This window comes from Leuciscus leuciscus, assembly GCF_965113295.1.
Source record: "Leuciscus leuciscus genome assembly, chromosome: 12".
Classification (NCBI taxonomy): domain Eukaryota; kingdom Metazoa; phylum Chordata; class Actinopteri; order Cypriniformes; family Leuciscidae; genus Leuciscus; species Leuciscus leuciscus.
Genome location: NC_138736.1, coordinates 34,656,051 through 34,944,408, shown reverse-complemented (window position 1 = coordinate 34,944,408; position 288,358 = coordinate 34,656,051). Strand labels below are relative to the sequence as shown.

Sequence of the window (288,358 nt, the reverse complement as noted above, 5' to 3'; positions counted from 1 at the left end):
CTGCTATTTTTAGCTCCAGCTCTACAAGCCCACAGTCAGTCACACTCGCTTGCTTATCCAATAAAGCTAAATCGATTTTACACTAATTTCCGAAATTCTCTGTGTATCAATAACTCATATAGACTCTGTGATCTGATGGATCTATCTATCTATCTATCTATCTATCTATCTATCTATCTATCTATCTATCTATCTATCTATCTATCTATCTATCTATCTATCTATCTATCTATCTATCTATCTATCTATCTATCTATCTATCTATCTATCTATCTATCTATCTATCTATCTATCTATCTATCTATCTATCTATCTATCTGTCTGTCTGTCTGTCTGTCTGTCTGTCTGTGGATATTCTAACTAACTTGTTTTCTTCAACAAGTACCATGGTAATGCTATTTATTTATTTAGGCATGCTGGCATTTTGAAGTAATGTGGCATCATCAAGGTAATGGTACTGAGAGATATGCCATTGTACTACAATTCATTTATATGGTGCTTGCAGTTATACCCATAGTACCTTCATGGTACAAAACATACAATGCCATGGTATATTTTGTTGTTGTAAATACCGTGTTTTGGGGGTGTGGTATCATAGCAATTCTATGATTTTTGTACATGGTATTCCTGGAAGTGGCATGTAAAATAATAAGTCATGTGATTATATGAAATCATCATATCATATAATGACATCAGCAATTAATGAAATGCATAAAAAGTTAAAAAGTAAATAAAAAATAATCAATATAAAAATAAATATATATATATTTTTTTTATTAAATATTATGAAATATCAAATGTTAAAAATAAAATAAAAATCGAACATTGATATAATATAATCATTATATCACTATCATATGATATCAATATATGATTCTATGATATCGTATGACTTTCTTTTTTCTCTCAATTCAATTCAAATCAGTTCATCGTTCTCTCTCTCTCTCTCTCTCTCTGTCTCTCTCTCTCTCTCTGTCTCTCTCTCTGTCTCTCTCTCTCTCTCTCTCTCTCTCTGTGTGTCTCTCTCTCTCTCTGTCTCTCTCTCTGTCTCTCTCTCTCTCTCTCTCTCTCTCTGTGTCTCTCTCTCTCTCTCTCTCTCTCTCTCTCTCTCTCTCTCTCTCTCTCTCTCTCTCTGTCTCTGTCTCTCTGTCTCTCTGTATCACTTGTAGCTCGCTCTGAACACAGGGGATGATTTGACCTTGTCTCTTTTTTTCATCAGAGACTCGGATCATCTTCCCGTTCACGGAGGACTGCAGACACGGGAGTCCATCTATAGCTTTCTAGATGAATTTCAAACAGTGTTACGCTGCTTTTTTCACAATACCTTCTCTATTGCGTAACAGGATCTGCATGGCACTCGGCCATTTTTATGAGTGATCTGTTTTTCAATTAAGTTCAGCCGGCTTGCCGTTGAGGTCTCTCTCTGCTGACTAAACATGCAGTTACAACGCTTTGGTCGAGGGGAAATGGATGGTGCTCTTAAAGGGCTGTTTTGTATTGTAGTACATTGTTATTGATGGGGGTTTTAACAGGTCAGAGTTAAATGCTGAGCGCTGCTGTTTTCACACATCACACCGGACAGGTACTGCGCTTCACTGACGGGTCAAGCTAAACGCTAGCGCTCGCGAATGAACAAGATATAATAGCAAAATATAAGTTATTGATGTGGAATCTCTTAAATTAAAATAAGCCACAAATATACTTCCTATTGACCTTTACAGTGCAACAAATGAGATCTTTGTGAGAACTGATTCAGCAGAATTTGGCTGTTCAAAGCTTGGCTGCTATCTAAAAATATTTTAATGACATATTTAAAATATTAATTTAATTAAAATACTTGGTAACTTTATTTTAAGGTGATGTAATTACACGTCACTACATGTCCTTACTATAGTAACAACAGTAAACGATGCATAATTACAAGTAACTAACCCTAAACCAAACCCTAACTGTATGTAGTTAATTAATATTACTCAGTACTTATATAAGTGCAATGTAACTACGTCACCTTTAAGTGTAACCAAATGCTTTAATTCAAAATGTATTCAATCATTTGAAATACAAAATTGCAGTAATTGAGCATATCTCGTATTTAACCCAGAATATTCCTTTAAGACACAACATCACATTCTGTTTCATGTGTGAATGTTGTAGCCGTTTCTCCAAAAGCATTAACAAACCTCTTTATCCTTAAAGGAATGTTGCAGTGCATGCTGGGACACACATGTTGGCATGAATAAAACATATTGTGCTGATCTGAGATGGATCATAACGCAGGTCAGCATGTAACTCTGGTGTACGTCTGTGTGTGTAGATCCTCTCCCTGACACACACACGCTCACGAATGCTTGTTCATGAGGGAAAAACTGTAGCCTGACTACGTCAGACTTCGTACTTCCGCTCAATTTCATTTCGCTTCTGTACTCAGTCTGAGACAGCGTCATAGCTTTCCGTTTTCCTCCGGCCTGAAAACAGCCGGGCCAATCAACGAACAGAGGGCGGGCTGAGAGCCGTGACGTAGACGCTGATTGTACCGTGGATGCATAGATTTACTTCACATAATCTGCAGAAGTCGTTCACAGCCATGTTCACTCCGGTGTTTCGCTCGATGGTTTTTGTTTTCGCATCATATGTGTGTTTACAGTGGAAGTTAGATGCGGCTGAGCATGCGCATAACACACGCCATAACCAAACATTATGTGATTGGCTTACGGGTAACCAATGATTTTAAACTTCAGACAAGCGCCCCCCCGCGAGAGAGAAAACACTTCTCTATTATGCCATTCCAGACTCTGTCTACGAAGCAAAGCGAAGTAGCAGAGTTTGGTATTACCAGGCTAGAAAAACTGCACAATGGCGTGGAATGTAGATTATATGTGTGCGTGAGCAATATTGGATCATGTCTGTGACAACTAGCATTATCGTATTCATAGAGTTGCAAATGAGGTGTGCATGGAGATGTTGAAGTCTGCAGAGATTCAGAGGACGAGCTGATGTGTGTGTCTTTGTGAACGCATGTCATCTCTCACTGGAAATCTCATCAGAAACACAAGCCACTGTTTGATTGACAACTTTCAATGGCCCTTGGCTTTTCTTTCACTGAATGAGGTCAAAAGAGATCTATCTATCTATCTATCTATCTATCTATCTATCTATCTATCTATCTATCTATCTATCTATCTATCTATCTATCTATCTATCTATCTATCTATCTATCTATCTATCTATTGTAATGCATATACTTAGTATATAGTCATCCATCCATCCATCCATCCATCCATCCATCCATCCATCCATCCATCCATCCATCCATCCATCCATCCATCCATCCATCCATCCATCCATCCATCCATCCATCCATCCATCCATCCATCCATCCAATGTCTGCAAAAGTAAGTTGTTTTTTTCTTATTTGTTTTTACTTCTGGGGACAAATTTAATTTATGTAAACACACACGACACATTCAGTTACTGCATGTACGCACATTTCTACTACTCTTCACTTCTGGCATGCTCATTGTCTCACAGGTGGGAAAATAAGGTTTTTAAAGCTCATTAGCAGTGTGTGTATGTGTGTGGGTTTTTGTCTGTAATGTGTGTGTGTGTGTGTGTGTGGCAGTTGAACTCAATCTGCTAAGTGGGTGGAAGATTCTAGAGGCGGTGTTGAGATTCATTTAGATAATGACACATTATCCATTATTCTCATCATGGTGTTCTATCTTTACCTTACGCTCTGCATGGGCGACGCAAACAAGAATGCAGAATGCCTTCCATCCGTTTAAAGCAAAAATGCATAATATCATAACTGATTGTTCGCTGCATTTTTGATCGATACAAATGACTTCAAATGCATTCAGAAGAAACGTGCCCCGTCAGATCACTTGGCAGGATTAAGAAGATCTTTATAATGAGCTGTTTTTGTGATAAATCACCACGTTTGATAAAAATGAGATCCTGGATTTCATTTACTGTACATTGTTGAGAATAATCAATTTTGGAGTTGAACCAGTACAAGCTGAGAATGAATTAAACTGTGGATTTAATTACAGGGCATTTTCACAAAGGCTGCAATTTATTTAAAGTGATGAATGGCGGAAAATATGATATAAAGCATATACATAATTTCTACATTCACTCACAAGAAATGAGGGGCTGAGTGCCCAGTTTGGTCACCGACTTAATTCTGAAAGACATCTGGGAAAAAAGGGCAGCTTCATGTGAGATGAATTAATTCTGTATGAAACAAATCCGCTTCTTCACAGCGCTGGGCTTCTGAGGCGCAAAGTGTGATGTCTTTCATTTACTGTGGCACCACAAAGTATTTGGACACTTAAGCTACACTTAAAAATATATGAACATCATTGCATTACGTAACAAAATATTAAACCGACTCGAGTTGCATTTATTTGAAAGATTATCGTATGCATACTGTGTACAGATACTTGATGTGATATTTTATCATCTAATGGCATTCAGACATTTTTAAGTGTGACTTACATCTTGAAATAATTTTTAGGGTCATTTTAGTTACAAAATTACAAAAATTCGTACCATCTTGTAAGCAAGTGTTAAACATTTGTAAGCTGCAAAACTATGTTTGTGTGACACAGTTGGTTCACATCTACCGTTGTGATAATAATTGATGTGTATAATTTACTCAAAGAGGTCTTTGAACTTAAAGATTAGATCTAATACTAAAGACTCAATCAAAATGGATAAGGATACACTGTTTTTAGTGTGATGTTTGTTTGGCAGTCCTCACCTGACTGTTAAAGGTGTATATATTGTGTAATATTGTTGAAATTTTAATCATTTAAGTACTTCAGTACTTTAAAAATGTGTGATCAGCACTTCTGACTCAACCAATGAGTGAATCTGGGGGCGGGGCTTGTACCTAACTGTGAAAACAGTGACAGATAGGCTGGTTTGGGAACAACCAAAAAAATCTAATGGCAATTTGTAACTATTTAACATTTTGGCAATTCATACAATCTCATTAGTACATTTTTGTATACTAATGCCCCAGTGATGTTTGCTAATGCCCCAGTGATGGGTGTGTTTAGGCATGGGGTTAGAGGTGAACCTTCATGCTTACTTCATTTTTTTTTTATACAAAATTGCTACTTCATAAAATAGTTAGGTTTTCCCATGAGATCAGGTTGGCACAACTGTTTGTAAACAATTATTATTATGTGCAATCCCTTATTGCAGCTAGTGGAGATAAAACTACATCAATTACTACCTGATTACTACCTTCTCATTCCTCAGAGCCAGGAGGGTTTGACCCGCTGGTTAATGATGGTGCTTTAAACCCAAACCAGTAAGACCGACACTATCTGACCGACCGACACGTTGAGCTAGTAATTAAATAATGAAGTGATTGAGAGCTAATTAAGGTGACTAGACAAGGGCCAGGGTGGTATAAATAATGCTAATGGGGGGTTGGGAGGTACAGAAGCTTGTGTGTTGTGTTTATTTAATTTTACAGGACGTAGACATGTTAGATACTGTTAGATCTATTTATGTATTCCTGAATAGATGTGGATTTAATAATTGTCAATATTATAAGTGTAATATAATATTCAACATTTCTGAAAGTGCTGAAATTTAAGCTCCAAAAATATTGCTTAATGATGCTGATGTTTTTTCTTGCAATAATGCAGTTTTTTTTTTTTTTTTTTTTTTTTTGCTGTGTAGCATTTTGGGGGTTGCACTTTATTTTACAGTACGTGTACTTACAGTGTACTTACCTAAGAAAATACTGGGTAATATAAGGTAACTACATGGGTTAAGGTTAGGTTTAGGGGTATAGGTTCCCAGTTATAGGAATTACTGTAATAAGTACATTGTATGTACATGGAGAATAAAGTGCTACCCATTTTTGTTTACTGTTAATATTTTGTATAAACATTCTTAAAGAAGTTCCTGAAATATTGGATATTATTCAAGTTAAAGTCACGTGCACATATTACAGAGGTGCAAAGAATATGACAAATCAGCCGGTTTGCTGATATGGTATAGTTCATATTATATGGTATGCAAGGTTACCATGTGTGCATTTTGAAATGTCATTAAGTTGTTTAATTTAGCAATCTGTTGAAAAAATAATTTTACAACAATTTTTTTCCTATGACCACCAGGTGGAGCACCTTCAATTTTTTCCACAAGCTAGGGCACTTACAACTTGCATTTATGCTAATAAATGTTATTGAGTTATTGATGTCATCTGTGCAGTTGCAGTTAGCCCTGTTTATTGGTTTGCTGAAGCTGTGTGTGATCTCAGTGTTGTAGATTTGTGGCTAGCATTAGCATATCAGGAGACCGTTTCCCATCGCACCCTTTCCTATGAACTCATAAAACATTCAGCACGCCAGTGGACTAGCATTAAAAAAGTTCTTTTTTATTAATAAAACATTGACACGAAGCAGTTATTTCCCTTAAATATTGATCTGTGCTTTCTGAATATGGTATAAAGATAAATTCAACACATGGTAAATCTCGTGGTGGTATGCGACTTGAGGTTGTTTTTGCGAGTTGATGGTGTGTGTTCTTTAGCATGTTAGTAATGTGAAATTAGTATGTGGACTTCATTATTATTCATAGCAGTATGAGAATTTAAAATTGTGTTTTAAAAATGTTATACGCTAGATGATTAAAATATGATGTATTAATGGTTTTATTAGAGGGCACAGCTTTCATTTTAAATTGAAAAAGAGAAGCTGGTTACCTCTTCGCTCCGTTTCTCTGTCCTGCTCTCCTTATATCTCCTAATCTTGTCTTGCTTATCTTTTCTCCTTGTTTAATTATTGTCTCGTTTCTTCTTGTCCCTTCTCCCCTCATCTCGTATCTTCTCATCTCTTCTCAACCCCTCAACTCATTGAAAAAGTCCTCCAAGAAGCCAAAAGTGGACATATTGATCTACAAAGTTAATATCCCACCTCCTGTCCTTTCCGCTCCATTCATCTCCTCTCCTCCTTCTTAATTCTTTTCTTCCTGTGAGTCAGCATAACTAAAATTTGGCTCTGTTCCTCATCTTTTGTGCTTTCGCTCGTTGTTTTCTCTTCCAGCATGAGGTCTGGTTGTTGACTGACATGTCGATGCTTCCCCGTTGAGTTACAATAAAGTGTAGCAGGTGTTGTTGATGTCATTTCCTGTTGGGGTTTGTGTGTTTAATGGATAGTCTTATAGCAGGAACGTTCCAAGAAATCGTGACTGTTGCACTTGCACTTCTAGCATAGACCGTCTGGGATGTAATTCATATTTTATGACAGTTTATCCCTTTTAAGGCATATTGTGAATAATTATTTCTTGTACTGTTTCATTAAGTCAAGTCACCTTAATTTATATAGCGCTTTATTCAATCCAGATTGTTTCAAAGCAGCTTCACAGTATAATAAACAGGGAAATAACAGTGCTAATGTTGTAAAATGTATCAATCAAGACACAAATTCAATTTCTGCAGCTCTACAGAAAATAATATTATCAGATCTATTTCGTTCAATGTTGTTTCAATTCAGTTCAATAACTTTGTCAATGTTGCAAATTTCATCAATTATGACACAAGTTCAATTCAGCAATGAGCAGCTTAACAGAAGATAATTGTTCAGCTCAAGTCAGTTAAATGTTGATTCAATTCAAGTGTTGATGTTGCCAAGTTAGTATCATTATCCAGCTCAATTCAGTTCAGTTTTGTTCCAGTTCATCCCACAGGTGTTCGATGGGGTTGAGGTCAGGCTCTGTGCGTTCTTTCACACCAAACTCCTCTAACCATGTTTTTATGGGCCTTGCTTTGTCATGCTGGAATAGAAAAGGGCCTTCCCGCAAAGTTGGCAGCAAGGCATTGTCCAACATGTCTTGGTATGCTGAAGCTTTAAGATTTCTCTTCACTGGAAGGGGCCAAGCTCAACCCCTGAAAAACAACCCCACACCATACTTTACTGTTTGGTAGAGGAGAGATAATGGCATTGAGTTACAATAAAGTGTAGCAGGTGCTGATGATGTCATTTCCTGTTGGGGGTTGTGTGTTTAATGGCACAATGCAGTCAGACAGCCAGGTAACGTTCTCCTGGAATCCGGCAAACCTAGACTTGCCCATCAGACTACCGAAAAGTGTGATTCGTCACTCTACAGAACACTTTCTCTACAGACTGACAAATTTATACCGGTTAATCGAGTCTACCGGTATATCGATCGCACATCTCTAACACAGGTACTGTATAGCGTAACTTTCAGGAGATTGTTGATATTACATTGTTTCTTCTCTAATAAGACCCGTTGGACTGGCTGGCATTTGAGCAGCATCAGCATCAGGAAAGCAAGCTCTGAAGTTTCGTCTCTCCTGAGGATTTTTCTGCTCTTACTTTCTCTGGCTCTCTTGACATCTCACGAACAGGTCTCAGTAACTTCATTCTCTCTTCCGGGAGCGATTCACCCGGAAAACACAACAGTTTAGAGGACTTGTGATTTCCTCAGAGAGGGCGAACAAGGATGTGAAAAATCTCTGCGTCTTAAGTGCAGAAAGTCTCTCAAAAGAGAGACGACTGAGATGTTAAGAGTGAGTTTTTAGCTGATCTGATGATGAGCATCAGGATGAGTTCATACAGTCATGTGACTGAAGGAAGTGTGTGCGTTTGTGCATGTACAGCAGAATAGAGAGCGAGTATATGCGAGATGTGTGTTGTATGGTAAATATACAGTAATTAAGTTGTTTCTAACCTAATTGCCACAATCATTCATGCACAATTTTAGTTTAACGCTGACTAAACAGCTCCGTCTGCAGTTTAGAGGGTGCAAGTGTGTGTTTGTGTGTGTGGGAGTGTGTGTGACATCTGTGGTTAAATGCTTTTTGGCTGTGTGGCCCTGTTTAAAATAGACTGCTTTTTCTGCTAGATGCAATAATGTGATAGCAGGAGCACAGCCCACCTGAAAGAGCACTCGCTCACTCGCTCACTCGCTCACTCACTCTCTCATGCGTGCTTCGCAAAATCCTCTTTAGCAGTTGTGGAGTGTTTTTATTTATTCATAAAGACACTGTTTTTATTTTATTCCAAAAATGCGAAACTTTTTCTTTTAGTGTTCGAGTTAGTCTGTAGTAATTATAATTAGCTTTATTTAAATAAAAATGCTTTATTTACCTTATAAGTGAATAGAGTTAGTCTATAAAGTTATTCTAGCATTGCTTTTTGGGATGTACTTATTTGGAAAGAAAAATCATAAATAAATTGACTATTTATTTATTTATTTGGTAACATTTTACAATAAGGTTTCATTAGTTAAGTACTTTAGTTAACGTGAACTAACAGTGAACAATACTTCAACATCATTTATTAATCTTAATGTTAATTTCAACATTTACTAATACATTATTAAAATCAAAAGTTGGGGTAAACCATGTTATGTGGGGAAAAAAGATGGCAATATTGGAATTCCTTGTCTTTGTTGAGACATTTTTGATGCCCATGAGGGAAACAGCTTATAAATCATACAGAATGATGTTTTATGAAAAATGCAGAAAGTTTTCTGTAATGGTTTAGGGGTTGGGGTAGTGTTAGGGGAGAGAATATACAGTTTTTCCCTTATAAAGGAAATCTTAGAGTTTGGGATGATCTGTAATGATTAGAATAAATTGTATATTTTATGGTATTTATTTAGATATACTGTACGGGTATATGTTTATTAGCTATACTTGCAGGACAAATTTGTCGGCTCAAGTTAAATTAATGAAACCTTCTTTTGGGGACATACAGGGACGGTCTCATTTAGACAAATGATTCATAAATGATTGAAGGGTTTCTTAGGTTTTAGGAAAGTTTGTAAATATAGTTAGCTTTATATGAAAGCAACAGAAGTCTGTAGTATGATCTCATTCACAAGTAAACATTTGTGTTTCCAGTAGAGCATGAATCATTACTTTAATCCACTTCCTTGTGTGCACATTTTATCTGACAGTAGCTCTCGAAGGAGTGTGTGTGTGTGTGTGTGTGTGTGTGTGTGTGTGTGTGTGTGTTAAAGGGTAGAGGGTAAAGGGGTCATAAGTAGCTCCTGCCACGTCACAGTGTTTTTCTGTCACTCGAGCAACATTGTGTGCCTCACACACAGCCTTACACACACAGAGTAAGCCGCAGGTAGACATCCACTGACTATAAATATACAACGCTTGATGTTTAAAACTGCAATATCTGCTTGAGCTCTGTGCCATTTAACAATTTTCTGTCTTACATTTGACAAGATATCAGTGTGTGATCATTAGGGCTGTGAGCCCTCGTCCGCTCTGTTCATCTTCCTCCCAGCAGTCATTTTTTACACCCGATTTTTATTCATTTGTCTATTCCTCTAAGTTATGAATTAATCCCAGTTCCAATATTACAACATAAGCTGTTTGGAATTCTATATTCATGTTTCAGTTAGGACATTTAGTGCTTGGTTTCTAACAAAAGTTTTTGAAAGAAGGCTATATTTATGTGATCAAAATACAGTATAATATTGTACAATTTTATTACAGTTTAAAATAGCTGTTTTCTATTTTAATATAATTGAAAATGTAATTTATTCCTGTAATGCAAAACTGAATTTTCAGCATCATTACTCCAGTCTTCAGTGTCACATGATCCTTCAGAAATCATTCTAATATGATGATTTGCTGCTCAAGAAATATTTCTTCTTATTGTTAATGTTGAAAACAGTTGTGCTGCTTAATATTGTTTTTGTGAAAAGCATGACAGGATTTTTTTATTAATAGAAAGTTCAAAAGAACAGCATTGTAGTTTTTTGACTAAAGAACCAATGAAGGAACACCCATTTCTTTTTCATTTAAATTATAATATGGTACTTGCATGGGAATTTTTTTTTTTATGTTTTAAGTGTGCGGATGTCTCGGCAGACGTGACCTTACAGTCCCCATTAGGTCTTATTCCCCTGCTGTACGTCCCCATAGGAGAAAGGGGGCCGAGCAGAGCCGGAGCATGTAATTGCTCCTTTAGCGGAAACTCCTTCATGGTGTGATGGATCTCTTTTTCCGTCAGCGTAGCTCAGCTCCATTTCTGAGAGTCCTGACGGCCTGTGCCTCCTTTCATGGCCCGTAACCATGGATATAAGCTGCCCGGAGGAAGAGCGCCACTTGTAGCAGTCAGCAGGGATACAGGAATCGGGGCTGATACAGATGGCTTTTGTGTGTCTGTATGCTGTGGTGATGTAATGGCAGATGACAGCTGAGCAATTTCATTGTGTGTAAATAACCTTTGTACGTTCCGAGTGGAAAAGATTATGTATCTGTGAGTGAAAGAGCCGAATTCTCCATGCTTCTTCACATTTTTAGTATGCATTCTTGAAAATAAGCAATTTATTCTCAGACAGACCATTTCCTCCCTTGCTTACTGCGATTTCGTCAAGTAGGACATGTTCCTAGGTCAAATTTCTTGTTGGTCCTGAAATGTCATTCCAATTGGGTCCTTATCAACTGTATCTTTCTCCTCTGATTTTTTGGTTGGTAATGGTTGGGGTCATGACAATGGCGGTGTCCTGACTTGAAAAATTCCGCATGTTGCTTGGAAATTGGTGGAAAGAAGTAAAACTGCATCTTTATTATTCCATTTCTACAGAGAAATGAGTTTTTTTAAATTAAAAAAAATTCTGTCATCATATACCCTTGTTTCTAACCTGTGTGACTTTTTGTTTCTTCTGCTGAGATATTGTAAAGAATGTTTCAACTGTTTTTGTCCCCACAATGAAAGTTAATGGGATCCAAAACATCACTCGACCTCAATGACTTTCACAAGACATAAAACTTAATGGTACACAGAAGTCACAGTTTTTGGGGTCACGGATCGATACGAGTTTGGTACAACAGGAAAAAGCTACAAATCCCCAATGCTAGGTTTCTTGGTTTTTTTAACAGACAGTAGTGAAAATTAGAGTTTGTTCCACCTACAGTATAGCAGACTTTAGTCCCCCCTGAGGTAGTTGGTACTGTACAGTCTTCTTTAGTGTATTAGATCAGATAAGATACAGGTAAGAGCAAGACATCATTCAAAACTGTAAAGTGTCTATTTTTATTTGTGTAAACAAAATCATTGTGCTTTTGTAAAATAAAGAAAACTAACAGGGTCCCGCTTTCTGCCATCCCGGTTTTCTTTCCATGAAGTTTGTGGAGCGTGTCACAAAAATGAATCGAAACTCACCGTATAGGCTAGTAGCAAGCTCTTGCGTGCCATAATGAACTCTTTGTTTTGGGTTGGTGCATAGTTCGTCTCTTCTTCTTCTGCTCTTTTTCCTGTTGTGGTGGTTAGCAGGAGTGTGGATCTCTTGTGACTGACTGTATTCCCCGTCTGACTGTTTGCCCCGTGACGTCCATACCATAGAACATTAAATAACATGTTTCTTTGACTCACTGTGTGAATGGAACTATCTGAACCTTGTGTTTTAGCCTATCAGATGTCACAGGAGATGGAGAGTAATGGAGAAGGCATTAGGCATGTTAAAGGTTATTCCATTCAGATAAACACCACTGAAGTGATTCAGACATTCATACAGACAGACATCAAAATATATTTCAGACAGTGTAGATTGACAAATCTCATGCATGTTAATTAGAGTTTTTGACTTAATCCGCTGTGACAATGACTATGTTTACATGTGCACCAATAATGTGATCATTTCCAATAATCTAGAGTAAGGGCTTAATCGCAGTAAGATGTATACATGTTACGATCAAACCTTTCCACTCCCATTTACATGCAAATTTTATTCTCTAAGAATTGTGGTTATTTTTACCGCCATGTGCAATGTGGTGGAATAAGTCCCTCCTTCTAACTAAAAGAACCAATCGCCAATTGGTAAAGTCATTGCGTTACTGCAGCTGCCTGAAGAAGCTCCACTTGCACAAAAAAAAAATTGCACAGAGTTTTTGTCATGACTTGAGCATTTAGAAACAAAATGTATGAGACAGTTGTTATCAGATTTTATTGGTGATTTCAAATGTGAAATGAACAGCTTTGGAGAATTTGATGTTTCCCTATTCAAAAAGATAGGAGCTGTACTTGACTCGTCTATGACTGAGACGCTTCAAAGATGGCCGCCGAGTGAAATGACTCGCCTTAAAGGGACTTTGTTTATATTCATGTCGCACAACGTTGTCAACATGAACTCAGTTTCGAAAGTGCACATGTACAGTTTGGTCAGAGTGGAATAGATGCAATTAAAGTTTTTACATTCCTGTTTGTTTTTGGCATACGCCACATTCTACTGTGATTATTGTTGCTCTGAGTATGAGCTTAATTGCATCAATTAGATCTAAGTATTGTTTTTACATAAGGTTAGGTTTAATCGCAGTATTACCTAAATCTCACTATAAATCGCATTATGAGGGTGCATGTAAACATAGTTATTGACAAGCAACACATCATGGCACGGCATTTGGTTTGCTGCATAGTCCTGAAAACATTGAAATCTCAAGTCCCACTCCACATTAAATATATATGCTCAGAGCTGTTTGCTTTGGTTCATGTCTTAGAACTGAACTGAATATTTTACTCAGCAGTTTTACTTTTGGTGAGGACAGAAAAATGACACCATTCAGACCAAGTAACAATATTCATACCTACATACAAATGTGCATTGCAAGTAGTTAGGAAATGTTTTAAGGAGCCGTTCACACAGAACACATTCTTGCAATCTGTCTATGCTACTTTTTAATTGTTGGTATATGCACTAGGTGAAAGTCTGGATGTGGTGTCATGTCTAGCTGTATTTTTAGCTTCCTACATCATGAGTCCCATGTTTTTAAGATGCTGTATCAATTTAAAACCGTTGAACTTTGAATAGCATTTCCAGTTCCATTGCATTTTGTCTAGATGTTTGTTTTTTTGTCTCTAACTGTATCTGAGTTGTCTGTATGAATACAAATCATCCAATGGCCTCTAGTTCTGCTCTAAAACACTCAGTTAAGGTGATCCTTGAGTTCTCTATCCTGTCTGAACATATACTTTTGCAGGTTAAAATGAAATCTTAAAGGCATCTTCACCTTTAACATTCGCTTTAGATAAGTGCAAGTCACCAGCAAATCCCGGTTCACCAATGTTACCTCATGGGAAAATGTGGATGTTGAATTTGATGTCATTTCCAGTTGACCATTTTCATTGTTGAATAATTCAATCAGAGCATGTAGACAGCTTTGTCCCTTGCTTCAGATTTCACATTCCTTTTCCTCCATTCACTTGAGAATAATTTAATTTCTGAATCATTAATTTACATTCAATTCAGTTACACTGCACTCACTTCCAATCACACTGGAGTGTTTTGGAGGGTCTTGCAGCGCACAGAGTAACACAGCGAGGCCTGGCGTTCTCATCTCCTCCTGCGCTTGATGATTTACCCTCTGGCCTCATTCAGATTAGCACACACTGAATGCAGTCTGACAGCACACAATGCTGTCATTTCTAGACTGGATGTATCATCCTATTACATTAGTCTCTCTGTGTGTGTGTGTGTGTGTGTGTGTGTGTGTGTGTGTGTGTGTGTGTGTGTGTGTGTGTGTGTGTGTGTGTGTGTGTTTCTGTGTGTGTTTCTGTGTGTGTGTAAATAAGAATTGTGTGTCATTTTGTCAACGCCAATTACGTGGCCACCAAACCTTCGATCATTGACATGCTTAAGCTCTATAGATGTGTGTGTTTGTGTGTGAGGGAGTAAAATATCTTACTGAATGCTTTTTTAAACCACACGCACACGCACACACACACACACACACACGCACACACACACACACACACACACACGCACACACACACACACACACACACACACACACAGGGCCCTATTTTAACGATCTGAAACGCAAGTGTCAAGCGCAAAGCGCAAGTAACTTTGTGGGCGGGTCTCGGCGCTGTTGCTATTTTCCCGGCGGGATAAATGACTCTTGCGCCAGGCGCAAATCTAAAATGGGTTGGTCTGAAGTAGCTTCATTATTCATAGGTGTGGTTTGGGCGTAACGTGAAATAAACCAATCAGAGCGTCATCTCACATTCCCTTTAAGAGAAGACGCGCTTTTTCCATAGCGGATTGCTATTGTAACGGCGGATTTGCCAGGCGCGCGCCAGGAGCGGTTCACAGCCAAGGAGAGCAACGCTCTCGTCACGGCCGTAAAAGAGAGAAGTTACATTGAAATGAAGAAACCCACCCAAATTAACTTCGGTTAAACAGGCGTATGATAATTTGGGTAAATGTGTAAGCTAGATGTATGCTTTTATAATAAACTATCTATCTATCTATCTATCTATCTATCTATCTATCTATCTATCTATCTATCTATCTATCGTAATAATGTATGATTTGCAAAAATGAAAACTGCTGCTTCTGTGTAGATGAGAGAATCAAAGTGTATGCGCGTTGTGCACACGCTACATTGATTATGGCCAAGCATGCGCCCTTAAAATAGCATATGAATAACATGCGCAACGCGCCACTGACTTTAAACTATTTTTTCCTGGTTAGTGGCGCAATTGTTTTCTAAACCTGCAAAATAGCATGAAGGAACGTTTGCGCCGGAACACGCCTCCTCTTTGCGCTGAACCGCCCCCGGGAGCGCAAGTGTATTTCCTAACTTACCGACGTGCTTCTGTGGAGGGAAAAGTCCGCTTTGCGCGGGTGCAAAATAGGAATGATACATGCGTCGGTGTCCAAAGTCACTTGCGCTGGGTGCAAGATAGGGCCCACACACACACACACACACACACACACACACACACACACACACACACACACACACACGTACGTGTGTGTATATACATTACTGTAATCTACTGACAAGCCTAATTAGAATACATTAAGGATACTCTTATAGTGATTTGTATGGTCAGGCTTCATAGAGCGTGTTACAGATTTTCTTTTTTGTTGTGAATGAGCATTTGTTCTGTTTTCTTTAGTTCTCAAAACTGGAATCTCAGAGGACCTTCTGTATTGTCTCTTGGGAGATTAAATGTCTGTTTCTCTTCATTCCAAATACTAATAGTCTTGAGGGAAGCAAACTAATAATAAATAAGGTTCCTTTAGCAGTCCTAATGACTGACCTTTGAGCTATCGACAACTGGTGTCAATACCATCTCAACTGCAGACCACTTCTGGAATAACAGCGGCTGGAAAAGGTCAGCTGTGTTTGTGCGCATGTGTTTCCTCACACTAAATTGTCTTCCTTTTCTTTTTGTTCTGTCTAATTATTGCTATTATTTTAGGTTTTAGAACTGTACATTATAGTGTTACATTTAGCATTAACAGACACAATGTGTACCGCTAGAAAAGGCAAATTACAGCTGAGATCTCATTCATTTCTCCATCTTTTCTCCTTGATAGCAATGAAATTACAATGTAGGTTATTTTCTTCGTTTTGCTAAGAAATTAAAGTATTCTGCTTCTCAAAATGTTCTCTTGAGAGAAAGACTCCATTAATGTCCTCAGAGTAGATCTCAACATCACCACATGTCTTGTCCGGAGTGACGTGGGTCATTCAGGGTGAAATCAGATTTGTGATTTGAGAACAATGGTGACGGCGCGCGTACACGGTTGGTGGGGCTCCGTGTTTTCGGCGCTTGTTGAACTTTTTATTGAATTAACTTATTTCTCCATGCATCTCAAATATCGGCTGATCAAGCTCTCAACACCGAGGCAATCATTTGGCAAAAAACAAAGCATATGTGCGCGTCTTGAACAGAAACAACTCAGACGCCAAAGACGGCACACAAACAAATAATGCCATCTGAGTCTCTACTTGCTGTTCATCTGCACTACAGCGGTATTTTTTGGTCCAAGGTGCACTTTGCGAGCGACAACAATTTTATGTGGTTTCATACCTCTTTCTCCTGGTCTTGCTCGCGGGAGATATACAACTCAATCCAGGCCTAGTCCTTGTGGATACACCTGTCGACAATGCGACGGGCCCCCTTCCTTACCAACGAGTGGAGTTTCCTGCCCTGGATACCATCGGGCCAATCAACTCCGCGCCACCCGAGGACGGGGCCTGGCACGGGGATGTGAACATACAGTTCCACGACGTCGTGAGAACGACAGAGCAGGCAGAGAAACCAGCCTGCGCGGTTGAGGGGTTGACGGAGGCCGGGACGGCGATGGACAACAAACTGGGTCTGGCCGGTGCCCTGGGCCTTTCAGCTGACGGTGCTGGCTGGCGAAGAACTGCTGTCCTCGCCAAAGTAAGACCACTCCAAATACAAGCACTGACAAAACAGAGACAGACTCTATTCTTTCAAACTGTTAATCATGCCAAAGTGGTTTGGGATCCTACGGTAAAATCTAAAGGTATTTTGGGAGGTCATTTAAACATCCGAAGCTTATTTCCCAAGAGAGATGAGATCAGGATATTGTTGTCAAGAGTCCAATATTGATTTTCTCTGTATTAGTGAAACATGGTTACATGATAAAATTCCAAACAGCATAATTGATGTTCCGGGATATACATGTTTTAGAAGGGACAGAACTGTGGGCAGGGGTGGGGGTGACCCGAAGGGACATTGATTTGAAACTATTTAAAGGTCTGCGTAACCAAATCGTTAGAGAACTCAGAATGTCCAAATCAAATTATTACATTCAAGCTCTATCAGAGGCCAAAGGGAATGGCAAAATAATTTGGAAGCATCTAAACAGCCTACTAAATACAAAGGGTACCGCCACCTGAAATAAATATGAACTTAGAATGGGTGAAAACATCATTACTGATAGTGCACAAGTTGCAGAAGAATTCAATAACTTTTTCGTGCAATCTGTTAATAACCTTGCATCAAGTTTTCCAAGCAGGAACGATATAGGCCTAACAACAATAGACCTGCTTGAAGATCAAGATAACTCATTTCAGCTCAGGGAGGTTGATCAGACAGCTGTTCTGAAAGCTATACAGGACCTAAACACCACCTTCTCAAAAGATATTTATAATCTAGACACAGCTCTTCTTAAAAAATAAAGTAGCATTACTGGGGAGCTTGTTGAACAAGTACCTGAAGTGAAGTATCTGGGAATAATTATAGACTATCAGTTGAATTTTAAAAGTCATATCAAGAAAATCAGTAAAACCATTAAGGCCAACTTTGGCTGTTTTATGATGATAAGAAACTCTCATTACAGCATTGGTAGACTGTTAGGTCTGGGTTCGGGCTAGTAGAATAAGTTGACATGTAGTTGTAAAGTTACTTATAATCAGTAGAATGTCTGTTGGAGGACCATAAATTAAAGTGTTAGCAGATCTTAAGCAGACATAATTTCTTTCTTTAGGTTTTCAATGTATTGCTACAAAACGTTTATAAGTACATGGGTGATAACTGATGCTCTGGATTTATATATCTATTCAAATGTGTAGGCTTTCTCTGATTCCTCTCCAAGAAACAAGGCGTATCCATATTTAAAATAAGTCAAGTCAAGTCAAGTCAAGTTTATTTGTATAGCGCTTTTCACAATACAGATTGTATCAAAGCAGCTTCACAGTATTAAATTAAAATAATACAACAAAGTTTGTTTCAAGAGGAATTTATTGATTGATAAAATTCAATTAAATATCCCCAAAATATCCCCAACTGAGCAAGCCAAAGGCAACAGTGGCAAGGAACCGAAAAACTTCATCAAGTGACCTAATGGTGTCCTAAAACTCCATCAGGTGACCTAATGGAGAAAAAAAAAACCTTGGGAGAACCCAGGCTCAGTCGGGGGCCAGTTCTCCTCTGGCATTTATGAGCTAGAGGCCGGATTGTAGTTTGAACTGTAGGATTATATGAATGCCTGGCTGAAGAGATGCGACTTTAATCTAGTTTTAAACTGGGAGAGCGAGTCTGAGCAACGAACAGTATCAGGAAGACTATTCCAGAGTTTTGGAGCCAAATGTGAGAATGCTCTCCCTCCTTTGGTGGTTCTGGATATCCTAGGTATGACCAAAAGCCTTGAATTTAGTGATCTTAAAGAGCGCGATGGATTATAGGGTGATAAAAGATCCGTTAAATAGACTGGAGCTAAGCCGTTTAGGGCTTTATAAGTCAGTAGCAATACCTTATAATTAATACGGAACTTTATAGGTAACCAATGCAGTGATGATAAAATCGGTGTTATATGATCATATTTTCTTGATCTAGTAAGAACTCTAGCGGCGGCATTTTGGACTAACTGTAGCTTGTTTATTGAGGATGCAGGACAACCAGCTAGTAAAGCATTACAGTAATCCAGTCTCGAGGTCATGAATGCATTAACTAACTTTTCTGCATCAGAAACTGATAGCATATTACGTAGCTTAGCAATGTTTCTAAGGTGGAAAAATGCTGTTTTTGTAACATATGAAATATGATTTTCAAAAGACAGGTTGCAATCGAGTATAACACCCAGGTCTTTTACTGTAGAGGATAAAGTAACAGGACATCCCATGATGTTAAAGTTGTATTGTGCGAGGTTTTGTGGGCGGTTTTTTGAACCGATAAGTATTACCTCTGTCTTGTCTGGATTTAATAAAAGAAAATTACGGGTCATCCAATCTTTTATATCTTTAACACACTCTGTCAATTTGGAAAATTTTGCGTTTTCATCCGGCCGTGATGAAATATATATTTGAGTGTCATCAGCATAACAATGGAAACTAATTCCATGTTTCCTTATAATATTTCCAAGTGGCATCATATATATTGAAAATAACAGAGGGCCTAATACAGATCCCTGCGGCACTCCATAGTTTACTGGAGTTATGATCGATTTTTCTCCATTTAAATAGACAAAATGGTAGCGGTCAGATAGGTATGATTTGAACCAGCTTAGTGCTTGTCCTTGAACACCAGTATAATTTTGTAGTCGATCTAAGAGTAATGTATGATCTATAGTATCGAACGCAGCACTAAGATCAAGTAAAACTAGTATTGAGATACAGCCTTGGTCAGAAGCTAAAAGTAAATCATTTGTGATTTTAACGAGCGCAGTTTCAGTGCTATGATGCGGTCTGAATCCAGACTGAAACTTTTCATAGATATCATTTTGTTGCAAGAAAGAGCCCAGTTGAGCGGACACCACTTTTTCTAATATTTTAGACATAAATGGAAGATTTGAAATGGGTCTATAATTTGCTAGATTATTATGATCTAATTGTGGTTTCTTAATGAGAGGTTTTATAACTGCCAGTTTAAATGTTCTTGGAACATGACCTAAAGATAAAGACGAGTTAATAATATTGAGGAGAGGATCTTCCACTACAGGTAACACTTCTTTCAGTAGTTTAGTTGGTATAGGATCTAATAAACATGTTGTTGTTTTAGATGAAGTGATAAGTTTATTTAACTCTTTTTGTTCTATAGTTGTAAAGCACTGTAATTGTTCTTTCGGGGTGATAATTGAAGCTGAATTATAAGGCGCGATTGAAGATTGAACGTTTACAATTGTGGTTCTGATGCTTTCTATTTTCTCAATGAAGAAGTTCATGAAATCATTACTACTGAACTGTAACGGGATATTTTGTTCGGGTGACGTCTGTTTATTTGTTAGTCTAGCCACGGTGTTAAATAAAAACCTTGGATTGTTTTGGTTGTTTTCTATTAGTTTGCGGAGGTGCTCAGCCCTGGCCGCTTTTAGGGCCTTTTTATAACGTGACATACTGTCTTTCCAAGCGATTCTAAAGACCTCTAAATTAGTTTGTTTCCATTTACGCTCTAAAATACGCGTTTCTCTCTTTAAAACATGCGTAGTATTGTTATACCATGGTGCTTTATTTTTCTCTCTGACCTTTTTTAATTTAATAGGTGCAACCTCATCCAATGTTCTAGAGAGAATGGTGCTCATAGTGCTAGTTAGTTCTTCTAGTTCATCTGTTTGTTTGGGTTCAGGCAGCAGCTGAGACAGATTAGATAAGCAATTTGAGAAATTATCTATGGTGGATGGGAGGATTGTTCTGCCTGGTTGATAACGCGACGCCGCATGACATATTACAGCAGTACGTAATATGCAAGTTACCATGTAGTGATCAGTGACTTCATCACTTTGTGGAATGATATCTATATCGGTTGGATCGGTTCCATGTGATATAATTAAATCGAGTGTATGATTAAGACGATGTGTTGGTCCGGTGACGTTTTGCTTGACCCCAAATGAATTTAATAAATCTGTAAACGCAGCTCCTAACGCATCATTTGGATTATCTACGTGTATGTTAAAATCTCCAACAATTAGTGCTTTATCGATATTGACTAATAGGTCTGAGAGAAAATCTGCAAACTCTTTTAGGAAATCAGCGTAAGGCCCTGGCGGTCTATATACGGTAGCCAAGGCTAGAGATAATAGGGATGTTTTTCTAACATCTAAGAGCGTAACATTTAGTACAAGTACTTCAAATGAAATAAACTTATAACCCGTTTTCTGGGTAACATTTAGAATATCTTTATAAATGGTTGCAACACCTCCGCCACGACCAATCAGACGGGGCTCATGCTTATAAGAGTATCCAGGCGGAGTAGACTCATCAATACCGAAATAATCATTTGGTTTAAGCCAGGTTTCAGTAAGGCAAAGTATATCGAAACTATTATCTGTGACTATTTCATTTACAATAACTGCCTTAGGTGTGAGTGATCTAATGTTTAGAAGACCTAGCTTTAGAAATAGTTTTTGTTTACTAATAGCAACATTTTCTGTTTTAATAACAATTAGATTTTTCCTAGATCCTGCATTAGATTTATTATTTGATCTCACTAAACGAGGAATAGACACGGTTTCTATGCAATGTTATACACTAGTATTTATATCAGTTGAATTGGTGCAGCAGAGACTATGATTTGGACTTTTGGTTACTAGTCAAAGGGTATTTAACATTTTGGAGATGTTATCTGACAGAAGATCCGCTCCGAATCTGCTTGGGTGTAAGCCATCAGCACGGAAAAGCCTAGGACGCTCCCAAAACAGATTCCAATTATTTACAAAGAGCAGTTTCTGCTCATTGCACCATGACATTAACCATTCATTTAGCGCAAATAATCTGCTGAACTTTTCATGCCCTAGTCGGTACGTGGGAAGCGGTCCTGACACAATGATCGTTGTTTCAGGCGATGTGCTGCGTACCGTATCGATTAGATTCCTGAAGTCTTTCTTCAGAATCTCCGTCTGGCGCAGCCTGATGTCGTTCACTCCCGCGTGCAGGACCACAGTTCCGACGCGCTCGTCACCGTTCAGGATCTCGGGAACGCGAGCAGCGATTTCAGAAACACGAGCACCAGGAAAGCAGTGACTTTGCACCTTACTTTTACCTAACGTAGCGTGTACATGCCGAACGATGGAATCGCCGATGATCACAGCATCGCGTTCTGTTTCGCGTAGAGGGGAGAAGCGGTTTTGTGTCGATAACTCGAAAACCGGGAGGGTCGGAGAAAGTCTTGGTCTAAACCTGACTCGCGTCTTCCGCTGCGGAACCACCCAGGCTTCGTGGTGGCGTGTTGGAGCCGGAGTGAACGAGACCATGGCTGATTTCGACCGATGCTGAGGAACGCACGGAGTAGACGCGGTCGGAGTCAGCGGGTTAGTAACGTTAAACACTGATTTGTGTGCATCGGCGCGTGATGTTTCAAGAGCCAAACACCGGTCTCTCAGCTCGGCCTGTCTCAATAAAAGGTTGTGGATCTGTTTCTCAACAGCTTCCAGCTCAGACTGCAGTGCGTGAAGCTCAAATGTGTCCTCACCTGCACCAAGCGGTAGACTACTTACATCTGATATATTCGCCATTTTAACAGATGGACAGTGAGTTAGCAACGAAGCTACCAGTGATGCTATCAATATTAATACTAATTTATATTATAAGTTTGTTTGTAAGTGAGTGTGGAGAAGACGCGTTCAGCCGTGATCCATGGACGTAACCTTTAAGAGTATGCAGCGTTGGATCACTAATAGGCTTGAGACGCATCTGCTCAACAGTCCGCGTTGTAACTATGAGGTTTTTTAGGTTTTTTAGTGGTAGGGGTGTAGAGTAGACGCACGATAGGCAAAAAAAAAAAAAAATGTTTGTTTATAAGTGAGTGTGGAGAAGACGCGTTCAGCCGTGATCCACGGACGTAACCTTTAAGAGTATGCAGCGTTGGATCACTAATAGGCTTGAGACGCGTCTGCTCAACAGTCCGCGTTGTAACAATGAGGTTTGAGCAGTAGTGCTTCTCAGTGAGGAAAAGTAGAAAATGTTCGTTGTAAGCGAGTTTAAAGAGAAAAATCAAGAATTATAAATCAAATCGATAGAGCTCCAAAAACAACAACGCATTCAGACGCAACGCATGATAATAACAGGACAAGACATTACTCACCGTGTTTGTTGAGTGTTTCTTACTCACCTGAGCTTTTCTGAACTCAAAGGCGCGAGCGCGCGAGAGAAAATAAATAAATAAAAATAGCTGAGCGCACACGGGTGGCGTGTTTACAGGCTAGCGAATTACTAGCGTGTTGTGCTAGTAGTAACGTAAGCTAGCGATGTCAGGGTTGGGTAAGCTGTATTTCGTAGTAATATAAACAACTAGAAATTGTAGTAAATGATGGTTCAAAACAAGGAAATACGAGGCTAAGACGGAGCTTACAGCACCGAAGCAGACACACTCACAGCAGGCAGCGAGAAAAATCAAGAATTATAAATCAAATCGATAGAGCTCCAAAAACAACAACGTATTCAGACGCGACGCATGATAATAACAGGACAAGACATTACTCACCGTGTTTGTTGGTAAAATAAGTAAAATAACAATAATTAGAATTAAATTTCAGCATTCCAGGCATTTTAAGAGCTGAATGTTCTTTTCAACCAATTATTTTAAATGAAGTTCTATCCTGACACAGGGCTCTCAAGTTTTACCAAAAGCTCGGAGTGAGATCACATGCGGTTAGGGGAGGAGCCCTAATGGAGCCCCGCCCCCATATGTCCCCGAATTGGTAAATCTGATAAATGACAGAGCAATTCATCACATCAAATATACTCTTTAATGTTATATTTCAAAATTACAAATAAGTTATACAAAAATATAACAAATTGCTCCAAACAGTTTGGAAAAACAAATCTTTTTGCATTTTGAATGTGTCTAGTCAAAATGGTATAATTATTTATTGTGTGGTGCATGGGGCATTGTGAACAAATGTCATATTAGAGTATTATTAAGGTGTGTGTGTGTGTGTGTGTGTACACACGAGTACACACTCCAGCTTATGAAATGTGTTTTGTGTTTGAAAAATACAAATGCATTGGCAATGATTAATGTACTGTATGTTTTGATAGGATATAAAATATTACTCAGAGCACTCTGCTTTAATACATGTAGCCTTAATGTAACTAGAAAGACTATTAATACAGTATAATATATAATTTAAAATAAAATAAAATAAACAAATTTAAATGTATTTAAAATAAAATGAAGAAATACATCTTCATTCCTTCCCATACCCACTAACATTCCCTTAGTTTAAGAAAACGTAAGCTAGCCAAACTGAGCCAAAGCTTCTGGCCTGGTTGCAGAGTAGTTGTAGAGTTTTTGACTGCATCAATAATAATGTAAACGATGGGCTATATATTAAATGTTCTAGCCTAAAAATTTTAGACGAGCTTTCTTCCAACTTACCTTCTCCATCACGACGTGTGTTCGTGCGATGTTGTTGGTTACCTAGTAACGAACGTACGGTGGCCGAGAATGTTCCGTCAACTTCCGTGTGTTCGCGCATCTGTGTTGCCTTGTAATGAACGCAATCTGGCCGAGATACGTGCTGGCGGCAGGAAACTTCACTTTGTGTGCCTGCGCCTCGTATACAACGTTATATATAAAGCTCGCAGGGCAACTTGGTTGGTATTGCCTTTTCAGCGTGAGAAATACACGGTGTGGCGTGTGAGCGTGTGAACTGGTTGAATTGCGTGTGTCTCACGCCCAATGCGTGAGACTTGAGAGCCCTGCTGACAACTCTCAGCAGAGTTTAGCATGGTAATGGGTATGACAATGTTAATGTATTTGGTCTTGATGGATTAGATCTGCTCTGCTGCTGCTGTTCCAGAGCGAGTACAGAGACTTGCTACTGCAAACACACACACGGCACGCTGCTGTAAGCATGTAAGACACACTGCTGCTGCTGCACAAATAGCATAAGTTAAATTACCATAGCAGATCTACACAGGTGGAGCTGGGGAAGGTGGAGGGTTTCAGAGGAACTTTGAAAGTGCGCTGCAAACTGCAGACCAATCAGCTTGTGTTAACAATATAACTGTCAGAAGGTTACGTTAAGGACCCATCAGCCTGGAACATCTAGAGTTTTATGACCGAACTTGGTACATATCTTTATTTTTAGCTACTTTAGCTTCCTTCAAAGCTTTTTTTGGCTAATTTTAAAACAGTTCATCTAAGTCATCTTGAGGCCACTTTGTACGTTTGAGAACCACTACACTAGAGCATAAGACCAGCACCCTAACGGTGTTGTGTGTTGTGGTCCGGTGTGTATCGTGTGTGGTTGTAGTGATCCGTAATGGCCACCCTCCTCTTGCTGACGCTCTGTCAGAGTAAAGCGCTCTTGTGTGCCACACGCTGACCTTTAGGTAATGAGTCATTGTGCTGTGTGTACTCTGTAATCTAGTGCTTCCAGCATCTCCACTACTGTCTGTGTGCTGTGCGATCTGCACTTAGCTTCTGCTGGACGCCGCTCCATCTGTTTATCTGGAAAGAGGGAGTCAAACATTAAACCACTCAGGGACAGATTTTTATCTGAACAATGGATATTCACAAATATCAATGACTAGGCCTATGTGTTTTAAAGAGCACTTTTGAAAGTTGAGCGATGGTTAAAGTAGAGCAGAATAGAGTACAATCGAATGGAAAAATTTATACAAAAGAGTGTGTGTGTATTATTGGAAGGATATTAATGGAGTTAAACTGATTTTAAAATATAAATTTATTGAGCTGAACTGAATGGGATTTGTTTGGGTGGCAAATTTGGCTGTTTTTGTGATTATAAGAGTTTTGGAATAGAACTGATTTAAACCATGATTTAAAATTAATTAATTAAATATACATTATCAAGTTGAATTGGCTATGTTGATTTAATGGAATGGAATAGAATTCAATTGAAACAGCTTATTTTAATTGAAAGTTCAATTGATCTGAATAGACTTGCATTGCATCTGTTTGGGTTGCACTTTTGGTTGTTTTTCTAGATTATAAGAAGGTTTTCTTGCTTGCTTCAAGCGCTCACTTGCAAACACTCAGACATCTACGCTGCACATTTATTTTCAAGAGGGAATCACTCTACATGGACGCATACAGACGCAAAAACACCCACAGACACATCCACAAACAAGAGTCGGCTAACTTTTAATTGCTTTTGGTGGCTTTGACTATGCACAAACACTATAGGACTGAGAGCAGTTTGTGGGACATCAGATATGATTCTCTGAAAGGCACAGCAGGTGCATTCAAACAGCGGGAATCTGATGAGAAATTTGACGCTTCAGTCCTCTGAGGGACTACATCTAAAAGGGTGATTGAGTTCATTAAATCACATGGCAGGATGACATTTGTGTGTGTGTGTATGTGTGAGAAAGTGAGTGTGTGTTTATGCGAAAAATCATTCATGCGTGTGCGAGAAAGAGTGTGTGTTTGTGTCCAGATGCAGTCAAGCATTTGTGTGTGAGCAAATGCATCCATGCATGTGTGTCAGAAAGACTTGTGTGTTGTGTGTGTGTGCGCGCGCAAGAGTGTGTCTATATGCATAGTTTTGTGTGTCTGTTTGTTGATGCAGCAACGTTCTACTTAAGAACAAAATGGTGGACCTGGTGTAGATTTAAAGATAGGTATTAGTACGCAACAAAAACAAAAACAAACTTTTTTGGATGTTTGGATAGATGCTGAAATAAACAATATGGACAGATAAAATGGATTATTTTTATGATCATTTTACATTTTTTGGCTTATTTTATAGTCATTGTTATATGAAGCAAATTTTTGTCACCTTTTGAAGTGAATTTAATTGGAATGATATTAACGGAGTTAAAATTATTTTAAAATATACATTAATTTGAATTGAACTGAACTGAATGGAATTTGTTTGGGTGGCACATTTGGTTGTTTTTGTGATGGAATAAAACTGATTTAAAACTTGATTTAGAATTAATTAATTAATGAATTATACATAATAAAATAAAATTGAACTAAAACTTCACAATCACAGCATATTGATAAAATGCCTTTTTTTTGTCACACACCAAAATATATTACATAAAGTAATGGTTAAACAATTACAAAAATATAATTCATTTTTAAAGTTCTCATCGTGTATTCTTCTTCAACATTATGTAATTCTTTGAAACGAGTTTGCACCAGAAGTCATACTGAACAGAATTGAATGTCCTCATTTCTAATTAAGTCAGCTGCTTTCAATAAATGTGATTTAAAAACACCGTTTATCATACAGTAAATGCAACAGAATCAACTGATTAATGCATTAATTCAGTATTAGATTAAATATGGGTTTGTGAACATTTGTATGTCTGTAAAGATGCTGATACGTGAATAATTTAATAATTAGAGCTGTCAATACATCAATATGGTATATGTTTCAGTGTCTTCACAAAAGTAGAATCAATCTTCATACAAAGGAGATCATGTTTAATAATCAAACTGTTTTGTCTACAGTATCCACTTTGTCTTCGATATTTCTCATAAAACTGACCAAAATAATTGATTTATTTTGGTTTTAGAGGAATCTGAAACTCTAGAGGAGACGCATTTGATATTTCTATGGACTTTAGATGTAGACTCCATTTGCTCTTCATCTCATTGCTGTCTAGGAGAATCAATTGAGATATTAAAGAGATCTAATCTGTGATTTTCATTGCTGTTTGTTCAGTATGATGGAGTGAGATGCTGATTCAGTCCCTGTGCTTCTCTAATATGTTCTTCTCTTCGGGGATAAACTGTGACTGTCATTGATTCTGCTTGGCTCTGATTGGCCAGTGTAACGCCTCATCATCGGGGACAGGACATGCCCTTCACTTATTGGTTAATATGAAGCCCATGGCAGGAATGGGAATGGTTTCATATATGTTAGAAGTGTCAGTCTTCCTTGTTTGACTAGGCCATGATTGGGACAGTTTTGTAGTGTGGTGCCAATGTTACCGAAGGCCTTAAACTCCCCTCTTTACCATAGTATGCCCATTTATAGGACAATCTAAGTAGTAAACCTGCACATTCACTCGTTTTCCTGTTTTCATCTGAGGCATATAAGAAAGGCAGAATTTAAGAATTTAATAAATCCTCACTTGACACTCTCATTACTCTTTTCTATATATTGATATTTGATATGACTGATTTTTAAATACAAATTCAAATTTCATATTTTTTTATGACAGCAATGGATAATATTAGTATACCTGTAGTGCTATTTTATCAACCTAGCCCTCAGAAAACTTTGTCCCCATAACGCAAGGTTTACCTGGACCGCACACACACACACACACACACACACACACACACACACACACACACACACACACACACACACACACACACACACACACACACACACACACACACACACACACCTGTGACTGTATAACCGGGTTTGTGTTCTGCTGAACGAATGGCTCTGTTGCTGCAGTGATGAAATAATGAGATTATCATATCAGAAAAAGCATGATGTCGTCTATCCAGAGCTGACGAATAAACGTTTATCGGGATCATCAAAATGATGCCTGCTTCAGGGAATAAAAAAACAGAGGCTGTGAGAAATCTATGTTGTACTGTGGCACAGAGTACTGAATTAACATACGTTTTAATGCAGAACCAATATACCCGGACCAGTGATACCTCTAAAAATACATGCACATTGTTGGTTGCTTTCCACCTATTATATTTAGCTAGTTTTGTAGTAAAAATGTCAGGGTTAGGCCTTAAAAATCCATCTTCACAGCGACATGAGTTAAATGATAATCTGATAGGTTAACCCGTGCATCCACTCAGAGTGTGAATAACAGCAATGACTCAGCTGTTGTTGTTGTGATGTGATCGTGAATATTATTGCATCAATTATTCAAATCTGCCAATAATGATTTAGTGTAATTACTGCACGGGTTATAAAAGTGTCAAAGCTCAATATTAATTAGCACTTGCGTAATGCAGGCGACTGAGACGGATCACAGATGCTCAGGCTGAAATGTGTGACACACACTTATGAAGGTGATTTTATTGCTCTACGTACCTCGCAGGAGTTTGTTAAAAACTTAAAAACTTGCATTCTTATACCACTGCAGATAGTGCCTGGTTGAAATGCATTTAGTAAATGTTCGGTTTTGAAAATCCCGATGACTCCTGAATGCTTCAATGTGGTTTATTTTTGAATCTGAATTCACAGTTTCCCATGCGTTCCTCCCATTAGCGCAGTCTATGTCGTAGCGAGAAAGACCACACGCAGAATGACTAAGCTCATCAAGAACTGGAACGAAAACCCAACCGTGTAAAAGATCAACCCACTGCCACAGATAGCGATAAAAACGCTTTTAAATTCTCATGGTATCAAAGCTCTGCAAGGCTCTGCATTGACAGTAAATAAACCACCTACGTGCATCAGCTCTAATCTCCTCACATCCCACTCAAGAGCTCTCGCTAAAGCAAGCGTTCATCTTCAGAAAGAGGAGGTGGAACGCCGCTGAGGTGAACAGGGAATCACGCAGATTGAATACTATGTGTTTGTCGCTTGCTGAATCAATATTACCACGTACAGTTCAAAATCTCTACGCTGTAATCATCACAGAGTTTATGTTTCTGACATCAGGGCTTGCGTAGTCTTGCGTAACCAGACCTTTGACCTGGCAAAAGGTCTGGTCCACATTGCAGCTTATTTTGCACCAAAAATACCGACTTGGCCTGACATATAAAGAGATCAATTCGTTTGGTTTTGTTTTTACGTGCTAGTCATTCAGAAGATTAGTCAGCTAGCTGGCGGGTCAGCGTTTATCTTATGTAAATGACTCACGGCATGTCTTTGCTGTTTTTGGCTGCATTGACAGTGAGCGTGTGGGAGGAGAGAGAGAGAGATGCAGGTGAGAAACCAAAGCTTCTGGCGTGTGTTGTCACGAATGCTGTAAAACAGTGTCTCGCTCGCTTAAACTTTTTGAAAGATGTCTCTTACACGGTTTCCACAAAAATATGAAGCAGCACAACGGTTTTCAACTTTGATAATAATCAGAAATGTCTCTTGAGCACATCAGCATATTAGAATGATTTCTGAAGGATCATGTGACACTGATGACTGGAGTAATGATGCTGAAAATTCAGTTTATCACAGGATATCACTTATTAAAATATATAGAAAACTCTTATTTTATATTAATTATAATAACATTTCACAATATAATTGTTTTTATTGTAATTTTGATTAAATTAATGCAGCATTGGTCAGAACGAGAGACTTCTTTCAAATGCTTATGAATTATTCCACACTTTTGAACGGGTGTTAGTGAATTGCACATTTCTTTGTCTTTAACACTCTAAAGTAACTCAAATGTGTGCAGCTCTAGCTTTCGCAGAGTACATTGAATGCAAAGTGCTCTAGGTTTGATTCATTTTACTTTTATGTAATTCCAAATCGATTTCCCGATATTATACAAAATTTATGTCATTCTAATGGAGTATGTACTAATGAATAAACATACTCCAGCAGAGTATGTTTCCTGCTGGAACAGTTTGTGGAAAGGTGAATTTTTCCTGTTTTCACCATTAATACAAAAAGTAATGTGACCCACTAGTCAACACAGACCCAACTAGTGGCAGAACTAGTTGACATGTTGTTAATGTATTAATATTTCTTTAATATATAACATATAATAATTTTATAGAGTGTCTGTATGTTTTTGGGGTCTGTCAGATTTGTTTTGTGTTTTTGAAAGAATTCTCTTCTGCTCACTAAGGCTGGATTTATTTGATCAAACAGTCATTTTGTGATAAAACAGTCATATTGTGAAATGTTATTACAATTTAAAATCTTTTCTATTGTATTATATTTAAAAATGTAATTCATTCCTGTGATGCAAAGCTGAATTTTCAGCATCATTAGTCCAGTCTTCAGTGTCACATGATCCTTCACAAGAATCATTCTAATATGAGGATTTGATGCTCAATAAACTTTTCTTATTATTATCAATGTTGAAAACAGTTGTGTAGCTTAATATTTTTGTGGAAACCATCATTTTTTCATTTATTTTTAGGATTCATTAATTTGAAATAGAACCCTTATAAAAACCATTTTGATCAATTCAATGCATCCGTGCAGATTTTTTTTTTTTTTTTTTTGCTTGTTTGTTTTATGGAAAAGGGATGTGTAAAGCAAACATTTGACTGAGCTTTCGAAAAGAATGCTCTTTAAAATTAAATTATCGACAGCTCCACAATATATTCCATCATTAAAATGCAGCTGTATTGAATCTATTTTTGTCTTCAGATATCAGTCATATATGCTGCCAATTCTATCCAAGTGCACTTTCACCTTTCAACCTATATTGAGCCCCGCAACAAATTTTTTTTTTCAATATTCCACCACAGCTGAGTGATAACATGTAATTTACACACCATATTTCCATTAAGTGCCTGTGTGTGCGCACATGAGGTCAAAAGAGCAGCTCCAACACAATAAGTACCCAGTGAAAAAGAAAAGAAAGCTCTCCCTGGTGCCGCTTGCAAATCGAATCGATCAGACTCGACTTCTATAAATAGAATCCATAACCGTACGCTCGAGTGGGCAGGCGGCCTTCAGGGAAACTGGGAGATCAATCCTTACAAGTCCAAAAGATCAGTAAAAGCCAGTTAAGTTCGTACAAGTGCTCTGCAGGAGTTGAGCCGCGTGGCCGTTTTGTGTTGCGGTAATGAATGCATGTGTTTGTGGGTGTTGAGCACTGTGGCGTGGGCCGTCCAGTGGGTGTTCAGAAGGTTTTCAAGAGGCTATATGTCAATGCCATGCATTCTCATTAAATCTGCTGCTATTTCTGTAGTGATAGAAATTAAGAACAATTCTCTCTTTTTTTGTTGAATAGTTGCATGAGGTATTTTATATATTGTGTATCTTCTATATTTAAAAAAAATCCATCCATCCATCCTTCTACCCTCATGATTGCGAGTGTGATATTACTTAGTTAATATTGAGTAACTTCACTTTTAGACATAACATTTTAGTACTTACAAAATAAACAGAATCACAGCAGTTTATTTTCTCTGAGCAACACACACAGTAGTGGCATTCCTGACTGAATCTGTGGTTTTCACTGAATCTGTTAAGTGAATGATTCAATGACTCACTCGTAAAGACTTCTTTAGTTCCTGAATGAATCTAGCCTGGCTAACGTCAGACCTCTTTCTCTTTGAGACGTGGTCTGGGAACCACATGTTCATTTTCTCGTATTTGAGGCGTGGTTTACAAATGCCCCGAGCCGTTTATTGGGCGCTACAAATGTCTATCAAATGCGCCTGTACGTAGCTCATAGCCAATCGTTTCAATTATACCAGATGACGTATGTAGAGCGACAGATATTCAACGAAGAAGACGACGATGGGTCAGAGATTTATGTGTACACCAGAGTCCTGCACGGGTCCGATTTTGTAAATCCGCACCCGACCCGTTTTCCGACAGCAGCACTATTTAAAATCTGCACCCGACCCGCTTAAAATAGAACCGACACCCGACCCGCACCCGAAATAAAATCAGTTTAGACTTTCACATTATAGACACACTTACAAAAATGTTTATTGCCAGGTCATACAGAAGTTATTACACAACCATTAACACAAGGACAACTTCAGCCGAAGCTGTCAAAAGGCCGATACATGAAGAACATGGCTAACGTTACCACAAAACTGAGTAGCCTTATCACACGCGGCTACAACACTTGCCACGCAATTTCGTCTAGCCTACATCTGACCATTTTGGGTTCAAACACGCCCTGCACACCACACAAACTTAGCAGTGTTAAATATGAAAAATGCCGTTCGATAAAACTGCTTTGTTACCACAGTTTCTGCGTGCTTCCTCAGGGATGAAGTTCCACATTTGCGGATATCCAACACGAAAATGTTTGCAGCAAAGCCTTTCACAATATTTTCTTCAGATAACTCCAAATTTCTCCCACACACTGGACTTGATTTTTGATGACGTATTGTCGACAACTTTACAATCTTCACTAGCTATTCTTTTCTTCAACTCCTCAGCATCCATCTCGACGACTGCAAGCAGATCGCGCGCGCGCGGTTAAGATGAATTTTTAAAAGTGAAAGTAGCCTAGGTAACGTTATAGATCCTGGGAGGGCGTGGCGCGTCGGCACAAATAAACTGATGTGGATTTTAAATTATTTAATCAACTTGAAATACAGGCATATTTTTGTAGATGTGTTCCTAAAAATATGCATATATTTTTACGTCTGTCATGTTGGATCCATAGATATAAACAAACTGCTTCGGTGTGTCGCATAGATGTCGTCATCGTCTTGCTGCTCCCTCCCCGTTCTGTGATTGGTTCCCTAGTTGAGGCGAAAATCTGGTCCATGGAATCCATGCTGACTAGCAGCGTGAATAAAATCGCGCTGCGCTCAAGGCAGCATGGGGAAACCCAGGCTAGAATGAATCAATGTTTTTGAATAATTCAGTTAAGGGTATGAATCATTGACTCACTAATAAAGACAGTGGCTGCATCCGAAGTTGCATACTCTCTTGACTAGGTACTTATTTTGAATAAGTAATTACTTCATGACCGCTAAAAAAAGTAAGTTCTATATATTATGAGTGTGTGTATTCGCCATGTTGTCATTATCATGTGACCTATCAGCGTCAGTTATGCCACTTCACTGTCATTCATAAATCCTCTCCCGTGGCCTCATGGGATAGTAAAGTGTCCATCGAATGCACACTTCAGAATCTCGGCAGAAGTAGTTAGGTCATCCAGGTACTTTTCGCCTACTCTTTTATGAGTAGTACTGTAAATTTCGGACATACTTCTGTCACATACAGTTTTTCACCTACTATATAGTAGGGAAGTATGCGATTTTGGATGCAGCCAGCAACTTGTTTTGTTTTGTTTTCAATGGTTCAGTGCATAATTAATTAACTCATATTTTTTTTCTTCTCATAAATACAGTACATAAATACAATATGAACCTCTTAAATGAATTGTTCATTCGTGAGACTGCAGCATTATATATATATATATATATATATATATATATATTAGAAGTCCCTGCAGCAGACAGAGAAGAACACGAGTCTGTTGTTACATGGTGCACTCCAAAAACGTGTGAATCTTGAGTCTACTGTAATATAACTGTTTTTTTTTTGTGATTTTTTTTTGATTTCCGCAATGTTTTAATGGGAATTAATGGAAAAATATGTTCGTTTTTTTGCCTGCAGATCAGCTAACTGCTGAAGCTTACCAGCCAAACAGTAAACACCTGTAAACAGACTCAAAAGAGACAGAAGCGGCTCAAGGTTTTTTTGGGGGGGGTTTTTTGCCAATCAAAAAGTGCTCTTTGCTTGTCAATATTTTTGCAATGTTCTGGTGGGTGTGGTCTTTATAAAAGGGCTTTTGATTAAAGGAACCGGGTTAAGTCTAGTGTAAATCAGCAAAATGTGTGAAATTGCTTACAGCAACTTTATAAGCAAGCCTGTTAAAAACCACTTTAAACCATTATGTTTGAGCTAGTATCACTTCAACACGTATGCAACTGTAACTAAAGCTCTTTGAATGATATCTTCTCAGTGCTAATGAAAGAAGGAAGATGCTTGTCTTGGCAGAGTAAGGTGGGATGTAATACATTTTTACTGTAGTCTTGTCACTTATTTTCTTGCTCATCAGCAAAGACTGTATTAGAAAGGCTCGATGTGAGTCAGCGAATTTAGTCTTTTTACTCCCTGATAAAGTCTAATTAAGCTAAAAGCTTTACTGGCTCCACTATCCTTTCTTCTTCTTTTTCTTTTCTAAACCTGTAACGCCTACCTTCCTGTCTCGCCCTAAGAAGCGGGCCAAGGGGGCAAGAGAGGAAACCTGGCACTAATTGGACACCCCCTGTAATCTCTGAGCCCAGAATAAGATGAAAGAGACACCTGGTTTGCGTGACCTATACTCAGTGTTTTGGCTAAGATGGTGCGTGAGTCAGCTCACATTTTCTGCCCGAGTGCGTTTGCAGGCGAAAGCAACATTTGAGAAACTTTCAGTTCTTGGAAATTGACTGATTGGCTTCTTGGAATTTGGTGAAGATGATAGAAGTTGGCCAGTTAGCAGAGTAGAATTAGATTAAAGTATGAAATCATGTTGCTACTTTCTGCTTGCCAATATGCGATAATAAATTTTTTTTGTTGCTTTTGAAAGCAGTTTCTTAAGTCAACTTTACTACTTTGTAATTTAGCTAATAATTTTTACCCAAATTGGCATACAGCACAGTTATCCCAGGGGAAATCCGTCTAGAACAACTTGGGAAAAGTGCCTTGCCCAAAATTGAAGTTTTTTTGTAGCACCTTAGGTACAACAAACCATTGTTTGCTGCTAGTTGCTACTATTGTTAAACCACTGTTGCTATAGTTTATGATTCTTTGGAGATGATAATGTTACACTGTAAAAAAGTCATTTTAATGTAATTTAAGGTGAAATTAGGCATTTTTTACAGTGTATGATCAATTTGGACTCTGGAATCATTAAAGCACCAGTATGTAAATGGTTTTCTAGTTAACTATAATATTCAAAAAGCTCTTCAGTAGTAGCACCTGTTGTGAAATGAAATTAATATGTGTCCATTAATAAGCAAATTAGCCCCGTCTTCTCTCACTCACATCAGCTCAGAGATCCACTCGTTGATGTGATTGGTTACAAGGTAGTTTGTGAGGTCACTGCAGTTTTAAGGAGAAAATACTCAGAAGGTGTTGACTTATGAATTTTCTCATGGTTTGTCTTAGAGCATAGACATATAAACAACATTAAAAGCTTGATTTTTACCACAGGGGGATTTTAATATTTTAAGTGATGTTGCTTTGCAATTTTTTAGGGAAATTTGAACTTGTTTTAGGGATTTCATTTTAGATATGTTTTTACCTGGAAAAAAAAAAAGTCAAAAATCAACTAACTTAAAACCCATGCAGTGCAATGGTAGCAGCTCATGCACCGTAAAAACAAATTTGTTCAGTTTACTTAATTCAATTGTGAAAATTGCAGCATGAATAAATTAATTGCTTTGTTTTACTATTTTTGGCTTTATTTTACCATTACAATTTTATTTGCTATTGTTATTTGGGTTATACCGATAAGAGACAGCAAATAAAATTGTAATGGTCTAATAAAATAAATAAATAAATAAATAAACAAACAATTACCATTGTTGTGGTTTGTGTGTGTGTGACTCAAGCAAAATTGCAAGATATTGTCACAAATATAGAGGGATTATATCAACCCAATTAAAAGTGTATGCCATAAGTGTTAGCAATAAAATGTTAAAAGATCAATTTTATACATGATATATAGCCATGTTATATATCATTAATACATTCATTCAAAACATGGAAATAATTTAAGTATAAATATATATAATATTTATTACTTCACTTCCTTTGAAATCAATTAACTTTGATTTCAAGCTGCATCACTGCATCAATTGGAAGATAATTACAATAATATAAATGAAGTTCCAGGTGCCCAACCAAAGGGAACACTAATCACAATAATGGTGAGAAATATTAGGAAATCAACACTTATGTGATGTTCTCCCAAAATTTTTGGTTGTATTGACAATAACATTCAAGATGACTGGAAAATGAGAGAATGCAACTAAGAAAAATTATGACTGCAGAAGTGGAAGACATGAGTGAAGAGTCTATTAAGAATTGCCCCGCCTCAAAAACCATTTGCCCCGAGAATGTTTTTTTTTTTTTTTTTTGCAAAATAGTACTCAAACCAGTCAAGTAATGTTCACTTGGGTTTTCGGAGTAACGAAGGCATAGAATGCAAACAGTACTGATTACTAAATTGTTTTAAGCAAGTTCAACAAATTATTTGACATGAAGTAAAGTTAACTAAAAAGTCTTAGTAAGAACAACTGTTAGATTGTGCGGGGTTCACAGTCACACCTGCAACATTTGGTTACCAGCCCAGATTTTTAAGCATCAGTATTCTCAGCACACTCAGTTTTGTTGTTTGTTGTCATCTTTGATCTGATCACTTCTCTCTCCGGTCTCCAGGTTATGGTCACGCGGCTCCGGGCACGGATGCAGGAAAGGCGTTCTGCATGTTTTATGCTGTGCTGGGGATTCCGCTCACACTGGTGATGTTTCAAAGCCTCGGCGAGAGGATGAACACCTTCGTCAAGTACCTGCTGAAGCGCATCAAAAAGTGCTGCGGGATGCGCATCACGGACGTCTCCATGGAGAACATGGTGACCATGGGGTTTTTCTCCTGCATGGGAACGCTCTGCATCGGCGCGGCAGCTTTCTCCCACTACGAGGACTGGAGTTTCTTTCAGTCCTATTATTATTGTTTCATAACACTCACCACCATCGGGTTTGGGGATTTTGTGGCCCTGCAGAAGAACAAAGCCTTGCAGAGAAAACCCGTCTACGTGGCGTTCAGCTTCATGTACATCCTAGTGGGGTTGACGGTCATCGGGGCCTTTCTCAACCTGGTGGTACTACGTTTCCTGACCATGAACAGCGAGGACGAGCGACGGGACGCCGAGGAGAGAGCTTCCCTGGCGGGCAACCGCAGTAGCATGATCATCCACATCCAGGAGGACACGCTCCAGAGGAATCGACGGAGACGAGAGCAGCAGCAGCACCGCTTCAGGCCAGAGGTCACCGATCTCCAGTCCGTTTGCTCCTGCATGCACTACCATTCGCATGAGTTCGGGAGCTCTGTCGGTCTCGGGTTGGGAATGGGAGGAGGAGGAGGGGGAGGAGGCGGTGGCGCGTTTCCGCACCAGAACTCGTTCGGCTCTCAGTTGAGCCCCCATCAGTACCATCACTACCACTCGACGGTGTCCTACCGCATAGAGGAGATCTCGCCGAGCACGTTGAAAAACAGCTTCCTTCCCTCCCCCATCAGCTCCGTCTCACCCGGGCTCCACAGCTTCACAGAAAACCTCCGGCTCATGAGACGACGCAAGTCCATCTGAGGAGCGACGGCGCCCGGTAACTCATCGCCGAACACACATATCCAATGCTGCTGCTCTACCAAACCTCATTCCTGCACTTTTTTCGACATTTCCTGGCCCTTGCGTGATGACGTTGGATCACGCGAGCAGGACGCTTGAAAGTTTGATGGATATATAAGAACTTTGTAAAAAAGCATGAAGCATGGATATCTATTTTTGCAGAAAACTTCACCTGGGCTTTCTTTGCCCTTTTGAGCAGCACCTGAGTGGGTTTGGATAAAATAATACCATCCTGATATCTTATCAGACGATTTGTGTTTTGAATAATACAAAGGGAGAGATATATATAATTTTTTAAGGAACATGTGAAAATGTGTTTTATCAAACGGTGAGCAGCCTCTGGTTCTTTCTTAAGATACAAGTGCCACACCAACGAAGAGGAAATAACGATAAAACTGATTTGAAAAGGACTACACAGTATCAGGTATTGTTTTCTATAAGCAATTCTATTTAAGAAGAATAAGACATTGATTCACATCATGCCAAAATATTGTTGCCAACCATAGCATGTTGTATTAGTTGTTTGATGTGCGTCATCATTTCCGTTAACTTTTTGTTTATTTTTTTATTTTTTTCGTTTTTTGTTAGTTTAATTTCAATCAAAAGTTTTCTGTAAATTATACATGTGTGTAGAGACTTTCCAAGTGCGTTATATTTAGAGGTGACAGACGAGAGACAGCAAAAGTCGGTCCTGAGAGGAGAATAATTGCATGTGCTTTGTTCAAACTGGTATGCGTATACTGTTACGAGGCGAAGCGATGCGATAGCTACTTTAGCTCTGGATTCAATATAAAAAGCAAATAACCCTTTTAATAGTATTGTTTGAAATGAAAGTTGAACAACTGACTCCAAAACATCCACTAAAACTGGGCCTCACAATGGGAACGTTACGGCATCGCAAATGATTGTTTTTCATCGGGATTTATATAAAAAACAGCACGTTGACTCGACTATTATTCCATTGTGAACAATCAATGTATAATGTATGCTTACCCTAGCAATGATTGCTTTTCTCTCAACCATTTATTTGAATGAGACTTATTTAAATGCATCAATAAAGACAGTTATTTATGTATTTTACACTTTGATGATGTCTTGAGAAGGATGCCCTGCAAATCAGATGGTACCTCATAGGCCTAAAATTGCTCTGACGTTGATTGAAAAACATAGTGCACATCTTTTAGGCGAACGGTCAGAATGTAATCAACAGTTCTCGTTCTCTGCTTGTGCTAGGGATTGTTTTTGTTCACTAGCCGAATTGCATCTCTGATATAACAGCAATCATGTCACTTTCCAATTTGAAACTAAATCTTTTACTGGGTCTAACTGTTTCCTGAATATAATATATAAGTATAAGTATATAAGTATATAAGTAAGTTGGAGTCAAGACCAAACCCTACGAGACCCAGACCATGACTTCACCCCTCGAGGCCCAGATCCAGACCAATATCTCTTCAAGTATGAGTTTGTCCAGTTTAATGAACTGAAATGGAGAAGATGCTGAATTTATCACATAATTCACTTTGTATAGTGGCTAAATAGCCATTCAAAGCCATTGAAATGTTGCTTATTTTCTATAATCATAGATGCCTTGTTGAATTTGGCTGAGTATCACCTTTTAGTAGGAGGCCCTAAACTAAGACCAAAACCGGACTTAGAGTAATGCAACTCAGGCCACGTTTATGTGGTTTTGATGGGTCTCAAGATCAAGACTCCAACTCTGACAATAACTAACATCACAAATGTTGGCTAGTAAGAATGAAAGTGACATGTGAAGGCCAAGTATGGTAACCCATACTCGGAATTTGTCCTCTGCATTTAACCCATCCAAGATAGTGAACACATATTAGGAGTAGTGAGTAGTCAACACACACACACACACACACACACGGAGCAGTGGGCAGCCACTCACTCCGGCGCCTGGGGAGTGATTGGGGGTTAGGTGCCCTGTTCAAGGGCATCTCAGTCATTTCCTGCCGGTATTGAGAATTGAGCCCGCAACCTTCGGGTTACCAGTCTAACTCTCTAGCATTAGGCCACAACTGGGTATAGAATGGGTATAGGAGTTTATTTGGATAAACGGTTCCATTACTTGTCCATTTTTTTTTTTGCATTTCCTTGATTTCAGTTTCATTTCACCACCTCATTTTCAATTGAGAGTTGGTCTCTAATTTTACCTCTGTGAAGCAAATAAATCAGAAGCAGTCAGGATGGTTAGTTTTTATCAAAAATCCAGGATTCTTGGGCAGGCGACTGGTAATAGATTAGGTGAAATGTGGCACAAAAAGCATGAATTGGGTATTAAAACATTTTTGGTGGTAAGTGACTTTCGGCTTGGAACCCTGTTGTTGGTTTTTTTTGGAAAAATAAATCTTGTATAATTGTCTTGATGTGGATCACTGAGGTATGGAAAGCCCAAAGTGCCCGCCAAAGTAATTCGGTTTCAGACAAGACTAATTAATGAGAGAAATTCCAGAGGGACTCCGTTGCTCCCATGCACTCTTTTAGTCAATTTCCGAGTCTGCCAGCGGGAAGTGTTTCCAGGCTCAAACAGTGCACCCTTCTAATACCAATCAACTTGACGTCTGACATTCTGGATTTCACAGCATTTGTTGCAGCACTCATGTAAATTTATGTAAATCGCTACCATTTTATAATATTGTACAGTGCATATATTGTAAGTAGTTATATCCTTGACAAATTAAAAAGGCATATTTTAAACTCAGATGCATTCCCATTTTTACAGCATTCAGCATACTGTATATGTGCCTTGAAGGGGTATCTTTCAAATGTGGAGTTTGTATTTCATTAAGGCACATACTCAAATTCATATTCAGATATAGAAGCAAACAAATTAAAACACTTTGTCAAAAAAAAAAAGCTTCCCCATGTATCCATATGGGAAAAATACAAGTTACATCAAATAAAACCAAAGCAACTAATCCTCATAAATGCCGCCGCCGCCACACAAACATATATTTTAACGTAAACACTGTCTGAAATACGTTCTCCGTATCACTAGCACAACAACAACAAAAAGCATTGTTTTCCACTTTTTATGGTTTTCACATTATCCTATGTATGTACATGATGGTCTGGGGTAAGGACAGAATAATATGTATTTTACATTAATAAATTGTTCTTGCATACTATATATAATAGCCTGATGACAATTACTCAGACAGATAAGCTTGTATGTATGAAATGGATGAAATGTAATAACTTTATGACTGGCAACATATCTACTGCTATGGGTGGGCATTGACATAAATAAAATGTGTATCAAAACAGTTCTGTTTACTTAAATAAATAAATAATAAAACAAATGTATTCTTGATATTATTATAGGGGTGACAGGAGTTAATATGATGATATAGCAACTAGCCTTGGTCTCCCCTATATATAATTTAATTGACAATATATGTTTTTTTGTTTGTTTGTTTGTCTGTCAGCAGAGAAACAAACAATTGTTGTGACCATCAATTTTTCATTTGTTTACTCTCAGCTACTATATTTTTATCTTAATGCTAGAGGAATATTGCATTGTTAAATCAGTCTGTCCACCCACAGCAGTGTGATTCACGCTGCCGTATAAATATGATTATTCACAATAATCATCATGTTGCTCTATATTCATTTCTACAGTAATCTCTTTCGGCAATAGAATCCATTATTGAGGGATCTTTAAAGATCCCGCTACATCAAATAATCTGTGTGACCCTCTCTGACTAAAGAAGGGAATCCGTCATGATTCAAAGTCCGGACTGCCAGAACAACATATTGTTTTGCCTTTATTGGGAAAACTTGCTATGGGCATTTCAATTTGTTTGTTTGTCTTATTTGTTGTGTGTGCATGACATAGTGTGGCCGGCTGACCTCTTGACCACATGACTGGGGTGAATTAAAAATTTGAATTAAAAAAATTTAAACTTCCTTCTTCTCTTACCGAGTGCTCTCTGATTTGCAGTTTCTGTATCACATGACAATAGGGTGACCAGATGAGATTGGCTGAAATTCGGGACAGTGTTCGGATGACGATGGAGGGATGTCATATCATATGATATTAGACTACATAGCCTATAATAAAAGGTAATGAATTTCAAACCTGTCCTGTCCTCGCGGCTGCTGCAACTTGCGCTCACTTATCAATGTCTAAATTTTCGACTACGGTATCTTTGTAGAACTTCAAATAAAGAAACAAAAAAGCCAATGAGTACCCGGCAGGGGCTGGCTGCAGGACGACTCAACCTCCACGGATAGTTTTTAATGTTTTATCAGACAATAACTACTCAAGATTTTGCTTTAGTATAATTTTCGGGACAATTAGGGCCAGATTCGGGACAATAGCTTAGATTTCGGGACTGTCCCGAATTTTTCGGGACGTCTGGTCACCCGATGACAATCTGCATAAACACACATTCATCACAGAAACTAAAAATCTTTACTGTAAATACACACATTTGTTTAAACCAGCTAGATTAAAGAATAGATTAAACACTTGCATCAGTGTTACTTTAGTTTAATTGAAATACTATTATAGTTTTTATTCAGATTCACATTTTATACTGTTCGTATTCATTTTAATTGTAATGTTTTATAACTTTTATTGAGTTTGTGTCACTTTTTTAGTTTTTAAAACGATTGATTCAATGCTGTAAAAAAAAATAAAAGCCTTACATTTTTAAAGGTCCCATGACATGCTACTTTTTGTAGGCTTTAATATAGTCCTTAGCGGTCCTTAGTACTGTATCTGAAATCTCTTTCCAAACATTTAGCCTCGGTGCAGAATTATAGCCACTACAAGCCAGTCCCAGAATGAGCTTCCTTCAGACGGGCCGTTTCGGTGTCTGTAGCTTTAAATACTAATGAGGAGTAGAAAGGCGGCGCAAGGTGGAGGGTGGGTGTGGCCTTGACCATCTTGCGCAACGGTTACGGTACCATGCATGTTTGTTTACGTTGGATATATTGCAATGGCACGAAGACACGCAGTCGTTCAAGCATTTCAGTTTGACCCAGAATCTGATCCAGATGGAGAAGCAACGGACGAAGAAGTTGCAACTCAGCGGCTCCAGCAGGACGTTTCCGAATGGTTAGTTTAAAATATTATGTCTGGATACGGTACTTTATTCGGATGGTTTACAGTTATCATCATATGTAGCCAACGCTAACCTACTGTTGCCTTTTCATGAGAGATATGTAACGTCTGTAATGTATCTTATTACAATTACATCAAGCTCTGCGATCTTGAAATGCGGATATCGCGCGAGCCATATAACCAACAGGAAAACGGTTATCCAAATAACAAAGAAATACACAACACTCGCGTTACAGTATGTGTAACTTGATGCTGTCTACCTTTACATTAGCGCAAGTAACTGCATAGCTAATGTGACAGCCACATTCTACGTGTAAGAAGCTAGGCAACCATAAACAGTAAAGCAACAGACTAAATATAATTTGTTGACTTACTTGTCCTACGTTCAGCAAGCCCAGCTCTGTATTGACCATTCGATGTTCATTTGTACATCCAATTATTGAGCAATTATTATGCTTCGCTCGCTCAAAAGCCATGATATCTCTCGTGGACAAACTAAAATCGCGCGCGCGTTCTACTTCCTAGCTCATTTTCTCATGGGCGAGAAATATTCTCTGGGCGGGCAAAGCAGAGAAAGGGGAGGTAACATTTCTACTTATGACGTCTTAAAGGGATACTCCACCGATTTTTCATATTAAACTATGTTATTCCCTTAACTAAGATGAGTTGATACATACCTCTCTCCTCTCAGTGCGTGCACTCAATCGCTCTGGGGCGCGGCGACACTTTGATAGCACTTAGCTTAGCCCAGTTCATTCAATATGGGCCAAGCAGAGAAGCTACCAAACACCTCCACGTTTTCCCTATTTAAATACAGTTACTCGCGTAGTGTAACTCGACCTAGGACGGTGACACAAAACAAAACGTTGCGCTTTTCTAAGCGTGTAAAATGGATAACTATATTGTATGGCGGAATACCATAGCAAGTGCTTGTAAGCACTTCGACTTGGCGTAGTAATATCTTCACTCGTGAAAAATCCTCTCACCGGCCCCGCTCCCTCTAGTGAAGATATTACTGCGCCAAGTCGAAGTGCTTACAAGCACTTGCTATGGTATTCCGCCATACAATATAGTTATCCATTTTACACGCTTAGAAAAGCGCAACGTTTTGTTTTGTGTCACTGTCCTATAGTAACTGTATTTAAATAGGGAAAACGTGGAGGTGTTTGGTAGCTTCTCTGCTTGGCCCATATTGAATGAACTGGGCTAAGCTAAGTGCTAACAAAGTTTCGCTGCAAGACAGAGCGATTGAGTGCACGCACTGAGACGAGAGAGGTATGTATCAACTCGTCTTAGTTAAGGGAATAACATAGTTTAATATGAAAAAACGGTGGAGTATCCCTTTAAGGAGGAGATTCAAGATCAGCCCGGTTGAGCTTCCATTTTCTCAAAGGCAGAGAAAAATAGCAAAAGCTCGATTTACACCGATTAAATTTTTTAGAAACTTGGGGACCATATACAGGCTAGGGGAACTCATATTAATGTTAAAAAACCTCAGAAAGTGGAAATTTCATGTCATGGGACCTTTAAGTACAATCAACTTGGATGTTTAAGTCATTTCAACTTAAATTACATTTAACTGACTTCAATTCTTTAATTTAGTTGAATCTCGTATAACTTATAAAAAAAGTTAAAACTTATTTTGATGAGTTAAAGCAATGTTAAAATATATGTTGTCATAACTTATTAATCATTTATTTTTTTAACAGTGATATTTTTATTTTTGTTATTTTTGTACAAGTTACAAACAAAAATGAGAAATATCAGTCGGCTGAAACAACATTTTTTTTATTTTTTTTATTTTTTTTATTTAAAGTAACGATTCTTTATGTTTTTTTAGTTAACTATAATAACCCTGACTCATATAGAAGCACTTATCACTTCATACTTGCACTGACTAACACAATCAGCATTCACATCTGTGCACATGACTTTTTGACAGCTACTGTTTGCAAATAACCATGTTGCCAAAGTCTTTTTCTGTTTCCAGTTTCCTGTGTTTCCATAAGTGCTGTCAATAAGCGTGCAGAGCATGCTTTCTCTCTGGGCCCAAAATTAGTCCGTTTTCTCAGTACATGATGGGAGGTGAAAGGTGCTGGATCACACCACACAATCCTTCCCACCTTATCTCTCACATCAGGATCTCTTCAGCAGCTGTCGAAAGGCTTGTAGGCGTCATTTGCGTGCCATTTAAACTTTAACTGAAGGCAATAGATCAAATGCAGTGACGTTTATTGCTGCTTACTGTATAGTCATTCTGCTGTAGTTATGTGCCATGCATGCTTTGCAATGTAAACTACTACTAAATACTACTCTTTTGGCGTTTTTCACATGGGAGTATTCGATTTCGGACGCAGCGTTAGTTTATTTATACAAATAGTTTATGCATCTTTCTTTAAAGTCATTAGGAACAAGTTTAAAATGTATAATGTTTAATGTAAACAAAATCATATAAACCTTTCCTACTGAATAAACCATCTTTAACTAGCCTATAAGGTTTTAAGATGGGAGACTAGCTAAACCAGGCTGAAACACGAGCTAACCCGTCTTAAACCAACTAAACTGAGCAAAGCCTAGGCTAATTTAAGTCATTAAGTCAAGTTATTAAGCATATGGATGTTTCACACTTGAAATTGTTAACACATCGTGATTTAGTTGTGTAGCATTTTACAACTTTTTACAAAATTGGACAGGACCATTAGCATCTCTCTCAAAAAAAATGACCAAAGAGTTTCGATATTTTTCCTATTTAAAACTTGACTCTTCTGTAGTTACATCGTGTACTAAGACCGACGGAAAATGTAAAGTTGCGATTTTCTTGGCTGATATGGCTAGGAACTATACTCTCATTCCTGCGTAATAATCAAGAAACTTTGCTGCCGTACCATGAGTCCAGCAGGCGTAATGATATGACGCAGCGCCTGAAAATAGGTCTAATAGGTTAGACAAACTTAGTCCCGGTCACGTTGGAGGTTACCGAGCTGGGGACTATTTTCAGGCGCTGCGTCATATCATTACGCCTGCTGGACTCAAGTTTCTTGATTATTACGCAGGAATGAGAGTATAGTTCCTAGCCATATCAGCCTAGAAAATCGCAACTTTTTATTTTCCGTCGGTCTTAGTACACGATGTAACTACAGAAGAGTCAAGTTTTAAATAGGAAAAATTTCGAAACTCTTTGGTCATTTTTTTTGAGAGAGATGCTAATGGTCCTGTCCGATTCAATGATCTATGCTAAGCTATGCTAAAAGTGGTACCGCCAGACCCGGAGTTCGGCTGAATGGATTAAAAAACGGTAAGACTCAACTGTTTAACTCTGGGGGAGTTGTAAAATGAGCGTATTTCCAAAAAAAAGTGGAGAATCCCTTTAATAATTCACACTGTACTGGCAACAAACTTTGAGGTTAACATCACAAAAGCTCCAAGGAACGCCTAATAATCTCTGGTTAAAAATGCTAACGCTGTGCTAACAGTATATGCTAAAACACTTTCAGTTTATAAGTGCGAAACATTTGAACCCATGGTCTAACGCTGCATAAGATTCAAAATGGGATGTGGGATAGTCCTACCTGTATCTCTGACTTCCGACCATAAAGACGCTCAGAAGATGACATACAAAGAAACAAATTGCAATGCTAACATTTGCTTGCAGGTGTTCGTTTGTCAACACAGAAGTCTCCTTGAAACCAAATTGCAGAGGATAAATGATGCTATGCAATGCTAGTTGTTGTTCTGCAGGTGTACGATTATCAGCAGAGAAGGTAATTTACACACCTGTTTCTTATTACCACGTAGAAACTTTGACATATTGATGCATTTTACTTGCTAAAATGTGAATGTTTATCATTAACAGTGTACATCACTCTGCTTCAACCTGCCTAAGGGGCTTTAATAATCTTTGGGGGGAAAAAACGTTTCCTTTGCACAGAATCTACTGTACTTGTTCAGACACTTGAAGTCGCTTTGCATTTAAGATTATTTTACTCGTTGCAAGATGGATAAAGTTGCAATGGGATAAAGTTCTAGTAGTAATGCATTAAAGATAGTTAGTGGATCTACTGTAGTGTGATGTAAGTGAGAGCAAATCTGACTTATACACAGTGGAGCTAACAGAGGCAACATCACCTTCTCAATGTGTGAAATCTAAATGAATCCTAGTGAAGGAGCTAGACTTTAAGAGAGAGAAAGAGAGAAAGAAGGGGCTGAATGTGCCTGTGAATTTCACTGCGAACCTATTTGTGGAAACCACACTCACGTCTTGAGTGGAAGAATATGAAGCTGTCATTTTCTGCCAATAAAAAGTGTGTGCCTGTGTTTTAGTGAGTGAGAACAGCACTGTGTTAGTTCGAGACTAGGCGGTGAGTAGGAGCTAATACAGTTGTGTTGGGCAGTACAAGCTCCAAGTTTTTGTTAGCACATCTATATTTCATTATTCATTTGTCAGTGCAGTAAAATGTTTAGAAAATGAACAGATCTGATTAAAAAATCTGATTCAATGATCCACATGCTCAGTTGCAAATGCACACCAACTGAAATCCCCCACGTTACATTTAGCCAGTGTTTATGCTAACAATTTGCATTACTTTGTGGAAGAATTGTTAAATGGCATTAGGTCTGTTTTTATACAAATTAAGGTAACACTTTAGTTTAGGGACCAATCCTCACTATTAGTACTTATAAAGCACCCAGACAGCAACATTGTGTCGGCCCAGGCCCGGCCCACGTCTGGTACACATGGATACGGTCCAGATGTGGGCCGGATCTGAGCCGACACAATGTTGCTGTCTGGGACCATATTCTACATCCCTTAATCCCCAATACCTAAACTTAAAGCTACACTGTGTGATATTTTCCCCCATCTAGCGGTGAAATTGTATATGACTACCCAGTGAATATTAGTTTCTGTTCCTTTCAATTCCGAGGGCGTTTTAACTCCTACGGTGGCTGTATTATTCCAAGATTTTCATGGCTTCCAGTTCGACTTCGTCCATGAGTGTTCCTTCAAGTGATGAGGTTACTTTAGAAAACTATTACAAAGTGCATTTAGTTATTTAGTCAGTTAACATGTAGGTTATGACCTCTATGTAAAATGAATAATAGTTTTATGTTTTCGTTATTTTGGTACCATTTCATCGCTAATAGCTATTCCAAACAAATGCAAGCTAATGTTAGTAAAGTATCAGTGCTATTTTTATTCTGTATATTGAACAAGATTAATAGTGTAAGGCAATGTTTACAGCGTCGGCTACATAATTTTCTCCGTGAGCAGAGTCAGAGATCAGTTGATGTGACGGATGTGCGAGGGAAAGCTAAAGGTAGAGGCAAAGGCAAAGGAAAACAAAAAAACAAAGCAAGTGTCCTCGAAAATAGGCGTGATCCTCCATCAGCAATCTTTCAAATCTGCCGGCAGTTGTGAGTAATCTCCCCCTCGCATTCGTCACGGTGTCACTGAGTGTGAAACGCGAAAGGCGAAGCTTGAATTTCCAGGTATGTCCCTCTTTGGCGAATGTATTTTCAAGATGGAGGTGCAACATGGCTGCCGCCATTCGAGCGACTCGCTCGTATGTATTATAAATGGCAGATTTTACGCTTACGAGAATACTTTATTAGTTGGTGGAAGTAATTACACATGAATGAGCACATATACTTTTGATATAACAAAGTGTTTTTTTTGCTAAGAATCAACTTAAAAAGTTACACAGTGTAGCTTTAACAACTATCTAACTATTAATAAGCAGTAATTATGAGTTTACTTAAGCAAAAAATTGTTAGTTAATAGTGAGAATTGGATCTAATCTAAAGTGTGACCCAAATTATGTTAATGAAAAAACTTTTTTTAATTTTTTTTTTTACTGAATTTGCTTTTGTTACTATTTTTTAAAAGAAAATAAATGCATGAGGCTGTTTACTCCATTAGTCACTGTAAAACCACTCAATGCTTATTGCTTTACTCCACTGAGCACAAGTTTTATATTCTGGAACAGTTTTGTAAACTGACATTGCCCTGTGTCATTAAAATAAACAGTGTACATTTATAAGATGAGCAAGTAATTTATTGCATGTAAACATTTCACTGCACTGCATTTAATTGGATATTTGACTTCACTGCACTGAAACATCCTAAGATTGCTTAAACTATGAACAGCATTTGTAACCCATTTTACTATAGTGTCCAACAAGATCAAAATTGTAGGGCAAGACTTGATTGTATTATCAGGAATTGATTGTATGATGTAAATTGTTTTATACCAGAAAATACTGTAGCTGTAACACACTTTTGAGGAGGCTTTCTGACCATGTCCTGAATGCTGAAGGTCAAGTTCACACAATTTATCCAAATGGTAACGCTTGTTTTTCAGATCTTTTGTGATTTGCCATTTTTCCCATAGCCTTTATTATATTAACGTCAACTAGCATTAAGTAATGGTGTTCACTCTATGTAAGATATTGTTCACTCTTTGTAAGGTGCATTACCTACAACTGTAGCCTAAAACAATGACTAATCTATTTGTTTAATTGGTTAAGATTATTTTTCGCCAGTCACATGGGTTTGGTATGGAAGCTTGTTTCCACCATGGAATAAAAAAAAAAAAAGTTATTTGCAACTTTTTATCTCAAAATTAGGACTTTATCGCAATTGTGAGTTTACATCTTGCCCTTCTGACTTTATAACATGAAATTGTGACTTTATACCATGCAAATCTGAGAAAAATAGTCTGAATTGCGAGATATAAAGTTGCAATTGGGAGTTCTAAAGGCAAAACTGTGAGATATAAACTCGCAATTCTAACTTTCTTTTTCCATCGCAATTCTGACTTTATAACTCACAATTGTGACTTTATATCACACAATTCTGAGAAAAAAAGTTAGAATAGCAAGATGTAAACTTGCAATTGTGAGGAAAAAAAGTCTGAATTATGACATAAAAAGTCACAATTACCTTTTCATTTTTTTCTTTATTCTGTGGCAGAAACAAGGTTCCATAGTTTGGTGATGTTTGCTGAAAAGTCAAGATAGCATTTTTTTTCTTTGGAATAACATAAAATCGTTCACAATAAGACCAGGAAAATACAGAGCCCCTAAAAAGACATGGTGATGGAAACATATGAGATGGGAGGGAAAAAAAATATTTCAGTGCTTTTGCCTTCTCTTGAAAACGTTTTGCGTTCCCCGAGAAACTTTGCGTTTGCTTGCAAAGAACTTAAAAAGTTTTGCGAGCGAAGGCAAAGTTTCTCGGAGGAACGCTACACATTTGTGAGAGAACACAAAAGCAAGGACTATTATTATTTTTAATAATATCCATATCCCTTTAGGGGCTCCTGAACTAAATAGAGTAAATTTGACTTTGTTGACTTATCTTCTTGGTCCAGACTGAGAGCATAACAGAATCTATTGCACATTATGTTTTCCCACAGAGCTGATTTCTTATGCTAATCACAGCGCTGTCATCAGTAACAGAGTACATTAGCTACTGCTCCAGCAAATTAATATTCTTTTCACTCTTTTTCCCGGTTCTCCGTAAGGTTGCGGTTCAGCAGCCTCCATGACATCAGCGTTCTCAGTGTTTGGTGGGTCTACAGCTGGATGCCGGCCTTTATTGAGTAGGTGGAAGCGAATGTTCCTCGGCCCTATTCATCTCCCGTGGCTCCTGGCTAATTAAGCTGTCAGGCGGCTGTTTGAGGCCGGGGGAGAGCGACAGCATAAGAGCAGTGGTGGAGGAAAGCTGGATCTCTGGCGCTGGATCCAGCCTGTAATTTAAAACGCAGCTCAAAAGAGCTTCAGCACCCAGTCAAGCCACCCGAGGAGGAGAGCTAACCTCTCTCTTTATAAATCACTGATATGAACGGCCTGTCTAATATGCAGGTGCAGAGAGAGAGAGAGAGAGATATTACATAAGCTTATGTACACATGTACTGTATGTGTTCCATTATGCATACGCACATACAGTGAGATCTGAAAGGCCAAATCCACAGTGAAATGCTGGGAATGAAAAAAAATCCTGAAAAGTTTTATTATTTAAAAAAAGAAATTATGATTTAAACAAAATCATAATTATTTTGTTTAAATCTTTTTTTTATTTATTTTTTATCATAAAACTTTCCAGGATTTTTTTTTTCATTCCCAGTAAGTAAATAAGTAAATTATTTTAATCAGTAATATATATATATATATATATATATATATATTTAAATAATAAAATGTTATAAAATCAAGAATGTGAATTGTTACTTCTCTTTAACCTTTATTTAACTGACAAAAGCACAAAGAAAAAATGTCTAATAAACTAATTTTGATTTTGATGGCTGCAACACTCCAAAAAAGTTGGGACTGAGGCAAAATAAAAGTGAAAAATATATAGAATATCCAATTGACCTGTTTTGAAACAGTTCACAATTAGCAGTTGAACTGGTAATAGGTGAGGGTATCATGATTATGGTTAAAATGGAGCTTCCACCAAAGACTCGGTCCTTGCAAGCAAAGTTGGGTCATCGCTCACTACTTTGTGCCAAATCACATTTCTCATTGCAAGACTACAGAGTATTTAGGTCTTTCACCATCTAGCATACATATTGAAAAGATTCAGGGAATCCAGAGAAATCTCTGTTCGTGTAGGGCAAGGTAGGAGACGTCTGGTGAATGTGTGTGACCTTTGACCCCTGAGATGGCATTGCATAAGAAACCATCATCCTACTGTGTTAAATGTATCCACATGTGCTCAGGAGTACTTTGGAAAACCGTTGTCAATTAACACAGTCTGCCGCTGCATCAAGAAATGCCACTTGAATCTTACGCAAGGAGAAATATAATCTATAAGAAAATTATAGTATCATTATATCTGATATAATCAATCAGAAATCTATAATCTCTGTTCAATGCAGATATTGTGCCGAGTTCTCTGGGGAAATGTGTGCTGTGGTCAGATAAGTCCACGTTTCAGCTTGTTTTGGGGAAAAAACTAACTTTGAGTTCTCAGTCCCAAAGACGAAAAGGACCATTCAGATTTTCATTAGCGATAAGTGCAAAAGCAAACATCGGTCATGGTACGGGTGTGCATCAATGCAAATGGCATGGGTGACTTGCAAATGTGTGAAGGTACCATAGATGTTGAGGCGTTCGGATTGCATCAGGCGAGATAGGGCAAAAAATCCACTTGCAAAACTTCAACAATTAGTATCCTAAATTCCCAAACATTTAAAAAGTGTAATTAAAAGGAAAGGTGATGTAACACAGTGGTAAACATGCCTCTGTCCCATTTTTTTTTTTTGGAGTGTGTTGCAGCCATTAAAAATTTTCCGCGAGATATTGAAGCCAAAAAATTATCCTTAATTTTGTATTATTGTAAAACGCGTTGCGGCAGCATACAGACATAGGCAAGACGGCTCGCGTGGCTATTGGCTGTTCTGCGGCAACTGCAGCAGCCTATCGAGCGAGGCCTAGCGTGACGTCAGACCCAATGAGGGTGCTTGACCAGAAGCCATGCTTCTCGTGGAGTGCGCTCTGACACCCAACGGGCACTGCATACCTTTGGAAGTGTACGCCAGCGCAATGGCGTCAACTATCCATCTGGATAGGCTCTGTTTCGACGCGGCTAGTCCCTTGGAATGTCCGCTGAACGAAACAAAGAGCTGCTCCGTCTGTCTGAAGACAGATGAGCGAGACACATAAGCTCTTAATGCCCTGACTGGACAAAGGAAGCTCGCGTCTCCTTCCTCGTCAGAGACCGGTAGGGCTGACAGGGAAATGACCTGCGCCCTAAACGGTGTGTTGAGGGATTTTGGAACATAACCGTGCTTAGGTTTGAGTATAACTCTTGAGTCATTAGGCCCAAACTCCATGCACGTCGCGCTTACTGAGAGCGCGTGTAAGTCCCCTATGCGCTTCACTGAAGCGAGAGCCAGAAGAAACACTGTCTTGAAAGACAGGTGTTTAAGATCAATCGTCTGTAAAGGCTCGAATGGGTCACCTTTCATGGCTTCCAGCACCGTAGAAAGGTCCCATACAGGGACTGAGGGAGGTCTGGGAGGATTCAGTCTCTTAGCTCCTCTAAGGAAGCGGATGACTAAATCGCTCCTTCCTATTGACTGACCAAGCGTTGTTTTTGAGAACGCTGCTATGGCCGCCAAATAAACTTTGAGCATGGAAGGGGTCCTGCCCTTGTCCAACAGCTCTTGTAGGAAGGAGAGAACCTCCATCACCCCACAGTCTGGGGGCGACACGCCACGAGCTGTGCACCAGCTGGAGAACACTGACCATTTCGAGGAATAGAGACGTCGCGTAGACAGAGCTCTAGCCTGCGTGATCGTGTTTAACACTGGGAGGTCAGCGGGTACCCGTTGATGGCCCAAACATGAAGGGACCACAGCTCTGGGCGCGGATGCCAAATCGAGCCCTTGGCCTGAGAGAGGAGGTCCCTCCTCACTGGCACTGGCCATGGGGCAGTGCTCGCTAGCTGCATCAGAACTGGGAACCAGGGTTGGTTTTTCCAGAACGGCTCTACGAGTAGCACTGTGCATCCTTCTTCCCTGATCCGTTCTATCACCTGAGGCAGGAGAGAGACGGGAGGAAAGGCATAGAGCGGGCGGCGGGGCCATACATGAGCCAGCGCGTCCCTGCTCTTGGAGAAAAATTACAGACAGTGAGCGTTTTCTTGAGACGTGAACAGGTCTACTTCCGCTTCCGAGAGCAGGTTGCGCTGAGTGGCGGGCACATCCACGCATAGACGTGACAAGTCCTACGGGACTCGCCCAGCCCTCCCCTTCTCGGTTAACCACCGCAGAGGAGTCGAGCGCGGGCAATCTGCCCGCTGTTATCAGCACGCCCTCTGCCTCGAATATCATAAGCGCGGATGTGGCGGGTGTCTATAGCGGGCACATTTACCACACCAAGAGCATTGTCCGCCTGAGCAGAGCGAATGCACGTTGGTTTCGTTTTTACAGAAACCTCGAGACATGCAGAACGTAGTGATTGTGGGCACTGGGCAGTGGGCACATCTGCTACGTTTAATGCGCAACCGAACTGGGTCGATTTTATGTGCGCGAGCCCTGTGTGACGGGCTGTGCTTGTGTGTAGGAATGGGCAGTGGGCATTTTGTCTACACTCATAACACCATCGGCCGTGGCCGGGACACCAGAAAATACGCTCTTTGTGGGATTTATCTGGGTAGCCGTGAAAACGGCATTTGTGTACAGGCAAGCGGGCAGTGGAACCGGCTTGTTGACTGCAAAATAGTCAAGTCAAGTCAAGTCAAGTTTATTTATATAGCGCTTTTCACAATACAGATTGTATCAAAGCAGCTTCACAGTATTAAATAAAAAAATACATCAATGTTTGTATCTAGTGGAAAACGTCCACGTTTGGTAATGCTGATCAATAGTATTGTTGATTGATTAATTAAATTAAATATCCCCAAATATCCCCAACTGAGCAAGCCAAAGGCAACAGTGGCAAGGAACCGAAAAACTCCATCAGGTGACCTAATGGAGAAAAAAAAAAACCTTGGGAGAACCCAGGCTCAGTCGGGGGCCAGTTCTCCTCTGGCGTTTATGAACTAGAGGTCGGATTTAACTGTAAGATTAAAAGTATTCTATGAATGCCTGGCTGAAGAGATGCATCTTTAATCTAGTTTTAAACTGGGAGAGCGAGTCTGAGCAACGAACAGTATCAGGAAGACTATTCCAGAGTTTTGGAGCTAAATGTGAAAATGCTCTCCCTCCTTTGGTGGACCTAGAAATCCTAGGTATGACCAAAAGCCTTGAATTTAGTGATCTTAAAGAGCGCGATGGATTATAGGGCGATAGAAGATCCGTTAAATAGACTGGAGCTAAGCCGTTTAGGGCTTTATAAGTCAGTAGCAATAACTTGTAATTAATACGGAACTTTATAGGTAACCAATGTAGTGATGATAAAATTGGTGTTATATGATCATATTTTCTTGATCTAGTAAGAACTCTAGCGGCGGCATTTTGGACTAACTGTAGTTTGTTTATTGAGGATGCAGGACAACCGGCTAATAAAGCATTACAGTAATCTAGTCTCGAGGTCATGAATGCATGAACTAATTTTTGAACCGATGATTAGTACCTCTATCTTGTCTGGATTTAATAAAAGAAAATTGCGCGTCATCCAATCTTTTATATCTTTACACTGGAACAGTAAAATATCTTTTAAAATACACTGGAACAGTCACATTTCTTGGAACTGAACGAGCGATGAGTTTTGGTGGAAGTCCGGCCGCAGCGGGACTTGAACACCGTTGTTTCCCTAGGCGTGCTAGGACGACTTCTGGGCCTCGGGCTTTACCGCAATCCTGGGCCGCGGTTTCGCACGGCCTGCTGCAGAACTGGAGCGCTTCGGCAGGAAGTGCTTCATAGCCTGTGACGCTTTCTGTACCTCTGCGAATCTTTTCGCGAAATCTTTGACGGAAGTTCCGAAGAGGCCAGCAGGAGAAAGCGGAGCGTCGAGGAATGCGGCGCGCTCAGACTCAGACATCTCAGAGAGCGTTAGCCACAGGTGTCTCTCAGTCACAGTGAGAGAGGCCATGCTCCGTCCTATGGCCTGTGCAGCAGACTTATGGCGCTTTTCCACTGCATGGTACGGTACGGCTCGGTTCGGTACGGCACGCTTTGGCGCTTTTCCACTGCATGGTACGGTACGGCTCGGTTCGGTACGGCTCATTTATGGCGCATTTCCACAGCATGGTACGGTACAGTACGGCTCGCTTCGGCTCGCTTTAAATGGTACCACCTCTGTTGAGCGTACCGTACCGATACTAAAATGTGACGTGAAAACACTGCAGATCACTGATTGGTCAGACAGAATCATCACTACTAGCGTCATTGTATTTACGACACGAGACACTAAACCCGCTAGATTTAAATAGCCAGTAGACAACAGCCAACGCTTTAGCACCTGTTTTAAAAGTATAAACTTCAAAAAAGAAATGGCTGAATCGTGGTCAGTGGACGAGGTGCAGACGTTTCTCTCGTTGGTTGCCGAGGAGCGGATGGGGAAACACGTAATGAAAAATTCGCATTTAATATGATGATGTCATGGCAGTAGAGACGGCAACTATAACGATCAGTCCCACCCACTTTGAAGCGGTACTAACTGCAGTGGAAAAGCAACCGAGCAAAAGCGAACCAAACCGTGCCGTACCGAGCCGAGTCGTACCACGCAGTGGAAAAGCGAAGCGAGCCGAACCGTTCCGCGCCGAGTCGAACCGTACCGAGCCGAACCGAGCCGTACCATGCAGTGGAAAAGCGCCATTAGTAGCACGGAGAGCGAGCTCCGTAGCACTTCTCAAGTCTGGCACGCAAATTGCATCTGATCCTTTCTCGTCCAGCTTTCGGAGGAGATCGGCCTGGAAAAATTGCAGTGTGGCCATAGTATGCCCAGCGGCGGAGAAAGCGCGACCGAGCAGGGTTGACGTCATGCGGCAAGCTTTTGAAGGTAGCGCCAGCTTAGCGCGCCGTCCAGCGGAGGGCGGGCATAGGAGGGCTGCTATCGCTTCTTCGACCGGCGGCAGCGAATGGTACCCTCTGTTTTTAGCATCGTCAACAGCGGAGAATGCTAGCGGAACAGAAGAGCGCATTCTAGCTGAGAAGGGGGCGTTCCAAGACTTAGCGACTTCTTCATGTAACTAGTCTGGTCTGGACGCAGGCAAAGCGCGCTCCCCAGGAAGAAAGTATCCATCCAGCCGGTTGTGAGCAGGCTGTTCAGGCGTAGACCACTCGAGGCCGAGGATCATGCAGCTCTCGCGCTCGCTGACGGCGGCTGCCCTCATTGCGAGCTACTGCCTATGGCGACTCTGAGGACTTGCCTGGCATATTTTGCTGAGACTGCACCTCCGCCCGCTGTAGTGCCGCGCCATAAAAAGCGCCGTGCTCAGCGGGTCCCGGAACCTTCCCCTGACTCGATGCTAGCTCTTTTGCTTGACGATGCGCGGGCAGAGGGCGCGAGATCCACAGAGCTCGCCCAATCCTCACTGCCCGATGCCAGGAGAGAGCAGGAATCATCCTCCCTCTACGCGGCTTTCTCATCAGCGTCGTCGACGGAAGCGGCGGCAGACGGCGGCCGCTGTCCGTAAGGAAGAGACACTGACGAAGCCGGTGAAGCTGGCGGGCGAACCGGCGAGCTTTGACGGGTGGGGGAAGGTTCCGGGACCCGCTGAGCACGGCGCTTTTTATGGCGCGGCACTACAGCGGGCGGAGGTGCAGTCTCAGCAAAATATGCCAGGCAAGTCCTCAGAGTCGCCATAGGCAGTAGCTCGCAATGAGGGCAGCCGCCGTCAGCGAGCGCGAGAGCTGCATGATCCTCACCCAGGCAGGAAACGCAGATCACATGGTGGTCCCCGTCGCTGAGTGTGGCTCTGCATGAGCCGCAGGAAAGCATCTTTAAAAAGACGCAAGCTCTTTTAGACAGTGTGTGTCGCGGCGGCGAACACACACACAGCCAAGAGTGTAAAGGATATAGGTGCCGGATAGCGCAGCAGGAAGGCGATTGAAGGCAGCGCGGCCAGTGACTTCAGTGACGACTCGTCCCGCTGCAAAGGCTTCCTCAGACGGCGCGGCTTCTCTCCGGATCCAGCAATGCGTGTGCTTCGCTGCCTGCGAGCTGGATTTATAGGCCTAAGCCACGCCCGTTTCGGCGGGACGTGACGCAGTGGGCGCAAAGCACCGTCATTGGGTCTGACGTCACGCTAGGCCTCGCTCGATAGGCTGCTGCTGTTGCCGCAGAACAGCCAATAGGCACGCAAGCCGTCTTGCCTATGTCTGTATGCTGCCGCAACGCGTTTTACAATAATACAAAATTAAGGATAATTTTTTGGCTTCAATATCTCACGGAAAAGGGATTTTCCCCTAGCGTAAGATACTTACGCAATACGAGAGACCTCTCGTAAGAGAACCACCTTCATCAAAAATGACTTGGGTTTTTTATTTCTAGCCAGGAGTACTGCTCTTTTCATTTCAGATTATATCCTTTAGCACCCTATTGCCATTATGTCAAATTATAATTGCATAAGAAAGCATGCAATTGTGCTGCGAAACTCCAGAAGATTAAATCTAAAAAAACAGACTACATACATTTTTTGGTCATTCAAATCTGAGTTTACGACTTTCTCTCCTAACACAATCTCTGTGCTAAACTATTTATGTGGGGTGGATTAGAGTAATAATTTATCCAAAAATAAAACTGTTGTAATTATTTTCTCTCTCTCGTGTTTGTGGTGCTTTTATGGGAAAGCACTGTTGAACAGTGGGTGTCTAAATTCCCTCATATAACAGACGGTCAGTGACCTCTCCACAGGGGACTGCAACTAAATCGGAGCATTTTTGTTCATAGTGGGCCTGTCTGGAGAACTGCAGAGCCAACCGTCACAAACCCTGTGAGATTCTCGTCTTTGCTGTAATAACCTCTTTTTCTCTTTGCACTACAGGTGATTGACATTTCAGCAGAAACAACTTTAGGCTGAGACATATACAATGAACTCCACCAGGCATCAAGAAAACCATATTTTTCTCTAGTAGGATGGCTGGAAACATCTTGAGAAAGCTGTGAGAACAACTTTTTTAAGCTTGAAGAAATTATGTGTTGCACCTGGTGATGAAAGAGAATTGGACATTTGTCAATTTTTTAGGCATGAAATGACAGCTTAGAATTATACTTTTTCTCTTCTCTTTTCAGATCAAGCTTATTTTTCACTTGGTGAATGATAAAACAAGTGAAAATCACTCAGAACAAACCACACAGCAATATCCTGACAGACACCCAGTACACCCTAGCAACCATTAACAGCACCCTGACAACCACCTAGAACACCTTAGTAATATCCAACCACCCAGAACACTTTACCCCGTGTCTACCACAGATGCGAATGCAACAGCTAAAGGCTGTCTACACTACACTGTCTACAAAGCGCCCTTTGCAAAGCATTTGTCCTTCGTGTCAGTACGTTATAAATAAAACAAGTATCAGTTTACTGTCTGTGATTTGCCGCTCACATCGCGCCGCATCCAGTGTAGGTCTGAATCGCTGTTTATAATAAGCTTTATTGTTTTAAATCGCATTGCATTGCTCCGCTCGCGTCCGGTGTAGACAAGGTGTTAGTAATACCCTGGCATTAACCCAGAACACCCTATCAACCACTTAACAAAACCCAGGCAGCCACCCTGAACACCTTAGCAATACCCTGGCATCAACCCAGAACATCTTAGCAACCACTTAGCAACACCCAGGCAGCCAGACACCCTAGCCACCACTTAGCAACACCCTGGCAGCCACCCAGAACACCCTAGCAACCACTTAGCAACACCAAGGCAGCCACCCAGAACACATTAGCAATGCCCTGGGATCAACTCAGAACACCCTAGCCACCACTTAGCAACAGCCATGCACCCTAGTCACCACTTAGCAACACCCTGGCAACCACTTAGCAACACCCTGGCAGCTACCCAGAACACATTAGTAACGTCCTGGCAACCACATACTGTAGCAACACCCTGGCAGCCAGGCCCCCTAGCCACGACTTAGCAACACCCTGGCAGCCACCCAGAATACCTTAGCAATACCCTTGTATCAACCCATAACACCCTAGCAACCACTTAACAACACCCTGGCAGCCAGGTACCCTAGCCACCAATTAGCAACACCCAGGCAGCCACCCAGAATACCTTAGCAATACCCTGGCATTAACCCAGAACAACCTAGCAACCACTTAACAACACCCTAGCCACCACTTATCAGCACCATGGCATCCACCCAGATCACTCTAGTGACCACTTAGCAACACCCGCCTTACAGCCACCCAGAACACCTTAGTAACACCCGAACAGCCATCTAAAAAACCCTTGGCAAATGCTTAGCAACACCCAGAACATCTTAGCCAGCACCACCCTGTCAAACAGCCAGAACACCTTAGTAACAACCTGGCAACCATTCAGCAGAACCTAGCAACCACTGAGCAATACTCATTTTAAACATTTTTAAATAAGCTAAATATATAGTTTGTCATGTTCATCTCACCTGTGATGGCTTGGAAGTGTGTTATCAGTAGCTCCTCACAGCCCAACAATATTGTGACCCAGAGCAAAAATGAAAATGGAGAAAGGAAATGCACACAAAAGCACCATTATCAGCTGGTTCCATCTGAACAATCACATCTGTGCGCGGATAAGGACAGATGGATATGGCTGCCTTGAAGGCGTGGGGTTTCAGGCAGATTGTTACAATTCTTCCCCAGATTTGAGAGCCTGTGCAGCACTGATGCTCGTTAAGCCCGTTGCCCTTTTGAAACCAATTTCAGTGTCTCTGCACTCATGCCCATACGAATATGTGGTCAGCTTGCTTTTTCAGGCTGTCGCGCCCCATGCGGCGCTTAGCTCGGTCTGGATAACGACAGCACTTTCCCTGCTCTGGGTCACCAGGATCAGCTCTCACTCAACACCACAGCCATACATATAATCCCATCAGCCCCAGCATGGAAGAAGAGGATTTCAGGGTGACTATGAGGACTTTAGAGAAGATTAGGCCACTGGATATCTCATTCCACCTCACAAATGGAGAGTAAGATCGTCAAACCGGGGATCATCTGCTTGCTTTACATTTCCATATGTGTCGATTTGGATTTGATCTGTTGTTTTTACCCAGAGAACAAAGACAAGTCCAAATAATGCAGAATAATTTGCCAAAATATGCTGAATGCAAACAAAACACACAGCAGGGAATTATGTATTTCACAATGCAATACGCTCAACTTGACCTTTGTTTCCAATTCCAAAAGCATTTATGATCTATATTTTGACTCAATATTTTTTTTTTTTATTAAACAATGCTAATTAATCCAGGTGATTTAATAGTGTTAGTGATTTAGTTAGTGATTAATAGTGATTTAATAGGTCCACTTTGTCGAGTCCAAGTCGAGTCTAAGCCCTTAAAGGGTTACTCTCGCCAAATTGCAACCTAGGGTCTTTTTGTTAATCTACCCGAGGCAAACTTTCGTTTAAAAGCATAATTAGAATGGAAACGCCACTTTTAAGATTGACCGTATTTTCGTTTTCGGTCAAAATGCCTTTTGAATGGGAGAGCTAGGGGCACGACCACGATAGCATCAAAATCGCTATTTTTAAAACACTAAGAAGGCTCGACACAACATGAAACTGTGCTTGAAGTATCACCAGGGGCTCAACACATGAACTTGAGCATTGACAACACTGTTTGTGTACACAGAGTTTACTAAAAAGAAAGGTTTTGAACAACTGTTGTTGTTTCCGGCCGCCGGCATTTTGACAGTCAAAAATAGTCGATCTCCGAATGCGAATGAACTGACTCTGTAATTTTAGTATTGTTTCTTATCTGAGGATCCTTTTTCAAATACAAGGTAAATATTGATTTTCACTAACGACAAAACAAGTTATCCCTTAGTTTATATGGAACTAAGCTTTAGGAGCTTTCCATCTTTACTCTCCTCCCTGTTACGTTGCATTCGGAGATCGACTATTTTTGACTGACAAAATGCCGGCGGACGGAAACACATAGACAGTATAAGAAGTGGACAGAGCCATCTCATTGGAACTCAATTGAGACAAGTGAAGCCCATTTTCAGCGATTTCTAAGGACTTCCGTTCCTGACGCGCAGACTCAAACAGAGCTTGACGACGTAGATGTGACGTGAGCAACCCGTCTGTCTTCTAGTGGCTGTGGCATGAGAAATCTGAATCATTCCCTTCCGAATCTTGCGGAGAGCGTGAGTAGGAGCTGTCCATAGCTAGGAGCAGGAGAAACTTTTGCTAGGTATTCTGATTAATTATTTTTTCATTTTGCCTCCACGTCTCCCCGATTGCCCGCGAGCTTCTCCTCCCGTCCATACGGTAATCTCTCTACTGTGTGACAGAGAGTCGCGTGGTTATGACGCAATCGTTAGCCTACTTTCTCAAAAACTGCTTCTACAGGGCCATAACGTAAGCTACAAGGTAATGGAGCATTTTATACATTGTCGTGTTTCTTTAGAAATAAATAATGGACAAATGGAGTCTTCAAACGCCTCAGATGTAAAGTTATTCGCTGTCAAAGTGAGGCCAAAATGAATGGGAGTCAATGGGATGCTAACAGCAGGTGAAGTTCTGCTACAAGATGGTGGCACGCGGCCGGCTTCAACTTCCGGTCGACTTCCTTCCCGCTTGCGGAAACACTAACTGATAAAGTGAGTTGTACAAAACCTTTCTTTTTAGTAAACTTTGTGTACACAAACAATGTTGTCAATGCTCGAGTTCATGTGTAGAGCCCCTGGTGATACTTCAAGCACAGTTTCATGTTGTGCTGAGCCTCCTTAGTGTTTTAAAAATAGAGATTTTGATGCTATCACTGCAGTGCCCCTAGCACTCCCATTCAAAAGGCATTTTGACCGAAAACGAAAATACAGCCAATCTTAAAAGTGGCGTTTCCATTCTAATTATGCTTTTACACAAATGTTTGACTCGGGCAGATTAACAAAAATAGCCTAGGTTGCAATTTGGCGAGAGTTACCCTTTAACCAGTTGAGTTTGAGTTGAGTTGATGGTTAATGTCTTGTTATCTATTATATCATTTTATGTTGTTACTTATTTTATTTCATGTTACAAGACTATACTAAAAATCGGTCACACTTTATATTAAGGTGTCATTGTTATAGTGCAAGTACTAATATTAATTAACAACAGCTACTTACTATAGGGTTAGGATTAGGTTTGGTTTAGGGTTACTTGTATGTAATTATCCATAATTTACTGTTATTACTATGGTAAGTACATGTAACATGTGTAACAAGAAAAACAAAGTGTTACCAACATTTTGGAGTCTAAAATGTCAGAGTTCACATCAAGTCCACCTGAGTGAGTCTGAGTCCAAGTTCATTCATAATTGCAGTCCGAGTCCAAGTAGCCAACTCTATGATTTAATATAAAATAATAACTGTCATGTTAAACATATAGTAGCCTACTTTTTAACAAATTGTAGGCAGTGTACAGTCCAGTGTGCAGCATTCAGTCAGTAGTAAGCTGGTGTTTCATTCCACAGTCATGCACGTTTGAGGCTGCAGTCTGTAGCGCCATCTAGTGCCTGCTGACAATATAATCACATTCTCTACTGAACATTTGAAAATAAAATGTAAATTAAAGGAAAGAAGACCATGCGTCCATGAGAGCACATGGGGGTTTGTGTGTGTGTGTGTGAGAGAGAGAAGTGGCTTTGACATCAGCAGAGATCAGAACACACCTGCACACTGACCCCAATCCTCATAAGGTTCTTACTGTCAATCACTGAGACAGTTGACAGTCTAATGCAACCTCTCTCTCTCTCTCTCTCTCTCTCTCTCTCTCTCTCTCTCTCTCTCTCTCTCTCTCTCTCTCTCTCTCTCTCCCTCTCTGCGAAGTCACAGTCTCGTGCAGGACAGAAAAAAAACACACACGGCCTGATGATTCGGCAAAAACACACACAGGAAATTATGGCATCAGTTGTGAGTATATAAGCATTCTATTCTATTCTATTCTATTCTATATCTGTTTAGTTGTGACTGAATTGTTAGAGGAAATTATTGTTTTCGTTTAAAAAATAACTGCATAAATACTCCACATTTGGAGTGAAGCCAGTGTCTTTTTAAATCAGTAATCAAACATTCTATGGAGTGTATCAATGCTACTGTAATGTAAAGAAATGTAAAGATTATTAAAAATGGTCGTAATAAAGAAAATATTAATATTCATGTTTAACTTGAGGGTAAATGTTTCTTATTTAATTTGATTAAATACTACTATGATTTTGTAAGAAGCAGTTGCAAAATTGTTATTTATTTTTTTGTAAATTGAAGAAAATGTTATATATATATATATATATATATATATATATATATATGTGTGTGTGTGTGTGTGTGTGTGTGTGTATATATATATATATATATATATATATATATATATATATATATATATATATATATATATATAGTAAAGTATCAAATATATAATATATAATATATTTTAGCTTCTTTAAAGCATGAGGTGCATCCTGGAATGTTTTTTTTAGAGGAGTTTGCTGCACACTTTATTTCCTTCATTATGTGTTCCAACTCATTCCTCCCAAAAAAAAAAAAAAAAAAAAAATCCTGTTTATGCACAATTTATGTGTCAAATTTTAAGCATTTAGATTTATAACATCATAAGAAAAAAAAAAAATCAGTCTGTCCAAACTTTTTACTGGCAGTGTGTATAAGATTTTTTCCATAAAAAACGTGTCATAGAAAACTGCATGTAAATGTGTGAAATGTGTCAAATTTGTTTTGCACGTGTGTTTGCTAAAGATTCAGGAAAGTTTGACCTGCCAGGGGGAAAATGCGATGATCCATCTAAGTGGCTGTGGTATTCAGCTGGTGTCTAAAAAGGGCCGTCTCTCACGCACACCTGCCCTCCATCTGTTACCGACACATGCTGAGGAGCCTGGTCACTTGATGCTCTCCTCTTCCTCCTCCTCCTCCTCCTCCTCCTCCTCTTCCTCCTCCATTCAGGATCAGGGTAGAGCTCCTGTTCAGCCCTCAGAGCAAGAGAAAGAGGCTGAGAATCTCCCCCCGAGACGCCCTCTGAAACTTGCCCCGCTAGAGCTCCCCCTAGAGGTGAGAGAGGCACAGTGGCAGAAGATCAGAAGTGCTCAGGAGGCCAAAGCGGCGGGCTGTAATTCGTGGGGGGCGTATCCAAGAAAAGCAAAGGTTTGTTGGCAGGACGGCCCGGCCAAGTCACCAGAACGCTCCCCACTGAGGATCATCACAGAGCCCCACAAACCACTGCTACCTGTCAATCAAGTCAAGCTTGGTTCTGATAGGCCAGCGGGGAAGGAGGCGGGGCGAGGGGAAGGTAATCTGTCAGTTCGCTCTGCACATGCTCCCGAGAATATCTGCCAATCAGAGCACGGCAACAGCCAATCAGCTGCTCCAGCTAAAACCCAGGATGTAGACAAGAGGCGTCTAAGACTGCGAAGGACCTGGCAGCTAGAGGAGGATCAGAGCAAATCCAGTTTATCAACAGGTGATGAGAGCAAACAGGCCTCAGCCGGCCCGGGCAAGGGTCAGCGCACCGGCGACAAAGCCATTAGAGATGCCAGCCGTGTGCTGCAAAAGGCATCATGGAAGAACCTACGGGAACCTGGGATTCGTGAGATGGAGGCAGTGGGTAAAGTTGGGAGAAGGATGGCTGTTAATGACATTCAGGAAGCCGTGCTCTGACTCTTTGACCCGAAGAGGAAGTGCAACAGGTGGTGTTGGGGTTAGAGACTTGAACATGGCAAAACAGCCATGCCTACAGAGGATTTTCCCTCTTGGGTTTAGATCTGAAAACAGCTCAGTAATGTAGAAAACAGCACAACATTCCTGATCCAAATATTTCTGTATTTATAAATGAGAGATTATTTACAGTGAGTCCGTCAGTGATTATCGCTAAATAAACCCAGACAGGGTGATCAGGACTTGAACATGAAAGTTATTACACTACTTACTCAGTAAATAATAATAATAAAAATATCTGTGTCATGGGACTCGTGGATATATTTGTGTGTGTGTGTGTGTGTGTTTGTGTGTTTTAGTGCTGTCAAATCGATTAATCACATCTAACAAATTTTTGTGAATATATAATGTGAGTGTATATGTGTGTGTATATATATATTATGTTAGATGTGATTAATTAATTTGACAGCAGTAATATGTGCATTTTAATTAGATACTGCCTAATTTGCATATTTGAACATAACATTGCAGAAAAGTTGTAATATAAAATTGTATGTCTTAATGAACCGTGATTAATTAACTGGGATGTATGGTAATGTTTAATAATTAGGGTATAATGATAACTACCCAAAAATTACCCTATCCTCCAGTGGTGTCTTGCTTTAAAATGTTAATTTATGCAGTTTTTCATTGTTACCTGCAGAACACTATGTCTGACCAATCAGAATCCAGTATTCCGGTGAGGCGTATAATAAAATCCATTTATATTCTTCATATAAGACGATTATCGTTGCTGAAACTTGATAAAAATAGAATGTCCACACTGACAGTCTAAGCAAAGAGTTTGTCAATACTGTTCACCGCAGCCAATGAAAATTTCAATGATCACTGTGTTTCTTTTCCTATTTACATAAATCAATAAAATGTTGCTGTGTCTAACACAATCTGAGATTAATTAATAAATAAATAAATCTGTCTTCTTTCAGGGGACAGTGCTAAATGACTAAAATTACTTTCAAAGAATGTCATTTCAGCACTATATAGCTAGCACTAAAATGACACTTTGTAAAAGCTTCAAAGGCAACAGAACACTAGCTCATGGTTATTATTGCGATGGATTAGGGGATATGAGTACTCTTTATTGTTAATTAAACAATTTTTAACAAGTGTATCCTATTCAATGTTGCTGTTAAGTGTGATGAACACATAGACAGTATGTAAACTGGACACAGCGACCCCATTGGATTCAACGGAGACAAGTGAAGTCAATTAGAAGCACTAACTTCCTGATGGTCGAGCGTACTGCGCAGACTCAAACTGAGCTTGACGACGTAGATGTGACGTGAGCAACCCGTCTATCTACTAGCAGCTGTGCCAAGAGAAATCTGAATCATTCCCTTCCGAAACTTGCAGAGACGGAGATGTCCATGAGCTAGGAGCAGGAGAAACTTTTGCTAAGTATTCTGATTAATTACTTTGTCATTTTGCCTCCACGTCCCCCCGATTGCGCGCAAGCTTCTCCTCCTGTCCATACGGTAATCTCTCTACTGTGTGACAGAGAGTCGCGTGGTTATGACGCAATCGTTAGCCTATTTTTACAAAAACTGCTTCTACGGGGCCATAACGTAAGATACAAGGTAATGGAGCCTTTTATACATTTTCGTGTTTCTTTAGAAATAAATAATGGACAAATGGAGTCTTTAAACGCCTCAGATGTAAAGTTATTCGCTGTCAAAGTGACGCCAAAATGAATGGGAGTCAATGGGATGCTAACAGCAGGTGATGGTTCCGCTAGCCAATGGCGGCGCCCGGGGAAACTTCAAAATAATATGAAACCCTGCCCCCCTGGATGAACATTGTAAAATCCCCCTGTGGTGAAAATCAAGTTTTTTATGTTTTATGTTTTTGTGTTGTTTTTAATGTGCTTTAAAGCTGCCGTCGGCAACATTTTTTTTATCATATTCAGTGTAATCGACACTATAATCCGACAGAACAACATAAATAAGGTGGTTTTAGAAAAAAACCCGAGCTTCTAACTCCACCTGGAGCGTGTTATTTGTTTTGCAAAAATCCAGCGCTCCCGCTTCATCAGGTCCAATCAGCGCAGGGGGGTGTGAGATCTGACTGTCAATCACAGGTCGTGCACACGCCACAGATCCCCCCTCACTCGCGCACGTTAATATCACATGCACACGCCACGCCTGAAGTTCGCCTGGAGATTGCATGAAGCGTGATGGCGGAGAGAAAATCTACTAACAAGCTTCCAATTCCTCGGTTATTGCTATCTATGGATAGATTAGCCAGGGCAGCCTACCTCCGAGTCCATGGTGTTGATAGATGCTGAAGAGACGGACGTTCACAGAAAATCAGGTACACACGCACAGTGACGCACTGACGAGCACGACCTCGATGGGAGGGTGCTCGCTGGTAGTGGGGAGGGGCATGAGAGTTGTAAACATTCAAAATTTTGGCTAATCGACCCAATCTGCCAGACTTGCCGACGGCAGCTTTAAGACAAACCATGTGCAAAATCATAAGTCAACTCCATTGCTGAGTATTTTCTCATTAAAACTGCAGTTAACCAAAGACAGTCTCAAAATCGTGGTTTGAAACCCTCTGACGTCACAGACTACCTTGTAATCCATCATGTCAAGGTCCCTCGGGCTTTAGCATATCATTAACAGCGATCTAGCAGGGGGGTCCAGGTTAAAAATCGGGTAGATTTAGCAATATAGCGGGTGTTCTGAGTTGTTCAAAGTGTTTCTGATATGCCTGACTCTGAGAAGGCAAACGGAAACATGGTTTGTGTAACATTAGCTTAGCTGTTGACAAGCAAAAGGTTAATTATATTAATTACCGATGTTGTAAAGAGCGATACCGTTGTGCAGTGTTTACCTCAGTAAGTTGGCCGAGTGAATCTCTGAGCTGGCGTGAGGGGAGGCGGGGCAAATTAGCATATTCATGAGTTCGCGACTTAAATATACTAAATGAAGCAAGGGTGTAGAGTTGCATTCTAGCTATTTTAAGGCATGAATAATTGTTTTAACAGGAAAACTTTAAATACTGTATGTCATTTTGGTGATCAAATATTAGTTTTAAGGGATAATTATTGACTACAGGGGGACTTTAAATTAAAAGACGCAGAAATCTGAGAGAGGACTAAAACATGACTCAAATTAGTTTCAAGTCGGCATCAGAGCACCTCCGCACTGAATCTAGTAAAAATCCATGGTTGTATAAACATGAGTTGCCTATCTGTTAGGCTACTGATCAACTGCCAATGGAGAACACCATTCATGACCACTAGAGTTTGTAATATTTTGTTATATGTTAAAGAAACGGGCAGCAAATACAAACCTTCTTTCCATAATTAATTCGTAAGCTCAAGCTGTAATTATTTTTTTCCATAATGAAATCTTCATAACGGAAACAGATCTGAATTACCATTATAACCCTATACATGTCTCCTCACTTGAGTTCAAAGAACCTAAACTTCACTTCCTCGTCACTTTTGTAGATCTGCATCTGTGCCAAATCATCAGTTGTCCTTTGCTGGACTTTGCCCTGCGCTAAAGTTAGTGCGACCTCCTGCGAGACCCCTTACAAAAAGGTAGAGGATGGAAATAGATCTTGTTTCTTTTCAACAAGATGAAGCATGAGCAGTTACTTCCTGCACGTTTTTACTAGTGGATGTTTATTGCTGTGTGGCTCGGTTGTTGATGTGTTTTACTGTCCATAACGATGGGATTTAGGGAGTTTGGAAAGTGCATGTTTGTAAGATTTCGTGAGTGCCCGATGCCTGTGAAAGTACTCTGTGGTAAAACGTCCAGATGAGACAAGAAAAGTAAGACAGGAGGAGAAGGGAAAGGGAGAGAAAGCAAGGGTCTTCAGAGACACGCCGTGCACACAGGATATCTGGCATGTTCGGCCTCAAAGAACAAGACGATCTAACAGGAAAAACAGCAGGAAGGGAAGGTCGGTTACACTACAATCTTTTAAGGTAAAAAAAGTCATTTTTAATTGGGTTTCCTCTGAGAGATTAACTCGACTAATACTTTACATTACGATACTGCTAGTGTTTAAAGATATTAAAAGTCTATCTATCCATCCATCCATCCATCCATCTTTAACTTGTAGGTCACACTACCCCATCAAAGCCTAAACAGGTCTTTTCACACTGTTTAAAGGAATAGTTCACTCAAAAATTTAAATTCTGTCATCATTTGCTCACCCTCAAGTTGTTCCAAACCTGTATGAATTTCTTTCTTCTGATCACAGAAGAAGATATTTTGAAGAATGTCGGTAATCAAACAGTTCATGGACCATATTGACTTCCATAGTATGAGGGGAAAAAAATACTATGGAAGTCAATGGGGAATTGTTCCTTTTCCTGTCATTCCAATTCAACTTCCTGTGTGTTTGGCCAATTAATTTGACCATTTTCCTTAACTCAAAGGTGGCCAATTCTTCAATTCTAAATGTTGCACAACCCTGGAGCGTTTACTCTAGAAAAGAGCCTCTCAATTTTCAACTTTTCAAATCTGTGTTTTAATGAAAATGCACATTCACTCATTTGACACACTACTTCATCGAGTGAACTCTCACTATAGACACAAACCTTGTGGGTAAAAATCGCCGATCAGTCCCATTGGCAACCTGTAGGCTCAGCCTGGCCTGGAGAGAAGAATCAATCCTTAAAGCCATGGAGACAAGAGGAGAGAGAGAAGGAACTTGTGTGAGAGAAAAAGAAAGAGATGACGAGAAAGAAAGTGACAAAAATATCCCGGAAAGTTGCTCTATAATTGGTGCAGTCTGTCAGAGCCCTATTTTATGTGCGTGAACAGGGCAGGGCAGCCATCTCGTCCCCACTGAAACCCAACACTTAGAGGAGCAGTCCCTCTTCCCTCCCACCTCCAAGCAGAGGAGAGCAGACTCCACAACACTGTGCTCCTCACTGCAGGATTACTGTGTGTGTGTGTGTGTTATCACACCTGTGTATGACCTTACCTGGAGCTTTATTTCTAGGAGGATGCTGCTTTGATACTTCAGGTGTCTGTGAGGTGTGTTTTTGGAGGAGGTTGAAGAATATCTTCTTGTTCCTACATATTGACAGCACAGGTAAGAGTGAAGTTTATCATTCATATCCCAAATGTATCCCATCAGCAAACAGTGTTTGATTTGTGATATTTTGCTCTAAGATGTTTACTCATCATGTCTTGATAGCTCAGTCTGCTCTATAACTACTGCTTTCTTTATTCTTCCACTTTTGGGGGGAACTTTAGTAAAAGTAAAGGCTGTTTTTAACATTTAAGAAGAGTGAAGATTGCTGGTTTATTCATCTGCAGGTTGTTCCCAGGCTGGTCGTTTAGCAGAGTCTTGGAGTTTGGCCGCAGTCGGGCCCTAGAGTGTTAGTGGAGATAGAAACACTAAAAGGTTTCAGAGACTCAAAAATTAGAAATGTACTTGCAGACAATACAACAATTATGATAATTGACCAAACTGTCCAATAATGAAATAACAGAGGTAACTGGATCAGATCAGTCAATTGCATTGTTAACCAAAAATTTTAGGTTATATAGAGTTGGTAAACCAAAAATTATATGTTATACTGTACATTTGTCTAATAATAAAAAGGTTGAAAGTTAGTCGATGAAAGAATGCAGGTCATGGCTAGTAACCAAAAGATTGTATTTATTGATTTGGTAAACCCCAAAATAGTATGTTTTACTGTGCTTCTAATAACTAAAAGATTGTAAATTGGTCGATGAAAGAATGCAGGTCATAGGATGCAGGTAACTAAATGTTTGTATGTTGCATGGATGTTAAACAAAAGGTTGGTGATCGAAAGGTTATAGGTCGTAGGGCTGGAAATGCAAAGGTTGTTGGTCATAGGACTGGTACTGTGAATAAACAATTGTAGGTTGTCAAGCTAGTTAACAAAAGTTTGTAAGTCAAAAGGCTGGTAACCAAAAGATTGTAGATTGGTGGTCTAGTAAAAAAAAAGAAAAAACTCTGGTTGTAGGACTGGTAAGTTGTAGGTGATAGGGATTGAATGATTTTTTTCGGGAAAATTTTTTTTTTTTTAAGTCGACATCTATGTGATTAAAGTCGAGTCGACGCTGACTAGTTACCGATGACGTCATTAATGAACAAATAAGCCTGAACCTCGAGTTGAGACTCGAACGCGGGTTGCCTTGTGCAGAGCTATGGCATATGACACAGCGCTGCCCACAAGGCTATTGCTCCAGTTCTCAGTTCTTTTGTCTTTGGGTCATTATATCTCTCACAGATTTTTGCTCGTTCTAAATCAGATACAGATAAAGTGGCACAGTAAAGATTACATATGAATGCATTACAGAGAGCGATTGCGTGTGAACCAAGTATACCTGGCAGCGTCTCTCTACTAATAGTGAAGCTGTGGGTTTTAGTTACTAAGACATATATGCTAGAACTTTTCAGTTTCTAAGCTAGTTTATTGATAAATATCAGGACAGTGTTGACAATACATGTGTGCGCTACTAAATGTTTCTCTATTTGCACGTGATGCGAGATACTGTCTGTATGTGTGTGCGTTACAATGCAGAATGACGATTAACTTGCGTGTACAATAAGCTGTTTAACACGTGCATTCACCTGATTCATTTTGATCATCCAGATGGTATAATCAAACATATCTAGTGGAGCGGTCTCAGAGTATGCATTTATTTGTTTGTTTTTTAACTGTTGGAAACGAAGCGTAAAAGTGAATATAAAATATTTCTTATCCTGTTGTGCCTTTTATAGTCAATGTCAAGCTTAAAGTGTCATGGCAGAGCATTCAAGTCGTCTAGTCTGTGCAACCCCTAGTAGAAGACCATGGCCATTGTGCCCTTGGACATGGCACTTACCCACAGGTTCCATTTGGGACATTGACCATATGGGTCAACTGGGTGGACTGGGTGTTCCCCTCCACAACCATTTCATTTTAGTAATGAAAAGAATTTTGTTTGTTTTTTAACTTTTTTTAACCAAGCACAGGCCCATTAGTTTTAAAATGCACCAGGTAATTTAGGCTAATAGCTTGACCAGTGGGCTGGAAAAACAAAGTGCCTTTTAAAACTGCAGACTGGCTGTAAAAAAACAGTACATATTGGCACTTATATATATATATATATATAATTTGATGTCTAAAATCTACAAATAAATCATATTACAGGTGTTAAAGGTGGCTATTTGTTTTCACAGACACATGAAAATCCAGTACAAATGTTGTTTACTGCAAATGTATACAGTTAATGTTACTAGTTAAATGAATCCAGGATACTTTCACAGCCTCAAAGAAACATGAGAAGACCTGCTGGTCAAAGGGTTCAAAGAACTCACCATACTGTGGGCTTTTAAGACCAAAAGCAAGACTTTCTGGGTCATATGATGATAGTGCAAACCTTCATGAAGGGAAAAAAAAGGAGGGAGAGGAATGAGCTGTGGAAAGCAACAAAGAAAAGACACTGAATTGTTTGAGAGGAGGCCTCTGACCATCAGTTCACGAGGAACATAATTGTTTTCCTATTGGTCTGACGGATCCAAAGAACTGTGGGCAGTTTTCCATAGATGCATCAGCATTTGTACTGGAAACTTTGAACTAAATTGATACCATTTTTACAAGTCATCAAAGTCCCATTTGCCATTGATGAAGTTCATTCTATTGTCCTTGGTAAAGGTTTTTCTGGAGAATAGCAATTTAATGCACCTGAAAGTAGGGGAACTTAGCTGAAATTGCCTGTGAGGAAAGATTGCCACATCATCAAGGCTCTGCAAACCATAATTCAATGCTTCCCAACGTTGTTCCCTCGCTCCCTGATGACAGTGTGCTCCCTGGGGCGAACTGTACTCCGCTAAATCAGAAGAACACCCTATTTACAGCGAAACATCAGTTCAGCTTTGCCAGAGGAGCGTGGTTAGTCACCAGCAGTGTATATATAGTTTGGTGAACAGGGGAATGAATTACAGATGGACATACAACTTTCTGGGGGTTTTCTTTCTATTACCCCACCTTGTTGACTCTGGTTTCCTGATGGAGATCTTACATTTTTCATTATGTGTTATTTATAATATTATGCAGTCGGTAACACTTTACAATAAGGTTTAATTTGTTAACATTAGTTAATGTATTAACAAACATAAACTAACAATGAGTAATACATTTGTTTCTGTATTTATTAATCTTTGTTAATATTAGTTGATAAAAATACAGCTGTTTATTGTTTGTTCATGTCAGTGCATTAACTTATGTTACCAAATACAACTTTTTATTTTTATATTAGTAAATGTTGAAATGAACATTAACTAAGATTAATTCATGCTGTAGAAGTGCAGTTCATTCTTATTTCATGATAAAGTTTAAAACCTCATTGCAAAGTGTTACCCGTTTTACTTATGTGTAATACACAAATAATTGTAAGAAAAAAAAAGTAATAATTGTATTTATATTGTACTTAAAATGGTAAAACAGTCCTGTATTCACTTATATACTGTGTTTATGAGCATGATGGTTCATTTTGTTATTGGCTCAAACTAAAACGGCAACTTGGAAAGTAATCAGGATTAATGTGGGCTGCACCAGTAGTACATCAGTAAGAAATGTTATGAATAGCACACGGCTAACATGAATCATACACTCCACTTCTGTTTGCAATCTATCAATATAACTCCGCTCCGAGTCAGAATGACTGATCACCTCATATTTGTTTTCATGTCTCCACAGGAGCAGCAACTTGATGATCATCGCACCTTAGTGGGAATATCAGCAAACAACAGCGGAGAAGGAGATGGAGTTTCGATTCGGCCTCAGGATCTCTCTGGTCCTGACCATACTGGCTCTGACTCTGTACAGAAGTGGTGTTGAAGGACAAAGGGCAGGTGAGGTCACATACTAGCCTAAATATACTGTTTTCATGACCCCTAACCACATCTCTGTTTAACTTTACCTTGGTAATTCTAATTCTGACTTTCAGTGAGTCTGTTATGTGTGCAGACTGAGGTTTTGCACCTGACAAACTAATAGCTTTGAGTTCTCTGTCAAATTCAGTCCATGTATTATCCAACCAGACCATGGTACACTGACAGAAACACAAACCTCATAAATCTGTGGCTAAACTGTATATCCCTGTCTGTAAAATTGCATGTCTTTTGTCCCAGGTTGCAAGAATGTCCACTATGATCTGGTATTCATCTTGGACACCTCTTCCAGTGTGGGCAAGGAAAACTTTGAGAAGATCCGGCAGTGGGTGGCAAACCTGGTAGAATCTTTTGACGTAGGTGTGGAGAAGACACGTGTGGCCGTGGTTCGCTACAGTGACCGTCCCACCGCCGAATTCAACCTGGGCAGGTACAAAACTCTTGAGGAGGTCAAGCGTGCCGCTGGGAACATCCGCTACCTGGGTGGGAACACCAAAACTGGAGATGCCATCAGCTTCACCACCAACAACATCTTCACGGAGAGGACAGGGGCAAGGCCTGCCGCCAAGGGTATTCAGAAAGTTGCGATCTTGCTGACGGACGGCAGGAGTCAGGATTTTGTTTTGGAGCCATCGGTTGCTGCAGCGGCTGCTGGAATCAGGTTGTTCGCCGTAGGGATTGGGGAAGCTCTTAAGGAGGAGCTGGAAGAGATCGCCGCCGAGCCCAAAAGTGCTCATGTGTTCCACGTGACGGACTTTGACGCCATTGACAAGATCAGGGGCAGGTTGAGGAGGAGACTCTGCGAGAGTGAGTATTGATGACTTTGACCTTAAACCACATATTATGAAAATAAAGGTTCCAAAAAGGTTTTTTTGTAGTGATGCCATGGAATAACCATTTTGGGTTTTTTAGAGTGAAGAACATTTAAAAAATCTAAAGAACCTTTTTCCACTATAAAGAACCAATTATATGGTTCCAGGGATATTAAAGGTTCTTCACAGAAACATAGATGCCAGTACATTTGTTTACACAGTCAGATAAGTTAGGTGGGAGTGGACTTAACAAAGAGTCAGCTTGACCGCTGACCGACTAAAAACATCAGTCATTTAATATGCTTTTGTTGGCACACATTCCCATTCACAAGAAGGTCTGCTTTGTGCCATACAAGACTTGTTGGACAGAAACTGGAAGCTCTTTGGCCAGGGCATTTATGTGGTTTCTCGCCTTGGTGAGCTCAGAGTAAATAGGTGTAGGAAATGCAGAAGACAGTAAAGCTCAGAGCTCAAGTGCTTTTCCTGATCACATCTGCTCTGCAGGCAAAGATAACCTAAAAGTACATGTGGGATAGTCTTTGGAGGCCATTACAAACAACAAGCTTGCATTAAAACTATGAATATAGATTCAAAAATACATAAACCCAAACCGTTGAGGTATGTGGCCTGGATTGACCATGCAAATGCAAATTATGTGTACGCGTAGTATGTTTTTAGTGATGATGGATGCTTAGCCTTGACATTCCTCTCTAAAATTAGCGTGAACGGGAGAGCGACGACACCTGGAGCTCTTCAGTTTAAAGTGGAAATCTGAGTCCGGAGTAGCACTTCCGCTTTCCAGAACTCTTATGTAGTCAAAGCAACATAAAAACATTACGTATACAGTGGTTAAGCGGTCATTTGTTGAAGGTACAATCACTGGGATTTGAAGAGGTTGTAACACAAGCCTTCTCCAATGCCTGCTTTAAATCAGACAGCCTAGTGTGAAGATAGGGAGCCATTGGACTTGGCAGGGAGATGCAGAGATAAAAAGAGAAAGAGATAAATTGATTTATTGTAAACCAAACCCTTGACCCTGCCTTGATTCCAACCAAAGGTCCTCCTCTGAATGACTCTACGTGACTCAGAAGTGCAGAAATATCAACTCAAATATTTCACTGCCAGCTTTAGACTTTGTTGTCCTATTAGGGATTGTCCTTTAAGCATTTAGAACTGCATATCAGGTCCAGTTCTGTGATTACCAAGATAATCTGACACTAGCATTGGCATCTAAGAATACTGGTGGCTAGAAATCATGGCATCTCCAAGGTCCAAGTTATTTTTGCTCTGAAAATTACAGTCCTAATATTTCAAGTGGAACTTGGCTTCACCGTACTGCGTTTTTACTTTTTAATCTTTGGCTTTTAATTTGTTTTATGTGAAAAGATAACAAGCATTACCTCATCCAAGGGCACAATTAGCATGATTTTAATTTATTCAATGTGATTACCCTTAACACAGTTTTTTCTTCTTTGGAAAGAAAATTTTTTTCGGAAAATTACATTTCCTTCTCCAAAAGCTGGTTGGAATCAGTTTTTCCCTTTCTTTCTTTCTTTCTTTCTTTCTTTCTTTCTTTCTTTCTTTCTTTCTTTCTTTCTTTCTTTCTTTCTTTCTTTCTTTCTTTCTTTCTTTCTTACTTAGTAATAATAATTCAGAATGAATTGCTTAGATAATGTTCACCATAAATTCTAAAGATTGTGTTGTTGTTGTTACATTTTCATCAGTGTAAAAGGAAATATATGATATATTAGTAAAGAGTACATGTTTGTACTAAATTCATAAATAAATAATTTTTGACCAGGATGTGTTACAATAAAGACAATGATATTTGTGCTTAAATGAAAATTAGCCCATGATGTACTCACCCTCAAGTCATCCTAGGTTGATATGACATTTTTCTTTCAGATGAATATAATCTGAGTTATATTAAAAAATATCCTGGCTCTTCCAAGCTTTATAGTGGCAGTGAATGGCCGTTTTGAAGTCCATAAAAGTGCATCCATTCATGATAAAAGTGCATCTATCCATCATAAACGAACTCCATACGGCTCTGGGGGGTTAATAAAGGCCTTCTGAAACAAAGCGATGAGTTTGTGTAAGAAACAAATCCATATTTAAAACTTCATAACTTAATAACTAGCTTCCGGCCAAACGAACATACGGATTCCACTTAAGTCTAAAGCGCAACTTATGCGAGTAATACGACGTACTGCTGATATTTACGCTACGCCATGACGCACTACGCTACTTCCGACGTCACAAGTTAAGCAAGTTGCGCTTTAGGCATAAGTAGACTGTGTTTGGCCGGAAGCTAGAATTTTAATTTGTAACATGTTAAATATTAATATCTTTCTTACACAAACTCATCGCTTCGCTTCAGAAGGCCTTTATTAACTCCCACTGGAGCCGTGTGGAGTTCGTTTATGATGGAAAGATGCACTTTTATGGACTTCAAAACAGAAACGGCCATTCACTGCCATGCCATTATAAAGGAAGAGCCAGGACTTTTTTTTTATAACTCTGATTGTATTAATCTGAAAGAAGAATGTCATATACACCTAGGATGGCTTGAGGGTGAGTAAATCATGGGATAATTTTCTGTTTTGGGTGAACTATCCCAAATAGTCTTACAATGCAAACAACAACATTCTTTATGCATAATATAATTTCCTTTTGATTAAATGGTGAATATTACTTCCAGCTCTATGATAATACAGGGAGTGCACTGGGCCATTTTTAGCATGCTTGAAATAAACGAAAAGTGCAAAGCTTGTTTGCCTAGTAGTTTCATCACTTAGTGTATCTGGGCTTTGGTTCAGGTCGGTGGTCCACCCATGACCACAGCATGCCAGATCTGTAATCAGTGGTGGGACGCTGCTAAACAGAACAGAAGTGCACTGTAATATGTTGGGTGTGCTAATTTCCTCATGTTTGCTTTAGCATCTGTTGTCCCTGTTTCCTAAATCTGGATTTGATTAGCTTAATTTCAAATAAGAGAGAAAATATTTGATTTCAGAGTATAGTTTGCACACTTGCTGGAGGATTTAGATGTGTTAACCAGGAAGAATGCTGAACAGGAAGTGGAATATTTCGGGGTTGGACTTCTCAGAACACAATAATAGAGTAGGACTGTCTCTGAATGACTAGAGCATCCGAGAAAACTTGGATGTGAGATGTTTCAGTTGTTGATACTGGCATTCTTAGTGGTTTTAAATGCATGCAGTTGCAAGGGTGTTTTAGATGGTGGCTTAGTGGCTTTTTAGCTACAGTTCGAGAACTTAGAGTCTGAGCTAAAGTAAAGTTTGAAATGGTTTTATAAAGTCCTCTATGTGACTCAACACTTTCTAATATGCTGCATCATTCTCTAGCCTGAAATGTCAGGGTGATTAATCGTTAGTTTCATTGATCAGCCGGTACCAGTTGGGCATTTTTTAAGCATAAATAAATACATCAGCTTGGTATGATTTGTCATTTGAGACTCGTATTTTATGAACTGACTAATATCAATGCAGTGCAAATTGTCATGTCCATATGCATCCATTAGATACTTAGCCAACAACATCTGGAAACATTTTGCAGGTGCATCATCATTTATTTTCAGTTATAATCATTTAACCAGCCGATTATCCTTAGCATATCTGATATGATTTTTTTGGGTGTAATTCAATCACAATTTGATTTCCTCTAAGAAATAAGCAAGAAAATAAATGCAAAAGTGTTTGAAAAACAATGTAGAAATGCAGTACTCAGTCCATCATTTTAGTTTCATGGCCACTCACTAAATTACAGCCTTTATGCCACAGCTGAAGGAAGTTGCCCTCGATAGAGCACAGTTAGAAATCACTCATACGTGCCATTTAAACAATGACGCACGACTGGCTTTTGATTGCTTTGTCATTTCGCCAGTCAAAGGAAATAGGTATGTCAAAAACAGCTCTTTATGGACAACCACATTTTGTTAGTTACTTTTCATTTAGCAGCATGCTAATTGCGGGGTCAATTCCCCCAAAATAAATGATGAGGTTAAAGGAACAGTTCAACTGTGAATCATTCTTTCAGCTTATACAGTTCAGAAAACCATTCAAAATGATTTATTTGCAGGTTCAACTCACTGTCTCAGTAATTCGGTTGCTGTGATGTACTAACTAGAAATGTACTTTGACAAATTACTCCAATATCGACTAGTTTAGTGTTCTGACATGACTTAGAACTGCTAATAATAGTCAGTGATTGACTTTTTGTGTTTTAGGAAGGTTGTGGACACAGGAACCATGGCCTGTTTGCAGTAACACAGAAAGAGAAACCTCAAGTTATTATGCACATAAACGCCTTGAAAACGATACATGGATGTCCGCATTACTGCAATAACTTGGCTCACATAACAAATACAACTCAAATATAGAAAGCCAGGTGTTCTTTTCTCCAACCTTTATTTATCCCCGGGTGGGCGGCTGAGCTCTTTATTTATTCGTGGTCAGGAGGGTGATGTTTGGATCAGGGCAGGGACTCGCTCGGGGGTTTGGGAGAGTCACGCTGAGGACACTGTATCGGACAGAGATGTAATTGTGTCAAGTGACCCAGCCTCAGTAAAGTGGAATTCATAGCGAAGTTGAGGCCTCTTAAACGCTACAAAGCACTTTTTATAGGAGCGATTAAAGAAAATTACAGGGTCTGATTGTACATGATTGTCAGGGACGCGATCAGCCGCTGTGGTTTGGGCGTCTGCCTGGTTCATGCCAAGAGTGTGTGCACGTATGAGAGAGAGAGAGAGAGAGAGAGAGAGAGAGAGAGAGGCATAAAATGACATTGAAATCATTTGATCAGTGTCATATTTTGTGCATTATTCTACCAGTCAACACCCAAGGGAAGAGACTTCGATTTAGCCGTTTAAAATGGGAACACGTCATTTACATTTTTACATTTAAAGATTCAAAATTGTTCATATCCTGTCTGAGAATGAATTCCCGCTTACTCTCTTTTTTCAGGTTTCAGGTGAAGCCTACATCAGATAGCACTTTATGATTTTACACCAGGAAACCTAAAACTTTGACTAAAGTTTGAGCACTTGGTGTGATTATCCTTGTCTTTGTTGTCATAAGTTACAAGCAGGATGATGAACAGAATAGTTCAGTAAAAATGAAAAATATTTTGTTTACTTGCCTTCATGCTGTTCCAAACTTGTTCCAAACTTCATTCAGCTCATATGATCCACATCTGTCAAGTTCCAAAAAGAAACAAAAAACACAAAAAAACACCACAAAAGTATCATAAATTGCTAATTTAAAACTTAACGACATAATTTTATGGCTCTTGACAGTCAGATTTATTGGTGCTTGACAGACTTGGTTGTATATGGAAGAGGTAAATATTCATCAAAAATATATACTTTTGACCACGGCATTAGGGTGAGTAAATAATGACATCATTTTTATTTTTGGCTAACAGTTATGTGTGTGTGTGTGTGTGTGTGTGTGTGAGTGTGTGAGTGATGGGAATGTATTAAATGGGAATCACATCACCTGTACATCTTTTCCTGTACTCTCTTTTCAATTAAAAATAACAAAAAGACCAAACAAAAAGCAATAAGCAGTCTTCCATAGTGTCTAAGCTAATATTAGCATCCTTCCTTAGCACTAGCAAGTTCCTCTCTACAAATAGCACATTCTCATCACAGATGCCATAGTAAAGCAAGTCTGCTGGTGTTACGTTTCTTCCTGTCATCACTGCTGTCACTAGCTATGCGTTGCCATTTGAAATCTGCCCGTTTGTGCGGCCTAAATTATCACTGAGGTGACGTTAGCATAGCTGCACTCCACCAAACTCTACCCTCACTGCGACCAACCTGTAACTTCCCCCACTTCTATGTGCCAATGTCATAGAGTCGTAAGTTATGCCACCATGTCTTCGCTGGTGGGCTTGGGAAGGATTCTCTAACAGTCTGTCTTCAAGCACAGAGAGGAAGATGGATTATATTACAGTGAAAGTCACTCTCAACTGTTCATTTTCTTCAGCTGCCAGTAAAATCATACCTCTTCAAAGAGGGCATTGTTTACTGCTCAGAAACATTATGGCATTTTTATTTAGGTATCATTAATTATTATTTTTTTTTAATCCTTAAAGGGGTCCTATTATGCTCATTTAAAGGTTCATACATTTGTTTATGGGGCCCACTGGAATATTTTTTACATAATTTAATGTTAAAAAAAATATAATTTTTCATTGATCCAGCACCTGTTCTCTCTGAACGCTCTGTTTTAGTTTCGGTTTCTTAAAAACCTGCCTTCCGAAAAGCGCAGTCTGTTGTGATTGGTCAATCACTGCATGTGTCTGAAATGTAACTCTACAGTAGTATCTTTAATTTCTAGTTAATTCTGAGAATTATGATTTATGAGACTTTATCTTTGCAATTTGACTTTGAGACATTATTATTTTGTTTCTGAAACTCTATAAGAGACATGTCTTATTCAGATGTCAAGCAAAAGTCTCTATTTAAACTTGTTTTCTAACAGCAATTGAGATATCAAAGAAAACTCATTCGTTATTTTTTTTTTCCTATGTGAAAAAGAAGTGCCTTCATTCATAGATAGAAAAAAGGTTGTATCTATTTTCATCCTAATTATGTCTGTATAACATAAAACGTTTGAATGTTAAATAATCGTGAATGAAAAGGTTTGTCACGGGCGAAATACCACGGCAGATTGCCTGGGCACCTGGAACCAGTACAATAAAATGTCAACAACAAAATTTAATTTCACAATATGATTTATTGATGAAGTCTGCTCTTACTAAAAGCAGATGTTTAGAAATTTCAGGAGTGTTAATAAAGCACAGATTGCATCATATTAACCCAAGCAGGACTAAAAATATTACTATTCTAATGCTAGAAATAAATTGCTCTGTATAATCCAAGCACCTGTGAAGAGCTGTGTAGTTCCTAAGGTCATCATGCTATCCAAAAATATGTTCACCCATAATGTTGTGTTTCTCTCCACAGATGTTCTGTGTCCCAACATGAAAGTCCAGGCTGGCCGTTTCAGACCGAACAGCACCAGTGCTGGACAGACGGAGGTCCCAGGTAATGTGTCCATGTTCTTCCCATAGTGCTGTGGTGTTAAAAGTGTCATGAAAGGCCCTCAGCATCATATCAATCCACTGTTCGCATCTGAGGAAAAGTTCACATGGTTTCATTGATAATAATGAAACAGCAACTTCTCATAGGATATGAGATGTTTTCCGCTCACCTTGTTGCAGCTCTAAATCCATTTGTTATAAATTGGCTTTTTAAATAAAAATGTATTGTCTTCCATCATTTGCGACGTTAACATCTCAAAACTGGTATTTTATGATCCTTTAATATGTTTCATCGTCAGATGTGAGAAAACGAAAACTTTTCTTCCTCTCACGGTTATACAGTTACATGAAAATAACCCCTACTGTATTTTATTTTCCGGTCAAAAATAAATGAAGAAGTGCACAGCATAATGATTCTGACATATGGACTCCCAATCTTGCACTTCAGAGTCTTTTTTTGTGTGGAAGTACTGTAAGTATTAATACCACAAACTACAAGCCTTCTACATGTAAAGTACTTTTGGATCCGAAATAAAGCATTCATTTCCCTGAAGGTTATGCTTTAAAACATGAAACATTGCAGCGAGACATCGATGTTTCGAAATAAGAGATATTTTGCCCTCCTCTGTTCTAAGAAACGTTGAGTTCTTTAGTGATTACACAGATCTGGAGGGATGTTGTGTTTGGGTCTTCAGGGGGTTTCTGAGTTCCTCTGCGAGACTCCCACTCAAATTCATCAAGCTTAAGTAAGAAACCAGACCAAAACAGAGAAAGAGAGCACTTACCTGTGCAAGAAAATGACTATACAATCTGGTGCTATAGGAGTGTGCGGAATAGAAGGACTGATTCACTGCAGGCATATACAAACACTGCTGTATGTACAAAATGGTAGAGTGAGCTATTTCATAAATCTGATGAGTTTGGGTCATGTTTTAATTCCTTAAATCTCTCTTGATAAATCCATAGAGAAGTCGTAACCCTGGAAAATGATTTATGTTTCTTCGTTTGACATATTTTATATCTGCATTGCTTCAAAAAAACAAAAACAAAACTTTCTAAAGTCTCTGAAATGTGATCCATTTGACTCGAATTACTTATAATAAGGAAAAGTGCTGTCTTCGGTGTTCAGGTGAAGTTTAAGGTGTGATCTCTCCATATCTAAACATCATTTGTGGGTCAACTTTCCTCATTGTTCCTATCATCTTCTTGACGTTTGTGCTTAGATCTGTTTGGTTGCAGTTCTTTTGGATTGCACCAACTAGACTAGATCTCTCCTCCTTTGGTGGCTGTAAGTGTTAATTATGGAGTCTTGCTCCTGTAATCTGCGATATTCAAGAGAACAACACAAGCTAAATCTTCAGGGAAATTCCAGGTTCACATGAGATGTCACAATTGCTGAAGCTGCCAACATCTGCATGCTGTTTCTGAAGTTTGGAACGTCAGTGTTGGCCAAAGCAAGGCCAAAATGGACATAAAATGTTGCTGACTCAAGACTGTATCTGTTAAGCAACTTTATCAATGCAAAGCTAGTTTATTTGTAGCACTTGCACACTAGATAAAGCTCTGATAGAGTGTTTGACATATGTGTAAGATGTGTTTTGAGGGTTTGGAAAGTTCAAGTATACAGTAAATTGGATTTCTGAAAGCATAACTAGACATCTCTGAAATTCTCATTGACCATCAGTGTGTTAGAATGCATTTAAACCAACTTTTCTCAACTTTTGGTGCACAAACCCTTGTTTTCTTCTAAATCTGCAATGCACCATTAAATCAATGGAGTTGCCTGCATTGTGGGGTGTAAGTGCACTAACTAATTTTTATCGCTCATATATTCAACATAGCTTTTTACTAATGTATTAAGGCACGTTCACACCAAATAATCACCATAAAGATAACTATAACGTATAATGATAACAACATTAGCATCCTCTGACCATTTGCTATGTTTATTCTAAGCTCGCGCTGCAGTTTTCTCGTCTGCCACTTTAAATGATCGAGCTCTTTAAAGCAGGATAGATTCTGATTGGCTGTCAATATTTTTATCATCCATCACCTGGGGAATTTTTTTTATTTATTTTTTATTATAGTGATTCCAATTAAATTGTTGGAATATAATAAAGGCTATGTTTATCACATGTTTTACGCATGCGCGGCCACGGACGATTTTTAAAAGCGGATAGGTGGAGGGCAAATAAATTAAACAGAATAATGGGTCTCAAGATGCGTTATTAATAGTTTCATTATTTTTTAAGCATTTCAAAAACATTGCGCGTGTGCAACTAAATGCTGAGGGGACAAAACACCAATATGTCCATTTTAGCATGCGTCTGGATCAAAGACTTGGCTGTAACCACAGAGAAGTTTGTCACGCTGACACACTGTGACCGTTTTAAAGCGCTGCCGTTAGCGTTTTTATGCGTTGACATCTTGTACTTAAGGGGGCTGGTCTCTATGGTCGTCGCGTTGTGTGCTGGAGTGCCCATGGGTTCGGATCAAAGTCATGCGTCGTAACGCACTCATCTGTGCCGTGCCGCAGAACCCTCGCTCTCTCACTGTTTAAAATAAGACTCGCTCGTGATTATACGCTTTCACTCGCCAGGCCTAAATTACAGGTCCTGCAAGCGAAACGCTATCGAGAGAGAGAGAGAGAGAGAGAGAGAGAGAGAGAGAGAGTCGTGCCTGGCGCATGGAGACGCAGAGTTGTGGAAATGAGCTGAGAAGCGAACAGCTGGAGCCACATACAATTTGGCATTATAGTGTCCTATAAATACTATATATTTAAAGTATTTTGCCATAAATCCATGACATGTGTTATTTGCTGACAGGTTTGATGTCAATAATCTTGAACAGCATTGGTTCTCATGTGTTAATGAGAAAGAGATTTTAGAGCAATATTTTCTGCAAACAACTGCTTAAATTTTGTTTTGTTCTTTGCTTCAGACAACAAGTACCATAAATAAGTAATTTGGGCTACTTTTTATGGTGTTAAACATCTCCTTTTGTGTGACAAAAACAATGAATGATCACAAAAAAAAATTAAAAAAAATTGTGAACTATTCCTTTAAGGGGCAAATCACACTATACTTGCTCTATATGCAAATATTGATTAATCTATTGGTCCAATGTTTTGAAAACGTATTTTTTAACTTGATTCAGCTTTCATGGCACAAGAGACTGCAAACGCATCGAGATGTACGGATGCTTTTGCTCAAAACTAGCACAGATGGAACACAAGAAAGTGTGAACGGCCCAGTGGTGGACAGTAACGAAGTAAATGTAATTCGTTACTGTACTTAAGTAGCTTTTTTGCGTATCTGTACTTTACTGAAGTATTTAAATTTGGGAAGACTTTTACTTTAACTCCACTACATTTCAAAGTCAAATATCTTACTTTTTACTCTACTACATTTTCAAAATCAGTCGTTCCTTTTTATTTATGAGTGGATAAAAACTAAACTGGTCAAACGAGCCACCTATCACAGTAGCCTACAACGTGCGCGCTTTGTTTTGAACTTGCCTTGGTGGTATCTACTAAGCGCAAACCAGAGCCGTTAAATATGAGAGTTGCGACCATAGACAGTATATAAGAGGTTGCGACACACACAAGGCTTGTTCGACTTGAACCGGCGCTGCACAGACCGATCAGTTTATGACATCAAAGTGTAGAGCGAAATCGCGAGAGCGATTGAAAAGCATACAGAGCCGTCTACTCTCCGCTCTTGCGGTATTTTAATGTCATTCACCGATTGGTCTGTGCAGTGTGCCGTTTCAAGTCGAGCAAGCCTACTGTGATCTCGCCGCCGCGCGGTCACGTGATTCGTGTAGCTCTCAATAGTTCCAAACAATTTGTGTTGCCAATAATTTTAAGCGGAGCAGAGAGCAGCAGCTATTATTGCAGCAATTATCGGTAAATACTGACGCATAATGAACATTGCTTATTACCTTGACACTAAAATTACTTGCATATAATAGCATTTTTTTTTCTGAGGAGTAGCAGAAACACTGCATTAATACGTTTTGGTGTTTAATTTTGTAGGGAAATTGGCTGCTCCCATAATGTAGTGTGTATATATATATATTCAATGGCATTGTGCAGGTTTATGTGAATGTATCATAACATTAGGATGTTTATAATTATGACCATAGATGCTTGTGAAAAATATGTACAGTAAATACTGTAAATGTATTATACCTTATGGGATCAGTCCCCTTCCGTCCAAAATTAAACACACAAAAAATGTATTCAATTCAAATATATATATATATATATATATATATATATATATATATATATATATATATATATATATATATATATATATATATATATATATATATATAGACTAATTATGTAATTAATGTCATTTTATTAATAGATTGATGTGCCAAGAGTGACAGAGTCTTCACGTAGACTGAGTTAAGCAAGAGTCTTGTGACAAAAATTATAATAGGACATTATAGTAATAAAAAAATCATAGTACTTGGATACTTAAGTACATTTGAAGGCAAATACTTTTGTACTTTTACTCAAGTGAATGTTTAAAGGCAGCACTTCTACTTTTACTTGAGTAATATTTTACCTTGAGTATCTTTACTTTAACTCAAGTACATGGTATGTGTACTTCGTCCACCACTGGAACGGCCCCCTATAATGCTGGTCAGGCAGAAACCATGAGGGATTTGTTAAAAAAGAAAAGCTTGAAAGATGAAAAGTGCTTTTGCTGTTTTATGCATTTTTTTGTTCTTTGCTGTTAGCAGGGTATCTGCTTTCTTTCTATGTTCTCAGCCACCTGTTACTCTATTACAGACACAGTCACACACACACACACACACACACACACACACACACACACACACACACACACACACACACACACACACACACACACACAGTCTGGCCTAGACTTGCACGTTCTCACATTACCACCAAGTTAAACAACTCCAAACATCCTTCAGTTCAAATAATCGTTGACTGTTTAAAAGAGCCCCCGTTTGCTGACACGAACACACCTGCCCTAAGAAAACAACATGAGAGTTCATCAAGTGAAAGTGAGATTTAACAGGCTGTATATACACAAACCATCAGCGGTTCATGTACAGTATCGACAGCTGTTTTGAACGTTTAACTCAACCAGCATTAGTGTGTCGCAGATCGACCCTGGACTTTCTTCCTCAGGCAACGCCCAGTGCCCCACTGGCATCGCCATGGTGACAGACTATATATTGGTTAAAGGAGTGCCCTGGTTTGGCCACTATACTAGGGTAAAAGGCCAATACTGCCAACCTCAGTAGATACACACACACACACACACACACACACACACACACACACACACACACACACACACACACACACATGCTGGAGCACCACTGACGTAATTGCACATGAAAGGTTGGTTTTTAAAACATCTGGTGCAGCAAGTGCAGTTTAATGAGTGTTGGCCTCGGATCTAAAGCGTTAATTAATGGGCTGATATCCATACACACACACACACACACACACACACACACACACACACACACACACACACACACACACACACACACACACACACACACACACACACACACACACACACACACACACACACACACACACACACACACACACACACACACACACACACACACACACACACACACACACTCACACACACACACACACACACACACACACAGCTCCACTTTACTATTTAAAAAAAAACAATGATGTCATGTTTGTTCCCAGAGGCATGATTTTTTTTTTTGTGTGAATGTGGAAAGTGGCCCGAGTGAGGCATGTTGTTTTTCTCGTGGATATAGAGGAGAGATATTAAAACACTTAAAACACAGCTGATCAATTTGACCATAATTTCCTCTTTGCTGTGATTTGTTTCCATTTATGTCCTTGTTTATGTTCCTTTATTACATGTTTATTACATTATTACTTTCTGGAATACGTGATTCTGATTGGTCAGTCATGGCATTTTATGGTCAAATATTTGTGTGTAATAATACTAAATGTATAGTTGACTGTAGTCTCAAATGATTTCCTATTTAGCTGTTAGTTTCATGTCCCTTGTATCATTTTCTGACTTCTGTTTTTTTCTATATATAGATATAGATATAGATATAGATGTAGATATATAGATATATATTTTAAGTGTCCTTACACTGGTCAAGCTGTTTGGAGAATGGGTGGAAATATATAAATAATATTATAATATATAATAATGTGATAAATACAAAAATGTATTTGAATATATATAATAAAAAAATATATACATTTAAAATAAAATACACAAATTATACATTATATATATATATATATATATATATATATATATATATATATATATATATATATGATCATATAAGTTATATTATAATTTGTATTTATAATACAATTCATACATATTTTATACATTGTATCATAATATAAATAATTAAATTTTATTGCACATTTCATGCATTATTTTTAGTCAATTAAAATTAACATGTGATAATAAATTATATTTGAACTTAAACAGAACTTTATGGAGTTTCTAAGCACTGCCATATGAAATGTGCTAAATCAGCAAATGTGCCTAGCCTAGCAAAAACGCAGAAGCTCTATCATTGCATACAGGCCTTTTGTTTATTGCATTTTGATATTATATATTAATCTTATTTATCTCTTTTTTATACGAGTAAATTCTCTGCTTCAAGAAAGATTTAGGAGAAGTTCATTTTCAGTATGTTGTCAGTATTTTGAACTGTCTCTTGGGCTCCACCTAGTGATCATTGATGGAAAGACGTGTTAACAATATTCAACAGTACAAAACGTTCCTCTGGAGCAATTGGTTCTAATCAACCAATCAGATTTTAGGGACAAGTGTACAGTTTATGTAACGTTTTTTCTTCTTTTCTGGTCTCAGGTTTTGATTTGATGGAATACTTCAACGTGAGAGATTTTCTTGGAGAAAAATTTGAGCCAGGTCAGACCCCGTATGTCCGGCTCGGTACCATGCCCATCGTCCAGCAAACACAGTACGTGAATCATTACTTGCAATGGAATATTTTTTAAAAATCACTTTATTTTAATGTTGTTTTTTTCTTTTTAACAAAGCTTTCTTTGTCTCTTGTGTTGTAGAGATGTCTTGCCGCAGGGTCTGCCTGATGAATATGCCTTCGTGACCACATTTAAGTTCAGGAAGACCTCTCGTAAGGAAGACTGGTACCTGTGGCAGGTCTATGACAAATACGGCATCCCGCAGGTGTGGACAACTCATTCTGGGCCGCCAATGAGGATCTGATATTTCAATTGTTCTATATTTTTTTACCAAATAAAACTTATGTCAAATATATTGTACATATATTCTCCAGGTGTCCATCCGTCTGGATGGAGAGAACAAGGCAGTGGAGTACAACGCCGTGGGCCTGACGAAAGATGCGGTCCGGGCAGTCTTTAAGAACCCAGAGGTGGAAAACCTGTTTGATCGCAACTGGCATAAGATTGGCATGAGGGTGGACTCCAAATCTGTGTCCCTGTTCCTGGACTGCAAGCACATTGACACGGCGCCCATAGAGGAAAGAGAAGACATTGACGTCCAGGGAAAGACTGTCATCGGCAAGAGACTCTATGACAGCGTTCCCATTGATGTAAGCACCCGTGTTGAGGTTTATTTATACACACTCTCATTTAGATTAGCTTACATCGTACAGAGTAAGTTGCACAAAAATACTGTGAAATGATGGCATCAAATGGTAAAAGCATAGTATACTAAGGTACTATTGATTATTTTATATACCATAGTATTTGCATGGCACTTCATAGAGTTTAAGGTCAGCAATTTATTTATTTTTTTAAAGAAAAAATACTTTCTAATCATTTCTAATCATTGAAGAATCCTGAAATAAATGTATTACAGTTTCCACACAAAATAAGCAGCACGATAATAATCAGAAATGTTTCTTGAGCAGCAAATCCTCATATTAGAATGATTTCTGAAGGATCATGTGACACTGAAGACTGGAGTAATGATGCTGAAAATTCAGCTTTGCATCACGGAAATATAATACATTTTAAAATATATTACAATTTTCAATTGTAATACTATTTCACAATATTACAGTTTTTACTGTATTTTTGATCCCATAAATGCAGCCTTGGTGAGCAGAAGATACTTTGGATCTTTCTGACCCAAACTTTTGAACTGTACCGTATGTTTATGGAGTTTTAAGTCAACCAGAATCACAGCTAATACAATCCTGTCTTTCCTCTATAGTTTGACCTCCAGAGGATGGTGATCTACTGTGATGGTAAACAGTCTGAGCAGGAGACGTGTTGCGATATCCCTGGTGGACCAGTAAGTGCATCTGACTCACACACACACACCTTTATTCTCACCTCGTTATGTCTTCAAGAAGAATATGTAAACACATCACCTGCATAATAAGGCAAAACGTATGCTTTCAAACAGTACAAGCACTATAAATGACTCAAAGGTCTTTGTTTTTAGTCCTTGATGAAGATGATGATGATGGGGAATATTCATTGTCCAGTGTCCAGAATTTCATACTCATAATACTGGACATCTGGAGCCGCTCTGCAATCCTTTTCGTCTTCGATTCCTCTCTCTGTCTTTCTTTCATAACACATTCAGTCTTTTTCCGTTTCCTCGTTCACTTTCTCTTCTCACTCAGTGTGAACAATCTTTGGCGACCGAGGCTCCCCCAGTCCCGTTGCCCACCCCAAAACCAACAAGTGCTGAGCAGAAGAAACCGGCCGCGGTCAACTGCTCCTGTCCTGCAGGGCAAAGGGTAAGACTTCCAGGTCAAAGGTCACGCTGGTGAACCCCCATGTTTAACATGCCAAAAAATTGAATATTAGCCTTATGATGCTGTACAGTAACCAAACTTATTTACAGTACATGAGAAAGAAAAGACTAAATAGACTTTAATTCTTTTCTGAATCATGTGCTGAAGAAATTTTAGTCATGCTAATAAGGAATATTTTATGTTCTATAAGCAAAAATCTGTGACATGTTGGTTACCACAAAAAAATTATTTGTAAAAGCAAGCAAAAATTAAGTTTACAGTACATATAGTATAGCCACAGGACTTTAAAATTAAATTAAACATTTTAATATGAGACTAGTATGATGAAATTATAATATAATAATAACAATAAAATTTTCCCTTTACAGTATTTTAACTTCAACTTAAACATCTAACATAACAGATTTTTGTACATAAAAATACATAAGCATGTATTTTATATCAATTATTTGTATATAGGAATATCTCGCCCTATAGACATTTGTTTTTACTGAAGGAGGAGTCAAAATAATTTTCTGTGTAAATCAAAAGTGTCATGGATGCTTTATAGAAATCAGTTTGTATTGAACCTGTCACATTTCTTTAAAGACATAAGGCTGGATATCAATTTTTTGTTAAATCTGAACTTCCTTTTGTAATGCATTTAGTTCCTTTTTGTAATGCATTCATTCTATAAACTCTCTGATTTCTGACCTCCACTTTCAAAACGTATCCCCTCATTGCTCTCTCTTTTGCTGTCTCTCCCAATCTTTCCCATCCTACAGGGTGAGACAGGTCTACCGGGTGCCACGGGGCCCAAGGGTGAAAAGGTCAAATAGTGTTTCAGTATCACAACAACTTTAATATGCTTTTGCACATCTCTGGATGCATTTCCGACGGGTTCCTCATTGGCTCTTTGCGTAAACTGTACATCTGCAGGGGGATCCTGGTCTTAAAGGGACAGAAGGACCGCCAGGGCTCAAAGGGCAGAAAGGAGAACGTGTACGACACTCATACTATCTCTTATAATGCTTCATAAAGCTTCATTAACTCTTTAGATGAACGTAATATTAGAAATGTTTACTGATTTTCACATACAAGTTAGAGAAAAACATGATATTGATCTGTTTCCATCTCTCTGGGCCTGGAGAATAATTGATCGGTGTTGATTGATTATTTGCAGGGCCAGGCTGTCTCTATCAAAGGTGATAGAGGAGAAAAGGTAAGGTCATGAATTTAACAGCCAAACTCCTCAAGATAGACAAAGCACAGTGAATGTTTAGTCTGTGTGTGTGTGTTTGTGCACGTGTGTGTGTTACTGTCGTTTTCATCAAAAACTTAATTCTACCCTTGATTCCGAAAAAGAACTGCAGAAAAGAAACAAATGTTGAAATTGACACAAAAACAATACGGATACCATATTTTGAACAGCAGAATTATGGGTCCGCCAACCTCAGAGGATATGCAAAACAAGAAGCTGCGCACTGAACACCCACTCACAGCGCTTAAAACAGACAGACGGACAGACAGGGCAGAATTACCTCAGAATAATGTCATAATTAGCTTCATCAGTGGTGTTGGGAACAGAGCGGAAACGGCCATTATTTAAACATTTACCTGTGCTTAGTGCCTTATCAGTAAATGTCCAGATTTCACTCATTTGATCTGTGAAGACTTCTCGTAAAGAGTGTTATTTTGAGATTTCCACTGGAGCAAATTTAGATGCCAGCCAACGCCCACAGCTAGAAAAATGTTGCATGCTGGATTGGTCAGTGGAATTTCCTGCGGGCGACCTAGAAACGGCAAATGTGAATATTGACCCCTACTGTGCTGGAGCAGATTAACAATTACAAAAACAAACACGCTAAACAATTACTATTCCTCATAATTTATAGTTTAGAACTAACCCTTAGGTGTGCTGTTACTTTTAGATATGGCAAACAATTTGTTTCTTACTTAGTGCTTTTGTATTGTTTTCCAGTAATAATAGCTCAACATTCTTAAAGGGATAGTTCACCCGAAAATGAAAATTCTGTCATAATTTACTCACCCTCAGGTTGTTCTAAACCTGTATGAGTTTCTTTCTTCTGTTGAATACAAATATATATATATATATATATATATATATATATATATATATATATATATATATATATATATATTACAGAATATTGGTAACCAGACAGTTGACGGTAGCCATTGACTTCCATAGTAAGCTGTCTGGTTACCAACATTCTTTAAAATATGTCAAAAGGGTAAGTGGTAAGGGTAAATGTCTAATTAACTTAATTAGATAAAATAATCCCATAGATTTACAATAAAGGAGGAATTCTAGCCAAATGGGCCAGTAAGTAACTACTCAGAATACTTTAGCAACCTCACATCGACATGCTAAGACCACCTTACACAAACGTTTCTATTGTTATGCATGATTTGTGTGTGTATTTACGTGTCAGTGATTTGCACGAGTGTCCATGCGTGTATGTGCGTTCATTCTGTGTTTGTGAATGTGTGTTTGTGTACTCACGAGTATCCATGTGTTATATTGTTAGCTAGCAGCATATCGAGGAGTTGGCTGGTTAAAGTGCATGATGCCGCAAACGCATGTTTGTGTTTGAGGTGTTGTCTCTCTGTCTCTGTGTCTGTCTCTGTCTCTCTCAAACGCTGTCATGTATTGTCATCTTCCACACTGAGTTGTGCTGTGGTGCAGTAGTTCGCACATGTGCTTTTGACATGGTGCACATGCAGAAAGAGATGCTACCACATGGTGCTACGTATCGTTTACAATATTCAATGCTTAATTACACAATTTTTAATGATACTTTCAGTAATCCATATCTGGACTCTGTCCGCTATATTTTCACTGAGTTTGCTGCAATGCATTCTGGGATTTTCTTGTAAGTGCTATATTAGAAAGTGGCCAAAAGCTAACTTAGAAGGTAGCATGATTGTTACCTACCATTTGAAAAATCTTTTTGTATCGTGTATACATTTTCTATAGGTTGCCAGCTCTCTACGTTGTGGTTGTTTTTTTGTGTTGCTTTCTCTTGATGGTGTTTATCTTTGATCGTTTGGCTTTGTCGAAGTGCAAAGAACTTTGAGAATAATTATAGACTATCAGGCTTGTAAGCAGCAGCGTGTGAAGTCGTTACTATAATCAGGTCATAAAAGCTTTTCTCTTGTACTATTCAACTCTCAGAATTCCAGGAGATTCCCTGGAGTGCACGAGACGTCTGAAAGGCGGGATATAATGGGAACTACTTCTTTAGGTTTCCTTAGTGGTGTTTAGTGGTTTAGTGGTGTGATTAATTGCCTTGACTAGACAACTACACTGACGTCTACATAATTTATAACCCCTTACAGTATGTGATTCTTTGTCATGATGATGTGAATATTGTGATTATTTCTGATACTTTCAAGCAAAAACAGTTTTTTTTTTTGTTGGGTGGTTTGTTGGTCATGTTTTTTGATAAACTCTTTTGGTTGGAAGGTCAGATTTTTCAGGTTTTCATTGGAACATTTTGAACTTTATGTAAATGAAACTAATTAGTGCTTCACATGCATTTGGCCCCATCGAAACATGGACAGCACACGCCAAAGGATGAAGCGTTGTCACGTCCAGGAGCCATGTGACATCTTAGCACAAAGCCATACTGAAATTCCATCTCTCTCCACAGGGGGACAGCGGCGAGCGCGGTGAACCTGGAGCCAGCGGAGACAAAGGACAAAGAGTAAGATACACTTTCTTTTTTCTTTCTTTTTCTTTTTCTTTTTCTTTTTCTTTTCTTTTCCTTTTTTTTTTTTTTTTGTAAGATAAGTAAACTTTTGAATGATAACATATTTTCAGTTGAAACCGAATATTCAGCAGAAAATAATATAGACCTGGACTTGGTATTGTACATTGTGTTTGGTTTGTGAATGCTGTGATATTATTGGTTAGTTTTATTTTTCCACACCCATGCAGCCTCGGTTGCATCAGGTGACGTCTAAATATTCTTAGTGATCCCATCGCAGAGAGGACTCATTCCTCATAAAAATAAAAAATTTTTTTGTTTATTTGGGTGTTTTTAGGGATCAGATGGTTTACCAGGTCTGGCTGGGAAACAAGGCGATAAGGGACAAAGAGTGAGTAAAAAATTTGAAGTTGATGGTATATTTCGACGGTGTATGGACTATTGACCAAGCATGTCATGTTTGTGCTGATGAACAGGGTGAACGAGGAGTTGCAGGTGAAGCTGGGTTACCTGGACCTCTCGGACCGAAGGTAAAACATCACCACCTTTATAGACAGAAGAGTTAGAATATGATTTGATCAGTGTCAAACACAAACTTTTGCCAAGAGATTGTTATAATTCTAAAAATATATCTTAATATGAAATGATGTGAAAAAATATGACCACTTTGGTCAGTCTGAACAATTGTGGATGTTACCTATAAAATCAAATCAACATCAAATTTAAAATATTGCACAAAAACATAACTTAGTGTTCGATTATACAGCTCTCTACTGTCTTCCGTTATAGTAGATTTCATTGTGTTCACTGTAAGGGAGTGTTTCCTTCACGTAATCTGCTCTGTGTTGCATCATTTTTAACACGATCTAGCCCTTTTAATCGGACCCGTTTTAATTCAGGGTATCCAAGGTGATTCTGGTCCGCCTGGAGCACCAGGTCCTCAAGGGGTGTCTGTAAGTATGACGTGTGTATTTAAATCAGCTGCTTATACTGATGATTATGGAAGCCCTCAGAGTAAACAAATAAAAACTTAAACTTTATATTTCATAATTACAACTTCATTTCTCACAAATGCACGTTTGTATCTAACAATTGTTCATTCTTAAAGGGTTATTTCACCCAAAAATTACAATTAAAATGTGTCATTAATTACTCACCCTCATGTCGTTCCAAACCCGGAACACAAATGAAGATGTTTTTAATGAAATCTGAGAGATTTCTGTCCCTTCATTGACAGCTACGCAACTGACACTTTGAAGCTTCAAAAAGTTCATAAAGAGTTCGCAAAACTAATCCATATAAGTTTAGTACAAATATTCTGAAGGGACGCTTTATATAATGAACAGATTGAATTAAGGCTTTTATTCATTATTATTTAATATTAGTATATTAAAGTTTTAGTAATTTTATTTTGTGTTTTTGTGATTTTTATACGTTTTTTTGTATATGTCCATATAGTTTTATACATTTTTATTTCAGTTTTAGTGCAGTTCTATTACAACAAGTAAAACTAAATGAAAATTAGAAATGTTGCTTTGGCAACTAGTTAAAATAGCTGAAATGTTTCAAGCAACTATAATGTTTTTATGGTTTTAGTTTTATTCAACTTTAATAACCCTGCTGCAGTGTTTGTAACATTAAGAGCATGTTGTGTTTTTCATCAGGGCGGTGCCGGAAATAAAGGAGACAAAGGATCCTCCGGAGATAGGGTAAAGAATGACTGACACCTGTCAATCATAACAACTATGTTACCACAAACATCATTATAAGCTTAGTGATCTGAACCCCTTACGCTGAACTTTGGCACATAACTCGTCCTGCACTACAGACATGAATGAGTCTTAAATCATGTCGCAGATTTTTTGCACAGCAGTCACATCGCCTTCAGAAAATGTAAAAATGTAGTTTAGTCTGCCATTGCAGAGCCTCTTTCACCGACTTCAAGGCCTGGGACAATGTTCCCGGTTGTCTTCCCCTTGTCAGCACCCCTGTTTTAGTTTTGATGCTTTGTAATAACTTGGACGGAGTCCAAACTAGTCATTGTCAAAAAGCACTGTCCGTTCCTGTCAGATCCAAACGCTACAGAGGGAATATTTCAGCAGTGTCCGCAGGCAGACTGATAACTCAAACAGATGTCAGAGCTGATGCAGACTCCATATATCCTGTTCTGTGGGGGCGGTGTGCAACCAGACCGTTTCACATGGTACAGCATTACCGTCATTCCACAGTCTGTCCGACGGTACACCTCCACACACACGCTGAGGTTGTTAGGACAAATTTGACTTTTCTGAAACAAAGTTAGGAGTTAATGCTAAAGCAAATTTGCACCACTAGTGACAGGGAACTGCAAAGTACTGATTGTTTTCATACAGGGTAGTTTCACCCTAAACTCACACGATTGGTTGAGCTGATGTCGCTCTGTTTGACTGGTTGGGATGCTCAAACAAACACGTTTTCCCCAGGAGTCACAGTGTTACACTTTCCAGGAAATCAGCTATTTTATTATGTTAGATATTTTAATGTGGAAAAAGTACACTCTATTGCAAAATTATGCAATTTTAATGGTGAAAGACTGTGAGAATGTGACTGTAAAAACCTTTTGATTAACAATGAGTTTCCTTGCTGTATGTGGTGAAAACTGTAGTAAATCAAACAGGACATTTCATTGTAAAATTTAAATTAAATTTACAGTTTTTGGAAAAAGTCAATCTATGAAAAACCATAACCAGTGAAAAACCATAAATTGACATTCCCCGTCCCATAATTCCATGTGACACCTTACATTTGATGTTTTTTTTATTTATTTAAATAATTGTTTCTTCCTATTTTCTTTGGCTATCAGTTAATCGTTTGTTACTTGTTATTCAGTACATTAGGTTTTTGTAACATCTTGTCTTGTTAATTGTGTTCATTGCATTATTTAAATGTCATGCTTGTTACCATGATGGTGTTTTGTGTCTGTGCGACACTGTGCGCCTTTTATCAGTATTATATCAGTTTATGGAAAAAGCTATTTTTGATGAACTTTGATTCTACATGTGGCTTTTACATTACCAAATCAAATTTTAGTGCATTAAAGGGATAGTTCACCTTTAATGCACTAAATGCACTAATGGTGCATTTAGTTTAATGCACTAATGCACAAATTAAACATTAGTTTAAACATTAGTTTAATTAGTTTAACTCCTTTAACATTAGTTTAATTAGTTTAAACATTAGTTTAATGCACTAATGCACAAATAAACTTTTGTTATTACTTACTCACCCTCAGGTTGTTTCATACCTGTATGAATTTGTTTCTTCTTTTTAACATAAAAGAAGATATTTTAATGAATGTTGTTAACCAGACCCCATTGACTTTCATAGTATTTTTTTTTTCCTACTGTGGAAGTCAATGGGTGCCGTTAACTGTCTGGTTACCAACATTCATTAAAATATCTTCATTTATGTTCAACAGAAGAAAGAAATACATACAGGTTTGGAACAACATGAGGGTCAGTAAGTAATGAAAAAATGTTCATTTTTGGGTGCATTATCCCTTTAATGGGTTGGTTTGTTAACATTGTATCAGTTAATGAAATACACTTTTTTTTTTTAACAGTTAAGTTCTGGCTACCATAGCTGCCGTTTTTTTTTTTTTTTTACTGTAAATTCCACAGATTTTATTATTATTATTATTATTATTATTATTTTATAGTGTACACATTTCAGCTTTAACCAGATTAGTTTGCCTTACTTTAAAATGCATTACCTTTAAAGATAAATACTGGTGATCCAATGCAAATGGAGCAAATAGGAATATTTTTAGAACCAATGCATAGTTCATCAAAACAGGAAATATCAGATTATACTTTTGCGAGAATGGTTTAACTTTTGAACTGAAATGGCCTTGAACTCAAAATAAATACATCATGCAAACTCATTTACCATCTGTTATATTTCCTGAATTCCTGAGCTGAAATAGCAGGCTCTGTGTAGTGTATATTACACATGTTTTTCAAGAGCTTGTCATTTTATACTTATTTCCTGCTGCTGTTGTCTGTATAACATTTTTTTTTTTTTAAACTGTCTAGACAAATATAAGTAGTTTAATGTTAAAGGAGTCGCTCAGCCTCGCTTCATTCCAAACCTAAATGTTGTTTGTGGGACAAAAACGTAGAAACTGGGGAAAAGAAATAAAGACCTTGGATGTGACACTATTCTAACGGAAATAATTAATTGTTCTCGGAAACAAATTTCAGAACAAATTGCGTGCTGTTAAAATGATAGTCATTTACCAAGACAACTATCATGAAATTATTAGCATTGTGAAATTGTAAGCAGAATATAGCACATAATTAAAACTTACTTATACACTACTGTTCAAATGTTTGGGGTCGGTCATTTTCTTAATTTTTTTTAAAAGAAGTCTCTTATGGAGATTTATTGTATCAACAATATTTATTTTTCAAGATTTATTTTTTCAACAATACAATACGAACAGTAATATTGTCAAATATTATCAAAAATTAAAATGACTTTTCTATTTTTAATATATTTTAAATGTAATTTATTAAAAAAATTTACTGACCCTAAACTTTTGACTGGTAGTGTATATATTTTTATTACAGAATTTTCCATTCAATGATGTCTGACTTTCGAATGTTGTTTAGGGCGAACCAGGTTTAGACGGGTTTCCAGGTAAACCAGGTCTTCCAGGAAAAGAAGTAAGTGTTCAGAGGATTCTATAATGTATATAATTTGTCATGTACCATTTTGCTCAGCATAACGTGTGCGCTGGATGTTGAAGATATTAATGTGATCTTGAGTCAAGTATTGCTATATGTTTGAACTAAATGACTTCATGCTCCTTTTCTCTATAATCAGGGTGTTAGGGGGCTGAGTGGCGCTCCTGGATCAAATGGAGTCAAAGGAGAAAAGGTATGGACACTTTTTTGGGGGGGATGCTGGTTTCTTTGCTTTTAAAGAGCTGGGCAAGTCTTTTATTCATCCTCAAGTCCAAAACCCATATGACTTAAAGTTAAGTCTTATTTTCAAAGTTATTTGTGACCCTGGACCACAAAACCAGTCACATGGGTCATTTTTTTTTAAATGGAGATTTATACATCACTTGAAAGCTGAGTAAATAGCTTTCCATTGATGTATGGTTTGTTAGGATAGGACAATATTTGGCTGATATACAACTATTTGAACATCTGGAATCTGAGGGAATCGAAATTTTGAGAAAAACGCCTTTAAAGTTTTCCATTTATGTTCGCGAATGTGCTGTATCCACTCACAAAAATAAATGTTTTATATATTTACGGTAGGAAATGTACAAAATATCTTCATGGAACATGATCTTTACTTAATAGCCTAATGATTTTTGGCATAAAAGAAAAATCTATAATTTTGACCCATACAATGTATTGTTGGCTATTGCCACAAATATACCCGTGCGACTTGTGACTGGTTTTGTGATCCAGGGTCACATTTTTCATTTCTTTAGTAATTGAAGATGCACCCAGATATATTTAACTCTTCCCCTTTTCACATAAAATGCCAAAACACATCCAGTATATCTTTCTTGGAAAATGATAGTTTTGTATGATATGTCTGTTTTTCTCTCGCTCATCCACAAAGACACCCATTCAAATATGCAACCAGTCTGTGTTATTTTATCTCACACACACTTTCATGTACTTGTTCCCAAAGGAAATGACAAAAATATCAGACGTTGCAGCTTGCAGTATAGACAGTTTAACTCAACTCAGAATATCTAATCACTGTTTGTGGGATTTTAACCAGCATTGAATAAATCTCTTGCCTAAACCATCCGAATGTTGCTTCATAATCTCTGTGTTTGTTTGATAGGGTGAACAAGGTCCTGCTGGAATACCTGGCAATGCAGTAAGACAGTTGATTCGTAAACTGAACGATTTTACGTTGTAAAACAGCTGCATTGAGTCGCTCATCTGTGTGTTTCCTCAGGTTCAGATGGCAGGACTCAAAGGGGAGAATGTAAGTGTAAAATCTCTTTAGAAGAGGAGTCTACCTTTGCTTCTACAGAGTATTGTCTAAACTGTGTGTGTGTGTGTGTGTGTGTGTGTGTGTGTGTGTGTGTGTGGTTTTCAGGGCATCCCGGGAGAGCGAGGACTCCCAGGAGCTGACGGCCCCCCTGGACCTCCTGTAAGATATATTTTGTAATGTAATGCTGTTTCAAACTAATTTTAATTTTAAAGTTACGTTTTGGAGAAGAAAAGTAAAGTTAGTTCTGAGAATGATACTTGATATTTTATATCTAATGCAATGACATTCAGACGTTTTACATAGGGCTCAAGTGTCCAAATCATTTTTGAGATCACTGTACATTACATTCATGGTCTGTTTATGAGAAAAAAGCAGCATTCTTGTGCACTTCTTTGTTTTTAATTAGCCTATTGTTCATGTTGTTTTTCTCAGGGCCCACCTGGACCTCCAGGTTTGTCCGGTGAGATGGGTGAGAACGGACAAAGGGTAGGACATTTATATTTGATTGTAATAATCCATCTCGGCTGCTTTTAACGGAGATGTGAGTTGTTCTTGAACCTGATCTGGGGTAACCATAGAGACTGGCTGGAAACGTCTCAGGTTACGACTGTAACCTATGTTCCCTGAGAACAGGGAACGAGACACTACGTCAGAATGACGCTATGGGGAACGCCTCAGGCGTGACAGGTGTCTGAAATCAAGTATCAACTCACGTCAATCATGTTGACCGGCGACAGCCCGTGAATCATCAGCTTGAATGATTAACGCGCGACCTGGATGTATAAAGGGGAGCCTTGCACACATGACAACATCCTATCGTCTGAAGGGACTGTTGCAGGCAGGCCCCGAGGCATGGCAGGGAGACGTAGTGTCTCGTTCCCTGTTCTCAGGGAACATAGGTTACAGTCGTAACCTGAGACGTTCCCTTTCGAAAGGGAACTCTACACTACGTCAGAATGACGCTATGGGGAACGATATACCAACTCCACCATGCTGAGGGGAGTGCATGCCCAAAGGCAGTGACAACTGTCCGAACCAGTAATTAGAAAACACTGGAACCACTCACCCCTAGGTCACATCGGGCTGTCAGTGACAGCACTCCCTACCGGTCATAGCCCAAGCTAATGACCCAAGAGACCGCCAGAACACAGTTAATGGGGGGTATATCTGGGCCAGCTCAAAGGCTTAGGACCACAGCTTCCAATAGAAGGGGTCACTTCTAGGGAGTGTGGCTAGGGGACCCAAGGGACCCCCAGCCAGTCACTATTCAGGGGAGCGTGCCACCTGAAATACCACCAGGCTGGCCTGGTGATCTATACTAAGACACACAGTCTGGCCATAGCCTGTCTGTCCGAGACAGAGCCTCTGGAAGTTGCCTTGGATAAGGCATCCAGAAACCAAAGGCCTGCGAAGCTGGCAGAAACCATTCAGTTCCGGAACACAGAGACGGGATCTCCCGGAGAGTGTGACTCAACCTCAAGAAACGACGGAAGTCGTCCACTCAATCCACGGGTCTACCCAGTGCTCGCTCCGAACACTGGTGAAGTAAGAGAGGGTTCAAACCAGGAAGGTCTACTGAGACCTAAGACCTGATGACCTCCTCATATGGAGAGCTCCAGTACATGAGGGCTCATATCAGGAAGGCCGGTGAGGCCTGTAACCCGGCGACCACAATATGTGGGAGCTCATACTCAGGAAGGCCTGAGAGGCCTGAAACCTGGTGACCACAGTAAGTGGGAGCTCGTATTCAGGAAGGCCGGAGAGGCCTGTAACCTGACAACCACACAATGTGGGGCTACCTTCAGAAAGGCCTAATGAGGCCTGTTACCACAAAATGTGGGAGATAGCTTGAAAGGGAGGCGCCTGTCGTAAAACATTGCGACAGCAAGACGCATCTAGAGTGGGACCCAAGTGAAGAACCGGAGTCTGAGCCACGTAAAAAAGGGAATGAAGCAGAAGCGCATTACCCTTACCATAAATATGGATTCAAAAAAGTACATGAAACGAAAGTGCGTGTACTTATGCCAGTCTGAATCCAGGAAGGCCTGGTGAGGCCTCTAACCTGGCGACCACAGTAAGTGGGAGCTCGTTTACAGGAAGGCCGGAGAGGCCTGTAACCTGACAGCCACACAATGTGGAGCTACCTTCAGAAAGGCCTAACAAAGCCTGTAACCACAGAATGTGGGAGATAGCTTAAAAGGTAGGCGTCTGTCGTAAAACATGGTGACAACAAGACGCATTTAGAGTGGGACTCGAGGTGAAGAACCGGGGTCTGAGCCACGTAAAAAAGGGAATGAAGCGGAAGCGCATTACCCTTACCATAAATATGGATTCAAGAAAGTACACGAAACGAAAGTGCGTGTACTTATGCCAGTCTGAATCCAGGAAGGCCTGGTGAGGCCTCTAACCTGGCGACCACAGTATGTGGGAGCTCATACTCAGGAAGGCCTGTGAGGCCTAAAACCTGGCGACCACAGTAAGTGGGAGCTTGTATTCAGGAAGGCCGGAGAGGCCTGTAACCTGACAGCCACAAAAACGTGGGGCTACCTTCAGAAAGGCCTAACGAGGCCTATTACCACAAAATGTGGGAGATAGCCTGAAAGGGAGGCGCCTGTCGTAATACTTTGCGACAGCAAGACGCATCTAGAGTGGGACCAGAGGTGAAGAACCGAAGTCTGAACCACATAAAAAAGGGAACGAAGCGTACTGCGCATAACCCTTACCATAAATATGGATTTTTAGAAAGTGCACGAAACGAAAGTGCGTGTACTTCATTCTAAATCCAGGAAGGCCTGGTGAGGCCTCTAACCTGGTGACCCCAGCATGTGGGATTTCACAATGCGTGGGAGCTCACATTCAGGAAGGCCTGATGAGCCTGCATCCTGACATGTGGAAGCTCACAACCAGCGAGGCCTATACCCTAGCGACCACAGTGAATGGGAGTTCACATTCAGGAAGGCCGGATGAGGCCTGTAACCTGACATGTGAAACTCATAACCAGGAAGGCCTAGGAGGCCTGAAGCCTGGTGACCACTGAATGTGGGAGCTCATACTCAGGAAGGCCTATGAGGCCTGAAACCTGGTGACCACAGTATGTGGGAACTCACATTCAGGAAGGCCGGATGAGGCCTGTAACCTGACATGAGGAAGCTCATAACTAGGAAGACCTGCGACCACGGTGTGTGGGAGCTCACATTCGGGAAGGCCGGATGAGGCCTGTAACCTGACATGTAGAAGCTCATCACCAGGAAGGCCGAGGAGGCCTAGAGCCTGGTGATCACTGAATGTGGGAGCTTAATACTCAGGAAGGCAGTGAAGCCTGTAACCTGGCGACCACAGTGTGTGGAAGCTCATATTCAGGAAGGCCGGGTGAGGCCTGTACCCTGATAACCACAGTATGTGGGGGCTATATTCAAGAAGGCCTGGTGAGGCCTATAACTTGACAACCACAGTATGTGGGAGCTCCTATTCAACCACAGTATGTAGGAGCTCCTAACCAGGAAGGCCGGATGAGGCCTGTAACCTGATAACCACCTTATGTAGGAGCTCACATTCAGGAAGGCCGGGTGAGGCCTGTAACCTGGCGACCACAGTATGTGGGAGCTCATATTCAGGAAGGCCTGGTGAGGCCTGTAACCTGGCGACCACCATGAGTGGGAGCTCATATTCAGGAAGGCCTAGTAAGGCCTGTAACCTGAAACCCAGTACGTGGGAGCTCATAACCAGGAAGGCCGGATGAGGCCTGTAACCTGATACCCACAGTATGTGGGAGCTCAGCTCACTACAATACATTACCTGCCTACCAAATATGTCCCAGGCTCTGTACAGGAGACGAGTTCTGAAAAAGAAGAGAAGAAAAAATGTTATTTGCGCACAAAACATTTTCACTCAATATAAAGCCTGCGGCGTGCTTGGAATGAAGCACGCCAGGACTCAGAAACTCAGAAAAACCTAAGTTTTACTGTTTCACCAGCCTGGTTGGAAGGCGCTCCTAACAACCAAGCTGAAGCGGGCCATCAGAGAATTCTTGAACTCATCATGGGCCCTGCCCCAGGCCTGATGTAGGAGGAGCCTGGGAACGATGGTGGTTCGGGGGCAAGATCCAGGGAGGTGATGTCTAGCGTTCAGTCTGAGAACGTTTATTCTGGATCACCTCCCTGAGATCCTGCCTCCTGCGGGAGTTACGCCTCCTGCGCGCCCTGCCCCCTCTATTAGGAGGAGGGGGCGCACGGGAAGCGACACTGGCCCTCTGGGTCTGCCTGTGATCCTCAGACCACGACGGACCAGGCTCTCCCGCCTGCCTGGGCTGAGCCGAGGACCTCCGCGGTATAAAGCTCTTAAATGCCTCAGAGCGCGCCCTCGCCTCCCTGAACTTATCGACCACCGTCTCAACGGAAGGCCCGAAAAGCTCAGAAGGCGAAACCGGCGAATCGAGGAGAAAGGTCTTTTCTTTCTCCCCGATGTCGGCCTGGTTAAGCCACAGATGCCTCTCCGTGGTCACCATAGCCGCCATCGCACGACCGACGGAAACGGCTGACTGTTTGGTGGCCCGGAGAGCCAAATCCGTGGTGCGCCGCAGCTCTGCCATCGCGTCAGGGGGCAGGCCGGCCCCCTGATCGAGGTCCCGCAGCAGGTCGGCCTGGTAGGCCTGAAGGACCGCAAGGGTGTGCAGAACCGCACCTGCCTGACCTGCTGCCGTGTACGCTCTGCCATTCAAGCGTGATGTTGTTTTCAGCGGCTTGGATGGCAGGGTTGGAGCTCCCAGTGACGATGGCCGACCAGAGGCGAGATAGTTAGCCAACGTCTCGTCTACTGGCGGCATCGACACATACCCGTGCTCTGCGGCCCCCTCCACAGCAGCGAAACTGGCCCGCTGATGCAAATGAAGGCGCGCAGAGAACGGGTTCTTCCATGCCTTCTCGATCTCAGAGTGGAGATCGGGAAGGAATGGAAGGCTCGTCCGAGCCGGTGGCCTACGGGTGGGGAGGAACCGATCGTCCAACACACCACGAACAGGTTCCTCCCGGACGCGCCTCCACTGCAGCTGCAGTCTGTTGGTGGCGCGCCCCATAACGTCCACCAGCTCAGCGTACACTGGGCAGGAGGGCTGAAGTGGTTCAGTCTCAACCAGACTGACATCATCAGCAGCCAACTCCTGCCCGGCCCGAAGAGAACCAGTTACAGATCCATCAGAGAGAGACAAAACATCTTCCACATCGACCTGTAACTCACCCTCGTCAGCTGGCAGATCATCCGTGAGGTTAACGCCCCTCTCCAGCTGATCTGCCAGCTCCATCTGAGAGCCCCACGAACTCAAGCGCCGCTGAGCCTCAGCCCGAGCGGGACCAAAACCGCGGGGTTCAGATGCCGCGCTCACTTCCCTCGAGAAGTGAGACAGACGAGAGCGGAGCGTTCTCAAAGAAAAACGCTCGCAGTTTGCGCAGGAAGCTCCCTCGAGAGCTCCCCGCGCGTGCTCTTCACCCAGGCAGAACACGCACAGATCGTGTGAATCCTCCGGTGTCAGAAATCTGGGACACGGGTCGGCACACTTGCGGAAGGTATTCCTCTGCTTCTCTGTACGTTTCATTTTCTTTGATTGCACTCGAGAAAATACTCTATTCAAACAAAGCAGTCCCTGAAGACGAAAAGATGTTGTCATGTGTGCAAGGCTCCCCTTTATACATCCAGGTCGCGCGTTAATCATTCAAGCTGATGATTCACGGGCTGTCGCCGGTCAACATGATTGACGTGAGTTGATACTTGATTTCAGACACCTGTCACGCCTGAGGCGTTCCCCATAGCGTCATTCTGACGTAGTGTAGAGTTCCCTTTCGAAAGGGAACTGTGAATCTCAGTTCATGTTGTGGTATTTTTGAGTGCTCTGTGGGGTCAGATTAAAGCGAGGAGCTTGTTAGGAAGAGAGACAGGAGATGTACAAATGCTCTCAAACTGATGAGATGACTGCATCATTAAAATGTTCTCAGGGTACTTGGAAAACATTGTTTCTTGTCAAATATAATAACAGCATTTGGATAACAGCTCCAAAAAATGAAAAACAAGCAAACAGAACAAGGTTTTTGCACATTTAAATGAAAATTCTGTCATCATTTACTGACCCTTATGTTGTTCCAAATTAGTATAACTTAATTTCTTCTGGGGAACACAAAAGAAGATATTTTAATGAATGTTGGTAACCAGTCTTTCATAGTATTTGGAAGTCAATGTGTGCCATCAACTGTCTGGTTACCAACATTCTTCAAAATATCTTCTTTTGTGTTCAACAGAAGAAAGAAACTCATACAGGTCAACTATCCCTTTAACTAAAGCCAAGCGTTGCGTCAGTTCTGGCTGGTCACAACAGTCAAGCTTGCATCAGCTGACTCTCAGCAGATCCACGTCTACCTATAGGAATATGACGCCTATCACAGCATTCCTATATAAATATATATAAGGTCCATTCAGTATCATCAGCAGCTTTATTGTGTTGCTCAGGAACAAATTACCCTCCTCCATCCCCAGCTCCTCCTTTCGTCCAGTCAGGATTTGGCCTTCTGATATTCCTCTTCGAATCAGACTAATTTTTCTTGAATTGTGTTGTAAATTAAACTATTGAACATTAATGATATCTTTAATACATTCATGTTGGTTCTATTCTGGGCAAGAACTCCCTGCCCATCCGTGCAGCCTGGCAGGGATAACAGCAGGGAGAGCCGAGATAACCCCCCTTAGGGTAAACAGAACAGAACCAACATGAATGTATTGAAGATATCATTAATGTTCAATAATGGCATTGAAAACACAGTAAGTCTATCCCTCAAAGCCTCACTTTCAGGGATAGACTTACTGTGTTTCAATGGCACCTGCTATGTTGAATGTCAATCATCTTTGATGATAGTGGTCCTGACAGTACAGTTGAACTCTTACTGTACTGAAGCAACTTGCTTATCAATACATCATTTAAAAAAAATTGGGACTGAAAAAATAATAAAAGTGTTTTATAAGAGTTTTCTTGAGTATGAGCTTCATATTCTCTTATATCATACTATATGAGCCACAAAAGCCTGATGTATCAAATGATTCTCATAAAGCACATATGCAAACTTTTATTATATATTCATTATATTTGATCTAAAGTTTCAAAAGAGTATTATTTTATATGTCAGTTGAAGTACTAATATTACTAACTGAAATAAAACTACAACTGACATTAAAATAAACTAAAAATATTTAGTAAAAAAAAATAAAAAAAAATGACCACATGAACACTGGCCAGTGAAGGCATTGGTTCTCGATTTTCAGTGAAAGTCTGAAAACTTACAGGGATAGTTCACCCAAAAATGTAAATTAGCCCATGATTTACTCACCCTCCTCAAGCCATCCTAGGTGTATATCACATTCTTCTTTCAGGCGAATACAATCGGAGTTATAAAAAAAACTTTATAATGGCAGTAAATGGCCATTTCTGTTTATAAAGTCCATAAAAGTGCATCTATCCATCATAAAAGTTCTCCACGCGGCTCTGGGGGGTTAATAAAGGCCTTCTGAAGCGAAGCGATGCATTTGTGTAAGATAAATATCCATATTTAAAACATTATAAAGTAAAATAACTAGCTTTCGCGCCATCAATGATAAAGCCTGGAAGAGCCAGGACATTTTTTAATATAACTCCGATTGTATCCGTCTGAAAGAAGAATGTCATATACACCTAATGACTTGAGGAGGGCGAGTAAATCATGGGCTTATTTTCATTTTTGGGTGAACAATCCCTTTAATCCACCTAAATCTGGTCTGCTGGTTCTAAGATGGTTTCCCAGCCTCACCAAGCTGTAGCTGGACAACTATCTGAAAAGTGCCACTAGACCAGCTAGAACCGGTAGAGACAAAGCCATTGTGTGCACATTGCCTACTTTTGATACTTTTTGTCCTTGCAAATTTGAATTTTTCGGTGCGCAGTTCCTTGCTCAGTGTTGTATCTCAGCAGGGTTTGCAGGTGAAGCCCAAGTTCTCTCTGTCCCAGCGGGAAACACAGGCTTTCAGAAGCTTTTATATGGGGCATCTAACACAGATCTCACACACAGCACAGAAACACAGCGGGTGGTGCTTGAGTGAATGATGCACAGCTGTAGGGAGCCCTGAGTTAGACGTTAAAAGAGTTTCTATCTCTCTATTTTAAGCTCTTTTCCTTGCCTTACGTGCGAGCAGCAGGGGATGCTAACGTGTTAGCAAGAGTTAGCATGTTCTGCCATGTCAGTGATTGAACAAATATGAAAGTGAGGAAGAGAAATGTACGCTCTCAGGGACGTGGGAACTATATTGTGAGAGGGGGGGCGGGATTCTTGGGGGGGGGGGGGGGGGTGGGGGGGTGGGGGGGGTTAGTGTAGGCCTAGTAGCCTGTGTTATGTATCCTGATTGACTTTATGATTAGTTAAACCTGTTTTGCACATGCATCCCCACAGAGTTAACCATTTCAGACAGTAGGCTACCGGACAGCCTCTGTCTCGTTCACTTCAAGTCTGTGGGCGTTACGCACAGCTCAGTGTGGCCGCTCCAATTTACCTTCAATGAAATCTATGTCAAAACGCGTCAAAAGAGGCAATGCATTTACGCAGAGCAGGGTCATAAACGCGCAGAAAACGTGGCCATGTGTGTCTGGAGTTCAGCGAGCTCCACGGACCACTCCTTCAGTCTATCCACGGAGCGCTCTAAAGTCAACAGCGCTGAATGAATGATGATCTGCTTTTATGTCATTTTTCCTTTTTTATTCAGAATATTCACAAATGTGTTAGCTATGGCATGAAATATCTGATATTCCGATTGTCAAATATATGCAAGTGGAAGTGTATTGTTGTTTAAACACCTTTATAACGATCGCGTTAGTTGAGCTGTATGCGCGATGGGCGCCGCCGTGTTAATTTGTGCCGCAGACGCAGTTCAGAGAATCGGATCTGTTGGATTTACAACACGTGTAAATTTCACATTCATCCACTTCTCCCGAAATACATAAAAGTAAGTGGCTGGTGAACTGGGAGAAGAATAGAGTAAACATTAAAGTTACTTACACAATGTGTATCTGATATGAATAAAACGTGTCGAATTATAATGGAAAGGATTATTATTACCTCCGAAAACAATACATTTAGAATTTGTCAAATACACACTGATGTCTATAGACATCAGTGTGTATTTTACAAATTCTAAATGTATTGTTTTTTTAGTAGCCTACTTAGGCTATGTGAATGTATATGTCTGAAACCTAAAATAAACAGTATGTGGTTGAAAACACTGAAAAGTTGTGATATATGACAGCTCTGAGCGCGCCTGTCTCTGGCTAAATTCAACATTTGAATTTAGTTGATCATGTGATGCACTGACCGTTCTGTTCACACCGGTGTGAAACGCTCCAGGGACCAGCCTAGACTGATCACAACGGTGTGACCGTACGTGCGAAAGGCTTAAAAACAAGAAATTTTATGACACAAAATGTTGAAATGTAGGCTTAAATCAAACACATTTAATTCAGATTCTGTATATAAAATGGAAACCAAAAACAACGAAAAAAACAGCTGGCTGACCCCTAGAGGGGTGGGGAAAAGGGGTGGTGGTGGGGGGGGGGGGGGGGGGGGGGGGGCGACCCCCCCCGCCCCCCCTGTTCCAACGTCTATGTACGCTCTGCTTCTATACCACCTATTAAAACTCTTAATCAGAATTGTATTTTTGTGGCTTTTAGTCCATGTCTAAAAGCAATGAGGCTATCTATATGCTAGCATACGTAAACAACAGGAATATTTCAGATAAGGATATAAAAAAGCCCTACTGATACCGACTGCTAGCAATAGCAGGTAGCAAATCATGGTCTGTAACTGTGACAATAAATAAAGGCTGTTGGCTATAAAGGAAAGTATGAGCCCTTCTATATGTCCCAACCTAACATCCTGTTTCATTTGGAAATAAAACCTTGCCCACAGGGTCTTTAGTATTTTTGTTTGTTCTATTTCCATTTTTCTCATTTCTATTTAATATAGAATACTCATGCTGACAGCTAACGGAAAATTGTCATAAGTGTAACTCAAGAGCCATTTCCAGTTTGTCCAGGAGAGGGCAGAACAACCCTTGTTATGTGCCTGAAATTAATGGAAAGTTACATTAGAGTCATTATAGATGGCAGATAGAAGACATGAACTCTACCTGACCTCTCACAGTCTCACTTTTTTTTTTCTTTTTTTTATAATAATGCAAGAAAAGAAAAACTTTGAGAGGTCAGGTTGAGTTCAGACATTTTGACATTTCCATGACAAAGTTAATAACAATTAACACACAAAAAAGGCACACTAAGAGAAATCAAATGCCTGAAAGTGATAGTTCACCCAAAAATTTAAATTTTGTCATAATTTACTCACCCTCATGTCATTCCAAACCCGTAAGACTTTCATTCATCTTCAGAACACAAATGAAGATCTTTTTGATTAAATCTGAGAGCTTTTTGTCCCTCCATTGACAGCTTTGCAACGGACACTTTGATGCTTAAAACAATTCATAAAGAGATCATAAAACTAATACATTTTCTATTTGAGTGGTTTAGTCCAAATTTTCTGAAGAGACTCAATGAGTTATCCGATGAACAGATTTAATTTAGGTAAAAAAAAAAAGATGGATAACTGACTCAGAAAAAGGATATAGTTTGAATAAAAAAAAGTCCTATGCCTTATATTATCTTATCAATCGGACCAATTTTGATTAAAAAGGCTAATTATAGCTGATTTATTATTTTATTTTATAAATATATCTCCATATTTATTTTCATTTCACATAACACAAGCTCATGAGACATTGTCTTCTGTTTCTCTAGGGTAAAAAGGGGGATGCAGGATTGCCGGGAGTTGATGGTCTTCCAGGACCTCCTGTAAGAACCACCAGAACATTCAGTCTTAGTCTGAGCAGAACTCTTTGCCCTTTATTTTTCATGGTTGCATTTTGGGTTTGTTTTTAGACTATGTTCAGAATGAAATACTACTGCTAGTGCTACAGCATAGCCTAGTACTGATAAAAGGATAAAAAAGTAAATGTTTTGACTAATAATAGTTCACTTACGTATTTCATATGTACAGAAAATAGTATAGAGTTCATACTGCAGAAATAGTATGAGTATTATGATTAGACGGCATTCTGAACATGATTATGTCTTAAAAACATCTAAAGTCTTTTTAGAGTAACAGTGACCTCTAGTGGTTATTAGAGGAATAAACATTCAGATTAAAAGACAAAACCCGTTTTCGTAAAGTTACGTGGAGTGATGATCATGTAAATCATGCAAGTAATTTCAATGACCACATAATATTATTGTTCAAAACAAAAAAAATGGGAGGGAGTATGCATTGACTCCAAAAATCTAGTAAAAAGCAATTGAATTTCTAATGTAACTTTCCAAGTTTTATTTTTGTTTTTAGGGTCCTCAGGGGCCTCCTGGACTTAGTGGCAGCCCCGGACAGACGGGACCTCCAGTAAGTTTACATACACCAAAATAATATGTCACAGCCACAGAATAGTATACAGATGATATTAAATTGATCTGTTTGTTCTCACAGGGATTACCCGGCGAAATCGGCTTCCCAGGAAAACTAGGAGAAGCGGGAAAACCAGTGAGTCGCTGTGACTTTACCCTGAGAACTCAAGCATATTGTCCACACTTCAACAATCTGTTACCTTATTAAGGGAACACTCATTTGTAGTGTGGAAAAACTTGAAATAATGATTTTAATGGTAATTATTTTTTCAGGGTCTGCCAGGAAAAGATGGATTGGATGGTTTCCCTGGAAACGACGGCGAGAAGGTTAGAACTGTTTTAATGAGGCAAACTGTGAACTCAGTTCTCTGGAGGCAGAACTTCATCATTTATACACTCGTCAAAGGCCAGATCTGGTTTTTGACCTTTTCATTTGTGTTTTTTGTTGCACTTCAGTTTTTTTAATTATTTTGTATTTCCATTAGGGGCAACGAGGAGAACCCGGACAGGACGGTTTCCCTGGTAAACCGGGATCGAAGGTAAAGGCTGGTTTGTGGACTAGTGGTTTAAGATCTGGGTTGGAAATCCTTTTTTTTTTTTTTTTTTTTTACTAATGCTACTTTGTCTTTCTCTCAGGGAGATGAAGGCCCTCCAGGACCCCGAGGACCTGCTGGTGAACGGGTGAGGAAAGCAAAACTTAAATGAGTTTTGAGAATGTCTTGGCAAAAGCACACATGAAACGGCTGTCTTGTTCTGTCTCAGGGAGAGCATGGTTTGGCTGGGCAGGTCGGCCCAATGGGACCCAAAGGAGAGAGAGGAGGCCAAGTAAGACTGAACTATATGGACGTTTGTTTGAAAGAATCAAATTGTCTCTCTGCTTTCTTGATGTTTTGAGGTCAGAATCAGGTTTTTCTTTGATGAACAGAATCAATAGATATTGATTTGTTAAAATATCAGGATCTACTGTAGAAAAACTCTACTGTGAGAACCATCATCTATTCACTTCTCATAAGACATGTTCACACTATATTTCAGCACAAAGATGGTGAGACAAATATAAGAAATTAGTCTTGTTAATATCAGTTTGAGTCATGTGTTTGTCAGATCTTCATCCCTCTGTCTGTCTTGTAGGGGGAGAGAGGGAAAGATGGACCTACTGGCTCGAAAGGAGATCAAGGAGACAAGGTGAGAAGCAACAAGACTGCTGGAAATGTGCATATACAGTATAGGTTAGGGGCTAGTAAGGTTTTTTATTTTTTTTTATTTTTTTTTAAAGAAATTAATACTTGTATCCAGCAAGAATGTGTTAAATTGATGAAAAGAGACAAAAAGACATTTACAAAAGATTTCAATTTCAAATAAATGCTGCTATTTTGAACTTTGAATTTATCAAAGAATCCTGAACAGCTCGACTGTTTTCATCATTGATAATATTAAGAAGTACTATCAAAGTTTCTTGCGCATCAAATCATCATATTAGAATGATTTCTGAAGGATCATGTGACACTGAACACTGGAGTAATGATGCTGAAAATTCAGCTTTGATCACAGGAATAAATTACTTTTTAAAATATATTTAAGTGGAAAACATGTTATTTTGAAATGTTATAATATTTCACAATTTGACTGTTTTTACTGTATTTTTTATCAAATAAAAAAACATTTATTTTAAAAACATTAAAACAACTTTTGAATGGTAGTGTATTTAGTTAATTCATAGTTTTGATGACTTGAAATGTCTAAAAATGTAAATAAATAAAAAGAATGATTAGGTGATTATACAAGTCTACATGTCACCTCTGGATAATGGCATTTGTGATATAAACACAACAGGCTTACAGAGGACCGTTTTTGAGCATGTGTGGCTGTAGGTTTCACACATGTCAGTGATGGTCTCCTGAGGGCACGAGGTTGTTAATGAGATCATTAACATGCTGACAGGATGAGGATATAACCTCTCTCTGTGACTGTTTTTCATTCATACAGGGTGAGGTGGGCCCCAGGGGTCCGGCCGGGGTCCCAGGCAATGTGAGTACAGTTGATACTTTACATATTGCATACAAATATAACCATATGAATATACGTTTACAGATGATATAAGTAATCATCTGATTTCTGATGTGTAATACATCAGATGAATAAACGAGAATAGACTTGACAGTTATGAAATCTCTTGTTCAGGTTTTTAGTATCTAATCATGTATTGATTCAGCTGATGAATGTGGCTCAGTATTTGTGTTTTTATTTTCTGTAGGTGGCCAATGTGATTCCTGAACCCGGCGAACCGGTGAGTTATCGGTTTTGTCTTGATTTTGAGCATATTTTGAGTAATAGTTTGTTAATAGATATTTTGAGTATATCTATTAATAAACTTATTTAAGTGTGTTTGTGCTGTCTGTCTTTACACCGAACAATATTTTGATATATTTTAATTGATGCACTTTTAAGTTGAAATACTTTCTGGGGCCACTGTATCATATAATAAACCACATATTTTGCCTGTTTTTCATTCACATTTTAAATTTCCGGATCTTTAGGGCAAGCCGGGAGAGAAGGGAGAGAAAGGAGATCAAGGAAAACCAGGCGAGATGGTGAGCTTTCCAACACTTCCAGAATCATTTTAGATGTAATGAAGTATCTTTTCCAGGTTGTAGGAATCATCTCACGAGGGCAGTAGAGAGTCAGGTTTGGTTGTACTAGTCTCATATGCGTCTGAATATGATTTCATTTACAGAATCACTTTACTGTGACTAGTGCATTCATAATGCAGACATAATAAAGTCTGCTGTCAGTTTGAGGAATCATGAGGCAAATATACTTGAAAAAGAACAGCTAAATATGTGCATTTCATTTCTGAGAACAGCCACCTGAAGTGTTGACAATAGATATTAAGGGATTCAACGTTGCATAAAGGAATATTAATAAACATGAAGGTCAGGGGAGTTGCATCCCATCAGCTGATATCATGTACCTCTGTGTGCTCACGTTAAAACCACCATTCTGCTACAGGACACCATTTGCTATAGTTTTAGCACCTGATAATATTTCAAAACAGGTGAAGGTGCCTTTTTGCCCTGAGCTATTAATAAAGCAGATCCTGGGCATCTATTCACAGATCAGTGCTATTGACATTTACTGTAGCTGTTTAAAAGTTGTTAAATTGTTGACATTTCAGTTTTGACATCTCCAAGATGAGCTTTTCTGCATACTCAATATCTTGACTAATTAATATTAAAATATCAAATAAAGAAAATAAGCAAATAAAGTCTAAAAGGCTGACCAACTCAAGCACATCTTTACAGGACATCAGTTTATAAATATCAAAGTGAAAGTTTGGCTGATGAATATAATTAGGTCACATAACCAAACCGTCTAGGAAGATTAGTGTGGGCCAATTAATATTTATGTGGTCATATTGACATCACGACTGGCCCATCTTCCGCCCTCCCACTCTAACACTAATGCTGTCAGTTAATGCTTCATAATTATTATATTATATATATAAAAAAAATCATATTTCTGTAGCTGAACTCATGAAAGCTCTCTCCGTCCTGCTCTCATCTAATAAAATAGTCCAGACACCAAGCGGTGCATCATTTACAGAAACACAGACAAGCTTGTTACGATGATGTATCTGCTCTCACCTGAATGTATTAGTGTGAAATGAGAAATCTCTGTTGAATTACTGCAGTTCTCACTAGTCAGGCCAAATGCAATCATTTCTGTCAGAGAAAGTGCCCTGACGTCATCTTAAAAGAGAGCCAGGTTTCATTTCTGGAGTGCAGCGTAAACTTTATGAGATTTCAAAGTCACCATGGCTGGATAAACTAAAAAGTATATTAAAACATTCACATTCAATTACACATTACACACTTTGAGGATAGTATGGCTTAAATTCAGACTTGTTACTAAAATGAATCTGATAACCTTCCCAATCTCTAATATCCCCAGGGTCAAAGAGGACTTCCTGGAGAGCAGGGATTCAGAGGGCATTCAGGACCTGCGGTAAACCTTTATGAAACATCTGAGCTGCTTTCATTCACATCAAACAAACTACTGAATATGATGATAATTGTTCATCCTTAACCTTCATACTCCAGTCATACCTGTGAAAATGTCAGTGATTTTTAGAAAGAAATGGAGATGTTTCTTCTGTCTTGATGTCTTTCTCCTGTTGGTGTGAACAGGGCCCTAAGGGTGACTCTGGTGATAAAGGAGAAGCAGGGAGGAACGGAGACCCAGTGAGTTTGTCTTCTTCTCACGCATGATGTATTGTTTGTTTTCTGAACGTTTCACTGTCAAACTTTTCACTTTCTTTAGGGTCCGCCCGGATTGATGGGCCCTCAGGGGCTCCGAGGGCTGCCAGGCAATGTGGTGCGTTCTTAAATAAATTCTTGCCTTTTTTGACATTCAAAATACAAGATCCATTTTAGGAAACGTACAATTTGAGTCAAATGTGTAATGGTGTCTGGTAGTGATCTCATTAACAAATATGTTTTAAAATGTAACTTTTGCAAGTGTAAACATCTTGTCTGCGTATTTTTCAGGGTATTCCAGGCAGCATCGGTCCACCTGGTATCGCTGGACAGAGAGGAGAGAAGGTACTGAAATTAAATATTCAACTAATACAAATTATATATACGTGTATATATACACTGATGAGCCAAATCATTATGACCAGTCACAGGTGAAGCGAGTTTTATTGATAATCTCCTAACAAGGCCATATATTAAGGTCTGGGTAGATTAGATGGTAAGCAAACCCTCAGTTCTCGAAATCAGTGTGTTGGATGCAGGAGAAATGCAGGAATAAAGATCTGAGTGACTTTGACAAGGACATCTCTGAAACGGCTAGGCTTGTGTGTCGCTCCCGGTCAGCAGTGCTGAGAATATACCCACAGTGATCTGAGGAGGAACAAACCACAAACCGGTGACGGTGTTGGACGCCCAAGGCTCATCGATGCACGAGGGAAATGAAGGCGGAATACCAGACGGGATAGCCAGCACAAGGTCTACTGTGGCACAAATCACACAAAATTTGGGGTGTTTTTACACCTATAGATCGTTTGTTTTGTTCCGAAACAGAGACTTAATTTGTTACAAAGCTGCATTTTCTTCTTAGTTCAGTTCGCTTTCACAAGGCAACCTTTAAAAGTGTACTAAAATGTGTTCACGCAAGTCACATGCGAGTACAACTGTCCTCTTATGAGTCAGAGTTTCCTCTGCGTCATCCATCAAGATGATTGACAAGCTTATTGTGGCTTTAGACACACGCAAACACTAGAAAAATTTTATAATGCAGGAATCAAGGCTTCATGAAACAGCATTCTCGCATGGAGAAGCGCAATTACACAACATTAAGATGAAGATGTGCTCTTTAGGTTTTCAACTGTGATAATGTGCTCACTCACAGAATCAAACATTACTGCTATTTATATAGCACATATCCCGTTATGAATTATTATACCATTTGGTTAATTGGTCCGTTAAGTCGGATTGCTTTCACGCCTCAAGCGAACCGCCTCAGAGTACAGGCGATCTCAGAGCGATTATTTTGGTGTGGATCCCAGCGCGACTGCCGTGTTCACATATGCCTAAGCGAACCAATGGAGAAAACACACCAGGTTTCGAAACAAACGCTCATGTGTGAAAGCAATGATGGTCATAGAAGGAATGCATCATAACACACAGTGCATTACACTATGCTGCGTATGAGGCTGAGTAGCCACAGACCAATCAGAGTGCCTTCCATGACCCCTGTCTACTGTCGAAAACGCCTGCAATGAGCGTACATGAGCGTCAGAGCTGGACCTTGTAGGACTGGAAGAAGGTCATCTAGTGCTGTTTTCTTTTACATCACATGGACGGCCATGTACGTGTGCGGCAATGACCTGTGGAAGTGATGCACTGTGGGACGAAAGAGTGTAATGCTCTGATCAATGTTCTGCTGGGAAACCCTGGGTCCGACCATTCATGTGGACACATGCCACCTATCTAAACACTGTTGCAGACCAGGTACACCCCTTCATGACAATACTGTTCCCTGGTGGACCTGGCCTCTTTCAGCGGGATAATAAACCCTGCCACACCGCACACTGTTCAGAAATGGTTTGAGGAACATGATGAAGGGTTCAAGGTGTTGCCCTGGCCTCCAAATTCCCCAGATCTCAATCCAATTGAGCATCTCATGGATGCCTTGGTGGGTCGATTCTGTTTTGGCAGCACACCAACAGCATACGAGACTGGTGGCCATAACGTTTTGGCTCATCAATGGATTATTGTATCAAGTTATTTATTATCATGAAACATAATTTACCCTGTCCAAATGTATTTATGGCTATTTATATGCCACCAGGGAGATGCAGGTAAAGATGGTCCTTCTGGACCCCCTGGTCCAAGCGGTGAGCCTGGTTTAAGAGGAGAAATCGGTTTGCCGGGGAAAGGCAAAGATGGAACGAAGGTAATGCATTCATTTTGTGATTTATAAGCTTGATAACATGAATTATATTTTTGTTACTGATGTGACTTTGTTAAAATCGCAAATGTTCAGTGTATTCTCAAAAGTACTGGCCAATTTGCTTTAGAAGAAAAGATCATGCATTTTGTTTCATTCTTGTTTTAAGGTTTCCCGTCATGAGCGTGTAAAATTGCATTTAATAAGCTGTTTACATCTTGTGCTCTGGAGAATCTTAAAGTTGTTTACCCTAACTTTTTCCATTTATATTTGCTGATTGTGGTTAAAAGCACTGAAACGTGGAGAATAAAACTACCACACATTAAACTAATGAGTCAATGAGACTGTGGCTGCAGGTGTTACAGGGGAACTGGGGTTGTTTTATAGTTACAGCTGCCTTATTTTTCCAGCTATACACACACGCACACAGTCTATCCAACAGAGATACATGATTATTACCACGTGTGTATAATAATCAAATGTATGAATTTGTATGCCGTATTATTGGCACCAAACAAAATGGCATCATTGGGGATTTTCAGTGAATCATGACTTAAATTTCATTCTGTATGTCTCTGTTTGACTTAAAAAAAACTTGGAATAAAATAACCCTTTATAAAAACAAACTAAATAGGATTTTGTGAGAGGGAAAATGAAAGGACTAATAAAAGATTGAGAGAAATAGAGAAACTAGAAGCACAGTATTAATGTGCTTTCTGTAATTACAGGGTGATACAGGACCTCCGGGTCCAGCTGGACCTCCCGGACTGAAGGTAATGAGACTTCTATGTGTGTTTTGTTTTCTTGTTACAAGAAAGAAACAGACTTTATTTTGCCTTCCATCAGCATGAAATATATTTTGGGGCATTTTTTTTATATCATGAGCAGGTGCGTGTTCCCCAGAGGCAAAAGCTGAATCACTTTTCATTGGCATTTCATTTATGTGATGGTTTTTACTAAAATGTCAGACAACCAGATTAGCAAAGAAGTTTTCCCGGGGAAAAAGTACCAGATATTAATTTTGCTCCTGTACTACTGTATCAATCAGTGCTTTACCAGTGCTAGACTTAATAAATGCAGGACATAAACTCTTGTTTAAATGTTTAGATTCAGTAAGATATTTTTAAAAAGCTTTTAACCAGGAAAAATGCATTAAATTGATCAAAAGTTACAATAAAGACACTTATAGTATAACAAAGGAAAGGAAAACAAAGGAAAATTCCATTTATCAAAGAATTCTGGAAAATTATTCCACAAAATTATTAACCAGCACAACTGTTTTCAACATTTATAATGATAATAAATGTTTCTTGAGCAGGAAATCAGCATATTAGAATGATTTCTGAAGGATCATGTGACACTGAAGACTGGAGTAATGATGCTGAAAATTCAGCTTTGATCACAGGAATAAATTACAATTCAAATAAATTCAAATAGAAAACACTTATTTTAACCTGTAATATTATTTTACAATATTACTGTATTGTTGAGCAAATAAATGCAGCCTTCCTGATACAGACAGAAAAAATGATAGATAGATAGATAGATAGATAGATAGATAGATAGATAGATAGATAGATAGATAGATAGATAGATAGATATATTAGAGTCAATATTATAAACACAAAATAACAATATCTTATGCAGCAATACACAGAGTTATCATTTTTATATTGGAAGTGGAATTATAATTATTCAGCCCTGTTTATCACTTTTTATTTTGTGTTTTAGGGCTTGCCCGGCCCACAGGGAATGCAGGGAATGCCAGGAAACAGAGGACCACCAGGAGAGGGAACCACTGGACCCCAGGTACACAAACACACACAGTCATGCTATCTGCTCATTCTTCCATTGCAATATCCAATCAAAATGCATTCATTTTCACATAAGCACTAATACTAGCGACACAAATAACTCCAAAATAACCATATGGCCAAAAAGTGACCTTTAAACTGACTTTAAAATTTGCCATGAATTTGGAAAGGGGTTTGAAACCAGTGTAAAAAAAAAAAAAAAAAGCATGTTTGTCCGTGCATATGCCCTTTGTTTGCTGTAGTTTGAGTGAACACATACAAGCACACATACTGTATGCACACAGTGCAGAGAACATAGTTTTATTACTGTATGTGACAGCTTATGTGATTTTCCATCTATTTCTAACCCTGCCTACTGTCTTTTTTTGTTGTTGATTTTTTGTTCATGGATCTGAAGACAAACAGAGACAAATTTCTTTATGGTCATATCTGAGTGATATTCTGTGTCTTTCTCAGGGGCCTCCCGGACCTCCAGGGCCAACAGGAGCCGCGGTAAACAATCTCTTCATATTTATATCACTTTCAAACGAGACAGATGCTCACAGAACACCCTTAAGTGACGTGTCATGTTTGATATTCAGGGTTTGAGAGGACCTCCAGGAGTGAGCGGACCACAGGGACCCGCTGGACATAATGTAAGATTCATTTTGATTTACTTGTACTGGGACAATTCTGTTATTGTAGCACTATTAGCTAAAGGCTACATGTAAACTGTAGCCCCTGGGATCAGATGATTAATATGGCCATGGATACACCATGTTACATGTTTTGTTTTGCGTCAATACTTTCTTAAAACCGCGCAGCACACAACCGAAGACGCTCTGTAATTTGCTACATGCTAATGATAGTTAGTAGCAGGTTGTATTGATAATTCAGTGAGATTTCATATTCACATTTTAGATAATTTTTTTTGGATAAAATAAACAAGATTTGCTATTAAAACTGGTCCATTTTTACAGAAGTTAGAGTAAAGATCTACTTACGTTTGTGGTTCGAGTTAGTAATGCAGGTATTACTATTAATATTGCTTAAATTTAGAGTTACCATTTAACTGCTTAGCAACCTGGTTTCATTTTTTTTTTAAATCCACGCAGAACACAGTCATTCAACATCTCAGATGGAGCATCTTTAGCTTCCGTTAATCATATTGTACCTGTACAATGACAGTGAAGTGCTTTACTTTTCAATCCTGAATCGTGATGCAGAACTAAACCCGCCTCACTGCTCTGCTGTGGATCTCGTTCAGTCTTCTTGGGGATTCAGTGTCAGTTTGTGACTAACACGGTTTGAATGTGTTTTCCTGTGGTGAGGATCATCAGCAGGAGTCATGCTCATGTACGTGTGTGTGTGTGTGTGTGTGTGTGTGTGTGTGTGTGTGTGTGTTTGTCTACCTGCAGGGTTTACCAGGAAGACCTGGAGAGAAGGGCTCAACTGGAGAACCAGTGAGTGATACCTGTTCATCATTTAAATATGGATTCATCAAATCAGCTGACATTTATTATTCACCTTCTGTTGATGGATCATATATGCAGTTAAATAAGTTTTTTATTGAGTTTGTTTTCCCAACCTCTTTTCCAGGGAAAAGCTGCAGACCTTTCTGATCTGAAGGTAACAGCCATCCATCCATCCATCCTAAAATCCACCATTCTTCCATCCATCCATTCTTCTATCCATTTATCTACACATCCATCCACTCATCTGCCCATCCATCCATCCATCCATCCATCCATCCATCCATCCATCCATCCATCCATCCATCTGCCCTTCCATCCATCCATCTCATACATCCATCCACCTATCTTTCCATTTGCCCATCCATCCACCCTTTTATCCATCCATCCATTCGCCCTTTTATCCGTCCACTCATCCACCTATCCATCCATCCATCCATCTGCTCATTCATCCATCCATTCATCTATCCGCCTATCCTTCCATTTGCCCATCCATCCATCTGGACTTTTATCCATCCATCCATCCATCCATCCATCCATCCATCCATCCATCCATCCATCCATCCATCCATCCATCCATCCATCCATCCATCCATCCGCTTATCCTTCCATTTGCCCATCCATCCATCCATCCATCCATCCATCCATCCATCCATCCATCCATCCATCCATCCATCCATCCATCCATCCATCCATCCATCCATCCATCTATCCACCCATCCATCCGCTTATCCTTCCATTTGCCCATCCATCCATCCATCCATCCATCCATCCATCCATCCATCCATCCATCCATCCATCCATCCATCCATCCATCCATCCATCCATCCATCCATCCATCCATCTATCCACCCATCCATCCGCTTATCCTTCCATTTGCCCATCCATCCATCCATCCATCCATCCATCCATCCATCCATCCATCCATCCATCCATGGTGGATAGAACATATTAAAGGACATGTTAAGCTCCATTATACCATTAAAGCTCTCTGTAATATGTGTAGTTGCATAATTTGGTATTCACCTTTATTGATCCAGTACGCAGTCTTCAAATTTGTAAACAGTAATAGTGTTGAAAACCCAGGATTTTGAGTTTATTGTGTTAGTTCTTGTTAAGTATTTCCATTTTTGTTAAGGTTGTAACTTTGCCTTTTTCTCTTTCTCAGGACATTTGTTCAGATTGTCCCCCTGGACCATCTGGACAACCAGGTACTCCAGGACCTCCTGGTGACAAAGGTCATGCTGGACCACCTGGGAAAAACGGACAGGATGGATATGCGGTGAGGAATCATGATTTAGAAATCAACGTTTATTCTTTAAGCTTAATGGAACTGAAACATGACAGAAGTTTATTGAATGGAAATATAAACGTTTACCTCCATTTAAAACCTCAAATAATCGATTAATTTATGAGTCTTTATTGGGATTTAACTGGTGGCTTTTGCAGGGTCCTCCTGGACCAACAGGACCTGCAGGACCTCCTGGTGCTGATGGAACCAAGGTTAGAATGTAGACGATATATATACTGTCAAACCAAAGTTTATTCAGATACCTTCAACATTTCTCACATTATCACAGTTTATTCGCTATAGTTTAAAAAATGGTAATAAAGTATAACATTTATAGAGTTATCAAATCAGTTGATATTTCACTGGTTTTGGCATCCTTCTGTAAGACTGTCTCACAAATGAATTGGGTTGAATAGCTGTCAGATGTTAAATTTAACTACACAATTAGATAATACCAATTTAGCTCAACCAATTACCAAGCAATGCTTCATTTTGTTCAGTCTGCGGTGTAAGAAGTGGTCGCATTACCAATTAAAGAAAAAAATAAAAGCAAAACATGGTCAGGTGAAAGTGTCTAAATAAATTTTGGTCCCAAATTGGTATAAATTTTACTGGTAGTCCACTGTATGAAGAATTTTTGGGTATAATATGTCAAAGTTTACTTTATTTTTCTATCCTCACTTACATAAATGAACTATAGTGTCCTGCACCCACTTGTAAAAAAAATATAAAAAATGATATCTGGTGTCTGAATAATTTTTGGTTTGACTGTACACATTACACATGCATATTCTTTAAGTCTACCTACCCTTATATGGGTGAAATATACTTGTGTCAACCGGCAGCATTGCATCACTGGTGTTTGTTTTAAATAACTTATTTGTGTTCCGTTGCAGGGGGTCAAAGGTGACAGAGGTCCTCCAGGAACACTTGGAGAGAAGGGTGAAAAGGTACTATCAAACTACCATTTTCATCACAGTTAATATGTATTATATGTATATTCAGACTATTTGACTTACCATTATTTATCCTTATGCCACATCTTTCTCTCATTGATTTGCATTTTCCCAGGGCAACTCAGGACCTCCTGGTTATCCTGGGGCTGCAGGAGCCATGGGTCAACCTGTGAGTATTTTAAAACTCCTCTTTCATAAAAGAACACTTCCAGACTGTGTAACTATACTAAACAAAAGTACATTTCTGCTGTATCTATAGGGTAATGATGGAAACCCTGGACCTGTTGGACCACCTGGACCTCCTGGAGAAAAGGCAAGGCTAATATGTTTTGTTCTGTGATTTGTTGGATGGATTGCAAGACTGGAATCTGTCTATGTTATTGATGATTGATAGTCATGAGAATGTGTTTTACCAGGGTAAAGAAGGACTGAAGGGAATTCAGGGACCTCCAGGCCTGCCGGGTCTAATGGTGAGCGATTACATCTCTTTCATTGTTTTTAAAATGTCCTGACATTTTTTAGAGCACATACACTGACGTTCAAAAGTTTTTGGTTGGCAACATTTTTTATTATTTTCAATGTTGAAAACAGTTGTGCTGCTTTTTGTGGAAGCCATAATATATATACTATGAATATATAGTATATAAATTTTATGAATATAAAAAAAAAAAATATATATATATATATATATATATATATATTTATTTATTTTTCTCCCAGCATTCTTTTATAAATAGGAAGTTCAAAAGAACAGCATTTATTTGAAATGGAAATATTTTGTAACCTGTTTTTACTGTAATTTTTGATCAATTTAATGTGTCCTTGCTGAATAAAAGTATTAATTTCTTTAAAAAATAAATTAATAAAAAAACTAGGTGAACCTAAACTTTTGAATGGGAGTGTAACTGTAAATCTAATAACTCCATGATGCTGTTTTTGTTTCCGGTGCCTACATACTGCCTGATACTACATATTCTGTGCTGAAGGGCATGATGGGTAAAAACGGAAAGGATGGCAGACCAGGAGAAACAGGAGAGCCGGTATGAGCCTGATGTTCTGTGTGCATACCAGCATCCTAGCCAAACTTAGTTCTATACAGCCAGAAACATGAAAAACTTTTCTGCTTGTAGGGTAAACAGGGAGAGCCAGGAACGCCAGGAAGAGACGGACTCAGAGGAATGCCTGTGAGTTATGACCAAAAACCTAATGAAGATTCTTTTATTCTGTATTACAGTTGGATTTCTGTGGAAATCTAGACTATTTCACCTCACACAAATGTTACCATGGCATTATTACCTGTTACCTATAGTTCCATAGGTCCTATAGGCTAAAATATCCACATTTATTTTTGTCTTTTCCAGGGTTTCAAAGGTCACAGAGGGGAACCAGGGCAACCAGGTTCAAAGGTTAGTCAATGGCAATTGAAATGAATGCCCATAGATACATTCATATTCAAAGCTTCAGCACTAATATATGCTCCATAAATAATCCAGAATTGTCATGGGTTCTTTTTATAAATGCTGACCTGTCATATTGGTTGCATTAGGGTGAAGATGGGATACAGGGTGTTCCTGGACGTGAGGGTCCACCTGGGAAAGATGTGAGTAAACACCCAATCCATGTTGTGCGGTCCATCTCTCTACTGTATGTCAGAGGTCACTGCAGACCTGACCGCTGTGAGCTGATGGTGTTGGCTTTTAATTGGTGTACTTGTGTTGCTCAGGGTAAGACCGGACCACCAGGGCTAGAGGGCATGAGAGGACCACGAGGAGAAACCGTGAGGATGCCTTTGATGAACCAATTAAATTGCAAAACAAAACTGCACCAGTGTGATTATTTTGTTGAGTCACTGTGTTTCGTCTTTTTAGGGTCAACCTGGAGAATCAGGACCAGCGGGCAAGCCCGGATCTCAGGGAAATCCTGTAAGTTTCTTATAGCATGTCAACCATGTTGTTTAATGAACTGAGATTTCGATTTACAACCACTTTTGGACCTGAAAACTGCCTCTCGCTGGTGTGTCTAATAAAGCATGGCTCTGAATTTCTATGGGGCCGCATATTAAAATAGAACACAAAGCACAACATCTAAAACCCCCTTAACTTTATTGAACTATATTATTATCAGCAATGTTTATTGTAAATGATCACTTTGTTTTACTGTATTTCAGGGTCAGCCAGGACACAAAGGTGAAGCAGGGAGCCAAGGGTTACCCGGATTCCCAGGTCCAAAAGGGCCATCGGTGAGTGATGTTGGTTTGGGACTGATGGGAATTTCAGTTCTTGCATATCTAAAAGTAAAGCTTTTATGCCATTAAAACAAGCCTTGCAAATCTATAGAAATGAACAGCATTCAATCCTAAGTGGATATGAAGTGTTGTAGCCTGTGTGAACATGAGCAAACACTTGTGTTTTTCCCTCAGGGTCCGTCTGGTCCAATTGGCCCAGAGGGAAAACAAGTGAGTAATGGTTCTTTACTTTTCATTAATATTATATGAACAGCACTTTTTCATAATTTTTGAACTAACCATGTTTTTATCATAGGGCATGTTAGGAAAACCAGGAGACAGAGGACAGAAGGGAGAAAAGGTATCCATCCATCCATCCATCCATCCATCCATCCATCTATCTATCCATCTGTCCTCCCATCCATCCATACATCCACATTTACCACTTCAAAATCATCAAATCACCACTTGTTTTACTTGGTTGCTTGTTTCTGCAGGGTGATAATGGAATAAAAGGAGACAAAGGACCCGTTGGAGATCCGGGTATTCCGGGTAACCCTGGCCCTCCCGGTAGGAAGGGTCACACAGGGATGATGGGCATGTCGGGACCCCCTGGGGAAGTGGGTCCTGCTGGGCCCCCTGGTTCTTCAGGACAGCCGGGACTCCCAGGTCTAAGAGTGAGTCTACAATAGAAAATGTGAAAAGAAAGAAAATGTGTGATGCTGATGATGTCGAAATGATGTCATGATATTTATTACGTGTTTTTAAGGGCGATACGCCATCACTGGAACAAATGCGACGCCTCATTCAAGAGGAACTTTCCAAACAATTGGATGGTGAGATTCATTTGGCGAAAATGTATTTGACTTGATACTTTGCAATTTCTTTTTATATTTTCTAAACTTTCCATTGATTTTCACAGCTAAACTAGCTTACCTCATGGCTCAAATGCAACCCGCTCATATCAAGAGCACGGCTGGCCGTCCCGGTCCGCCTGGTTCCCCAGGTAAAGATGGATCTCCTGGCAGACAAGGTCTAACTGGAGAGCCTGGAATGCCTGGACAAAATGGAGCAGAAGGACCCAGAGGTCCAGTTGGTCCTAAAGGTACCACAAACTAACCACAGATTGTTTCTTTGCTCGATTGATGTTTGAAGTTTAATCTTTTCAACCTACGCTGTTTTTAGGTGAACGAGGTTCAAAAGGTGAAAAGGGAGAAGACGGTGTTGGACAGAGAGGAGAGCCTGGTCCAGTTGGCCCCATTGGTAAGATCTTTTGGTCATCAATGCTTAGATTTATGATTTAGATCAATGATGTGTTTGGATGAATCTCATGAAAACTGTCAAGAAAATTTCCCAAATCCAACCGAAAAACTTAAAAGAAAAAATTAATTATATGTTTAATAATAGAAAGGAAGCCTGTTTTAGGACAAGATTGACATCAGTATCCCGACATTAATGCAGAAAATAATAATACTTTATGATTTTATGATTAATAATTATTTAAAACTATAAAATAGTAATTCATCATGGTAATATTTTGTGTATTGTCGATTTAAAACCATTTTAGATTTGAAAAATTATTTTCTTTCCACATTACAATCATAAAAATACCATATTCTTCTTTAGTGAAGTAAATATTTTGGAAAGAAATGTGCTTTAAAAAAAAAAGTCAATGCAAAAGTGTTTTAAAATATATCTTACGATATATATATATATATATATATATATATATATATATATATATATATATATATATATATATATATATATAAATTATCGTTTTCTTTTTTTCTTTTGATTTTGGAGTGAATTGTTACTCGAAAATTTCCTTGTAAACGTGTTGTAAGTAATGATAAACGACGGCTGAGATCATATTTGCACCACAGGTCCTGCAGGTATGCCAGGATATGGAAAAGATGGTCTTCCTGGATCCGCAGGTGCTCAGGGAGAGCCTGGTAACCCTGGTCCTCACGGTCAGCCCGGACCTCCTGGACCGACAGGGCAGTGTGACCCCTCACAGTGTGCCTACTACGCCAGTCTGGCATCAAGACCTCACACCAAAAACGTCAAGGGCACTTAATACACCGCTCACTGTCCTGGGCTAACAACTATTTATGAACTTGGACATTCAGTGAGCCAAGAATATGTTCTTTACCATCAGGAGAACTCCAGCGATCTGAATCACATGTGTGTGTGTGTGTATGTAAATGTGTGTTTGTAATAGGCTTTTCACTTTGGTTAATGTCTTCTTTAACCCTGAGTTAAGTCTACTTTTAGCCCTGGGTTAAGCAACAAAGTCTGTTCCGGTCTGTTTCCACAGCATGAAGGTAAGATCTCACTGAATTGTGAATGAACATTTTAAAATGTTCCCGGTCTACTGGCATTTGTCATGACATCCGCTTCAAACATTACAGTGCTCATGATACAATGCTTTAGTTAACTCTACAATAAGTAATTCCACTTCATCCTCTTCAACAGTGATGCCATCTGTAACAAAATATACAGTTACCGCAAAAACAGAAGTTCAAACACAAGATGGCTGTGCGCTTGTTTCTCTGGCGCACAAGGTCTATAGTTTTAAAAGTGTTAGCATTTAGCATTCCAACTGTGTGTTGTGAAAGCTCCAGATTAACCCTGAAAGGTGATTGTGTTCATGGAAAATGTATGGGTCATTTCTATAGTGAATATAAAAAGAAATGTGTCATTATGAACTCCACAATATTGAATCGCTTGGATATTTTGAAGTTGCGTTTCTTTCAATGAATCAGTTGAACTGGTTCACACATCGGGTCATAAAAGGTCATAGAAAAGTTTTTTGCTCTAAAATCTTGTAAATGCCTTAAATATTAATGCTAACACTTCTGTGATTGTACAGTGTCTAAAACAGTTACAGTAAACGTTAAGAAGAGACAGTATTATACTGTACTTGTCCACTCAATGAATTTAACCCAATAATATGCAAATAATAATAATAACCCATATTTTGTAAAGATTTTACACTCTACATGACACCCCAGGATCGAATGCTAACCTAGTATAGTGTGAAACACATTAACCCAGGGTTAAAAATGGCTCTTGGTCAACAATTTAAAGTGTGAAAAGCCCACAAGTGTCCTGCCGGTCAGAGTTTAATTTTTAGGGGAGGGCGGGTGGGTAGTTTAGTAAGTTTTAGCTCAAGGTAATTTACTTCAAGTGAAGACTTTCAAGGCGTTTCATGCAACAGGACGAGAAATCCTGTCACGACAGAAAGACATTTACTTACCAGACCGTGATGTCATAGTGACACAATCCTGCCCACACTCACGCCGTTTACTGAGGTCATGGAGTTGATGCATTGTTAGTGATATCGGTATTGGCTCAGGATGTGCTTATCAAGTCTGGGGAATTCTCTGCTTGAGGTTTATTGATGGAGGGCTCTGTTCCTCTGGGAAAAGACAGGAACGCTTTTGCACTCATCAATAGGAAATCTCAATGAGGATCATTAGAGGTCCTGGAGATGGAGGAGAAGTGCATTTCTGCTCTTTTTTTGTCTACGTTTTGTAAGATATATCTCTTTGTAGCCATGCATCAAGTGAATAACTTGCCTTTGTTTTCATTTTGGATCATTAAACTTGCGTTTGTGATGACTGAAAGGCAGCTGCTCAATTCAATGCATGTTTAGTTTAACACAGCTGGTTTGTCAGTAAAACAATTGCCAAAAATGGCTGTCACTGCAGAAATACACACCATTGATGCCTCTTATGATGTCGTTTGTAATAGTTTTTCGTAGCACTTTCCCTTTCAAACGGCATTGCCGTTGTCATTATGATGGTTCAGGAACACAAAGTCCTGGTTAAAAGTCCAGTGTGAGTGTGCACTAGCATCATTTGTGCCTCTAAAGCGTTCAGATAAAGCTGTTGAAAGAAGAGAGACTGCGTCAAAACGAACTCTCGTCAGCACACTAATAGTTACGAAAATATATATTTTTTGTTTAGGAGATTGTGAGTTAGCTTGACTGAGACTGATACTGACATTAGTGTGACATACTGACTGGGCTTTAGTGTGAGGTCACATGTTGAATTTAGCAAAATGGCTGAAATGAGGTACAGCATCATTAGTGGATGTGGTAAGAATTAACTGAATTTGTTGACTGATTAATTATATTTTAAAGCAAAACCACACATGATACCATTCAATGCTCATGATAAATCTCTTTGTAACTAGTATTATATACACAATCATAAGAAATCTTGTTCTTATCAAGTTTGTTTCTTTTTTTCCCCTGCATTTCTTAATTGTTTGTCCAGGAGTTGATGTTTTGGTGATGTATTTTGAATCGCTGAGCTTATTACTGATGCAAATTTATGTAAATTCATGGTGCTTTTTTAGTGCAAGCCAAAGAAATACTCGCTATCAGCATTACTGTTATGTTCTCCTCCACTGTATTCAGATATAGTTGCTCTTTTGACTTTGTATCCTCCTGTTTGTTTGGCTTCTTCAAGCTGGTAATGACTGTATTTGTTTTTTCATACCAATTTGCATTAAATTATTCTAATGAGCTACAGGTGCAGGTGATGTAAAATAGTATAATTTATGCATGGTATAATCTACCTGTTTATACTGATTCACTGGTGCTATAATTAATCTTAATTAGTCTGATGTATGTGTATGTATGGAGGAAGAGCGTATGTGTTAATAAAGACTGGAACAAGTCCATTTTATAGGATTGGGCTGTTATTGTGGGGGAAAACTTATGATGTTAATACCGTATACAGTGTTTATCAGTGATGAATTTACAAGTTTGAATATTTTATTCCTGAAAAACAACCACAACAAACAAAAAAAAGTTAATTAGTATTAGTTAATATAAAAGATGATGATTATTATAAATGTTATTGTTGTTATTTTTAAGATAGATTTCATGTGTCTTAGGTCTTAGACATTGAAATTGCATTGATTTGAAGAAGAAAAAAATGCACATTAGGTCTATTTTTTTTTATTTTATTTTTTTTATCTATGCAGATCAAAGGTACTTTAGAGTTAAAATCCTCACCATTTGTGCAAAGCTCAGCTGTCATGACCATGTTACATTTTTATAAGGAAGAATACAGTCGCTTGTTTTTAAACCCTATTTGAGTCGAACTGATCTTCTGTGACATGGAGCTCAAGGCGTATTAAACCTTCATTTAATTCACAAATGATTGTATTACAATAAAATCGTCATTCCGGAATTGTTCCTTTTTGCCAGTCTGTATCTATAATTATCTTGAAAATGACCTTAAAACATTGTACAGCCAGTCTTCTAGTCAATGTAAACATAAAGAGATCCGGGGTTAAAGGGATAGTTCAACCAAAAAATTAAAAAATTGTCATTTACTCACACGTGTCGTTCCGAACACGTACTGTAAGATGACTTTCGTTCATCTTCGAAAAAGAAATGATCTTTTTAATGAATTCTGAAAGATTACTGTCCCTCCATTGTCAATCCGTACAACTACCACTTTGATATTTCAAAGTTCGTATAGAGAGATCGGAAAAATAATGAATCGAGCGCATTAGTCTGAAGAGATTAATTCGCTGTATATATAAACATTGAACCTCATTGGTTCTCGCACTTCAAGCAAGAATGGTTGAGCATTACTATATCTGATGTGTTTCGATGAATATTCGATGAATATGAATATGTGAATAAAATCATCAAAAATGAAATCGGTTCATCATATAAAGCGATCGTGTCTCTTCAGATACGATCTCTATACAAACGTTTTGAAGCGTCAGAGTGGGAGTTGCATGGACTGTCAATTGAAGAACAGAAATCTCTCAGATTTCATCTTCATTTGTGTTTTAAGATGAACTAAAGTCTTACGGGTTTGAAATGACATGAGGGTGAGTAAATTATGACAATTTTCTTTTTTTAGAGAACTAAACCTTTAAAAGGATATTGTGAATTATGGTGAACTATCCCTTTAAGGCCAATGCCATAAATAATAATAATAACCAAATAATATCATTATATAGTCTAAGGCTAGGTCTGGTTATTGGAGCTCTGCTATATATAAATACTAAAAGCTTTTTAAGACAATATTGTAAATATAATCAGTCCGTCTGAAAGTACAGTTCTCTTTTGAGAAATACACTTTCTGCGACTAATTGTTTAAAATGAATGGGATCTTATCTACGGGTTGACAAAGCTTTTCATGAAAAATAAGCCGTAGCACGCAGGTAGCATGGTGGTGAAAGCTTTTATTTCAAGCTGCCCTGTTGTTGGATCACTGTCGTTCTGTTGGTGTAGCTTAATGTCTGGCACCATGTCTAACATTGGTCTTTACAATCACATTTTATGAGACATTTTTAAAATACACGCAGAAATGCAATCGTATGGCATGTAGAGGTCCAAAAAATTTCTTCACCATTGATATTTACCGGTTTGTGGCCCAAGAACTGAAACATCAATTTCCAATTAATTAATTTATCTGCAATTTACTGTAAACCATCTGAAAGAACAAACATTTTCTTCTAGTTTATGTACAAGGTACAACAATAAACCGTGTGAATTGGAAGCACCATCAGGAGCTTCATCTGTATGTCTCTATACAACTGTCACGTTTGCTTAACTCGCCGTCTGAAGTCTCTTCAAGTTTGTCGGAAATGGACTGCATCTGTGCTCTTGATGATGGACGTGATGAAGGTTTCTAGAAGGTTTCTGTGTTTCTGTTCATGGACCCTTGATGTTGACGGACTTCTTCCCGCCGACCAGGTAAAGAGGTTGAGGCCTGTAGCAGTTTGAAGGATCACAAAGCCCAGGAGGACCCGGGGTTCCTCTGGCTCCAGGGGTTCCTGGGGTCCCGGGAACACCGGCCTCTCCTCTGGCACCATCTGCACCGTCCTTGCCGATGCCAGGCTTGCCAGCTGGTCCTGTTATGATGAAATCAGACTTGATAAGGAAGGCTTTTGAAAATGTGACTACAAAATATAGTACTAAATATCTAATCCCTATATAGAACTATCAACAGTTTGTACCAGTCTACAATGGAATGGTTGAGGTTTAGCATTTTGTACCTTGAGGTCCGGGTTCTCCATGAATTCCTGGAATTCCAATTCCATTATCTCCCTTGTCACCTTTTTGTCCTGCATCACCTACACAAATGCATAAACATAAAAAGCATTAGATAATAAAATCGATCACATTATCACTTTATAGACATTTATATAGTACAATTATTATGCAATTTAATATTCAAATTGCTTTACAAAAAAAGGGTCAGATAATCATAATTAGAATCAGACAATATTATGATAGTTTGATGTACAGATTTTTTCCCGTATTCATGCATTTACTGTACATGGTACTTTTAGTTACACTAACAATTAAAAGTTTGGGATAATTTTGGTAACATGTTTTTGAAAGAAGTCGGTTCTGCTCACTAAGGCTACATTTATTTGATTAAAAAAAAACCTGTAAAAATTGAAATAATGTGAAATATTATAAGAATTCAGAGTAGTTGTTTTCTATTTGAATATATTATAAAATGTTATATTCCTGTTTATTCCTGTGATCAAAGCTGAATTTTCAGCATCACATGATCCTTCAGAAATCATTCTAATATGATGATTTGCTGCTCAAGAAACTTTTTATCAATGTTGAAAACATTGCGGTTTCATATTTTTGTTGAAAATGACACATTTATTCAGGATTCCTTGATGAATAAAGTACAAACAAAAAGCATTTATTTGAAATAGTTCAACTTTACTGTCACTTTTGATCAATTTTATGCATCCTTCTGTTGCTTCTGAAACTTCTGTTAGTGAAACAAGATGGTAAATTGCAAAGTGATAATCTGTAAAATACTGATACAACATTTCAAATGTACATGTTGAAATTAATTACTAATTTGGCAAATGCCAATTAGAACACGTACATAGACAAGTACTGCTTATACCAACACGAACCAACTTTGTCTGGGTGGTAATAGTGTAGTTTTAATAGCGCTTACATCTGTGAATCAGGAGTATTCGATCATTCTATCTATTTTAAGCTCTTATACGGGTCTTCAGAACCTCTGTGAGACTTCTGACATTTACTGTCAAAAATCCCTGCTAGGCATCATTGTTCACAGAATGCTAGAACATTTTCCTCTGGAGATGCATTAATAAACTTCAATAATCATGTTGATATCCTCTGAGGTTCTGCATAAATAAGAGGAAGATTGAGATGCAGTCGGGGGCTTTTCTAATCATCCTGTTATTGCTTCTCAATCTCTGTCCCATTAGCAAGAGTAGCATTCCTCCTCGGCTCGCTGGCAATTAGCGCAGACAGCACACACTGTACAACAGCCTCCGCTTGTGAGGACAAAACAACTGCAACGCTTCACATTCTGGAGGCTGTTACCCTTGAATGACCTAAACCGCCAGCAACTGATGGGAATCAATGTGAGCTCGCAGTTTTAGCCTGTAAATTCAAAGGCAAAATCCATCTATGAAATAGCATAAGAACGTCTGATTCTTCCAGATGTATTCAGCTGTGCACACCACGCGATATTAAGGAATTTTAACTAGCACCATTAGCATGATGTGAGTCACTAAAGAGGCTATTTACAATGTGTTCACCAACTCTTAAAATTGGAGAGTTGCCTGAATGACTTGTAAGTGTTAAGCCGATAAAGCCTACTGTGTCATAATAATATGCAAATTTCTAAGGCCTCTAAATTGTCAACATGATCACAACTTTGCTGGAAAACCTGTTGTACACAATCTAAATGCCTTCTGTTGTCTGACTGATAGTTTATACTTTTTTAGCAAGTAAAAGGCTTTACTAGTATAATTGATTAGGGGTGCAGTGTCTCGCAGTTGGTATGGTTTCGGCACACGTGCAATTCGCGGGTTAACTGCTAAGTTTAACCATCATAGAGTGAAGGTTTATCATTTGCCCATGTTTTTTCTTGACAATTGACAAGTTCAAGCGCAAGAAGAGGCGAAAGAGAACTTGATCGTGCTGTGTTATCTGTGAGTAGGCCTACAGCCGCACACACCTGAAGTGCACACACACCAGAGGTGTAAAGTCCAGGTTCAGAAAGTAAAAGTCCTCCTCAGTATTTTGTTCCAATCACCTGGATTTGCTAATTAGCACAGTTTTTCAGCCAGGAGATTAATTAGTGAAATCTGCTGGCTGAGTTCGTGGGTGGAATAAACATATGGCAGGACTTTTACTTTCTGACCACTGGACTTTACACATCTGGCACACACACACAGAGAGGGATGCGTTTCAGATCGCGCACGAACACCGAATTGATTCCTCTTTCACGTCTCCTTTCGCTTGACAGACTCATACACACACAATTGTGTTAAAATACCCGTCTTGGCAAGTATTCTCGTAAACACAGTCGGTTATGTCTTAAGTGAACGTAAACAGTTGAGAAAGAAATCAGATGTGTATCATTATATTGGATCCGTACATTAGGTCTTAAAGTGACAGCAGCCTTTAAAAATCTGCTGCTGTCTATGTCATTAATGTTGACCAAACAACAAAACACATCTTTAACAAAGATTAATCTATACTTTATTTATATAGTGAACACTATAGTGTTATTTTACATTTAATGATAAAAATGTTGTACCTGAATACTGTTAGACCTTACTTTATTTGTTACCTTTGTTATATTGTATTTGTCAACGCTTGTAATGTGTGTATTTGTTCTTATTTTATTACTGACTGTTCACTTGTCTTTAAGAATGTTTCATTATTAAAAGCTAGATTTTTGCTGTGGTATTGAAGAACTTAAAGGTATAGTGGAGGATTTTCTTTTTCCGGGTGGATCATCAAGACTATTGGTCCTCCTAATTGTCAGTCATTCTGGTGATATGTTTACGTAAGGCGGTCGTACGTGCTCGTCCTTTCTGCGCATGCGCACTTTCAGGTGTATATGTGCGGTGAGCTATGGTTTCAGCCATTCTTTGAAGCTCGCTGTTCTCAGCGGGTTTTTTCAAAATGTCTGAGGGTCACAAGAGAAAAAGTGTCTACGAATTGTATGACAAGAAGAGAAAGGCCTCTGAAGAAAGAAACAAGACCAGTGTTTTTGGGAGAATATTTCACACGCTGGTGTGCGCTAAAAGCACAGGTTGGGCTTCCCACTGATGCCTCAGTCGCGAAGTTTCTACTCGACAGGTAAAGTTTGGCATGCTATTTGGAGAAATCCATTTGAAATCACTGCTAGTAAAAGTTAATGTAAGCTATGATTAGCGATGCTAGCGTTTAATAGGCGTTCCCTCTCGGGAGCAGGTAGAGTGTTGCGCATGTGCATTTTTTCAAAAAGTGGAGAGGGCGGTTCTTTTCTAAAATTCGGGAAAATCCTCCGCTATACCTTTAAAGTGGGCGTTCAGTAATAAATGAAAAGCAAAGTTACATCCGATTCGTGACTCAAAAACGGTAATATAATCAGAACCGTGAGTTTAGTAATCCGTTGCACCACTAATAAAAATGGTCTGTATGCTGTGAAATCTTTAATGATTTTTTTTATAAGGTAAATATCATTTGCATGATGCAGCTGAAGCTTAACACAATATTTAATAGTTACGAGTGTTTGATCTTGAGAATTCATAGTCAATAAAAACAAATAAAAGATGCTTGTGAATCAAAGGCTCACTGCAATCACAGCACTGCATCCTCAAGAGCTTAGCTTTAATTCAGCTGACAGCAGAGCACTATTTGAAACAGGGAAACATGGTTTGGAAATATCAGAAGTGAGTAAAATCAATGGTACCTTTGACTCCTGGTTTTCCAGGAAGGCCATAGTATCCTTGAGGCCCCTTGTGGCCCATAATTCCTCTGGGTCCGGCTTCTCCAGCAGGACCTGTTGGTCCCGGCGGTCCAGGTGGTCCCATGAGTCCTGGACTTCCAGGGGCTCCAAGAGCCAGAGGTTTCTTGGCTAGTTCTTTCTTGTAGGCATCTAAATGTTCTGTTTGGTACAATACAATGTTACAGTTAAGTTTACATTTATCAATTTATAAACGTTTTCAGGCCGCCAAAACGCATAAAAACCGCTTCTCGAACAAGAAAAAATGTAGGGTGGGAATTGATTTTGTCTGTCAGTAATTGTTTGGATAGATGTGGTTTGCTATTGGTCGATCTCATGTGAGTGACAGGTTTCCCCGCCCTCGTGCCACTGAACACGTCATCAGAGAAGAGAAGAGATGTTGATGCAAGAGGAAGAGGAAGTATTTTGATAAAAGATTACGAGGGCACATGAATGAAAAAATAATAATGATGTGTACTTATGAATGCTTTACAATAAAAATACAGCAATATTCTATAAAAAAAAAATAGGAATTGTCCATTTTTAATTTCATGGTGACTTTAATTGTGTGAAAACACAATCTTTTTTCGATTGCTCCTGTCTGCCTCGCTGCCTGCTGTGAGTGTGTTCGCTTCGGTGCTTAGCCTCGTATTTCCTTGTTTTGAACCATCATTTACTACAATTTCTAGTTGTTTATACTACTACTAAATACAGCTTACCCAACATCGCTAGCTTCCGTTACTACCAGCACAACACGCTAGTAATTCGCTAGCCTGTTAACGCGCCACCCGTGCGCTCAGCTATTTTTATTTATTTATTTTCTCTTGCGCGCTCGCGCCTTTGAGTTCATAAAAGCTCAGGTGAGTAAGAAACACTCAACAAACACGGTGAGTAATGTCTTGTCCTGTTATTATCATGCGTCGCGTCTGAATGCGTTGTTGTTTTTGGAGCTCTATCGATTTGATTTATAATTCTTGATTTTTCTCTCTGCCTCGCTGCCTGCTGTGAGTGTGTTTGCTTCGGTGCTGTAAGCTCCGTCTTAGCCTCGTATTTCCTTGTTTTGAACCATCATTTACTACAATTTCTAGTTGTTTATATTACTACTAAATACAGCTTACCCAACCCTGACATCGCTAGCTTCCGTTACTACTAGCACAACACGCTAGTAATTCGCTAGCCTGTTAACGCGCCACCCGTGAGCTCAGCTATTTTTACTTTTTTTTAATTTCTTTATTTTCTCTTGCGCCTTTGAGTTCATAAAAGCTCAGGTGAGTAAGAAACACTCCACAAACACGGTGAGTAATGTCTTGTCCTGTTATTATCATGCGTTGCGTCTGAATGCGTTGTTGTTTTTGGAGCTCTATCGATTTGATTTATAATTCTTGATTTTTCTCTTTAAACTCGCTTACAACGAACATTTTCTACTTTTCCTCACTGAGAAGCACTTACGTTACTGCTCAAACCTCATAGTTACAACGCGGACTGTTGAGCAGATGCGTCTCAAGCCTATTAGTGATCTAACGCTGCATACTCTTAAAGGTTACGTCCGTGGATCACGGCTGAACGCGTCTTCTCCACACTCACTTACAAACAAACATTTTATATCCAAGATTATATCCAAGACTTCAGTCATAAATTAGTATTAATATTGATAGCATCACTGGTAGCTTCGTTGCTAACTCACTGTCCATCTGTTAAAATGGCGAATATATCAGATGTAAGTAGTCTACCGTTTGGTGCAGGTGAGGACACATTTGAGCTGCACGCACTGCAGTCTGAGCTGGAAGCTGTTGAGAAACAGATCCACGACCTTTTATTGAGACAGGCCGAGCTGAGAGACCGGTGTTTGGCTCTTGAAACATCACGCGCCGATGCACACAAATCAGTGTTTAACGTTACTAACCCGCTGACTCCGACCGCGTCTACTCCGTGCGTTCCTCAGCATCGGTCGCGATCAGCCATGGTCTCGTTCACTCCGGCTCCAACACGCCACCACGAAGCCTGGGTGGTTCCGCAGCGGAAGACGCGAGTCAGGTTTAGACCAAGACTTTCTCCGACCCTCCCGGTTTTCGAGTTATCCACACAAAACCGCTTCTCCCCTCTTCGCGAAACAGAACGCGATGCTGTGATCATCGGCGATTCCATCGTTCGGCACGTACACGCTACGTTAGGTAAAAGTAAGGTGCACAGTCACTTCTTTCCTGGTGCTCGTGTTTCTGAAATCGCTGCTCGTGTTCCCGAGATCATGAACGGTGACGAGCGCGTCGGAACTGTGGTCCTGCACGCGGGAGTGAACGACATCAGGCTGCGCCAGACGGAGATTCTGAAGAAAGACTTCAGGAATCTAATCGATACGGTACGCAGCACATCGCCTGAAACAACTGTTATAAGCATGAGCCCCGTCTGATTGGTCGTGGCGGAGGTGTTGCAACCATTTATAAAGATTTTCTAAATGTTACTCAGAAAACGGGTTATACGTTTATTTCATTTGAAGTACTTGTACTAAATGTTACGCTCTTAGATGTTAGAAAAACATCCCTATTATCTCTAGCCTTGGCTACCGTATATAGACCGCCAGGGCCTTACGCTGATTTCCTAAAAGAGTTTGCAGATTTTCTCTCAGACCTATTAGTCAATGTCGATAAAGCATTAATTGTTGGAGATTTTAACATACACGTAGATAATCCAAATGATGCGTTAGGAGCTGCGTTTACAGATTTATTAAATTCATTTGGGGTCAAGCAAAACGTCACCGGACCAACACATCGTCTTAATCATACACTCGATTTAATTATATCACATGGAACCGATCCAATCGATATAGATATCATTCCACAAAGTGATGAAGTCACTGATCACTACATGGTAACTTGCATATTACGTACTGCTGTAATATGTCATGCGGCGTCGCGTTATCAACCAGGCAGAACAATCCTCCCATCCACCATAGATCATTTCTCAAATTGCTTATCTAATCTGTCTCAGCTGCTGCCTGAACCCAAACAAACAGATGAACTAGAAGAACTAACTAGCACTATGAGCACCATTCTCTCTAGAACATTGGATGTGGTTGCACCTATTAAATTAAAAAAGGTCAGAGAGAAAAATAAAGCACCATGGTATAACAATACTACGCATGCTTTAAAGAGAGAAACACGTATTTTAGAGCGTAAATGGAAACAAACTAATTTAGAGGTCTTTAAAATCGCGTGGAAAGACAGTATGTCACGTTATAAAAAGGCCCTAAAAGCGGCCAGGGCTGAGCACCTCCAAAAACTAATAGAAAACAACCAAAACAATCCAAGGTTTTTATTTAACACCGTGGCTAGACTAACAAATAAACAGACGTCACCCGAACAAAATATCCCGTTACAGTTCAGTAGTAATGATTTCATGAACTTCTTCACTGAGAAAATAGAAAGAATCAGAACCACAATTGTAAACGTTCAATCTTCAATCGCGCCTTATAATTCAGCTTCAATTATCACCCCGCTAGAACAATTACAGTGCTTTACAACTATAGAACAAAAAGAGTTAAATAAAATTATCACTTCATCTAAAACAACAACATGTTTATTAGATCCTATACCAACTAAACTACTGAAAGAAGTGTTACCTGTAGTGGAAGAGCCTCTCCTCAATATTATTAACTCGTCTTTATCTTTAGGTCATGTTCCAAGAACATTTAAACTGGCAGTTATAAAACCTCTCATTAAGAAACCACAATTAGATCATAATAATCTAGCAAATTATAGACCCATTTCAAATCTTCCATTTATGTCTAAAATATTAGAAAAAGTGGTGTCCGCTCAACTGGGCTCTTTCTTGCAACAAAATGATATCTATGAAAAGTTTCAGTCTGGATTCAGACCGCATCATAGCACTGAAACTGCGCTTGTTAAAATCACAAATGATTTACTTTTAGCTTCTGACCAAGGCTGTATCTCAATACTAGTTTTACTTGATCTTAGTGCTGCGTTCGATACTATAGATCATACATTACTCTTAGATCGACTACAAAATGATACTGGTGTTCAAGGACAAGCACTAAGCTGGTTCAAATCATACCTATCTGACCGCTACCATTTTGTCTATTTAAATGGAGAAAAATCGATCATAACTCCAGTTAACTATGGAGTGCCGTAGGGATCTGTATTAGGCCCTCTGTTATTTTCAATATATATGATGCCACTTGGAAATATTATAAGGAAACATGGAATTAGTTTCCATTGTTATGCTGATGACACTCAAATATATATTTCATCACGGCCGGATGAAAACGCTAAATTTTCCAAATTGACAGAGTGTGTTAAAGATATAAAAGATTGGATGACGCGTAATTTTCTTTTATTAAATCCAGACAAGACAGAGGTAATACTTATCGGTTCAAAAAACCGCCCACAAAATCTCGCACAATACAACTTTAACATCATAGGATGTTCTGTTACTTTATCCTCTACAGTAAAAGACCTGGGTGTTATACTCGATTGCAACCTGTCTTTTGAAAATCATATTTCATATGTTACAAAAACAGCCTTTTTCCACCTTAGAAACATTGCTAAGCTACGTAATATGCTATCAGTTTCTGATGCAGAAAAGTTAGTTCATGCATTCATGACCTCGAGACTGGATTACTGTAATGCCTTATTAGCTGGTTGTCCTGCATCCTCAATAAACAAACTACAGTTAGTCCAAAATGCCGCCGCTAGAGTTCTTACGAGATCAAGAAAATATGATCATATAACACCGATTTTATCATCACTGCATTGGTTACCTATAAAGCTCCGTATTAATTATAAGATATTGCTACTGACTTATAAAGCCCTAAACGGCTTAGCTCCAGTCTATTTAACGGATCTTCTATCACCCTATAATCCATTGCGCTCTTTAAGATCACTAAATTCAAGGCTTTTGGTCATACCTAGGATATCCAGAACCACCAAAGGAGGGAGAGCATTTTCACATTTGGCTCCAAAACTCTGGAATAGACTTCCTGATACTGTTCGTTGCTCAGACTCGCTCTCCCAGTTTAAAACTAGATTAAAGTCGCATCTCTTCAGCCAGGCATTCTTATAATCCTACAGTTCAAACTACAATCCGGCCTCTAGCTCATAAATGCCAGAGGAGAACTGGCCCCCGACTGAGCCTGGGTTCTCCCAAGGGTTTTTTTCTCCATTAGGTCACCTGATGGAGTTTTAGGACACCATTAGGTCACTTGATGGAGTTTTTCGGTTCCTTGCCACTGTTGCCTTTGGCTTGCTCAGTTGGGGATATTTTGGGGATACTTAATTTAATTTTATCAATCAATAAATTCCTCTTGAAAAAAACTTTGTTGTATTATTTTAATTTAATACTGTGAAGCTGCTTTGATACAATCTGTATTGTGAAAAGCGCTATACAAATAAACTTGACTTGACTTGACTTGACTTGACTTTAATAACTAATAAACATTTCGTACCTTCAACAATAACTGAACAAATCTCACGGATCTTCTCGTCATTCGTCTTGGGCCCCTTTTAAAAACAAATTTTTACAACAACAACATCAGCAACAACTGCACAGAAAGCATTCCTAAAGAAGCAACGCACTGTCCAGTCAAAGATGAAAGTGAACAATGTCATAAAGCAATGTACTGACAGGTAGACCTCTGGGACCAGGGGATCCTGTTAGGCCTCGTTCCCCCTCCAGACCTCTGGCTCCCTGGGGTCCCGTCAGACCCTCATGGCCTGGCTGTCCTGGACGACCATCAGCTCCTGTAGCTCCTCTCTGGCCTTTCTCTCCACGCTTGGATAAAACAAAGAATGAGAAGAAAAAACAAACATCCAACAAAAGCAATAATTTACATTTCATGAAGGAAAAGTGTTAAGTTTGTGGTACGTTTAGTTTTTAGTTTTTTTCTACATGTTTATATACATACAATAGATTGTAACAATAGATTTTTTTCCAGCTCTAGTTTATATATATATATATATATATATATATATATATATATATATATATATATATATATATATATATATATACATACACATATACATACAATAATTTTTCATTTTTTTATTATTTATCATTAATTTCATATTATTGATTTATTTTATATATAAATATTTATATTTAAATCTTTGTTTGTTCTTCTACAATACGCCTTGAATGAATGTTTAAGTGGCACGCTTACCTCTCCCTTCATTCCAGTAATACCCGGAGGCCCCTGTAAACCATTATTAAAAACCATCACATTATTGTACACATACTGGAATACCATAATTAGAGGGTGTGACTGGGTATGCTGCTATACATATGCCGAACCTGATCACCCTTCACGCCTGGTTCTCCCGAAACACCTGGATCTCCCTGTAGAACGAAGAGAGAGAAAGATATTAGTGTAAAATGACACAGTATTCAAGTGCAGGAAGCAGCAGGTATTTAATACGGTCACTGAGTGCATAGTTTGACAGGGACATTTTAATGTACCTCACTTCCTTTGGGACCGACGGGACCCATTGGACCCTGAAAGAACAGAAAAAAAATGAAATGATCACACACAGCGAACTATAATAAGGTATGCTCTGTTATGATTATTACAATAAACAATGATCACACCTGGTCTCCTTTATGACCCGTGTGACCCTTGATTCCACGGGGACCCATGAGTCCTTGGTCACCTTTATCTCCCTGCGGAAGTAGTCAAAATAATAATGAAATACTGTATGAATGTACTGTGTGACTGTATGAAATACTGTATGAATAACAATGTATAATTGTACAGCGCTTCACCTAATAATTGCCTTTAATTAGTAGTCACACATATACTGTAATTACACTAATTGGGGGTGGGGGTTTTCATCTGGAAATGAGTTTTTACAGGATGGGATGTCTGTAAATGCTTGGATTTACATGCAAACTTGTGCAACAAAGGTTAGTACAGTATCTATCAATACACATAGTATCTATAATTTGGTTTTTTTGCACACTGACATAAAACTTGCTCACATGTACTGTCTTTGCCATCTCCAGTAAAGTACATAGGTTTACTGCATTGAATAAGTATGCAAATTGGAGCACAGCCATTAAGATCCATAATCAAACCAAAGGGTCTGTCCCCAACCCACCTGGATTCCTTGTGGGCCCTCTGAGCCGACTGGACCCTGTTTTCCCGTTTCACCCTGAGGAGGAAACGTTTGTTGATTAATTGGATACATTTTTCAACAAATTACTATGAACTGTAATCTCAGGACAGAATGGTGTGCACCAAAAAAAAAAAAAAAAAAAAAGATGTTTGTATGGATTTCTGAATTGTGTTTTTATTACAGTGGATCCTTTGGCTCCCGGAGTTCCATCTTCTCCTGCTGGTCCAACTGCTCCCTAAAATATAACATTAACATGATTATAAATCATTAAAAAAACATGCATACAAGTGCAAAAAAAAACAAAAAAACATAATACTCACATCTTTACCAGGAAGTCCAACTGGACCAGTCGGTCCTACAAGACCAAGATCACCCTGTAATAGAAAGAGTGTAATTGCTTGCTATGGTATCACTGTTTTAAAATTGAAATGAGATTCAGCATATGTAAAAAAAAAATTATGTAATGACGTTAACCTTTTGGCCTGCAGGCCCCACGAGTCCCTGTTTTCCTGGCAAGCCCTAAATTTGAGATGCAATATTGTTAAGTCAAGGTGAGTCACAGATTACAAATTATAGTGTGCAAAATGTCATTCGATAGCTTTAATATACAGTACATGCTATAATAATTTAATCCAATTAGATTAATATAATGTAATTACAAGTACATAACCCAGATTAAATATAATCAGTCACTACCCAGAACTGAGCACATGCACATAAATATACATTAATTGATTAACTCACTGGAATTCCCACAATTCCTCTGACACCAAGGGCTCCGGGCAGACCTGGCTCTCCCTGTCAAGCAGACAGAAAAATCTCAAAATCTTCCTAAGTTTTTATCATTGAACGAGGCAGATTTAAGAATCATCAATTTGTCAGTGTCACAAAATTTTAATTAAAGAAATAGGTCAAATACAGCATCATAAAAACTGGATATGCATGCAGTGTAGCAGGTACAAATGGAAATGTTTTTCCATGAATTTTGAATCATCATAAACCACTGAATCATCATCATCATAAGTCACCTTCTCTCCTGGGGTTCCTGATGCTCCATCAGATCCATGCTTTCCTGGCTCACCCTACACATAACATCCTCTTCATTATCATTAAAGTTATCAAAGACATTTCAAGTGATTCTTTCAGAACATAATTGTTATCATTTTGAGCATAAATCTACTGAGAACTGATCAATCCGTCACTCACAGTGTCACCCTTGGCACCCACAGCTCCTTTCTCTCCCGGCGCTCCGATCGCACCCTAAAACGACACATTACATTTTGTCAGAAACAAACCAGGTACCTTTAAATGGTTTTTGCTGATAGCTACTCAATTAATAGTGTTCTTGAGTTGGATATATCATACGGACAGCAATAACTCACATCATCTCCTTTAGGCCCAAGATGTCCCTGTCGCCCTCTGATGCCTTCAACACCCTGTTAAGACACACAAATATTCATTTACTTCACTAAACCCAATATAGAATTCATTATCTGTACAAAATAACTGTTAGTTGACCAACTCCACTCAAATTTGCAGCATCCTGACAAAGCTTTAACTTCAAATTTACGGAACGCTATTTACACCAAGAGCAAATAGCCCACCTTGTTGGCAGAGGCTATTTCGCCCACCATTATCTGATTGGGCCAGACGAAATGACCAAATAAATCCTGCTGGGAACAGGATCAGTGGTGTGGAGATTAAGGCGGGAGGCGTGAGCTTTTGACTTGGCCAACCCGAGTTTGAATCCACCTTTTACCAAACTCATTCTTCTCCCTTTTCCCATCACATATCAGTTCAAAAATATTCTAAAAGCGTAAATAAAGAGCATAACGGGTATAGAATAGCTGGAATATAATGTTTAATGGGTAGGGTTAAGGGTGGGCTTTAGAGACAGGGACAAGAAATGTCCCAATAAAGCAGCATCCATTTATGATTTTAATAAATAAAATCAAATAAACTGAATATGTTGTTATTATTGCACTATTTTATAATATACTACAATACACCGAGGTGCAAATAGTATCTGCCACTATTTGCGCTAAGTAAAAATAGCATCTTACTACTATTTACACTTAAATACATTTACACTTTATTTTGATGGTCCACTTTAGACATTCTACTAAGTAACTTTGCAACTACATGTCAATTAACTCTCATTCGAGTATTAGTAGACTGTAGCAGACTGTTAGGTTAGGTGTTAGGTGTTCGGGTTAGTGGAATAAGTTGACATGTAGGTGCAAAGTTACTTATAGTCAGTAGAATGTGTGTTGGGGGAGCATCAAAATAAAGAGTTAGCAGATATTACTCAGACAGTTTACTCATACTCTAATGAGAGTTAGTTGACATGTAGCTGCAAAGGACAAGTTCGGGATTTTACACTTAAAGCCCTGTTTTCAGATCGTTTCTGATGAAATACAACGGTTAAGATTGAAATTTGGACAAATGCTGCTGGCCCGAGAATTTTCGGTTTCTGTGGTAGCACCCCCCCACCTCCACAATGGTTGCACTCACCGAGTGGTCAGGGGTGTTCACTGATATGCTCACACAAAAATCGCTTCAGAAGATGCTTTCCAACAGGTTTTATCGTAGTTTTTGTCCAACTCCACTAGACTAGCTTGCCGAACAGTCTTTTCTCATAAATATCAGATAAAGACATGAATCATCTGTGCTTTGATGCCAGACTTTAGTTCAGAAAGACAGTGTATAATTGATTAAAAAAGAACATCTGTGAAATACTGCTCACGTACTGGGGATCCTGGTGGTCCGGTGGGTCCTGGGATCCCGTTGAATCCAGGAGGACCCTGCAGACATGAAACAGACAGGCTAAAACTTTACCAAAGTTCATTGTGCTTAGCTAGAAGAACAACATTTCTATTGCTTTTGTGTTGTCACACAAGCCTAAAATAGTATGCCCTGCATACATTATGCTCTCACAGCAGTTTTAATCTGTCCAATCACTGCAAATGTAATTTGATTGGCTTTATTGAGCTTTAAACAAATGTAATCATTATTTCATGCATTGAGGATATTGCTCTGCAAGCGTTCCTCTGGTTTCCTGCTCTTTCCTCATCTGATGCAGATGAAGAAGATGTTTTAAGTCTTACCCGATCTCCTTTATCGCCATGAGGTCCAGGGAATCCGATAGGACCTCGCAGACCCTGCAGGGAATTTGAGTAAAAACTATGACAATGTGTCAAAAAGAGATATCCTTGTGGTGGCAGATAATGTTAAAAAGTTGAACGCATCTAAGCCTACAACGAATGAACAAAGTCTTCATACATCATCTCCTGCACGTCCAGGAGGACCTGACTCTCCAGCGGTCCCTCGCTCTCCCTGTAAATAAAGAAGAAGATGACTGCATCAATCTGAAGAGCTTGTCTATAGCCGTTTCTAGGTTTTTATCATTCTTAAGACGCATTTTTTCAAAGCACTCTTACCTTTTCACCCTGGATACCTGGCACACCGTCCACACCTGGAAGACCACGATGTCCCTGGCAGAGAGATTCAATTTAATAACACCTTCATTCATTAGAAAAGTAGTTGGAGTTTGGCCAAATAAACGCTCTTTAGTGAGCAAACTGATGTACAGCTACTTTGGACAACATATTTAATCTTTGTGCCACAATCTTCAATTTCTCCTCAACAAGACACATGATTAGAGGAATGATTCATGTCTGAAGCACAAGCACAGATGTGTTATGTGCCAAAGTTTATTACTTAGGGGTAGGGACTCACCTTCATCCCTGGCAGACCAGGCAATCCCTGTGGTCCAGATGGGCATGTTGTCTGGCACTGCTAACAAAATGAGACACACAAACGCATTAGGTCTATTCATCACTAACTGCAGGATCAGACAGGAAGTGAAGAATAACACGACCAGCCTGTAGCTCACCAGAGACATGCAGAAGGAGCACTGAAGATTGATGATTATGGGGCATAACAGACACTGCAGCCGATTGTGAACTCTTAAAAAACATTTGCTGCATTTTCACGAGCCAATGATAAATTATCAAGCAAATATAGTGCACGTTGACATATTTTCCAAGTTCTATATGTTGCATGCTGTATCTTTTTGTGTTCTAAGATATAGGCCTTTGCCAGAACATTTCTTGAATGCTGATGTGCAGGTTCTGTGTGTCCATGTGAAGCATGAATGTTATTAAAATCTAACAAGCACTCACAGTCTCCCCACTTCCCTCAGGGTTCCCAGCACCTGGTGGCCCCTACGGACAGCAGAAGGACAGCAGCGTAGTTTAGATTCAGACACACACTTAAGCAAAGCCCCTTTTAAAATCCTCAAAGGTTACAGTGTTCAGGACAGATCCGTGTGGAAGCTCTGCGTTAGTTCTAAACCATCTGAAAGCCAACAGAAGTCACCTGAACCAATTAAAGTAAGGTTTAAAAGCAGAGACTAAAAGTCTTAGGATGTATAAAGGCAAAAAGTGAATAACAGTGTGTAACAGATAGCTGACGGCAAAACTTCAAGAGCCAAATTTGAAGTTTTGTATCTGTTAGTAGCCTATATGTTTGGTTCAGTAATGCTAATGTACTGCTAAAAGTTGAAGAAATGAATAACATTTGTAATGCAGTAATATAATTGTAAATGTAGTCTAATGCAAATTTAGACAATAAAAGTACATGAAAGCCCCCCCCCCCCCCCCCCCCCCATATTACAATGCACAGTCACTACCACCATTCTTTCATGAGACCAAAACAGATTTTCATTTTGACTTGTGTTACAGATTTTCATTTTATCTTGTTAAAGATTTTAATTTGGTCTTGCATTGCAGATTTTCATTTTGTTTTGCGTTACAGATTTTCATTTTGTCTTCCGTTACAGATTTTCATTTTGTCTTGCATTACAGATTTTCATTTTGTCTTGCATTACATATTTTCCATTTTGTCTTGCGTTACATATTTTCCATTTTGTCTTGCGTTACAGATTTTTCATTTTGTCTTGCGTTACAGATTTTCCATTTTGTCTTGCGTTACAGATTTTCATTTTGTCTTGCGTTACAGATTTTCCATTTTGTCTTGCATTACAGATTTTCCATTTTGTCTTGCGTTACAGATTTTCATTTTGTCTTGCGTTACATATTTTCCATTTTGTCTTGCGTTACAGATTTTAAATTTTGTCTTGCGTTACAGATTTTCATTTTGTCTTCCGTTACAGATTTTCATTTTTGTCTTGCATTACAGATTTTCCATTTTGTCTTGCATTACATATTTTCCATTTTGTCTTGCATTACATATTTTCCATTTTGTCTTGCGTTACATATTTTCCATTTTGTCTTGCGTTACAGATTTTTCATTTTGTCTTGCATTACATATTTTCCATTTTGTCTTGCGTTACATATTTTCCATTTTGTCTTGCATTACAGATTTTCATTTTGTCTTGCATTACATATTTTCCATTTTGTCTTGCGTTACATATTTTCCATTTTGTCTTGCATTACAGATTTTCATTTTGTCTTGCATTACATATTTTCCATTTTGTCTTGCGTTACATATTTTCCATTTTGTCTTGCGTTACAGATTTTTCATTTTGTCTTGCATTACAGATTTTCCATTTTTGTCTTGCGTTACAGATTTTCATTTTGTCTTGCGTTACAGATTTTCCATTTTGTCTTGCATTACAGATTTTCCATTTTGTCTTGCATTACAGATTTTCATTTTGTCTTGCGTTACATATTTTCCATTTTGTCTTGCGTTACAGATTTTAAATTTTGTCTTGCGTTACAGATTTTCATTTTGTCTTCCGTTACAGATTTTCATTTTTGTCTTGCATTACAGATTTTCATTTTGTCTTGCATTACATATTTTCCATTTTGTCTTGCGTTACAGATTTTCCATTTTGTCTTGCGTTACAGATTTTCCATTTTGTCTTGCGTTACAGATTTTTCATTTTGTCCTGCGTTACAGATTTTCCATTTTGTCTTGCGTTACAGATTTTCATTTTATCTTGCATTACAGATTTCCATTTTATCTTGCGTAACAGATTTTCATTTTGTCTTGCGTAACAGATTTTCATTTTATCTTGCATTACAGATTTTCATTTTGTCTTGCGTTACAGATTTTCATTTTGTCTTACAATACAGATTTTCATTTTATCTTGCGTTACAGATTTTCATTTTGTCTTGCGTAACAGATTTTCATTTTATCTTGCATTACAGATTTTCATTTTGTCTTGCGTTACAGATTTTCATTTTGTCTTACATTACAGATTTTCATTTTATCTTGCATTACAGATTTTCATTTTGTCTTGCGTAACAGATTTTCATTTTATCTTGCATTACAGATTTTCATTTTGTCTTGCGTTACAGATTTTCATTTTGTCTTACATTACAGATTTTCATTTTATCTTGCGTTACAGATTTTCATTTTATCTTGTGTTACAGATTTTCATTTTGTCTTGTTACAGATTTGTATTAATTTATTTTATTGATTAATTAATATATTTTGTATTAATACATTTATAGTCAATAAGTTCATTGTTAACTGTTTTAGTTCAGTTTAAACAATAATTTTCTGTATTTTTACAGTACATTTTATATGAATTTCTACAAATTTCTAGATTAAAATTCAACAATGTAAACGAAAACTGAATACAGTGAGACATAGACATAAACTCTCAAATTAAAGCTCTACCATTGAGTGTTCTGGTTATATGTACACTAAACTAAATTAAGCCCATTACAGTATACGTTGCTTGACAGTTGTTTGAAAGCATTCGCCATATGTACATTTGCTAAACTTATGAAATTTGTCAATGGTAGAAGCCGGTCTTACTGCTGGTCCTGGAGTTCCTGGTGGGCCTGGTGGTCCTGGGAGCCCAAGTCCTCCTCTTGGTCCAGGAGGACCCTGGAAAAATATCATAAAGGATATTTATATTCTGGTAACAGAGACAATCAATAAAGCAATGACAACAAGAGCAACATTAAGTATGAAAACCGATATGTAATGAATGTAATTTTATACTTCAAAGGTGGCACAGAATCGCTTCTGAAATGGCATTTAGGGTTCTTTACACAGACTTTTTAATGCAGCCTAAAGGTGGCATGAATGCATTTCACAGCAATTATAACTCTATAATTTGATCCTAAGGGCTGAAGTGGTCAGAGCAGGCATAATTTAGTCAGGCTTTTATGCGGCACTACACAGAATTTAGCTACACAGCCTTAACTCTTTAGCTATATTAAGATGCCTTAGTATTAATGCACTGCGTAACACTTTGAAAAGAATTCCAACCTCTGGTCCGATGTTTCCCTCATCTCCTGGAGTACCAGGCTTCCCTGGGGGTCCCTGCATGAGTGGAAAATAGCATTAAGAAGTGTAATGTGAAATTAAAAGATGGGAGTTTTTTTTTTTTTTTTTTACATACTGGAGGCCCAACAGTCGCTGGTCCCTAGAAGAAGAAAAAAAACAACAACAACAACAGAATAAGTCAAACCTTCAAAATGCATAATTTGTCTAAAAAGCATGGCACAGGCATTTTTGCAAAGTAAATAATCAAAAACACAAGAAAATAATGATATGACAATACAACGTCAATAGAAAACGTCAACATCACAAAAACATTTAGCATTTAACAGTGAAGAACTTATTTGCTTTCCAAATGAGGAAAATACTTACTGGGGGTCCGGCAGATCCAGGGAAACCAGGAAGACCCTACAACCCCCCCAAAAAACAAATCTTAGCATAATGACATGAATTCACAGTCCCATGAGAGTTTCACAATTTGTAAAAATAATACTAATAATAATAAAAATAATAAAATAAAAAATAATAATAATTGTGCATTTTATGAAAGACTTTTTTGCAGGTAAATAGCAAATTATGAAGAATCTGAGAAAATGCATCATTTTATTGATTTTGCGCTGTTCCGCAATCATGGAATCATGAAAAAGGAAAAAGCAGGAAATTAATGTAAACTCAAACAGACAGTTAATTTAAGTGGTCTTTCTGAGGTCTCTTACTCTTTCTCCCACTGGTCCTCGTGGCCCCATGGGGCCCATTGGTCCCTACACATATATAAAGAGAACCAATTAACATTAAAGTGATTCATTTAGCACAATGAAATAAAACAATTTGTGTGCAGCTGTGAAACTGATTACACATTATTGATCGTCTCATTGGTAACTCTCTGCAATAAGGTCCCATCGCACTGACTAACATATTAATAATGAGCAATACATTTGTGATAGTATTTATTTATTTTTGTTAACGTTCGTTAATAAAAGTACAACTATTCATTGTTAATTTGTGTTAACTAATGCAGTTAACTAATATTACCAAATGGAACTTTATTGGAAAGTGTTATCATCTCGTTTAGGTTGTGTTATTAAGGTCATGTGTCTCAATACTAACCAATAGTCCCGGGGCCCCCTGCAGTCCTCTCTGTCCTGGCAGTCCAACCTCGCCTCGATCTCCTTTACTGCCCTACGACACACACAGAAAGACAAAAACAGTTTTATCACCATTCAGCATCGACTGCAGCTGTTGCTAAGATATGGCGGAGCACGGTGGGTCTATTCTAACGTAATTAGCGCTGCCTCTATGCATCTGTCCTCATCTGATAAGACAAGAGTCAGCTCTGAGCAGCATTTCACCTATTTATGACACACCAGAATTCAACCACGCTTTCTCTAAATAGATATTGACACAGGAAGCTGGATTGATTGGCTGTGTTTTGGATCTGGCAGCCTGTAAATGCATTTTCTCATTACGAGTTATAATACAAAACTTGCTGCTCTGTTTTAATGGGTATAGCGGTCAAGTTCAATAAAGGTATTATTCAATCTTACTGAATGAACGCAAAGTTTTAATTTTAGTCTGAAGAAGTTTATACTTCATAATTCAGGTGACACATAGGGGATTGTTCAAATATAGTTCTCAGAACTCGGTTCTCATGTTTTTTAAGGAAAATCCAGGATCGCAGATATCCCTTCTCAATTACTATTATTAGTAGTTTATTGTTGTAATTCAAACAGTACACTATTTTCTATAGACATTTTTTAAAAGAACAAGTTATCTATTTTTATACTGTGCATTTTCATATTGTGTTGTCTACTTATTTTGTAGTACACATTTTAAATTTGAGTGTGATTTCTATTAGAATTTTTTTGTGTTTTATTATCTTTTAAACAGCACACACACACATATATATATATTATATATACAGTATACTGTTTTATTTCATTACACAAATATAATCACAATATAGTTATATGTATATACAGTGTATACACCCCTCCTTGAACTGCCACCTTATCGTGGTGGAGGGGTTTGAGTACCCGAACGACCCTAGGAGCTATGTTGTCTGGGGCTATATGCCCCTGGTAGGGTCTCCCAAGGCAAACAGGTCCTAGGTGACGGGTCAGACTAAGAGCGGTTCAAAAACTCTTATGATGCCAACAAAATTGAGGACCGTGACGTCGCCCGGTATGGCGCAGCCGGGGCCCCACCCTGGAGCCAGGCCCGGGGTTGGGGCTCGTATGCGAGCGCCTGGTGGTCGGGCCTCCCCCCATGGGGTCCGGCCGGGCTCAGCCCGAAGGAGCGACGTGGGGCCACCCTCCCGTGGACCCACCACCTGCAGGAGGGACCGTAAGGGGCCGGTGCAAAGTGGATCGGGCGGCAGTCGAAGGCGGGGGCCTAGACAACCCGATCCCTGGACGCGGAATCTAGCTCTAGGGACATGGAACGTCACCTCTCTGGCGGGGAAGGAGCCTGAGATTGTGCGTGAGGTTCAGAGATTCCGACTAGAGATAGTTGGGATCACCTCTACGCACAGCTTGGGCTCTGGAACCACACTCCTCGAGAGAGGATGGACTCTTCACCACTCTGGAGTTGCCCATGGTGAGAGGCGGCGGGCTGGTGTGGGTTTGCTTATAGCCCCCTTCAGCTCAGCCGCCATGTGTTGGAGTTCACCCCGGTGAACGAGAGGGTCGCTTCCCTGCGCCTTCGGGTCGGGGATAGGTCTCTCACTGTTGTTTGTGCCTACGGGCCAAACGGCAGTGCAGAGTACCCGGCCTTCTTGGAGTCTCTGGGAGGGGTGCTGGAAAGTGCTCCGACTGGGGACTCCGTCGTTCTACTGGGGGACTTCAACGCCCACGTGGGCAGCGACAGTGACACCTGGAGGGGCGTGATTGGGAGGAACGGCCCCCCTGATCTGAACCCGAGTGGTGTTCTGTTATTGGACTTCTGTGCTAGTTACAGCTTGTCCATAACAAACACCATGTTCAAGCATAAGGGTGTCCATCAGTGCACATGGCACCAGGACACCCTAGGCCGGAAGTCAATGATCGACTTTGTGGTTGTTTCATCTGACCTCCGGCCGTATGTCTTGGACACTCGGGTGAAGAGAGGGGCGGAGCTGTCAACTGATCACCACCTGGTGGTGAGTTGGATCCGATGGCGGGGGAAGAAGCTGGACAGACTCGGCAGACCCAAACGTACTGTGAGGGTCTGTTGGGAACGTTTGGCCGAATCCCCTGTCAGAGAGATCTTCAACTCCCACCTCCGACAGAGCTTCGACCAGATCCCGAGGGAGTCTGGAGATATTGAGTCCGAGTGGACCATGTTCTCCACCTCCATTGCCAACGCGGCCACTCGGAGCTGTGGCCGTAAGGTCTCCGGTGCCTGTCGAGGCGGCAATCCCCGAACCCGGTGGTGGACACCGGAAGTAAGGGATGCCGTCAAGCTGAAGAAGGAGTCCTATCGGTCCTGGCTGGCTTGTGGGACTCCTGAGGCAGCTGATGGGTACCGACGGGCCAAGCGGACTGCAGCCCGGGTGGTTGGGGAGGCAAAAACTCGGGCCTGGGAGGAGTTCGGTGAGGCCATGGAGAAGGACTATCGGTCGGCCTCGAAGAGATTCTGGCAAACCGTCCGGCGCCTCAGGAGGGGGAAGCAGTGCCCTACCAATGCTGTTTACAGTGGAGGTGGGCAGCTGTTGACCTCGACTGGGGATATCACCGGACGGTGGAAGGAATACTTCGAGGATCTCCTCAATCCCGCCGTCACGTCTTCCATTGAGGAAGCAGAGGCTGAGGACTTGGAGGCGGACTCGTCCATCACCCAAGCTGAAGTCACCGAGGTAGTCAAGAAACTCCTCGGTGGCAAGGCACCGGGGGTGGATGAGATCCGCCCTGAGTACCTCAAGTCTCTGGATGTTGTGGGGCTGTCTTGGCTGACACGCCTCTGCAGCATCGCGTGGCGGTCGGGGACAGTGCCTTTGGACTGGCAGACCGGGGTGGTGGTCCCTCTTTTTAAGAAGGGGGACCGGAGGGTGTGCTCCAACTATAGGGGGATCACACTTCTCAGCCTCCCCGGGAAAGTCTATTCCAGGGTACTGGAGAGGAGAATCCGGCCGATAGTAGAACCTCGGATTCAGGAGGAACAGTGTGGTTTTCGTCCTGGTCGTGGAACACTGGACCAGCTCTATACCCTCTACAGGGTGCTGGAGGGTTCATGGGAGTTTGCCCAACCAATCCACATGTGCTTTGTGGATTTGGAGAAGGCATTCGACTGTGTCCCTCGCGGCATCTTGTGGAGGGTGCTCTGGGAGTATGGGGTTCGGGGCCCTTTGCTAAGGGCTACCCGGTCCCTGTACGACCGGAGCAGGAGCTTGGTTCGCATTGCCGGCAATAAGTCAGACTTGTTCCCGGTGCATGTTGGACTCCGGCAGGGCTGCCCTTTGTCGCCGGTTCTGTTCATAACTTTTATGGACAGAATTTCTAGGCGCAGCCAGGGGCCGGAGGGGGTCAGGTTTGGGGACCACACAATTTCATCTCTGCTCTTTGCGGATGATGTTGTCGTGTTGGCCCCATCAGACCAGGACCTTCAGCATGCACTGGGACGGTTTGCAGCCGAGTGTGAAGCGGCTGGGATGAGAATCAGCACCTCCAAATCCGAGGCCATGGTTCTCAGTCGGAAAAGGGTGGTTTGCCCGCTTCAGGTTGGTGGAGAGTTCCTGCCTCAAGTGGAGGAGTTCAAGTATCTTGGGGTCTTGTTCACGAGTGAGGGAAGGATGGAACGGGAGATTGACAGACGGATCGGTGCAGCTTCTGCAGTAATGCGGTCGCTGTACCGGTCTGTCGTGGTGAAGAAGGAGCTGAGCCGTAAGGCGAAGCTCTCGATTTACCGGTCAATCTACGTTCCTACTCTCACCTATGGTCATGAGCTGTGGGTTATGACCGAAAGGACAAGATCCCGGATACAGGCGGCCGAAATGAGCTTTCTCCGCAGGGTGGCTGGGCGATCCCTTAGAGATAGGGTGAGAAGCTCAGTCACTCGGGAGGAGCTCAGAGTAGAGCCGCTGCTCCTCCACATCGAGAGGGGCCAGCTGAGGTGGCTCGGGCATCTTTTCCGGATGCCTCCTGGACGCCTTCCCGGGAAGGTGTTCCGGGCATGTCCCACCGGGAAGAGACCCCGGGGAAGACCTAGGACACGCTGGAGGGACTATGTCTCCCGGCTGGCCTGGGAACGCCTCGGGGTCCCCCCGGAAGAGCTGGAGGAAGTGTCTAGGGAGAGGGAAGTCTGGGCATCCCTGCTTAGACTGCTGCCCCCGCGACCCGGCCCCGGATAAGCGGAAGAAGATGGATGGATGGATGGATATATATATATATATATACAGTGTGTGTATATATATATATATATATATATATATATATATATATATATATATATATATTGTTGTTTTAATTTTTAGTGTAGATTTAAAAAAAACTTTTTGTGTGTTTTTTAATTAGAATAGTATTATAAATCAGCTTTATAATTGTTAGTACTTACAAACTTAAAAATGTTTAGCTGGTTTAATTAAAAAAAGAGAGAATATAATGATATATCATCTTTGTAGATTATCTTTGTATTTATTTTTAGTGTTTAATAATAATAATAATAATAGTGATAATAATAGATTTATATATTTATAATCTGCTGTAACAATATATCGGCTCATCAGTATCGGTCAGTATCCATTTCAATATCAGTGCATCCCTTTTCCTAACTCTAGGACTAACTTTTAGAACAATGTCTCCCTGAAGATGTTGGAGATGAAGATGTTTCTTCAATGTTCCATACTTACCAGAGCTCCAGGGGATCCCGGGGTGCCTGGAATACCCTGAAGAACAGAAGATTTTTTTTTTTAGAAAAGGACACTAGGTGCAAAAAAAAAAACAGTAAGTCAGTCAGTGAGACTGAAAATCTCCAATGAGCAACTCCTGCCTCTCTCAACAAGAGAATAAATCCCTAATGAGCTGCCCGGGACGAAAGAACAAACGTTTCATTAGCTTTTGTCAAAGACTGAGCTGCTTAAGTCTAAAGGAACAATTCTAATGGAGGTTCATTAGACTTTTAGTACAGGACTGGATCACAGAAGATGACAATACAAAAGAACACGAGTTAAAAAGTATTGTTCCAACTGATAATCATTTTGATTTGAGCATCGCTACAGTGAATGAATAGGAAAATCGAATCCTTTGTCGATTGTACAACTAAATATCTTGTTTATGTTACGGCTAACATACAGGCTCATCATTACTGGTATTTTCTATTTTTCCCAAATAATAATAATTAATAGTTAATTAATAAGATAATGAACAAGATATGCATCAGATCTACTAGTAATTTCTCATATACTGGTAAACATGTGAAGTTGACTAAAGGCAACACACCCCAGATGAATAAGGTAAAAAAAAACAAACAAAAAAAAAAAAACATCCTTTTCCAGTTAATTGATTATATTAAGATTTGCACATATTTTTTGTATAATTTTTTTATGACATGCTTTTAAATATGCAAATGAGGCATCGTCAAATCAATTTCCAGAATAGGAATCTGAAGAAAGGATAAAGCCAGGTTCAGAAAATCGTTTTTACAGAGGGGATTTTGCATTTTCCTTGTTATCACTCCATAAATAAGAAAATACTGTCAACAGCCAGAAAAACGTCACCATGTTTTTAGGAAAATAATGTTGTATTAAACTGACTCGTTTGGAGAAAAGCCTTTAAGTGTATGCATAGTAACTGAAATCTACAGACACAAACAGATAAAGTACAAGAAAATAAAGACTTTAGTGTTATTTGGATGTTTTCTTTCCACTAGTCTGAAAAACATGTTATGAAAAGCCAAATAGCCCAAAATCTCAAAATTGGCTGTAGTGTCTTGCTTTCATTTACAGTAGTCATGTTTATATTGAACAGAAAGACATACGTCTCTCCCATCTCTGCCATCTTCTCCTTGGGGTCCACGAGGCCCCTCAGGACCCTCAGGGCCGGGGGGACCAGGGATTGGCTTGGGATCCGGCTGTAAAGTGTTCAAGGAGTAAAAGAAGGAAAACGATGAGTAAATGTAAACATGAAATGTTTTAGAATCCTTTTTATAATTTGCTTTGGTCACAAATAATCTATTTCATTAAACAAAATCAATAACTGGAAAGGCTACAAATAATCTCTCTGCCAGGGACCTTAAACAATTACTTTAACACAATAAAGAATAAAATGTAAATCATTATCTCTCTGCCGCCAGCTTCTCTTTATTAGCTTAAGCTTCAAGCGAGCCAAGGACATTCTGAAAGTAACCGTATTCTTTCAAGGATGGTTTCGTGAAATTCCAAAGACATTTCTTAATAAAATATCACATTATTTACCTTGTGGTGTAAATAATCTTATACACAGTATAAATTCATAAAAGCTGCTCCGGGTCATGTTTTGTGTATTGCAGTAAGTACAGCAGGTAGCAATGAGTCACTTCAGCAACAAAGCATTGTAGTAGATGATGATGAGTAATGATAAATTAAAGAAAAACAAAGTAAAAAAAATCAAATACCTCAGCATTGGCATACATCTGAAGAAGCGAGAGAGAGAGAGAGAGAGAGAGAGAGAGAGAGAGAGAGAGAGAGAGAGAGAGAGAGAGAGAATTAAGATTATTGCAGAGTTAGTGAAAGTGAAACCCCTTCACCAAAAAGAGAAAGCACACCTGTAGATGGCGCCACAACATGCGGCCTACGAAAGCGCCCCGCCGGCCAACTCGTCAAAAAACAAAGCAAATGCGTGAATGTCGACATTGATGTCAACCGTTAAGTGGCGAAGTGAGATGTTGAGGCAACTAGCGTTTCCAGTCAGCCATAGCAATAAACTCGATATTTTTAAGGTTGTACATTGGTTATGCAATGCATATATTAGAATGAAAGTAATGCTATTGATAATAATTTATTCAAAATTGTGTCTTAAATTGTACAATTGTATTTACCGTATTAAAACATATTTAACGATCTTAAGGTGGTTTACATTTACATTTATGCATTAGGCAGACGCTTTTATCCAAAGCGACTTGAATTGCATTTCAAGGTACACATTTACATTCTTATCAGTTCTTGCTTTCCCTGGGAATCGAACCCATGACCTTGGCGTTGCAAGCGCCAACACTCTACTGTTTGAGCTACAGGAAAGCCCAAGTAGCCAATCTGCTTGGTTTGATGGTCTTTGCATCCAGTTTTGGATGCTTGCTGATGAGGGTAAAAAGGCAGCCAAACCACCTTTCAGCCTTTCAGCAGGTAACTGACTTGATTTTTCCATATAAAAATAAAATAAAATAAAAAAAGATTGTGATTGGTCCGTTTCTCATTAAAGACAAAACAGGAAGTGATGAAAGCATACCTCAGTCAGAGGAAGTTCCATACAGCTTTCTCTCTGAGCTCTCTTTGGGTCACAGTGAATCAGCATCCACTGCAACTCAAACTGGAAAACATAAAACAACCAAGTTACTGCTTTATTTGTACGGTAACTACAACAACAATCTGCTTCATGTGGTGTAGAACATGAAAAGTGATGCACAGTCTCTGTTCGTCCTGTATATGCTCGTCCTGTAAATTCGTGATTAAAGATGAAAATGTGAATGAATAGAAAAGCTATGAAATGTCTTATTATCATTAAATTGAAATGACAGGTAATAATAGATTATGACCGAATTTTTTTGACCCTGTCCGTCAAAATGAAAGTCTAACGCAACCACTGGACTACATATACAAACCTTTTATGATTTACATATATCAGCTTTAGGTCTTCTGTTTTAGTTCACTGTAAGATGTGACTGAGGGCATGTTTTTATCCGTCCTTTGGACAAGAAGTGACAAGGTGCTGAGGTTCAGTAATCTGGCAGTAACACTCGTCAGACAGTGTGACAGTTACACATTCATCACAGGTGGATGTGATGGATTTGGCAGGTGCGGGGTGACGGTAACATTCATCAAATACAGTAGAGATCAAAACAACTGAATTAACCCTTCCAAGCAGGTTCAATATTAGTTACAAATTGTTAAAATCTTTGTTAACTATTTAAAATGCCATTTAAATTATTCATATCAAAGCAAAATCAAATCGTAACATCTTAACCTTGAAAGTATATGTCTGAACACAATGATATTAGAGGAGCACTAAGTATTTTCGGTTACATTTTAATTTAAGGTGTCCTTGTTACAGTGTAATTATACATATAAGTACAGAGTTATATTAATTAACTAACTAAATCTACTGGATTAGGGTTTGGTTTAGGGTTAGTTGCACGTACTTATACATAAATTATTAGCTATTATTATAGTGTTTACATATTATTATATTAATACATACTATAGTACATGTAACATGTAACAAGGACACTGTAAAATAAAGTGTTACCATATTTTTTGTTTATTTTTTGTTGGCCAATGCAACAGATAGATTTAAAAAAAAATAATAATAATAATAATAAAACATAATAATAATAATAAAAAATAAAAAATATATATACATAATACATATACATAAATAGCCAATGTAATTAATTTTTTCTGAATTTCTACATCTATGAAATTCATATTATGTGAGTGTAAATCATTTAAAAAATATGTCAAAACAAAAGTAAACTGTTAGTTTCTTAATGAATAAATTAGTCTAAATTATCATCAACAATAACAACAACATATTATTATTATTAGTAATAAATACTTAAGTAGCCAATGCAATTTATTTTTTATATAATCTAAATCTATATGCAATTCATCACAAGACTGTACATTCTAAACACATCTGTCAAAAGAGTGAATGAATAAATAAATAAATAAACTCTTCATTAGTAATATTGCCGCACATTTAAGAAAGTGGAAAAGCACTACTGATGAAACTGTTGCTCTCACCACTACAGAGGTGTTGGGATCAGAATCCAGTCTTCCGATGAGAGTGTCTCCCTCTGTGTTGACATAGCCTTTCCTCTTGATGGGCTTCTGGTCCACCGGGTGACAGTCCACGTACAGCGTCACCAGCTCCTTCTCCACGCCAACCATCACCTTGTGCCATTTAGTGTTGAAGAGGACAGAGAGGCCCGGAAAGGTGACGGTCTGGACGTCTCCTTCCATAGTGGTGAGGAAGAACTCCAGGGCCTGCTGGTCTCCATTGAGACGCATGCCTGCCTGCTTCAAGCCGTCTTCATCCACCACCTGCCAGATGTTCCACACCTTGTTCACGGTGTTCTTGATCATGCGGAAGGTGGTCATGAAGGAATACTCATCCGGGAAGCCCCTTGGAAAGTTCAGCCTGGTGGGAAACAAATACAGTACGTACATTTATTAAATATATGTTCCATAATACAGGTTTGTTTTTGTTCCTCCCACAAATGGATTGCAGACAGAAATCAAGATCCGTCAGTGCTGTTAGATACAAAAAAATAATGTGTATCATATCATGGTTGTATCATGGTAACTCACAGCAAATGTAAGTTACCTAATATTATATATATATATATAAACCTATATATATATAAACCTATATATATATATATATATATATATATATATATATATATATATATATATATATATAGGTTTAGAAGCCCACTTTAAAGTTTTAAATGTATATTGTAATCTAAAATAAAATCAATTATCTATAATAATAAAATAAAGGTCCATTTGAAATGGTACATTTGTGTTAAAACATTCTAGTGATTCATTTAGGTTAAATGTGGGGGAAAAAAACAAGGTTTTGAAGCCTGTTTCAAATGTTTAAATATATAATTTAATCTATATGAATATTGACATATGGGTGGGTGGTTTAAGTTAAACTGTATAAATAAAATAAAATATTGGTCCATTTGAAATGGTATATTTGTGGTACAAACATTCTAGTGATTCATTTAATAAAAATTGCCCAAAAATTGTCATATTGAAAAAACTATGGAAGGTCAAATGTGGGGGAAAAAACAAAGTTTTGAAGCCTGTTTCAAATTTTAAATATATAATTGAATCTATATGAATATTGACCTATGGCCTGTGGGTGGGTGGTTTTAGTTAAACTGTATAAAAAAATTAAAAACATTTTTTTAATTAAATTAAGAAAATAAAATGAAATAAGAGAGAAAATGACATGAAATGGAACATTCTAATGATTTTTTAATTAGACAAATTACCATTTTAAAAACTGATGGCAGGTAAAATTGTCAAACTTTTTTCAAGAATTGCACTGTAAACGCTTACATTTTAAAATATAATGTTGCATTGGTAGGTTTGTTAAACATAAAGTACTTCTGCAAATTCATAATGAAGTTACGTTCTTGTTATGAAGCGCATCTATTTATAAATGGGATGTATTACCTCTAAGAATAGTAATCCACCTCCATTATTGTCTGATCATCAAGGGAATAGCCCTGCATTATACACAGAGCTCGGCTTCAAGTTGTTCTGAGATAAAATTATGAATAACAAACAGATCAGAGAAGTGCACTTTCATCTTCAAAGCCTGTGTGGCGTCCGTGAGTTATTTCAAAGGGACGGTGCTGGCTTTCATTGCAGTGTGTTAAAGAATCAGATCCCGGGCTGCAGGCGGTGAGTGAACAACACACACCATCTGAGAATCAATTACCTTGTCTGGTTTTACACGCACCCTCTCTGGGCTCGACCCCGTGTGGCGTTTTAACAGGCAGAGGGGCTCTGCGGGAGATGTTCTTACGAATGAAGCTACAGCGACCTTTAACCAGCTTGTAAATGGATTAAGGTGAGGCCATAAATATGGAGTTTCCTGTTGGCTAGTAAAATAAATGAGGGCCACTGTTCGGAATAATCTCAGTCTCAAGAAACCCCTTTCTCCCATTTCATTTCATTCCATTCCAAGTCACGCTCTCCCAAATAGATATCAGCACTTCAAAGACAAGCTGAGAGTCCATTTAATAAGTTGGTAGTGTCAGTTACATAATGGTTTCCTTGTTATAGCACAGTTTTTGTGAATTGATACTACCCTTTGTAGCATTAGTTTGCATAAATCCAAGCATTTACAGACATCTCACCCAGCAAAAACTCATTTCCGGAAGATGACAACCTTTAAAGCTCTTCCCTGATAATAACCCTTCTTTTTCCGCTTATATTCCTCTGACCTTTTCTCTTTTGTAATGTCTCTCAGCCATCTCTCTTTCTTCAGTCTTTCTTCAAATCTCCCTCTTGCTCACTCTCTCTCCTCTCCCATCATGAGTGGGCACGCCCCTTATTGCTGATTGGCTCACTCTCTCTCCTCCCCAATCATAAGTGGACACGTCCCCCACTGCTGATTGGCTCACTCTCTCTCCTCCCCCATCATGAGTGGACAAGCCCCCTACTGCTGATTGGCTCACTCTCTCTCCTACCCCATCATGAGTGGACAAGCCCCCTACTGCTGATTGGCTCACTCTCTCTCCTCCCCCATCATAAGTGGACATGCCCCCTACTGCTGATTGGCTCACTCTCTCTCCTCCCCATCATGAGTGGACACGCCCCCTGCTGCTGATTGGCTCACTCACTCTCCTCCCCCATCATGAGTGGACACGCCCCCTACTGCTGATTGGCTCACTCTCTCTCCTCCCCCATCATGAGTGGACACGCCCCCTGCTGCTGATTGGCTACAAGTGTGTTGTGCTGCTCAGGCCAATTCACTTTCAACAGTGCTTCTCAGAAATCGCTTACCGCAACTTTAATTGTAATTTACATGCAATTAAGTGTCCGAAAATATTACATTCAGTTCACATTAAAGTAGATAATTTATGTAATAAGTATGGCTTTAGTATGCTAAAAGTATGCTACTTGTTTTTCACAAAGGTATAACTGATGTATATCAGTTCCCTCTTCAAAGTTTATTATAAAATTCATGCTCATTAAAGGTGCATTGCGCAAGTCTCTGAGTTTTTGCAGAACTATGCCCCCTCTGGCGGCAAGCGAAACTGCAGCCAGAAGTGTGCACGCTCACGGACAAAAGTTTTCTTTTTTTTATCTTACGTGGAGTTTGCGTTGGTGTTTGAAATGAACTACAAGCCGGTCTCTTAGAATCCATCTTCTACGGAGAATGGCGGCGAATACACAAACCTGCCAGACAGCCAGGTGAGCGTGCCGTGAACGCGCATGACGTCACGCCCAGTTTAAAATTCCGGCCCGAATCCTTCTTATTTATTTTACTTTACAGGATTATAGAGACAATCTCAGTGATCAGAGAAGGGCTCATTCAGCCAATCAGGCAATTGTTTAAGCATGTATGGGTTAGAAAACGGGTATTTTTAACATGAAAAGTTGCTTAATGCACCTTTAAAGCATAAAAATTATTAATAATAAATTATATATTTTCCCTAAGCCTCTTTTCAGTTATCAGCGATCATGTATCTTACTACTACTACTACTACTACAAAAAAAAAAAAGAAAAAAAAGAAAAAAGGAATATTAATATATAAAAAATATATATTATATAAATATTACGCCTGCTGAAACGTGAGTATTCGTATGTCAGCGTGATTGTATGGGGCATCTGGGAATGCAGCGTTTTGCTCAAGCGGATCCACATGGGTTCAGACAAGTTCGTTTTTGCATTATTAGAAGCTGTTCAGAGGGTGATAACACCTGTCTCTGACCTGTAATAATGCAACACCTGAAACAAAGATCACAGATGCCAACACGGTTGTGTATGTATGTGTGTGTGTGTGTGCATACAGTATGCAAAATATTTAGCTTTGGTTTATGTAGTGCACTCATGCATATACTGATAAGAGTGTAGTTTTTTGTGTTGTTGTACATCATTTATGTGTGTTTTTGCACATAAAGGCATCCTCAGTGTTTATGTGTGTTTGTGCACATAGTTTATTGAGTGGTCAGGTTTAGTTCTAGTTACCTGGTTGGGATCTGGAAGTTAGCCTCTTTGTCGAGTCTGTACGCCACCTGGAGGGGTGTGGAACCTTCTACCTTTCTGACGCCCTTCATCGGGATGACATCCAACTGAAACTGTGTGATCAGATCAAATCCTGCCACACACAAATACAATCGAATCAGTTCATTTAAAAGTAGACATTTCAAGCTCTCTATAGACACATATATCATGCAAATGTGGGAAGACAAATCAGACTTTGAATTTCAGATCACACACAAAATATCTGCCTAAAACCTAATAATTTCTGGAAAAAAGGAAACAATAACAATAAAATGTGATTAAAATAATTAAAATGGTGTATTAATTGTATACAATGCATTTTATTCTTACAAGAATATAATTTGATCCACATTAGATTAGATAATACATTTTCCATTAGCATTTGTGACAAATTCATGCACTAAATAACTTAATGCTGTTAAATGCATTAATATGCACCAAAAACATCCAGTAGGTCTCTCTACATCTGTTTGCCTCAGTAAATGAGATTGTAACTTGCTTACTCCCCGTTTCCAGCCTGTGCACAGAGCAGCACATGTAAGTGATTTGAGGTTGCACCCTCCGCATTATTTGTTAAAAGCGAAGGAGTCGCAACCAATTAAGATCTTGCTGAGCTAGAAGTGTTTCCACTGCAGAAATTGGCCGGCCAGAGACGAAAGTTTTATTTGCCTCATTTGAGATCTAAAGATGTCTTGAAACAAGGTGACTATCAGCTTCAGCATCTTTGCCTAATGAAACAAACAGCTTTGTGCCGCTGCATGTCCTACTTAAGGCTATTTATAGGTAAACAATGCCTGAACAAAGAGGATTTTTTATCGATAATCATGCAGAATAATAATGGTTAAATATTCATGCTAACATTCATGAAAAGTGCTCTACTATGCAGATCATAATTTTTTTTAAAGGAACTGGGCCTTCATTTTTGGATTTGTCATATCCTGGATTTACTGCATTACATAAAATCCCAAAGAGTCTGCAATGTATGCACACAGTTCACAGCATGTTTTCTCACAAGGGCTCTATTTTACCTGGAAGGTCATCTTGTCCATTCTTCATGGTTGGGCACACCGTTTCGCCATCTAATCTGTTCAAATCCAGCTCTGAAAAATTAATAAGTGACATGAGTGTTGTGCCAGGCCTTTCTGCAGTAACATATCACCAGAGAATACACTCTGATTCTAAAAAAAGTGACATTCACCAATCTCTTGACAGCAGGCAATTATCACATACAAATATCTTTTAATAAATAATAATAATAACAATTATGATTACTAATTATATATATATATGGCAGAAAACACTTAATATGGTTTTGGTTCATATAGTGATAAAAAAGTACCCCATGTGTAAAATGAAATACTCTGCTGTATCTTTAATGCTGTGGGCCTAATTTTCTGCTGGAGGTCCTGGACATCTTGTTCAAATACACATGACATCATGGATTCGATCAAATACCAACAGATAAAAAATCTAAACTTGATAACCTCTGCTAGAAATCTTATAACGGGCCATGTTTGGATCTTCCAACAGGACAGTGATCCAAAAACAAACATCAAAATCAAAACAAAAATGGGTCACTGAGCACAAAACCAAGCATCTGCAATGGCCATCCCAGTCCCTGACCTGAACCCTATAGAAAATGAGTGGGCTGAACTGAAGAGAAGAAGTGCCAACACGGATCTGGGAATCTGAAGGATCTGGAGAGATTCTGTATGGAGGAATGGTCTCTGATCTCTTGTCAGGTGTTCTCCAAACTCATCCGGCATTATAGGAGAAGACTCAGAGCTGTTATCTTGGGGGAGGTTGGAGGTTGCAAAAAGTATTTAATAAAAGAGGGCAAATAATTGTTCCCAATGTGTTTTGGAGAAAAACATTTATTTCATAATGTGATTTTCCCCCCACTTTCAATTCTTTAATTTCTTTTACTTCAATGAAAGGTTAGATTTTTGCTTCTTTCTTTTATTTAAATAAAATATCAAAAGGCTAAACAATGTAGATTTATTTTTTACAGCCATATTTACCAAGTGGGCAAATAATTCTGACCAGCACTGTACACATACGCCTTGCCAGACGAGCTACGAAAGTAAATAGAAGTCAAATAAACAAATGTATTTTCTAATTTGCAGCAGCATCATTTAAAGGCCATATGTGCACCGCTGAGCATAAGATGTGATCAATTTGTCGTGATTACAGTGGGGAAGCACTTTCTGGAATTATGGACTTAAGTGTACATGTGTGGACCTGCAGGGCAGCTTTTATAAAGTCAGATGACTGACAGACAGTCATCTGTGCTCATTTGTATTAATCTAATGTAAGTGCACGATGGGAAAACAAATGTGACATTCCATCTATCACAAGGACAGTTTACCTCCTATGAACATTAAACCCTCTGATGGAGAACATCAGCCCTGTTTCCTTTCTATAGTTCACCGTTTGACAGCCTGATGCACTTAAAATATCCTGAGAATGGACTTGATCTGTTGTTTTAGCACTGATTTTCATATATGTATGAATTGTATGTTAAAGAAAACTGATTTAGGATGCTAAAATATCTGTTTAGTGTGGTTCCACTATTCTGTGATCTAAAAAAGATTTTTTTAAATGCTACCAAAATGTCCCAAAGTTGGCTAAAATTAGATAATAAAAAAATAAAAAAATAAAAGATATTTGATCACTTCCGATCAGAAACATACCATGATATGACCATGTTTTGGGGTGTTCATCATGGTTTTAGGACGGTATTCTGTGATGATATTGCTATGGTGTTCTTTTAAGCACCTTGGTAATAATGTATGATATGGTAATCATACAATGCCATGGCATATTACCATCAGGTACCACCACAGCGGTTTTATAAGGGTTTAAGTTTGGCTCTGAGACTAAAACTGCAGTGCTGGAAATCATGAAATAACCGCATGGGGAGCTGGCGGGCTTCATCTGCTGACGCAGCGCTCTAACAGAAGAACAGTATGAACAGACACACTGACATCTGGAACTTCTTGAAAGCCTGAAATAAGCAGGCAGGAGCGAGAGGTACCATAGTAAAAAAGGCATTTCCCTGTGTTTTTACAGTGCTGTTCATCCGGGCGCAGAGCCGTGTGAGAGCGCTTTAAACCCTCATATCCTCTCGTGTCATTTTAAAACCACCCATTAGTGCAAATGAGGGACAAAGCCGAGAATGAAGCCGCACTCTCTCGCACACGTTTATACGTGCCTGCAGGCATGCTTATGGTGGCACAGTGATTCATTGTGGACCACACACTGATGTCAAACCCATCACAACTGTACACTGTAAAAAACGTTGTAAATAAAAGGAAGGTTATTGGAGTGTGTTTTACAAGAAAATACAATTTCAGTGTTTCTACTTTCTACAAAATTGCCATTTTGATGTTTAATTCAATGTGTAACTTTATAATAATTTATAAAATTTACTGGTAATTTCTGAGTGAATATTCTTTAAAAAATAAATCATACACCAAATTATGTGTAGTGTAAGGTCACATGCCGAGACTTAAATCGCTGCAATGTTGCATCACTACTTGGTGCTCCTATTCATCTACTGTATCCAAATATTGATGCACCTCTTGATGGAAATTACATCACAATATTTCTTTCCATCAAGAGGGGCATCCATTTTTGGTCAAGATCTTGTATTGACAATGCAAGAGTCCAGCACTCTGTAAAGTCTCCTCCAGCACATCCCAAAGACTCTCAATGAATTTAAGCTCTGGACTCAAAGGTGCCAATTCATGTGTGAAAATGATTCTCCATGCTCCTCCCAACCATTCTTTCACAATTTGAGCCTGATGAATCTTGATATTGTCATCCTGGAATATGACCATGATGTGTTGTCCTACATAGTGTTACGCAGCACGTTTGAGCTTCTGCAAGAACCAATGAGGTTCATTCTAGTGTTATGCAGCACGTTTGAGCTTCAGCAAGAACCAATGAGGTTCATTCTCGTGTTACGCAGCACGTTTGAGCTTCAGCAAGAACCAATGAGGTTCATTCTCGTGTTTACGCAGCACGTTTGAGCTTCAGCAAGAACCAATGAGGTTCATTCTCATGTTATGCAGCACGTTTGAGCTTCAGCAAGAACCAATGAGGTTCATTCTCATGTTACGCAGCACGTTTGAGCTTCAGCAAGAACCAATGAGGTTCATTCTCATGTTATGCAGCACGTTTGAGCTTCAGCAAGAACCAATGAGGTTCATTCTCATGTTACGCAGCACGTTTGAGCTTCAGCAAGAACCAATGAGGTTCATTCTCGTGTTACGCAGCACGTTTGAGCTTCAACAAGAACCAATGAGGTTCATTCTCGTGTTACGCAGCACGTTTGAGCTTCAACAAGAACCAATGAGGTTCATTCTCGTGTTACGCAGCACGTTTGAGCTTCTGTAAGAACCAATGAGGTTCATTCTCGTGTTACGCAGCACGTTTGAGCTTCAGCAAGAACCAATGAGGTTCATTCTCACGCGTCAAGCAGGTTCGGTTGAGCTTCTGTTTATGTTCGCTGATCTATGTTTATATGTGAATAAAAGCCTAAATTCAATCTGTTCATCAAATAAAGTGATCGTGACATGAGGGTGAGTATTTGATGACAAAATTATAAAAAAAAAAAAAAAATTAATAAATTAAAAAAACCTAACCCTTTAACTAGCATTTTCAGGGTGGAAATTTTTTATTTTCGTGACAAAATTACTGGCACATAACATGAGAGCAGAAATGTCAAATAGGACATTAATTAATCATCAATCTGTTTTTTGTTTTTTTTGACTCCTCATATCTGATATTCATTTATACCTGACAATCAACAATGACTAAAAAACTAAAAAACAGGAAAGACAAAGGCATTATGGGACATACATTTCTGAGACATTAAACATCAAAAGAAGATACTCACGAGCGAGAGCTGGAGCCCAGAGCAATGTGAAGACAATCATCCGTGTTAAACATCCTGTCAATGTCCGTCGCCAGACCCGACTCCTGCCAGAGACAGAGACAGAGAGCATTCTGATTCACAAAATATTGTTATCACAAAACTAATACATGCAAACAAATATTGACAAGACGTGCCCCCCTTTTTTAAAGGTTTTGAAAGTGGGTTTAAAGCAGGGATATTTGGTGTCTCTGATAAAAAAGATGTTTTGATGAAAATTTTGAAACTACTTTTCATACTTTTATTCAGCAATGAATGGCATTCAATGAATGGCATTAAATACATTTATAATGTAGAAAAATATTTTATACTTCAAATAAATGCTGTTCTTTTGAACTTTCCATTTATGAAAGAATCCTGAAAAAAAGTAACACGGTTTCCACAAAAATATGAAGCAGCACAACTGTTTTCAACATTAATAAAAAAGAATAATATGAAATGTTTCTTGAGCAGCAAATCATCATATCATAATGATTTCTGAAGGATCATGTGACACTGAATGCTGGAGTAATGATGCTGAAAATTCAGCTTTGCATCACATGAATAAATTATATTTTAAAATGTATTCAAATAGAAAACAGTTATTTTAAATTGCAATATTTCACAATATTACTGTTTTTACTGTATTTCTGATCACAAAAAAAAAAAACTAAAAAAAAAGCAGCCTTGGTGAGCATAAGAAACTTCTTTCAAATCCAGTAAAGCAATAGTACTGAGCCCAAAGTTTTGAACAATAACAGCACTGAAGATTATTCACGTCATTCAGACACAGACACTCAAGAAACCCCAGCAGCTCCAGACTGGAAGACACCCATGCTGAGATAGGGAAAGAGACACTGAGCTTTTGATCAGACCCGAGCCACCTGTCCCTGTATGTGTATGTGTGTGTGTGTGTGTGTGTGTGTGTGTGTGTGTGTGTGTGTGTGTGTGTGTGTGTGTGTGTGTGTGTGTGTGTTGTTGTTGATTTAAATTGGCTAGAGGCACAGGAAGGTGACAGGAATATATTCTGGCTCTGTAATGATGAATGAGTCATGAGTCTCACACAATGTGCACTATCTATACACACCTAACCCTGTCATCCATCCATCCATGATCCATCCATCCATCACACAGTGAGCTTTAGGCTCTTGTCAGGGTCAGAAGCAAGTCCAGAATACATACAGCAAGTCATTCAGTGCCCTTTCGTTCTACTGGATTAATGGTAAACATTTGACAGCTCCTGTAAGTGATTGTTTTGCAAATATTATGCATAAATTGTCCTGTTACCTGACAGATATCAGATATCTGAAACAGAAGCCCTGCGAATTCACAGCAGTCTTTGTGACAGCACTGCAGCACTTACAATCGGCCTACGCACGTGTTGGTCGATCACAAAACTTGGCAAGCTCTCTGCCCGTCAGTCATCATGTGTTCAAGTTTGCTGACACGGATTTATTATAAATATCTGCCTGAATAAACGATTCAGACATCAGATCTTCTCTGATTAAATCTAACAAAACGCACTAAGGCAGATGTCAAGATTTGAATAACAACTGAATATATTTTTGAATATATTCAAAATATAATTTATTCATGTGATGCAAAGCTGAATTTTCAGCATCATTTCTCCAGTCTTCAGTGTCACATGATCCTTCAGAAATCATTCTAATATGCTGATTTGCTGCTCAAGAAACATTTATTATTATTATTATTATTATCAATGTTGAAAACAGTTCTGCTCCTTAATTTTTTTGTGGAAACCACAATACATTTTTTTCAGGATGTAAACACAATTTCATATGCATCTCGGTCAACCCTGTTAGGACTGTCAAAAAGATCCTCTCTCTCTCAGCTTAATCTCATTCCCTTGACAAATGGTTTTGCTTTGCAAGCAATTGTTCTATTATACAAAAATAACAGCTTGTATTTTTCAATTGCAGCTCTTGGGTTGAGGCAGAAGCATGTGTGAAGATGACAGAACAGTTAAACAGAAGGATCAGAGCACAATACAGACAATTATGCAACTTCAGATAAGCGGAAATAAAAGTTAGAGAATGTGCATATAATAATAATAATAATTTGTTACATTTATATAGCGCTTTTCTGGGTACTCAAAGCGCTTTACATATGGAAGGAGGAATCTCCTCAACCGCCACCAATGTTCAGCATTGACCTGGATGATGCGACGGCAGCCATATTGTGCCAGAACGCCCACCACACACCAGCTTATTGGTGGAGAGGAGAGTAATGAAGCCAATCAGTATATTGATATGATATGAATATGAATATGAATATGAATATGCTCGAGTACTGTATATGCATCTGTGTATGTGTGACATTGTTTGTCTATGAGGAAAACGGCTTATAAATCAAACTAAGTGATGTTTTTTTAAAAACGTTTTTAGTTACAGCTCTCAGATATGATTGTAACTAAAATCAAAATGATTGAAATTAAAAACATTTTGAAAAGAAAAGAAAGAAAAACATTTTAGGATAATTAAGATTATGGTAACACTTTACAATAAGGTCTCATTAGTTAACATTAGTTATTGTATATGAGACATGAACTTACAATTAGCAATACATTTATTATTTATTCATCTTTGTTAATGTTAGTTAATAAAAATAGTCATTCATTATTTGTTCATGTTAGCTCACAGTGCATTAAGTAATGTTAACAAATGCAACTTTTGATAATGTATTAGTAAATGTTGAAATTAACGTTAACTAAGATTAATAAATGCAGTAGAAGTGTTGTTCACTCTTAAATCTTGTTAACTGAAGTAATTAACTAATGTTAACTAATGAAACCTTATTGTAAAGTGTTACCACATTATTCTATTGATAATTTAGCACATTTCCACCGATTTTCATTGTTGCAATTAAAGCAAAGTATAATTAAATATCATGGCACATTTGATAACGCTAAATTTTACTTAAAAAATCATTGCTTTACAGTACAAGAAAGAAAGAAAGAACCACCATTCCTACCATTATCCATTGCATACTACATACTATATAAAGGCAGTATGGCATTGTCATCTGAGAGCATGAGGTTTTGTAGGATTCTCTGTGTCTCATACAGTAGTGGGTGAAGCTCAGATTAGAAGGTGGGGTTATTTAAATCTTGGATTTCATCCTGCTGAACACCCGTAATCCATCCAGGGCTTCATTCGCTTTCTGAACACGAACGTATGAGGGAACGTTTCGGAAATCACAAGCTACTGATTAATCATAGTACAGGAGATTTGTGACCAGCAACAGAGTAAAAATACCAAAACTGAGGGGGAACTCTGTCCACTTTATATAACAACTGACTCACTGAACATCAGCCACAAAACATTGGAAATGTTCCATATTAGTACCATGAAGTAATATGCACAGTAAATGCCCGTACAAAATTGTGGCAGTAAAAAAATCTGATGATAATACTATAGTATTTGCCCAAAATCCTTAAAAAAACAAAGCACGGTACTTCTTTGGAATATCATTTTAGTGGTATACATATACTAAAGTACTGTGCAGGGTTCTTAAAACCTTTTGACCAAATCATTTACATGAATTATTCAATTAAAAAAAACAAATCTAAAGCATTTAAAAAACTATTTCTTGGATTTGTATTACTCTGCCAGGCTTGGAAATCACAATTTTAAAATTCCCTGATATTAACAGGTTTTTCCATAACCTCTGACCATGATATTACAGTCAATATTCTCTTATAAAGTCATCTCAATTGAGTAGCTAAGATGTGGCCTAATGTGGCCAACATTCTCATCTTGCAAACACACATACTGCAATATGGAGAACATCATCAGATTTGTGTTGGGACGTGTCAGTCTCTTTCAAGACAACTGCTGTTTTTCTGAACAAACCAACTGCTGTCTTTCATCCAGATGTTGAGGGAAGTTCCTCCTCAACTTTCATCTAAACTATAATTACAAAGGTGCTTAGAAGAAAAGAAAATCATATAGATTCACACAGGTATTTTATCATGTACTAACAGAGAAGAGCCTGCCTTAAAAACTCTAAGATATAAACAAGTATTTATCAACACAGACGCAGTTAAGCCTCAATTTAGGTGTTAAAGGTACAGTTAGCTTATCGGAGGAAAATTAGACACAAATTGCTCAGGGAATAGGAATTAATTTTACAGTCTGTGAGTATTCAAAACATTCTAGTCACTCAAAAATAGAGTAAAAGCAACTCATCAGAGGGAAATATTCCCCAAAATAGTCTCAAAAAATAAATTAAGATCTTTTTCATGTTTTTCATGAGTGTCACCAAAGGTTTGAGATCTTACCTGCTCATGCTGAGTTGAGGAGCCATGTTTCTGTCCCTCAACGGGGATGTGAGAGTCTGAATGGATGTAGAAGAAGTTTTGTCCTTTGGTCCAGAGATGCGTCGTCCCCCTCCAGTCCGTATTCAGCTGTACCCACAGGCCTATCTGACGACCTGTGCAAGAGATGCCAAACTTTTGGGACACATTAAGGGTTTTTTGCAAGGGCGACCTGGCTTGGTTCCTGACGTCCCATTGGCTGGGTGAGCTTCGAGGGGTGGTGGCATGGTTTTTTATGACTGATGTTTAAGGGAGATGTTGCGCCTCGGGCGTTACGAGCACCTTTTTTCATTTCTGCACAGGAGCTAATAACACATGTTGAGCAGCGGTAATTCTTCTAATGGGAAGCCCTACTGTGGGGAGAGCCTGTCATAAACATTATGTTAGATTGTGTGTTCTTGAAGCTGGTTAAAAAAATACTTTCAGCATACCACCTGGTTGACAATCATTATTCACGAATCATACTTCCAACTGCATGAATAAATCCGTGCTGATTGCACAAAAGTTGCAAATGCGGGTAAAGACGTTGCTGGAAAATGAGGAGGAGAAGGTAGTGTCCTTTAACAATGCTGAATCCAAGGTTTCTCCAGGTAGACTGGCACTGAAATTACTGCACTGTAGTGCTCCTTCAAACTTTGTTTTGTCACATTTTCTGCGTTGATTTTTGGAGAAAATCTAAAATTTAAAATGATAAAATGGTTAAAAGGTTGAAAACAATTGTTAAAAAAGGTGGAGTTTTCTGCAGAATTCAGTGGGTGCAGGTTTCTAGTTAGACCGACTGATGACTAATAGTGAAGGATGTTGAGAAAAATCTGTCAATTGGGACATATTCCATAATAAATCTCAATTTATGCCAAAAATATGTGTTTAAACATTTAAAAAAAAAAAAAAAAAAAAAAAAAGCTGATGGAATAAGAACAGCAGCAGCAAACAAATCTCTGCCAATCTTCCTCAGAAAATGGTTAGACATACTGATGACTAACCGTTAGGGATGTTGAGGTACATCTAACAGATGGGACATATTGCATAATAAACCGATAAAACATTTGCATGTTTATATTAGATTAGTCCTTATTTGATTATATAAATGAACATTGGAGACCCCTTTGGGAATGCTCTGAAAAGAAAAAGGAGATTGTAAAGTCGCTGTAAAATGACTGTGAGGTCGATCTGAGTCTGCTTGCATAAGCCCCCTCACTATAAAGGTCTTGCCTTGCAGCTTTGCCCTCATCAGAGGAGGATTCTGAGAAAGGAAATACTAATGACATCAAAACGGGTCTATGAAAGTTACTTGCTCACAGGCATGTCAGCCACAATGACTTCTGTTACATCAAATGTTATGTAATTTATACCTTACAAGAGGACTTAGGGTATTGCTGTAGGGCTCAGACAGAATCTGCATTTCATCTTACAGGATATATAATTCAACACCTTCATTCACTCTTCACAAGATTAAAGCAGTTTTGTCTGTTATAAAAAAGAAAGTGAAAAGCACTTGAAAAAGTTATAGCACCAACTTTAAAAAACGAAGAAATGCTGAAGCATGCATCATGTACTCATAAAACACGTTCAGGCTGTCATGGAACATCTGGATGGCTGGTCATTAATTAAAGATTTTAGACACCAAGCAAAAAAAAAAGCAAAAAAAAACAACTTGAAGAATGCGTGAAGACAGCAAAATTACTGTGTCAGACATTCTCTGATAGTGAGCCATAAAAAAATAAATTAAAAAAATCAAGGCTGCTAATACAGCATCATTGTGTGACAGAGAGCATGTGTGGTCAATTACTACAGAATGACACCGCCTGAGGCTAGGTTTGAAATAGAATACTAAAATGCTTACTGCATATTAGCAGGTAAAAATGTACACATTATGCAATGACAATATGCCATATCTTTACACTACACCGTAAAAAAAAAAAAAAGAAGAAATCCTATTACATTTACGGTAAAAACTGGCAGATGTGGTTGCCTGAAATTCCTCGCAAAAATACTGTCACAATAATCCCTTTCACAGACACATTCAGTCTTTACTGGTAAATTACCGTTAAGAGATCATGTATGAACAGGACCTTTTCAAAAATACGGGAAAATCAGTTCTGGTAATTTACCAGTGTGATAAGTCGTAACATTACCAGTTAATTACCAGTGTGTGTATGAGTACGTACGGGGTCAGAACGCGCTGATGTAAGAATTCTGCTTTGGGCCAATCATACAGGTCATATGGAGATGACTCCGCGCTGTTTACAGTAAGCACCGCTGCATTTTAATAGTTTTTCTATGTAAATATGTGCTAGATGGATCTCTTTGACCATTTTTCAGTGTGTCATGTTCAAGACCCTCGCTGCGTCTGAATCGAATACTTTCCTTCTATATAGTATGCGAAAGCAATACCCCAACAGAGTAGTATGTCCAAAATTCAAAGTATTAAAAAAATAAAAAAAATAAATAGGCGAAAATACCTACTACTTCCGTTGAGATTCTGAAGTGTGCATTCAATTGACACTTTACTATAGCATGAAGCCACGGTAGAGGATTTATGAATGGCAGTGAAGCGATGCAACTGATGCTGGTACTGTAGGTCACGTGACAGTAACAACATGGCGGATGTAGAACTTCCGAATGTAATTTATACTACTCATATTCATACTATATAGAATGCACTTTTTTAAAGGGATAGTTCACTTTGAAATAAAATTTTGGTATGTTTTAGCTTACCTCAAGGGCATCCAAGATGTAGGTGTCTTTTTTTCCGCAGTAGTTTCAATTTTGATATTTTTAGGTCAAACCGTTCTTGTCTGTCAGTCATATAATGCAGGTCTATGGTCATTATCTCAAAACACAAGCACAGAGTCCAAATTAAAAACAATTCCCCGTCGTCCAAATTAAACAATTCCCCATCGTAAGTACACATTGATGGCCTAAGACACGAAACGAGCGGTTTGTGTGAGAAAACGAACAGTATTTATATCGTTTTTACCTCTTATACGCAGCCATGTCGAAGTGATCTGATCTGACGTGTACGCAGACTGGTGCATATATATATACACTAGATGTCGCCTTAAAGACATTCGTTCCAATGAACTGCCGTAGACAAGGCGACATCTAGTGTGTATATATCTATGCACCAGTCTGCGCACACGTCAGATCAGATCACTCGGACATGCCTGTGTATAAGTGGTAAAAACGATATAAATACTGTTCGTTTTCTCACACAAACCGCTCGTTTCGTGTCTTAGGCCATCAATGTGTACTTACGATGGGGAATTGTTTAATTTGGACGACGGGGAATTGTTTTAATTTGGACTCTGTGCTTGTGTTTTGAGATAATGACCATAGACCTGCATTATATGACTGACAGAACGGTTTGACCTAAAAATATCACAATTGAAACTACTGCGGAAAAAAAGACACCTACCCACCAAGGATGCCCTTGAGGTGAGCTAAAACATACCAAAAATTAATTTCAAAGTGAACTATCCCTTTAAGGGTCGCAAAGTAAGTTCAAATTCAAATGTAGTGCCTACTCAGACAGTTAGCGTTCTGTTTGATCATCAACTCATGCCAGTCAAAACACAATTGTCAAATTGAAACCAAAGCGATTCTCCTCAAGCAGGCGAATGAAGACAACGTTTAAACATCATTTAAAGATCATTTCCGATGACTGACATCACAGAATTTACAGATTTTTTGGTGCTGACGTGTGAATAGTCTCTTAACTGTAAAAAAAAACAAAGTCATTCTGGTCATTTTACGGTAATTTACTGGGATTTCTGTGTGAAAAGTTAGGGTGTTTTCAGTTTTACAGGATGCCAGTATATTTTACAACTTATAATCATATATTTCTGTTAATATACCTACAGCACTTTAACTACCACATGATCAAGTTCAATTAAGAGCAGCTTGTTCATAAAAAAAAATATCAATACAATACTTTTAAATGTTTATAACAGAAATAGCAATGGTGGATCAGTACAATACATTTTAAAAAGTTATATTCTTGTTGTTGCATTCCCTCTGACATTGCTGTCACATGACCTTCAGCAAGTGGTGTTAAAAAATAAAAACATTTATTTTAAAATTCAATCTTGTATAAAAATGTCTTACAAAAAAGTGTGCAATTTTTGTTAAAATACTTTCTCCTGTCCCTATATAGATAGGTTTACATATATAACTATAGCTAAACCATTCATGGGTTGATTTCTTTGAAAAAAATTAACTTAAAGAAAAAACTGTTTATCTGATGACAGACAGGGGAGGAAACCTGGTTGAAGCAGTCATTTTCATGTAATTTCACAAAAAAAGATTACAATTGCAGTAAATATTGCTTATATTGCTTCATTCATAACACTGATAGGTCAAGTTGCTGCATTGCATTATGGGAAACAGTAGTGTGCTCTGGTTGTACACTTCACATTTCTGCAAATGTAGCAGTTCATGTGCACATTCTGTGCATTCAGAAAATTTGTTTTTTTTTATAGCAAACATAAATACTGCAGAAATAGTAAGAGTTTGCATGTAATTGCAGGTTTCTAAGGTTCGCATAACTCATAGTATTTGCTTATGCAATGGCATCACCCCCTAGTATTTCGGGTTTCCTGTATGCAGATAAAATCAGGAAGTTACCTGTCCAAGACCAGATGGTGCAGTTTAGATCAACCCATAACACTGTCAGCACACCTGCAGAGTCTGCTAGTACTCAGAAATGCAGCATTATTGTGCAACTACCCACGTGAGCTTTTAAAAACACTCTCAGAAGGATGTATATACTGACTGCACCGATACAGCATCAATATTTGATTGGTACACACAGTGAGGTGACCTCTACATTCACTGGCCGAAACAGACCTGCATGCTTTTACTGCACAGCACACACTGTGTGTTTAAACAACCATCAGTGTGAATGCTCTGAACGCTGGGCAACATAAATATGTTATTGCAGAGGCTTAACACCCAACACTCATGGGCATATAATTAATATATCTTCTTACAGCAATACTGTTTAAAAAAAGATGGTCTGACCATTTTTTGGCCAGTACATCAAAATCCTCATGTCTTCCTCATCCTAAATCTTATGTGAGTTTTAAAGGGACAGTTCACCCAAAATGAAAATTCTGTCATCATTTACTCACCCTCAAGTCGTTCCAAACCTGTATGAATTTCTTTATTGTGCTTAACATAAAATAAGATATTTTGAAAAATTTTGGTAACCAAACAGATGATGGACGCCATTGACTTCCATAGTATTTTTTTCCCTATACTGTGGAAGTCAATGGGGCCCATCAATTGTTTGGATTCCCATAGTCTTCAAAATATCTTCTTTTGTGTTCAGCAGAAGAAAGAAATCCATACAGGTTTGGAACAATTTGAGGCTGAGTAAATGTTGACAGAATTTTCATTTTTGGGTGAACTGTCCCTTTAAGGGGAGGTTCTGGCTAACATAGGGTTTAACTTTAAGTACACAAAACAAGGTTTTTAGATGTTATGTGACTTTTCCCATTCTTAAATAATAATAATATACAGTATATAAAATATAATTGTATCTTTAAGATAAACCGATCTATGATGGCAAGGAAAATAATAATAACAATAATACTAATAATAAACCCTCTGACATTTTTAGAGAGTCTGAAACTGCCATTTAAGCAAAAAGCCATTCATAAAATATCTGCTGGAAGATGCCAGCCAATGCTGATATAATAGGTAGAGGTGAACACACACACACACACACACACACACACACACACACACACACACACACACACACACACACACACACACACACACACACACACACACACACACACACACACACAGCAAATAATTGTGGTAATTATTTTAGATTAATTTAATGATTTACTGATTGGTTTATTACTTAATAGCTCCTGTAGTGCAAAGGGAAATAGTTCAATCAAACCACAATCAATTTAGGTTGTAATCCTCAACAAGTACGTGGACAAATTTGGTGTGTTGAATGTGTGTAAAGTTGAACTATTGTATCTCACATCTATTGACACTGGCGTAAGCCTGCATGCATAGTGCATCTGAAAACACAGAGCACAGATCTATCCCTGAGCATTATCATGCAGAGAGAGAGAGAGAGAGAGAGAGAGAGAGAGAGAGAGAGAGAGAGAGAGAGAGAGAGAGAGAGAGAGAGAGAGAGAGAGAGAGAGAGAGAGAGAGAGAGGGGCCAAGCGAGTGGCGCAGCAGCACTTAGGCAGATTGGACATCATCTCTGGAGGTGGGAGAACGCAAGCGCGGTACCGCAGCACGCAGGAGCTGAATGATCGCCATGGCAACAACAGCATCAGCACCAGCACCAGAAGCAGCCGTGAGCCGCTCATGTCCGTGTCAACACTGAGACCTGCCGTAGTCACACACACTCCCTCCCTCTGAACTAATGACATAGGATCAAAGCGGGTGCGCAGATCACGCCTACGGGGTCACACAGGCAGGTAAGGCGATGGATGTTTACGCTCTTTCTCTTTTATTGTTCCTCTGTGTTTGGCTCACGTCGACCGACTGCTTTTGACTGCCGTTTCTTAATGACTTGTCTAGTCTGGTCTGGTCTTTAAGCTTCTCTTAGATGGACTGGCAGGAAAATATTCCGTTATCCGGCATAAATCCCTGTTAGGAACATATTGGATGCATATTCTGCCAATGCAACGCGCCAGCCATCTGGCTCCATCAGAAATACACAGACATGTATTTGTACACCACAACAACACATTTGAAGCGTGTGACGGGTGACATTGGGGTTTGACTTGAGCGGTACGCCGTGTGCCGGACACCTCGACCGGGAATGATTTGATTTAGGTGCATGTACACTCCTTTGGTTTCTGTTATTTGTAAGTACAGTAGTTAGCTGGGGCTAATATGTCGGTTGAAGGGTCAGAAAGAGTTCAATCAAAACATGAAGGAACCACGTATGAGTCATGACATGGATTTTTATTGTATATGACGCATTTAATGTTATGGTGAGGAGACTAGGCTTCTGGTTTCCTTCATGTATTTGGTACAAAACTGAGTGTCAACATCTCTTCTAGTGCTCAGGGATTTTGTTTAATGAGGTGTTTCTAGCAGGGCTGAACTGACACAAACAGCCTGCTGAAGACTCAAGAAACTCCTGGCTATACAGAAGCTCACTGAGAACGGAACAAATCCACTGGAATTTTACACTGGAATCACTGTTATTCCGCATTTGTCAAATTCAGACATTCACAACGAACGGGACACTTTTACATGGAGACGACAAAAAAATAATAATATGAAAAAACATATGAAAACAGGAATTGCTCAGGTGGTTGAGGGATGACGTCTTTTCGTAAAGGTCAATAAATCTGACATTCACAGCTCCGTCTTGGCGAATCAGGCTGCGGATCTATTTTTCAAATTACATCTTGTGTAGAGGAGACTTAAAAAAGCTCATGGCATTTGACTGTCTAGCATTTACAGGCCAGTGTCAAATCTGGAATAATCTGGACTGTAAATAAGCCCTGTGAATGTTGGACCATATAAATGGTGACATTCAAATGCAAACCTGCAAGTCCCACCCGGGCACAGTCGCTTTTTGACGCGTTTAATGGATGTGGCCCAGGCTTGCCGGAGGACAAGAAATACCCCAGACGCCAGCGTGCTGTACTGATGTGTTAAAACAGCAGATTTTCCAGCAGACTTCCAATTGGTCATGTCTGTCCACACTGCTCCAGGCAACATGCGTTGCATGATCTTGTGGGAATGCTTTGGAGATAGAATGCCAGCTAAGTTTAGTCACTGTAGATGATCTAGAATAATCAACAGAAAGTATATAATGCTCAGGGGATTGAAATTCATTAAAATAAGATTAGAATTGTGAAGTTTTCATAAACTAGTTAGCACTGTTCAGACTTTTTATGCAAATCAGACTTTTTATGCGAACAGATGAAGACAAATAAAGAGCAACAGTGCTTCTGTTTAATTTCTGCTTGGTAGCTCCGCCCACAGTGAAATTGATATATAAATCGCTGTACATTAAATATGAAATAGGCCTATGTTCAAGTTGTCTCTCATTATGGTGTGCCATTCAGCATTTTTGGTTACACTTTATTTTAAGGTGGTGTAGTTACATTGTACTTACTCAAATAAGTATTAAGTAATATTAACTACATGTACTTACTATAGTTACAGTTAGGGTTTGGTTTAGGGTTAGTTACTTGTACTTAGTCTAGTAATAGCAGTAAATTATGCATAATTACATGTAGTAACGATCCCCATTCACACAGATTCACGAAAATGACTAAACTGCTGTATTCTGCTGCCAGGCCATTAGATGGCGATGAAACACTGTTGAGTGAACACGTAATACGCATGTGCATGACGTCATCGTCTTCAGAGATTTGCGTTTTGTCATTTACACGGAGGCCGTTTTCAAAAACTTTCACTTTGAAACCCGTTTTCAAAAGTTTGCGTTTTCAAGCACCTAAAACGCTGTTGTCGTGTAAATGAACGGCCAAAACCCATAAAAAGTGTTCCGTTTTTTGAAAACGGTGTCGTGTAAACAGCCCCTTAGTCTCTGTCCGTTCTCATCTATGTTTCACATGGTTGTGTTCTCCTGTGTTTGGATTTGATCATTAAATACTATTAACTTGGACTATTCCTATCGACTATTCAACACACCGTATCGTGACAGTTACAATTATTTTTTTATTTTTTTTGCTTTCAGTGTGGATAGACAACTGACTTTAAGCTGGAAACTTCATACCTGGTTAGGACACAGTGTTACACAATAAAATGAACAGAAAAACAAATTTTTGTACTAACCAGCTGCAACAAGTGGACATTTTGTTACTTGGATAGCCACGCCCACAGCAAAATTTCATTGGTCAAGCTCTTCTCCTCAAACCTGCACATTAAACATCAAATAGCCTGTTTTGATAGGCTTTGATTGAGTTGCATTAGTATTTTCAATAATCTTCAAGAATAACATTTTGTTGTGTCAAACTAGGACACAATGTAATGCAGGCAGTGTCATCTTTGTACTTCAGCGTCATTTTTTCTCTGTATGGCCCATTCATTTCATGCAGTGATCTGTGACTTTTCAGGATGTTTTTACACATTAACAGATTTGAGTCAGCCGTAAATACTGCAATGTGAACAGCTCTGTGTGTAAACCCCATCAGACAGCATGTGTGTGTATTTCATGGCAGGTTTTCTCAGGTCACTTTGAGTGGATTTGTAACCGTTTGCACTCAGACTCTCTCTCATGTGATCGCTCTAATCTCTTTTCACTATCACATTGTTCCTGCAGGGTCAAGCACATGATGTATAAATATTTTACAAGCACCATTGTCCTACTGCAGAACTTTCATTAGAGCTGAATATCACTGGTATCTAGCTCATTCCACAATAAGCTTAATAAGCACAATAATGGCTTTATATGTTTAGTTCAGTCATATTTATGTCTTGTGATCTAACCACAAAAAACAAACCCCTGTTATCTCACCCTGTCTTCTGACTGTAGGAAATTGGTCTAATTCTGGAGCAAAGTAAAGACTTGCGTCACAGCCAGCTTACTTGAGAAAAACAGTATGTTACTATTCCAAACTATTACCTAAACTAAAGAATATGAATACTATGCACGGCATGTGAATTTTCTGTATGTGTGAAATAGCTGAAACAACTAGTTTTGCTAAAATGTGCATTCAAAGCACACTGTGTTAGATAATGTATCCCATTATAACTTAACCTTTTATTTCCAGTGTGATAAAGAACCAGAAATGATTTACTCACTTCTTGAATTAGTAGTTAATCATAATAGCAGACTTGCAAAAGTTTTACACACAATTATATTAAAAATGTCTTTCAATCATAATTCGAAATGGTAAATGAATTAAATGTGCAGCATAAAGAGGTCATGTGAAATCAGCGTAGCAGACTACAGTTTTAAATGTTTGTTATGAAATATTGCATACTGTTCCAGTATCTTTAAAAATAGTAAGTACTAGGTAGTTGCCGCATATACAGCACCATATGCTACATTATAACAGAAGAAAAGCTTAGAAGGAGATGTCTAGATATCTCACACATGCATACACACCCACAACTCCAAAACTGCTACCAATTTGTTTGTATGATGGTACAGCAGAGTGTAGTCACATGTTAGACAGAGGGTTACCGTAGTTTGACTTCTGAGGTGTGGCTCGGAGTGTGTGTGTGTGTGTGTGTGTGTGTGTTCGAGTCTGGTGAAGTTGATTTGTACTGTAAAATAGGAAAAAACAAAAGTCATTTCAGTTCAAGGAATGTGCTGTACGTTGACAAAGTACAGCATTAAATGTTCCAGTTCAACAGCTTAATTCATTGCCATTCCTGTACAAAACTGACTGCATTGTGTTGCATTTGCATATTTGTCTTTCTTGTGGAGCCTAAGGCCGATTTGTTGAATTTAGGTTTAAACTGATTTCATATCAACTGATTGTGGTCATATTCCTGCAATGGCGAAACATGGAACGTCTTCACTGAATGCAAGAAAGCTTGTGACTCACCGAGCACCTTTCTAAGTGCTTATTGATCGATTTCAGACACGACTAAAGTTAGGGGTTAAACCGATGTCCGCTGGCTCACTTCCTGTCTGACACGTGGTGCAAGTGAACACAGTGTTCAGTTCTGACGAAATATCATTTTGACAGCGCTCCTACACAGGGAGTGACATCATTTGGCCTTTTCAACAACATGGAATGGAAGAAAATCATATCAGTACAATTTCAATTCTTTGTTAAGCTCAGCCATTTAACCTTGGTATTTGAGTTATTTAATATTATGTAAATACATTCACTGGCCAGTTTATTAGGTACACCCTATTGCATTCAAAACTGCCTTAATTTTTCATGGTATAGATTCAAAAAGTTGGTGAAAACATTCCTCAGAGATGTTGGTCCACATTTGTAAACTCGCGCTAAATCGGCCCAAAGTCCGGCGTCCGACCAGCGCGGAAGGTTATCACGTGTTCCTGTCCTTTTCTCATGCGGAGTATTGGTTGGTTATATTTGTAATACATTAATCATGTATTCTCTCGTAATTTCATCTGACTCCATAAATGAAAGGTTTTAATAATATCTGTGCCTCACTAAAAGTGAGCAAATGTTTGACTATTCCTTTTAACCATTAAATGAACAATGTCACAATCAGTTAGAATAATCACGTAACAATTTATTATGTCAGGTAAATGTATCATGCCAATTTCATAATCAATTCAAAGATAATCGATACAAAACATCAAATTCTTCGGAATAAAGAAAAGATGCAAACCCAACATTAAGAAATACATGAGGCTGAGAGATCTCGGTCTCTCAGCCTCACGGGCCATCTGAAGTACAGAAAAGGCCTCGATCTCCCTACTGCAATTCCTTAAATAGACAAACCTTTTACCTGGAAACATGTAACAATAGAAATTTGCATGCAGTGGTCGCATCTTCATGGGGGTGGGAGACCATTTGCTTGAGAGATCACCTTCCCTTGTAAGTCAGTTATCCATAAACTCTTAAAGACCTTACTACCTTTTATTTTATCTGTCTGGATATGAGATATCTGTACCAGTCGCACTGTGACATTTTAAATGATACCAAACTTGAAAATACTCTGTGATAATCATACACATTAAACTATACATTTTCTTGGGTGATTTCAGGTGATGATCTGAGCATAAGAGAGAGGGGTGAGGGGAAAAGGAAAACGATGTAGATTACATGACTCGGGGGTGAGACTTTGTCTCGATGGTGCATGAGAGCCAGTTCAAATGCTAATCTCCGGAGAGGTCCTTTTGTCCTCTCAGGGTCTGGTCAGCCCCAAAACAGACTGTCTGGAATTTCCTAATTTATCAATTCTTACAGTTTTCCCTCCTTGACTCCGTGGGTCAAATTCAAATGAGCTCCTATGGAGTCACTGATAAACGTCTGTTGTCATTCTTGAGATGTCACCCAAAAATTGTCTTTTCAATGTTAGCATCTGTAGAAGCTTGCAGAGGGCGGTGTTCACCTGCAGAACACCTGTTCTCACCAGGTGTATAGCTTGAGTCCAGCAGGTGGATGAATGCATTCAGGTTCTCTTCCTGTAATCCTGTGACGTGAGCAAAGTTCATAGAGTCAATCTGGACCTTTGTGACTTGTTCAGTTGATGTGTCACTCCTCCATGGAGAAACTTCTGCTTCTCTGGCACCTTCTCCACGATGATGATCTGACCCTTCTTGACCGATCCTGTCACCTCCAGCGGTGGGGTTGTCTGGGCAGACCTCAGTGGATGAAGGGCTTCTCCTTAGTTCACACTGCTTTGTGTGAAAAGCTTGAGACACCTGAAAAGCATCTTAAATGTCCACTTCACGATTGAGCACTTATGAACTTGAAGTCATATGGAAATGCATGGGAACACATAATGCAACAAAACAAAATCATGTCATGTCTAATATAAAATATCATGTTCATGTCAGCAAGTGCGAATGGTACATCTGGTCTCAAATGTTTCTCAGGGTCATGCAGAATGGTCTCATTTTAAATATCCAATTCTTCACTACCACTGTGATGTTAAATGGTAGTGGAATTTAAATATTCTTGGTCTGAATTATTCAAAGGAAATGCAGCAAGAGGTCGGTGTAACCTAAATAAATAACAGCAATAATAATATTCCATCACAATTAGGATCAAAATGAGTTTCAGAAATGTTTTTCTGAACTACTCAAAGGTAATGCAGAAATCAAAATAAGTTTCAGAAATTAAAATCAAAATGGGAAAGAGTAAAATGCAGAAATAAAAGTAAGTTTCAGAAATAAAAATAAAAAAATGGGAAAGAGGAAAAATGCAGAAATCAAAATGGGCAAGAGGTCAGTGTAAACCAAATAAATGGTAGGATCAATGGTTTTATGTGTTTGTGTCTTTTAGAATGTCAGAGTTGTTTTTGTCTGCGAGAGAGAGAGAGAGTGTGTGTGTGTGTGTGTGTGTGTGTGTGTGTGTGTGTTTATCTTTGTCTGTGACAGAGAGTGTTTGTGTGTGTGTTTGTGAGAGAGTGTGTGTGTGTTAATCTGGCTAAATCACAGTCGATGACAGAGTTGAATTGTAAATTTTGTAATTGATTGAAGCGCTCACACTTCAGATCTATCTTTTATTTTATTTTTTTTATGATGTTTCTGTTATTAGTGGTGTGTTGACAAATCAGGGGCCCTCTGATCTTCCAACCACCCTAACAACAATCAGAAAATTTGAAAATTTTGAAATTTGATAGCAGGTCTGTCTCTGCTTTATAATTCGCATCATTGACTTGTGACTGTAGCCATTCATATGTATTTTTCAGTGTTTCCCATGAGTTGGCAGTGTGTGTTGTGAATAGCGCATGCCATGTGTGTCTCTTTTAGACTGTCATCATGGGATCAGTTTTACCATCCTATGTGTGTGAAGCTATCTGGATCTGTTAGTGTGAAGATGGACAGTAGATCTTTAGTGAAGTGACACTTTTGGACTCTATGTCATCTTTATCTTCTTATGATGTGTAGTGTGGGAGGTGTGTGTTCAGTGTTCATGTCTCGGAGATGGGTGGAATATAATCTATAACAATTGTGTTGCAAATTTAGTTCCAGTTCTAAACTGGGAGGCCATATTTATGCAGTAATGTGATAGTGTGAAGTGTGAAAGGCCTTTTGTAATATCTTTTCACCCATCTCCCGAGTCTCAGGTTATGTTCTAACAATTCCGCTGTCCTGGATTTGCTCCAGGTGGGCTCCTGTCCCCTCCTTTCACCCGTCTTCTGAGGAATTTGCAAAGTAAGCCTGAGACAGAAAACAGAGGAGAGCGAACCACAGACAGACAATTCCAATATTTCACAAACATTAAATTCAGACGTGTGGAATTCTTTCACTTGTTCCATTATCATGTCAGTTGCAATTTTTAATTCCAGATGTCACATGAAACCCAGTTTCATTGACCAAGTCTGAATTGTTGCTGTTGTTTCAGTGTGTTGTGACACCTGAAGGCCGCTGCATGATCAGTGCAATGCTCATTGCTTTCTCTCATTACAGCCAGATTTGTTAGTGTCGTTCACACATTTTAGTTAGTGCAGATATTTTTTGACCTGCAAAAAAACTGTGGTACCTCTGTCCGCTATTTAGCATTTTACACCCTCCTTGTAAATTTACTTCTCAGATTAGATAACATTTTAGTTGTTGCACAATTTGGTTTGCTATTACCTGTGCCACAATTTAAAGGCTTACCCCTCCGCTTTTGGCACTGGGTAGCACACAAATGAAATTCTGTTTTAGAAATTCAGTTTTAATGACGAAAGTCACACTTCTCCAATTGTTGTCCTGCTCAGCGAGTGTAATATGTTTATTATAATTCAAGTTATAATATAATTATATTCTCTAACAATACACGTCAATTATATTGTTTTCGGTCTCTTAAGAGTCTCCGGAACAACTTAACGCATGGTCAAATCTCTGCTTGTTCTCATGTCAATACATTTGAATATGAAAAGGCTTTTGGCTCAGGACTGATAAGATGTACATTCGCTGTTTCTCTTTTTTCTTTTCTAGGTTTCAAATACCTTTTCTTCTCATTTAGTCTTTTTAAATGGTCATTTTAACGTTTGATTATTCTATTTACTCTTACTTTATATTTTCCGTTTATAGATAAGGAAACTATATCGCTTTGCAGTCCTTCTCCTAAGGATGCACGACACAAGTGGTCAGTCCCGAAGATCAGAAGCTGAGGCAATGGCTAAATATCTAGGACGTTGCCGTAATCCCAACGCGCAACAATCAAAGATATATTCAGTAGCCCTCTTGGATGCCCTTCAGGAACTCAATTCAACCGTTTTCCAAAACTATTAAATTAGAACAGAAGTCATCGGAAGCGTCCAAGCTAGGTTAATCAACCAGCGTAAAGCTGATCCTAGTCGGACTAACCCATCCTCTCATCCAAGCAGCCCGCACACTTCCTGATATCAGCTATTAACCGTCGTTAATCTCTGACGCAATCTTGTGGAATATACGAATCCGTTAATCTATTTTGGAAAAAACAAATCTCAGAGTAATTCAGAATACATTCAAACATAACAATATTTCGTTCTCTGAAGCCTTAAATATGAAAAGGTTTTTTGTTTCAGGATTAAATTAGATGCGTTCGCTGTTTCTGATTTTCAAATTCATTGTGAATCACATTATAGCCATCAAATTCAGCACAGACACACGCGTTCACTTCAGTTAACACAGGACACATGGCCTAGAATACAACATCTACAACCCTTTTACCTAAGTGTTCCAAATACACCCACAGCAAAACAATAGAATACAACATCTATATCACCTTTGCCTAAGTGTTTCAACTACACTTACAGTAAAGCAATCCTGTGTTTAAACAATAAACTTTAAATTAGCCTATGTGCATGTTGTAGCACAAACAACCAAATTGTGTTCTATGTGCACAATGTGTTAAGCACAACTTCAAATTTGAAAATCCAAACAGAATCATTGCAAACATGAATATGTATCACATCATCCTGTTTTTCTCAAACTTGCTTTTAAACAAATGCATCGACTTGTCTTTTTGTTTAAAATAGAGTCTGTCAAGATTAGTTTAGGTTTAGTATAGGATATTAATGTTTTCAATGTGGCTTTTGGGCCTACCAGTAGAGCCAGCATTTAGCATTTAGCATTAGTCTTGGACGCAGCATGGCTTTAGCATTTAGCATTAGTCTTGGACGCAGCATGGCTTTAGCATTTAGCATTAGTCTTGGACGCAGCATGGCTTTAGCATTTAGCATAGCCTTGAGCGTTTTGATTGAAAACAGCATGCCAATAGCATTTAGCAATAGCCTTAATATTTGAGTCTTAGCCTGTACATAATATCATCCTGTTTTCCCAAAATGTTCTTTTCATAAACAATGCATCGATCTGCCTTTTTATTTATAAGATCACGTGTTTTCCGATCGTTTACAAACTTAGATTTTTCTTTCTCTGTTTTCTGTTAGTTTGCTCATTCTTTTCACGTGTTGCTGGTTTCAACAATGGCCGGAAAACATGCGCCTGATTTTAAAACTTTTTGGCTTTACTTTTTTAGCTCTTCATCGATTATTCATTATTTGGAAGATGCTATACTTTAGGTTTCGTTTCTTGTTGCTTAGGCAAAACAAGGAGATCTTTAAAATCTAATGCACAAGGGTTTTCATTCTTCAGCTACCGCATCACGTTCTAAACAAAGGGCTTTAATTCCGACCCGTAAACAATGCAAACATTTCTTCAACACTTCTATAAAGGGCAGAAAAAGTTTACTTACCATCGCGGCGGAAGAAAGAGAAGATGTTCAAACCTCTTGTTGATTTTAAAATCCCAAATACTTGCTGAAAAGGACATTTCTCGTGAAACTGTTTTGATCTGTTTTGAGATCACGTCCGAGGTCACCATTTGTAAACTCGCGCTAAATCGGCCCAAAGTCCGGCGTCCGACCAGCGCGGAAGGTTATCACGTGTTCCTGTCCTTTTCTCATGCGGAGTATTGGTTGGTTATATTTGTAATACATTAATCATGTATTCTCTCGTAATTTCATCTGACTCCATAAATGAAAGGTTTTAATAATATCTGTGCCTCACTAAAAGTGAGCAAATGTTTGACTATTCCTTTTAACCATTAAATGAACAATGTCACAATCAGTTAGAATAATCACGTAACAATTTATTATGTCAGGTAAATGTATCATGCCAATTTCATAATCAATTCAAAGATAATCGATACAAAACATCAAATTCTTCGGAATAAAGAAAAGATGCAAACCCAACATTAAGAAATACATGAGGCTGAGAGATCTCGGTCTCTCAGCCTCACGGGCCATCTGAAGTACAGAAAAGGCCTCGATCTCCCTACTGCAATTCCTTAAATAGACAAACCTTTTACCTGGAAACATGTAACAATAGAAATTTGCATGCAGTGGTCGCATCTTCATGGGGGTGGGAGACCATTTGCTTGAGAGATCACCTTCCCTTGTAAGTCAGTTATCCATAAACTCTTAAAGACCTTACTACCTTTTATTTTATCTGTCTGGATATGAGATATCTGTACCAGTCGCACTGTGACATTTTAAATGATACCAAACTTGAAAATACTCTGTGATAATCATACACATTAAACTATACATTTTCTTGGGTGATTTCAGGTGATGATCTGAGCATAAGAGAGAGGGGTGAGGGGAAAAGGAAAACGATGTAGATTACATGACTCGGGGGTGAGACTTTGTCTCGATGGTGCATGAGAGCCAGTTCAAATGCTAATCTCCGGAGAGGTCCTTTTGTCCTCTCAGGGTCTGGTCAGCCCCAAAACAGACTGTCTGGAATTTCCTAATTTATCAATTCTTACATTAACATGACAACATCATGAAGTTGCTGCAGATTTGTCGGCTGCACATCCATGATGCTAATGCCATTTGAGTTTAGTGAACTCACTGTCATGTTCAAGAAACTAGTTTGAGATGATTTGAGCTTTGTGACATGGGGCGTTATCCTGCTAGAAGTAGCCATAAAGATGGGCACACTGTGGTCATAAAGAGATGGACATGGTCAGCAACAATACTCAGGTAGGCTGAAGTGTTAAAATGATGCTCAATTGGTACTAAGGGGCCTAAAGTGTGCCAAAAAAATATTCCACACCGTTGATACAAAGCAGGATGGATCCATGCTTTAGTGTTGTTTACACCTAATTCTGACCCGACCATCTGAATTGTTGCAACAGAAATTGAGACTCATCAGACAGGCAACGTTTTTACAATCTTCTATTGTCCAATTTTGGTGAGCCTGTGTGAATTGTAGTTTCCTGTTCTTAACTGACAGGTTTGGTACAGTACCCAGTGTGTCTTCAGCTGCTGTAGCCCATCTGATTATTCAAGGTTCAATGTGTTGTGTGTTCAGAGATGCTCTTCTGCATACCTTGGTTGTAACAAGAGGTTATTTTAATTACTGTTGTCTTTCTATCAGCTTGAACCAGTCTGGCCATTTTCCTCTGACCTCTGGCATCAACAAGGCATTTTCGCCCACAGAACTGCCGCTTACTAGCCTGGATGCCAGCCGGACTTAGCCCCGCCCACAACATTTTTAGGTCGGGAAGTTCGGTCTGGACTTGATCCGTTGTGGAGCTATTATGCCCGAACCAGAGCAATTTGAACCAATCAAATTGTCAGGGCGGGCTTTATACAATGATGGACAGATGATCAACTGTAACATAATCATCCAATCACCAACGAGCGCTTGGGTTGAATTCGTTTACAACAAAGATGACTGCCGCTGGAGAATTGAGATTTCACACTTACAAATAAGTCAGATAGAATAAATGCATATTTGGCGTGCTGTCCGAGGAGAGGGCGGGCTCGGTATTCGGCCCGAACCCAAAGTACTCCCTCCGTATTCCAGGCTGTGGAAGAACAAGCCAAGAGTGAGTGGAGGAAAACTGCTGCAAACTGTCAAGGAATGTTAGGTGAGTTGACAGAGTGAATAAATATATGCTTCCTCTCATGCTGATAGGGTAGACATGGTAATTGTTTGATGACAAGTTGATTGGATTGATTATTTAAACGTGCTCCTCCCGAACTTTGTTTATGAAACATCATGTGTAGATTCCGCCATCGCGTCTGTTATAGAAGATATCGACAGCGCATTCATTTTAAAAGAGGAACAGAGAACCGCGATCAAGGCATTTGTTGATCGGAAAGATGAATGAACATACGTCACTTACTCCGTTGCTCTGATTGGTTGTAGGTCTATCCAATTGATTGCAGAGGCATTTTCTTTCCTGGTTCGGTTGAAACACGCCCCATAATCACAGCCCAATGGAGGAGTATCAGACTCATATTCTGACCAGAATCTGAGTATGACGATGTCAGGGAAGCCGCTTACTGGATATTTCCTCTTTTTCGGATCATTCTCTGTAAACCCTAGAGATGGTTGTGCGTAAAAAAATCCCAGTAGATCAGCAGTTTCTGAAATACTCAGGCCAGCCCTTCTGGCATTAACAACTATGTCATGTTCAAAGTCACTTAAATCACATTTCTTCCACATTCTGATGCTCAGTTTGAACTTCATCAGATCGTCTTGATCATGTCTACATGCCTAAATGTATTGAGTGTCTGCTTTGTGATTGGCTGATTAGATATTTGCGTTAACGAGCAGTTGAACAGGTGTACCTTATAAAATGGATGTGTGTGTGTGTTGCAGCTCATAATATTTCAATGAACTCAGTTTAGCCAATACATTTTTTCTTTCCTAAAACACATTTGTTGCAATTAATGCAAGATTCCAAACTAAACTATATCAAACTACTTTGACCGTGTGAGGTTGTTGAAGAACAATTTTTGAAGGTTAAGCACCTCCTCTCACTGACTATTTGTATAAGTGGCTTCATTTTATTAAGAGTGGACCAATTTTGTACTCTATTCGTGAAAAGTGCCATTAACATTTGCAATGTACAATTACAAACACAGGCTCAAATAGATATATGCAAGCACACATACAGACTGACACAAACTGACAGGCCCATAAGACTCTTCACTATTGCCAGAATGAAATCATATATCACTCACAGCAAGCCCACAGCCTACAGAATTCATTAAACACACAAGCCGAGCAACTGTCTTCAGTCAGCAGTAGATTTATGACTGCACAAGAGATGCGCGAAGAATATTGAATATTGCTGGAAGTAAACATGGAGCAGTGCAGGTTACCATTCCATAATTTTTGCAGATCTCTGAGAATATTGAAGGTGCCCAGTAATACATTCGGCTGATCCCTTCACAGTCCAAACTCACCGAGATTCATAACCCAGACTTCCTTTGCAAATAAGATTTTTGATAGCAGTTTAATGTCCGGTAACATCCGCTGTCTGTGACTTTTCCTTGTAAAGGAAGTAGTTAAACCAATATTATTTCATCATCATACCACTCCACTATCTAAATCTAATTACAAACATGAATCTTATACAGGTATACTGTATGCATATATGATGCATTCAGTCTTGTAGAATGAATCAATCAAACAAATTATTCAGGGTCCTTGTACCTAAAGTGTTATGTACCTAAAATACACCGGCGTTTTGCCAGATGAGTTTATTTATGTATAATCTTATAACTCTTTTAATTCTTTTTATAACTGTATCCACTGTATGTCCGACTGATTGCACTGTGTTCCTCCTTTTGATTCTAAACTGAACTCAAATGGCACTGAGAATTGGGTAAGAGACAAGCATAAATGACTAAATTGGGGAACTTGAGAGATGAAACCCTGCTGATGACCTCTGTCTGTGGTGGAGTAGTGAGTTTGATGTGTAATTAAACTCGAGGTTCTGTGGGGTGGGGACTGCATTGATTCCATTCCTAGCGCTTCCGAACAAATGGGTTTTTGGGGTGCGGACTGATGGGGAAGTGAACCCGAGGTTACCCCGCGAGTCAGTCCTAGAGCTCCTCCTGTCCAATTTTAGGGAAAAATCGGGTCCATTGGAGACGTCCAATAAATTTCTTAGGCGCGCAAAATGAACACCACAGACACAGTGTGATCACCATGAGGAAATCTCAGAGTAAAACTGGGAGTTGTGAAAAATATGATACACCGGTGTTTTGCCAGATGAGAACTTTATCTATGTATTTCTATGTGTTTCTCTTTTAATTAATTTTATAACTGTATCATAAATCTCTTTTAATTTCTTTTATAACTGTTTTAATTTTTCTTGCTTTTATTTTGTGATTATTTTAATTATTTTCTGTAAAGCACTTTGAATTGCCAAAGTGTATGAAATGTGCTATATAAATAAATTTGCCTTGCCTAAAGCAACTTCATATTATTCTATGTTCTATGTTATTATATTTATTTTGCATATGAATTTACCCAAAAAAAAAATAAAAAAAATAATTATACTTTATATTATATTATATATTATATACGTGTTCATTTAGCAGGTATATTTTACTAAAGCATCTACATATTTTATTCTGTTTATTAATTTAACAGATGCATTTACCTGAAACAACTTCATATTATTCTATTCTATTCTTATGTACAAAAGTTTTACTACATGCACTGTATGTTTCAAAGTAAGCATTGTTACCCATAATGCCCTGTTTCTGCTCAAGCAGCAGCAGAGGTCAATGCTCTCCGGCCCGTCTCAGACTAGCTCTCAGGATGTTGAATCAAGCAGTGAAGCAAACACGGTGGAACATTGTGTCGGTTAATGCAAGGGCAGCATTTCAAAGGAAACTTTTCATTTCTCAGCATCAGCTGCCAGAGAAAGGTGACTGCAGCTCCAGAGCTGTTAACCTTTAACCGCCATACTGAGACAAAGGACTAAACCACTCATAATAGCCATCTAATGCTACGTCACACACGTCCAGCCCCTTTATAGTTTCATTTTCAACTCCCTCTGTTAATGTTTTCTGAAACAACATTCCTATCAATATTTCATCAGTGCTACGAGAAACATTTTTGCGCTCCCCCATCACGTCTGACAGTGAAGCAACTGTAGTTTTCCCTACTATGGCTCACACAGTTTGGTAACATTTTAATTATTTCTGTTGATAAATAAGAAGCATAGACTGAAAAAGATTAAATAAAATTGGTCGTTGCCAATTACGTAATTCGGAGCCTGAGTCTGCGCAGTCGTGATCTTAGTTTGGCTTGCATCCCTTTCGATTAAAGGGCGGGTTTATGACCTATACCGCAGCCAGCCACCGAGGGGACGATCGAAATGCTTTGGCTTTACTTTTACTTGTGCGGCACATTTCAGGAAGCTGTCACACGGTTCTGTGCACACTGCTTCAGCCAAACAGATGAGAGTATTTTAAACAGTAACTTGCATTGTGATTGAGCTATGTTTTGGAATTCTCATGTAAATAATGTAAAAAATAAATAAAAAAAAGAATCGGTTACACTTTATTTTATAGTTTGTGTACTTACAGTGTAGTTACCCAAGAAAGTACTGGTAATTTAAGGTAACTACATGGGTTAAGGTTAGGTTTAGGGATAGTTTCAGGGTTAGTACCTAGTTATAACCCAGTTATTGTAGTTGCTATAAGTACATGTGAAACAAGACTGTAAAATAAAGTGCTACCAAAAAATGTATTTGATGTATTCAATGTTTCCATCCAAAGCTGTGAATTTAACTGTGCAAAATTGGAATGATGCATAAAACATTTGCAAATAAGCAGCATTAGTGTTCAAGAGAACAAAAACATCACTTCCTGGAAAATTGGTTAGTCCACAGGTTAGTCCAGTTATCCAATCAAATTCTCTGTTGATGCAAAGTAAACGTTTTTTTGTCAAGCATCAAGCGAATTATTCAGTAAATGCGTTTCCATTGTAGTTTATGTGCATTGGATAAAAAATGTATCTACCTCAATTGAATGCACAAGTTTTTATTTTAGAATTTATACACATCTTGGTGTTTCCATGAAGCGTATTTTATGCGATATCCCAAAATTTGGATAAAAATAGGTGGATGGAATCGTCAACCAACTTCTCTACATTACATGTTGAATTCAGCGAATCCAGTTGGAAACACATAAAGCTATTTTGTATTATAGCAAATTTGTGTAAAAATGTCTTTACTTTTGGCAGAATAATGAATCAAGAAAAAAAAGCAGTTTATTGTTATATTCATCATACTTGAAATGGCAGGTCAAGCATTGCATTGTTGGACCTGGTATTCTGACATCAAAGCATGAGAGGAATAATGCATCTCTAACTGCTTAGAAACACCAAGGTGAGGTTGTGCCTGTGTCTGAGACATGGGTACTAATTTTGTTCAGCTACTAAATAAAGAAGAAAAAAAAAATTGTACAAATCTTATTTTTTCCTATTATTTCAATTTGTCTGGAAAGTCTAATCTAAGCTTAAATGAGAACTCTGAGACATAAAGTTGAGGATATGTCTCATTGACCTTGATTTGAATGTTCACCGGAGCCTGACGATAATGAGCACACACTGGAGTTAACCGACTGTATCACACACACTTGGATCATAAGGGTCGGTGCACGTCTGTTTGGACGTCACACACTGTTGCAACTGTTTGTTTAGCTCACCTTCAACATGCCAGCCGATTTATATTCAGGAAATTCTGCTTCTTTGCCCCCCACCGATGGGACGTCCTTAAAATCTGCAGATGCGTTGGCAATATATCAGTGTGGTTTATGGACACATGCTGTGTATTTCATAGAAAAAATGTCTTGATTTACAGTTAAGCACAACTGTTAGAATTATTTCCAATCCATACTGTACATATTTACTGATATGACTGCTGATTTTATTAAATGTTTTTTTTTTAAATAAATAGTTTTCAGGAAGATCAAATCTAGAATATTTTAAGACATTGAAACATTTTAACTTTATAGAAAATATAGATGTGACATGGCATAGAAAACAGTTTCAACTATTCTGACTTTATCTGCTTTCAATATCAGGCGATTAGACTGATACAGATAATAAAAAAAAATACTTTTAAAATATTTATTTATTGGCAAGACCCTTAGTTTTCACTGCAACATTATTTTCAGCACTTTATATCCCTCATTTCTCATTACAATGATTAGTCTGATATTGCCTTTCTCAGCATTATAAATGATTCTCATTACTGTATTATGGTTTTATTTATTTCAGAATAAATATTTAGTTAAATATATAATAATTAATTCATATATATATATTATTTATTTATTTGTGTGTGTGTGTGTGTCCTGGGCACCTCTTAAATGATGTACAATTTAATGATAGTAAATACTATAAAAATACAATTTATTTTACATATTTATTTTTACATCACTTATTAATCTGACACTTGGCATCAATATGGGCTGATGGCTTGGTGGATATATCAGTCTTTCTGTCAAAGTTATGAAAGAGAGCATGCAATAAAGACAATGATGGACAGATGGTGTCAGAGAAACTGTGAGTGAATTTGTGAATACTAATAACCATGGTTGAGTTTTCCCATCTAAAGCACACTGATTCTTCCACCATAAAGCCAGTCTGGAAAAGCCAATATCCTCTCAGATTCCAGCCATTCCACTCGTGTCACAACTACACAACCTGTTGTGTGAGAAGAAGCCATTAGATGTGATTAGCACCACACACTCATACAGGTCCAGCTTGAGTGAAGTGGCTTTGAGCTGCGGCGTCTTTGAGACGGATTGTGTCATAAGTATGATTTGGGATCATGTCCAGAAATGCCACTGCTGTCATCCGTCTTGGAGACGTGCATCGTACATTGGTTTGTCTCAGAGCGGCACATCAGGTTCCCAGAACAAATATTGTCTGAGATGAGTCACAGCCTGAGTAATTAGAAATGGCGTCTTCCTGAGTCACGGGTGTGCGTCTGCCACTCTATTACTGAGTCATTGGATTATGTTCATTGAACAACACACACCCTCACAATGGGCAAACAGCTCCGCTGACAACGGTAGCAACACAGAGTTCTGAAAGAGAACTGCATTCAGGGTTAGATAAGACAATGCAAGGCTTGATGTGTTTAGCTGCAAATGAACTTCTCTTGTTCTCTCTAGGTGATGGAATGGATGATGTCGGAAGTACAGGGCACTGTGGAGTTCTCACTGGAGTTGCACAAGTTTCACAATGTGGATCTCTTCCAGAGAGGGTGAGTCTGTGCTCTTCTGCATGTTTGAAAGCTCTGATGAATGGCTTTGTAAAGCATCTGTTCTCTAAACAACCTGTTCAGGAATAGCACATGGTGACGGCATCATGTACAAACCCTAAGAGCCAGTTTGGATCACTCTGAGCAGTTTAACTGAGAATGTGCTCTCACATTCCAGATATTTTTTTTTTTTCATGTTCTTTTTAAATGCAATGAATAGATGGCATTGTGTTGGCGTTTTAGTTCATGTCTCATTAGCTTTCAGAACATATGTTCACAGCAAGTGTCCCTAAAACTAGACAAAACAAACTTTTAGCAGAGATATGCATTTTCTTTAATGGAAAAATTCACAAAAAAATGTTTTAATGACTCATCTTGGACTCAACGTTGTATCTAAAACTCCAAACAAATGCTCTCTACTATGAGAACCTGAATAACATCTGCTAAAGGCTATTTAGACTAAAGAATATTCTTCTTTTTACAAAAAAATACTACCTTTAAATAGTTTAGAATCAGTAGGATTTTTTAAATGTTTTAGAAACAAGTCTCTTATGCTCAACTAGGCAGACTTCACCTGATAAAAATAAAAACAATAAAATGTTTTTTGTTTTGTTTTACTGACCTCAAACTTTTAAATGGTAGTGTGTGTGTCGATATGTGTCGCTCTAATTTCCTGTTTCAACAGGAAATACATTAACAGAACTTTTCTAGGCTATTAGGCCTCGTTTACACTGCAGATCTTGATGCCCAATTCTGATTTGTTGCCTATATCCTCTTTTGTTTTTTTACCGTCCGTTTACACGTTCTTTCAATTGTGACCCATTATCCGATTCATGTGTTTACACTTGACATACTGTCTGAAACATCGCGCATGCTTAAAGAGGGTTTTGCACAGAGGGACGAATGCGAAATATGCTTGATGCTAGCTTTGCGATATATGCGAAGTTCGCCAAACATCACCATGATTTTGAGGCAGAGGAGGATGAAAAGGGCCATCATTGCAGCCTGCGCATGTGCTTCAGTTATTGTGTGCGAGAGAGATCTCAGGACTGGTGGGAGCATACAACACGATCTCATCATGAAAACTATTTTGGCGTATAAATGGCACGAGAAATTAAATTTGTGCTATAGATACACATTTTCATGAGATCGTGCCGGGCTTTAACGAGGAGCAGTACTGGGTCAGAAATTTTAGGATGAGCAAGCCAACCTTTGTTGTGTCAACGTTTGTCCACATTCCTCTCCTACGACGATACGACGTAGGCGGGGTTGCTCTCGTCATTAAACCGCGGAGATAGCCTAATGCGTCAGAAAATCCAATCTGCCTGTTTACATGACAGTTGCATTGGCACATATCTGATTTATATCTGATTTATTTCCACATATGAATGAGGCTTGAAACCGATCTTGAAACATCCGAATGCATGCGTTTTTTTTCCTGTTTACACGGTCATAGAACACATCCGATCCATGTCACATATGAGCAAAAAACCGGAATTGGGTCACATTTCACTGACAGTGTAAACGAGGCCTTAGTGACAACAAATGAAATTGCAATCTGTTTGAACAGCCTGATTGGCTGAGACATAACATTTACTCAACCAATGGCATGAGTTTGTTAGACGAATAGCAGACAGGGAGAGTGAAACTGAAACATATATAAAGGGAATATATTTGGTACCACTATTGGTGCAAAAAAAAAAAAAAACACACTTCTCTATGTGTATTCAACACCTATTTTAGGAGTTTCATCTGTATCTATATGTATGTTTCATGTAAAAAAAATCGTTTACTGACAATATTCCCATAGAAAAGTAATGAGGCTGTTATTTTTAGTGACGGTTGTAGCATATCATGTCTAGGCATATTGGCAGAAATGCAAGCTATTTCTTGAGGAGAGAATCTTCCTTGCTAATAACATTGTTATTTAAACCTTACACTTTACCTTAATGAGTTTAAGAAAGTTACTAGAAAAATAACCACTCTGTAACTCTGTCAATGCACCCATTATCTACACTGCTATACTATAACCAAAAAAAGTTGTCTACACTGCAAATGTCTGAAGCTGTGTTGTTTGCAATATTGACATCTTTACTGATTGTTATGACAGTGAGGTACAGCTTGCTCGTAGTGTGGACTGAGTGTTAAACACTGTTTTCATATACACCTCCCCGCTAAGACCATAAGGCATCACATGAAGGTGTTCGGTTCAGTAGACTGGTAAATGAATGATTGATTTTTGCTGTTTTTGTACATAATTTTCCTGTCATTGGTTCAAGCCAAATCAATTACACCCTTGCTGCGAGCAGCAGGTGAAGTCTACAGGGAATTCAATGACTTTACAGGTCACTGATTTTTAACTATGCAGCATATAGAGATCTGACTAGGAACTCATTTGAGGTTCAGGGACAAAATTGTGCTGCCTAACATGACTTTTAAGATTCTTCTGGAAGTTCTACTACAGTCACTTTGGTGCTAATTCAGTGTTTGGATGAGGCGTTGACATTAAAGATAATTGGCACGGTATATACTACTGTTCAAAAGTTGGGGGTTGGTAAGATTTTTTTAATGTTTTTGAGAGAAGTCCCTGTTTGAGAGAAGTTTGATTAAACTTTTTCTATTTATATGTATTTAAAATGTAATTCATTCCTGTGATGCAAAGCTGAATTTTCAGCATCATTACTCCAGTCTTCAGTGTCACATGATCCTTCAGAAATCACTCTAATATGCTGATTTGCTGCTCAAGAAACATTTATTAGTATTATGTTGAAAACGTACTCGGTTACTAACGTAACCTCGGTTCTCTCTAGAAGAGGGAACGAGTACTGCGTAAGATATCTTACGCTAGGGGAAAATCCTTTTCCGCGAGATATTGAAGCCAAAAATTATCCTTAATTTTGTAATAATGCAAAACGCGTTGCAGCAGCAATGCAGACATAGGCGAGACAGCTCGCGCGCCTATTGGCTGCTCTGCGGCAACTGCAGCAGCCTATCGAGCGAGGCCTGGCGTGACGTCAGACCCAATCAGGGCACTTTGCGCCCGCTGCGTCACGTCCCGCCGAAATGGGCGTGGTCTAGGCCTATAAATATCGCTCGCAGGCAGCTATTATCTGGTTTTTCATCATCGAAGCAACCAGAGCGTGTGCATGCACGGCAAGATACGCAGTACTCGTTCCCTCTTCTAGAGAGAACCGAGGTTACGTTAGTAACCGAGTACGTTCTCTTACGAGAGGTCTCTCGTACTGCGTAAGATATCTTACGCTAGGGGACCCAGTGTAAAACGCCGTGCATGCTGAGATCTGACACCAAAGACCCAAGGGCGAAAGCCCGGGGTACATATAGTGCACAATCACTCAGTGAACTCACAGAGAGTCCGGGAAGAAGGAGGGGTGCAGCCTCACTTTTCCACATAAAGTAGCGTCGAAGGGACGCAAATTTCATCATACAGACAGGGCGGGGTACGGCCTGAACTGATGGGAAAAAATGTGGGTCTTACACAGTTTGCCCAGCTTTAAACTGTCAAAAATTGAGCTGTGCTCAGTAAACGCAGCATTCTGAGCTGAACGCATCAGGTCAGATAATACTGGTAGTTTAGACCGACAGCAGCCTGGCCTGCAGGGCGGGAACCTCTAGGTTATAAAACCTTATAAATGTAGACGGGGAGGCCCAGCCTGCCGCCATACAAATATCTTGCAAGGCAATCCCACTTGACCAAGCCCACGAAGAGGCCATGCCTCTTGTGGAATGCGCTCTGACACCCAAAGGGCACTGCATGCCCTTGGAGGCGTATGCCAGCGCTATAGCATCAACTATCCATCTGGATAGGCTCTGTTTCGACGCGGCTAGTCCCTTAGAACGTCTGCTAAACGAAACAAAGAGCTGTTCCGTCTGTCTGAAAACAGACGAGCGAGACACATAAGCTCGTAATGCCCTGACTGGGCAAAGGAGGCTCGCGTCTCTTTCCTCATCAGGGACCGGTAGGGCTGACAGAGAGATAATCTGCGCCCTAAACGGTGTGTTGAGGGATTTTGGAACATAACCGTGCTTAGGTTTGAGTATAACTTTTGAGTCATTGGGCCCAAACTCCATGCACGCCGCGCTCACAGAGAGCGCGTGCAGATCCCCTATGCGCTTCACCGAAGCGAGAGCCAGCAAAAACACCGTTTTGAAAGACAGGTGTTTCAAATCGATTGACTGTAAAGGCTCAAATGGCGCACCTTTCATGGCTTCCAGAACCGTAGAAAGGTCCCATACGGGGACTGAGGGAGGTCTGGGAGGATTCAGTCTCTTAGCTCCTTTAAGGAAGCGGATGACTAAATCGTTCCTTCCTATTGACTGACCAAGCGTTGTTTCTGAGAACGCTGCTATAGCCGCCACATAAACTTTGAGCGTGGAGGGGGCCCTGCCCCCATCCAACAGCTCTTGTAGGAAGGAAAGCACCTCCGTCACATCACAATTTGTGGGTGACACACCACGGGCTGTGCACCAGCCCGAAAACACTGACCATTGCGAAGAATAGAGTCGTCTTGTAGACGGAGCTCTAGCCTGCGTGATCGTGTTTAATACTCCTTTAGGGAGTCCAACATGTACCCGTTGATGGCCCAGACATGAAGGGACCATAGTTCCGGGTGAGGATGCCAGATCGAGCCGCGGGCCTGTGAGAGGAGATCTCTCCTCACTGGTACTGGCCACGGGGCAGTACTTGCTAACTGCATCACGGCTGGGAACCAAGGTTGGTTTTTCCAGAACGGTGCTACCAGCAGTACTGAGCATCCTTCTTCCCTGATCCGTTCTATCACCTGAGGCAGGAGAGAGACGGGGGGAAAAGCATAGAGCGGGCGGCGGGGCCACACATGGGCCAGCGCGCTCCTGCTCTTGGAGAAAAATTCTTGACAATGAGCGTTTTCTTGAGACGCAAACAGGTCCACTTCCGCTCTGCCGAATTTCTTCCACAGCAGTTGGACTGTCTGTGGGTGTAGAGACCATTCGCCTGCCGGAACATTGTTCCTGGACAGTCTGTCCGGTCCTAAATTCAAGATCCCTGGCACGTGCGCTGCTCTGAGCGAGCGCAGGTTGCACTGAGCCCATACCAGGAGGCGTTCTGCCAGCCTGTACAGTTTCTCGGATCTGATGCCGCCCTGGCGATTTATGTAGGACACCACAGACATGTTGTCCGAACGGACCAAGACGTGGTGACCTTTTATTTGGGGACAAAAACGCGTCAGCGCGTTGTCTACTGCCAGCATTTCGAGGCAGTTTACTGTATGTGCAGGAGCTTCTCCCGTTCTGACCACTGGCCGAAGAACGGTCTGCCCTTGAGCAGCGCTCCCCATCTCGAGGTGGACGCGTCCGTGGACACCACTTTCACCCTCGAGGAAGTCCCCAGGCTTACACCTGATTGGTACCAGTCGTTCGCTTTCCAGGGTTTCAGAGCTGTAACGCATTTCTGATTGACCCTGAGGCGAAGCAAACCGGGTGCCCACGCTTCGCGTGGGACTCGCGCTTTCAGCCAAAACTGCAGCGGGCGCATGCGGAGCAGACCCAGCTGGAGCACTGACGATGCTGAGGCCATGAGACCTAGCATCTTCTGAAATTTCTTGAGCGGGACAGACGCGCCGCAGCGAAAAGAGTTCGCTGTGCGTCGAATGTCTACCGCGCGCTGTTGTGATAGTCGCGCTATCATGGATAGTGAGTTCAGTTCTGTGCCCAGGAAAGATATTTTCTGACTGGGTGACAGGGAGCTCTTTGCCCAATTGACACTCAGACCCAAATCCTCGAGGTGATCGAGTAAAATGGTCGTGTGTTCTATGAGCACTGCGCGAGATTGCGCTAGAATCAGCCAATCGTTCAAATAGTTCAGCACTCGCATGCCTCTCATTCTGAGGGGTGCGAGCGCCGCATCCATGCACTTCGTAAATGTACGGGGTGCTAGGGACAAACCGAACGGCAGGACTGTGTACTGATATGCCTGGCCCTCGAAGGCGAATCTCTAATATCGCCTGTGACGTGACGCTATCTGTATTTGAAAATACGCGTCTTTCAGATCTATTGACACAAACCAATCTCCTTGGCGAATCTGCACAAGGATTTGCCTGGTCGTGAGCATCCTGAACTGTCGCTTCACAAGCACTTTGTTCAGTTGCCTTAGATCTAGTATGGGTCTGAGACCCCCGTCTTTTTTCGGTACCAGGAAGTATCTGCTGTATAGCCCTCCCTCGCTCTGATCTTGAGAGAGAGGTTCTATGGCCCCTTTGCTCAATAGTTTCGTCACTTCGGCTCGAAGTAGATGTGCTACTTCTGTTTTTACCGTGGTCTCGACGCGCGCCACATAGCGGCGAGGGCGTCGGCGAAACTGCAGCGAATAGCCTCTTTCTATAATGTTCAGCACCCACTTCGAAAACCCCGGGTAGCTTTGCCCATGCGTCTGCATGGATAGCTAGGGGTCGAATACGAAGCGCGCTCCGCTCGCTCAGCGATGGGGAAGCTTCGGTGTGCTGTAACACAAGCGTGTCGCTCGTGACATTTGAGGCATGGGGCGCGCTGATGACAGCGGGCAGATTGCCCGCGCTCGACTCCTCTGCGGTGGTTAACCGCGAGGGGGAGGGCTGGGCGGTTCCCGTGGGAACTGTCATGTCTATGTGTGGATGTGGGCGCGGGACAGCGGGCACATTTATCACACCGAAAGCATCGTTCGCTTGCGTGAAGCGAGTGCACGTTGGTTTCGTTTTTACAGAAACCGTGAGACATGCATAACGTGGTGTTAGTGGGCACATTCACCATGTTTGAAGCGCAATCGGTCTGAGCCGATTCATGTGCGCGAGCCCTGTGTGACGGGCTGTGCTTGTGTGTAGAGATGGGCACTGGGCAGTGGGCATTCTTCTTACACATAAAGCACCATCGGCCGTGGCCGGGACACCAGAAAAATACACACTTATGGGATTTATCTGGGTAGCCGTAAAAACGGCGTTTGTGTGCAGGCAAGCGGGTGACAGAACCGACTTGTTTACTGCAGGATACACTGGAACAGTCACATTTACTGGAACTGAACGAGCGAGAAGTTTGCCATAGAAACAGAGAGCGTCAACATGCTGGCGTTTATTGCAGGCCTGCGTGCATTACAACAGGCTTGTTCACTGCAATATTGACATTTCCAGTCGCCTGAATTCCAGAGGGGAATGGGAAATGTATAGGAAAAAGGAGGTTGGTCCGTCCGCAGCGGGACCAGAAAAACTCCCTTTCTTCCTTACGCCAGTGACGCACGGAACACCATAGAAACGGTGTTTGGGTGCAGGCGAGCGGGTTGTACAACGCGCTCGTTGGCTGCAAAATACACATCTGCTGTCGCCTTTTCAGGGAACTGACAGAGCGAGCATTGACGGCATAATTTTATCTGCCGGTAGACCCGGGGATTGAACGCGGGTCTCTCGCGTGCAAAAACCTGAGAGTCTGCCACTGGGCCACAGGGGGAGACACATTGTAACTCAGTTAGCGCGAGTATTATAAGAGAGCGTCAACGTGCTGGCGTTTGTTTGCAGGCATGCGTGTATTACAACAGGCTTGCTCACTGCAATACTGACATTTCCAGTCGCCCGAACTTCAGAGGGGAATGAGAAATGTACGAGAAAGAGGAGGTCGGTCCGTCCGCGGGGGGACCAGAAAACGCTCTTTTCTCCTTTCGCCAGTGACGCACGGAAACCATAGAAACGGTGTTTGGGTGCAGGCGAGCGGGTTGTGCAACGCGCTCGTTGGCTGCAAAATGCACGTCTGCAGTCGCTTTTCAGGGAACTGACAGAGCGAAGCATTGGCGGCATAATTTTAACTGCCGCTAGACCGGGATTCGAACTCCGGTCTCTCGTGAGAAAAACCAATGATTCCGCCACTGAGCCACAGGGGGGAACGCAAAGGTATTCGGATGCACGAGCATATAAGAGCGTCACATGCTTTCTTCGGCGTATGCTTGCAGGCGCGCTTGTATTAAAACAGGCTCGCCTGCTGCAATATTGATATTTCCAGTCGCATGATCAGGGAACTGGGAATATGTATGAGAAATTGAAGGTCAGTCCATCCTCGGAGGGACTAAAAAACACATCTTTCTCCTTTCGCCGGTGAGTGACGCATGAATGGGGCGCAGAAGGCAGGGTAGCTTTCTTATAACGTAAAGAAAAACTAACCCCGACCGTCCGCTTCCAGCCTCCCTTGTGAGCGGCGCAGTTTGCGCTGCTTGAACAGAGGGAGAGAGAAAGCTAGCCCCGTGACCGCCCGCTCCTGACATCCTCTGTGAGCGGCGCGGTGTGCGCGGCTCGAACAGAGGGAGAACAGGTATCGTCCCCCAAGCAGGCAAGGCAAGCGGGCGAACCGGCAAGCTTTGCGGGTTGGGGGGGGGGGGCGGAGGAGCAGTCTCGGAGAAGGATGCCAGGTGAGTCCTCAGAGTCACCATAGGCAGTACCTAACTCGCAGTGAGGGCAGTCGCCGTCAGCGAGTGCGAGAGCTGCGTGATCAGGAAAAGGGGCGTCTTGAAAAAGACGCCCAGCTCTTTTAGTGCAATGGGAGTGTGTGTCGCGGCGGCGAGCACACACACATACATAAACACAGTAGTAGAGAAAGGATATAATGCCGGAAAGCGCAGCAGGAAGGCAAGGAAGGCGGCGCGGCCAGCGACTTCAGTGACTCGTCCCGCTGAAGGTGCTCTCTGTCAGACGGCGCGGCTTCTAATCCAGCTCCAGCGATGCGTGTGCTTCGCTTGAAGGATGAAAAATCAGATAATAGCTGCCTGCGAGCGATATTTATAGGCCTAGACCACGCCCATTTCGGCGGGACGTGACGCAGCGGGCGCGAAGTGCCCTGATTGGGTCTGACGTCACGCCAGGCCTCGCTCGATAGGCTGCTGCAGTTGCCGCAGAGCAGCCAATAGGCGCGCGAGCTGTCTCGCCTATGTCTGCATTGCTGCTGCAACGCGTTTTGCATTATTACAAAATTAAGGATCATTTTTGGCTTCAATATCTCGCGGAAAAGGATTTTCCCCTAGCGTAAGATATCTTACGCAGTACGAGAGACCTCTCGTAAGAGAACAGTTGTGCTGCATATTTTTGTGGAAACCGTGCTACTTTTTTCAGGATTCTTTGATGAAGAGAAAGTTCAAAAGAACAGCATTTCTTTGAAATAGTAAAGACATTTATAATGTTACAAAGTCTTACTGACACCAAACTTTTGAATGGCAGTGTATATTAAATATGACTACATATATAAAAAATGTAATGTATACACTAAATATACATTTTAAAGAGTGTTAACAACATTTTACTAATTATTTTATAATTACACAAGTTTTTTATGACAATGGAATAGCATAATTTATGTCAAAAATTATGCAGGTCCGTTTAAAATGAATAAGCGAAGGCAAAAAGGAGATTAAAATGGGCCAATTATATAGGACTTTACTTTGATACTTTCTATTTTACATACAATTAAATTGACCAAAAACTTGAGGTTAATGAAAAAAGCTTGTGTTAACTACCCATTTAAAGATAGTTAACACAAACATAATTATTTATCGTGTTTAAAAAATATTCCTGGTGTTACTGTACAAATTGCATCAGTGCACAAATAATGTTTTTAAATAATTGCTATTGGTCATAATTAATATAAATTGTCGTGAGTGTTAACAGTGGAGTTGGCAGTTAATTTGTACACATTCTGTGCACTGTTGTTGAAAAAAAAAAAAACTAATTGTACTTGTTAATTTTATAACACAAAAGACTGGCAGATGAATAAACGAAAATTAATACTGCCCTGTAAATAAAATGTGCCTAATTTATTCAGACAAAAACCACTTGAATACACATCACACTACATGATTACTGAGCTCGTAGGCAACTTCCATAGAAAGACTTGAAGACCACAGAATGCTAAAGGCATTGTTTATAACAGAGAAAGTTCATGTTGCCTTTAAGAAGTGGGCAGAGCTAACACAAAGGTAATCAACAAGGGTGATGATCAAAGTTTCTAAAAAAAGAACCTAACAAGTTTACTGTCTGACTTGGATAAAACGAGTCTACGAATCTACAATAAAGCTAGACATCCTGACTCTAGCAGTACATCTAAAGTCGGTTACGTCTCATTAGACACCCGTTTGTCTGCAGATCTAGAATACTGTTTCCTCTGTATCCTCAACCAGTCTCCTGACAGCTGTGTGAAGCAGAGGTTGTGATGGAGGAGAGGTCACTCATAATGTTGTTCAGCTCACCGTGTTTGCTCTGAGATTAAAGCAAGGCTGTTGGCTGAAACATCAGCTTTGCAGAGATTTGACTGCCCCTTCCCCCTCCATAAAGCAGAAAGCTAAACCTCTGAATCTCCTCTGAAATAATCCCCAGAAGACACAGACTGCTGTTATAAACTGTTTGTTTTTACAGCAACTGTATTTACAGTAGTTCCTGCTCCGAAGAGAAGTATCTAACAATAGAAAGGGACAGATTGAACTAATTCAACTTTAGCCTATATGTGTCTGGTGGAGCCCAACAGAATACGTTATAGTGAGCGCGGAGAATCTGTTTGGGAATGAAGTATTAGATGAGCAGTCATTCGTTGGTGTGTGTGTGTGTGTGGTTGAAGAAGATGTGGATTTGGTGAAACAGAAAAGAACAAATAAACAAATATATCATATTTTACTCACTGTCAGGTTGATCCAAACCATTATTTTCTCTGTGGAACAGAAAGAGACATTTAATACAGTTTTTCTTTGTAGTTAAAATGAACTGAGGCTGAAGCTTTAAGCTTTAAAAACGATAAAAAAGCACCAGAAAAGTAGTCAAAATCACTCACATGCTAAATGCATGCTGTCTGTCACAAGACAAAAAACATTGTGTTGCAAAGGTATTGTGTTTCAACTGTATATAAAAAAATGGCAGCTCTAGTGTTGTCATTCCTCTAGCACGCGCAAGTGATGATTCTCTGTAAACCAATCAACGTTCTGCAGTGAGTCTAGCTTCACCCTTTAGTACAGCGCTACAACAACTATAATGAAATTACCCTTCACAATAGATAATGCTTTACAATGAACTTTGTTTGAGAGCTACATATGACAATTTATCTGTTCAATAAAATACCGTACCTGTTAAAGCTGCAGTTGGTAACTTCTGTAAAAATGTATTTTTTACATATTTGTTAAAACTGTCATTATGTCCTGACAGTAGAATATGAGACAGATAATCTGTGAAAAAATCAAGCTCCTCAGGCTCCTCCCAGTGGTCCTATTGCCATTTGCAGAAATACACCGCTCCCGGTAAGAAACAACCAATCAGAGCCAGGAGGAGTGTCTTAGCAGTGTCAATCAGGCTTGTGTACGCGCTGATCATCACCCCCCTCTCTCGCACAGCGCGTACAGTCGTTCAAAATCAAGATAGCCGGTGTGCCGCGCAGCTGTGCTAATGGCGGACAAACAACCAAAACTGCCAATTTCTCGAGTGGCACCAGCTCATGCAACAAAGACAGGTAAACGGAAAAAGACCGATGACGATAAACAAGCGCGTCGGAGCCCATTGACTCAGTGTCAAAACTCTAGCCGCATAGCATACAGATAAAATGTCACGCACTGTGCAAAGCAACAATAGAAACCTGCTAATTCACTGGCTTGTCATGTTGCTGAAATAATGTACTAGCAAACCTTATTTAGCATTACACATCGCTAGAATAATTACTTAGATACTGTAACGTTACCATTATTATCTTGCTAGCTATTTATAACTTATAGAAAGAGTGCAACGTTATGAAGTTACATTACATGTATTGCAAAATACGTAATGATTTGAGGACCAAGTTTGTAGTCAAAGTATGGGCAGGCCATGATAGTCAATGTAAAGCATATTGTTAATGTTTCGTCCCTACCAGTGAATGTGCGATAACTGTTTATCCGCCGTCATCAGTGTCCCTGCATGTTTACTAGCCTGCGCGTTCATGGCAGGCTCCGCTGTGGAGGGAGGGCTGTACGCAGCAGAGAGCGAGGGGGAGTGACCTGTAAGCTGTGCTTGTTCAAAATTTCAGGCTAAGTCAACGTTTTCTAAAAGCTCCCTACTGCACTTTTAAACTTTACCAATGCTAGCTTGATAGTGAGTACTAAAATACATCTTATTTGTTTATATTCATAATGATAAAGTTAGATTTTTTTATTACATGTGATTCTGACATGATGTCACTGCATGCACTGCGCTCCTCTCCGCTCGTCTCAGGTAAATAATGCGTCTTCCAGCTCAGCGGTCGGAGTCGCGCGTTCATGTGTTTTGGGGGCGTGGCTTTGGAAGGAGCCCAGAAGGGAGGGGGTGGAGTGAATGGAAATAATGAGCTGTCTTTAAAACAGTCGTGAGAGGTCTACAGACACTCGATTTTTATACTTTCTTTTTCAGAGTACTTACATTTTAATTATGTATTGATATATAAATAAAGTTTAAACAAATTTGGAAAAGAAGTTTTTTAGACAATTCCTACCTACCCAACCTTTAAAGACCCACTCCGATGAAAATCATGTTTTTCTAGGTGTTAACATGTTCTTGTGGTATTTTTCTGATGTTAGAGGACATATCTTGAGAAAAATAAATTCAAAGTTGTATTTCTGAGTATTTCTGCATTCAAATGGCTGTGAATCAGTAGCAGACGCTAAAATGCCGGCTAAAATAGACTGGAGTTGTGACGTAGTAACTCCACTGGGCGGGGCCACAAGCTCATACTCCCCTCCGCCCCGCCCGCTCAGGTTCTGAGGAGTAGAGAAGACGATGGCGGATCAATACCTATGTGCGGTAGCGGGTTGCAATGCTAAGAGGAGAGATATTGGTATTAGCTTTCATGCTTTACCAAAACATGTTGCTGTGAGAGATGAATGGATTACGTTCCAGGGTTCCAGACTGCGACCATTTTTTGAGAATGTGCGAGTTAAAATTTTATGTGGTCGCATTTGTGCGAGTGCATGGTCATGTACTACTCAGTTAAATTCATGCATGAATTTTTCTGCATTGAACTTGTTTTAGCGCCCGCCAAAGTGAATTTTTGTCCCGCCAAAGTCTTATTTGATCGGTGAGTAATGTAGATGAACTGCTGCGCTTGTTTAAATGAAAGAACGAGCAGAGAGAGAGACCCGGACGCGCGCGCGCACACTCTCTGTCTTCGGAGCCAGGCGAAAATGTAAACAAGACCTCACCGTCTCCAAACTAAGCGCTGTCTTGCTCTCAGTCTCTCCCTCGCACATATTAATCAAAATAAATCGACACGGCGGTAAAAGGTCGGAAGACCAAAGTTTCATGTGGAGCATTCTGAGATTTTTTTTTTCTTTTTCTGAATTGCCGCTGGGTGTGAATTGTGCTAAATAAGTTGCCTTATCTTCTCTGAAAAGCGTTGCGGACATTCAGCTGACACAAAACAACACTTTAATTAAACGAAAAAAACTAACCAGTGATGAAATGTTTTCTGTGTTGACAGAAAGAAAGAAAGACAGAAAGAGGCTGTTGTTGCCTATGTATCTCGCTTCAGCCAACGGCTCCGCCCACAACGCAGAGGCGAATTGCTAATGAGCTACTGCCGCTCTGCTGAAGCGAAGTCCCAGAAAACGGCACAGGTTTTGTGATTTGGGCTAAAAACGGCATAATCATCATTTAAAGACCACTGAGAATGTTTAAAAATAGCTAAAAATATGATCGGAGTGGGACTTTAAGTAATAAAAACACCATCTCCGCATCGATTCAAATCCCTCAGTTCTCGGCATCTCCGAAAAGCCAAGCCAATGTTGATTCTTGTTTTATTACGAGCTCTGTCGGGTTTTCTCGTTGCCAGCAGACTCTCCTCTGTTTGCCGTTTTATTTAAATGGGTTATTCTCTGGAGGTTGGATATTTCGCTGCTCCATGTCAACCTTTTCAGCTCGTTGTGACACAAACCTATGCCACTCCCACACCAGACACACGTCAAAATATCCAGATAAACGTTTCTTGATTTACAGATATGACGAAAATAAAAATTAATTTATTTTAATTCATATGCTTCCAAAAATGCAATACTGCTTCCATTTAGTTAGCAATGTCCAACTTCCTATGATCCAATCAATTCCCAAGGACAAAATCAAGTCAAATTTTTTCTTATCCCAGAACCCGTTACACTTGAATATACATCACAATAGGGAAGGAAAGAATAATGCTGCTTCCATTCCATGCCAGCTTTTAATTCCATGTGGGAAATTTAGATTTATTTTATTTTTAAAAAAAATGTGTGTGTAAACGCTAGCAAGAAGCCGTTGTTTTCAGCAGCATTCAGCACTGCATGTTTTAACATGTGCTACAGACAGGTGCTGTATCATTTCAGACATGTTGTAGCTTGTGTTACGCTGTAAACATGCTTTAACATGCGCTACAGACATGTTAGCACATGCTGCAACAGTGCATCATGTATTTCAAACATGTCGTAGCTTGTACTGCACTGCAGACATGTTTTAGCACGTACTACAGACATTTTAGTGCATGCTATTGACACTTTAGCATTTAGCACTTTAGCAGTGCATATGTGTTTTGTTGCAGCATGCTGTAGACATGTATTAACGTGAGCAAGTGTTATGGTAACATTTCAGCGTGGAACTATGTTAGACACATGTTAGCATGTACTGTCAACATACTGTGGTGTAGATGTTCTTGCGGAGCTGATGTGAAGTACAGGGATGACCCGACTCAGTCCAGGAGCTCCAGAGAGTATGATCTGTGAAGTGCTTCAACATTTAACATGCATCCGCAGTCACTTCACTGGCCAAGGTGACCTTTGTACAATCCCCCTGATGGAGTCTGGGCCGTCTGAACATGCCGACTAAGCTTTCACATTAATTCATCATCATTATTTATGATCAAATAGAGATTCACTGCATAAGATTTCACACTGACCAGATAAAACAGCTGTTTATCACGGTCTTGTTCAGTGTAAATGGTATAGGTACATGCATTATATCCATTATTTATTGCCATTTTGTCCTGAAGGGATTAATAATTTAGTCACATTTGTAGAGAAATTTACCAGTATGGTTGGGAAGAGCATCCCGCAGTCTTTTATTAGGAAACACAAGCTTGGTTTATATAGAATTCAATGTGTTTTAATTTTTATATATACTATATATACTGGAAATTATTCTAAAAGTTTGGAATAATTCATATATTTTTAAATGTTTTTGTAAATGTAAAGTGTCAAAACATTAAATTAACCATAATTAATTGAAACTTCATGATTACATAGGTTTCAAGAAATGTATATTATTCAATGAAAAAAGAAATATGAATAAAAAGGGAAAAAAGAAATATGATTTTATTTTATATCTTGATTTTATGTTAATGCTATTTGGGTTTGTTTAAGCAAGGACATCATCTATTTCAGACACACAGTAACTTGCTCTGTGTTTTGGCTTGTCTCTTTTAACTGCAAACTTGTACATATCTGATGATGATTCGTCAAATGAGGTCTAATTCTGGGTCTTTGTAATCTGTGAATAAAATCTAATGCTTCAATAATTCTGTCACTTGCAGCTTCTATCAGGTGAGGGCAGGTCTACGCGTGTCTCCTCGGGTTCCCCACAGAATCACTGCCATAACACCTGGATACACAGGTGAGAACTTTCTATATTGACCTATGTTGACCTTCTTTACTTTGTGTTGTTTCAGTGTCTCCATAAATTTATGTGTCAGAAAATATGCAACTAATCAGTCAGTGACACTGGCTAGTGAGTGTATCTATATTCTTTTGATTCCATTTTTTAGATTTAATATGTTTAGTGGTGGTGGTTTTGATTCGAGATGCATCATCCGAGAGTTTTAGACTCTCAGCATGTTCAAATCTTCATTGAGGAGATGCTTCTATGAATTTATTCCATTAACTGTGACCATTAAAGCAGCACTTCAAATTTTAATTCACCTCCTGAACAACAATTTTAGAGACAATTACTGTCGAATTTGCTGCAAGCACTGTTATTATGCACAATGCATTTGTTTGTGAGGACTTTAATCATTTTGGTTACAGTTATTCAGTCTATACCTTGTTTTAATGGATAGAGGGGGGTTGTGAAGCCCATCGGAAGAGTCTGCTCCAGGGTTTCAGTCGAGGGCTCTTTCCAAGAGGCTTTTGGGAGGATTCCCCTCACTGTTTTTCTACTCCTGCAGTTAAAAATAAATGTGCAGAATAAACCACTCGGACAGAAAGTTTTCTGAGACAAAAATACAGCCTTTAGAGGACACAGAGAGAGAGAGAGAGAGAGAGAGAGAGAGAGAGAGAGAGAGAGAGAGAGAGAGAGAGACTCTAACAGATAAAGTCTTTACCATCTCGATATGAGGCTTTTAAAGTCTCACAAATTATCAATTATGCACTAAAACTTTAAAAACAGATCGACAAAGAAAATGAGAGCAAAAAAAGATTTGTACAACATTGATGTTAAAGATTTGAAAGTGAAAGAAAGTGTTTACTATGCTATTCTAAATTCATATAATTTCTTTATTTTATAAATAAATTATATGTATATATATATATATATATATATATATATATACACACACACACACATTTTTTTTTTTTTTTTTATATAGCTATTTATATTATATATTTAAATGTCTACAACATTACCCAGAAACTAGAATCTAACAGAACCATTTTCCTATGGTATTATTATTAAAAAATAAATAAACAAATGCACTGATACAACATTTCCAAAACCAATTATTTAGAATATCTGCCCATACCATACTTTGATTTTCTTAAGGGGGAAAAAAAAGTCTCTCCCTGTAAACTATACAGGGAGAGAACCCTCTCATTTTGTACATATTGCTATAATATTTGAGGTTAAAATGAACAACAGAGCCTATTATCTGTAACTGCTAATCATTTTCAGATAATTGCACTCCAATAAAAAATGTAAATGATGTACGTCTTTCCGCGGTTGAAACGCCGATTGAGCGATTACATGAGACATTATACATTTTGATAAGTGTACTGTATCTTTCAACATACCTTTTGGTGTTCATGCATGTTTGGGTTTTTTTTCGATTACTGAATGGGAGGCGCGCTACAAATAATGTTTGGTGTTGAAAAAAAATTCAACAACTTGAACTACTAGGGGTAGCCTACGGGTGATTCATAGGGTCAAATGGTTTAGAGGGAAAGATAGTTCACCCAAAAATGAACATTTTGTCATTACTTACTCACCCTCAAGTTGTTCCAAACCTTTATGAGTTTCTTTCTTCTGTTGAAAACAAAAATATATATTTTTAAAAAATACCTATTTATTAAAAAATAGTATTTGTTTGGGTGAAATATTTAAAGGTACAATATGCAAGAATTTTTGCCGCTAGAGGGCGCTACATTCCAAACAACAACAACGGCGTAGCTTGATGACGATGTGAAGGAGCGTGGAATGATGGGAACTGTCGTTTTAAACTCCACCGTGGATGTAAATCAGTCAGACGGGAATCGAAAAATCATGTTCATGGATGAGGCTAAGTTCTATTTTTATAAATGTTGCGTTTAATGACATGCTTTTTGTGGCGAGGGGGGCGTGGTTCAGCGCGGTCTGTGATGGGAGAGAAAAGAGACGAGCAAGTAGGTCAAGTGCAAATGCACCTGTGTCTTATTGCAGTGATCGGCGTGGAGAGACCGCTTATAAGCCGCGCTGGAACGAGAGAGAGACTGGAGAGAAAATTGGACGCAGAGGAAGAAAACCGGTGGATCCGAGCTCTCATTTTTGAACTGTTTTGTGCCGTCGCGGTTGCCACAGTGAATGCGCGTTGTGCGCGGCTTTTGTTTGTTTTGCTTTATTTTAATAAAGTACAAGTCCCAGTCACAACGACCCGTCTTCTTCCTTCCTGACTCTTAAACCTCATCACACTATTATTTCATTAAAATGAATTAACCGCATGAAAAGTAAGGTTTAATACTTCATAGATGTTACTGTATTTGTTGAATTCATTGTTGTGATAACGCTGCGCAGTTTTACATGTTCTAAACAATTGTTGTAAAAATACATTCGAACATGCCCACATCATTTGCCAAAATACTGATTCATCTTTATGTATAACACATGCTATGTTTATTTACATGGCCATAAACACCAGACGTGATAAACAATGTCAATAAACTAAACACAAATCTAAAGCAATAATACTTTCCTTACATAAACATAACTATTACCGAATGCTACATTTGGAAAATCTAAAATTAAGCATGCTTTGTCGACAGAACCAGCTGCAATCGGTAAAGAATAATTGTGTCCCATAACGACTGCAAGAAACAAGCTAAAGTTTGTAGCTTGATAGACGCTACAACTACAACTTTCGCATTTGTCCAGGACTCCACGCAGTACGAGCGGAAACCGAGGGTGACGCGGATATGACGCAATTGACTGGCGACTCCCAGCTCCCCCCTGCTCTAACGCCCCGTTTCCTTGGTTAAAATCGCAATTTTCTCACGATTTAAAAATAGTTGGAAACATTTGGGATATTGTAAGTAATCAACTTAACAAAATATATAACACTGGCCTTGAGATTTTGGGATATTTTAATGCAAAATTCTTACATATTGTACCTTTAAGGCTATTATATATATATATATATATATATATATATATATATATATATATATATATAGCCTATATATATATATATATATATATATATATATATATATATATATATTGCATTATTGTCGAGAAGACAGCCCTTAACTCCAGGAAATGAGTTTTTGCAGGGTGGGATGTCTAACTTCATGGCCTCTCATTGGCTTATCCTATATTAAGCATAAGGTTTGCATTTGCTGTTGTAATAGTTTTGCTGCGTGACATTTTCTCATGGTTTTCTCTGACCTGAACCCCCTCACCTGATTAAACAAACATACACACTATGTAATTTAGGTTCCCTGTGTGTCCTGTTCAGTGTACTAACTTACATTCTTCTCACATTCTCAGCACACACTCTGTGCTCAAAACAGTAATCTACGGACGGCTTTAGTTTTATGGCCATCTGACGGCAGTCCGGGACATGGGCGCATGTTGTGTCAGGTGAAAATATAGTCTGTTTTCACAACATTCACGGCTTCTGGCCTCTCTCTCTCTCAAACACACACTCACACACACACACACACACACACACACACACACACACACACACACCACACACACACACCACACACACACACACACACACACACACACACACACACACACACACACACACACACACACACACACACACACACACACACACACACACACACACACACACACACACACACACACACACACACACACACACACACACACACACACACACACACACACACACACACACACACACACACACACACACACACACACACACACCCCAGCCAGAATAATTTCAGTTGACAGCACTTCATATTATCTACTATTATTTAACACAATATTGTCAAGAAACCTTCTTTGTCATATCTTACCAAACACATTTTTACTTCATTACTTCACTGTTTTTACCCATACTGCTGTTTACTTACAATTTTGCTTTCACAGTAGTGAGTAGAGTGAGTGTTAGCATGCTTCTGAAAGTGAAATGTTTGTTCAGTAAGGCCTCAGATACTCGTGATTCCAGCACACTCTGAACTACAGATCAAATACTGCCATCTGAATACATCAGTTCACCGTAATGAGCTTCTGGGCACACTTTCATCTTTATGTGCGAGGCACTAACAAGACTAGAAGTTTGTTTTTGGATGTCTGCTGTCTGAATAGTATAAAAAGACACATTTCTTTACATTACATTCTCTGCCGTATACGCCATTACTCTAGTCTTCAGTGTCACATGACCCTTCATAAATCACTTTGAAATGCTGATTTGCTGCTCAAGAAACATTTCTCATTATCATCAATGTTAAAAACAATTGTGCTGGAAGCCATGATAAAACCGTGATTTTTTTTTATGAATAAAAAGTAAAAAACAGCATTTATTTTGTAAGACTATAAATGTCAGTAACACTTTACAATAAGGATCCATTTGTTAACACTACATTGGGTTAACATGAATGAACAAATAAAGCATTTATTAATCTTAGTTAATGTTAATTTCAACATTTAATGATACATTATTAAAATGAATGTATTGTCCCCCTTCCATATGTAAAAGCGCTTTGAGTACCTAGAAAAGAGCTTTATAAATGTAACGCATTATTATTATTATTTACATTAAAATGTGCATCTGTTAATATTTTTTAAATGGACCTGAGCTGACTGAACTAACAATGAACAGCTGTATTTTTTATTAATTATCATTAACAGAGATTAATAAATATTAACAAATGTCTTGATCATTGCTAGTTAATGCATTAACTAATGTCAACTAATGGGACCTTAATGTAAATTGTGTTAAACAGCATTTTTTTTTTTTTATTATACAGACACAAACAAACACAGAACAGTCCTAACCAGGAACAAAACAACGCATTAAGATATTAAAAATAAGATTTGTCCTAACAAACCAGGACACTGATAAATTAAGTATTTCCTGTTCATTCAGTTGCTCATTGTTTCAGTTTTTAGTCATATGAGATCAGCAGTTTTTTCTTTGGCTTATCTTAATGTCTTTATTGAGGACTTACAGTGTGTCTCTGTCTGTCTGTCTCTGTGTGTGTGTGTGTGTGTGTGTGTGTGTGTGTTTGTGTGTGTGTGTGTGTGTGTGTATTTGGCAGCAAAACTCTACGGCCTCTGTCTGACATTGAGTCTTGGCGCTGCTCTTTGACTGAATGCCAGCAATGGTCTGAATAAAACTGTCACACACACTGGCATCAGCGGCCATTTTGGATCTGTCAGTCATTCTGTCTCTGAAGTGATTTCATTTCCAGTTTTAAAATGCCATCCGGTACTCCGTTTTGGTTCGTCCCTCACAAGTTCTTCCTCAACCTGAGATGCTTACGCTTCCCGCTCTGTATTATTAATTATGCACATTATTCCTGTCATTATTACATGTAAAAAAAGGTAAAGCAGTGCAACACAGTGCATTAAAATCTCCACAGGTAACATTTCCAGCTGCATACAACACGGACAATATTAGAAGTATGAAAAGAAGAATGTATCACATGCCACATCATATGATAATAAAGCCCTAGAGACATGAGCTAAAATGCTAATTCTGACTGTACAACATGTCAGATTGCAGTGCAGTGAATTACCATACTGCACTCAGACAGCAGCAGAAACTGTCCAGTTCAGTCTTTCTGTGATGCTCATCAGAAACACACTGTCCTGATTCATAATCCTGTGCTGCTGTGTCCACAAACACCATCCTAACAGTATTTGCAGGAGTTGCAGTGAAATACATAAGATGGTCCCAAAATTAATTGAGATTGAAATGAACCCCCCACCTCCGCCCCACACACGCTTTTTAGATTATTTACATCTGTTCATTTAGCAGACACTCTTATACAAGCGACTAATAAATGAACAAGTATACTTTGTAAATGTTGCTCAAAAAATCATCTTCCTGTATCAAAAGTTTTTGCATATATAGTGACAAATGTTGGATCAGCATCAGCACTAGAACAATACAACCAGAGGCATGCTCTCATTTACTCACCGGTGCCACACTGTTACAGACTCGTATGGCTTTCTTTCAGCTGTGAAACACAAAAGGACAAATTTTGAATATTGGAGACACAAAAGAACCACAAAACGCAAAAAGACACAAAAGAACCATAAAAGTAGTCTATCCCTCAGAGTCTCAGGATGGCAGAATTACACGGTTTGTCTAATTTGACTAAATATGGGGGAAACACTATTCTTAACACTTTTGGAAGACATTTATCTGTTAAAAAAGTATTTGACATGTTTATATATATATATATATATATATATATGTGTGTGTGTGTGTGTGTGTGTGTGTCTAGTGATGGCAAAATGCTTAATGTCTTGAATTTGTTTATTTTTTTTAAATTGTGTTGTGAATTCCAAACTTCCACTTACTGTATCAAAATGTAGTGGTGAAATTTTGCAATGTTTTCCAAATTATAGTTCAATGCAAATTTTGCTTTAACATAGTTTTAAATTAGTTTTTACTGGCTTCATAAAGACATATTTAGGGCTAAAAACAACAACAACAACAATAAAAAGAATGGATATCAATGCTTGGGTCTCTGTGGCCTATATGACTTGTTCACGATATTCCAAGTCTTCTGAAGTCATATGATAGCTTTGTGTGGGAGTAACAGACTTAAGCCAATAAGAGCCCTGTGTGTAAACCTCACTCCCCTGCCCTTAAGAGGTGTTAGTGGCTGCAGATTTTAACGCCCTTGTTAGCGTGCCCGCCTCCAACGCCGGAGACCCGGGTTCAAATTCCGCTCGGAGTGGATCGAGTAGAACCGATTCAATTTGGTGCCGTGACCCATGTGAGAGTGAGGTTTAGGGGGTGAGTGTAACTCACTCCCCAGATCTAGAGGCGCACTAGTGACTGGCTTTAGAGGCTGCAGTCTTTAGCGTCCTTGTTAGGTGTGCCTGCCTCCCATGCCGGAAACACAGGTTCAAATCCCGCTCTGAGTGGTGCGAATAGAACCAGAGGGGTTGCATTGGTGCCGTGACCCGGATGGGAGTGAGATTTAGGAGGGTGAGTGTTACAAACGTAGACCAGTAAGAGCTGTGCGTGTAAACCTCACTGCACTGGCCTCAAGAGGCGAGCTAGTGACTGATGCTAGAGGCTGCGGTCTTTAGCATCCTTGTTAGCGCGCTCACCTTCCACGCCGCAAACCCCGGTTCAAATCCCACTCGGAGCGGGTCGAGTGGGACAGGTTACACGAGGAACCAATTGATAATTAAGTCTTTGAGTGGTTTGTTTACTGGTAAACTGACTGGATCACTGAGTGAGTTGTGATTGATTCATTAAAGATACTGAACTCAAAAGAATAATTTTATCATAAATCAAAGGTTGCAGCTTCTTTATAAATGTGCTAAAGTCTGAAAATGTCTAAAAAAGAAGTCTTAAAGGGGACCTAGTATTCCCTTTTTCAGAGCCGTTTTTTCATGCTTGACTGCTTGACTCTGTCTAATTCCTGTCTCTATGAAGCCTGTCGCAATGTGCTCTGATTGGTCGGCTGGACCAGTGTTTTGTGATTGATCAACCGCTTTGGGTGTGTTTCGGAAATGTCACGCTCCTTACCACATTTTTGTACCAAAATACAGTGGCGTGTACGTTCCTGGTAGAAAACTCAAGACTACAATTGAGGTATTTCAGGAAGTTCAGAAATAATAACTCCCTTTGGAGTGACTTTGTGCTTTGTAATTTTGCAGACCTTTTTCATGCTAAAACAGCAACGTTACACACTAAAGAAATCTGAACGTGTAAAAAAGCATAATAGATCCTCTTTAAGTCTTAAAGTCGGAAGTCTTAAAAAAAAGTCTTAAATTTCAGTCTGTTCTTCACATAAAGCTATCATATGACTTCAAAAGACTTGTAATTTAGTGCACAAGTCATTTAGGCTACTTTTAGGATCATTTTTATTGATAATTTCATTATTTTGGAGCTTGACAGCCCCATGCCTCCTTTATGTTCATTATATTGAAAATAGTGTCCAGGATATTCGCTTTTCTTGTTCTATAAAAGTCATCCAGGTTTTTAACAAGCTAAAAGTAAATAATGGCAACATTTTCATTTTTGGGTGAACTATCCCTTTAAGGAATATTATAGATTATACAATATGCCGCATTACAGTGCAGTGCTGTGAATTTCCATACTGCTGTCAGGCGGCTCGAAATAGTCGCTCTGAACACACTGACCTGATCCATCATCTTTTTTCTCGATTTCTGAATCTTCCCCTCCATCAAACACACACCGTGACTCCTCTGGCAAGATTCGACTCTACTCTCTGACTCTCTCTCTCTCTGTGTGTCTCTGAGGCATGGCACACTGCAGATCTGTTTTGGTGGCACGCAGCGAGGAAGAAAGATATAGAAAGAGAGAGACAGACAGAAAGAGGCAAGAGACAGGCAGACTCAGCAGGGGTCTGTCTTCACGCGAGACCCTCACTGTTCTGCTCAGCACCTCTCTGACACACGCTATCATCCTCTCCACTGAAGAGAAACCCCCACTGAGGTGCTGTCATCCGTCACAAAACAAGATCTCTCTCCGGGTGGATGTGGAGCCAGTGGCCACCGTTTCATGGTTATGGCCTTGATGGTGGCTGTTTTAGTGGCTAGAGAAAAACAGGACGAGTAATGCTGGATTTGATGGACAGATTCATGATTTTCTCTCCTTGGAAACTTTCCTTGCTCTTATGTTGCTCTCGAAACTCCTAACATATGTTTCTGCAAAAAACAAAACAAAAAAAAACCTGGAGAAATGAAAAGAGTTCACTCAAATATGATAAATTTGTCATCATTTACTCAGCCTCCTGTTGTTCTAAATGTTGACCAGGGACTGTCACATACTGAAAATGACAATATGTTGTCACAGTATTTAGTATAGCTAAAAACATCAGAAAAACATTCCACAAACATTGTAATGTGGCCTAGTTATATTTTGGATATAAATGTAGGCTAATCATAGCTGACTAACATGATTCTCTTACCATTTCATCCTAATCAATATATATATTTATATTTATATATATATATATATATATATATATTAATATGCCTAGAAAAGTATTTTAAAAACTAAATAAAACGTTCAACAAATGTCACGGTTATGTCCAGTTTTCATGGTAAAATCCCAAATTGGTAAGTGTGGTTTCTAAAATATTTGTAAAACATTACACTGCAACATTATTTAACTAACTAAAATGCTAAATAAAATAAAAGATTAACCATTGTACTGTTTTTTTTAATGTGTGGTGTGAACTGCGACATTACTTAACTAAATAAAATAAAATAAATTTAAAAAAGATTAATTTTGTGTGTAGTTTCTAAAACATTTATAATTATTGCACTGCAACATTACTTAACTAAATGGAATGAAATAACATAAATGACAAAACATTGTACTTTTTGGGTTGGTTTCTTAAACATTTTTAAAACTTTGCACTGCACTATAACTTAATGAAATAAAATAAATGACAAAACATTGCACTTTTTGGGTTGGTTTTGTAACGAATGAATCCTCTCGAGGCAAGATGGAGCAGACCCAAATGCAACTTTAATTATAATCAACAAAATCAAACATAAAGACTGTAAACTAGTAACTCAAAACAAGAACCTGGACATGGCATAAACACAACTAGAAACATTCAATACTAGACAAAGACACAGGGCAAACATGAGGGCTTAAATACACAAGACTAACGACAAGACAAGGGACACCTGTGAATAATAAGACGATTAACCAATGACAAGACACATGGCAGGATCACATGACAAACAGGGAATCACATGACAAGACGAGAACCAAGAACAAGAAACAACCCAGAACGTGACATAGCCCCCCCTCTATGGGCAACTCCCGACGCCCATCAAAACAAAAAAACAATAGTTCAGGAGGGTGGTGGAGGCGGACACGGGGGCGGGATGGAGGGCCAGGCCCATGGAGCGGCAGAGGACCTGGAGACTGCGGCAGGATGGGAGGCCAGGGCGGATCAGGCCGTGCAGGCGACCAGGGCGGATCAGGCCGTGCAGGCGACCAGGGCGGATCAGGCCGTGCAGGCGACCAGGGCGGATCAGGCCGTGCAGGCGACCAGGGCGGATCAGGCCGTGCAGGCGACCAGGGCGAAGACGGACCCTTGGGCGGCCATGGCGGAGACGATCCTTCGGGCGGCCATGGCGGAGACGACCCTTCGGGCGGCCATGGCGGAGCTGGCTGAGGAGGCAACCATGGCGAAGACGGACCCTCGGGCGGCCATGGCGGTGAGGGCTGAGGTTCTGGGATGGAGACAGGCTCAGGACTGGCCAGAACCAGCGGCGAAAAAGTCTCTGTGCTGGACGGGACCAGCAGCGAAGGAAGCTCTGTGCTGGACGAGACCAGCGGGGAAGGAAGCTCTGGGCTGGACGAGACCAGCGGCGAAGGAAGCTCTGGACTGGACGGGACCAGCGGCGAAGGAAGCTCTGGACTGGACGGGACCAGCGGCGAAGGAGACTCTGGACTGGACGGGACCAGCGGCGAAGGAGACTCTGGACTGGACGGGACCAGCGGCGAAGGAGACTCTGGACTGGACGGGACCAGCGGCGAAGGAGACTCTGGACTGGACGGGACCAGCTGCAAAGGAGACTCTGGACTGGACGGGACCATCACAGACTCTGGCTCGGCGGGCATGACGCTCTCAGTCTCAGGCTCGGCGGGCATGACGCTCTCAGTCTCAGGCTCGGGGGGCATGACACTCTCAGTCTCAGGCTCGGCGGGCATGACGCTCTCAGGCTCGGCGGGCATGACGCTCGCAGTCTCAGGCTCGGCGGGCATGACGCTCTCAGTCTCAGGCTCGGCGGGCATGCCGCTCTCAGTCTCAGGCTCGGCGGGCATGCCGCTCTCAGTCTCAGGCTCGGCGGGCATGTCGCTCTCAGTCTCAGGCTCGGCTGGACTGGCGTGAAGTGCAGGCTCGGTTGGACTGGCGTACAGTGCAGGCTCGGCTGGACTGGCGTAAAGTGCAGGCTGGGCTGGACTGGCGTGAAGTGCAGGCTCGCTAGTGCTGGTGACTGACTCTGGATCAGCTGGAGTAGCATACTTGAAGGCCCCCCTGACAGACATAAGGGCTGGGTCGAACATTTTTGACGACAGATCGGCGCTATTCGACACCAGCTTGCGGGTTCGTGGCCAGATGATCCCAGCGTCTGATCCAGGGTGGTTACGGAGCTCTAGTTTACCGGGCTTGACAGAGCTGACGGGCTGAGTGGGCTCAGCTTCGCCCACTGTGAAGGGAGACCCACAAAATAGCAAAACAAAATCTATATTTTGAGCTAGAGTCCATCTCGGGTCAAACTCAGGCAAATAAAAACTCACGTCCTGATCCAGTCCCATCCAAAAACAATCTTTAAGTTCCCTGTCATCCAGCGGGGCCAGGTGGCAACAAGCCACAAACTCACCCACATAGTCCTCTATGGGGTGGCCATCCTGGAAGATGGAGCAGAGTTTAGTTACTGGGTCCATGGTTTGGTCTAGTATTCTGTAACGAATGAATCCTCTGGAGGCAAGATGGAGCAGACCCAAATGCAACTTTATTATAATCAACAAAATCAAACATAAAGACTGTAAACTAGTAACTCAAAACAAGAACCTGGACATGGCATAAACACAACTAGAAACATTCAATACTAGACAAAGACACAGGGCAAACATGAGGGCTTAAATACACAAGACTAACGACAAGACAAGGGATCATCATCATCATCATCATCAGTCGAGCTGGGCTAGAGGTCGACGAGAGGTTTCCCTCCTTTCGGTTTCTTTTGCCTAGGCACGGCAAAAAGACAGTTCCATTGTTTCCGGTTCTTTGCCAACTCGCTGATTTCCTTTTCGCTGAGAGTGATCATGCTTTTGTCGGTGATGTGGCGTGATATTTGTTCGCGGTACGATATTCGAGGTGCCCCGCGCCTGTTTGTTGGTTTGATCTGTGACTCATATAAGATGAAACGTTTGACCGGTTTCCTTCAAGTAGGGCGATGTCGTCAGCAAAAGCTAGGTCATTCACTTTGTGACTTAGCACGCGAGTTAATGCGCGTAAAGTTCTGTAACTTCCATCTATTTCCTTGCCTTTGTGTGTAAGATATCCAAATTCGTTAGCTGATAGTTTTGAGACATAGTCGATGACTATGATGAATAGAAATGGTGCTAGGACATCACCTTGAAGCACACCTGTTGTGATTTTGAATGGCTCGGAACACTGGCCTTGCAGGTATACTTGGCTTTTCGAGCCATCATACAACACCCGAATTGCATCAACGATCTTTGCTGGAATGCCGTAGTGTCGGAGGATGGCGAACATCATTTCTCTGTCGATTGAATCGAAGGCCTTCTTGAAGTCAATGAATGTGATGTAAAGTGGGATATCTTGTGCATATGCTCCATCCATTATTCGTCGCAGAATATGAATTTGCTGAATGCAACTGCGGCCTGTTCTGAAGCCTGCTTGGTTCTTTCTGAGCTTAATGTCGATGGGCAGACGAATTCGATTTAAGATCATGCGATTGTACACTTTTGCTGAAATTGATATCAGGGTGATTCCGCTCCAGTTTGTCATTAGCTGCCGGTTTCCTTTCTTCGGCAGAGGTATGATGAGATTCGATGTCCATTGAGTGGGTGCGTGACAGTTTTCGTAGACCATTTGACAAATATAGATCAGCTCATCGACTATGAAATCGCCGCCGTCTTTGAGCACTTCAGCTGTCATTGCGTAGTCTGGTCCAGGCGCTTTATTGCGCTTTAGGTCTTCGATTGCTTGCTCTATCTCGGATCGATTGAATTGAGCAGTTCTGATGTCAGTACAGTCGGGTGATGGAACTGGGTGGACTGTTTGATCTGCGTTTTTGTTTTTGTTGTTTAGCAGTGAATCGAAGTACTCGCGCCAGCCTTTGAGTAGATCGTTTTTATCTTTGGGCATTGATCCATCAAGTTTCTTTACTTTGCTTGGGTCGGCCTTATTGTCGTCACCTGAGATCTGATTGACGATCATCCAGGTTTTGCCGTGTTCTCTCTTCTTGTCTGCGTTCTCAAGCGCTTCAAGCAGGTGGCCGAGATGCGCTTCTTCATCATGTGTGAATGTGTCAGACACTTGGTTCTGCAAGCTTTGCCACGTCATTTTGTGCGAGGGCAATCGTGTTCGCTTGTACTTTGCCCTGACCTTGTTGCAGATGTCGAGTAGTGTGAGAGTTTCAGCAGTGACCCAGCTCGCAAACTTTGCTTTGCGCCTCTTTCCAAGTACTTTTTCGCTTGTATCGCGTAGAGCAGCATCCAGTGCGTCCGCGTGTTGCTTGATCTTGGCAGTTTTACTTGGTTGGGCTTCCATTTCGTCCATTAGCAAGCTGAACCGATTCTTAAGCTCGCAATTGAAAGACTCTTTGATTTCCGGTTCTGCTAGTCTTTCCCAGTTGAACTTGCATCGATTGTTGGTTGGTTGTTTTGGTGCTCTTAGGCTCAGTTTGAAGTTTGCGCTCATTACTTTGTGGTCGGAACCGACATCGATTGTGTTGTAAGCGCGGTAGTTTTTGAGTGATTTCCACCACTTTGTCGAGATCAACATGTGGTCAAGTTGTGACCACTCGCTCTTTGGTGAACAGTAGGTGAGTAGCCGACTTTTCCTGTTTGGAAAGTGTGTATGCGCTGGTCGAAGGTCTGCTAATTCGCATAGTTCGAGCATGCGTTCGCCATTGTCAGTTGTTGTGTCGTGCATGCAATGAGGTCCAACTTGCCTAGGGTTGGTGTCTTGACTGTCCTTGCCGATACGGGCATTTAAGTCGCCTGCAATGATGGTCAGTGTGTGTGGCCGTTGTTTGAGGGCGATATCTTTGAGATCGTTGTAAAAGGCGTCTTTTGGCTGTTTATCATCGCAATCTGTTGGCGCGTAGGCAGATATAATGCACATTCGTGGGTTGCCTTCTAGATGTGTGGCGATTATGCGATCTGATTTGTACTCGATGTATCGGACCAGTGGAGCTATTCGTTTGTTGTAAAGAACGGCTACTCCATGGCAATCATGTGTTGAGTTCGTATGAGCCAGAGTCCAGCCGTCTGTTCGGCATTTTGTTGTGATCAGCTCTGTTGAGCTGAGTCGATGTTCTTGGATGGTGATGATGTCAATTTTGGTAAAGTTGCAGCCGGCGATGATCTGCTCCAGCTTGTGGCTGATGTTTGCACGGCCAAGGCGTGGTTTTGAGTCGGCCAGGGTCCGCACGTTGAATGAGGCAACGGTAAATGCCTGGACGAAGGGTGCTCGTCTACCTGAAGTCGGATCGGGCGCGTGGCGTCGGATAAGTCCGCTTTGGCCACACTCCTTCATAACGGGATCAATCCCAGACTCCAGGTTGTCAGTGCGTGTCGGGTCGGTTCCCGGATCTTTTGGTTTTGCTGTCATGTTTTGCATATGTTGTAGTTTTTCCCGCAAGCGCAAGCGCAAGTAGGTACGACTGTGCTGGGTTACAAGTCCTCTTGCACAGAAGTTGTTTCCATGATTATACCGCCATGGATCGGTCAGCAGTTACGTTCACATAGTCCCCATAACCATATTGATCTATGATCTTCTGGTAGGCTACCCATGTTAGCCCCTGCTGGGTCAGTTTAAAGTCATGACCAGGACCAGACAAGGGACACCTGTGAATAATAAGATGATTAACCAATGACAAGACACATGGCAGGATCACATGACAAACAGGGAATCACATGACAAGACGAGAACCAAGAACAAGAAACAACCCAGAACGTGACAGGTTTCTTAATTTAAAAAAATGAATTGCACTGCGGAATTAATTAACTAAATAAAATAAATTACAAAAAATGTGTACTTTTGTTGTGTGTGGTTTCTAAAAAAAATATAAACACTGCACTGCAACATTACTTAACTAAATGAAATAAATGACAAAATATTGTACTTTTTTGTGTGTGTGAATATAACAAATATAATATAATACCTATAATAGGACTTTGAGATTGAGATATACAATAATTGTATATACAATAATTCCTACAGGCCATGCTCTGACATAACCACAAGAATTTTCATTTGATTTTTAGTTTTCTCTCAATTTCATAGCCCGAAACACACACAATCAGTCCTGCCAAACACTGTCAGAAAACAACACACTGAATATGAATGAAACACGTCTACATCTCTCTTTCTGCTGGGAACCATCACTGAACGTGCTTTGATGTGCACAGAGTGGAGAATCTCTCTATCTCTCGGGAGATGCTTTGATGTGAACGGGGGAGAAACTAATCTACCTTCTTTCTCTCCGTCCGTCTGTCTGTCTTCCTCTGGGCAGGCGAGTGCAGTTTCAGCAGCGCAGGGGTTCATGATGGCGGAGTGTTCAGTCGGATCTTTCAGATCCTGTACAGGAATGAGGAGGTGACCCTGGAGGACCGCATGAGCTTCAGAGTGCACCTGCTGCTGGACGGTGAGAGGGTGAGTGTCCCGCTGCTCTGAAAACATGTGTATTATGGTCACATCAGCAACCTAGTATTGAAAAAAAAAAACTGGGCTGGTAGCTGAAAGGTTGTAGGTTCAAATCCCACAAAAAAAAATCGGCTACACAGAATACAGTGTGAGATGGAATAAGAAGAACTTTTTCCTACTTAAAATCAAAATGCTTCTAATTTAAAATATGCAGAAGTAAATCGCAAATATTATTGGGTGGAAACTTGCATACACTGCTGTTCAAAACTTTATTTTTTATGCTCACCCAGGTTGCATTGAATTGATAAAAAATACAGTGAAAACAATAATATTGTGAAATTATATTTTTTAAATATTTAAAATAACTAAATTGGGCGTGTCCACTCATGATGGGGGAGGAGAGAGAGAGTGAGCAAAAGGGAGATGGCTGAGAGACATTACAATAGCTTCCCAGTACAAGAACCGATCGATATCAAGCGGCCACGTGGACGCCCTGCAACACGATGGTGCGACTCGCTACGACAGGATCTGGGACACAATTGGATGAGGCTCGCCCAGGACCGACAGACCTGGGCAGATCGTTGTGGTCTGCGCTGACCACTTTTGGCCGGCGAAGACAGACCGATTCTGGATTCTGGAGTCTCTATTTTCATGCTACTAGTACTTGTTTTTTAGATACTAGTATCTATTCCATTAAGTACTAGTACTTATTCATTAGCTACTAGTGTTTATTCTTTAGGTACTAGTGCCTATTCTTTAGATACTAGTGCTTATTCTTTAGGTACTAGTACTTATTCAATAGATAGTACTTATTCATTAGATACTAGTACTTATTCATTAGCTACTAGTACATATTAAATGGATACTAGTACTTATTCATTAGATACTAGTACTTATTCATTAGATACTAGTACCTATTAATTAGATACTAGTACTTATAAATTAGCTACTAGTACTTATTCAATAGATCCTAGTAACTATTTATTAGATACTAGTATTTATTCCAAATGTTACTAGTAAGATTTTTTTATTTTACTAGTAAGATTTTTAATTGAACTATCCAGTGGCCGTTCTGACTAGTCATAACATAAGACGAGTAAAAAAGCAGTTGTGACTAGTAAAATAAAAAATCTTACTAGTAACATTCGGAATAAACACTAGTATCTAATAAATGGGTACTAGTATCTATTGAATAAGTACTAGTAGCTAATTTATAAGTACTAGTATCTAATTAATAGGTACTAGTATCTAATGAATAAGTACTAGTATCTAATGAATAAGTACTAGTATCTACTGAATAAGTACTAGTTTCTAATGAATAAGTACTAGTATCTATTTAATAGGTACTAGTATCTATTTAATAGGTACTAGTATCTAATGACTTAGTACTAGTGTTTATTGAATACATACTAGTATCTAGTAATAGTTACTAGTATCTAAAAAATAAGTACTAGTACCTTATAAATAACTACTAGTATCTAATATATATGTACTAGTCACAATTGGAATACATACTAGTCAGAACTGAATAGTTGATATCTGAATGACAGATCCCCAAAGAAGTCAATGGCAAAAAAAATATTTGTTACTAGTAACAAAATAATAGTTACTACTCACTATTGGAATAAGTACTAGTACCTTATAAATAACTACTAGTATCTAATATATATGTACTAGTCACAATTGGAATACATACTAGTCAGAACTGAATAGTTGATATCTGAATGACAGATCCCCAAAGAAGTCAATGGCAAAAAAATATATTTGTTAACAAAAGAATAGTTACTAGTCACTATTGGAATAAGTACTAGTATCTAATGAATAAGTACTAGTATCTATTTAATAGGTACTAGTATCTAATGAATAAGTACTAGTATCTAATAATAAGTACTAGTAACTAATGAATAAGTACTAGTATCTAATAAATAAGAACTAGTATCTAATGAATAAGTAGTATCTAATGAATAAGTACTAGTATCTATTTAATAGGTAGTAGTATCTAATGAATAAGTACTAGTATCTAATGAATAAGTACTAGTACCTAAAGAATAAGCACTAGTATCTAAAGAATAGGCACTAGTACCTAAAGAATAAGCACTAGTAGCTAATGAATAAGCACTAGTACTTAATGGAATAGATACTAGTATCTAAAAAATAAGTACTAGTAGCATGAAAATAGAGACTAGTCGGTTAAAATGATTAAATGTTAAAACGGCTTGCCATATAAGTACTAGTATCTATTTAATAGGTACTAGTATCTAATGACTTAGTACTAGTGTTTATTGAATACATACTAGTATCTAGTAATAGTTACTAGTATCTAAAAAATAAGTACTAGTACCTAATAAATAACTACTAGTATCTAATAAACATGTACTATTCACAATTGGAATACATACTAGTCAGAACTGAATAGTTGATATCTGAATGACAGATCCCCATAGAAGTCAATGGCAAAAAAAAAATATTTGTTACTGGTAACAAAAGAATAGTTACTAGTCACTATTGGAATAAGTACTAGTATCTAATGAATAAGTACTAGTATCTATTTAATAGGTACTAGTATCTAATGAATAAGTACTAGTATCTAATAATAAGTACTAGTATCTAATGAATAAGTACTAGTATCTTTTTAATAGGTACTAGTATCTAATGAATAAGTACTAGTATCTATTGAATAAGTACTAGTACCTAAAGAATAAGCACTAGTATCTAAAGAATAGGCACTAGTACCTAAAGAATAATCACTAGTAGCTAATGAATAAGTACTAGTACTTAATGGAATAGATACTAGTATCTAAAAAATAAGTACTAGTAGCATGAAAATAGAGACTAGTCGGTTTAAATGATTAAATGTTAAAACGGCTTGCCATAATATTCTTGTGTACTGTATATTCATCTTTTGATCTTCCTTCCTTAGCTTCAGCTATGACGAAGAGATATCCACTATTGCATTGAGAGTTTGTGCAGTTTGGGGGTGGAGCAATGAAGAGAGGGGTGTATTTGTGTGGGTTGTATATCTACAGTGTTTCTCAGAAATCACTTTAATGAGGGGTGTACTAACTTTTTCCACACAAGAATAGGCTATATTTGTTCATGTAAGTTGTTACAAAATGTAAAACCCAAGTGCAATTTGTTAAATTATATTGCCTTTTATTGATCAACATGAAATGCTAGTCCACTATCAGTATGACCAAAAATGTTCATAAACAAAAACAAAGAAAAAAACTTTTCATGTGGCGTACTTGTTATTTCACAGCACTGAATTATTATAATTTCAAATATTATGACTGATTGTACCCTGCTGATACAGCAGCTCATTTCAGACATTATGAAATATGGGAAATGGGAAAAAGAGAGCCAGAGAGAGGCAGGGAGTTGTGGGTGGGAGAGTGTCTTATCAGATTGCTATGGCCATCTTTCTTATTAACCTTGAAGCAGTTATCTGTGCCTGCTCTCCTCCCTGTCTCACTCCATCTCTCTCTCTCTCTCTCTCTCTCTCTCTCTCTCTCTCTCTCTCTCTCTCTCTCTCTCTCTCTCTCTCTCTCTCTCTCCCCTCAGATAAGAGGTCTAAAAATAGCTTTCCATTTCCCCAGAGTGTGAGTTCAATCAATCCGTGTATCAATAATTGGGGCAGCCTTGTTTGTTTTCAAAGATCGGCGGAGGAGTACACCAGTTTATTACCCTGGAAATCCAGAGTTCTCGCGAGAGCACAAGTTGAATTTGCTCAGCGAGTTACTCTGGCGTTGAGTAATGATGCTCATTAAATATGCCCCTTGATCTGAGCTGCACCAATCACATCGGGTTATCTGATATAGGAGGGCCAGAGGCGAGCTAAACAGATGACGACAGCGCTGTGACGTCGAAGTCATTAGTAAACATTACAAGATGGCTATGGATGAACAGCAGTTGTTTGAAACGGCTTTGGCCGCTACAATGAACGAGTTAGACTTGGCTTTTTATCTAAAAGAGGAACAGAAGACGCCGCTTGAATCGTTCCTTTGCAAGAAGGGCGTTTTTTCTGTCTTGAGAGTCTAATCTACCAGTTAGCTCCGCTGGTAGCTAAGCGTACGGGGCTTGTTGTGATTGGTCGTAGTGTTATCCAATTGCGTGCAGTGAGATATTCAAATGCATGCTTGGTGCCGCCCCTCGAGCTGGCCGATTTTCATTAGTCGATGCCAGACCATTAATCTTTCAGATTTAGGTCTGGATTTCCAGGCTACCAGTTTATCAGAACGGGGTGAAACCTTCTGTCTACGTCACATGTTCTGTTTCTACAGGAAATCTGTGGGAATAGCACATGCTAAAACCATGTTTTTATTTGAAGGGTCCTTAAATATGTGTGCACATGTGAGAGCACATAAACATGTGATTGTGTGAAGTGGTTATTGGCTGCAGTGGCTGGAGAGTACGCATCTATGTCATCAGTTTCTGAACTTTTCTCCGCATTATTCATGAGAATGAACTCTTTTAATCCAATCACAGTGCTGTATAATGCATGAGGTCGTATACTACAGTGGATAATTAAAATAACACTGTTCTTTTACCTCTGCCTGCTCAGATTCGCGTTTTTGTCCTTTAGAGGTGTGTCGTAAGTGTGTGTTTCATCTTATTTTTGCACATGTTTGACATATGATTGCATGTGAAATGAATATAACCTTAAATCACTTGAGGGATGGTGTGCTATGATTTTTATCATTTTTTTGCTAGTTGGATGCATAAACATTGATGAAGGGTCCCACCACATCTAGGTATCAAACTGTAGAGATCATAAAGACATATGCAACCACTCAACACCAACCAATCACAACAGGAGCGCTGTAGAAAAGATCGTGCTTTGTTTTTGAAACCTGCAGTTAGTTATGACTGACAGGTGTGGTGATGTGTTTCTCTCAGGTGGAGGAAGCCATGAGTGAGGTGGACGTCCAGCTCAAACTAGATCTGCACTTCACTGACAATGAACAGCAGTGAGTCCCTCTCTCACTTTTCCACATTTCCTCCCTCTGCATCATCACTGCCTGTGTTCAGAATAGCATACTATCATGCTATTTTTGCTATATGTGGTCGGTACTCTGCACAGTATGTGTGGATCTTCAGTATTCAGGGAATGACCTACTACTTTCCCTAAATGTTTAGTGCACACGCAGAGCATACTGCACAGGGTACTGTATCCCACAATGCAATGCACTTGATCTTCCATTTACAGAGTGATGAATGAAAATGAAGCAGTATAAACCATGATTTTTAACATTGCAGACTATATTAGACTGCATTGCTATTTACAAAATGCAGTAATATTAAAATTCAGAATAATTTAATAATTGTATTAAAAAAATGGAATAAAAAGAATAATTTTCGATTTGAATATGTTTTAAAATGTAATGTATTCCTGTGACACAAAGCTGAATTTTCAGCATCATTACTCCAGTCTTCAGTGTCACATGATCCTTCAGAAATCACTCTAATATGCTGATTTGCTGCTCAAGAAACATGTAGTATTATTATTATTATTATTAATATTATTATCAATGTTAAAACAGTTGTGCTGCTTAATTTTTTTTTGTGGAATCTGTGAGGTTTTTTGTGTGTCTTTTTGAACTATTTAATGTAGATAAATACAATTATAAATTAAAAAAATTAAAGAAATATTAAAAAAATCTTACTGAAAACTTATTTGACACACTTTTGTGTATGTTTGGTATGGAATAGTAGCCTACTGGGTAACTTTATTTTAAGGTGACGTAGTTACTACATTAACTAACTATAACTGTAAATTATGCATAATTACAAGTAACTAACCCTAAACCAAACCCTAACTATAACTCTACACTACAGTAAGTACATGTAGTTAATTAATATGACTCAGTACTAATATGAGTAAGTACAATGTAACTACATCACCTTAAAATAAAGTGTTACCAAATAAAGTGTAAATGCCTATGGCATTTGATGGAACATAGTTTGTCAAAATGAAAACATTATGCAATCTATCCAATTTTGAGTAAAAATATATTTACATTCGGCAATTCAATGCATCAGTGCCAACAAAGAGACAAAAATCACCTCTTATATTGTTTCATCCATCACAGTGAAAAAGGAAGATCAAATCAAGCACATTGCATTATGAGAGATGGTATTTCACACATGCACACTATATTCAGTACATTTAGTAAGTCATATAGTTACACAAAACATTCAGAAGGTGAAAACAACTCACTGAATTAATCATGCAACTTTATGAGGTAGTGAGAGAACAATGTAGTATATATATTGGGAAACATTTGCATACTATTTCACATGAAATTTTAAAACAAAATATGCAAGTATTCCATTCCAAACACAGCCATTGCCTCCCTCTTTCCTGCAGTTTGAATCATCTCTCTGTGTGTGTGTGTGTGTGTGTGTGTGTGTGTGTGTGTGTGTGTGTGTGTGTGTGTATTAATCAAGAACAGTAAGATCAACTGCACCAATGGCCCTCAGCTTAAAATACTCATTTACATACACACACACACACACACACACACACACACACAGACACAGACACACGCACGCACGCACGCATGCACGCACGCACACACACACACACACACACAGAGACACACACACAGAGACACACACACAGAGACACACACACAGAGACACACACACAGAGACACACACACAGAGACACACACACACACACACACACACACACACACACACACACACACACACACACACACACACACACACACACACACACACACACACACACACACACACACACTCCTATCTCAAAGCAGCACAAATGAGAGCAATTACTTGAGCCTCTTCCCTGCAGCGGAGCGCCAGAGCAGCGGTCGGGCCCCGTGGCCCCTGAGCTCTGCTGGGACATCAGCGAGACCAGCTCATTAACTACCATACCTGTCCATCTCACTCTCCTCCTCATGCTCTCTCTCCATCTCAGGAGTTTTCTGTATTCAGCTCTTCTTCTCCTGCTCTTTTTCTCTGGCTGCCACATCTTAGTATAGTTGTTACTTCTGCAGACCTGAGACAATTACATCTATCACATATTATATAATATATAATCTTTATTTTATTACAAATATTCTGTATTGTCATATTCATGCGTATGAATGGAGCTTGTAATTTACTTATCCAAAGCTAATTGTATTGCATTCAAGGTACACATTTATATTTTGCCAGTTCGTGCTTTCCCTGGAATCGAACCCCTTGGCGTTGCTTGCACCATGATCTCCTGTTTGAGCTACAGGAATGCTTTAGAAGTTTATTTAGACTGAGATGTTATTTTGTTCATGTCTTTGTGTGTTAGGTTGGCGGATCTCTCTTCAGTGCCTCTGATTAGCAGCAGGACGTTGGGTTTGCACTTCCATCCACACCAAGGCCTACACCACCACCTGCCCGTCATGTTTGACTACTTCCACCTGTCCGTCATCTCCGTCTCAATCCACGCCTCCCTGGTGGCACTGCACCAACCACTGATCAGGTGATCACACACAACTCCGCCCCACCAGTTCTCAGCCAATCACCAATTTAGGGCACCAACTACCATGCCTTCATAATTTATTTAGCTGCTTTTCAAAAGCATTTTGTCTATACATTTTATTGTTTTTTCCTCGTCCCAGACAAGGACACCATTATTATAAATATTGAACTGTTTTATCAATAATAATAATAATAATAATAGTACTTGCCATATGATGAATATGTTGAAATTGAAATTAAATTGAAATTTTATTTATACAAATTTTATTTAATTTAGATACTTTCATCATTAAGGCAATGAGGCAAGTATTATTTAGTTTAACTGATCTGAATTACACCGTATAAAAAAAAACAACAGTTACTATTGTGAAATATTATTACAATTTAAAATAACTGTTTCCTATTTTAATATAGTTTATATATTTTAAATTTATTTTAATTCTTAATATAATTAAAAATGTGAGCTACATATACCATTCAAAAGTTTGGTGTCTGTAAGATTTTTTTTTTTTATATAGTTTTGAAAGAAGTCTCTTATACAATTTATAATAAATGTTTTCTTTTTGAATATGTTTAAAAATGTAATTTATTCCTGTGATAGCAAAGCTGATTTTTTTTCAAATTTAATTTAATGTAAATTGTAATACTTTTATCATTAGGTGTATAAGGCAAGTTTTATTCATGGCCATCTTTCTAGTTGAATGCTAAATCCTGTGTATTGTTTGTTGGATCTCTACCTCCAGTTCGTAGGAGGTGTTGCTGGCAGGATGTGATGTATTTTCACTGCTGTGGATCTGTTCTTTCAAACTGAGCTTTTAAAGTGCTAGATCTTTCCCTGAACCCTCCTGAAAGCAAAGCTGTCAAATCCAAAGTGTGTGTATTTGTCAGCTGTCCCGTGAAATGGATTTCAGAGAACTGAAGCTTCATTACTGTCAAACATTCTCAAGACCGACATTTACAAACTAATCAGACGTGTGGGTTTATGTTTATGTGTAGGCCTTGTTTTCAGACAGACATGCAGTGTAAATAATCTTCCCTGAGAGCGGATAAAGCTGCACACATTGATAACACTACAGGTACTTACATTCAGTGATTTGTCTTCTAGTTTTGCACGCAGTGGTAGGGGGTCGTGGCTGGGGAAAGGGTCTCCCGAGAGCGAAGCTCCGCCCTCTGCGATGTCAGTGGAGAATCTGATGTTTGGGGCTGGATACTGCAAACCTGTTCCAACAGAGGTAACATTGAACCTGATCAAGACTATTCATTTTACACATAATCATGCGTTTCAATTATTGAGTTTTAATGAATTGTGTGAATAGCATAATTCACTCAAACAATTCTTGCAGTATGCATGTCGTATTATATTTGCCAAAATGTGCAGTACATTGTGAGATGATGTATGAGTATCCCACAATGCAATGCAACATAACTTGACCTTCCATTTTTAATGTAATGAATGAATTGAAGGTATTGAAGGGTGTAATGCGAAATAAAAAAGGGGTATTTTGTCATTTTTTTAAACTTTCTTTGCACACTACTGGGCACGTAATGCAATTATTTCGTTTAAAAAAGCCAGACAGTATGCATAATATGCAGTATGCCAGTATTCCAAGTATTTTCAAATAATACCTGCTTCAATTGGCTCTAGACATTCAGCCAGAGCCATTTAGAGTTAAACGGCATAGATAATTTGACCTTTCTGACCAGAAGCTGAGGACAAAGTAGCCCTGCATTTTTCTCTGATTGGAAGAATTGAGAGGTTTCTCTTGCCTGTGGAGATTTCCATTTAGGCAGGACATGGTAACGAGGTCTCTCGTCTCAGTATGGGTCCTGCGTTTACACCCCCCCTGCAGGGCACTTTATTAAGTACAGCGTTACGCTGGAGGGAGAAAGCGTTTGATCATCGTAACGAGCCCAGCTTTACTGGCCTCCAACATGAGGAGCAAGCACCTCTCTCTCTCTCTCTCTCTCTCTCTCTCTCTCTTCTTTCTATAAGCGCTCGCCAGCCTCCTCAGCACTTTTACTTTACAATGAAGGATATAATGTGATACTTTCTTCTCTGTATACTCTATATATGCCATAAGATTAGATCTTTAAGCTGATTGGGTGATGAGTTGATATTTTTGTCTTTAGCAAAATGCATTTGGTAACTTAATGCATGGGTAATTAATTATTTAATGACCATTGTCAGGTTTCCCCTCACAAAGATGGAGATGTCAAACTTCTAAAAGCATCAGAAAATAGTTGGTTACACTTTATTTCGATGGACCGCTTTAGACATTATACTAGTACTAACTATAAGTAACTTTGTAACTACATGTCAACTCTTCTTAGAGTATTAGTAGACTGTTAGGTGTTCGAGTAAGTACAAGCAAAGCTACTTTGTCTTAAGAGCACCTTCAAAATAAACTGTTACCAAAAAGTAAAAGTCATATGGCTTGTATATATTACAAGACTTCTGAATCAAATAATAGCTTTTCGTGAGAACTAAAACTTCAGTGAACCTGAAATTTAATTAGTTTGTTTTATATGCTCCCTGTTAACTGCTGAAACTGAAGTCACTGGTGAGTTAAACTAGATCAAACTGACTCCTGTATTTGTAATATATACAGTAGTGTACAGACTTGCATGAATGTGCTTGGACATTTGTACACATGCTGACCACAGATGGCCGCCCAGTGATGGCGCTATCCCACGATGCAAGATGGCATATTTACTCTGCACTCGAGCTTTCTTACATTCAGTTATGAACTCAATCTATGATCGATGTTGTTATTACGTGAGTGTAATATTGACTGTGTGTTTTCCAGCTGTTATAGTACAAAAAAGTGAGAAAGCACAGGCAGATGTTTGTTTGTGTGTGTGAGATAGAGATAGAGATAGAGACTGAATTCAGAACGCATCTGTTTGAGTCAAAAAGGACATAACTGAATGTAGATTACAAAGCTTCACACATATAATGACAGTGTCCACCACTATCTTTACACTCAAACATAAACACATTACACAGTATACACAAGTATGCAGTAAAGACATATTAGAGGCCCAACAGACCCACAATCACCCCTGCATAAGAAAAGAAAATTCTTGTGCAGCGAATCAGCATATTAGAATGATTTCTGAATGATCATGTGACTCTGAAGACTGGAGTAATGCTGAAAATTCAGCTTTACCATCAAAGGAATAAATTACATTTGATAATATATTCATATAGAAAATAGTTATTTTAAATTGTAATAATATTTCACAATATTACTGTATTTTTGATCAAATACATGCATTCTTGGTGAGCAAAAGAGACTTTTCAAAAACATAAAAAAATATATTTTACTGAACCCAAACTTTTAAATCAATAATAAAAAAAGACATGAACATTCACCTGAACAAAAGATCACAGTAGCACTTTCTCACTCTGACTGAAAATGCTGCAAATCAAACAAAATGCATTAAAGAGTGACACTATATATATATATATATATATATATATATATATATATATATATATATATATATACACACACACACACAATTTAATGCAATTGTCAGTGCAATATGTTTACATTACTACTGAACAGAGAGGGTCTGTCCTCTCAGAGAAGTATATGTGTGCACTTCCTGCCGACGGGACGTCTCGCGTCGTTCTCCATAAGCGAGTGCCACGTATACACACTCCTATTTTACTGCTGGGAAACTGACTGCGTTTAAAGTTTTACCCTGCGTTTGATCTTCATCTAATTATTGAGCTTCAGGCTCAACTAAACATAAACATACAGCTGCTGCTCATAACAACCACATCACACTTAAATTATATCAGATTATATCTTAATCTATATAGAAATTATATATAAGGATAGATCTATAGATAGATAGATAGATGGATTACCATACAAAATATATGTATTACAATAAAGACGCAAATTAGAGTCAATATTATAAACACAAAAGAACAATATCTTATGCAGCAATACACAGAGTTATCATTTTTATATTGGAAGTGGAATTATAATTATTCAGCCAATAACTCAGCAGTGGCTGTGTAACTAAAGTTGTGTTAAAGCTGAGAAAACCTTTGTTCAGCGTTTATGCAACCTGGTTATGTGTGTGCAGAAATAACAGGCAAGAAGTGTGACATGCAGTAAAATCTGACCTCCACCCCATATGTCCTGTGTGTGTGTGTGTTTGTTTCCAGGGCAGTTTTTACGTGCCATCGGAGAACTGTCTGCAGAGAGCGTACACGTGGCACCGGCGCATCTGTAAACTGTTGCTGGCGGCTCACAGAGCTCTGCGCTCCTATTACACAGTACTGATGAAGGAGATCCCTCAACTGCAACGCAAAGAGATGGGTATAAACACTACCTCTTACGTAACTCATTCAACTTTAAATGCATGTGGCTTTCTCATTGATGATTTAAAGGGACAGTTCACTCAAAAAAATGACAATTCAGTCATCATTTACTCACCCTCATGTCTTTCAAAACCACTAAGATTTTCTTTCTTCTGTGGGACACAAAAAATATTCTAAACAGAAGCTCCAAAAAAGACAAAAGCACCATAACAGCAACATAAAAGTAGTTCATTCATTATTTTTGTGAGGAACAGGCCAACATTTAAGTCAGTATTCTTTGATAATCTCACTCATGCTTTTCATCAGAATGACTTATTCACAGTATAATCAGGAATAATGCAGCCAAGACTATGTGCTTAATAATTTATTTTAGTTTAAAGCACAAATGTGTGAGTAAATAATAACAATCTTCATTTATGAATGAATTTCTTTAAAGCAACACAGAGTAGGAGCAGGTGAAACCATGAAATTATGTGTAAAATAATTTTAATGAATATCTGAATATGGTGAACTGCAGGGTCTTCAAAAGTGATGAAAAGCTAATAATTAATTAAATGATGAAAATGTAAAAGTAAAAGAAATATAATTTTTGAATAAAAAAATACATTCAAATATAACACTTACTTTAAAAAGATGAAACATTTCATTTGTTTACCTGCAAGAACTTGTGAATGTGTTGTTAAACTACTGTATTGAAATATGAATTCTTCAAGCAAATATTTTAAGTCAAAGAGATTCGGCTGAAAAAAAAACTTTGGGAATCCCTGCATTATATCATTAGCAACACAGACATCCTTAAAGTTCCCCTGCAGTCAATCATTTTATTTCTTAAAACTCATCTGTGATTACCAACATGAAATAAAAAAATGTCTTCATGCCTTAAAATAGCTTGGATGTAACTCTAAACCCTTGCCTCATTTAGTATACGCGGTTCTATGAATATGCAAATGAGCCCCGCCTCCACCCACTCACAGCAGCTCAGAGATCCACTCGTTGACGATCACATGTTGACGTGATTGGTTACAAGGTAGTTTGTGACGTCAGAAACACCAGCGATTTTAAACTGCGTTTTTGAGACTGTCTTTGTTTCACTGCAGTTTTAAGGAGAAAATATGGTATTGTTGATTTATGAATTTGCACATGGTTTGTCTTAAAGCATATTAAAAACACCACATAGACATAAAAACAACATTAAAAGCTTGATTTTCACCACAGGAGGACTGACAATAGCATAATGCAGTAATTACATGATGGATGGTAATACCATACTTTGACAAATACTGCACTGAATGATCACCATATCCATTTATCATGGTATTCACATGATACTCAAAGGGACTTAAAAGAAAAAACAGTGTCAGTTTTTTTTTTGTCAGGGGCATTTGGCATGGTCTAACTTTTTCTTAATGTTCTTGTTACCAGAGGACCTTCCCCTTGAAGAAACATTAAACCAGCTGACCATTGAACTGCAGGTTTGGGAAACAATCCAATAACTATAAAAACATACAATTAATGGCAATGAAGTAGGTTCTTTAACACCATCACGTGAATCAGTATTGTTCTGTGACTACATAAGACTGACCCCTCTCCCTCTCTCTCTCTCTCTCTCTCTGTAGCTGCAGAGTGGCCATGAGAAGGTAGCTGAACAGATCAGTAAAGATCTGACGCAGCTCTGTGCTCAGCTGTCTGCTCTTTGGACACAGTTTTTGGAAGCCACGGTTCCTAATCCACATATCCGCTCATACCTGGCCCAGGAGCACCACACGCTCAGGGTGAGACAGGCTGTTTTATGTTAGGCTGGGAAGTCCTTGACTACATTTTATCTGTTTAAAGGTACACTATTTAACTTTTGGCCCTCTAGAGTTAAAAAAACTCAACTTGATGTATTTTGCAGAAGAACATTGTTTTGGTTGTGCTTCGGCTCTGCGTGACTGTGCGGATGAATATGGATATTCTACTGCTCATAAAACATAGAGATATAACCAGTTTAGAAGGAAAGGATCTCAAGGTGACTAGCTGAAGATGTTACTGTAGATTTACCCATTAATAGACACGGTAACCCTTCACAATAGATAATGCTTTACAATCAACTCTGTTATATGAACTTCCACTGACGCGGTTCATGTTCCTGTGTGGAACCTGGCTCTCGGCCAGTTCTCAGCCGGGCGAACTGGAGCCTATCACGAACTGACTATCCACAGACTTGAGGAACGAATGATGACATAACATTGCTACTTTGTTTACCTGACTATATCCAGGCTAAAAACAAACAGTGCGCTTCCTAGTGTTTGTGCAGGTGTAGCCGGTCCTACTAGACCCACTCCGAGCGTGATTCGAGTGGGAGGCGAGCGTACTAACAAGGGCGCAGCCTCTAGCATCAGTCGCTAGAGCGCCTCTTGAGGCCAGGAGAGTGAGGTTTACACGTACAGCTCTTACCGGCCTACGTCCGTTACACAGGCAGGGCAGCACTTCTGTTTTGTTGTTCACAGTATCAGTGGTGATTCTAGCATAACGGCATCTCGCATAAAGTCCTAGTACTCTCATCTCCGTGTTTGTTTTTGTCAGCAGACTCTCCTCTTCTGCGTTTTCCCCAGAGGTTCGAACTTTCTTACTTGTTGTGACAACTAACCTATGGCACTTCCACACCATACACGTGTGAAAGTAAATGGGCACGTTACGTATTATGCAATTTCCCGCGAAAACCATCCCGACGGGTCTAAAATATATACACTTATAATAAGCTTGCCATAGTGAATCAGGGTAAGACAAAGACACGTTTTGGAACAAGCACTGATGATGTATTGACCGGTTTTAAAAGAAAGTTACATAGTGTACCTTCATGTTTCACTCAGAGTTGGGACTTTTATGAGCATGTTCAACACCCATAGTTCTTCGTATCTAACCCTGAATTTACCCTGCTATACAGGCACAGCAAAAAATGCTTTTCTTAGTATTTTTGTCTTATTTTCATTTCAAATATCTAAAAAATCTTAAATCAAGATGCATTTGACAAGTAAAATGATGTAAGATATTAAACAAGATTATTTTTCTTACCCCATTGGCAAATAATTTAGCTTGTAGAAAAATAAAATAGCTTAATTTATTTAAATTTTTTTCCCTCAGAAAACAAGACATAATATCTTACATAATTTTACTTGTCTATTAAATGCATCAAACACAATTTTTTGTTAGATATTTTGACCGGAAACAAGACAAATACACTAAATAAGAAAAACAAGGCAAATTTTGAATGTGACAAGCCCATTTTTGCTTTATGAAACATGCAAATTCAAATACAATAGCTCACTTCATAATTCCAGAGACAAATTGACATTATTCCCTGATTGCTAACAGTAGAATTAGTCTCAAGTCAGTCTGATTTATATTATTGTAGGATAAATCCTGCAATAAACTGCGGTTCTCCAACTCTTCCCAGCATCCCTCTGTTTTCTCTAGAGAAATGTATTAGACATAGAAACTTTATCTCTTCTGATACATGCAATAATTCCACCCACAGGAGAGCTCAGCTTTTAATTACAGAACTGTGAGTTATTACAATGATGAAAAAGATCAAGAGATGAATCCAATTTTGACTTTATTACTAGAGCGGCTTTATTGGTCTCTCGTTTTTTTTTTAAATAAAATATTTCTGCTCACTGTGGAGGACGTGTGTCTGATCTTAAAAAAGAAATTGTAATGTATTCAAAATGTGCCTGCAAGAGAGACTGATGTATAACTCAGCATGATCTACAGTGACTTATACAGTATACTTATGTTGGTAACACTTTACAATAAGGTTCCTTAGTTAACTACCTTAGTTAACATTAACTAATAATGAACTGCACTTATACAACATTTGTAAATCTTTGTTAATGTTGATTTCAACATTTACTAATACTTTATTAAAATCTTGTTAACATTAGTTAATGCACTGTGAACTAAAATGAACAAACAATGAACAGCTGTATTTTTATTAACTAACATTAACAAAGATGAACAAAAACAGTAATAAATGTATTGCTCATAGTTAGTTCATGTTAGTTAATACATTAATTAATGTTTAATAAAGGAACCTTATTGTAAAGTGTTACCCTTATTTTTATTTTGAAATGGGTGATTCTTCAATAAAAACTTTTTTTCAAAGAAAAGATAGTTAAAGGTAGCCTAACTTTTTTGTTTTCACACAGGCTTTAACAACTAAAAAGTGTTTAAATCACAAATTCTACTTTCCATGTTTAAAAATACTATTATGTTCAGTTTATTAGGTATTTATATGTACAATTTATCATTTTATTTCAAGAGTCGATTCAAATATTTAGTCAAAAGTACCCCTGATTGAAAAATCTTAACGAACAACAAAGAATGTGCCATTGTCAAATGATTTGTGTACATATTAAATGTGTGTGTTTGTGCAGGTCAGGAGATTTTCTGAAGCGTATTTCTTCACGGAGCATCCCAAAGAGTCCTCGCTTACATTTCAGGAGGAGCTGTGAGTCTTTTATCATAGTGTCTGTCTTTCTAGCTTTCAACCTAGCTATCAAAACGGAGACATAACCTCACTTGTTCTAAATAAAGCTAATGATTACTACTGCACTGATGACTCTTGCAAAAAAGTACTGTGGCGATATCACTTTAATACCATGGTGCCATATCCATATAGCATAGTTTTGTTTAATTTGTATTTCTGCTATAAATAAGAATAATTAACATACCTATAGTACATCAAGCCTGTAACTGTGCCATACATACACATGCACGCCGAGAAATACAGACTGAAACGGCTGTGTATCCCTCTCATGACAGTATCAACAGACACGCACAGGTGGCCACAGAGATGCGCAACTCTGATTACCTGCTCCGAATGCCTCCACTTCCTGTGGAATGCCTGGACATTGACGGAGACTGGAACAGCCTGCCAATCATCTTCGAGGACAGATACGTGGACACGCCCTGTTTAGGTGACAGCCAACAGAGACCCTGTTTAAAAGAGAACAAATTAATGGATACGTGAATTAATTAATGGCCAAACTGAACACAAGAATGAACAAACAAACAAATTAATGAATTAAACTAATGAATGAACACGTTAACTAATTATTGAATTAATGAACACAAGATTAAATGAACAAACAGAATAATTGTGTGATAATGAAAGAACATAATAATGAGCTTTTGAGCAGACAAACTTTAATGGACGAATGAACTAACAAATAAATGAATGAATGAACAAACAATAATGAATAGAAAAAAAATGAAGGAAATAATGATAATATGAACAAACACATTAATGAAAGAATTAACTTACAAATAAATGAGCGACCTAATGACAGAAGAATAAATGAATGAACGAATGAATCAACATGATGAGTGAACTAAAGAATATAAGAAACACTGAAAAAAATGATTTGTTGAATTTAATTTAAAAAAAAGTTATGGTAAGTGGTTGCACACAATTGATTTTAGCTACATTTAAACAAATGCATTAAGTTGAACTTAATCAATTTTAGTTCAACTTAATGCATTTGTTTAAATGTAGCTAAAATCAATTTACAAGTGCAACCACTTACCATATTTTTTTTTTATTAAATTCAACAAATCATTTTTTTCAGTGAATGAATGATTAAATGAACAAATAAATGAACAGAAGAATGAATGAGCGAATTAACAATCGAATGGAGCAACAAACGGATGAATGAACAGATGAACAAGATGATAAACAAAAGAATATAGGTGAACAAAACATGGTGTTGACCGAAGGTACACATTAAAGTATCCTTACTTTTTTATTTATTTATAACAAAACAAACACAGTTGAACACTTTTCTGTTTCTCTGTTCTAGACTACAACCTCCATGAGCAAAATCAGACTGTCTTGAACTCTCAGCCATCTCCTGAGCCAACCAGAACTATCAGTCCAGTTGAAGGAACACAGGACACCAACTCACCAGCATCAGCCCCTGAGAAACCTCCCTGTGAAGACTGTATGGATTTGCCCACGGACATGACGCTGACTGGCCAGCAGGAGGATCGCATCACTGATTATAAAGAGACCGGACCACAAGAAGAGACTCTGATTGGCCGTGTGTTTGAGACAGATACTGATAGAAGCGAATGCATCGTGACAGGCAGAGATTCTAGAATTGAGTCTGTTGATGAAGCCACATGCCGATATGAAACTGAGGAAGGATTCGATGTCGACTGTAGGTCTGTAGACAGCGATGACGCAATAGACACAGATAACCTGGAGAAAACTAGTTGCCAAAAAGAAACAGTTAACTTTGATGAATCTGAACATGCAGGTCTAAAACAAACTGATATCACACAAAGTACTGATTTGAGTAGCAGACAGACATTGCTGCTTGTTGACGCTGCAGAACTTCCCGACCACACCAGTCTTGACAGCTTTGAGTTCTTGCCCACTCACAACCATGACAACCATCTTCAAACACCAGGCAATACTGGGAGTCTTGGCAACGAGGAGCCACAGTCGGATGACAGATACATCGAAGCGCCAGCAATGGATTATGGCAGCAAGGATACATCACCAGCTAATCTACTGAACACCAAGTCTCCTTCTCGTAACGCTCTACAACAGAACCGTCGCTTGTCCGAGAACCCGCCCAGGGGAGTGTTCTTGGGCGGGGCTAAGCTAATAAACCGCTCCTCCTCCGTGATCTCAGACTCCGGTATTGAGAGCGAGCCGAGCTCTGTGGCCTGGACCCTGGAGGGTCGAGGAGTTGTCGCAGGGGGTCGTGACGTCTTGCAGACCTTGGCGCGGTGTCGGGCGGCGCATCAGAGCTCTCTCGAGGGCCTACAGACGGAGAGTCACGGAAGCCTTCCCAGTGCCACACAGGCCTCTTTGACCTCCATTAGCTCGCTACCGTACGAGGAGGAGGAGGAGAGGCAGCTCAACACTTTGACCAAATCCGCCTCGGCGCCGCAGATCAGCAGCCCTGACGACACTGAGGAGGATCGTGAAACACCCAATCAGGTGGACTGTGTGGCCAATCAGCTGAGGCTGAGTGAGGAAGCAGCCAGTGAGGTGAAGCCGAATCTTCAAGGCGTTATTAGAGAGGACAAAGAAGAAACAACCAATCAAGAGAAGATGAATGTTTGTATGGCCAATCAGCTGAGGCCGAGTGAGAAAGCAGCCAGTGAGGTGAAGCCGAATCTTCAAGGCGTTACAAGGGAGGACAGAGAGGAATCAATCAATCAGGAGAAGAGGAATATTTGTGGGGCCAATCAGTTAAGGCAGAGGACTGAAGCAGCCAATGAGGTGAAGCAGAATCTTCAAGGTGTTACTATGGAGGACGGAAACGAAACAACCAATCAGGAGACTGACACCGATGAGTCGTCCAATCAGGAAAAGACAGATCTTGCTTTTGTAAATACAGAAATGTTACTATACCAGCAATTTTTGATGGATAATGGTGTTGAAAATGCCACACTGACTGAAAATTTTGAGGAATGTCAAGGAAACGTATTGCTTAAAGAGTATTCTGGTGTAATGGATGACAAGACAGAGATTTGTTGTGAAAATGAATACTGCAAACACAAAGGGGTGCTAGAGTCAAACGCATATCAAAAGGACCATGATGACATCAGTGTCTGTAACATTCATTTGAATGAACTTGAGGAATTAAGTATGGAGAACCTTCCAGATTTACCAACCAACGACAAGAGCGTTCACGGAATTATGGCCAATGAGAAAGAAAGGCTCGCAGATCTCATCAAGCTTCCGGCCAATGAGAGAGAGCAGCAGGCACTAGAGGGGCAGAGCAGAGCCAATAAAGTGCAAAGTACAGGTCTGGCATTCGTGAATAAAAAGGTGGTGGAGGTTGTGAACCTGTCGGTGTCGTGCGCTCCCACATGTCTGCCCTTCTCGTCCGTACTTCGTGATTCGCCGTCGGTCAGTGGAATCTCAACACGCCAAGCCACCTCCCCAATTACCCATCAACCCCTGGGCTCCTTCGGAATCATCTCCTCCAACACCTTCTTCGGGCCTGACCAGGAAATCAACGAGAGAATGATCAAGTAACGTTTTCTTTGATTTTAACTTTGATTTTGACTAATATTATTAAATTAGTCACTATTGTGTGTCTATACTATATAGTGTGTCACTTTTACTATTGCTCATGCTTAATGATTTGAACAAATCGCTGCACCTAGGTAGTAAATTGTCCTGCACTATTTGTGATAGTGTAGGAATTTTCAAAAATGTCACTTTCCCTATCAAACAATAAAACTGCAAAGGAATGCACTAAATCCAATCAAAACACCTTAGCAAATGCCAAAGCAGAAACACCATATCCCTGTCACTACTACTTTAGTGCATTGTTCACTGTTGTACTAAAGTTCTTTATTGCTGGCTTATAGCTTCTATAAGGCAAAGGAAGCTCTGCTGAGTGAGCTGGTGTTCAGAGGCACTCTCTACAGTGATCTCCCTCACCTCGCCTCCGATCATCCGTACTTCCCCCCTGAGGAAGACGACACAGAGTTTGAGGATGGGATCCACCTCGTGGTGTGTGTCCATGGACTTGATGGTAAACGTTCCAACCTTAAAGACATATATTTAGATTTATAGAGTTTTACAAAACATTTAAAATGAAAAATAATAGCTGTATCAGTTGTACATTTTTTTGTGATTCTTTTTTTACCAGGTAACAGCGCTGATCTGCGGTTGGTCAAGACATTTATAGAGCTCGGGCTGCCAGGATCTAGACTGGACTTCCTCATGTCAGAACGCAACCAGGTAGAACATCCATCCAATCAGCACACTTGTTGAACTCCATTCAGCCAATCAGAGCACTCAGGATGTTAGATCAGAATCCATCTGCAGTTTCAAAAAGATCACGGCAAAAATCTTTTCAGCAAGTATATGAGAGAAAAACCTGGAGAATATGAGCCAGGAAGGCAATATAAACGTTAAAAATTGTTTTTTAAATTCATTTTAATATTAAAAATAGATAATTATTATAGGTAACAATGAAATTAAAACTATTTGGTGAGCTCTAATAGCAATACTCATGTAATTTTAACAGTAAAAAAACATAGATGAATGGATAAATACAAACACATTTTTATGTTCCAAAAAAAAAAAAAAAAAAAAGTATGAACCAGGGGTCATATCGTCAGGGAAATATGAGGGCATTAAAAAAATATGTATTAAAAAAAAATTATAATTCTCCTCAGATATACAATATGTCATTATTTTATAAACTAATTTGATCATGTCAACACAAAAACACGCAATTATCACTCTGTGACCAGTTAACACCATAGCTGCGCACAGAAACCAATCAGAAAGCTCCAATCCCCCTCAACAACCAATCACAACTTAATTTGGTCCCTAGTATATAAGTTTGATCAGCTTTCTGTTGACATTCTCTCATTTTCTGTCTCCAGGTGGACACATTTGCAGATTTTGACACCATGACTGATAGACTTATGGACGAGATAATTCAACACATCCAGCTGTACAACCTCACCATCAACCGAATCAGGTTTATAAACATTATTATCTCAATCAACAGCAGAAACCTTACCATCATATTGATATTATATCAGTGCAATCAAACCATAGCCTATTTCAGCAGCACAGCATCAGAGCTCAAACTATGGGTCTGAACTGTTTGTATTTAAGACATTCAATTTCATGCTTTTTGGATTCAGATCGTCACAACATCTAATAGCAAGGCCTAACTAGGCCATACTTACCAGTCAAACATTGACACTATATGCCTTTTTAAAAGCATGTACAATGTAAACAAAAACACAAATTACAGACTAGTGCGCCCTCTTGTGGTTGGACATTTAGATACATCTGCCACAACCACTTTACAGTAGTTAATCATGTTTTAAGCCTCATTATTTTTGTATTTGCATCTGGATATTCATGAACAATATGACATGTATGTATAAAGTGTGATATTTAGTGATTACTTGCTAACAAATAGTATGTTGTAGACTAAATTTGCCTTCAAATGCTTGATCCAGATGAAGTGTAGCATGAAGTGCTTCACTTTAAGGAAATGCTTTTAGAGTCAACAATACAAATAGTGTATACAGAAGTTAAAGAGTGATATTGGCTCATGGATGGCAATAGACCACTGATCCCACTAGAACTGCATATGCTATACTTATTATTGCCACAAGATGGCAGTAGAGTAAAAGAAAGGTAGTGTTCGGAATTTAGAAGCAATTAAATCAAAACATATTCACACAATGTACTGGAAAATGGAACAAACATTTCTCCTAGTTCAGTTTTAATCTTAATTTCACAGTCATTTCATTGTCTTAATATACTTCCCATTCTCTGCACTCTCTGTCTTTGTTCCTACTATAAAGTCTCTAATGTCTTTTCAAAATCAAATGTTAAAGTTTAATGATGATTGTGAGAGACTTAATTAAAGCTGTAGCTCTTAAGTAAAATGTAGAAATAATTTGCATGAAAATAGACAAATAAACCCGTCAAAACTGAATCCTCATTTTATTTTTGGAAAGTTTGATGCCAGACTTTTTTTTGTTTCCTTTCTGCAGTTTTATCGGGCACTCTTTGGGGAACGTCATCATTCGCTCTGTTCTGACCCGACCCAGATTTCGCTGTTACCTCTGTAAACTCCACACATTCCTGTCCCTGTCTGGACCCCACCTGGGAACGCTGTATAACAACAGCACGCTGGTCAGCACAGGTACACACAGAAATACATCACACACATTCAAACCCTTCAAAAGTTTGAGGTCAGTAAGATTTTTTTGTTTTTTTTGTTTTTATGAACATTTTCATTCTATTCAGCAAGGATGCACTAAATTGATCAAAAGTGTCAATAAAGACATTTATAATGTTACAAAAGATTTATATTTTTCAAATAAATGCTGCTCTTTTGAACTTTCTGTTCATTAAAGAATCCTGTAATAAATGTATCATGGTTTCCACATCATTTTGAACCCTTATGACTTCTTCAGGTCTATGGCTAATGCAGAAACTGAAGAAGTCTGGATCTTTACTCCAGCTTACGTTCAGGGACCACACTGACCCACGACAGACCTTCCTCTACAGACTCAGCAAGAAACCAGGTACAGACACATGGGCAAATAAGCAAGGATGAACACCAACACATATACATAAATACCTAAGTTTTCGTACTTTCTTTGTCCAGGTCTCCAGTTCTTCAAGAACGTGGTGTTGGTTGCCTCCCCACAGGACCGATACGTGCCCTTCCACTCGGCCCGCATTGAGATGTGTCGGACAGCCCTTAAAGACAGAACCACAGGTTTGTTAGTTCAAAAACTCCCTGTTCCAACCCAGAACTCCCTAGAAAGGACATAGCAACCCCCATAGCAACCAACAGGAAAACCCCATAGATATATAGGCTGCTATACGCAAGCCTTCTGCCATTTTGGAACGGTCAAATCCAGTCTGTGACACTCAAGAGCAAATTGACTGTACATCTGCAACCTAGTTATTTACATGAATTCAAATATCTATATCTAACATTAGCAGATGATTTTTACAGCATTTACTTTGTCATTAACTGCATATGGATATTGGATATTGAGTTATACATCAAAACACAAACCAGTGTAATGGAGGCCAGTTAGTAAAGAGCTGTGCAGGTAAACCTCACTCCTCAAGAGGCCAGCTCGGAGTGGTGCGAGTAGAATCGAAGGAGGTTACATTGGTGCCGTGACCCGGGTGGGAGTGATGGAGTGATTGTAATGGAGGCCAGCTAGTAAAGAGCTATACAGGTAAACCTCACTCCCCTGGCCTCAAGAGGCTCGCTCGGAGCGATGCGAGTAGAACCAGAGGGATTACATTGGTGCCGTGACCCAGATTGGAGTGAGTGTAACGGAGGCTTGCTAGTAAAGAGCTGTGCAGGTAAACCTCACTCCCCTGGCCTCAAGAGGCCCGCTCAGAGCGGTGCGAGTAAAACCAGAGGCATTACATTGGTGCCGTGACCCGGACTGGAGTGAGTGTAATGGAGGCTAGCTAGTAAAGAGCTGTGCAGGTAAACCTCACTCCCCTGGCCTCGAGAGGCCCGCTCGGAGCGATGTGAGTAGAACCAGAGGGATTACATTGGTGCCTTGATCCGGATTGGAGTGAGTGTAACGGAGGCTAACTAGTAAAGAGCTGTGCAGGTAAACCTCCTTCCTCTGGCTTCAAGAGGCCCGCTCAGAGTGGTGTGAGTAGAACCAGGGGGATTACATTGGTGCTATGACCCAGATGGGAGTGAATGTAATGGAGGCCAGCTGGGAAAGAGCTGTGCAGGTAAACCTCACTGCCCTGGCCTCATGAGGCACATTACTGACTGATTCTAGAGGCTGCGTTTTTTAACGTCCTTGCTATCATGCCCACCACCTCCCATGCCGGAAACACCGGTTCGAATCCTGTTTGGAGCGGTGTGAGTAGAACTGGAGGGGTTATGTTGATGCCGTGACCGGGATGGGAGTGAGTGTAATGGAGGCTAGCTTGTCAAGAGCCGTGCAGGTAAACCTCACTGTCCTGACCTCAAGAGGCACACTAGTGACTGACAATAGAGGCTGCAGTCTTTATCGTCCTTGTTGGCATGCCTACTTTCCATACCGGTTCGGATCCCGATCTGAGCGGTGCTTATAGAACCTTTCATTCTTACTTCTAAAAGGTTATCCCATTACATCTGGAATTTATAACTCGGTAGTTTATACAACGATAGACTGCACAATGCTTTGACATTTTCAATGAAAGTTCATTGATTGGTTAGTGTGAGTGATGGACAGTGTCATGTTAACTGTTCCAAGATGGCAGACAAGTCGACGTGTCTGGAGCGGTTGAACCCCATCTATGTAAACATACCTATGAAACACCCTGGCATAATGCTGAAAACTCCAGAAACCACACACCAACATTCTAAAACACTCAAAACAACCTAGCAACCGCATAGTAATGCCCTAGCAACTTCCAGGATAATCCAGCAAGTGCATAGTAACACCCTAGCAACTGGTTGGAATGCCCAGAGATCAATCACTTCAACAATTCTTTACATTTTTACTTATAAAATGCAAATAAACCTGAGATGCTCCTGCACGCATATCCCATTGGCAGCAAATCGCTCTACCATTAGTGTGAATGAAATTTAATGAAAAGGAAGCTGCGATAGGAAGTTAAAGAGAGAGCGGGAGGAAGGAGAGCGTTCCTCATTTTATGAGACTGTCACCACTGAGAGTGCCGTGCGGCTCTTTGACAGGTATTTTTCTCTGTCGGTTTGAGAGACAGATTAGAGAATTTAGCCTCTCTGTGAGTGTCAGTGTGACAGACAGAGCTAAGGATACACACTCTGAACTGTCACATACACACACAAAGACTATGATCACATACTGTAGAACAATGGAGGATGCCTAGAAATAGAGACTTTCTCTATTCTGCAATAGAGTTGCAGACAGTAAAAAATGGTAAGAGCTTTCGCTATATGACGAGTTCCAATCAGATTGGTAGGCCTAGGCTTTTCAATAGTCTTTTCGCACAGGTTTTTATCAATCCACTGGGAGACAAAGTCATGTTTACGAATTCTTAGGCCCTTCTGGGAAATAATTAGTCACTAGATTTGCAGGGTTTGCAAGGTTTATGCAAGACTGTTGCATGCTGTTGATTTGCAAAAATAAATATTTTGACTCAGCCCAGATATATTTTTTACAAAACAAGCAAAAATGGAAGTCAATAAGGCAAGGCATTACACCAGAATATATGTAACTTTTATTTATGTAGGATACAACAGGGCTAAAGGCACACCTTAAGAAAAAATTGCTTTTCACTATTCCCGATAGTGTATAATTGCAGAAAAAAGATATACTGTTTGTATTGAACATTGATGGAGCAACAGATTTTGTGTGAAAATAAATCATGAAAGTGGTTTATTACCCACACATGGGGTAAAACGCTCACCAGCATAGGGTAAAAGGCATAACAAAATGGATAAAATAATATGCTTTTAAAAACATCTACGTTAAAGGGCACCTATTATGCCCCTTTTCACAAGATGTAAAATAAGTCTCTGATGTCCTCAGAGTGTGTATGTGAAGTTTTAGCTCAAAATACCCAACAGATCATTTTTTACAGCATGTTTAAATTGTCGCTTTTTGAGGCTCAGAAAAACGCACCGTTTTAGTGTGTATCTTTAAATGCAAATGAGCTGCTGCTGCCAGCACAGGGGGCAGAGCCTCATGAGCTCCTGCTCAGTGTCAGGACAATCTCATCTCACGGAGTCGGACAATAATGCCTACAGAGTCAGAGAATATATGCTGTATGGAGATAGTTTAATTAAGGTTATAACGTATTTGTCATCTGCTTTTATCCACTATTAATACAAGCCTGTTGTAGTGACCCTGTCCGAATAATGGCAAAAAATATACTGAAGATTTCAATGAAGTTTATTGTACATCACACAAAAGAGTTTTTGCTATGTGTTAGTTTTACTCCAGAGAATCACTGTAAGAGCTCAATAAACACAGTATAATAAGTACGCATTAAAGTCTTATCCATAAACTCTCTCTCTCTCCCTTTCATTATCATCAACATACACAGCGAATTACACAAAACACTCGTTACAACTAACAGTAAACAAATATATACACAACTTTTCAGAGGGGGCTTAATAAACTGGTAAACTTTATATCCGTAAAACGTCTCAGATGAACTGTAATAAAGTGCGAGCTCTCCCTTTCATTACTGCTGTGATTACTGATCAATTATCAGTAATATTAGGCTTATCGCTCCGGAGACTGTAAGCTGAATCACGAACAGTTGCTACAGATCCATCCTCGAGTAATAGTGTGTTCACACCGAAGTGTATATAACGCATCGCGTTACTCGCTCTAGATTACTCGTGGGATGTTTCTTGTTTTTCGCATCACTCGCACGAATAAAAACATCGCGAGAAAAGGAATGTCTTCACGCACATCATCATCAACAACAACAACATTTCTAAGCGTCACGCAAATTTTCCGCTCGAGTTGAAATTTTTCAACTTGCATGGAAGACGCGATTGAGGCGACTATCGAGCGTTCGCGGCAAACGCGTCGCCCAATTTGCATCATTCGCACCGTCCGGCGCGAATTCGCGTCTATTCACGTCTTTGCATTGATTTTGTATGTAATCTATTCGCGCAAATAATTAAATTTGCGTTTGGTGTGAACACGCCATAACAACGAGAGTGGTACTATATGGTTATCCGGACCACACGTGACCACACGTAAATAATTTATCCGGACCACACGTGACCACACGTTAGGTGTGGTAGGTGTTAGGTGTGGTCCGGATAACCGTATAGTACCACGAGAGTAAATGAAGACTGCTATGTTCATTCTTACATCCAACAACAAAACACCTCAATCGCTTAGAAAACATTCTTGTCTACAGCTGCTCTGGCGTCGAAACAATGGCGGACTGTGTACAGCTCACTCAGGGGCAAGGCGGGTCTACGCTAATACAGCAGTGTCAGTCAACAGTCGTGGGCGGGGCCTGTGCAAAAGTACATCACATTGCCCTGAATCTGAGAACGGCTTGTTCTGAGACATTGCTTATGATTTATGGGGATTTAAAAAACGCCATGTAAAAGTGAATTTTGCATAATAGGTGCCCTTTAATACTTGTTCAAAACAGTTACTTCAGATCAGTTTGTACTATTTTCTGTTTATTTTGATAAATAAAATAATTCATTGTTGTTCAATAAATATGCTGTCATTAAAATATGGTTAATATAAAAAATATATTTTAAAAATACAAAATTATTTTCAAAAGTAAAGATTCTGAAAGCATTGAAGGAGATCCCATAATAATTCAATATAGATTTACAGTAGTAACAATAAATTATATTTTATTATATAAGTACATTTTTAAATATGGTGGCTTCATTATAAATATGGCGATTATCTAAATAAGGTGGGCACCCAACTTTATATATGATATTTACCATCTGAATCTAACCATGTCATTTCAGCAAATGGAAAATTCAACAAACTGTTTATTATCATGTTAATTTTTCTGCCTTTGGCCACAACAGCAGGGATGCCTTTTACCCCAAATACCATACTTTTACATATTTTTCCGTTATTGAAAAACTGCTACTTCAACAACAATCATTAAGAAGACATTATCCTCACCAAGCTGCATTAATTTGATAAAAAACAAAACAAAAAAAAACAGTAATTGTGAAATATTATTACAGCTTAAAATAACTTTTCTATTTGAATATATTTTAAAATGTAATTTATCCCTGCTATGCTAAACTGAATTTTCAGACAACATTACTCGTCTTCAGTGTCATGATCCTTCAAAAGTCATTCTAATATGCTGATTTGCTGCTTAAGAAACATTTCGTATTATTATCATTTTGAAAAAAAAACAAAAAAAATCAGGATACTTTGATGAATAAAAAGTTCAAAAGAACAGCATTTGAAATGGCAATCTTTTTTAACAATGTAAAAGTCTTTACTGTCATTTTTGATCAATTGAATGCATCCTAGCTTAATAAAATTTCCTTCATATTCCATGAAAAAAAAAAATAACTCTAAACTTTTGAACACTAGTGTATATGTGACCCTGGATCACAAAACCAGTCACAAGTCGCACGGGTATATTTGTGGCAATAGCCAAAAATACACTAGATGGGTCAAAATGATTGATTTTTCTTTTATGCCCAAAATCATTAGGATATTAAAGCTGCCGTCGGCAACATTTTTTTGATCATATTCAGTGTAATCGACACTATAATCCGACAGAACAACATAAATAAGGTGGTTTTAGAAAAAAAAAAACGAGCTTCTAACTCCACCTGGACCGTGTTATTTGTTTTGCAAAAATCCAGCGCTCCCGCTTCATCAGGTCCAATCAGCGCAGGGGGGTGTGAGATCTGACTGTCAATCACAGGTCGTGCACACGCCACAGATCCCCCCTCACTCGCGCACGTTAATATCACATGCACACGCCACGCCTGAAGTTCGCCTGGAGATTGCATGAAGCGTGATGGCGGAGAGAAAATCTACTAACAAGCTTCCAATTCCTCGGTTATTGCTATCTATGGATAGATTAGCCAGGGCAGCCTACCTCCGAGTCCATGGTGTTGATCGATGCTGAAGAGACGGACGCGTTCACAGAAAATCAGGTACACACGCACAGTGACGCACTGACGAGCACGACCTCGATGGGAGGGTGCTCGCTGGTAGTGGGGAGGGGCATGAGAGTTGTAAACATTCAAAATTTTGGCTAATCGACCCAATCTGCCAGACTTGCCGACGGCAGCTTTAAATAAAGGTCATGTTCCATGAAGATATTTTGTAAATTTCTTACCGTAAAGATATAAAACATTTATTTTGTGAGTGAATGCAGCACAATCGCGAACTTTAGTGGAAAACTTTAAAGGCGTTTTTCTCAATGTTTAATTTTTTTTTGCACCCTCAGATTCCAGATTTTCAAATAGTTGTATTTCGGCCAAATATATCCTAACAAACCATACATCAATGGAAAGCTTATTTATTCAGATATATAAATCTCAATTTAAAAAAAATGACCCATGTGACTGGTTTTATGGTCCAAGGTCACATATGTACAGTATATTAAATGTTGTATGTAATGTGTGTGTTGCCCCCTAACAGGTCCAGTGTATACAGAGATGATCAATAACTTACTCCAGCCATTGCTGAGCGCTCCAAACTGTCGTTTGATCCGACAGAACGTGTTCCATGCGTTACCGAACACGGCCAACACGCTGATCGGACGCGCGGCTCACATCGCGGTGCTTGACTCTGAACTCTTCCTTGAGAAGTTTCTTCTGGTGGCCGGGCTCAACTACTTCAAATAGCCAAGCTTCAGAGATGACATCATCTCAGTTCTGTGAGAGAGCCCATCAGACTACATCCTCACATCAGCCAATCACATTTCATTTCAGAGTCATAATGAGCTCTGGAATTTTTTCAATAAGTTCAGTCTATGGATGCAGAGAGAACAGAAATTGAAGATTCAGAACATGAATCTGAATACATGTATGTAAAATTTGTACAGAAAGAACACTGTATACTAAGCAAATAGCGGAAGGCCACACGCCTTAATGAAGCTTTGACGTAGTAACATAACATTGAATAATCATAACTGGAGTTAATCATTTGAATGTAAATTCAGTGTATTGTGGTTTTGTAACAACAGCATTGGTTCTTCTTCAAGAGGCAATTCAGTCATTCACTCGGCGTTTAAGTATCGCGTTATGAGAACGCTTCAGTGTTTTCATGTTCTCATTCTTTTATAGTTTGTGTTTCGACTGTCATGTTGTGAAGTGAGAATCTCATGTGAAATAAGCCAAATCCATTCTTTTATGTATCGTGATGGAATACATTTCCCTGTAACAGTATTCACTTGGTGAAAAGAGCTCATGATCTGAATGCGTTTACCATTCCAGCCTTAACTATCACAAAGTGAGTATTTCTCAACGTTTTCTGTCATTTCAGTGTTTTGTTGATTCATTTTAAATGGTTAGTTCACTAGAATGAACATTCTGTCATCATTTACATACCCTTCATGTCATTCCAAACCAGAGTTCTTCATTATTCCATGGAACAACAAAGGAGTGATGGGGTGTCAAACTCCAAAAATGACAACATACTGTAGCCATGGAGGAAAAACAGTCATTATAAAGCTGATTTTACAATGATACATTCTTGTAAGACATTTTCAAATAAGTTTGCTGCAGTTTAACTGTTTGAGCGAGCATTCATAACTATTTTCTTTATAAATACTTACTGGATGACTACATATTCAGGATTGGATGGAAATGTAAATGTATTTCCTTATGTCATGCTTTTGTGACATTCTCTTCCAAACATTAACGGAATACTTTCATGCTTTACTTATAGCATTTGCAAGGCAGGAAAGCGCGATACTTGCATACTTGAATTGTAATTGGTTTTCTTTCTTGCATACTAAAATGTGTGCTAGTTTCTTTTCCTTTTTTTTTTTTTTTTTTTTTACATCCATCCTATCATCTTTAGCCTCCTTTACACTACACTTACCACAGAAATTACGTCTCTAAGAAAAGGCTTTGATTGTATGGAAAGGTTTAAAGCTACCGTTCAGAAGTTTAGGGTTGGTAAGAAGTTTGTAATTTATTCCTGTGATCAAAGCTGAATTTTCAGCATCATTACTCCAGTCTTCATTCACATGATCCTTCAGAAATCATTCTAATATGCTGATTTGCTGCTTAAGAAACATTCAACCAAACCATTCATTCAAAGTTCAAAAGAACAGCATATATTCATAATATAAATCTTTAGTAACATCATAAATGTCTTTACTGCCACTTTTCATCAATTCAATGCATCTATGCTGAATAAAAGTATTTATTTCTTAAAAAAACAACAACCTTTTGAACGGTAGTGTACATCAAACTTCCACACCTTTCTTTTCAGCACTGATATTCCCTTATTTTAGATTTTTTTTTTACATGAACCTTTATTGTTTCCCCTAAGAATTTATGATTGAAAACATTAAAATCAAGAGAAAGTGTCTTAGTGTTTATGGTAGTTGCGGCCCTGTTGTGTTTGTTTTATGCATTTTATAGTGTGTGAAAACATGTTCTGTTAGCAGTTTTGTGTGCATTGTCTGGTTGTCGTGAGATGGGTGACACGGTTTCAGTTGCCATGTCGTTGTGTTAGCATCACAGTGTGTTGGGTTCTTGGTCTGTTTCACCACTGTACTCCCCCAGAGCAACATATCTTATTTATTGCATTGCATCAGACTGGAATGACCTCGGTTTGATCTCTTGGAGGGATCATAACGATGTACGTTCTTAGTTTTCCCCATAAAGGCTGTTCTTCATCTGTCTGGTCCTCAAGGGTAACACTTACACACATCTCTCTGCAGCCACACCTCAGGTTTTCACCTCGTTCAGCATCTTTAGCTCTCGTTTTCCATGAGTTCTGGGTCTCATTCAGCCGCTGTCAGCACCGTGCGATTGGGTTTAGATCAGCGCCGCAGTGTCAGCAGACTTCCAAGATGCCCTTTCTGTCTCCGCTGAGCTTTTATGTACACGCTGTCTGACTGACGCTTGATCAGTCGGTAAATACACTGTCACGGTGATTGACACTAATTTAACTCCGCCTCTTAGTACACGAGTGCGTCACGTGACTCGACTGCTTCTGTTACCGCTGAAGGAGCCATCAGGCATAATGCCCCATTACCCATCATGCTCTGCTGCACTGGGGTCTTAGTGTGCTTGTTTGTTTGTTTGCCAGCTAATGTGGGCTGATGGAAGAGTTTGCTCACACAAGTCAAGCATATTAATTACGGAAATAGAGCTGATCTGGAGTGTGAATACTGACCAAGGGCAAAAGCATGTATGTGTAAAATACGTGCTGTAAAAACGTATTCCCCTTGAAAATCCCCTTGAAGCAGTTGAACCCTTTAATAACCTACAATTATTGTAACACGTTCAATAAAGCGCTAAGTGTTATCGGCAAGAAAGTACAAATGAAAGTGTTGACATTTCTTATAGAAGCAGGAAATTGGTGTGGTACACTGTCTATACTAATATATATATATATATATATATATATATATATATATATATATATATATATATATAAATATAAATACTGTATGTATATATATGTATATATATATATATATATATATATATATATATATATATATATATATATATATATATATATATATATACTGTATGTATGTGTATCTAATTAATATATTAACTTATTTTTCCACACATCTATTTCATGCTAAAAAAGTATTGGCAAAATATGTACAATAATATATTTGTGCTTAATATGTTATTTGCAAAAATATGTTTGATCAGAACACACTTACGAATATCTATCCATGGATGAAGATGCTTTTTGGGTCTAGATGCTGCAGTTACGACAGATTTCACAATCTAATCAATTCCCATTAGATGAAGTCCAGCCTTTTTCTCGTTGAACATCCTGCTGAAATATGTCACATAAGGGAAGTACAAACAATATTCCATGACTTGAATCATCTTTCCTTTTACAAAGTTACATCTTCCTCTGTCTTTAATTCAAACATTATGGTGATGGATCTCTATGACACAATAAGTCCAATTCAAATAAAATATTTAGGTGTGTGTGTGTGTGTGTGTGTGTGTGTGTGTGTGTTTATAAAGAGGCAGCTCGTCTGGGTAAACGTTGGGTAAGCGGTTCTTCATTCAGAGCTATTTATTTCCAGCATACGTTTGTGTTTTCATCCAGATCTGTGTATTAAGCCATGAATGTGAAAACAGATGAAAATGTATTCACTGTGAGACTGTAACGTGTTTATTTGAGTTAGTTTTTCATCCAGTATGCATTTTTCACATTTGTGCCAATGATATTCTGATGGTTTTTTTCTATGTTTGCTTTAATTACTGTATGTGTCCCTTGTAGTAGCTTATGCCCAAATATATAAATAAGTATATATTCTGTGTACATTAAGAAATATTCCAATATATTATGATCAAATGAAGTATTACAATAAATAGTATTCTTCTTTCTTTGTTTATTGTTCTTATTGAAATTGTGCAGTAACCTGACAATATCCACAAACAATATCATATTTTAAAAAAATGTAGCAGCATAGCATAAAACAGATGGGCTGTATTGACCAATCAGAATCAATATGCAAAGGAACCATTTAAACTACATTACTTGTAGCAAACAGGCTACTCAATGCCAATGTTTTATGGTGATTTTGTGCCAATGGGAAGGATTTAGGCACTCAGTTTGCATAAGAAGAGTAAAATCCATTTAATGAGTGGTTTATTGCTTTAATCTATATTATCTGCCCTCTATATTTGTAACTATACACTGTAATCACAGATGTGTTTAGTAGCTCTTAGCTTAGCATGTTCACCATATCAATTGTTAAATAAAGATTAGCGTTTAATAATGAAGTGCAGACCTCAATAACTTGACCTTGAATTAAAGGAGGATTACACATTTCAAAGCACGACAGTAAGTATGCAACATTCAGTTCATCCCACAACAAATCCAGAGAGATTCCCAGGTATTAATGAGACAAAGCCTGAAGGCTCCTGGCGCAAAACACAGTAAATCCTCTTAAAGGTCTTGTATGTTGTGAAACAACCCTTCTTGAGGATGCCGAAACCATCAAACCAATCAAAGCCTGCCAAAATGTGACTCCCCTGGCTGCGAGGGATGTCCTCAGGAAATACATTCACGTCCTGGTGCACGTTTAGAAGAGTCATTTTTCTTTCCCTCAGCCTGTTTGTCATTTAACTCAAAGATTTGGCATAGTCTGCAAGGAGACTCATCTCAGAATCGAATCAATAAAGCCGCTTCCTCCCACAACGGCATACGAACGGGGCCCTCAGACAGATGGCAGCCATTGAGATACGCACTGATACAATAAAGCTTTTCATTCATCACTTATCAAGTGAAAACAAACACAAAATGAAATGATACAAAGACAGCGAACCCCATTTACCACAGGCGTTTGATCCGGGTCATGCGTATTTCAAGTGCTCTGGGACCAATTCTGCTTTTTTCGTCCGTTTTTCATGTAGCCTGTGGGCAAAAAAAATGATGTTTGTCATTAAATCCATCACAGGCCCTGACTGAAAGAGTATTCATTAGTTTGCGATGCAGTGTGGGAAGCAGCTGGTCATTATTAGTCCCTCGACGAGCATTTTCGAGGAAGCCATTGTCAATAAGTGAGAACTCCGTAAGGAGTAATTAGCATGCTATAAATTCAGACTACGCGGACAGTAGCGGCCTCTCACAAGGTCTCATTAGAACACATGACACCAATGGGAGAACGATAGCCAGATTAAATAGGACAAAAGAAGCAAGAAACATTTCTTACTATTTGTTTTTTGTGGAAAAGAAGGTGCACTGCTGCCAGTTAGTATTAGCGATTACAGTATCCATATCAGCATAAGCATTTCAAATGGCTCAAGATCCCAGAGATATTAGAGCTTGTGTTACGGCACAGGTCTAACCAGACAAATAAGGTCCAAAATCATAATAAAACAGTTTTATGTATGTATAGACAGTAGGGGTTGCACAGACTAGTCGACTTAAATGCTCTGCCATGACGCCATCACGTGCAGATCGCGCACACACAAACATTCAGTAGCGGAGAAATGTATTGTTAGCATTGTTCTGCGATTTATCAATAAACTAGCTTAGAAACTGAAACGTTCTAGCATATATTTCTTAGTAACTAAAACCCACAGCTTCACTATTAGTAGAGAGACGCTGCCAGGTAGAATGAATTCACACGCAATCGCTCTCTGTAATGCATTCATATGTAATCTTTACTGTGCCACTTTATCGGTATCTGATTTAGAACGAGCAAAAATCTGTGAGAAATATAATGACCCCAAAACAAAAGAACTGATAAAAATAAGCTGTTTTGTAGGAGCAATAGCCTTGTGGGCAGCGCTGTGTCATGTGCCATGGCCCATAGCTGTGCACAAGACAACCCGCGTTCGAGTCTCAACTCGAGGTTCAGGCTTACTTGTTTATTAATAACGTCATCAGCAACTAGTTGACATTGAATCGAATTTAATCACACAAATGTCGACTTGAAAAAATCTGAAGTCATTCAACCCCTTATAGGCAGACAGAATAAGCTTTAACTATCATTCAATCAACATTATGTTGCTTCAGAGAAGATTTTAGGCATTTTTATCCATACAATTAAAGAAAATTTGACTAAGGGCCGCAAAACCCGAAAAAAAGACAAAAAGCACTACTATTCTAAATTTGGGGTCAGTAAGATTAGAAGTCTCTTATGCTCACCAAGGCTACATTTACTTAATAAAAAATGAAAGTAAAATTGTTAAATATTATAACCATTAAAAAAAGTCCTTACTACACAAAGCTGAATTTTCAGCATCATTACTCCAGTCTTCAGTGTCACATGATCCTTCAGAAATCCTTCAGAAATCCTTCTAATATGCTGATTTGCTTCTCAAGAAACAATTCTTATTATTATGTTGGAAACAGTTGTGCTGCTTAATATTTTTGTGGAAGTACATTTTTTCAGTATTCTTTGAATAGAAAGTTCAAAAGAACAGCATTTATCTAGAATAAAAAATAAATAAAAAACATCATAAATGTCTTTACTGTCACTTTTGATTAATGTCTCCTTGCTGATTAAAAGTAATGATTTATTTCAAATACATAAAAAAAAAAACGTACTGACCTCAAACCTTTTAATGGCAGTGTATTTTCCATGTGATAAACAGATTGAAATTTAGGTTGTTATTCATTGACAATCTTCTCCTAGCTGGCAAATATTTGCATATTCAAATGATTTACTTGTCCTTGTTTTGTCATTTGAATATTTAAGTATTCACTATTCACTTTCTATGAAAAAAGTAGCATCGGCATCCTGCTAAGTTTCTCCTTTTATGTTCTTCAGAAGAAAGAAAATGGGTGTGAAATAACATAAGGGTGAGTAAATAATGACAGAATGTTCAAGTTTGACTGAACTATTCCTTTGAATAAAGGTTATATAGCAAAAGGTTCCAAATATATTTGACAAGATGTTTTCTGCAAGCAAACAGATGAAGTCTGCAGGTACAGTATGACATGACTTAATAGAAAACACATTCTGTTCCCTGACATTCCTTCACACAAAGCTACTCTTCAATTTGCACGCTCACAAGAGCTTGACACTTCAAACACCAACAAGAGTTTGACAAGAAACTAAAGCCAGTGGAAAAATCAAGTGTCCATCACAGCACACATCCTCGTGAAAGTTGTATTGCTTTCTGCCATGCTCTTTAGTTTTAAGGGCTTGTTCTTTGGAGACAGCTGAAGACGTACACTTATCAACTATGAATGTGGCCATCTGTGCTTTGCAGATGCGCCTGTCTTATGGGCACAGTTACAATGTTAAAACAAAGTGTTGATGAGTGGTGTTTGCAATGGCAAGAATCACTATTATTTTTGCTCATGCTGTTAGGTTAGAAATTTGAACACTTTTGGCACAAAATACATCAAATTATACAGCTTGTTTAAAGGGATAGGTCACCAGAAAATGAAAATTCTTCATTTACTCACCTTCAAGTTGTTCTAAACCTGAGTTCTTTCATCTGTTGAACACAAAAGAAGATATTTTGAAGAATGTTGGTAACTAAACAGTTGCTGGTCCCCACTGACTTCCATATGCAAAAAAATTAATAAAAAAAGAAAAGAAAAGAAAAAAAGAAATATGGAAGTATACTAAGCTAGAAGGGGTTCACAGTGATGCCTTAGAAGAACCATTTTGGGTTCCACTATAAAGAACCTTTTGTCCATTGGGAAAATTCCATGGATGTTAAAGATTCTTCATGGACCTGTAGATGTAGAAAATAACTTTATTTTCTAGTTAGTTTCTAGCTAGTCCAAGCTTATCTTGGATCACCAACAAACCAGCTACCAGTTGGCCATACCAGTTTAAAGGTGGTGAAGATGTATTTTTTCGGAACATCATGGCTGGTAAACCAGGTAATTATCAGCTTGGACCAGCTTTACAATTTCAAATCAAGAAACTTTATAGGCATCTATAGTTCCAAGGAAATGTAACCAATTCTATTCAATTCCAATTCTATTCCACAAAAGGTTCTATGGGATAGTTCACCCAAAATTTTTAATTCTGTCATCATTTACTCACTCTCGTGTTGTTCCAAACCCGAGTTTCTTTCTTCAAAAAGAAGATATTTTGATGAATGTTGGTAACCAGACAGTTGACGGTAGCCATTGGTTTCCATAGTATTTTATTTCTACTATGGAAGTAAATGGGTCCCATCAACTGTTTGGTTACCAACATTCTTCAAAATATCTTCTTTTGTGTTTAACAGAAGAAAGAAACTCATTCAAGATTGGAACAACTTGAGGGTGAGTAAATTATGAAATAATTGTATTTTTTGGGTGAACTATCGCTTCAAGAACAGTTTTGGAACACTAAAAAAGGTTATTCTATGCATCACTGCAAAAAAAACTTTTTGAACCTTAATGTTTAATAGTGTAGAGTGGACAATCTAGAAATCAGCTACCATGTAACCAAAAACACAACTAACCAGTGTCACCAGATTTTCCCCACATGGTGTCTAGAGAACAGAATATCATAGAGATTTGAGGGTGGGCTCTTTTCGACTTCTGACTACCTAGCAACCAACCAGGACAACCTAGTAACCACCAGAAACATCCAAGCATCAAGTTTTGCACTGGCAGAAAGGTAGGTGTATTTACTCTTACCTCAGTGTCTCGTTCTCTCTCTCTCAGTTTGTCTCGCTCCCAGACTGCTCTTTGTATTATCAGGAAGTTGAGTCATCTGCCTCATTACCTGGAGAAAGCCGTTAAACGGTCCATTATCAAACGTGATAGCAGCTTTCCTGCAGGAAGAGAGACGTGGGCAGACGTTACTGGAGATCTGTGGTCTGTCTTTCGCCCAAATCAGATCACAGCTTTTCCTTCACATGCTTTATATTAAAGGATTCTTTATAGGTTCAGTAGAACTTAAGCTCTATGATCACATACACTACCGAAAAAACATCAAGAAAAATACAAGAAAAAAACATCAGTTTATAAAAATACGCATTTGAAAGAAATGTTTTTGTAAGACATTACACTCTGATAAACTTGAAAAAAAAAACAGAGTTTTGAAAAATATAGCCAGAATATTAGAAACACAATTTGTGTTAATGCTGGTATTAAAGCTTCATTGGTTTTAAACCCAGAACATTCCACTATATATTAAATTATTTTTCTATATTTTTGCGTTTTTTTAAAGGTCCATTTCTATGGTCTGGAAAGAGCTAAACAGTTTAACGAGATGTTACATGTTTACAGGTCACAAGATCTTTCTTTCCCAGCAGCCTGTTCTGGTAGAGCAACATGTTTAGTGTGTTTTCCAACAGTCTGCCTGCGCTTGTCACGTATGATGGATGCAGAAACATCCCAGACTGAAAGCGAGCTCCAGCGTTTCTGGGATATGACGGATCTGGAGGACTGCAGGAAACCACAGATCTGTCTCTAACAGGATAAGAGTTAGGCAGTTACAGGCTACAGCTGTTATTGATTCATACGGAAACCATTAATGGTAATTAAATCTTAACAGGTTAGAGCGTGGCAATCTGTATGCTTTAGAATTCTTCTTTTTTTATATACATTTTGGGCAGTTTTATCTTTTTTAATACTTAACTACAAAAAATTAACTAGACTGGTATTATTATTATTTTGGGGAATCTGTACGTCTTAGAGTGCTTTTTTATTTGAATGTTTTTTAATACTTAATACCAGTCTAGGTCATTTTTGTTTTGTTAATATTATAAATATAATTCTTTCTCTTTTTTTTTTCTTTTTTTTTGGGAGAAATGCATGCTTTCAAATGCTATTTGTTTTTAACAAAATTTTGACATTTGTATGTACATTTTTTAAATACTTAACAGTTTGTTTATTTAATTATACATTTCATTTTTTGTAGTTACTATTATACATACAATTATTGTGGGGGAATCTGTGTGCTTTACAATTTTTTATTTAATTAAATAAATTTGGGCATTTTTACGTTTTTTTAAATGCTTAATACCAGTTTATTTATTGATTCAGTAGTTATTGCTATAAATAATGTTTTGAGGAATCTGCATGCTTTAGAATGCTTTTTTTTTTAGTAAAATTTGGCCATTTTATGTTTTTTAATACTTAATACAAGTTTGTTTGTTTGTTTATTTATTTATTGTTGTTATTAGTATACTTTTTTGGGGTCCATGTGCTTTAGATTTTTTTATTTTTTTATACCATTTGGTATTTTGCGCATAATGCTATTTGGGCTCTTTTTTTTTCTTCTTCTTCTTCTTTTTTTTGATGGTTAATACCAGTCTTGTTACTTGTTAACAATTTTTTCTGAAGAAAATGTTTGCCTGTGGTTACCTGGGCATTGCTATGTGGTTCTGAGAGTGATTTTTTATTTGTTCCATGTTTCCATGTTTTTTCTGGGTTGTCTTTAGGTGGTTTTGTTAGGTGGCTTGAGTCAAAAGAGCCTATGATAAGTCTAAAACGATTTTGTGCTTGTTTCATCATTTGTTAGGTGAAATTAAAATTCATAAGGTGAAAATAAAATCCATCAGGTAGAACATTAACAGCACAAAAACTACGTGGGATTATTTACACTCCAAATATTCAGGATTTTAAAAAATATAAAAAATAAAAAATCTTTAAAGTCATCGCTAGAAAAAAAAAAACATTTTGGAACCTTTATATTTTTTAAGAGTGCAAGGTGTTTTTGGGAATGAGTGATCTGGGTTCAGACTTGTTGTTTCACACCACTAGATGGCGCTCAGTATCTCTATGTGCGCGTTGAAGTCCAGCAAAGGGCGCTGACCTCAGTCCACTAGAAAGATCTAGACAAACACATATTTACAAACATGGACAAATAGGCACAAATATGAAAATCTTACATTAAAAATGTTACAGGTCACAGCAAGTCTTGTGAATGTTGTGGACTAAAAGGATAAGGTAATACCCACTGAAAGATTAAACATGTCATACAGCACAAGCCTCAAAATATTTCATTCTATTTCGTTTTCAGTCAGCATTGTGTACGCGAGTGGGCGCCAGTTTGACCTCTGGCTGCTTATAGGTCAGATCTCTGGTTTGCTGACATTCCTAATGAAAGCTGAGAACATTTCTACCCATCAGCGAGGAGGCAAGCGGACAAGGAATATCGATCTACAGACATTTAACAATTTACCGTAGCTGCATGCCTCCCTCCAGCTAAGTTAGAGGTGCAAAGGATGTTGCCTTTCCATTCCCACCTCCAGACGATAGAACGGAAACAACTTCTGTAACCATGGCGATGTCTTCCATCGACGTAATGCAGGTTTGTACCTCATCTGCACACAGAAAAATTATGCCTCGTCTTAGCATAGACACACGAGATGACTCACGAGCAAAGTCCCTTTAAGACAAGTCATTTCACTCGACGGCCATCTTTGAAATGCCATTATGCAGGATTATCAAGGCGGGCCCCCTACTACAGCACGTGATGACGCAATGTCCATGAGTAGGCTACCATGAATAGGACAGGATAGGATCATAGAGACACAGCATGTAAGAGATTAGATGACTGACAAAATCAGGAATAGCCTACGCGCACCACAACAACAACAACAAAAACACTGGTGAACGCGCACCATAACACAAACGGGCTTTCCTCTGTGCGAAGTTGTCGATTAAACTTGAATGCATGTTCACTTACCATATCCGGGATTTGACCCGGGATTCCCCAGTCCCAATTCGAAACAAATTACACCAAAATCCATCATTGTTCGTTTCAAACATATATTTAATGATCAGTAAAATATGTTGTTGTCATTATTTATTCAAATAAATTTGCGATAAAGTAAAATGCGATCAGACTAAAAGTAGTAAAATGCGATAGGGGGCCCCGGCTGTCAATCAATATCTTCCAGTCATGCGGGCCCCTGATTGGTCCGGGCCCGTAAGCAACCACATACCCTGCTTACCAATAGTTACGCCTGTGCATAGATCGCATATGACAAACACACTAGACAAAATGCCCGTCTTCAACATTTCCTTCCACATTTTTAAGGCTTTATCATATTATTCATGTGGTGTCTAAGATGGTCGGCCTACCAATAGGGCAGTATGTTGGGTTGTAGGCCATTTGCTGATGTGCTGATTATGAAAATGATCTTCTAAAGTGCTTCACGGTCAGGTCTGTCCATCTTATCCATATTTCCAAGGTCAATTGGCCGTTCAGCGGGCAGTTTGGAGAAGCAACGAGCCCCTGCGTCTGCTGCGCTTTACACCCACCAATCAGCACTAAACATGTAGCAGCTCACACATAATATTCCTCTCTTTTTGACTATACAGTAGAGGTTAACATGTCCTCTTGTGTTCTCGGATGAGAGAGGATAGAGACTGAGGAATGGGGGGCGGGAGCAAAATAGAGCAAAATAGACAATGAAATGGAGTGTGAAAGAGTGAGTTGCAACGAAATCTTGACCCAAATACGAATTTGCCTTCACAGAAAGGATTTGAGACACATAATCTCGTGATTTTAGGAGTGCTTTCACACCAAGTCGTCCTGAAAGGCTTTTAGGATGTGTGCATGCAGGCTGTAAGGAAATGAAACGGGATAAACATGTGAATCTATCCTCTTATGAACATGAACCATCTGTCGAAAGGGCCACTGGTGCTCTTAATGGCAGCACAATACTTTATAATGTTGCTAATATAATAGAGTATTGTGTTCTGATCTTTATATGGGTCATTCATGTTATGCAGTACTTTCTGAACTCTTGTTCTAATTTAAGGAATTATTTCAATAAAAGCGTATACAGGCTTTATTAAATATAACTTGCTTTTTACACATTAATAGAAGAAATTAAACCAGATGCCTGGCAGAATGATATCTTTTGATATCTTAAAAAGTATCTTTTGAAATGTTCATATATTTTACCGAACTTAATGAGTGGAACAAATAAGTTGATAATAAAACACCACAGACTAAACTACAATCTGATTAAAACATTACCAGTTAAAACAGTATTACAAAATTATAATTTTGTTCATAGAAAATTAAGAATTTTTCTTAGTAAATTGACAGTTGTTATTGCTAGTTAGTTAGTGTAGCACACAGAGATAAAATAAAATAAAACATCCAAAAGCCAATAAAGTAAAATGATAGAACATTCACCCCATGTTCACTACATTGTGAAAAACTAAACTTCATAACATTATTTCCATCTTTGAACATTGTGTAATGGGTAAAATATTAAGAATCACAAAGATGTATGCCTACACTGCCATTTAATAGTTTTGTTTGTTTGTTTTAAAGAAAGCAATACTTTTATTCAGAAAGGACGAATTTAATGATCAAAAGTTTACATTAATATTGTTTTCTATTTCAAATATGTGACCCTGGACCGCAAAAACAGTCACATGGGTATTTTTTTTTTAAATTGAGATGTATACATCACCTGAAAGCTGAATAAATAAGCTTCCCATTAATGTATGGTTTGTTAGGATATAACAATATTTGGCCGAGATACAACTATTTGAAAATCTGGAATCTGAGGTTGCAAAAAGAATCTAAACATTGAGAAAATCACCTTTAAACTTGTCCATTTATGTTTGCGATTGTGCTGCATTCACTCACAAAAAGAAATGTTTTATATATTTACGGTTGGAAATCTTCATGGAACATGATCTTTACTTAATATCCTAATGATTTTTGGCATAAAATAAAATAAAATAAATATTATTATTATTATTATTATTATTATTATTATTATATAATACAAATATTATAATATTACGATAATTTTGACCCATACAATATATTGTTGGCTATTGCCACAAATATACCTGTGTTACATGTGACTGGTTTTGTGATCCAGGGTCACATATATGCTTTCCTTTGGAACTTATTTATTCATTAAAAAAATTAAGTTTCCTCAAACATATTAAGCACATCTGTTTTCAACATTGATAATAAAAAGAAATGTTTCTTGAGCAATCCAATCAGCATATTAGAATGATTTATGAAGGATCATGTGACACTGAAGACTGGAGTAAAGATGCTGAAAATTCAGCTTTGCATCACAGGAATAAATTACATTTTAAAATATTCACTGTAAAAACAGTTGCTGCCTTACATTTTTAATTACAATTAACTTGGATGTTTAAGTCATTTCAACTTAAATTACATTAAACTGATTTAGAAAAATGAGTTGAATCTTGTATAACTTATACAAAAATTAAAGCAATGTAAAACATGTTTTTACTTTTTTTTTTACAGTGTATAACAGTTATTTTTATACCGACCACAAACTTTTGAATGGTAGAAATATTACGGGGACATGAAATATAGCTATAATGCATTAACAGGAATGACTCAATTTAAGATGGGTAAAAAGAAGTACATAGAAAAACTTTGGTATTTGTTTACAGTATGTGCAATTTTAAGGTATGTTGTTCACACTGAAAGCGATTTGCATCAACCATGCATACTCTTACGGAGCCCCTAAAGGGATATGGATGAAATGGGAAGAAAAAATTATGTCAATGATTTTGCTTTCACACGAGAAACTTTGTTCGCTCGCAAAATGTTTGCATTCCCCCAATAAACATTGTTCACACTCGCAAAGAACATAAAAGTTTTGCGAGCAAATGCAAAGTTTCTCGGGAGAACACAAAACTTTTGTGAGTGGACGCAAAAGGCATTGAAATGTATTTTTTCCTCCCATTTCATATTTTTCCATCACCATGTCCCTTTATGGGCTCTTTACATTCTCGCTGACAGTTGATTTGAGTTGATGTGAACCACAGCCATGATGGGAACAATAACAAAGTTCAACTCCTTCAAAACTGAGATTGTGATAATGAGTGCACAGCTCGTCATCATCAAGATTATCTGCTTTTTCTTGTCATTCTTCTCCTCCTCACCGAAATACATCCATATACAATTGCAACGACATTAAAATGAATGCCTGTCACATCAAAGCAAGAATCTCTCTATTATCATACAAATATACACGTGAGCCTTACATTGCGATGTTTGCAATTGCATGTTGCAAAAAAACAGGAAAGGAAAGTGTCTTTTGTTCTCCGGAATCTCTTATACTGGATTTACGGAAACTTCAGCAGTGATTTTTAAATTTGAAATCCAGTAATCTCAGATAATCCAGAGAAATCAGAGTAAAGGAAAGGAAGCTTAACGCTGTATAACAACTGCTGATCCTTGTAATGTTCTACACCACAACATAAAACATATATTAAGCAAATGGACTAAGCATTATGTCTCATCACCCTTAATGTTTGCGACTGAATGGACAATATGCTGCAGGAGTTAAATCTTCACTGTAATGTATCAACTTACACGCCAAATATGTAGAGAGTTAGATGTTTTCTTGCTAAAATTGTGTTTTATGACAGATTAATCTTGATCCAGGGCATTTTGAGATTATGTGCTTTGTGACCGATACATATGGTGCATTGCCGTATCTCATCCGTCCTTATATTAAATCAGACCAGCGGATGAAGCCTTAAGACTTGTCAGAGGTTGTGCCATCCTGAGTTCATCTTGTCATATAGGACATGGTTTTGTAAGCTCCTCGCTTTGAACTCTAGAGGAGTTTCCCCAAACACATTTCCATCCCTTCACCATCCACTTTAGCACTCTTCAAAACTTACCAACAGTGACATGTTTTCCTGTCCTCCCTCCCATTACTTCATTAAACTCGTCCCCTAGTGATTTCCTTCACTTGTGTTTGGCTTTCTATTCCAAAGTCAGCGATAAACCAACTGAAGCATGACTTGATAAAACACCTAGCGGTGAATGTGAATCGTCTTCTGCCCCAGACCCCTCAGGCGGCCCCCGGGCCCTGCATGACTCCCACTATGAGGTCCCAAGGATTTGTTTGATGGAAAAATCTGAAACGCCTGTATTTTTGGACCGTTTCCTTGGTGTAACTTAAGGCTGGAATACATTACTTGATTTTTACCATCTAAACAGATTAAAATACTACACATCATAAACTTGCTGACTTTGTATATGGCTCCTGAGGAAAAACTGGGCAGTCTTGTAGTGCATTCTAGCCTGTTTTAAACGCAACATGGCGGCGGTGTGGTGTCGCATCTTGGCAGGTGCTGCAACTCCACTGTTTCTACAACTAGTTGCCTGTTTGTTTGCTTAAATGCATACTTGTCAGAGGCCATATCAAATTTTATAAGTAGAGCTAAACGTGTCTACACTTTGTGGTGTGTTTTTCACACTACTACTCTTTTCTACTATTGCACTACTGGTACACATTGTTTCCAGAACTCTTTACACAGATCAGCTGTGCTTCAGGAACGCAAGCAATTATCACACTGGGCAGGGAAAAAACTCTCCCGGTATCTATCCATCTATTTTCATCTAAACTTACTCTGCCATTATGCAATTTATTCATCTGTTTTCGATCATGGATGCGCTGTGATATGCAAACAGACCGCTAGACAGCATTGCGTCTATACTGGAAAGACTCATGGCTTTTTGCCTATCTTGCTGCTGCTCTCCAGGGTTGTTAAACTAAATCCGGGACCGGTTTACCTGGGAATACAGCAGGACTCTGGAGTTGAGCCTCATTTGGCAACAACCATGGTGGCGTCTCACAACGAGGTGAGTGCCTAGGGATTTCCTGTAGATCTACCTGGTCTCTCAAACTATGAAGTGAGTTTAATTAACAACGTACACAATGCTTCAGGGTATGATATCTCTACACTGCTTTCCGGTAATTTTAGCAATGTATAATGCTAACAACACTGATGATGTTTTATACAATACTGTACAGTAGCGTTCAAAAGTTTGGGATCAGTATGAAAACAAATTGAAGGGGTCATGACACACATTTTTATTTAATTTAAAATGCTCCTTTGGTTTTACTTATGATGTCAGTATGTTAATAAAGTTATATGTGGTTAACTTATATATGTGGGAAAACCGTAATTTACAGACAAAGTATTATAAAATCATTTGCTTACAGATTGCTGTCAGATACAGTTGGCTGCTTCATCTCTCAAAAAAAAGTTTCTTTGCGAACTCACTCAGTGCGAACACTGTAGCCTGGCTCCGCCCTCCTATGTACTTCCGCTCAATTTTCATTTTCCTACAGTACGTCGTCTGGGTTTGTGGTATATTCACGGGTTTTCTCCGGCCAATTTTTACCTGTCCAATCAGCGAACAGAGGGGGAGTGGCTGAGAACGATGACGTTGAGGTCATGCTGTAGTTCAGTAATGGCGGCGGAGAAAGATGCGAGCGAAGCCATTCGGTCCGTTGCGGCAATGCTGCCGAATATCCAGAAGTTAAAGCCGGAGCAAGAACAATCTTTGCTGAGTTTTGTTGGTGGCCATGATGTTGTGGCCCTCCTCCCCATGGGGTTCGGGAAAAGTTAAATTTTCCAGCTCACTCCGTTAGTGGTGAATGAGTTGGCTAAGGCGAACGCTAGCGATTGGTTATGGCAGATCCAGAGTGGCTCTGGGCAGATCCAATAGTCTTAAACTTCAACAGAGTACCCGCCTTCAAGGAAGTTAACACTTGTCAATGGGGAGTGGCCAGACTTGCTGTACAAATGAAATGTACGAGAGTCTGGTAGGACTAGGCTAATTACACTGTGCCTTGTTTACAAAACAATATGCTGTCAAATCTCTGAACAAACTTATAATCCTTTTGTCCATGACGCCATTAAAAATAACCCATCCACTTGTTCTTGATGGTGGTATCCCTCTCTCTACAGAAATTAGCTGTTTAAAGGGGTCATTGGACCCATTGGTTGTGTCCACACACTGCAAAGACACATTTACATGCAAACACCATATAAAAGTGATTTTTGCATCCGATGACCCCTTTAAACAGGACGCCTCAAAGCGAACTTTCCTTTACGCTTCCATTTGTCCTGTTGTCGACAGACTCAAACACGTGCAGTGCTTCAGAAACTGAGCACGCATCTGTATACTGGATCCAGTGTAAGTGATTATAATGGGTTATATTTACTTTTGATGCAACACTCACATTCAGTGTAGACAAGTGTCAGCCATTAAGCGACCGAACGGCAATGGTCGGGGCCTACAGTGTGATGATGTAAAACTATTTGCCGATGTCTTGCTCTGGAGGCAGTCATATGCAAATGTATTTGCCAGTGTGACATCACAGATCCCGCAATATCCAAAGGAGCCGTTTTTGGAGCTTGAGTACATAAATGCTTTGTTTATAACGAGAAGGACGTTTTAAGCTAAAAAAACTTGCAGGATGTTTTAATGGTTCAACGACCTCTTATATGTCAAAAGATCAAGGCAAATTTGATTTCTAATGGCACGACCCATTTAATAATCTTATTCAGCAAGGATGCATTAAATTGATCAAAAGTGATAGTAAAGACATTTTGTATGTTTCAAAAGATTTACAAAATGCTGTCCTTTTGAACTTCAAAGTATCTTGAAACAATGTATTACGGTTTCAACAAAAATATTAAGCAGCATAACTGTTTTCAACATTGACAATAATAAGACATGTTTCTTGAGCAGCAAATCTGCATATTAGAAGGATTTCTGAGGGATCATGTGACACTCAACACATGTGAAAACATCACAGTTCTCTTACGAGAGATACTCTCGTACTGCGTAGAATACGCTAGGGGAAAATCCTTTTCCACGAGAATACTGAAGCCAAAAAAAAAAATTATCCTTTAATTTTGTATTAATGTAAAACGCGTTGCGGCAGCATACAGACATAGGCGAGGCAGCTCGCGCGCCTATTGGCTGGTCTGCTGGCAACTGCTTAAGCCTATCGAGCGAGACCTAGAGTGACGTCAGACCCAATGAGGGCGCTTCGCGCCCTCTGCGTCACGTCCCGCCGAGACGGGCGTGGCTTAGGTCTATAAATACCGCTCGCAGGCATTATTTCTCTGATTTTTCATCCTTCAGCGAAGCAACTCACATCGCTGGATCCGAGAAGAAGCCGCGCTGTTGAAGAAGCACCTCAGCGGGACGAGTCGACGAAGCTGCTGGCCGCGCCGCCTTCATCGCCTTCCTGCTGCGCTATCCAGCGCCCATATCCTTTTATTGCACTGTGTGTGTGTGTTCGCCGGCGCGACTCACACTGTCTAAAAGAGCTGCGTCTTTTTCAAGATGCCTGCTTGTGGCTCGTGCAAAGCCACACTCAGCGACGGGGACCGCCATGTCATCTGCGCTTCCTGCCTGGGTCAAGAACATGCAGCTCTCGCGCTCGCTGATGGCGGCTGCCATCACTGCGAGCTGTTGCCATTAGCGACTCTGAGGACTCGCTTGGCACTGTTCAACGAGACTGCGCCCACACCTGCTGTTGTGCCGCGCCGTAAAAAGCGCCGCGCTCAGCGAATCCCGGAGCCCTCTCTCAGCCGTCAAAGCTCGCCGGTGCGCCCGCCTGCTTCTCCGGTTTCATCAGCTTCACTTCCGGACGGACAGCGGCCGCGGTCTGCCGCCGCTTCTGTCGATGACGCTGATGAGATCGACGCGCTGCTACGAGAGGGGGATTCCTGCTCTCTCATAGCATCAGGCAGTGAGGATTGGGCGAGCTCTGAGGATCCCGCCCCCCCTGCCCGTGCTTCCACGGGAAAGAGAGCGAGCATTGAGGCGGAGCTCATGCGCGTGCTCACTCAGGCCACGGCGAGCCTCGGCCTCGAGTGGATTACGCCTGAGCAGCCTGCTCACAACCGGCTGGACGGCTACTTCCTGCCTGGGGAGCGCGTTTCACCTGCATCCAAGCCAGCGCCTTTTCTTCCTGAGCTTCATGAAGAAGTCGCTAAGTCTTGGGGCTCCCCTTTTTCGGCCAGGACACGATCCTCTGTCTCTTTGGCGTTCTCCGCTGTCGACGACGCAAAGAACAGAGGCTACCACTCCCTACCGCCGGTCGAAGAGGCTATTGCAGCGCACTTATGCCCGCCCTCTGCTGGACGGCGTGCTAAGATGACGCTGCCCTCAAAAGCCTGCCGCACGACGTCAGCCCTGCTCCGCCGCGCTTTCTCCGCCGCCGGGCAGGCCGCGTCAGCGTTGCACACCATGGCCACGCTCCAGATATACCAGGCCGATCTCCTCCGCCAGCTGGACGAGAAAGGACCTGACGCAATCTGCGTGCCGGACTTGAGGAGCGCTACAGACTTCGCTCTTCGCGCCACCAAGTCAGCAGCACAGGCCATTGGACGGAGCATGGCCTCGCTCACCGTGTCTGAGAGACATCTGTGGCTTACGCTCTCTGACATGACTGAGTCAGAACGCACCGCGTTCCTCGACGCGCCGCTTTCCCCTGCCGGCCTCTTCGGAACCTCGGTCAAAGATTTCGCCGATAGGTTCGCTGAGGTGCAGAAAGCGACCCAGGCCATGAAGCACTTCCTCCCGAAGCGCTCCGGTTCTGCAGCAGGCCGTGCGAAACCGTCTGCTCAGAGCTCACAGCCTAAGCCTCCGCCCGCCGCCTCCTCTTCTCAACGCCGCCAAACCCAGAGCTCGAGACCGCGCTCTCGCTCATCCGGCCGCCGCCCCGCCCCGCGTGGCTCGCGGCAGAAGATTGCGTTGAAGCCAGAGGCCCCGAAATCGTCCTAGCACGCCTAGGAAAGCGACGGTGTCCAAGTCCCGCTGCGGCCGGACTTCCACCAAAGCTTGCCGCTCGTCCAGTTCCAGGAAATGTGACTGGTCCAGCGTATTTAGCAGCCAACAAGCCGGTTCCATTAACCGCTTGCCTGCACACAAAAGCCGTTTTTACGGCTACCCAGATAAATCCCTTAAAGAGTGTATTTTCTGGTGTCCCGGCCACGGCCGACGGTGTTTCATGTGTAGAAAAAATGCCCACTACTCAGTGCCCATTCCTACACACAAGCACAGCCCTTCACACAGGGCCCGCGCACATAAAATCGACTCAGATCGATTGCGCTTCAAATGTAGCAAAAGTGCCCACTACCCAGTGCCCACAAACGCTACTTCCCACATGTCTCACGGTCCCTGTAAATACAGGACCAGTATGCATATGCTCTGCTCACGCGAGCAATGCTGTAAAGGTGGTGTATGTGCCCGCTGCTCTGCGCCCACGCCCACACACAGACATGAAACTAGCCCAGCCCTCCTCCTCTCAGCTAAACACTGCGGAGGAGTCGAGCGCGCTGTTATCAGCGCGCCCCCTGCCTCAGATGTCATGAGCGCGACGCTTTTGTCACAGCACACAAAAGCCGCTGTATCGCGAGCCGATCAGAGCGTGCTTCGCATCCAGCCCCTAGCTACTCGCGCACCTGCGTGGGAAAAGCTTCCCGGGGTTTCGAGATGGGTGCTGAACATCATAAAAGAAGGCTATTCGCTGCAGTTTCGCCGACGCCCTCGCCGCTTTATGGCGCGCGTCGAGACCACGGTAGAATCGAAAGTAGCTCATCTACTTCGAGCCGAGATTTTGAAACTGTTGAGCAAAGGGGCTATAGAACCCCTATCTCAAGCTCAAAGCGAAGGGGTGCTTTACAGCCGATACTTCCTGGTGCCCAAGAAAGACGGGGGTCTCAGACCCATACTAGATCTGCGGCAGCTGAACAGAGCGCTTATGAAGCGCCAGTTCAGGATGCTCACAACCAGAAAAATCCTCGCGCACGTCCGCCAGGGGGACTGGTTTGTGTCAATAGATCTAAAGGACGCGTATTTTCAAATACAGATAGCGTCACGTCACAGGCGATTTTTGAGATTCGCCTTCGAGGGCCAGGCATATCAGTACACAGTCCTGCCTTTCGGCTTGTCCCTGGCACCCCGTACATTTACGAAGTGCATGGACGCAGCGCTCGCACCCCTCAGATTACGGGGCATACGAGTGCTGAACTATCTGGACGACTGGCTGATTCTAGCCCAATCTCACTCAGAGCTCGTAGAGCACAGGACCATTTTACTCGATCACCTCGAGAATCTCGGTCTCGCAGTGAACTGGGAAAAGAGCTCGCTTTTCCCCAGACAGATTATATCTTTTCTGGGAATAGAGCTGAACTCGCTGCTAATGACAGCACGCCTGTCATCTCAGCGCACACTGGACATTCGGCGCGCAGCCGGCTCGTTCCGCTGCGGCGCGATAGTCCCTCTCAAAGCCTTTCAAAGGATGCTCGGTCTGATGGCCTCAGCATCTTCAGTTCTCCAGTTGGGCCTTCTGCGCATGCGCCCACTGCAGTTCTGGCTCAGAAAGAGAGTACCACGCACAGCGTGGGCCTCCGGTCGGCTTCGCGTCAAGGTCAATCAAGCATGCATTGCAGCTTTGAAACCTTGGGAGGCAAAAGACTGGTACCAATCAGGTGTAAGCCTGGGGACTTCCTCGAGAGTGATGGTGGTGTCCACGGACGCATCCACCTCGGGATGGGGAGCGCTGCTCGAGGGCAGACCGCTTTTTGGCCAATGGTCAAAGCAGGAGAAGCTCTTACATATCAACTGCCTCGAAATGTTGGCAGTGAGCAAAGCGCTCACGCGCTTTTGTCCCCTCAGAGAGGGACACCACGTGCTAATACGTTCAGACAACGTCTCAGTGGTGTCCTACATAAATCGCCAGGGCGGCCTCAGGTCCCTGACTCTGTACAGGCTAACCAGGCGCCTCCTGATATGGGCCCGCAGCTACCTGCTCTCGCTGAGAGCAGCGCACGTGCCAGGGCTCCTAAATATAGGACCAGACAGACTGTCCAGGAACCAGGTTCCGACAGGAGAATGGTCTTTGCACCCACAGACAGTCCAGCTGCTGTGGAAGAAATTCGGCAGAGCGGAAGTAGACCTGTTCGCGTCTCAAGAAAACGCTCACTGTCCAGAATTTTTCTCGAAGAGCAAGGACGCGCTGACCCACGAGTGGCCTCGCCGTCCTCTCTACGCTTTTCCCCCCGTCTCCCTCCTGACTCAGGTGGTAGAACGGGTCAGGGAAGAAGGATGCTCAGTGCTGCTTGTAGCCCCACTTTGGATGAGCCAACCTTGGTTCCCAATTGTGATGCAGTTAGCGAGCACCGCCCCGTGGCCAGTGCCTCTGAGGAGGGATCTCCTCTCTCAAGCCAACGGCTCGATTTGGCATCCTCACCCAGAGCTGTGGTCCCTCCATGTGTGGGCCATCAACGGGTACCCGCTGACCTCCCACAGGGAGTGTTAAACACTATCACACAGGCCAGAGCTCCGTCTACGCGACGTCTCTATGCCTCAAAATGGTCAGTGTTCTCTAGCTGGTGCACAGCTCGTGGTGTGTCACCCCGGCATTGCGGTGTGACGGAGGTTCTCTCCTTCCTACAGGAGCTGTTGGATAAGGGCAGGTCCCCTTCCACGCTCAAAGTCTATGTAGCGGCCATAGCAGTGTTCTCTTCGACCACGCTCGGCCAGTCTATTGGAAGGAACGATTTAGTCATTCGCTTCCTTCGAGGAGCTAAGAGACTGAATCCTCCCAGACCTCCCACAGTCCCTATATGGGACCTTTCTACGGTACTGGAAGCCATGAAAGGTCATCCATTTGAGCCCTTGCAGGAGATTGATCTTAAACACCTGTCTGTCAAGACGGCGTTTCTTCTGGCTCTCGCTTCAGTGAAGCGCATAGGGGACTTACACGCGCTCTCAGTAAGCGCGACGTGCATGGAATTTGGGCCGAATGACTCTAGAGTTATACTCAAACCTAAGCACGGTTATGTTCCTAAATCCCTCAATACACCGTTCAGAGCACAGGTCATTTCCCTGTCTGCCCTGCCGGTCACTGAAGGAAATATGGACGAAAGCTCCCTTTGCCCAGTCAGGGCGTTAAGAGCTTATGTGTCTCGCTCGTCTGTTTTCAGACAGACGGAGCAGCTCTTTGTTTCGTTCAGCGGGCGTTCTAAGGGACTAGCCGCTTCGAAACAGACCCTATCCAGATGGGTAGTGGACGCAATAGCGCTAGCTTACACAACCAAGGGCATGCAGTGCCCGCTGGGTGTCAAAGCGCACTCCACAAGAAGCATGGCTTCATCGTGGGCATGGCTTCATCGTGGGCATGGTCAAGTGGGATTGCCTTGCAAGATATTTGTATGGCGGCAGGCTGGGCCTCTCCGTCTACATTTATAAGGTTTTACAACCTAGAGGTTCCCGCACTACAGGCCAGACTACTGTCGGTCTAGTATGGCCAAAATCTCATAACTGGCGCTGTCAGTTATGCAGCTATTGAGTATTGCAATCCTTGCTCTATGCTGCTATAAGGAAGATAGTGGCTAACCCCCCTCTCTTCCAGGATTCCCTGTGAGTCCCCTGGGTGATTATGTACTGTATGAACTCCGGGCTGTCGCCCTTGAGTCTATGGTATCAGATCCCAGCACGCACGGCGTTTTACAGTAGGTTCCCCTAGCGTATTCTACGCAGTACGAGAGTATCTCTCGTAAGAGAACGTACTCGGTTACTAACGTAACCTCGGTTCTCTCTAGAGAGAGGAACGAGTACTGCGTATCCTGCCGTGCCTGCACGCGCTCTGGTTGCTTCGACTATGAAAAACCAGAGAAATAATGCCTGCGAGCGGTATTTATAGACCTAAGCCACGCCCGTCTCGGCGGGACGTGACGCAGATAATTTTTTTTTTTGGCTTCAGTATTCTCGTGGAAAAGGATTTTCCCCTAGCGTATTCTACGCAGTACTCGTTCCTCTCTCTAGAGAGAACCGAGGTTACGTTAGTAACCGAGTACGTTTTACATCACAATTTACATTTTTACAGAAAATATTTATTTTGAATTGTAATATTTCAAAAATATTGCTGTATTTTCATCTAATAAATGTAGCCTTGATAAGCAAAAGAAAATTCTTTTAAAAAACAAAACTTTGAAAAATCTTACAGACCTCAAACTTTTGTACAAGCCTGTTAGCAAAAAAAAATGTTAAACTGGTATTTTTTGACACAATTCACAATTACAACTTCTTATTATGAATAATACCAGATTGATTCCTCCACAACTGACGCCCTCATCTCATGGCCTAAAAAAAAATCCTGATGATTATAGCATGTACATGCGCTCAACTCATAAATAAAATCACTGACATGACATGGCTTGAACGTATGGAATTAATGATCATTCTAGCACTGTTTGTGCTATGGACATGAATAATAACTCACTTGTATTTCCTATTAAGTGATCAGACTAATGATTTCTGCCTGGCAGAGATAAAAAAGAAAAAAAATCTCATAAATGTACATCAAATGAGGAATCCGAGCTATATTTAAGCAATCATCAATCAACCAGCCAGAATATCCTAGCAACCACCTTATAACTGAGTTTACTTCAGCTTTATTTATCAATTAATATTTATTGATATGTGAGAGGAATGGCGAATAGGATAATATGTGTATGATATGACGTGGATCTCCCATGAGAGCAGCAGCTCAATATACCTGCAACAAATTTGCTAACCACCAACGCCACAGCTCTGACATTAATATAACGTTATATTTCCAGATATCTCTTATTGCATCCCTTTTGATTAAAACATGAAAATGATTAATTTTTCTGCTCACTGTACATACCTCAAAGTTAATTAACATGTTTAAAGATTAAAAAAACTCTAAACTGCTCCCATCTAATTTGCTTGTTAATGAACAACAAAGAGGGGACCGTTATTTCTGCATATGTGCGGCAGGCTCCCTAGCCGACCCTGTTAATTAAACAGAACTTTAGTGAATTAATAAATTGATTTATTGAAAAGTGGGTTATTCATTTAGCGGCAAGATAGATTTAACTCTCAATTGGCTGTGAAAAACCCCATAAAATAAGTAATTTGCATGTATCACTAACTTTTGAGTTAGAACTGAATTAGAAAATCATCCATTCATGACCTCGTTTTTGACATTTCACATTTGATGGAGTCGTATAATTATCAGTACTTTATGCATTAATATTAAGTAGATAATTTATGGTCCATTTCAACTCTCAGTCAAACACGGCTCTTGGGTTCTGTGCATTTTCTTGGGCCCAAATCCAAACGTGTTTGCTAATAATTAGTGTTGTTTGTTAAGTCAAGCATAATTATTACTAGTGTTCTTAATAAGGGATTTGAACAAACCCCTGACACTAAACAACTTTAGTGCATAACTCGTCCCAAAACGTTTGAGCTAGAGACATAAATTAGTTTTTAAATAATGCAGTTTTTAAAGGAGAGGTGTGCTCATACATTTCTAAGTGACCAAATTTGCTATTTTCCCAAGAGGATAATAAAATGGGTGAAAAAATCTCACAGATAGGGACCAGAATGTTATAAAGTGCAACAGTCAGGCTCCGGATGTAAAAACATTCATTTCCTCCAAAGGGAAATGGATTGATGGTATATACTTTTGTTGAAGCCATCTGTTTTCATTATTTCAACTTATATATTTTAAAATAAATTGTGTTTAACAACTGAAATTGTGGTGTAAAACTACATTACTTAGAAATGCTGTTCAGAAATTTCCACCAATCAGAGAGTCGCAGCGAGAATATCGTAGCTACGGCAAGAGACAACAACAAGAACAACAATGGAACAAAATCATTAAATTGTATCGACATTTATATATTCAGAAACAAACTGTCTGTGAAATCAGAAACCAGTAACACTTCCGCAGATATTATATCAGTTTCAGAAGAGTACTGGTGTTTTCATCTGGATAAAAGCTCATCGGTTGACAGACGGCCTTAGGCAAGTTGCCACCTAGCAACCACCCAGAACACCCTAGCAACCACTTACCAAGCATAGCAACTCCTATAATGTATATAATATCTTCGTCTTTTCAAATGACAGCCTAGGAGTTATACAAACTCACAAAAATACCTTCTTGTGCTCGAAGGCCTCCAACAAAGCACTGCTGCACAAAAGACACAGGAAGTACAATGAACGTGGTGAAAAGGTAGTAGAAATAAACCCAAATGATAAAAAGTGCTGAAACAGTCCGGGATCAGTGTCTCAATATCAACCGCAAAGCTGTCACATCTCACTTCATACTAGAAGATGCCACCAACTGTGCCAGCTTCCTCTCTCATATCTATAGAGATGTAGAGCATTGTGAGCCGGTGATGTGCTGAAAACATGAAATAAGAATTTATTCAGATAGAAGCATCAAAGCAGAATATAAGCTTTATTATTTCCCATTCATTTCATCCTGGAAAGAAAGAGAAGGGGGAGAAAGAGGCAGAATTCCCATAAGGACAACTAATGAAGACGGAAACAAAGGAAGTACCTGATGAAAAGGTTACAGCGGGTTCTGGGTGGTGCGAGACGGGCAGGCAGTCCCGTTTAATCGCAGAGGAACGCTCAGCGGGTGGACGGAGGTACTGTGGGAGTCTTTGATCAGGAAGCTCAGGCGATTATGAATAAAACAAAGATGTACTTTTGCTGTGCACAGCGATCATGAATCAAAAGCACTCTGTGGTTTCTGGAGATTACACATCGCTCTGAATTTGCCACAGACTGATCTGTGGTAACGTCCCATACAGGCTCGCGCTGAACGATGGCGATGTGTTTATTCTGCACGCCGACTTTGATGTGGACGTTATGTTGAACGGCCTAATCCGACGAGGCAAAGTCCCTGACAGGCGTGAACTTCCTGTGGGAGAAACAACAGGTATGATTAGCGTGAGATGGAATTGAACAGATGTTTAGGCCATATATAGCAGACCCTGGTAAATCAATGCGCTGCGAGTAATTATCAACCACGGCAGCATGTGCAAAACCAACCATGTATTATTTAAGAAAAAAACGTGATGAAACGTGAAATGAAGAGTCCTCTATATTGAAAAATATGATTTAATACCTGATGATTTCATCATAGCTTTAACAGAAGTTCATTAATATTGACTACTTTTTTACATTTTCTTGAGAAAATGTGGATGGTGCAATCGGCCCCATGTCTCTCGATATGGCCCAGGCCACTCTATTAATGTGAGTCCATCATATTTTTATGATTTGACCATGTTAAAGAGGATTTTTGGCACTCTGCTTCACATTGTGCCTAAACAACACCTCGTAAGCATGGTGAAAAACACTGACACACACTGAATTGGAATTTGGAATAGAATGATAGGTTTTGGAATTTATTGAATTATACTTTAAAGAAAATCAACAGGTATTCTGAGAAACTTAGTCATGCAAATCATGTATATTAACCATATAACATCATAAATCATACACTGTAAAAAATGAATTTTAATGGTTAAAGACTGTATGGTTAACGTTAAGTTCCGTTACTATTTACAGTGAAAACTGTAATAGATCTAATGGGACATTTCACAAATTGTACAGTTAAAATACGGTTAAATCTACCATTTAACAGTAGTCATTTTATGATTTACAGTGGGAAAAAAACATACATTGACATCCCCAGACTTCTCTGAATGACAGTGTGTAGTATTTAACTCAACTTGTGGAAAATATAGTTGTAATGAACTTTGATTCATCATATGGCTTTCTCTTTACCACCAGTTAAGGTAGTTTTCATATTATAAAGGTTAAAAAACAGATGTTTAGCAATTTTA

General features: G+C 39.5%; 5 protein-coding genes and 1 long non-coding RNA gene across 9 annotated transcripts in view; 4 read left to right on the top strand and 2 right to left on the bottom strand.

Annotated features, from left to right (window-relative positions):
- Positions 1-40,896, top strand: part of kcnk9 (potassium channel, subfamily K, member 9) — a gene marked incomplete at its 5' end in the record, with an annotated part of 48,166 nt that extends 7,270 nt beyond the window's left edge. The window contains one exon of the mRNA XM_082186239.1: positions 37,204-40,896. Within this exon, the coding sequence (XP_082042365.1) occupies positions 37,204-38,132 (929 nt within the window). The 3' untranslated portion in view covers positions 38,133-40,896. The remainder of the gene's footprint in view (positions 1-37,203) is intronic.
- A 22,618-nt stretch (positions 40,897-63,514) lies between these two features.
- LOC309511163 (uncharacterized protein) lies at positions 63,515-65,809 on the top strand. The gene is made up of 2 exons (XM_082186267.1): positions 63,515-63,754; positions 64,592-65,809. The coding sequence occupies exons 1-2, from the start codon at positions 63,578-63,580 to the stop codon at positions 65,504-65,506; spliced, it is 1,092 nt and encodes a 363-aa protein (XP_082042393.1). The 5' UTR covers positions 63,515-63,577; the 3' UTR covers positions 65,507-65,809.
- A 4,547-nt stretch (positions 65,810-70,356) lies between these two features.
- On the top strand, positions 70,357-131,228 carry col22a1 (collagen, type XXII, alpha 1). Of its 3 annotated transcripts, none has more exons than XM_082185424.1 (65): positions 70,357-70,621; positions 74,250-74,401; positions 74,681-75,247; positions 82,247-82,327; positions 89,220-89,331; positions 89,435-89,558; positions 89,668-89,943; positions 90,570-90,650; positions 90,988-91,104; positions 91,887-91,931; positions 92,041-92,103; positions 92,285-92,323; positions 94,779-94,832; positions 95,173-95,226; positions 95,312-95,365; positions 95,735-95,788; positions 96,500-96,544; positions 99,488-99,541; positions 99,702-99,755; positions 100,689-100,724; positions 100,806-100,835; positions 100,950-101,003; positions 101,277-101,330; positions 111,691-111,744; positions 112,289-112,342; positions 112,427-112,480; positions 112,618-112,671; positions 112,830-112,883; positions 112,981-113,025; positions 113,107-113,169; positions 113,476-113,529; positions 114,331-114,372; positions 114,599-114,631; positions 114,882-114,935; positions 116,296-116,349; positions 116,532-116,585; positions 116,665-116,718; positions 116,892-116,945; positions 118,699-118,803; positions 119,526-119,570; positions 120,529-120,606; positions 121,068-121,103; positions 121,193-121,246; positions 122,009-122,053; positions 122,190-122,219; positions 123,231-123,344; positions 123,512-123,565; positions 124,250-124,303; positions 124,425-124,478; positions 124,569-124,622; positions 124,726-124,779; positions 125,296-125,349; positions 125,440-125,493; positions 125,671-125,715; positions 125,856-125,909; positions 126,033-126,086; positions 126,178-126,231; positions 126,477-126,548; positions 126,729-126,764; positions 126,850-126,894; positions 127,031-127,210; positions 127,303-127,369; positions 127,456-127,638; positions 127,719-127,796; positions 128,420-131,228. In XM_082185424.1, exons 2-65 carry the CDS (start codon positions 74,311-74,313, stop codon positions 128,611-128,613), a joined length of 4,863 nt encoding a protein of 1,620 aa, XP_082041550.1. In that variant the 5' UTR covers positions 70,357-70,621; positions 74,250-74,310; the 3' UTR covers positions 128,614-131,228. The 3 variants fall into 3 exon arrangements, with proteins under 3 accessions (XP_082041550.1, XP_082041551.1, XP_082041552.1); XM_082185425.1 differs by having other exon boundaries at positions 74,247-74,401; XM_082185426.1 differs by lacking the exons at positions 90,988-91,104; positions 91,887-91,931; positions 92,041-92,103; positions 92,285-92,323 and having other exon boundaries at positions 70,361-70,621.
- Positions 131,229-132,735: 1,507 nt separating this feature from the next.
- Positions 132,736-175,189, bottom strand: col9a1c (collagen, type IX, alpha 1c). The gene is made up of 38 exons (XM_082186173.1): positions 174,830-175,189; positions 170,515-170,597; positions 166,640-166,711; positions 165,576-165,705; positions 161,600-161,996; positions 160,086-160,166; positions 159,256-159,273; positions 158,641-158,733; positions 157,514-157,549; positions 152,800-152,871; positions 152,409-152,453; positions 152,065-152,100; positions 151,814-151,837; positions 151,681-151,734; positions 151,222-151,293; positions 148,614-148,655; positions 148,168-148,224; positions 147,870-147,923; positions 147,712-147,765; positions 147,537-147,590; positions 147,180-147,233; positions 145,812-145,865; positions 145,636-145,689; positions 145,458-145,511; positions 145,174-145,227; positions 144,904-144,948; positions 144,750-144,803; positions 144,611-144,664; positions 144,412-144,465; positions 143,903-143,974; positions 143,774-143,809; positions 143,609-143,653; positions 143,478-143,510; positions 142,940-143,086; positions 142,761-142,815; positions 137,270-137,464; positions 133,572-133,649; positions 132,736-133,427 (listed from the first exon to the last, which is right to left on the bottom strand). Exons 1-38 carry the CDS (start codon positions 174,853-174,855, stop codon positions 133,228-133,230), a joined length of 2,838 nt encoding a protein of 945 aa, XP_082042299.1. The 5' UTR covers positions 174,856-175,189; the 3' UTR covers positions 132,736-133,227.
- A 5,792-nt stretch (positions 175,190-180,981) lies between these two features.
- Positions 180,982-261,020, top strand: fam135b (family with sequence similarity 135 member B). Of its 2 annotated transcripts, none has more exons than XM_082186161.1 (20): positions 180,982-181,320; positions 199,402-199,493; positions 215,025-215,104; positions 230,387-230,526; positions 235,414-235,484; positions 237,830-238,003; positions 239,108-239,234; positions 242,189-242,342; positions 243,767-243,816; positions 243,961-244,116; positions 246,760-246,833; positions 247,148-247,302; positions 248,185-250,378; positions 250,721-250,887; positions 251,005-251,096; positions 251,750-251,847; positions 252,884-253,035; positions 253,310-253,420; positions 253,504-253,617; positions 259,970-261,020. In XM_082186161.1, exons 2-20 carry the CDS (start codon positions 199,405-199,407, stop codon positions 260,173-260,175), a joined length of 4,404 nt encoding a protein of 1,467 aa, XP_082042287.1. In that variant the 5' UTR covers positions 180,982-181,320; positions 199,402-199,404; the 3' UTR covers positions 260,176-261,020. The 2 variants fall into 2 exon arrangements, with proteins under 2 accessions (XP_082042287.1, XP_082042286.1); XM_082186160.1 differs by lacking the exon at positions 180,982-181,320 and adding an exon at positions 198,754-199,298.
- Positions 186,029-192,228, bottom strand: LOC309511225. Its single transcript, XR_014210535.1, has 2 exons — positions 191,155-192,228; positions 186,029-188,651 (listed from the first exon to the last, which is right to left on the bottom strand). It is a non-coding gene; the product is annotated as an uncharacterized lncRNA (long non-coding RNA).
- Positions 261,021-288,358: the final 27,338 nt, after the last annotated feature.

Excerpts from the sequence above, each read along its gene's own strand:
- LOC309511163 (XM_082186267.1), top strand. The coding sequence starts at position 63,578 with ATGCAACCTCTCTCTCTCTCTCTCTCTCTCTCTCTCTCTCTCTCTCTC. Across the intron at positions 63,755-64,591 it reads AGGAAATTATGGCATCAGTT|ATTCAGGAAAGTTTGACCTG; the intron begins GTGAGTATATAA and ends TGTTTGCTAAAG.
- col22a1 (XM_082185424.1), top strand. The coding sequence starts at position 74,311 with ATGGAGTTTCGATTCGGCCTCAGGATCTCTCTGGTCCTGACCATACTG. Across the intron at positions 119,571-120,528 it reads CTGGACCTCCCGGACTGAAG|GGCTTGCCCGGCCCACAGGG; the intron begins GTAATGAGACTT and ends TTTGTGTTTTAG. Across the intron at positions 122,220-123,230 it reads CAGACCTTTCTGATCTGAAG|GACATTTGTTCAGATTGTCC; the intron begins GTAACAGCCATC and ends TCTCTTTCTCAG.
- col9a1c (XM_082186173.1), bottom strand. The coding sequence starts at position 174,855 with ATGGCTCCTCAACTCAGCATGAGCAG. Across the intron at positions 160,167-161,599 it reads ATCCCAACACCTCTGTAGTG|TTTGAGTTGCAGTGGATGCT; the intron begins GTGAGAGCAACA and ends TATGTTTTCCAG. Across the intron at positions 147,234-147,536 it reads ATGGCGATAAAGGAGATCGG|GGTCCTCCTGGATTCAACGG; the intron begins GTAAGACTTAAA and ends TCATGTCTGCAG.
- fam135b (XM_082186161.1), top strand. The coding sequence starts at position 199,405 with ATGGAATGGATGATGTCGGAAGTACAGGGCACTGTGGAGTTCTCACTG. Across the intron at positions 250,379-250,720 it reads ATCAACGAGAGAATGATCAA|CTTCTATAAGGCAAAGGAAG; the intron begins GTAACGTTTTCT and ends GCTGGCTTATAG. Across the intron at positions 250,888-251,004 it reads GTGTGTCCATGGACTTGATG|GTAACAGCGCTGATCTGCGG; the intron begins GTAAACGTTCCA and ends TTTTTTTACCAG.